This window comes from Monodelphis domestica, chromosome 1, assembly GCF_027887165.1.
Source record: "Monodelphis domestica isolate mMonDom1 chromosome 1, mMonDom1.pri, whole genome shotgun sequence".
Taxonomy (NCBI): domain Eukaryota; kingdom Metazoa; phylum Chordata; class Mammalia; order Didelphimorphia; family Didelphidae; genus Monodelphis; species Monodelphis domestica.
The window spans coordinates 485,479,781-485,760,007 of record NC_077227.1 but is presented as its reverse complement, the minus strand read 5'-3'; the positions used below and the strand labels follow the sequence as shown (position 1 = coordinate 485,760,007).

The window sequence follows — 280,227 nt, the reverse complement described above, 5'->3', positions numbered from 1 at the left end:
GAGGTGAGGGAAAGAACATGAATCATGTAACCATGGAAAAATATTCTAAATTAATTAATTAAATAAAATTTGTCAATTAAAAAAATCCCAAATGGGACCAGTAAGAGTCAGGCACAACTGAAAAAAATGACTAAAAAAACAAACAACAAAAGAAATATTAAATACCGTTTATATAATAAGGTTGGAAAATTGCTACCCATGTTATCTCATTTGATGTGCAAAACAACTGTTCTACTTGAAGGAAACCAAGGGTAGGGAGAAGTCCATGGACTTGCCAAGAATTACATAACCATAATTCTCAGAAGCCAAGGTAGCAAGAGTTGAACTTGGGTTCTACTCAGCCGCCTATAAAGGACAATGGTACCATCTCTCTCTCTCTCTCTCTCTCTCTCTCTCTCTCTCTCTCTCTCTCTCTCTCTCTCTCTCTCTCTCTCTCTCTCTCTCTCTCTCTCTCTCTCTCTGCCCTCCTTCCACCATTATTCCCAGTTCTAGATGAAACCCAGTGAGACCAGGCTTGGCCTCTATCAGAGAACTTTCTCTGCTCACCTTATCAAGAGACACTTTCCTGGAAGGAAATGAGCCGGGGTTGGGGCTCTCCAAAGATCAATCTAATGATAAGTTGGAGGTTTCTGTGGTGCTTGGGTGAGGACACTCAAAACCACCGGAAGGAGAGCACGTGGAATTGAACAAAAGCTTTCTCTTCCCTCTGGCTCAGCTCCTCTGCCCCTGTCCCTTCTTCCCCAGTCTACCCGATTCTCTGGGAACAATGGGCCAATTTAGGTAATAGCCGATGATGCCCAAACAGATACAGCACCAAGACTAGAAAAGGAGCTGAAGAGGAGCAAAGCTCCCTTGTAAACGAGGGCTCTGATTGCCAGCAATTAGGAAGGCAGCGTTCCAGAACCATCCCCCCACAATCCCCACCACAGAAGAAGGGAGCTGCTGCATCCCTCCATGCTCCAAGAAGAAATTCATCCTCTGGAGCAGAGACAGAGCCAGGGGCAAGGCCTCCTTCTCAAAAGCCCTCAGGATCTGTTCCCTGGGAATTTGGGGATCTTCCCAAGAAAAATGACTCAAATTAGCCTCCAGGGATTCAACAATCTGCTTTGAACAGAGGCTAGCCCCAGGGGGTAGGGTGGAGAAGGCAGCACCGAGGCTGCACAGAGAAATTCAGCCTCAAATACCCAGATTAAGTAGAGACGAGGGAGACCAAAACATCTCTAGAGGCATTTAGGTGGCACTGAATCTGGAGTCAGAACTGAGTTCAAATCTAGTCTCATACGTTTATCATCTGTGGGACCCTAAATAAGTTACTAACCTCTACAACTCTCCGTTTCCCCATACGCAAAATGAGGATAATAATAGCATTTATCTCTCTGGGAAATTGTGAGAATACAATGAGCTAATATTTGTAAAATGCTTTATAAATGCTGGCTGTTGTGGCCACAACTCCCAAGTTTTGACTTTTAATGACCTGTCCATGGTAGTTGTCTTGCTCTCTCTCATTGTTTTCCAAAAACACCATGGCGAGGCTCTGGGATTCCATCTGGCACAGAAAACTCATTATCTGAAAATGCAAACAGGCTTTGGATCCATCTGAGAGTGGGAGATACTGAACGCGCCATTAGTAGGAATAGTAAACTAGGATGTTTGGGGCATGGTCTTACATGATGAGATGACATTAGAAGATTATCAGGCTCTCGTACAAATGGTTCCTAGGTCCCAGGCTGACAGACATCTAGCTTGGAGGGACCCCAGGGTTATAGTTTTGGATATACAGAACCCATTAGAGTCATCTCTTCAATGTCTCCACACATAGTGGGCCCATGTCACTTTTTAAATTTAAATTCCTCTCTAGAATTAGTAATATTTATCTTATCTCCTATAATATATATTGATTCTAAGACATAAGAGTGGGAAGGGTTAGGCAATTGTGGCCAAATGTCTAGCTAGGAAATGTCTGAGGCTGGGGTGGAACCCAGATCCTCCTGACTCTGAACTTGGCACTCTATCCACTAGGCTATCTGGCTCTCTTGCTATGTAACATTTTCAAGTTCCCAGCTTGATCCCCAGCTCTACCAAGAATCTTTCCCTGACTGTGCCAGATTTTAATTTATCAACATTTTTTCAACATTTACATTGCTTACAGTTCTTGAAAGTCATACAATTTAACACACAGATATGACATAAGTTCTACATGTGTAAAACATGCACAAGTATCACATCACATGTATGTATTATCCATTGTGAGAAGCAGTACAGTATGGTCGCTAGGGAACCAGACTGGAACCAAAAAGGCTCCGGGTCAAAGCCAGATCCATCGAGGCTGTGGGACTCTTGGCTGCCTAAGGTCTCAAGCCTGCTCCAGATGACTCTTTAAGACAATATAGAGAGAAGATGCTGATCTGTATGGATAGAAGGTTTCTACATCAGGAGCTCCCTATATCCAATTCACAGGTCCAGTTTCTATTCGTATAATACATACTCCATCTACATACCCAGTCACAGACTTACCCAGTCACCCTGGCCACAGACTGATCCCCAAATCCAGCCACAGACGGACCCCTAACTTCAGCAGCCCCTGACTCCAACATCCAGCAAACTATCTCCCAACTGTATCTCGTTGATCACAATGAGACTCAGTGGGGAGGGATTAGTGTGGCCCAATTTCGTTCAGAGCCGATGTTCTGCTGATGCTGGGTCAATTGCATCATCCTTGTGTAAGGCACCTTCTGCCTTTGGAATTGTCTTCCTTTATTCTGTTCAATTCAATAAATGTTTATTACTCTCCTATTGTGTAGAAAGCCCGATGCACAATTGACTTCCAACCCCCACCAGTCCCTATGGATGACCTTTTCTCTGATTCTCTGAAAGAAAACAAATCAAGCAAATCAATCTCTAACACGTTATTTTAAAAGAGGTATAATGTTATGAACTTGGGATTGTGAAAATGATGCATATCTGTGTGGTGTCCAGTCCCTGAGTCCCTTTTGAACAAAGGACTGAATACACATTCCCCTCTGCCTACACAGTCCAAGACCCTGACTCCAGGCTCTTCCAGAAACACTGCCCGGTTTCCTTTGTCTGCTTCCCTGGAGAAGCATTAGCTAGGGGGAGGGAATGTTTTTCTCTCAAGGAGAAAACAAGAAAGTCATCCCTCTGCAGTGTTTGCCAGAGAATTTAGTTTAGAGATTTTATATTTCTTTTCTTTCTCTCTCCTCCTTCTCCCACTTAGGAATTGAGGAGAACAGTAGTTTTCAAGTTGAAGGCTAAATTGCTTAAAAGTGTTCACTCTTATCCTCCAATTTATAGATATTTGGTGGCCCAGTGGAGGGAGTGGAGACATACGATTGATTAAGGATTGTTAGAAGAAGTCTACTCTCCTACTTCCCACCTGCCATCTAACAAACTGACTGCCTGGGTAAAGAAGGTCAGGACTTTGGGATATGGCCAATTCAAGGGCTTCCAGACACCCCCACACCCCAAACTTCTAGCATAAAGCTTTGTGTGAAAGAAAGGTCTGACCCCAACACTAACATTTCTCCCATCCTTGAGGTGAGATGGTGTCTATCAAAGTTGCATGGGAAGTGTGCCACTATTTAGAAGGAATGCTTCATAACTTTGATTCTTAATATATCTTGAGTCCAGGATGAAATAAGGGATGGTAGACCTATGGGTATGGTTCAACAGAAAGCTGATTAGAAAATTTAGAGACCTATTTTTGGTTGCTCCCATGAACTAGGCTTATAGGTTACTTAAAAAAAAATCCTTATCTTTTGCCTTAGAATCAATTGTCTAAAGCAGAAGAATTTTAAGGGCTAGGCAGTGTGAGTTAAGTGATTTGCCTGTGGTCACACAACTAGGAAGTGTCTGAGGCCAAATTTGAACCCAGGACCTCCTTTCACCAGGCTTGACTCTCTACCACTAACCCACCCAGCTGCCCCCACTTATATATCCCTGAGGACTACCCAAAACCATCATTGAGTCCAACTCTATCCTTCCATCCCTAATTCTCTTCCTTCTTTTTCCTCCTTGTTCATTTTCTTTGCACAGACTCTCACCATCTGTTCCCACACCCCTGTCTGATTCACACCCTTATGGACATTCATTACTTAAAGAATCACAGATCCTCAGAGGACATCTAGTCCAAGTTAGTGTACCTGGATCAGTGGGACCCAATCCAAACAAGAAAACTTTGTATGACTTCCCTCACAGGTAATTATTCAGGGGTATCTTGAAGCCTTCCATTGAAGTGAAACCCATTACCACCTGAAAGCAGTCCATTCCATTTTATTTATTAGAAAATGTTCCTTTAGAATAAGCTAAAATCTGCCTTAGTGATTTCTACAAATTACTCTGAGTTCTATCTACCTGGGGACCAAGCAGATGAGTTCTTGTTGTTTGATTTTAAAAAAATGCTAATCTCTCTTCTGAGTGCACATAGGAGCTTTGAAAATAAATCTCTGTATATCAGCTTAAGGAGCAGGTATATCCCAATGGAATAGGGAGCGAGAAATGGTGAAAAATAATTGATTCATCAGTCCTTCAATCTAATCAATATGTCCTTCTCACTCTCTTCAGGCTTATTTGACCTTCCAAGCCTTTGTTCTTCTTTTGCTCTTCTTTTGTCCCCATTTACCTTTATATCAATATAAAGAGGACTGGTCAAGGAAAACTCAGTCTTTGCCAGCATGTGCAGTGTACTCTCTCTGGTGGGCAATTCTCCACATGGGCTTTGGAGCATGCACAGGTGGATTCCTCTCCAACCTACCTCAAGGCAAAGACAAGGGATTTTTGATTGGCTGCTGAGCTGGAAATGAGAATATGCTCAGCTTGAGGTCTCTCTTTCCTAATGGTGGTCAAAGCAGTAATTACAATAAGCCTCAAGGTGGGGTGAGAATAGCAGGGACTTCCTGTTGCAAATCACTATACCAGAGAAGACACCTGGTCATGGATATTATTCTTCTTTGAATTTGTTCTTTAGGTAAAAAAATATTGGAGATGGAATAGATGAGGACCTTGTGAGCTTTGAAAGGTCTAAAATTCAAGGCACCAGAAGTTCAAACTCTGGAGACCATACCAGAGTTTGCTTGCATGCCCAGTGAGGAATGACCTACGGCAGATTTCTGGGGTGTCTTCAGGGGTGTTCTGGAGCTAGTTAGGGGCAATTGTTAAAATTTAGGGTGGCATTTACTCACTACATACTACTGCAAATTACAAGTTGGAGTTTGATTCATTATTTTGTTGGTTGCCTACATTTTAGAAAGTGATGGGAAAATATTAATTAAAATATTAATAATGCAGATTAAATGTAAAAGTGTGGTACATTGGAGAGCTTGTTGTTAAACATTTAGTAGTATGTACCTGTTCTGCAATTACCAGTTACATTCAGAGGTGAACTTGGTAGGGAGAATTCTTTGTAGTAAGTGATTGGAGTCCACTTTTCCTAAGGACTGAAGCCATATAGGGAAGACTATGCCCCTAGTCTGGAGAAATGCTTTGTCATTTCTGTTCTTGCTATATCTTCTCATTAAGTATCCTTTTGTAAAATCCAATCAATGTTAAATCATCACATTAATACTGGGATGATGATCACTAATTTGACTAATCTTATATGATCTATACTGACTGTAACTGGAGATTACTATCGAGGAGAACACATAAACATTGTGGTTTGAGCCAAAAGTATTAGGAAAGACAAACCCAATCCCTCAGGAGTACCTCGTACACCAGGGGCAAAGATACCCAGCTTTGATGTAGGGCATTTGTCACCTTATTGCAAGAGGAAGTTGGGATAAAGACTTATAGGCGTTTTAAGGCTGCTCTCTTTAGGTCCTATTCTTCTTTCAAAGGCCAGCTAAAGACCCACCTGCTCTCTTTCCTCAGCAAATCTAATCTAAATAGTGATCTCTCTTCTCTCCAACCTCCTAGAGTTAATTTCATTAATTTAGTACTTAGAATCAAGGACCCTCAGCTGGAAGGGATCTAAGAAATCATCTAATCCCCCCTGGACCCGAGTAGAGACCCATCTACGACATCCCTGACAGGTGGTTATCCAACCTCTGCACGTAGACCTTCAGGGACAGCTCATCCTGCTTTGGGATAACTCTAATCTTTACTAAGTTTTTTTTTACATTGTTCTAATATGGCTTCCACTGATTGATCCAAATTCTGTCCATTGGAAGAAAATAGAACAAATCCAGTCTTTCTTTTGCTCATCAAAAATAGTTGAAGAGAGATATCATTTCCTCCACTAAGCCCACTCTCCTCCAGGAAAAATATTTCTAGTGCCTTCAACTAGTCTTGACATGATATCATTTCCAATCATCTCTTTGTCCTGATTGCCCTCCGCTGAGTGCATTCCAGTCTGTCAATATCTTTTCTAAAATGTAGTGGTCAGAATTGGACATGATGCTCTATATGTAATCTTATCCAGACTGAGAACAGCAGGACTGTTGCCTCTTGTTCTGTAGACCATAATGGAAATGTGTAATACAATAATTAATACTCCCTGGGGGCAGCTAGGTGGTGCAATGGATAGAACTCCAGGCCTGGAGTCAGGAAGACTTTTCCCCCAGTTCAAATTTGTTCTAGACACTTACTAGCTGCACTACCTGGTTTACTAGGCAAACCACTGAACCCTGTTTGCCTCTGTTTCCTCACCTGTAAAACGAGTTGAAGAAAGAAATGGCAAACCACTCCAGTATCTTTGTCCAGAAAACTCCAGTGGGGTCACAAAGAATCGGGCATGACTGAATGACAACAATGTTCCCTAAGAGGATATGTACCTCTTTTTATGTGTCGGTTTTAAGTAGACTATAGGGAACTAGACTTTCCTTGAGTGAAAGAAATCCATTTTCTTCTCTTGTCCCCCACTCTAGCATGCAGCACTCTGCTTTGCACATCATAGGCACAAGTAAATACCTAAGTGTATGAATGAATAATATTCTCATTGTTGGGGGTTTGGGGTTGAGAAGGCTGTTGATGATGGGTATAGGCTGGTAACTCCGAGTGCTGCTCTTCAGGGCTGGTTTAAATATTCCAACAGATCTCTCCCTCAGCGCCTAATCTTGGACTAAAAGAAACCATCCATATCATATTGCAATATGTGATTTCATTGGCATGTAGAACTCTCTCTATTAATGCAATTTAGCAACTGATCTGTAACTTGTCGTTTTAGAGTTGTTTAGAGGCACTAAGAGGTTAAAGCGACTTGCCCAGAGTTACACCTACAACATTTGTCAGAGGCAGGTCTTCCTGACTCAGAGGTGGGTTCTACATCCGCTGGGATGCAATACAGCAAACCTAAAGAAATGTGTCCTAGCTCTGTTTTTGCAACTATAGCTAAATCTGAGGGAACATTCACAAAGTGCTTATCCTTATATGTTGGTGTGTGGTTCAAAGTGTTCTCTTTTTCCTGTCCCCCTCTCCACACACCCTCCCAAATATAGAGGAAAACCATTCCAGAGAGATGGTCAGTTATCCAAAGGCATATAACACAGGAGGGGACAGAACCAGGCTTAAAACTCAGACCCCATGCATTACCACCAAGAGAATGGGCTTTGGACCCTGGGGAAAGAGGCCACATACCAGGTACAGAGATCTGGTGACCTTCCACTGAACACCAAAAAAGCTTGAGTGAATGAAAAAATACACTTTATTGTCATTTCATAGTTTGGCAGTAGTAGCAGCAGCAGAAGCATTGCCAGAAGCAGGAACATGCAAAATAACTGAGTTAGGCACATGCGAGGATGAATCAAAGGGCATGCTATGTTTTTTTTTTTTTGTATGAGATATGTCCTGCTTCCTACAAATTGCACATCGCTTAAGTTTGATCATGTTTTGTTCTGTCTTGTTCTCTAACCATCCTTTGGTTCTCTAATGATCTCATCTTCCCGACTAGACAGTGAAGCTTCCAGTGAGGAAGGTACCACATCTCTTTCCCCTGCTGGGTCAGACCCTTCACACTGAAAAGTACACAGCGACCTCCGTAAGGACTTGTCAAATGTTTGCCGTGCTCAGTCTGGAAGTCCTTCCACACAGGGGAAACTAAGTTAATGATGCTCACCCAAACCATTTTTTTTGTTTTGTTTTGTTCTCCAAGAAATTGTGGCAGTTTTCTCGGGTGCCCTTCACTGTCACCACTGTGTGTGTTGATTATTTCATGCCTTTTCTCCCTAGACTGCAAATTCTTTCCAGACTACAAATTCCTTGAGCACAGGGATGATATCTTGTACTTCTTGACCTCCTCCATTGCGACAAGCAGTCATTGTTTGCTGATGGATTGATTGATGCTCAGTCTCATTGAAATCTGGTGCAATTAAATCATCATAAAAAGCCACACCTCAAATTCGCTCCCATATCCCGTCTTAATTTGGGACTGAACTATGAAAAAGAAGTCAGAGCCATCCAGTGGTCTCCGTGAGATGGAGTGATGTCACGAGTCCTATTGCTTCTGTCAGCCACAGTGCCCAGAACACAAGAAATGCAGCCTTTACAGCTGAGGCCTGATTGGCTTCCATTGGACTGCAATGGACTCCAATGACTGGGCAGCCAATGGAGTCAGAACATTCCTCAAATCCTCTCTAGTTCTTCTGAGAATCTCTAGTCCTCTAGAATGTCTTATTGCTCTTAGAGGGTCTAGTTTCTCTAGAAGAGACCTGTGGCTCATGGGTGGGATGGGGTAGAAGTAGATCAAGCTGCCACAGCTCCGACAATGTCAACAGCACAGAGAAAAGAGGACGTGGGAGTCCATGCCTGCCAATCTAGCAGGCTTCATGAGCACTGAGTTCCTTTGATTTTTTTTGTTATCCTTCATTAAAAAGTGAAAGAAGGTTGAATTTCACATATATTTTTGATTTTTCCTAAAATACCCAGAATGAAAAATACAGCAGAAGCAATAGACTGAGGATTCTTTTAGGTCACTTGCCATGAACTGCTTTCTTAAGAATCTCCCGAATGGAGAGAGCAAGAGGGAGGAGTCTATAGAGCTAGGCTAAAGCTAGTGCCTATGGTGGCAGCATATAGAAAGAGGAAGACCAGCACAGCAGGGGCTGGCTGGCTGTTAGAAAGGAAGTCTAGGGGAGAGCAGAATGTTTGATCATGAAAACACACACATAGCACTTTTAAAAAACAACCTGATAAACCTTAAAAAGAGAGAGACAGCTTAACAACACCAATGAGACCCAGAGTATCTGGACTAGAATAACCCCGGCCATCTCCATCTCTTATTTTGTCCTTGTGGGAGCAGCTGTTTTAAGCTCCGACTATAAGAACCTGTGGGCCAGCTCCCGACAGTGTGAAGCCTTTATGGCTCGCACCAAACTCAAAGGGCAACCTTTGATGGACCAAAATGGGGCATGCAAAAAAAAAGCCACGCCACCCCACAGAGACTTGGGGGATGCAGCATTAAACAGCTGCTGAAGGAATCATAATGGCAGCCTGCCCGTACCCCACAAGAAAGTAGTCCATCTCTCCTGACCTCTGCAAGGGCTAACCAGCTACAAATGGTAGGACCCCTTACCTAGGACCCCTTACTCCTGTGCTGGTAGCATTACCACTCCCTATTTTTCCCCACTTTCCCCCCAGCTTTTAATCATTTCCAGCCATGCTCCAGTGAATTGTGGGGCTGGATTTTTAATTTCTTGGGGCAGAGAAGTTTCATGAAGGCTCTACGGAAGCTATAGTGACACAGGGGATAAAGGATGGGGTTCACTGCAGAGTTGACCCAGAGCAGCCAGAATGATGTCTCATACCAATAATCAGGAATGCAGCGGCCGTGGCAGGCGGCCCGAATGATCATTAGGAGGGTGTAGGGCGCCCAGCACAAACCAAAGATGCTCACGATCACTGCCAGAGACTTGGCCACTTTCTTGTCCCTGGACAACCGGAAACGTTGGGTGATGCTCTGCGACATCATCTTCATCCTCTTCTCCAGGGATGAGGTGGATGCGGAGGGCTTGTAGCTCCTTTTCAAAGACCTTGGCTTTTCAGGAGCATGGGTGGAACTGTTGGAGCTGGAAGTGGGTGAGTCCCGGGCACCATCTGGCTTGTCTGCAGGGTGTGCCTCATACTTGTGAAGGTTCAAGGTCTCCCGAGGCATCTTCTGCTCCCACTCCCAGCACTTCAGGGAAAACTTGGGATTTGTTTCTGACTCATGGTTGAAGAGCCTCCCAGGCTCCTCCCGGCCCACGTCCAGCCGGTCTCGGGTTCGTTTCTGGATGTTCAGATAGATGCTCAAGTTGAAGAAGGTCACACTGAGGAAGGGTGTGAAGAACTCCAGTGTGGAGGCTGTGATGAGGAAGTACCAGTTGTAGAAAAACTCAGCATAACACTCACCCTCTGGGATGATGCTTTCACCAGAGAGGTACTCCCAGCTCAAGATGGCGGGTCCATAGAGTAGGAAGGCCAGCACCCAAACCAATACCATCTTCTGCACTGCCTGTCTAGTATTGCCTTGCTGAGCACGATATGCAACCTGGGGAGAGAAAATAAAAGCCATTTCTGCTGGGCTATCACCCCTAAAACAATACCAGTTCCTTGTTTTATTTTCAAAGAGTGAAAGCCATAGAATGTTAGAACCCTCAATTTTTTTTACACCTGGGGCAACTGAGATCCAAAGAGGAAGAGTGGATTTCACAGAGTGACAGTCAGGACTAGAATGAGTTCTTTTATCTCCTAAATCCCTACTGTTTTCATTCTCTCACTTTTTCTCCTTCATTTTAAATAATTTAGAAAAGGGTAGAGTTACTTTGGAATGATCCAGCCCCAGCCTTGGGTGCTAGAGAGAGGAAATTGGTAGCTTCTCCCACTCAGTTCAACAAGCTGTGGTCATGGCTCTGGGGAAAATACAAGGTTTAGAACATATTGCTTATAATTCAGTAGGGGATCTAGGACATTATGCACAGATAACAATAACACAGAAATGACTAAGAGAAGTGTAAGTAAAGTGCTATGTGAAATCGGAAAGGTCATAGAAAAGGTGATATTTGAATTTGGTTTAAAGGAATTCAACTGGGTGGGAGAGGAGGGCCAGCTCCATATGAGCAAACAATAGGCAGTAAATAAATGTTGAATTGAATTGGATCCCCAACTCTCAGGGGGCATTTCTTTAAATATTTATTCCTCTTCCTTCTCAAGTTAAAAGGGTTTTTTTAAGTGTTTCTTCCTTTATTGTAAAACATCACAGGGCAATAGGTCTAGAGCTGTAAGGGATGCCAAGAAGCTATCTAGTCTAATGCCCTCACTTCACATATGAGGAAATGGAGGCTCCATCCCCAGAGGTTAGGTGATATGCCGAAGGTCCTCTGATTCCAGAATTCCAGAATCAATGCTCTTTCTTTGGCATCATGTTATAATTTCTATTGCTTGGTTGAGTGGGGCTCCCCAATTCTTTCCTTAGGTCTTTGAACCCTAGGGGTTGCTTGGGCCATGGTGAGGCACATGCCTGTCTGGGTTTTCTCTATAATCTCTTGTGAAGTGATACAATGAGGCACTCTCCCATCTCTTCCTTCCAAACAGTTTAACCCTAGAAACTCACCGCCCTGGTAACAGAAAGAAACCGGTCATAACTGATCAACACAATGTTGAAGACTGAAGAGGTGCAGAGCAGATAGTCAACCACCAGCCACAACTTGCAAAAACTCCTTCCAAAGGTCCACTTGCCAGTCAGCACATAGGGCACATACAAGGGGATGCAAAAGGCTCCTGGAAAGAAAGGATATAAAGTTTGGAAAAGGCCTGAGAGCCAGGGAGAACTGAGGGGAAAGGAAGAAGACAAGGTGCAAAAGTAAGGTCAGGTCAAAGAATTCTGCTGAAAAGAGCAAGGAACACTGGAGTCAAAAGGTTTGGGTTTGAATCTTAGTTATGACACATATTGACTGTCTGACCATGGGCAAATGATTTAACCGATTTCAAGTAAAATGGGGATTCCCCACCCTGCCCTCCCATATTTCACAGAGTGCTTGCAGGAGGAAATGTTTTGCAAATCTTAAATGCTATAAAAATGTGATTTCTAATTGTGCCCATCGGGCAGCCACAAGGTCCCCAGCATTTCTTCAGCCTGGTACTCCGTTTCTTGTTTATTTTTATACTAATGTCTCTGGAAAGGCTTCTGAATTAAAGACTCAGCTCTAGGATGGCTGGGGGAACAAGGCTTGAGTCAGTTATCTAGTGGCTAAACAAGCCAGAAAGGAAATTCCAAATCACAACAAACTAGAGACCCAGATTGTTTGATAAATGGCTGTTGCCCTCTGCTGGGGGAGGGGCTGAAGCTTCAGGCCTTGAAGAGCTGAAGTAGATGCTGCCTTACAATACTGATAGCTCAGGGCTTCCAGGTCCTAGGGATTGGCTGGAGGTTGAAGAAAGGACAAAGGGAAGGAGGGGGACAATTTCTTTTTGGGCTCTCTTTTCTCTCTCAGAGGAAATTAAAGGATAAAATGACCACCCCTTACTGCATCCATGGGAAGCATGGGAAGCACAGTGCATCCCAGGAAGCAGAGAATCTATAAGCCCTTACCTCACCTCTGGCATCCAGCCACCACTTCAGTTCATCCCTTTCCTGCTTGCCTCTGTCCTAGGGCAATAGGTGGAAATCTAGAGCCCACACCAGGTGCCCGTGCAGGTGCGTTCAGGTCCTCTCTGGCAAGTGGGGCTCTCAGCCCAGATCCCCGGCATGCATCCCTGAAAGCTCCTCCCTTTCAGCCAGGAGGAGCAACAGACTCAAGCTTCTCAGACTCCCACACCAGCTGGAGTTTCTCCCCAAATCCATTGTCTCCATGAACAGCCAGGGGGAGGAGATCTGTCTCCTCTGTCAGCCAGTCACCAACATTTCTTTCTCACCCTTTGCAGAGAGGCACCTCCATCCCCCCCCCCCCCTCCTGCTTTAGGAAGTATCCCCCTCTCCGGTTTCTCTTATTACTTTGGAAAGTTCTCATTGATTTCCTCTTCTCTTCTGAGTCTCGGCATATCACCCAATCAGACCAATCATCAAGAATAGTACCTCGTTCTGTTCTAATACACGTAGACAAAGAAAGCATCTGCCCCCGTTAATGACTGTCACATTGTGGAAAAAACCATTTGATTTGGACTCTGGAGACCTGAGTTCTAATGCCTGTTCATTCACTTACTAATTGGGTGACCTTGGGCAAGTCACTTCATTTTTTCCCCAAGTTTCAGATTCCTCTTCTGTAATCGGGGGTGATAATGTGTCCTACCTACTTCGTACTTCGTAAGGGTTTTGAGGATCGCATGATGAAGCCCTTTCTGAGCCTATTGAAATGTCAAACGTTACACAACTTGTTACTGTATTCTCCCCGCTTTGGGTCCCCGGAGGTCCTTGCCTCTCCAGCCTAGGAGCTCCATGCCTTCCCCTCCCCACCATTCCCCCCTCGGTAGGAGCAGACGAGTGTCTGTAAGGTTCTCTCAGCCCTGCTCCCCGACTGCCTGGCGGCTTCATGGAGTGGGAAGGGTGGGAGAAGAAGCAGCTATCTGCCCCGCTTCCCCTCCCCCCGTTCAAAAGCAAAGGCCGGTGATATTTTTTCCAGCGACAAGCACGCTCACATAGTGTAATGCCCAAGAAAAGGGCAGTAGAAATGGAGGCGATCCTGGGGAAGACGTCCCATGTCCTGGGAAGCAAGGCACAGTTTGGCAGCCCCAATTCCTCTACTTCCCGGGGTGGAAGGGGCACTAAGTCGTTCCTCCACTCCCCTCCCCCACCAAGTCTGCTGTTTCTGATTCCTAGATTTCTCTAAGTTTTCTCGCCTTTTCTCTCAGTAGGAAAGAAGTGGAACCAACTAGCACGGGAAACACCTCTGCCTGTTTCTTTCCATCCAGGCCCTTCTGTCCCAAATTCCCAGACCCGCCGATCTCCTCTTGCCAGTGTCCTACTCAACTTCACCTAGGCAAGGCACCAGACTCCGCGCAGAGGGCTTCAGGAAGACTTGATGAGACTTACCTCAGGGACCCTAGCTATCGTTGGTCTCCTCTCTTCTGCTGCCCGATGTCCTTTGCTCCCTGTGGTCTTCTAGCCCTACCGATGGCAGCCCCTCTCCCAGGAGGCCCTAGCTTTAATGCTGCCCCTAACCTTCTTGCACCAGGGTCCAAGATTCCCCTCCTCATAGCTCAAGCCCTGCATCCACTGTCTCACACCTTTCCCACCAACAGCCCCAGCCCAAAGATGCCCACATTCTCTGGGGTCTTCAGCCCCAGCCCTTGGGTCAGTTACCCCCTCCCCCCAGGGTGGGTGTACTTTACCTACTAGGAAATCAGAGATGGCCAAATTGAGGAGGAAGAAGTTGTTTTGTGTGCGAAGGCTGGAGTCCACCACGAAGGCCAACATGACTAGCGCGTTGCCCACCACGGTTGCCACGATCAGCAGCGCCATCAGCACAGCTAGGACCACAGTCCAGGCAGCGGAGAAGCCGGGCGCTGCCGCCTCTCCAGCGCTCGGCCCCCAAGACACATTGAGGGCCCCGTCGGGCAGGGCACGTTCCATGGCAGGCTGAGAGAGCGCCACCGCATGCACCCCCAGCCCCACCGGGCCAACAGAGGCCAGGCCTCGAAAGATCAGAGCCTACACACCTCTAGAGTATGAGTCAGTCCCCTGCACGCGGACCAAATGGGGTGGAGGGTGCTGGCAACAGGTGTCTCCAAGGCGCGGTGTCTCGGCGATGCTGTACCCTCTTTGGGCTGCAAGGGGCTAAGACTCCGGCTCCGCCTCCCGCCACTTGGGTGTCCGCAGCCCCGCCTCGTCTGGCTCCGCAGCCTCTGGCAAAGGTGGGCCAGAGAGGGTCAGGAAGGCTCAGCAATCTAGGGCGAGATGGGGAGGGGGAAGGGAACCTGAGTGTGCCGGGCACTCCAAGTGGCCGGAGCAGGGTTGGAGGGAGTGGCGGTACACCCAGAGCTGCACGCTCCCTCCCCTCCCCCACTTACTGCTGGTCCCTAAGCCTGGAGAAGCGCCCCTCCCCCCTCACCATTTGGCAGTGCAAATGGGAAAGGACCCTTCACAGCCTGTTGTGTACCAGGCTGAGCACCCTCTCGCTGCGTATCCTTGCACTAGGCTGAGAGCCCCCTCGACTGTCTGCATGTGCATAGAGCTGAGCACTCTCCTTACCGTCTGCGTGTGCACGGTGCTGAGGGCCCCCCCCTCATTGTCTGCGAGTATATAGGGCTGAGCTTCCCCGCCCCTTACAGTCTGCCACTGCACGAGGCTTAGCACTCTCCTTGCTGTCTGCTGGTGCACCGAACTGAGGGGCCCCTCTCAGTGCTCGTGCACGGAACTAAGCGCCCCTCTTACTGTCTGCTGGTGCATTGTGCTGTGTTCTCCGTTACTGTCTGCAGGTGCACGAGTCTGAGCTCCTTTTTTACAATGTTCTGGGGCACCGACCTGATCTGCACTCACTGTCTGCTGGTGCACCAGGCTGAACACCCGCCTCACTTCCGATACCCGTGCCAGGCTGAGCACCCCTCACTACCTGTCGTGGAATTGGGTTGAGCGCTCCCCTTGCCCGCAGCCAGTGCGCTCGGGCGGAGCGCAGAGCCAGAGTGCGCTCTCAGCCTGCTCCTGGACCAGCAAGCTCACCCCACCCCCACCCCCCCAGTCCGTCCCAGCAGCCTCTTTCATTGGCTGAGGCGGGCTGCTCAGGCACGCCGCCCGCCAGGCTCTCTCTCTTCGCCCCACCCAATAAGCAGAGCCAGCCAGAGAGAATAGGGAGAAGCAGAGCGGGCTGGGACCCTGGACAGCTCCCCACATTCCAGCTGGATTTAGTGCAGTAGTTGGCTTCCAATACTCCGGACCCCTGGAAGACTCAACTGGGTTCTGTTTGCAGAACTCGAGTAGTACTGGGTAGGAGAATGCCTGGGGGCTTTATGTATGCCTCTTCCTCAAGTTCTCTCTCAGGTCCAGGGTTCCGTGGGTATAGGCGCACTAGCACCACAGCCTCAGAATGAGAGCCCACTGAGGCTTCGAGTCAGGATCTATTCCTCCCCCAGCTCCTATTTCCCTCCTACCCTTCACCAGCTCTCTCTCTCTCTCTCTCTCTCTCTCTCTCTCTCTCTCTCTCTCTCTCTCTCTCTCTCTCTCTCTCTCTGTCTCTCTCTCTGTCTCTCTCTCTCTCTCTCTCTCTCTCTCTCTCTCTCTCTCTCTCTCTCTGTCTCTCTCTCTCTCTCTCTTTCTCTGTGTGTGTGTGTGTGTGTGTGTGTGTGTGTGTGTGTGAAGGGGGGGGCAACTTCATCTCTTCTCCATCTTCCATCACTTCACAACCTGTTTCCACAGACAGCCTTCCCAGGAGGCCCAGGAGCCCCCACTACTGTCCTCTCCAATACTGTCTGTGTCTCCTATTTCATGCACATACACTCAGCAGATGGGATCCAGCTGTGACTCCAACAGCTGCATCTGAAGTTGGAGAAGGCGAACAGAGGATTCATTTTCCTTTTCTACTTTAATTTTGGTGCAGGGTAGGGGTATTAGGGAGTCACTAGTGGCTTTGGGGCAGAGAAGAGGGGGGTAAAAGAGTAAAGGGGATCAGGGATGTTAAAATAGGAAAGATTAATGCATTCCACTTTTTCAATGTTACATTTCTCAAGGGGAGAATCACTGAGTATCCTTACCACTAGTGGAGTAAAATGAGCTGATCACTGCCCTAGGACCTGGGGGTCTGACTGCTCCAAATACCCTCACAGCCATTTCCAGTTCTCCCAGTGGACTCAGGACAACACAATCCCATCTGCCTACGTCTCGTGCTTCCTTCTACAAAAGTCCTAGCCCTTTGAGCCCCACAAAATCCTCAAACCCACTCCTGCCCATTCCTCACTCCCAACTCGGAGAGTAAAACTTCCTCCACAGCCCAGGGATGGAGAGGAACTTCTTGCTCCTCTCAGCCACTGCCTTATTGTATGACCTTGGAGTGGAAAAGAGAGTCACTTCTGGGTCTCAGTTTCCTTGTGTATAAGACCAAGCTATTGGAAAGATGATCGCTTCCAGCTTTACCAATCTATCATTCTCTGGATGGTTACTTCCCTCCAGCTCTCGCCATTGGAGAGAAAAACCAAATTTGGGTATGAGGAAGGAGTTGCTGATCCTGAAGACTATAAGATGAGTGGTGGACACCTTGCCTCCCTCCCCACCCCCAACTCCTCCCACACAGCTACTGGCCCAAATAAGCGGCTTCTGTAGCGACCCAAATCTCTGGCTGCTCTCTCTTACCCGAAGATAGGGCCAGGCCCCGTTGCTTCCTTGATTTCTTATGCCTGCTCCTCACATCCCGTTTCTTGCTGCAGGAGAGGCAATTGCACAGGGAAAGATCGAGGTCTTTCCGAGTATGGACAGGTGAGGTCACTGTGAGCTAGTCAACCCCAGGCTCCGGGATTAACTCTACAGTAATAGCGATCCAGGTCTCTAGTGCAGACATGAGAAAACACACCCAGACCTAGACAAAAATATGGAGGGAGGAGAGAGGGTGAGATATTATGAGGGGAGAGAGGGAGAGAGGGGGGAGAAAGAGGAGGAAAAGAGAGAGAGAGAGAGAGAGAGAGAGAGAGAGAGAGAGAGAGAGAGAGAGAGAGAGAGAGAGAGAGAGAGAGAGAGGGAGGGAGGGAGGGAGGGAGGGAAAGAGGAGGGAGAGAAGGAAGGAAGGAGGAATAGAGAGAGCTATGAACACATATACAAACCAGAGACATACAGAAAGCATGTGCACACTTAGGAGCATAGAGAGACAGATTTATGCACACACAACAGACGGATATCTAGAAAAATGAAAATACAAACATACCTGGTATTCAGCCTCCCACCCTACCACTTACCATATTAGATCTCTGTGTTTGTAAAGCCAGAAAATTTAGTTTCTGTTCTCCCAACCTCCTCTTTCTCCTCTCCTTCCCCCACTCTTCTTCTGTACAATCTGATTCTGCAGAGGGACTTTACTGTAACCAGGCTGATTTGAGGGTATGGTTCTGAGAAACCACTGAAGGCAATGGTTTTGGGAACTAAGGGCTGGGGAGTAGAATGGAAGGCTGGGTGAAGGATAAACTTGAAGAACATCTGGAGGGCATGGAAGTTTAAGAATAAGGGCATCAGGCAGGGCAGAGACAATTTGCCCCAGAAACAGTGAGCAATTATCTAGCTTTCTAAAGGCTCTCATGGTCTATTTTAGAAATATGAATTGTTCTTTGGTTCTCTGGGATAGTCAATTTAGTTTTCAAAGTTGATAGGTGGCTGGTAAGCAGAGCACGTGGATACCTAGGTTGTGTTCTAGTAGATTATCCTCTTCTCCATTGGAAAGGAGGAAATACAACCAGAGTTCTGAATCTCTTCATCCCTTCTTTCCACCTTTCTTCCTTCCCCTTGTTGGGCAATCAGTACTTAATTTTCATGACCTATGCTTTGGGCAGTCAGGACAATAGTCCTGACCTTTTATAAATATATCTTATTTTTTCCAATTTCCTGTAAAAATAAGGTTTAAGATTCATTTTCTAGGAGGACAGCACCTCCGATGAAGATGAAATTAAGGCAATCAAGATTCATTTTCTAAAATTTTGAGTTCCAAATTGTCTCCCTTCCTTCCTCTCCACCTATTGAGAAGGCCAACAATTTGATATAGGTTATACATGTGCAATCATATAAAAGACATTTCCATTTTTGCCATATCATGAAATAAAACACAGATTCCCCCATACATGAAAAAATATAAAATAAAATACTGTGCTTTAATCTGCATTTTGATTCTATCAGTTCTTTCTTTGGAGATAGATTGCATTTTTTCATCATGAGCCCTTTGGATTGTCTTCAATCTTTGTAATGCTGAGAATTGTCAAGTCATTCATAGATGGTTATTATACAATATTGCTATTCATATATCTATATCTATATCTATATATCTGGTCCTGCTTAATTCACTTTGCATCAGTACATGTAAGTCTTTCCAGGTGTTTCTGAAAGCATCCTGCTCATTATTTCTTATAACACAATAGTATTCCATAACAATATATATGACTTGCTTAGTCATTCTCCTCTTGATGGATATCTCTTCAATTTCTAATTCTTTGCCACAACAAAAAGAGCGGCTATAAATATTTTTGTTTAGATAAGTCCTTTTTATAAGTCCTTTTTCTTTCTTTTTATTATTATTATTTTTATCTCTTTGGGTTGTTTTATAGCCCTTTTGGGCATAGTTTCAAACTGTTCTCCAAAATGGTTGAATCAGTTCACAACTCCACCGAGTGTGCTAGTGTCCCAATTTTCCCACATCCCCTTCAACATTTGTCATTTTCTTTTTCTGTCGTATTAGTGATCCTTTCATTCTTGTCAGAGATATAAGATACTTACACAAAATCTCATTTAAAAAGCTTTTGACTGGCATTACAGGCCTCCCTGGTCTCTTCTTACATTATCTCCAGCTACTTTGCCAATATAAAATCCTAGACTCTGGTCTCTTTATTGTTTCCAAAATATACCCCATCCTTCTATTGCTTTTCTGAAGCTTTTTAACATCTTCTCATCCCTTCATGACTCATCCTGAGCTTTAACTCCTAAATCTCCTCCTTTCCTCTCCTCTTTTCTCCTCTACTTATTCCTTGTCCTCCATGAAAATTTTCTTCAGTAATTAGGATCACAGATTAAAAACTGAAAGTGACTTCAGGGATCATCCAGTCTGAATTTGTTCTAGAGAAGCAGGGCTTCTCTGAAGTCAGGAGAAGTCAAGTGAATTGCTCAAAACCACAGAGACAGTAAATAGCAGAGCCAAGATCTGAACATTGTCTTCAAACACTAGACCCTCTTTCCATTTGACCCTACTGAAGGGGTCTTAGGTAGTCATGTTGTCTAACCCCACTCATTTTACAGATAAGAAAATTGAAGAATTAAGAGTTTAGATGACTTGTCCAAAGTCAAATAGGTTCAGTAAATAGCAGAGCAGACACTATCCACTGTACAACCTAGCTGTTCTAGGAAAAAATGTATGCCTTCCCAGTGTTGTCTTCCTCTCTGTTTGACCTCTCAGAAGCACTTGTCACATTTAGAAAGAATTTCTATCCTCAAATTTTCATAGACCACTTTGCTTGGATCTCTCTTATGTCTCCATCACATTCCACCTTGTATTATATGTCTTTGTACATAGCGTATCCTCCTAGTAGGATGTAAGCTTCTTGAGGGCAGGAACAATGCCACTTAAAAAATATTTGTCTCTTCCTGCTTATCACTAAGTCATGAATGTAGCAAATACTTGTCAAAATTTTGTTGAATGGGTGAATGTGTTTATCTCCATGCTTCTTTTCCCATCCCCAGACCCCCAAAGAGATAATACACTCTCAAGAACAGAGATTGTATCAAATTTTGTTTTTATGTCCTCAGGACCTAGTAAAATGCCTTGTGCATGAGATACTTAATGTCTGTCTAATCTAATTTAATTGACTCCTGCTGCTAAAAATGAAACTTAACTCCTGCCCATGTACATATATCCCTGTCTTTCTCACTTGGTCCTTGGCTTGAATCTGACTGCTTTACATTTGGCAACATTGCACTTCTCAGGAATGAATCTATCTGGCAATTCGAAAAAAAAATCTAATGAGAACTAGGGCTAAGAATCAGAATCTCATAATAAGGAAAAATACATGTACAAGAATATTCATAGCTGCGCTGTTTGTGGTGGCAAAAAAATGGAAAATGAGGGGATGCCCTTCGATTGGGGAATGGCTGAACAAATTGTGGTATATGTTGGTGATAGAATACTATTGTGCTCAAAGAAACAATGAACTGGAGGAATTCCATGTGATCTGGAACAACCTCCAGGAATTGATGCAGAGAGAGAGGAGCAGAACCAGGAAAACATTGTACACAGAGACTGATACATTGTGGTAAAATAAAATGTAATGGACTTCTCTACTAGTAGCAATGCAGTGATCCAGAACTATTCAGAGGGACATAAGAGAAAGAATGCTATTCACATCCAGAGGAAGAACTGTGGGAAAAGAAACACAGAAGAAAAACAATTGCTTGATCACACTGATTGATGGGGCTATGACTGAGAAAGTAGACTCTAAACGATCACCCTAGTGCAAATATTAATAAAATGGAAATGCATCTTGATCAATGACACATGTTAAACCTAGGGGAATTGTGCGTCAGATATGGGAAGGAGGTGGGGGAAGGGGAGGGAAAGAACACGAATCTTGTAACCATGGAAAAATATTCTAAATCATCTAATTAAATAAAATTTTAAAAAAGAATCAGAATCTCATGGGTAAAAGGGCATCAGAGGCCATCTAAGTCCAGAGCAATTTTCTCTAAAGGATCCCTAAAAAAATAGTTATTCAGCCTTTGTTTAAAAACTTCCAGTAGGGAGTAACCCATTATTTTCTAAGGGAATCTATTCCATTTTGGATAGCTCTAATGATTAAATATTTATTATTGTTTACTACAACTCTAAATCTTTTTCTATGTAATTTGTACTCACTAATTCTATGTTTGCCCTTTGGTGCAAAATATATCTAAACCTTCTTCTGCATGACAACCCCTTAAAAACTTGAAAACTACTTTCATGTCACATTCCACCCTGCCCCCCCCCCAGTCTTAGCTCTTCAGGCTAAACAAGGAATACCATTTCCTTCAATTAGTCACAATATATCACGAACTCAAAGCTCTTCACACTCCTAGTTGTCTCTTGTCTCAAATGTTTTTTTTTCAATTTATCAAATTGATCAATTTTTTCAAAGTCTTTCTTAAAATGCATCAACCAGTATTGAATACACTACTCTCACTGTCATTTGGCCAGGGCAGGGTAAAGTGAAACTATTATCTTTCTGTTCCTAGAAGTTATATCTTTCTTAATGCCACTTAGATTAGATTAGATTTCTTAGTTGCAGTGTTATGCTCTTGATTTATAAGCTTACAATCCAGCCAAATCCTCATATCTTTTGTGCATGAAATATTTTCTAACTAATTTTCTAATTTCAGGGCTACTCATTCACCTTTGGTATCCACCTTTCATACAACTCTCAACTATAACTTCAAGAAGCTGTAGCATGAATGGTGACTATGCCCCAGTAAAACTGACAGGCTAAATCAGGTGGAAGGTGAATCTGTCAGTGAGTTAGGAGGATATCAACCCCAAGGATGTGAAGATTTCCCCCTTGCAAAAGGGCGAATAAGAACAATTTGTCCCAACAACTATGAAGGTGGTTGAAGCAGATCCTGTGGAGTGCTTAGAGTTGGTCAGACATAGAAGATACCACGGTCATCTACAGCATCCCAGGCCATCACCAGTCATTCTGACTTTTTTATTGCCACTGGGCTTTGATGATTCTGGAAGAGAGAATGAGGCTGACAACTTTGTGTCATTGTCTCACTTAAATACAATTCACAAGCAAATCAAAACATCACTCTGTTATGTCATTGGTCCTCTGAAGAACAATGAATGACAGCAATTTTCTAAGTATGCTTCTCCCATTTTGTACTTCTAAAATTGATTTAAAAATATAAGATTTTGCATTTATGCCAATTTTATTTAATCTTATTCAATTTGGTTCATTTTTAACCTATCAAGCTCTTTTTAAATCCTAAATCTGTCAATCAAGGTGTCATTGATCCCTTCCAGTTTTGTGTCATCTATAAATATGATCAGCATGCCAGCTATGTTGAGCAACCAAAATGTGTCACAGAATCCATGCTCTAAAGTCTATGCACTTTTATCATAGAAGAGACCCTCAGAGCTGATTGTATTTTATTTTATATATGATTCTAATACACGTGGTTGAGTCTTGGAATATAGATACAGGTTCTGTTATTCTTCTGTCACAAACTGTATAAACTTGGGCAAATTACTTCCCTTCAATTGGCTTCACTTATCTGTAAAACAATGAAATTTTACATAAGGTTTCTAAGGAATCTTTTAGTTCTAGTATTCTATGTTTCTAAGCTCAAGACTTAGCCAAGGGGCAGAAAATGAGCAGGATGTCAGGCTCTGGAAAGACTGAGAACTGGGGTCAGAACCAGGGACAGTACCCAGACCTTTTTTTTTTTTTTGGTTAGTGGGTGCGGTTTGACATTTAGAACAAATATATAGGGCTTTTTTTTCTTGGTAAACTTTAGTCTTCTCCTATTTTGACTGTCTAATAAAGGGGTTCCTTCTCCTTGGTTTTAAGGGCCAAGATTTTAAGACAAATTTTGATCTTCTGTGAAAAAAGTTACATTCTAATACACCAAGCAGCCTGTCTTGGTGACTCTGGCAATGCAGTCTTCTCTGGGGGTCCTCTTTTGAAATAACATTTGTTATTTCTCCTTTGGTAAATCCTTTGGTAAACGTAACATTTTAAGTCATTAATACCTCATTGAGAGCAAATTTATCTGGTGTTTTTCTTTCCTAATAGGAGGAAACTACGTACATGAGTCAAAGAAAAACCTTAACAACTTATCATGTCCCACATTTCAGGAGGGAGTTGGAAGACTGGAGCAAGTCTACAGGGGTTATGAGGGTGATAAGAGGGCTAGATTCCCTGTTGTATGGATAAGTGAACAAAACTGCAAATGGAATTACAGGAGAGACATAATTACTCTCTTCAAATACCTAAGGGGCTATCATATAGAAGATTCTAGATTTGTTTTGTTTGGTGCCAAAGGGAAGTCTTGGAACTAATAGGTAGAAGGAGCAGGGAGGCAAATTTCATTTCAGCATAAGGAAAAATCTACTACGAATTTGAGTAGTCTAACATTGGAATAGAAAATTGAAAGTGTGCTGTTTCTTTCTTGTTACTGTAAATATTTAAGCAGAAAATGGGTGTCTACATGTCATAGATGCTGCAAACAGGATTCCTGCACAAGAAAGGAGATTGGATTAAATGGATTGAAGTGTCCCTTTTAAGGTGGGGAATTCTATAATTATATGAATTTCATAGCTGTGATGAGGGTCAGTTCTGGGAAATGCATAATAACCTCATGGAAGGACTCCCTAATTCAGCAATCTAGAGTCCCACTGGGAACATAATCTTAGAATTATAATCTGAGAGTTTGAAGGAATCTCTGACAGCATCCAACCAATATATGCCTAAACATAAATATCCTTCTTGGTTTTCCTGACAGGAGGCCATGTAACCATGGTTTGAGCACTAATTGGACTCTTTCTTCTCCTTACCAATCAGGAGAATATATAAGCAGGAAATCAGGATATGTTCCAGGATCTCAAGGCATCTGCCTTTGGTGAAGTGAAAAATAGAAAAAAATTCAAGCAAAAGAAAGACAGCTGCTCTGCCTGAGTTCTAATCCCAAGTTGCTGTGCACTTCATGGCCCTATCATCCTGAGCTGAAGGGAAGCTGATAAGGGGGAGGAACCATTCCATCTGGCAAGTTTCTGTGACCCTCACAGTCACCTACCCTCCTTTCATGAGGAGATCCAGAATTGTCAGTGGGCTACAATCAGTTGGAGACTTTGGCCTTTCTTTGTCATTTTGACTCTGCACATCAAATGGACAACAGCTGGATAGGGATGACTCAGAAGAAAACTCACTGTTCTTTGTCAAGTTGAAAAGAGCAGGTAAAAAAGTTCATGTCTATAGATCAGCAACATTGAACTTTATTGCCAATAATCCAGACCAACAGGGTCCAAGTATTTCATTTTGGCCCTTCAAAAGGGATCAGTTCCTCAATCCCTGGTCCATCCCTCATTAGGTTCAGCTGAATTCAATTTACAAATGAGTCTGCCTTTTCCCAGCAAGGAGTGAGAGAAGAAAGGGAAGAGATCATAGGGTCATAAGAATGTAGACTCAGAATAGATCTTAAAGATCATCTAACCTAGTCTTTTAGGGAGAGGAAAAAGAGCAGGAAGAAATTTTTCTGCTGGATTCTTGACTAGTTAAGTTGACCAAAGGCCATGACTGTGAAGAATAAAACTACTTCTACAATGTTTGATTTGGGTGTTTTACCCATATGTCCAGGTCCTAACAGAACTGGGAAAACTTCACTTTAAATAATGCAATGCTTGGGACAAAAATACACTATTTCATAAAAACTGCTGGGAAAATTGGAGGACAGTGTGGGAAAGATTGGGTTTAGATCAACACCTCACACCCTATACCAAGATAAATTCAAAATGGGTGAATGACTTGAACATAAAGAAGGAAACAATAAGAAAATTAGGCGAACACAGAATAGTATACATGTCAGACCTTTGGGAAGGAAAAGATTTTAAAACCAAGCAAGATTTAGAAAGAGTCACAAAATGCAAAATAAATAATTTGGAATACATGAAATTAAAAAGTTTTTGTACAAACAAAACCAATGTAACTAAAATCAGAAGGAAAGCAACAAATTGGGAAATGATCTTCATAAAAACCTCTGACAAAGGTTTAATTATTCAAATTTACAAAGAGCTAAATCAATTGTACAAAAAATCAAGCCATTCTCCAATTGATAAATGGGCAAGGGACATGAACAGGCAGTTCTCAGCCAAAGAAATAAAAAATATTAATAAGCACATGAAAAAGGGCTCTACATCTCTTATAATCAGAGAGATGCAAATCAAAACAACTCTGAGGTATCACTTCACACCTAGCAGATTGGCTAACATGACAGCAAAGGAAAGTAATGAATGCTGGAGGGGATGCAGCAAAGTAGGGACACTAATTCATTGCTGGTGGAGTTGTGAATTGATCCAACCATTCTGGAGGGCAATTTGGAACTATGCCCAAAGGGTGATAAAAGACTGTCTGCCCTTTAATCCAGCCATAGCACTGCTGGGTTTGTACCCCAAAGAGATAATAAGGAAAAAGACTTGTACAAGAATATTCATAGCTGCACTCTTTGTGGTGGCCAAAAATTGGAAAACGAGGGGATGTCCTTCAATTGGGGAATGGCTGAACAAATTGTGGTATATGTTGTTGATGGAATACTATTGTGCTAAAAGGAATAATAAAGTGGAGGAATTCCATGGAGTCTGGAACAACCTCCAGTAAGTGATACAGAGCAAAAGGAGCAGAACCAGGAAAACATTGTACACAGAAACTGATACACTGTGGTACAATCCAATGTAATGGACCTCTCTACGAGTAGCAACTGTAAAAATGGATTGGAACCCAGGACTTTAATCCCCACAAGCCTTTGCTCCACTTCCCCAGAATGCCTTGTAATCTCACCTGGGCGGAGATCGAGAAGGGATTTAACCTGATTGCAAAGGCTTTTGAGCTCTCTCTCTTTTGGACTTCCGTCTTGGAGCAGATGTGGTTCTTTCCATAATGTAGGTGAGGTCTTGGCCTAGGCCTCTGGCCTAGGCACGTGTTTTTTCTTATTCTGTATTTTCTTTCATCTTTAACCTTTAATAAACCTCTAAAATTATAATACTCCTTGCAGAGAGAAACTAATTTCTACCTGCCTCAGTCTTCCCTAAATTTTAATCTTTACACAATGCAATGATCCAGGACAATTCTGAGGGACTTACGAGAAAGAACACTATCCACATTCAGAGGAAGATCTGTGGGAGAAGAAACACAAGAAAACAACTGCTTGATCACATGAGTCAATGGGGATTTGATTGGGGTTATAAACCCTAAATGATCATTCTAGTGCAAATATCAATAATATGTAAATAGGTTTTGACCAATGACACATGTAAAATCCAGTGGAATTGTGTGTTGGCCATGGGAGGGAGTTCAGGGAAGGAGAGGGAAAGAACATGATTTTTGTAATCCTGGAAAAATACTCTAAATTAATCAATTAAATAAAAATTAAAAAGAATTCAGTAATTAAATTATAAATATGTCAGAATAACAGCATTTTCAAGTAAAAGATAAAACAATACTGCTATTAGTAACCTACCATCCTACTGATTCACAAGCCTATTTATAAGATCATAATTTCATAGATGAGGAAACTGAAGCCTCAAGAGATTAAGTAAATTGCTAAGGGTCACCAAATAGTAAGCAGCAGAGCAAGTATTCAGATCTAGAGTTGTGACTATCGAAGATTAACCAGAGCTTTGTACCAGAGGACTGATATTTTTTTTGAAAGGGGATTGAAAATATTGGTGCTCTGTTAGCATAGATACAGCTGATCTTAGCACTTTGTTAACAAGAATTATTAATTTAGATAGAAAGCTACTAGATGACCCACTTCTTCCTCTAGATACCTGCAAAATAAATGAACTTACCACACCCTAGCAAACTTGCTGAATCCCTGGTGCCTTCCTCTCCTCTTCACCTCAAATGAACTTGTCTTAAAAGTTAATTTGAAAGTGTGTTTTATGGTGCTTGCACCAGAGGCAAAAAAAATGCTAGTTATGGTTCAGTTCAAACCTAGGTCTTCTGATTCAAAATCCTTAACTTTTTTTCATTGCACTGAAGGTGACTGTGAGGTGGGAGGAACTGGTAGCTAGCTTGGGACTTAAAAATATGTGGTTGATAATTTAAAGTTGATTATTTTGAGATCTTTCTATACCTAGGGTCCCCTGGAGAGAGATGAAAGCTAGCCCAATGTCTTGAGGTTTATTTAGTCATTTAATAGAGAATAAGCTAGAGTTTCAAAGGCAATAGTAATGTCTACACTGTGTAGTAGAAATTTGGCATCTGTCCAAATAATATAATCAGTATAGAAAAGAAACTGAATCAGATCACTCAAGCCACCATATGCCATAGCTTTGGAATAATTCATCTTACCCAGGTACTCATAGCAATTAACCAGGAAATTGCCAAATTTTTCTTTCATGGGATTAAAGATGCTGGTAGCACTTCAAAGGACAGAACTTTCTTGTTCTCAAGGAAAGCAGCTAATTAACTTCACTGCTATTTCCTGCTACCTTTTTACCTTTTCCTGGGACTGAGAGAAAATCCTAGACATGACAAGTGAAGGAGTGGGGAAAGGCATATTTGGAAGATCTTGGAATTGCAAGATCATTGTATTCATCATCAGAAACTGTGACCTGGAATCAGAGAAATGCTTTCTGAAAGACTTGTTAAGATTGTGCATTCTACTCCATTGTGTCTTCCAGAGATGCTTTGCCTTCCATCTTTGCTTTAGCTCATTCAGATACCGGAAAGCAGATTTCTTTCTTTTTTTCTTCCCTTTTTTCCCCCGACAAGCTAAGCCAGCTCCTAGATGCATACTAATGAGAAATAGGGTAGTGTATGTGATCAGAATAACTTCAGAGGCCTCTCCTGACTTGGAATGAAAACCAAAACATATTGTGACTCCATTCTTGCTGTGGACAATTGGATTTGATAGAATGAAACACAATAAGGGGACTTCTAACATGTGAGTTGTGCTTGTAAAGTAATGTGACTATCTGTTCAACAACATTACAGAAATTCACATTCAAATGGGACTATCCCCTATTGGCTGTGACTAAACACAGCTGTTTCTCTTGTGAGAAGCAGAAGCTAACTGAACCTGAAGTTCATTCAGAGGTATGGGTGGGAATGCAATGCTTAGAACGATGAAGGTCCATCCATCCCAACAACATGGCAAATTGTGTACCAACTCTCTTTGCTCAAGCTCAGATCTCAATGTTCATAATATTTGGAGCAAGAAGGGACCTTAGAAATTCTTCACTCCAACTTTCTCCTCTGAGGAAACTGAGGCACAGAGAAGTTAAGTGACTTGCCAAAAGTCACATAAGTGGTCACAGGGCCAAGATTCAAACCCAGATCTTTCAGCACCAGGTAGGTACAGTGCGGGTTCCACCATACCACATTGCCTTTCAGACCTTGTTGGATGTCCAAGTTCTTTGAAATAAAGTTAAACCTTGAACCATGTTTTCCTAATGTAATAAAAAGGAATTTTGGATTTTGAAGTTGGAAGACCCAGGTTTCATTTTTGGCTCTATTTATTCCTTAACTTAACTTAACTTGCTTAATTTATCTAGTGCTGGAGGCCATCATACTCTGACCAATTGACAAGGTCATGGTCAAAGGAAGGAAGGTCAGTGGAGGAAAGAAGGTCAGCAAAGCAGACCTCAGAATGAGGGTCCCCTGCTGATCCCCCTTTGTAACTTCTTTCCCCAAATTTTCCCCACTAGTAAAATTGTTATGATTATTATTCTCTCCCCAATACAGGAGAAATAACATGAGAGCAAATAGGATCAATAAATATATACCCTACTTTAAGCCCCTTAGGTTATTACCCCCAAAAGATTGCAATTATAGAATAAAAGCCCAAAGATTACTGCCCATGACCCCTCCTTTATCAAGCACAAGACATGCTCCAAGGCCCTACAATAAATACTATAATGAATCTTGTCCTACAGTTACCACACTCGAATGAATTTGTTGGAACAGAAGCCATGCAGCATCGCTAGGCACTTCAAAGTAACGTAAGAAAAACAGAACTTGTAAATTGAGGAAAACCCCAAAATTGGTCTGCCTAAAGTCTTTACACTTATATATGAATATGTTTTGTTGTTCACCTCCCAAGCAATTATGATGGATAGTGAAAGCTGACCAAAAGCACAATGATCCTCTCAGCAGGTCAAGGGGTACTAACCTACAAATGGCTTTATTCACATTAATCATATCTATCACAGTGTTGTAAAAGTCTAGTAAATGATCACAGAATTCTTTGTTGTAGTAACATCACAAGAGTGTTGTTTAGGGGATTTGATAATATCCAATCAAACTGTAGAATGTCACATACATAGAAGATTGATTATGTGTCTGTACCAAAGAACCTATATAATAAACATACCACGGCACTATGGCAGAGCACTGTGTGTGATGCCTGCATATGTGGGCTGAATGCACGGTGTGTCTCATTTCATTTATCTGACCGTGATGCCACTTTTGGGCAGGCAGACCCTGGGTCCTCAGAGAGGCCTCTGGACAGACCTCTGTAATCTAGGACTCTGTTTTAATATTGATACTTTGATGATCTTCAGTCCCATTGATGTGGCTACCTCTTCCAATGGCACATACCTTTTCTTATGGTATGACTCATCCATTTCCTCACAGGGGTCTGTCTGCTCAAAGTGTAAGAACCTTTTCTCTGGTTCTCTTGATGTCCAACAGAACACAAGGATCATCTGTCAGTCATTCCTAGTTTTCATACCCTTTTCGTTCTTACATTTCTCTGATTGTATCCTTCATGTTGCTTTAACATAAAACAGAGACACAGATAAGTTAAACATTTTCATCAAGTAGGAATAAATAGAATAAAAAAAATTAAATCTAGGTCCTCTAACTTCAAATCCAGTGCCCTTTCTACCACATGAAGGAAACATGGAGAGGAGAGCAGCTAGGTGGATTGGATTGAGAGCCAAGTCTAGAGAACTAATACACAGTATTGATTCTAAGGTAAACATTATTTAAAAAAAAAAGAAAACATGGCACAAGCCTTGATTATGAATATATTGGAAGCAACTAGCACCCACCGTATGGCTTTCTATTGTCCTTGGATTATGGTTTTAATTCTTCAGAGACTGCACCATTACATGACTTGCAAACATATAATATCAGTAGAAAACTACTGATATTAAAAATATGGACTTTTGTTTTAGGAAGAAACTTAAGGTCATTAGAAGCCCTACACAAAAAAAGAAAAGAAAAGAAAAACATAAGCCATCTCAATCAGGAAATAAGAGGACTACACAATCTCTCAGAGTCAATCTAGCTCATTTTTAATCCTCTTGTCTAATTCTTGGACTAATTAATTTTCTATCTGAAGTATCTATTCATAATTCTGAACTGAAGGACCAGCTCTATGGGTTGTCCATCCAGCTGAAAATTAGTTTTGGATGATAAACATTCTTTATTCTTGTTTTTTTCTGTGTGATTATTAGGCTAAAATATTTTGAGTAACAAAAAAATCTCATTGATAGTTTCAATTAATTTTTAGTTGAATTTCTAGAAATTTTAATATATAAATATATATCATATGCAAGAGATAGTTTTCATTGCTTCCTTGCTCATTCTGATATCTTCAATTTTCTCTTTCTTCTCTATTGCTATTCCTAGCATTTCTAATACAATATTAAATAACATTGATGATAATTGGCATCTTCGTTTTACTTACGATCTTATAGGCAAAGCTTCTAACATCACCAATACAGAGAATGTTTGCTAATGGTTTTAAATATATATTACTTAATAATCTAATGAAAACTCCATTTATACCTATACTTTCAAATGTTTTTAATAGGAAAAAGTGTTTTGCTAAAAACATTTCTGTATCTATTGATATAAGTATATGATTTTTGTTACTTTTTTTGCTGATTAAATTGATTATGTTATTAGTTTTCCTTATAGTAAACCAACCTTGCACACCTGGTTCAAATCCTATTTGGTCTTAATATATGATCTTTGTGATATATTGTTGTAGGCTCCTGGTTAATATTTTATTTAGAATTTTTGCATCTATATTCATTAATTAAAATGGCCTATAATTTTCTTTCTCTGATAATATGATGATGTAGAGAAAACCCTAGAGATTCAACTAAAATTAACTGAAACTATCCATTTTAGCAAACAGAAGGATATAAAATAAATCCACATGAATCATCAACATCTCTATATATATCATTAACAATGTACGGCAAGAAGAAATAGTAAGATAACCCCATTTATATTAACCACAGATAGAATAAAATACCCAGGAGTATATCTTCCAGAACAAATCCAGAAACTATATGAATGTAATTATAAAACACTTTTTCATATAAAGTCAGATTTAAATAATTGGAGAAATAATAATTATTCATGGATAGGCAGAGCCAATATAATTAAAATTACAATCCTACCTAAACTAATTTACTTATTCAATGCTATCCAAATTAAGTTACCAAAAATATTTTATTGAACTAGAAAAAAGAACAAAGTTTATTTGGGAAAACAAAGTGTCAAGAATATCAAAGGAAATAATGGGGGGAAATGTAAGGAAGTGGGTCTAGGCACCAAATTTCAAACTATACTAAAAATAAGTAATTATCAAACCTGTCTGGTACAGGCTAAGAAACAGAAAATTAGATCAATGGAATAGAATAGATTTCTAAAATATTGTAGTAACTTTGTGCTTGACAAATGTATAGTTCCAAATTTGGGGGATAAGAATTAACTATTTGGTAAAAAATGTTGGGAAAACTGGAAGGCAGTTTGGTAGACATTAGATATGGACCAATTCTTTGCCGCTATAAAAACCTTCTTTTTCTTGTTTTTTTTTTGTGTGTGTGTTTTCTTTTCTCACCTGTCTATATGGAAATGTTTTACACAGCTTCACATATATAATCAATATATTATTTACCTTTTCAAGAGGTAGGGAAGAAGTGAAAGGGAAGGAGAGAATTTAGAATGAAAAAATTTAAATGAATATTATAATTTTTATATGCATTTGGGAAATAAATTTGATTTACCCCACTCCCCCCATCCAAGTTTATGGACTTTCTTTACTTAGGATCAGAATTCATAATTTAGAGGATTTAGTGCTCAGTACAACCTCAGAGAGTTAGTCCTCAGAGATTCCTCAGTACAACCTTCTCATTTGAGAAAACTATCTTTCCACTGGCCCTTATTGAGGGTCATAGACCCTGGTTAAGAACCCTTTAAGGAAATTCCTTTTCTATTTGGACTCCATGCTGACCATCCTCCATAACTGAGGCAAACACTTTGGAAAGACTATATCATAGCTCTATGTTTTTATGCATTAAATTTTTTTGTAAAATTCTCTATTGTTACATCTTTCAAGGACTCTTGTATGATTTTGACATTTGTATGGGAGACACCTTGTTGAAAAAGAGTATTTAAAACAGTATTTTGCTCTACCAAATAAAATTCTTTTTTGTAGTCAACAAACAATAAGCAAAGGGGGATCTTGTATTCTTTGCTCCTTTCAGGCAACTGATTGATTATAAAGGTACAGTCTGCTTTAGAATTATCATTTGTCAAAGTCTGCCTACTCCCTCCTCATCCCTTTATTAAGGATGCCCTCAATATGTGAGATTATTCTCATGAAGAATTTTTAGAGAAGGAAATTAGATTTAGGGCTTTATAGTTTTTGACATTGTCTCAGTTTTCTTTTTTGGTAATATTAAGGACCTAGGTTTTTGTCATCTGTAAGATGAGAAGGATGGACTGAATGATCTTTAAAATTCTTGCCAACTCTAAATTTTCCCATGATCCAGCTGCTCACCAATGTCTCTGCTAGCATATTCTTCTGTCTCTGGACATGTCCTAAGCCTCTATCCCTACTTTGTGCTCTCTAGTCTCCTAAGCCACCTCTCCTAACCCACACAATTTGCCTCATGCTTCTGGATTCTCATGAAATGAAACTTTATAGCTATGAATCTTCCCATTTTGAATAGCTTGTCTCTATAAGATACCAGCTAGAGTCATGAAGGAGAATTCTTGGTTATATATACCCTTATGTGGTCTTACCTTTGGTCTCTTTCTTGAGGGTAGAGGGAGAAGAAGCAGAGGAAATGTATTCCTTTGGAATATTTATTTGCATATTTGTTTCAATAATGCTACTAGTGTTTAAATCATATTAGATATCCTCTTTGGGAATGGACTTCAGTAACAATTTATTGTGTACCCAAGAACATCAATATCGTTACTCTAGATTTATACTCTATAATCTATCTATCTATCTATCTATCTATCTAGTACAATTTCTTTATAATAAAGATTCAGAGAGTTCATGGATCAAATTACACCCCCTGGAACAGAATGCTGCAGAAGAGAAGTCCCATATTTCATTGTTAAATTTTTAGGTGGGGGTTGGTCCTGACAATAGCCTTGTAAACAGGTTCAATTGTGTTGATGCACAAATAAAATCTCCCTCCTCACTGAGAGATTGGCTAGTTAAGGTTTGGCTCTTTTTGTCCTTGAAAAAGAAAGAGAGACTAGCAATTCAAACATCAAAAGAAACCAATGCCTTAAATTGTAGGACTCGCTTGACTTTCTGTTTCCAGGGAATATTGGGAAAAAATCATTTTGTCTCTGGCCAACAGGCTGATCCTTAGAATTGGGCCCTGCAATATGAATTACCTGACCCAGAGGTCAAGCTTGTCTTGTGTGTTCCCTGAAGGAAAATAGTTCTTAATGAGAGAAAAAAAAACCAAACAAACAAACATCAGAAAAAAAGCATTTTTCTTAAAATCAGCTTCCCATGTAATGCAAACCAAGATGGGCAGACCTCGCTTTGTGAATGTGTTCCTGAAAAGTAATTTTGACATAATATGTTTAAAAACTGAATCCCATTTCCCTAATGCTCTGCATTACCATTCTAATGATGTTTTACTTTTGCTTCTAAAGATCTTTAACAGGCACTTGCCCTTTTTAAAGAGTGAATCATTTTGGGTAAAAATTTTATGTATTGGGGGTAAAGTTTAGCAACTCCTTGGAGGAATGATTTTAAATATTGGGTTTTATTAAAACAAAAAAAGAAACCTATTTTTTTTTTATTATCAAGCAAAACATACTTTCATGTTGGCCATTCTTGTAAGAGCATACTCACTCAAAACCCAAACCCCAAAATAAAACCACAAATACACTGATATGAAAGATAATATACTTTGATCTGAACTTATCCAACCCTAACAGTTCTTTCTAGAGGTGGCTAGCATTCCCATTTTAAGTCTTTTAGGAATGTTCTAGATCATTGCATTACTAAGAACAGCCCAATTTTTACAGTCAATCATCATGTAATATTGCTGTTACTGTGGACAATGTTCTCCTGGCTCTTCATATTTTACTGTGCATCAGTTCCTGCAGATCTTTTCAGCTTTTTCCTGAAATCATCTTGCTTATCATTTCTTATAGCACAAGAGTATTCTATCACCAAAACATACCACAATTTGTTCAGTCATTTTCTGGTTGATGGACTTCCTCTCAATTTCCAATTCTTTACCACCATAAAAAAAGCAGCTGTAAATATTTTTGTGCAGGTAGGTCCTTTCCCCTTTTTTATTATCTCTTTGGGATATAGTCTTAGTCGTGGTATTACTAGATCAAAGTGTATGCATTTTTTAATAGCCCTTTGGGTATAGATCCAAATTCCTTTCCAGAATGGTTGGATCAATTCACAACTACAACAATGCATTAGTGTCCCAATTTTGCAATATCCCCTCCAACATTTATTTCTTTCCTTTCTTGTCATATTGGCCAATATGATAGGTGTGAGGTGGTACCTCAGGGTTGTTTTAATTTATATTTCTCTAATCAAAAGTGATTTAGAACATTTTTTCATATGATTATTAATACTGATTTCTTTATCTGAAAATTGCTTGTTCATATCCTTTGACCATCTGCCAATTGGGGAATGGTTTGTATTCTTATAAATTTGACTTAGTTCTCTATAGATTTTAGAAATTAGACCTTTATCAGAGAAATTTCTCATAAAATGTTTTCATGTTTCTCTTCTAATCTTGATTATATTTGTTTTATTCATACAAAACTCTTTTAATTAATATAATCAAAATTATTCATTTTATATCTTATAATAATCTCTGTTTCTTGTTTGGTTATAAATTCCCTTCTCCAAAGATCTTTCAGGTAAACTATTTTGTTCCCCTAATTTTGTGATGGTATCACTCTTTATATATAAATCATATGCCCATTTTGACTTTATCTTGGTACAGGATGTGATATATTGGCCTATATCTAGTTTCTACCATATTATTTTCCAATTTCCTCAACAATTTTTGTTAAACAGTGAGTTCTTATGATAAAAAATCTGGGGTCTTTGGGTTTTTATCAAAACTAGATTGCTAAGGTAATTTATCCTGCATATTGTGTATCTAATCTATTCCATTTATCTACCATTCTATTCCTTAGTCAGTATCAAACTGTTCTGATGATTACTGCTTTATATACAGTTTTTACTAGTCTACTTTCCTTCATATTTTTTTCATTAATGCCTTTGATATTCTTGACTTTTTGTTCTGCCACATGAATTTTATTATTTTTTTTAAGTTCTACTAAAATAATTATTTGGTAATTTGATTGGTACAGCACTGAAAAAGTAAATTAATTTTAATAGAATTGTCATTTTTATTATATTAGCTCAGCCTACTCATGAGCAATTAATTTTTTCCCCAGTTGTTTAGATCTGATTTTTTAATGTGGAAAGTGTTTTTAATTGTGTTCATATAATTCCTGGGTTGTCTTGTAAGTAGATTCCTAGGTTTTTTATATTGTCTAGAGTTATTTTAAGTGGAATTTCTCTTTCTACCTCTTGCTGTTGAACTTGGTAATATATAGAAATGGTGATGATTTGTGTGAATTTATTTTATATCCTGCAAATTTACTGGTTATAAATTATTTCAACTAGTTTTTTAACTGATTCTCTAGGTATATCATCATATCATCTGCAAAGAGTAGTAGTTTGGTTTCCTCATTGTCTAATTTAATTCCTTCAATTTCTTTTTTTTCTCATTGCTAAAGTTTGCATTTCTAATATACTATTAAATATTTCCTCTTTTGCTAATCTGGGCAATTTATATTCTTGTAAATTATATTCTTGTAAATTTCACTTAGATTGTCAGATTTATTGGCATATTATTGGGCAAAATAGTTCCTAATGATTATTTCCATTTCCTCTTCATTGGTAGTAAGATCATTCTTTTCATTTTTGAAACTTATTATTTTCTTTTTTTCTTTTTTAAATCAAATTAACCAGTACTCTGTCAATTTTATTTGTTTTTTTTCCCATAAAATCAACTCCTAGTTTTATTTATTAGTTCAATGACTCTCCTACTGTCAATTATATTAATTTCTCCTTTAATTTTTAGGTTTTCCAATTTAATCTTTAATTGGAGACTTAAAAATTGTTCTTTTTTTCTAGTCTTTTTGGTTGCATTCCCAATTCACTGCTATGCTTTTTTTTCTGTTTTATTGATGTAAGAATGTAGAGATACATAGAGAGTACTGCTTTGACTATATTACATAAATTTTGATATGTTGTCGCCTCACTGTCATTCTTGTTAATGAAATTATCGTGTGTTTCTATCATTTGTTCTTTAACCCATCTCTTTTTTAGCATTAGATTATTTAATTTTCAACTACTTTTTAATTTATTTTTCTGTGGACCCTTGTTAATAATTTTTATTGTGTTATAATCTGAAAAGTATGCATTTATTTTTTCTGCATTTAGTTATGAAGTTTTGAGGGCCCTAATACATAGTCATTTGTGTGTGTGTGTGTGTGTGTGTGTGTGTGTGAAGGAACCATATATTGCTGAAAAGAAGATATATTCCTTTCTATTCCCATTCAATTTTCTCTAGAGATCTATTAATTCTAACTTTTTCTAAAATTTCATTCATTTTTCTTTACTTCTTTCTTTCTTTTTTGTTTGGTTTATCTAGATCTGAAAAGGGAGAGTTAAAGTCCCCTACCAGTATAGTTTTACTGTCTATTTCCTCTTGAAGTTAATTTAATTTTTCCTTTAAAAATTTGGAGGCTACGCCATTTGGCATTTGTTTAATATTGATATTACTTGTTGTCTATAGTACCTTTTAGCAAGACGCAATTTCCTTATCTTTTCAAATTGGGTCTATTTTTATTTTAGCTTTGTCTGAGATTATGATTGATACTCCTGCTTTTTTTTAACTTCAAATATTACATAATAAAATCTGCTCCAGCCCCTTTCCTTTATTCTGTTTGTGTCTTCTTGCTTCAGATATATTTCTTGTAAACAACATATCATAGGATTCTGGTTTTCAATCCACTCTGTTATCTAATTCCATTTTATGGGTGAATTCATCCCATTCACATTCACAGTTATGGTTACCAATTGTGTATTACCCTCCATATTTTTCTTCCCCTTTTGAGCTTGCTTTTTCTCCTTTCATTCTGTCCTTCCTCTCAGGTGTTTTGCTTTTAATTACTACCCCCTCCCTTCTATTACCTCTCCCCCTTGTCTTATTCACTTCCTAATTCTCTATAAGGTAAGATAGGACACTATACCGGAATGAGTATGGTTGTTATTCCCTCTCTAAACCAATTACAATAATAATAAGATTTAAGTTTTGACAGTCACCACCCTCATCCTCCCCTCGACTGCAATTGTTTTTTACCCTCTTTATGGTGAGATAATTCACCTCATTCAACCTCTCTCTTCTTTTTTTTTCTCAGTGCAATCCTCTTTTTCATTTTTTTTGCATATCATATCATCCTAATAACTTTTCTCCCTTACCCTCTGCCCATGTTTACTTCTTCTAACTGTTCTAATACTGTTAAAAATGTTAAGAATTATAAATATCATCTTTCCACATAAGAATACATCCAGTCTGATCTCATTAAATCCCTTCAATTTTCTCTTTCTTATTTACTTTTTTGGCTTCTCTTGGGACTTGTGTTTGCACATCATATTTTTTGTTTAGGTCTGGACTTCTCATTAGGAACGCTGAGAAATTATCTACTTTATTAAATGACACTCTCCCCAAAAGAATATATTCATTTTACTGAATAGGTGATTTGGAGTTATAAACCTAAATCAAGCTTTCCAGAATATCATATTCCAAGACTTCTGATCCTTTAATGTGGAGCCTATTAAGTCATGCATAATCCTGAATGTAGTTCCATAGCATTTGAATTGTTTCTTTATGGCTGCTTGCAATATTTTCTCTTTGACTTGGGGGCTCTTGAATTTAACTATATTGTTCTTGAGAGTTGTCATTTGGGTATTTATTTCCAGAAGTAATATGTGGATCCTTTCAATGTCTATTTTTCTCTCTTTTCAAAAATATCAGGGTAGTTTTCTTTGACAATTTCTTGTATTATGATGTTTAGGCTTTTTGTTTTTTCCAATCAAGGCTTTCATGTGGTCCAATAATTCTTAAATTGTCTTTCCTTATCTATTTTCAAAGTCAGTTGTTTTTTCAGTGAGATATTTGATGTTTTCTTCTGTTTTTTTCCATTATTTTGATTTTGTTTTATTATTTCTTGATATCTCATTAAATCATTAGTTTCTAGTTTTCAATTCTAATTTTTAAGGAATGATTTTCTTCCATGAGCTTTTGAATCTCCTATTTCATTTGGCTAATTTTGCTGTTATTTTCTTCTTGCATTGGTTTCATTTCTCTTCTCCATTTTTTCTCTCTCTCTTAATTTTTGAAACATTTTTTGAGCTCTTCCACAGCCTGAGACCAATTTATATTTTTCTTTGAAGTTTTAGATGTGTTTGCTTTGCTTTCACTGTCCTCATTTGTCTATGGCTTGCTCTTCTTTGTTTCCATAAAAATTTTCTATAGGTAGCTAGCTGTTTCAGTTTTTATATTTGCTTATTTTCCTGCCTTTTTCTTGACTTTCACTTTTATCTTAAAAGTGGGCTCTGTTCTTCTCAGGGTAGAGAGGGCAGTCTCTTAAACTTTAGTCTTTCCTTTGGTTTTCTTTTCCTGGGTTTTTGCAAGTTTCAGTTTTTCGAAGGTAGTATGATGGCCCATGGGCTGGGAGCTCTGAGAGTCACATCTGATAAAATTATATTAAAATACGAGGTAGAACATGTAATTATATCAAACTAACAGTTCATTTAAGCTAAATGAATCAAGGTAAGGGAATTGGGAAGATTTAATCTTAACCCCCAAAGTCAGTGTACTAAATCCACTAACTACTTTCTATACTATTCTAATCAACTCCTTAATTATTACTTAAGATTATGGGAGGACTTGTAGGTACAGGAACAAGGTCAAAGGAAGTCTCACAACTGATGTCTTCTTGGGTCTAGAGAAATCCAGTAGAAAATCACCAACAGCACACAGGATCACACAGGAACAGGGAGGGGAGAACTGGTTTACCTCATACAGTCTACCTGTAGAGTGTATCCAACCTCAACTACTTCCCAGAAGCTATAAACTTGTTTGAAGGAAAGTCCCAGTCTCCTGGCAGCTTAAAAGTCTTCTTCTCCAGAGAGCAACTCCACCATCTCTCTTCTCTCCTCCAGAGAAGTCAACGGCCTGCCAGGAACTGCCTTCTCAGAGCTCTGGAATCTTGGCCCTGTTTCTGTCCTGTAGGATCTCCTGCTTTGTAGCAAAGCTAATCTTATAATCTTATAATCCTTACAACACATCCCACTACTGATTCAATCACCCCTGAGACTTCTAATGGCTTGCAGAGCTCAGAGCACAGTGAACTACTCTGTGCTGGGGCTTAAAGTCTAGCCTCAGGCTTTGGCAGCGGCTTTATGGTCTCATTTGGGGCTTGATCAACTCAGGTACACTCTGGACCACCTTTCCCAGAGGCTTGTAACTTTGCCCAGGTTTAGGAGCTAGTTTTGGACTGCTGTCTGGACTTACACAGGCCAGGCATACTGCACAGACTGCCTCCCACTGGGTTTCAAGTCCTCACTACAAGTTTGGGCTGGGGCTCCCAACCTCCCTTTGGGCTTTCATAGATCAGGCATGCTGTGCAGACTGCTTCATGCTGGGAATCCAGACCTTACTGCAGGTTTAGTCTGAGGCTTGCAACTTTACAGGCTGTGCATGGGGTTGTGCCACTATTGGCTTAAGCAGTATCTCAGGGTCTGGATGTTGGCTTGGACCGAGGTTCAGAGCCTGAAAGATTAAATGTGGGGCAGTGGGGCTTGTTCCTTACTTCTCCGTGTACTCTCCCGCAGCCTATGCTCCCATCCCACTGCAGTGGCCCACACACTCTCTACCTACTTTTCAAATTGTTCTTTGCATGAAAGTTGCTTCACTCCACTTCCTTGTTGGTCTTTCGCTCCAGTATTCACTTGGAGGTATTATTTTAAGTTTGGTGGGAGAGCATTCTCCTAGTGGTTTGAGCTTTCCCTGCTTCTACTTTGCCATCTTGACTCCACCCTCCTGAATCAGTTATTTCTCCAAATTAAAAAAACAACAACCCTATTCTTAATAGCTATTCCTGTCATTTTAAAGAGACAAGCAAACTAATTTTACTTGGGACCTGGGGAGTGGATGACACAAAGCAGTGTAACTTGCTATTAGCACTACATAGCTGAGCCCTAGAGTTAGAAAATGACTAACTCTCATGTTATACTTAGCATTTCTGCCCTGTGCACAGCTAAGATATTTAAACAGGAGAGGCAATGCAACTATAGATATGTACATGAATTGTACCTGCTACAACTTTATGGAAGCAAAACTCCATAGTACAAAGGGAAAAAAAACAGTCAAGCAGGACTCTGGTGGTAGTGTGTGGCTGCCCTTTCTATATGTGTGCCAGTGAGCTCTACTGAACTATTCACCCTTGAGGAAAGGCAGGAGGAGACCAGTGCCTGTGTGTTTCCCCTCAAAGTGTCTCAAGTGCCTCTGACTTTGCTGACACTGCCATTTATGGGGCATCTATGATAATTCCAAGTATCCAGGTTTGGCAGATGCTAGATACTATTAGAAACATGACTTTACTTCCCAATTATGTTGCTGCTGGTGGGAATTAGAAATGGGGCAATAGTTAATGAAATCTGAGGCATTAATAGGCCTAGACCTTTGTGACACTTGTCACAGCTTCCTGGGGAAACAGATCAGCTCTACGTGCTTTGTAAGGGAATACTGTCACAGGCTTTAGGATCCTTTCTCACATCACCAAATATCTAAATTTTATCTCATAACGAGGAGTTCCCCTACGTTTGAGGGGTGAGGGATTTATGTGACACTTGAAAAATATATCCTCTGCCCCACCTCAGGAAAAAACTTGCAGACTTCAATAATTATATTGGACATCATAAAACTTCAGGGAGTCACATAAAATAAGTCATTGCATACAATCGATCCTATATACACTCTGTTATATGACTGATATTTTTATGTTGGGTCAATATTTCATTAATATAAATAATAGCTAACATTATATATTGCTTTAAACTTAGCAAAGTGCTCTCTATGTGTTATTTCATTTAAGCCCCACAACTCTATGAAGTAGATACTATAGGTATTATGATTCATATTTTATAAATGAGAAAACTGAGGCTCAGAGTTGAAGTGACTTGCCTATGATCATTTACCTAGTTGGATGGTTGTTGTTTTTTTATACTTGAAGAGGACCAAAATGGCATCCCATTACTAGGGTGATATCTTTCAGCGCCAGCATAAATTGGATGTGAGTCAGAATTGCACAGTCATCACCCTCTCTCTTCCAGTAATCAAAGTCTAGTGGTAAGACAACCATCTAGATGACTGATGATGGCTTGGGCTACAGTGGATGACACTGGTATCTTCTGTGTCTGTTCAGACTCTAAATGCTCCACAGTGCCTGCTTCAGTGGCCTTCATGACTATTGAGAAAACATGCTTTCATTTGTTCATCCCATCAGAGGAAGCCTTCACATGCCTCTGGGGCACGGTTTGAAGTCATCAGTTAACCTCAACTATATATGTGTATATATATATATATATATATATATATATATATACACACATATATGGGTTTTTTTTACAAAACACTACAAAAGTTTATTTTATATAAACATAGAAAACAGATTTATCAGATCTTTAATAGAAATCTCTTTAATTTTCTGAATGGCAAGTACACCATAAAATCTTCTTAGTCAGACTGAGTACTCTTCTGCACACTGTAAATTTCTACTTTTGACAAATAACTCAAAAGTAAAAGATCTTCCAGAGCCCAGTAGTCTAATATATACATATAATATGCTGCATCCTATGCCAAATGCAGATTGCTGCCCAGAACCAGCAAATACCAGAAGAGTGCATGGGTTGGCATCTTAGCTCAAAACCTATAGGATACACTAACCTGGCTACTAACCTATATATACCATAGTTACAACTTGATGCTACTTCTGAACCTTTAGATCTCTGAGGGAACAGGAATATTTTCTCATTGGTCTGAAGCACCAAATTTGGGTTCATAGATTGGTAAAGGCACATAGAACCATCTCTACTCTTTAAGGGTGAGTCCCCATGGTGGCATGAAGAAAAGTGGTAGCTCCAAAGTTAAATTCCTCTACTCTGTCTAGGGAGATCCTTAGGCTGAGGCAATCTTGGTTGCCTTCCCTATACACCAATGATGAATCCAAATTTGGCCTTCTTTTCATCTGGATGTTGGCCCAAATCTGGAACAACTCTTCACAGTTCTATCTAGTGAAGGGGATTTTCACAGGTCCAATTTTCTTGTGTTTTTGTCTTCCTGTATATCATGTCATTGTAATAAATTGTCTTTGTAAGTACTTGGATGTTCTTTTTGACCATTTTTTTAGATTGGTAGACTAGTAATGGGTGACTCTCTTACTAATTTGCTACACTGACTTTCCCTAGGACACCAAGATTTCATAGCAGCTAGCTGAAGTGCCTGGCATTGAACTTTCAAGTATTATAGTGTTGCTTATTTTACTCAATGCTCTTATGATCTAAGACCACAGCTAGGCTTTCATCAACTGGTCTCTCAGAGAGCCATTGGTCTCTCAATCTCCCCCACCCTCAGATACACATCAATGGGTCTCACCTAAGCATCAATATCTGTACAATAAATACTATGGCATCGTTACTTGTGACAGAAGAATGCACTGAAAAGACAAGCTGAGTCCACTGAGACTTCGGCTCAGACCTCAAGGCTCCCTAAATATTCAGCAAGGTTTGATTCAGATGTTCTGGCTATAGGACTCCTTGAGGTTGGAATGGTACAAGATTGAACATCTGAGTAACTTGCTCTCAAAATCCAAATGAAATGAAATCTTGAAGGGGTGTATACTGGAAGAATTTTCTAGTAATGCCTAGAAAACCCTTAATTTGGTGGTTAGGTAGGTCTGCCTTTCCCTATCAGGTGAAACAGTCTATCTCCATTATTATTCAATTAAATAAATTCAGCTTTATCAAGCACCTACCATATGTAAGGCCCTAGGAAGCACTGGAATTAATACAGAATAAAAACACAGTCTCTGCTTTCAAGGAGTTTATATTCAATTTGTTATTGTTCAGTCATGTCAGTCTCTGTGACCCCATTTGGCATTTTCCTGGCAAAGTACTAGAGTGGTTTACCATTTCCTTCTCTAGTTCACTTTTTAAATGAGGAACTGAGGCAAACAAGGTTAAGTGGTTTGCCTAAGGTTCCATAGCTAGTAAGTGTCTGAGACACATCACAAAGATGAGTCTTTCTGATGGCAGACCCAGGGCACTAACCACTGTGCAATCTAGCTTCCTTTCACATTCTGTCTGGGAAATAAATATCTAAATGCACACATCAATCCAAGATAATATGAGACTAACTGAGACAGGAGGGAGAGAGAAATGAGGGTTAGAACATATTTCCTATAGTGTATAAATGGAGATTTTGAACCCTAGACTTCATTCCCCAGAAGTCCTTGGTATTTTCCAGAATTTCCTATAATCTCTCCCGAGTCTCCATGTTGGCGAGATCACAATTGGTATTTAACTGGCAGTAACCCTCTCATGCTCTTCTGTTCCTTTGCAATGATATAGCAAGTATAGTGGTAAGCTAAGTGCAGGGATTTTAAATGGGCTAATCAGCCATGGGCACGTGGTTTTTATTTTGTATCCTCTTTTGTCCTTATTTTCTAATAATCCTTAATAATCCTCATAAAATATAATGTTTTATTATTAGAGATATAATTTAATTTTTACAACAGTAAGTGGTATCTGAGCTTCATGAACCTTGAAGGAAGCTAAGTATTCTAAGAAATGAAAGTCAAGGAGGGAGCACATTCTAGGGGTGAGCCATGGCCTGTACCAAGGTAGAGAGAGAGGGGAAAGGGATACCAAGCTCAGGGAACAAGGAGGTGAAGTTTACTGATACACACACACACACACACACACAATGAGCAGAAATACTATACTATACTATATTATACTATACTATACTATACTATATTATTACTAAAATATTAGAAAGTGAGCCTGGTACCAGATTAGGAAAGTCCTTATATGCCAGCCTGGGGATTGGATGAATGGAGTGAATGCAGAAGCATTTTTTAAATGTTTGCTATTTGCAAAACTTCATGCAAAGCACAGGGAATACAAGTCAAAAAGCAAAAGGGCAGGGGCAGCTGGGTGGCTCAGTGGATAGAGAGCCAGGTCTAGAGACAAGAAATCCTGGCTTCAAATCTGGTCTTGGATTCTTCCTAGATGTGTGACCCTGAGCAAGTTGTTTAACCCTAAATGGGTAGCCCTTATCATTCTTCTGTCTTGGAACCAATACTTAGTATTGATTCCAAGATGGAAGGTAAGGGTTTAAAAAAAAACCAAACAGTTCATGCCTTCCATATGAATGGAGGAAAAAACATATGTAGACTGTAAGTCATCAGCTATAAGTCAGCTGGAAAAGCCTCAAGGTACTTAAGATATAGCAGAGATGCCAATGAGAAAGCATCTTTTCTAATATTATTTCCACTGACAAAATAATGCCCATTTCTGATGTTGAACCATTTGACAAGATCAAAGACTACGAAGGTGAGAATTATTTTTTCTGGATCATCAGTGGCTGGGGATGCTTAGAAGGAGAGAGTCACAGCACCTGTAGAAGCATTTACCAAAGTGCATCTCTACAAGGATTATTTTAGGGATGGGACGATGGTTTATGTTTTAACCTAGAGGCAGTAGAGAACTACTGAAGGTTTTTTGAGTAGGGGAGCAATATTATTGTCAATAGTTAACATATATAACACCTACTATGTGCCAGGCAGTAGAATAAGTACTTAGAGTGTCTCATTCAATTCTTGCACCAACCTTGGAAATTAGGTGTCATTAGCATTCTCATTTTATAGATGAAGTAACAGAGGTAAATAGAGATGAAGTGACTTGCCCAGGGTCACTCGGGAGGTAAGTGTCTAAAGCTGTATTTGAACTCAGGTCTTCCTGACTCAAAACTCAGGAAGGCCAATAAGAAAGCTATTGAATGGGTTCAGGGAGCAGTGAGGGTGATGTGAATGGGAGTGGTGGCTATTAAAAGGAGAGAAAGAAAAAGAAGCAATAGACATTGCAGAATTAGCATCAATAAGATTTGACAACTGATTCAATATGAGGGAGAGGGTAATGGAGAGGGAAAAGTCAAAGATAACCATGAGATTGTATACCTGGGTAATAGCAAAGATAGTAGTGCTCTTAAGAGAAATAGAGAAATTTAGAGGAGTGAACTTAAAGGGAAATGAGCTATCAGAGCTTAAAACTGCACTAAAACTTTTGGAACAACCTATATAATGAATTCTGTTTTGGATGCATTGATTTTGATATCCTTATGGGTCACTAGGGAGGAAATGTCTACCAGGTCATTGGAGGTGAATGATTAGAGTACGAGAAAAAGATGAGATCACAAGGAGATATTAGATAGAGAGAAGAGAGTAGTGCATGGACAGAACACTGGCATATTTCCATATGGAGAAGAGGGAATGTGGAAAACGAACATATAAAAGAGCTTCAGAAAAGTCTATTGAGCAAGTAGGGGGAAGAGAACCCTGATACATTATTGTCACAAAAACCTGGGGAAAAAATTAATCAGAAAGAAAGGGTGGTCACATGTTGAGGAGAAGTCAAGAAGGATGAGTTCTCAGAAAAGGCCATTAGATTTAAGTCCGATAAATTAAATTCAATAAAAAGATCATCCTGTGTCCTTGAAGTGATTGGATTCAATAAAATGGTGGGATGAGAAACCAGCCCAAAGAAGTTTACACGTAAGGAAGTTGAATGAATAATTAGGATTACCAAAATATTCTGGAAGCCTATGCTTTAGAAGCTAAAGATACAGTTTTCCATGCCCTCTACAGTCACATCAAGATCTTTCTCCTCCCTTGAAATTTGAAATAAAGCAATGACTTCCTGAGAAGGACGTAAGGTCAGTAACAATTAGTCTGAACCTTATAAAGAGTGTCACTTTTTGGCCCATGCTAAAAGAAAAACACCTCGGGACTGAGAAGTAATGTGTATTTTACCACATTATTGACAAGGATCATAATAGCACCTTGGGTTGTTCCATTAACCCAAGAAGAAATTTCAGGTATAATTGGTAGGGCCTGTTAGGAAGGAAATTAAAAATAGAAGGAAGAATGAAGGACTCTCAGAAAGGGCTCCAGAAATTAAAATTAGCTATACTTATGATTTGTATGAACTTGGCAGGTCATAGTAATAGGGAGAGGGGGCAGATCTGTGATTTCATTGGGAAAAACTCTCAAGGTTAATCTTTCTACCCCTTATGATGGGCATTCTAATTTATATCATCTTCACCATAAATTCTATGGTTTTGTGAAGTAATGTGGGTACTTTTTATGACAGCAAAAAAAAAACTGGAAGAAAGTGGTTTTCTATAAATTAGGGAAAAGCTGAAAAAATTGTGGCATATGAATGTAATAGAACATTATAGTGCTGTAAAAATGATGAATACTAGAAATTTGGAAAGATTTGTATGACCCAGGGCAGAGTGAACTAAGTAAAAGCAATAGGACGTTTTACACAATTATCAAAATAATGAGGTCAAAACAACACTAAAAGGTATCAGAAATGACATCAATGCAATGCCCAGTCTTGACTGAAGAGGACTAATGATAAAGCATACCTCCTTTCTCTTATTGGAGAAGTGAAGTACAATAAATAGATGCTGAATGAGACATACATTGTCAGGCAAGGTCAAAGTGTTCAAGAGGTGACAGGACAAATTTTGGGGGGAGGGACTTCTTTCTCAGGGATGGGACTAGATAAAATGATTTTGAGCTCTCTTCCAAACTTGAGATTCTATGATTCTTAAGGGTAGGCTAGACCAGAGGGGATAGACTGAGAGGAAAGACAGGTAAGTCACAGTAAGTCCAAAGAATGGGTTTAGAAAAGAGCCAGAGAGAGGGAGAGAGATGAAAAAAAATAGGAGATATGATTATGGGAAGGAACTTCAGAGTTCTAGATTTTAGATGAAGAACAGTTAGAGGTGATGGTATGATCAAGTATATAATCATTCCTGTTTGAATTAAAGACAAGGTAAAACGTTTAAGAGCTGAGGAACTTGAGCTGGGAGGCATGGCATTTGAGTAAGCATCCACATATAAGCAGAAGAACTCAAGAATGAATTCAGGATTGAGGTCCCCTCAGACAGGCTTCAAGTTAGGTTCTGATCTCCTTGAGAAAGAAGGAAGAATGTCTTTGAGGCTGTTAGATGAGTAAGATCTAGACCAGGTGTTATAGCCAACTGGAGGAAAAGTTACCTGGGACCGGCGTTGAAAAAAGTAAGAAGTTTTCATATAAGGGTCAGACTTCACTTGCCTGGGTGGCAATAAAAGGTTGCAACATTGCTGTAATGGCACCTGCTTGACTTTTAAGACTCTGCAAGAATTGGTGTGAACCTACCTTTCCAGTCTCATTACACATTCCTATTCTTCTTGCATTCTGTGACCCAGCCAAATTGGCATTCTATCTGTTCTGCCCACCTGACATTCTTGATCCTGTCTTCATGCCTTCCTGCTGGTCATCCCCCATGCATTTCCTTTCCCCTCTGTTTCATAGAATTCCTTCCTTTAATATTCATTTTTTAGATGTCCCTCTTCTGGGGAATGGCTGAATGGCTGTGGTATATGATGGTAATGGAATACTATTCTGCTATAAGGAATGATGAACAGATGATTTCAGAAAGAGCCGGAAACAACTATGTGATCTAATGCAGAGTAAAAATAAGCAGAACAAGGAGAATATTGTACACAGTAACTGAAATATTGTGGGACAATCAAATGTGATAGGCTTTGCTACTAACAATAACCCAGAACAATTCTGAGGGAATTATTAAAAAGAATGGTATCCACATGTAGAGAAAGAACAGATGAAAACCTGATTTATCACTTGTTTATCTGGGTATATTTTGGGGGGTTTTGGTTTTATTTTTAATATCTTTAATAAAAATTTAAATAATATTATTTTAAAATATTTTTAAATTATTAAAAAATTAAAAAGTTTAAAGTTTAAAAATTCAAATTAAAATTTTTTATAATAATCTTTAATAAGATTATTCACTTAGAAAAATGAATAATATAGAAATATGGTTTGAGTGATAATACATGTATAACACAAATTGAATTATTTGTCAGCTCCGAGAGGGGTGAGAAGAGAGGGAGACAATATGAAATCATATAAATTTGGAAAACCTATGTGTAAATTTGTTATTAAAATAAAAATAAAAGTAAAAATAAAAAAATAAAAATAAAAGATTCATCCCTTTTAAATAAATCCTTTCCTTATCCTCCCAATGGCTATTGTCTTCCCTCTTAAACTACTTTGTGTTTATGAATAAATGAATGATGGAGAATGAATTAATGTTTATTAAGTACTTACCTTAGGTACAATACTCTTCTCCCTTCTGACACTGCCACCACTCTGATGCAAGCCCTCATCATCACATGCCTGTTGGTTGGTCTCCCTGCTCTAAATCTCTCCTTACTCCAGTCCATCTTCCACTCAGCTGTCAAGTAATCTTCCTAAAATACATTCTTGATCAGGTCAATGCCCGCCCCCTTTCCTGCCACCCTGCCTACTCAATAAACTCCAGTGGCTCGCTATCAACTGTGGAATGAAATGTAAAACCCTATTTGGTATTCAAAGGCTTTCCTAACCTGTTTCTCTCCTCCCTTCCAATCTTACACTCTTCACTCCCCTACACAGACTCTGCAATCTAGTGACTTTGGCCTGCTTGCTGTTCCTCACAAAAGACTCCCACTCCCGACTCTTAAGTGTTTTTACTAGCTGTCCCCCATGTCTATAATACTCTCCTTCCTCATCTCAGTCTTCTGACTTCTCTGGCTTCCTTTGAGTCCCAGATAAAATTTCATTTTCTAGGACATCTTTACCAATTCTCTTTAGTTCTAGCATCTTCCCTATGTTGATTATTTTTGCTTAGCTTATTTTTACAGTTGCTGGCATGTTATCACTCCCATTAGGCTATGAGCTCCTTGAGATCATGGACTATCCTCTACCTTCCTTTTCTATTCCTAGTGCTTAGCACAATTCCTGGCATATAGAAGACCACAATGGATGGTATAATGACCTAGTAGACCTTATTATGGTCTTCTATATGCCATATCTTTATAATATAGTACGTCATATCTTAAATGTTTGTTGAATGATTGATGGGAGATACAGATACTAAATTAAGATAGTTTTTGCTCTCCTAATATGGGCAGACAACAAATAAGAGACTTTAGTTGCAAGTCAAATGGAAAGGCCCAATGGTCACTAGGATGCGATAGCAAAGCAGGTGGTAAAGTAAATTTTGTATTAATCCTAGATAGGCTTACATTTGTCTGTGTTATCTCTAGATGTGTGATTAGCACTGGCCCAGAGCATGGTAACATGAAGCCAGTCTGGCCAGGATTGATTGCTAGCTGTTATAAATGCTACTGGAAAAGTAGATTTCCATTTACTTCATGAATCTGAAATGGGATATGGTAGCTTCTCCTCACCTTCACCTCATTTGTTCTTTTAGTCCCTCTTTCCACCCATTCCTTTCCATAAACTGAGGATGGGGTGGGAGAGTAGCTTGGGATCTCTTCAAACAATTCTGAAGTTTTAGGATCGTAATAAGGACTGGAACATCAGATGAATGAAGATAAATGACTGGCTCTGTGCAGGGATGGTTGATTGATTTAATATTTGACTATTTTGTTTTCTTCTTTCTACCCCTACAGCCTACCCAGTGACTGGCATATAGTAGGGCCTTTATACATTCTTTTTAATTGATTAATAAATTGACTCAAGTAAGAGAAGGAGCCAGGAAATCTTGTGGATTCTCTAGGACGAGTAGGCCTCTAAACTCTCTCAAGTTAAGTGATTCTCCCCCTAGACCCTAATTCCCAGTTGGATGATGGTGATTCCTCAGCAGTCAAAAGTAGTTTATGGTTTTTATTTATGCTATTTGGGTCCTTTGTCAGAAACAAGAAGTTTATACACACCAGCTTTAGTGATTTGCTTTTTCTTCTGGACTCCAGATATGTAGCTGAAGTCAATAGCTCTTTTTTTTGTACATACCAGACAAAGATCTCCCATTTTTGTATATAATTGCTGCTCTTTGAGGACAGTAGAACCTAATCCACACCAGATTCAGAATTTTCTTTTGACCCAGGTGCTAAAACCATCATGGAGGACTTTTTCTAGCCATGGATCCATTAAAATGAATAGTATCTTCACATTTTGTGATGGACTGATTATGATTCCATGTATATAGTATTCCATAACGGTCCTGAATTTCTACCACTCTTGTAATAATAGTGCTGTTAGGGGAGCTCGTCCTGATTTCCTGAGTCTTATTTTTTTTCTCTGGTCAGTATTACTGCTTATAGACCACCACATTGCAGCTAGATTCCCCCCACTCCAAATTCATTTATCCTTAATTTAAGTAGGAAGAATTGGTTCAAATCTATACTATACTTCTATGGATAGTATACTCTGGAAGGAAGTACCTAACTTTTGGCTAGGTTTTCTTCTTTCCTGTATCAGATGCCTTTCTCCCTCCATCTATCCTAAGAGAATAGCTAAAGTTTCTGATTCATGTGGCATATAGGTCAGGATGATTTGCAGTCATATTGGTTTTCTTGGACTGGTAATATACACCAAAGTCATGGATGGTCTATGCATTTTAGACTAGTGACATTCAATCCACCATGTCAAAATGCAGATCAATTAGTTACTGCATATCCATACTGGAATTGAACACTATATAGAGTCATGAAAATTTTCTATGACAGTCTCCTTCAAAGCCAGGGATTCCAAGTACCTAGGATATTGGGTTTTATTGTCAGTGTCCCCTCACACCTCCACTGGTAAATGCAATTGGTTTGAGTAGCCATAATTTTCTTGGGACAAAACTACCCCCATGTCTTTTAGGCTGGTGTTAACATATATCCATTCAAAGGGCTACCATGGATGAGCAGAAGTCAATAATGATGTCAATGTTCCTTTATACAAGTATATGTGTGTGTGTGTGTGTGTGTGTGTGTGTGTGTGTGTGTACAGGTATTTAGAAGAGTGTATATGTGATACAGCTAATCAAGTTTTTAATAGTTTGGTCATATCCAAGGAACTTCTAACAGATGACAAAGAATCCACTCATTCTGGGTCATTCCATCTGCCCTTTTGCTTGATGGTTTATCTTGGTCACATATCCATGAGTGAGTGAGATCACTGAGAGATCATGATGAGGGTGACATAGTTCTTTACAAATCTTGAACAAAAGTCATAAAAGCCTGAAATATCTCTGCTGGCCATACTGGTTTGATTGGGCAGCTGTTCTCCCATTTCCAACTCCATAATTCTTATCTAAACAGCTTGAATTAATCCTTTACTTTTTGTTGTTGAATTGTTTCAGGTGGGTCCAACTTTCTGAGACCCTATTTTGGGGATTTTCTTGGCAAAGATACTGGAATAGCTTGCCATTTCCTTCTCTAGTTCATTTATAGATGAGAACTGGGACAAATAGAGTTAAGTGCCTTGCCCAAGGTCACAGATTTGAATGTATGAAGATCAATCTTCCTGATTCAAGGCCAGTGTTTTTCCATTGTGCCAACTAGCTGGCCCAATCTCTTAGTAGCCGGGTCTAAATTTAATCTAGAGGATGAAATGGAATATTGCTCAAAACATTAAAATGTACAATCTGCTCTCTGTAGTTGCTTACTAGCTTCCACCCCATCTGGATTCCATTCTCTTAATTCACTGTCCACTGTATTCATAGATTCAAGATTTAGCATGCTATAACCCCATAGTTTATTATACATACAATCAAATATTAAATCAATAAACCATCCCTGCACAGAGCCAGTCATTTATCTTCATCCATCTGATGTTCCTGTCCTTATTACTATCCTAAAACTTCAGATTTGTTTGAAGAGATCCCAAGCTACTCTCCCACCCCACCCTCAGTTTATGGAAAGGAATGGGTGGAAAGAGGGACTAAAAGAACAAATGAGGTGAAGGTGATAAGGAGCTACCAAACCCCATTTCAGATTCATGGAGTAAATGAAAATCTACTTTTTCAGTAGCATTTATAACAGCTGGCAGTCAATCCTGGCCAGATTGGCTTCATGTCACTATGCTTTGAGCCAGTGCTAATCGTACATGATCTGTTTCACAATATGACCAGTCACTTCTGGCCACACTAATCTCCTTCCCTGAAATCTCTAATGGTGAGGGAAGGAAGAAATGCAAAAGAAGGAAACCAGAGCATACAGATGTTACTTTGTGGTGGGGGCAAATAGGTTACATCTAAAACAGTCATTCAACTCTACCCTAAGGTTACCACTAAATTTAATTTTATTAAATTAAATTAAAAGATTTCAATCCATTTATAGTCTTTATCCTCAAGATCCATGGTTGGCTGTTAGACTTCTGAAATCATTTCTCCTCTAACTTAGAACTCTTAGTGTCAGTCCTTTCTTATGCTTGGGACATCAGACTCTCTTCATCTCATGCCAAAAACAGCAATAAACTAGGTCATGTATCCAAACACAATTTTAAATAAATACTCAACTTTAAACTCCTCTCTTTGACATTTAAAGTTTTTCACACCTTGGCCCTTCCTCCTATATTTCCAGACTTTTAACATATTACTACCCTCCACACATCCCACAGTCTAGCCCTACTGGCCTACTTTCTATTCCTTACATATAACACATCTCCAACCACCTGGGGTCTTTGCACTGGCTTCACCTCTTGCTTGGCATGATGCTCTCCCTTCTAGCCTTGTAGCATCCTTGACTTCTTAAAGATTCAGCTATAGTACTGCCTCTTGCTGGAGGTTGTTCCCAATTTTCCCTGATCTAGTACCTTCCTCTTGGGAACCGTTTTATTCTCGATCTTGTTTGCACCAATTTATATATATATATATATATATATCGTTTAGCCTCATGAGAGCTGGGATTGTTTAATTTCTTTTATCCCCAGCATTTAGTACCTAGCAATGATGAATAAATGCTTGTTGATTGATTGGTAAATGGGAGACTGCATGGTACTGAATTCCTGGGTTACCTAGATGACTTTATTTTAACTGGCTGCATTTCTGTATGTATGGCTATGTATTTGTATATGTTTAGACACTAGTGATCTGTGGTGCTTCTTGCTATTCTGTCATATAAATAGCAAAAGAAAACTGTTAATGAGCCAAGAACAATGCAAGTTAGATTCATAGTTGACCCCAATTTTCAAGCATGTCCATATATTCTGGAGAAAAAATATTTTGGGATTAAAGGACAAATGAGTATGTTGGTCTATCAGGGAATGAAAGAAGCAACATTTAGAACAACATATCTTTAGAAAAGATTACATTTCTCCCACACTAAGTACTTTAGGCTTATAATAGGAAAAAGAGAAGCCTTTGAAGGAAGAGAAGCCTTGATGAGGCTCAGGACATATAGGGAAGAACAGTAACAAAGCAAACCAAGATGCTACAGAAGTTTTTTTCCAAGAAAAGTGGATCCTGAACTACCCCAACTGAATGAAGGCTTCCAGATGTTTAGGCCAACACCCACATTTTTTTCTTCTCTCCCATTTCCACTCCATTGCCTTCAAGGGAGAAATTCCAACTTATGTTTGATCAGAAACAATTAGGTCTTTTGTTCTGAAATAATTGGACAAAACTGTCCCCCTGTGTCCCTATACAGGAATTAGAAGTCAATCAACTTCATTCAAAGCAACCAGGAAGAGGGGGAACAAATTGTACATATGTCACTTGCCCTATCATCCTTCCCGTATTCCTACTACTATTTTCAATACCTTTGCTAATGGTTTTATTTTATTATATTGGATCACTTTTAAAAGACATTTTTCTCTTCTTTGGACTTTATAATGTACTCTAACTCCTTTAACTGTCCTTAAAATACTCAATTCCTATCCCCATAGTTTCCCTTTTCTTTGGTTTTCTCAGACTCTTCTAACAAGCTAGACTTGAAGAGTCATGGGGAAAGAAGACATGGATTGTTGTCTTAATAGATGGTTAAAAACAATTCATAAATTTGTCTAAAAATTGGCAGGACCAAGTAGCCTAGGCTAGAGGTTTTCATGATAACATAGCTCTTCTTCTTTCTTTCTTTCTTTCTTTCTTTCTTCTTCTTCTTCTTCTTCTTCTTCTTCTTCTTCTTCTTCTTCTTCTTCTTCTTCTTCTTCTTCTTCTTCTTCTTCTTCTTCTTCTCCTTCTTCTCCTTCTTCTCCTTCTTCTCCTTCTTCTCCTTCTTCTCCTTCTTCTCCTTCTTCTCCTTCTCCTCCTCCTCCTCCTCCTCCTCCTCCTCCTCCTCCTCCTCCTCCTCCTCCTCCTCCTCCTCCTCCTCCTCCTCCTCCTCCTCCTCCTCCTCCTCCTCTTCCTCCTCCTCCTCCTCCTCCTCCTCCTCCTCCTCCTCCTCCTCCTTCTTCTTCTTCTCATTTCTAGCACTTAGCACACTGACTTGCCCTTAATGGACACTTGATAAATGCTCATTGAATTTAGGTGAAGTATCCATGTAGTTCAATTCATGCAAAATGTCAGTTTCCATCCTCCTGGAATCTCTCCCTTCCCTACCTTCTGGTATCCTAACATTATCATTAAAAAAGGAATATGATTTCCTACATGACTGGGGAAGACACTTAAACCTTTCTAGACCTCACTTTCTTAATGTATAAAACAAAAAGGTTGAATTAGATAGCTTCTAAGGTTCCTTCTAGATCTAAACTATGAACTTGTGATCCTGAACTAATAAAGACTATGATTTTTTGGGCATAAACAAACCCTAATTTCTGCCCTCATATGGAACCTGAACTCTTGTTTTCTATCTCTCCAGCTTTCCAGATGTGGAGATTGAATTATAGGGTTATCAGAGTGACTCAAGGGCTGCAGCTAAGCAAATGAGGGTAGGGTCTTTCTGGAGGCTGCATCATACTTGGGATTCCTTCTAGAGGGATAGTTGAGGCAAGTCAGAGGGTTCACTGAGGAAGGGAGGGGAGTACGAGCTTGAATTGCAACCAAGGAATCTAGACAGAGAAGAAAGCAGTAACAACAAGGACCATCATTTGGTCTCAATGTGTGCCCAGCTTTCTGGAGCCAGTACTCAGTCTCACCCCCATCCACCTTTGTTCCTCTTCTGTACCTGAGCCAGCAGGGCACCCAGAGAGAGGTAGTTCTCAATGGTCTTTTAGTTCTTGACTTTGGACAAGAGATCATGGGATCCTAGATTTAGAACTATGAGGGACCTTAGAAGAAACCCAGTTCAATTCTCTTGTTTTGGCCCAAGCCTGACTAAAGCAATTTGAGTGGCTTAGGCATGGGACTAGAATGAAAAGGGTCAATTTTAGACCATATAATATTTTACAAAAGGACATTTACTTAACAATAGTATAAGAAAGCTACTCAGCCAAGGGTGGTGCTATAAACCTTTAACTTGTGCTGTTGTAGCTCAGAAGCTCTGAGCTGAAGTAGGACTAAAACCCACTGAATATCTCCACTAAGTCTGGTACTAATATGGTGAACCCATGGGAGTAGATGACTGCCAGGCTGCCTAAGGAAGAGAAAACTGGCCCAGGTCAGAAACAAAGTGGGTCAAAGCTACTGAGTCAAATCAGTACACTGGGATCCTCCTTTGCATGGTTGCTACCTCTAGCCTGAGCGACATAGGGAGGCACAATCTCAAAAACAACGATAAAGGAATATTCAACAATGAAACAATATTGGTTTAATTGCTTCTCTAAGAGACATAATGACAACACATCTGGCTAGGTGTGTTGATTCACCCAATAGGAAGTTTGTCAAACCTGAGAAGTTCCAATTATTGTCTTACTTTTTGTGCCCCATTTGAGGTTTTCTTGGCAAAGATATTGGAGTGGTATGCCATTTTTTTTCTCTACCTCATTTTGCAGATGAAGAAAATGGAGGAAAAGTTAAATGACTTGCCCAAGGTGACACAGTTAGTAAGTGTCTGAGATCAGATTTGAACGCAGGAGGATGAGTATTCTACTCATTTCAGCACCTAGCTGCCCAACTATTCATTACCTGGGCTTTATATGCCTTAGGCTACTGAGAACATAGAGGGATATTTGGAGTCTTATTCCCTTGGACTAATTAAATCTTGGGGTTGGTTTCATTGCCTTTTTTTTTAAGGGAAAAACCAGCCTTTAAGTCCGGGATTTTTTAGTCTTAATAAATATTACTTCTATTAGACCCCTTATTTTAGGGAAACTCTCTCAGAATAAAGTGACTCACCCAAGGTCACATAGGTAGTAAGTAGAAAAGTCAACTTGAACCCAGGTCAAAGGTCTCCTTATCCAATGATTTTCCCTTTGAACCAGACTCCCTTCTAAAAGTAAAGATCTCACATTGTTGCTGCCTTTCTGAACAGGAACCTCCAATGCGGAGTTACCCTCTCAGTTTGGAAGTGACTCGAACTTGAAACAAAACCAGCCCATATTCAATAAAGGATGAGCAAGCCTGTGGCCAAGGAAATATTAACATGGATATGGTGCAGAGATGACAGATAAGAAGAGGTTCTGCTTCAGACAGAACAAAGCTTTGGGAGAAATTTTTGAACTCTTTCCTGAATGCAGGTCTCTCTCAGTACAGCCTTCCCTGTTTGTAGCTCAGGCAACTTAAGAGGAAGATGGAGGAGAAAAGGAAATTGAATTTCCTAACAATGGTTAGATCAAAGTACCTCTGAGGGCTCCAAATTCCACTGGGAATAAGCTCTGATGGGCAATTTGATCTCAGGAGTATTGATAAACCAATACATCTTCCACTGGCCCAGGCTTATTTTACATGCAAATGCTAATCACTTTTATGATCTTTACTTTCCAGGTCAATACAAGTCAGGAGCTCATGTTTTAAACATGGAGTGGGGAGCAAAGGACATTTGCATCAGAATAAGATATTAAAACATTAAAAAGAAAACAAATATATTGTAAGAGTTCAAGGACTGAGAAGGTCATTGCTATTTGGCAGTAATTATCTGAAAATAAGGGGCCATTGCATGTTGTTTTTTAAAATTAATTTTCATGATGTATTTGGGCTTGGATAGTCCTCAATTAAAACTCACACTTGCCACAGGCTTTTCTATTTTGATCACTGTCAGTGGGCTCAGATTAGAAGAGAGAATGGGTCTAGATACTGGGGATCCTTCCTCCTCTCTCCGTCTCCAAGATGACCCACCCAACAGGTTGAAGACTTCCTCTGGATAGTGACTTTTCCAGGTGGAAGAGTTTCCTTCTAGAAAGGTATCTGAACCAAGGAATTGGTCCCTGATTCCTTCCCTGGGCAGCATCTATCGAACCTGGAACTTCTCTAACCTTTCCTAGGATTTGGACACTGTTTCCCCACATGGCTGAAACTATCTTTTAAGGTTATAAAAGCACATAACTCAAAATGATTTTCTCCCTTGACTTCCCCTCAATCAATAATTCAATTAAATCTCTTTAATGTGAACTAATTGAAAGGCTAGTTTGAATTATTCAATGTAAAGAAATGCAGTCTCATTGCATTCAAAGACAAACAGTGAATGGGGTGGGGGGGGGGGGAACCTGCTAACAAAGTATTTTCAGGGAGATAGTTGTAGGACCACCTTTAATGAATAGATAAGAATACACTGTAATAAACACATCAGTTATTTTTTAGCACTCCTGAAATGCAAAAACAAAAACAAAAAACCTCTTCCTTGCTCAAATAGGGCAAACTACACCCTAGAACCCTGTTATCCTATTAATTTGCTTGGGAATTTTTTTTTCACAGTTGGCACAAAGACTAAAATCTACCCAGCTCCAGTTTGATTATGAGTATCCAAATAGAGGTGTCTAAATAAGCAAGATTTTATTGAATAAATCTGTCATCCCTAGCAAGTATACATTAAAGACCAATGCGGCCTTGTACTCAGTGCAGGCTAAAAAGAATTATTCGGTCCCAATCTCTGATCTCTCAAAGAGCTTACAATGTCGGACAGACATGCTGACATAGACATGCTTTTATGGAACACACAGATAACAGAACAGCCACATTAGGCCAAGATGTGGCTAGACAGGCATTTATTTTGGGTTGGACATGCAAAATGGAAAAATCCAATATTTGTTTCCAAGGAAACAAATCCTCTACAAAATCCTTCTCCAAGGCCTCGTTGTAGCATGGAAATGACCCTGGATTCTTGAAGTCTATGCCAACAGAGCCATAAGCTCTGGTAATTTCTGCTATGCTGAAAGTTTTGACATGATCAGGTCTGATATCCAAGGCCCAACCAAGCTAAGAGCAGAATTTCTCATTAACAGTAAGCTGTTGAAGGTGTTGAATTTTTGGGCCACAGAAACTCTCAAAACAAAGAAATATCCACAAATGGCCTTCACTTGAGTGGAGGTCTCTTCTGCTTTGACAGTGACAGCAAGTGGTAGAAAGCTGTCAGAAGGTGTTAAGAATTACATTTTTTAGGTGGATTATAACACTAATAGTCATATATACCCTAGACATGAGATCCTTACCCAATAACCAAAGAAGTGCTATAACTTTAAGAGAATGGAATCATAATGATCTTGATAATGTCATGAAAAATGAAATAAGACAAGAGAAATTTGCTGTTAAATGGAAGGATGGTCTACCAGTTCTTAGAGAAACAAAGGAATTGGCTAAGTTGGCTTCATTCTGTGTTCAAAGGCAAATAAGAATCAGTTTATCAGCCACATAGTCAACTCATCTCTGTGTTCATGATAAACATAAGTAAAAAGAGCACCATGAATAGAACCGTGGCTTTTGTGCTGACATCTGCTCCAGAGATTGAAGAAGGAAAAAAATGTCTGTGACGGAGGATAAGATTCTTCAAACCAAGCCAACAAATATTTTGTTATTTTGTGACTTCAATAAGAATGGTATATACAGGGGCGTAGTAAAAAAATACAGCACAAGTTTGAGAAATTCAAGAGATAAAAAGCTGGTAGGATATTCAGGAGCATCATGCCTACAACTCAAGATTATTTTCTTCGTTAAGAACTGGACATTGAGAACATATAAAGAAGCATATATTTAGTGGTTCCTGTTTGCCAGGCACTGTGCCAAGACCTGGGAATAAAAAGAAAGGCCAAAACAGTCCTAGCTTTTAAGGAGCTCATATTCTAATGGCTAATATGATTTGGTAAAATTCAATAATTTGGTAATCAATCAGTTAACATTTATTAAGTGCTACTGCTAGGCACTGTGCTAAGTGCTAGAATAACAATAATGATAGCTAGCATTTATGTAGGACTTTGCTGCAAAGTACTATACATATATTATCTCATATGATTCTTGAAACAAACCTGCAAGTATGTGGTATTGTTACCTCCACTTTACAGATGAAGAGACAGAGGCTGAGAGAGGTAAAGTTATTTGTCCAGGATTACACTACTAGCTTGTGTCTACATCAGGATTTCAACTAAAGTTTTCCTGACTCCAATTCCAACATTCTATCTACTGCACCACCTGCTGCTTGCATATGTCTAACAAAAAAATACATAGAGAGTAGATGGCAAATAGATAGGTAGCCAGGTGGCTCAGTAGATAGAATTTTGGAGTCAGGAAGATTCATATTGAGTTTGAATCCACTTCATACATTTACTACCTGTGTGACCCTGGACAAGTCACTTAATCCTGTTCCCCTCAGTTTCCTCTTCTGTAAAATGAGTTGGAGAAGGAAATGGCAGACCACTCTAGTATCTTTGCCAAGAAAAACCCTAAATGGGATCACAGAGAGCTGGACATGACTAAAAAACAACCAAAAAATAATTTAATGAATAAGGATAGAATGGAAGTGTGATTAGAGCTACACATTGGAAAAATCATTTTGGCAGCTGAGCAGCAGATGGATTGGAGTGGGGAAATTTGAAACAGGGAAACCAACTAGAACATGACTATTGTTATAGACCAGGTGAGAGGTAATCAAGATCTGAACTAGGGCAGCAGCTGTGTAGGTGGAAAGAATGGGGTCATAAACACAAAATCTTGGGAATGTAGAAAGGGCAAGATTAGATTAGTATTGTATTGTGTATTGTATTATGTGCAATGAGTGAAACTGGATAGATGGGAGTATGGAAGAAGGAGAAAGTTATATTTAGGAAATGCTGAGTATACCTAGGGAATATTCAATTTGAGATGTCCAAAAGGCAATTAATTACATGAGACTAGAACTCAGGAGAGAAACTAGGAAAGGATATATAGATTAGGAATCATCAGCATAAGGATGATAATTGGACCCATGGGAACTGATATGTTCACACAAGGAGACAAAATAGAATGAATAGAGAATAGGGTCCAATATAGAGCCTTGGGGAATACCCATGATCTGTGCTTATAACATGGATGAAGAACCAGCAGAAGAAACAGAATTGTCAGACAGACAGGAGGAGAAACCAGAAAGAGAAGTGTAATGGAAACTCATAATAGAAAGAGCAACCAGAAGTACAAGTTGATAAAAAGCATCATGCACTACAGAGAGGTCAAGAAGGATAAGGAATGAGAAAAGGCTATTAGAGCTGGAAATTAAATGATCACTGATAACTTTGGAGAGCCTTCCATGGAGTGAATAACAGAGCTGGTATTTTAATCCAAGTCTCTAACTCCTTAGCTAGTACTTTTTCTACTGTACCATTCTACTGGTTTAGTCTCTTTTATCTCCCTATCCCCACCCCCACCCAAATGTCATTGTCTATGGGCTGACCTTCCGGTGAAAAACACTTTGGTAACTTAGCTCAGTTGGTTCTCAACCAAAATGCCCACAGTCAAAAAAAAAAACAAAAACTTACCAGTTTGGTAGAGCCAGTCACAATTTCTACTGTCCTGAAAGTTTCTGAGAACTTAACAAATGAATTCTTGATTAGAACTTTACTAGTGGAACAGTAATATTTTTGTGCACATTTATGTAGCACTTAATAGTTTACAAAAATAGCTTACAAGTCCCTTTCAATTCTGAGGTTCCACGTCTCTAGAATCCCAAATTTGTTTTTGCTGTCCTTGGACCCCTCAGCTCTCATCCCTTGTTCTAGAGTTGCAGATATGCTGAAAAGGAATAAGAAAAGTTGTCAATTGGAGAAAATACCTTTGCATCAACTATTTCTGCCAAAAATGAGATATCCAAAACATGTAAGGAAATGACACAAATACATAAGACCAAGAGCCATTCTCCAGAAGATGTGGTCAAAAGATAAGTTTTCAGGGAGATCAATGGAATAGACTTGGAGCAAATGATCTCAGCAAGATAGTGTACTACAAACCCAAAGATTCCAGCTTTTGGGACAAAAACCCACTATTTGACAAAAACTGCTAGAAAGATTGGAAAACAATAAGGGCGAGATTCAGTTTAAATCAACATCTCACACTCTACACCAAGATAAATTCAGACTGGGTGAATGGCTTACATATAAAGAAGGAAACTATAATTTAGGTGAACATAGAATAGTATACCTGTCAGATCTATGGGAAAGATTTTAAGACCAAGCAAGAGATCAAGAATATTACAAAATATAAATGGAATAATTTTAATTACATTAAATTAAAAAGATTTTGTATAAAAACCCAATGCAACCAAAATTAGAAGGGAAGAAACAAATTGGGAAAAAATCTTTATAACAAAAACCTCTGACAAAGGTCTAATTACTCAAATTTACAAGAAGCTAAATCAAATGTACAAAAAATCAAGCCATTCCCCAACTGATAAATGGGCAAGGGATATGAATAGGCAGTTCTTAGATAAAGAAATCAAAACTACCAATAAGCACATGAAAAAGTGTTCTAAATATCTTATATTAGAGAAATCAAAACAACTCTGAGGTACCACCTCATACCTAGCAGATTGGCTAATATGACAGCAAAGGAAAGTAATGAATGCTGGAGGGGATGTGGAAAAATTGGGACACTAATGCATTGCTGGTGGAGTTATGAATGGATCCAACCATTCTGGAAGGCAATTTGGAACTATTCCCAAAGGGCTTTAAAAGACTGCCTGCCCTTTGATCCAGCCATACCACTGTTGGGTTTATATCCCAAAAAGAAAACAAGGAAAAAATGTGTACAAAAGTATTTATGGCTGCACTCAGCAAAAAAAAAAAATGGAAAATGAGGGGATGCCCTTTAATTGGGGAATGGCTGAACAAATTGTGGTATCTGATGGTGACGGAATAGTATTGTGCTAAAAGGAATAATAAAGTGGACAAATTCCATGTGAACTGGAACAACCTCCAGGAACTGATGCAGAGTGAAAGGAGCAGAACCAGAACATTATTCACAGAAAAGGATATACTGTGGCACAATTGAACGTAATGTACTTCTCTACCAGTAACAATGCAGTGATCCGGGACAATTCTGAGGGACTTCTAAGAAAGAACATTATCCACACCCAGAGGAAGAACTGTGAGAGTAGAAACACAGAAGAAAAACAACTGCTTGATCACTTGAGTCGATGGGGATATAACTGGGGATGTAGACTCTAAATGATCACCATATTGCAAATATTAATAATATAGAAATAGGTCTTGATTAATGATACATGTAAAACCCAGTGGAATTGCCTGTTGGCTACAGGAGGGGGATGGGAGGAAGGGAGGGAAAGAACATTAATCATGTAACCATGGAAAAATATTCTAAATTAAATAAACTTTAATAAAGGGAAAAATAAATAAAAAAAGATAAGTTTTCAGAAGAAAAAGATGGAAATGATTGACAACCATAGGAAATCACTAATTCTAAGAGAAATACAAATTAAAGCAGTTCTGACATTACACCACCCAAACTAGCAAAGATGATTTTAAAAAAGAAAGGAAAAGAGTCAGTATTGGAATGGTTGTGGGAAGACAGTTACATCAATACATACTGCTCCAACCATTCTGGGAAACAGAATCATAGCACTGGACAGGCCTGCAGAGGTCATTTAGTTCAATTCATGCCAGAATAAAAATTCTCTTCACAGTATAACTGTCCTCAAAGCCTGATTATCTGTGTGACCCTGGGCAAGTCACTTAACCCTGCTTGCTTCTTCATCCATAAAATGAGTTAGAGAAGGAAATGGCAAACCACTCCAGTATCTTTGCCAAGAAAAACCCAGATGGGATCAAGAAGAGTGAGACACAACTAAAATGACTGAACAGCAGCAACAACAATCACAATATAGTCAGTTTTTGTTTGAAGATTTCTGTTGAAGGGGCAACTAGATAACTCAGTAGATAAAGACCTGGAGACCAGAGGTCTTGTTTCAAGTTCTGGCCTCAGATACTTCTTAGCTGTATGACTCTGGACAAACCATTTAACCCTGATTGCCTACTCCTTACTGCTCTTCTGCCTTGGAATCACCATTGAGTACCAATTCTAAGACAAAAGGCAAGAGTTAAAAAAAAAAGATTTTGAGGGTAGCTGGGTAGCTTAGTGGATTGAGAGCCAGGCCTAGAGATGGGAGGTCCTGCGTTCAAATCTGACCTCAGACATTTCCTTGCTTTGTGACCCTGGGCAAGTCACTTGACCCCCATTATCTAGCCCTTATCACTCTTCTGCCTTGGAACCAATATATAGTATTGATTCCAAGATGTAAGGTAAGGGTTTAAAAAAATTTTTTTTCTATTGAAGTATAATGCCCCCTACTTCTGGTAGCCCTTTATACTTTTTAGCTAACTCTAACTATTGGAAAGTTTGGGTTTATATATATATATATATATCAATCAATCAATCCTGTTACTCTTTTTGCAACTTCCATTTTTTTTTAAACCCTTACCTTCCATCTTGGAATCAATACTATGTATTGGTTCCAAGGCAGAAGAGTGGTAAGGGCTAGGCAATGGGGGTCAAGTGACTTGCCCAGGGTCACACAGCTGGGAAGTATCTGAGGCCAGATTTGAACCTAGGACCTCCAGTCTCTAGGCCTGGCTCTCAATCCACTGAGCCACCCAGCTGCCCCCGCAACTTCTATTTTTTATACCCACTTTTGCCTATTTAGACCAAAAAGTAAGTTTAATTCTTCTTCCTCCTCATGACAGCTTTTCAAATACTGGAAGAGGGCAATCAGATCTATTTTTTGATGGGGTTCAGATGAAGCACTCGGAGGCTAGCAATGCAATAAGCAATTCCTTTGCTGATGGATAATGTTCTTCTCAAGAAATGGCACAAGGGTATAATAGTGAATGTGCAGAGAGCACTGCTTGCTGCAGCTTCCTTCTTGCCCTACAAGAAAGCTCTTGCTGATCTTCAAGGGAAGGCAGCCCCAAGGAACTAAAGGTGTCCTTACATTTCAGGAGGTCATTTTAGTAACTGCTTTGGATGACCCTCCCAGGCAGTTACCTGAGGGCCTTATGTGGCCTGAGGTCATACAACTGGTTGTAGTTTCTTATCAGGCTTCTGGTGCTTGTTATCTAATCAGCCTACAGCCCTAATTCAAGCCCTACCTACCACCAGCAAAGTTCCACCTAAGTTTTCCCTTTTCCAAGCTAAATTCCCATTTCTTCGCTTAGTCTTCTTATGGCATGACTTAGAGCAGAGTTATGGGACACCTGGACGCACGTGCCCTATATGAAATCAATAAATATAGTTCCTATCTGATTTTACTGTGCTGATGTAGTAATTAAAAAAATCAATAAGCATGTAGATTTTAAGCCAATGTGTGGCCCTCGTATACGGATTTGTATGGTTTAGTAGCCCCCATTTCTCTTGAGTTTATCACCATCTAGATCTAGAGGCTTTTCACTGTCCTGGTTACCCTCTGCTGTAACTCTCTAGGATGTTAATGTCTCTCCTAACAGTTCTGATCCCGATGCTTCAGATATGCTCTAGCCAAGGCCCAGTACAACGGCACCCTTTCCTAGGACTTAAAGAACCCTTAGCCTTTTTGGGCTGCCATGGGATACTGTTGACCTACATTAAGCCTGCTGCCTTCTAAAACTCCTTAAAAGTTTTAAATTCAATACTACAAAACAGTGATCATCAAAACAATCTGGTACTGGCTAAGAGATAGAAGGGTGGATCAATGGAATAAATTTGGGGTAAATTACCTCAGCAATCTAGTGTTTGATAAACCCAAAGACCACAGCTTTGAGGATAAGAAATCACTATTTAACAAGAACTGCTGGGAAAATTGGAAAACAGTGTGGCAAGAATTAAGTTTACATCAGTATCCCATGCCCTATACCAGAATAAGGTCAAAATGGGTATATGATTTAAACATAAAGAGTGATATTATAAATAAATTAACATAGAATAGTTTATCTGTCAGATCTATGGAGAAGGGAAGAATTTAAGACAAAACAAGAGATAGAGAACATTACAAGATGTAAAATAAATAATTTTGATTATATTAAATTAAAAATGTAACCCAAATTAGAAGGAAAGCAACAAATTAGGAAAGACATTTATAACAAATTTCTCTAAGTCTAATTTTTCAAATATATAAAGAACTGAGTCAAATTGATAAGAAACTAGGTCATTCCCCAATTGCTAAATGGTCAAAGGATATGAACAGGCAATTTTCAGATGAAGAAATCAAAGCTATTAATAAATATATGAAAAAATGTTCTAAATCACTCTTGATTAGAGAAATGCAAATTAAAACAAATTTTGAGGTACTACCTAACACTTATCAGATTGGCCAATGTGACAGTAAAGGAAAATAATAAATGTTGGAGGGGATGTGGCAAAATTGGGACACTAATGCATTGTTGGTGGAGTTGTGAATTGACTTTACCATTCTGGGAAGCAATTTGGAATTATTCCCAAAGGGTTATAAAAGAATGCATACCTTTTGATCCAGCAATATTACTACTGGGTCTGTATCTCAAAGATATTTTAAAAATATGGGAAAGGACCTGTCTATACAAAAATATTTATAGCTGCACTTTTTGTAGTAGCAAAGAATTGGAAACTAAAGGGATATCCCTCAATTAGGGAACAGCTTAACAAATTGTGACATATGATGGTGATGGAATACTATTGTGCTGTAAGGATTGATGAACAAGATGATTTCAGAAAGGGCTGGAAAGATCTACATGAACTCATGCAATGAAATAAGCAGAACCAGAAGAACGTTATACATAGTAACTGAAATATTGTGGGAGGATCAAATATGATAGACTTTGCTTCTAACAGTAATATGATGGTCCAGAATAATTCTTAGGGACTTATGAAAAAGAATGCTATCCCTCTCTAGAGAGAGAAATGTTGGAGTAGAAATGCAGAAGAAAACATATGATCTATCACTTGTTTACTTGGGTATATGATTTGGGGTCTTGGTTTTATAAGATTATTCTCTTACAAAAATGAATAAGATAGAAATATGGTTTGAATGATAATACATGTATAACCCAGTGGAACTGCCGGTCAACTCCGGGAGGAGGGTGGAAGGAAGGGAGGGAAACAATATGAATCATGCAACTTTGGAAAAAAATAAAATATAGAGAGAGATGGAAAAATAAAAGAAGTTTTAAAGTCAAATTGCTGTTTAACCAAGCCTTTTCTATATGGCATGTGTAAAGTTGTTTTTTTTTTTTATCTCGAGTGCACAATTGGAACTATGAGAGAAAATTTATACACTTTATACCTTTTAATCCAGTGATCTTATTACTAGGCATATATCCCAAGGGTATCTAGCTTGTTTGCACCATGTATACTTAGCTCCATAGAAATAAAGGCTCCATATATAACAGAATAATAGCAATAATATTTAAGGAAATAAAAAACTGGAAGCATGTGAATAGCAAAAGAAGTATGTTATAGAATATTATTTTACTATAAGGAGTGATAAATATGAGTAATAAAAAGGGGTACTGGAAGACTTATTTGAAGTGATAAAGAGGGAAGAAGGCAGTATCAAAGAACAAAATCTACAACATCTTTAATAATGAAAACACCACCAAAAAGCAGTTGATCTCAGATTTGTTTCAATTACCAATCTTTTTTTTTTTTTTGTGGTGGCAAAGAACTAAAAATTGAAGGGATGTCCATAAATTGAGAAATGGCTAAACAAATTGTGGCATATGATTGTGATGGAATACTATTGCACCATAAGAAATGATGAGCAGGTTAATTAAAAAAACTTGAAAAGACCTACGTGAAGTTATAAAGAATGAAATGAGCAGAAACAAGAGAATATTATATATAACAATAGAAATATTGTTTAAAGAACAACATATTTGTCCACCTCCAAAGAAAGAATAAGTGGAAATAAATGACATAATTTTATATGTGCATCAATCTTTTTGTGAAATACCTTCTCTAATTAAGGGAGGGGATAGGAGAAGGGAGTTAATTGGATATGTACAAACAAATAAATTTAAATAAGAATTATCTGAGGTCACCCTTGAATTCAGGTCCTCCTGACTCCACACCTAGCATCCACCCACTGTGCTATATAGCTGCTCCATTCACATGTACTCCTAATTATCTTATCTTGTTTTATTACCAGATTTATATCTTCTATTTTCTCTGACAAAGCCCTCCCTCTTGCTTCACTCCCCCCATCTGGGTGACTAAAGGATTGCTCAAAAGCTGCTAGCCATCTATATCTTTTAGCAGGGGGCTAGATGGAGCACATGCCTCACCAGAAATAGTCCTCCTGTATACCTAGTTCCATAGAAAATGTTTCAGGCCAATGTTATATTTAAGTTCCAGAAAAATGCATTAGTGTTTAGCAGCAGAGGAAGAAAGGAAAGGTGGAAGCAAGTTTTAGTTGGTGCTAAAAATGAGCACCAAGCTATAGTTGGAATAGAAGAAAATGAAAGACTTTTTTTAGTAATTAAGTATAGGAGATCTCTGAATCCAATGGACAGCCAGAGCCAGAGGGCTTGATCCCTTAGGCTCGAAGTTCATTAATGAGCAAAGGTTAAGAAATGAGTGAAGGTCTTTACCCCTCCACTGCCTAGACCTTACCATTCTTCTCCCTTAGAACTTGTTTCTAAGACAAAATGTAAGAGAAAGAAAGAAAGAAAGAAAGAAAGAAAGAAAGAAAGAAAGAAAGAAAGAAAGAAAGAAAGAAAGAAAGAAAGAAAGAAAGAAAGAAAGAAAGAAAGAATCAAAGAAAGAAAGAATCAAAGAAAGAGAGAAAGAAAGAAAGAAAGAAAGAAAGAAAGAAAGAAAGAAAGAAAGAAAGAAAGAAAGAAAGAAAGAAAGAGAAAGAGAGAGACGGAGGGAGGGAGAGAGAGAGAGAAAGAAAGAAAGAAAGAAAGAAAGAAAGAAAGAAAGAAAGAAAGAAAGAAAGAAAGAAAGAAAGAAAGAAAGAAAGAAAGAGAAAGAGAGAGACAGGGATGGAGGGAGAGAGAGAGAGAGAGAGAGAGAGAGAGAGAGAGAGAGAGAGAAAGAGAGAAAGAGAGAAAGAGAGAGAGAAAGAGAGAGAGAGAGAGAAAGAGAGAAAGAGAGAAAGAGAGAAAGAAAGAAAGAAAGAAAGAAAGAAAGAAAGAAAGAAAGAAAGAAAGAAAGAAAGAAAGAAAGAAAGAAAGAAAGAAAGAAAGAAAGAAAGAAAGAAAGAAAGAAAGAAAGAAAGAAAGAAAGAAAGAAAGAAAAAGAAAGCTAGCAAGCTAGCAAGCTCTGGGATTCTGAAGCACTTCCATAAGGGAAGCTGGTACTCCATGAACTTGAAGAGAGTAAAATAGACAGTAAGGCCCAGGTCTGGATTCTTTAAAGAGCATGTTCCCTTGAGTGCCAATTCCTATTACAGAATTCATGATAATGTAAGGTCCAAACCTGGCACTGCTGGATTAAATGAATAACCCATTAAAACAATAGGAGTCACAGGTTTCTATAAGCCCATGCAGACAAGTCAAACAAGCTCTGCAAGATTTTTGCTTGGAGTCATTTTGTCCCTTATTCCTTTGGTTCTTGCTTCTCCATGATCCACAGGTCCAAGGCAACACTGCCCCTTTCCAACATTATAGGCTTTGGAGGCTAGTCTATTTGTAAGACACAAGGGAAATGGAGACTAGGACTCTGCTCTCCTCCCTTTGTCACTCCAGTGGCATCGTAGGGTTGTGGTCTAGTACATGGCCAAAGAGGAAGTATGCCCTAGTTGTAGTAGCATATAAGCATGTTCCTGGGAGTCTAAGAGTCAGTGTGGGAAGGTAGGAGGGAGACTTGAGGTGAGTCTTGAAGGATAACTAAAACTTAAGCAAATAAGAAGGGAGAAGACATTGCATTCTATTCACTTGTCTTGTTTGATGGTGTACTTCCTCAGGACCTCAAATGTACTCAATAATTGTTGAGTGAATTGAACTTAATTGTTGAGTAAGCAAAGATTTAGAGGTGGAAAGGGGCATGGTGAGTTACACTCTGAGGAACCTGGTTTGACCTAAGTGGAGCACTTGAGGCTAGGAGATTAAATATGGGATAAAAGGTGTGGAGGTAGGTGGCACCAATTGGTTCTCTCTTCCTTATAATTCTAATTAGAAAGGGAAAAGATTGACCACAAAATGTCCTCTTTTTAAAAAAAAATTATCATGCAAAATAACATTTCCATTTTTGTTCTTGTTGTAAGATCACACTCAGACAAAACCAAAACCCCAAAATAAAACCATAAATATGTTGATATGAAAGAAAGGATGCTTTGACCCACATCCATTGGACTCCAAAGATGGGGATAGTATTCCCCATCACAAGTCTTTTAGGATTGTCCCAGATCATTGCATTGCTGAGAGTAGCCAGACTTTTACAGTTGATCATCATCCAATATTGCTATTACTGTGTACAAGGTTCTCCCAGGTCTGCTTATTTCACTCTGCATCAGTTCATGTAGATCTTTTCAGCTTGTTCTGCTCATCCTGCTCATCATTCCTTATAGCACAATAGTATTCCATTACCAACATGTACTACAATTTGTTGTTGATGGACACAATCTCCAGTTGATGGACACAAGATGCCCTCTTTAAGAGAAGAGTGGAATTTTAATATAGATTAATCTTGACAACTCAGATAAATTTTACTCATAAAAAAGTTAGTCTGTCCTCTAAGAGGTATAATATTTTTTACCCCTTACCTTCTGTCTTAAAATCAATACTATGTATTGCTTCCGAAGCAGAAGAGTGGCAAGGGCTAGGCAATGGGGGTTAAGTGACTTGCCCAGACAGCTAGGGAGTGTCTGAGGTCAGATTTGAACCCAGGACCTCCCGTCTCTGGGCCTGACTCTCAATCCACTGAGCCACCCAGCTGAAACCAGAGAACTGGTTTCTGGGAGTCAGGAGTTCTGGATCCTAGAACTGACTGCCATTCAATAGCTGTGGGATCATTGATAAGCCAATTCCTTTCTCTGGGCTTCAATTTCCTCACTGGAAATGAGGTTGGGAGAAAGCATTTCAGTTCCTTTTAGGTACTAGCATTCCATGCTATGATACATTCTCCCACTCCCCACTGCCTCCCCCTCAGCAGCCAATCTATCCCTGATGTCCCTGCCTAGCCTAGGCGCCAGGTTAGTGTCCTAGGTGATCTGTTTTGAGAGCAGAGCAGAGAAGAGATTCTGGGTGCTTTTGCCAGAAATCAGTCTATATGGCACAACTGGGCAATGCTTTATGCAAAGCATCAGGAAATGATCAAAGCAGGTGCCAAGAATGAATTGTACCAGAGTGACAAACAAGGAGCAACCAGGAAACAGAGAATTTAGCAGGGCCAGGACAGAATCTGTAGAGCACGTAAGAGTGGCAGAGTGAGGCTTTATTGGCTTAAGCATTTTTGAGAACCCTGTTTGTCATGGCCATTGAAGCAGCTGGTGCTGACATCTGGTCCCAAAGATTCTACCATTAGATCCTCATTCCTTCAGGGTAAGTAAGCCTTGCCCTCTCCTTGTTCCTCTTTTAGAATCCAAATACCCCTGGAAGTGGGGAGAGGGGAACAAGCATTTAGGAAGCATCTATTATGTGCCAGACCCCAACCCTTTGCAAATGTTTCATTTGAAGAGAGATTTTGGGGATTCCTTCAGTCCAGAGTCCTTAGTGAGAATCTGTTTCAAATTGAGACTTGAATTTAGAGCCTGGTTTTGATTTCTGGCACTACCCTTTACTGTTTATATGACTTTGGATAAGTCGTTTAACTTCCCTGGGCACCATTTTCCCTTCTATAAAATCAGGACATTAGACTCAATAGACTATGGTCCTCTTTACCTCTGAATCCTATGATGCTATGCCTTTAAAAATGTTTTATAGGTGCATTTATTTTTATAACAACCATTTACAGATTACTTTTACTCCTGGAGAAATCTCTGTGCCAAAGTAAAATGATTAAATAAAATAATATAGTGACTCATCTGAAAATACATGCAACATTCCACATCTGTAGCACCCCCACCAACATCTCTATTTTATTAAATTTTTAAAAATTAATAGAAATCTATTTTTTCTCCTTCCCACCTCCCACTCCATTGAAAAAGAAAAGAAAATGTCTTGTAATAAATATGCTTACTCCAGCACAATGAATCCCCTATTGACTATATATAGAGCTATCTATCTATCTATCTATCTATCTATCTATCTATCTATCTGTCCATCCATCCATCATTGTGTCTAATCTACCTAGCCATTCTTCTATCTATCTGTTTATCTATTATCTATTTATTCAACTATCTACCTGTTTATCTGTCTTTCTATCTACCTATCTAATCTAATCTATCTATCTCTATGTAGGTATATAGTCTTACTCTGTACCCTAAATCTGTCACCCTTCCATCAGGAAGTGGTTAATATGTTTCATCATTGATCTTCTGAAATCACGGATGGTCCTTGCATTGCTTGGAGTTCCCATTTTTCAGTGCTATATAAATATACACAAATATATAAATAGCATATAAATAATTCTCATTCTGCTCATTTCATTCTTCCCCAGTTTATGAAAGTTTCAAGATGGTTTATTTTTATAATATTGCTATAGTAGTATAAAACTGTTCTGATTCTGCTCATTTCACTTAGCATTATTTCATACAAGTCTTTCTGTACCTTTTTGAAATCATCTATTTCCTCATTTCTTACAGAATAAGAGTGTTCCATCACATTTAGATACTACAACTTATTCAGCCCTTCTCCAAATGATGGGCATTCCTTTAGTTCCTAGTTTTTTGCAGTCAAAAAAAAATTAAAATAAAGACAACCTTCCTCCTTCCACAGAAGGACCTGAAACAGAATTCAATGGGGCCAAAGCTAGGATATCCTACAGGTGTAGATGTAGGTGTAGAGGTAAGGGGGTATAAGGCTGAGGAAAGGAAGAGATTGATAGAGATGGAGAAATTTGGATCATCCTGTTTATGACAGAAACCAATTACTGCTAGCATCAGCAGAAGTGGTTTGGAGCACCACCTCTCTGCTCTCCATCCATAATAATAGAGGAACCTCAGGTGACTGACCAGACCCATGGGGCTTTGACCATCCAGTTTAAAAAGCCAATTGAAGAGACACAATGAAACACAGCTTAGGTCAGTAAAATAAGAGTCAGATGTGCAAAGCAAAAGGGCCAGTTGCAATAACTCATCTCTGTTTACTTATTTTCGAAATCTCTAGGAATTCATTGCTTCCTCCTCTGGGAGCTGTGAGAATCTATCAAGAAAATAATGTGTGAACCAAATTGTGTTTTAATGCTCAGGGGAACAACCAGGATCCAATTAGTTGAGAAGTTCAAGGGAGTCGCCTGTGACTTCTGGGTGTAAAGTATGTTCCCCGTTAGATAGCTGATTCCAAAGGAACAGCAAAAAGAGGAATCTGAGGGTGTCCTTGGTTAGGACCTAAGTAAGGCAAAGAGTTCGGTGGATATAAATGATGGGTTTAGAGTCAAAGGGCTTGGGGTGAGTCAGTTGTGGGCTCTGCTACTTGCTTTATTGTTGTTATTCAGTAATTTCAGATTCTTTGTGACAGACGCCTTTTGAGGTTTCTTGGCCAAGATACTGGAGCAGTTGGCCATTTCCTTCTCCAGCTCACTTGGCAGATGAAGAACTGGGTTCATCAAACAGGGTTAAGTGACTTGCCGAGGATCACCCAGGTAGTAAGTGTCTGGTGCTAGATTTGAACTCAGGACTCCTGGGGCAGCACTCTATCCACTGCATCACCTAGCTGCTTGTGTTACCCTTGTTGTTTGCTGCCTGAATGACCTTGAGCAAATAACTCAACCTCCCTGGGCCTCAGTTTCCTCATATATAAAATCAGAGCTTTGGACTTAGATGACCTCTGAAGTTTGAGCTGTAAATCTATTAAATGTATGAGGCCTCAGTGTTATTTGGTCCCATAAAATGATTTCAGTGAGGGATTCCAGATTGGGGGAGGAGGATGTGAGAGAAAAAAAGAAATGGTTCTGGGGAGGTGCTGAATGTCAAGAGCTAATAGTTAATTTTTCAATGTGAGCCTTTCTACCTCAGAATTCAGCAAATACTACAAATCAAGATTTCATTTGTTGTTGTGTTGATTGTCTAGACTTGAGAACCTGATGGAAAAAATGCAGATTAAACTTTAAAGTATGTTATACCTGTAGCCTATTTTTAAACATTTACCATCATGCACCTGGATAGTTCCCCTCCCTTTTCGAAATTCCTCTTCCTCCTTCAAGAAATACAACTTCCAGCCTCAGATCATCTCTGGGGAGCCATCTGGCTCTGAAGGGGAAACAAAGGAGAGGGCCTTGAATTTAGTCTCACAGATTAGGGATTTGCCCCTAAATTTTTTGGTTTCCTCTCATGATACATGAATTTATCTAAACCTTTCTTTAACCATTCTAAATTTTCAGCCCATACCAACTCTTCTGTAAGGGTTCCTTCTTCCTGGACAAAGTAAGCTTGCCTTTTTGCTATCCTCACTCAGCTTATGTCTCTCAAGTTCCTAGAGCCTACTTATGCCTTGATGAACAGGTCTGAGTACATTTTTATTCACACCCTCTTTGACTTTGGAGACCAGGGAGGGCATTCTGGGATGGTTTTCATCATTTTTGAAATGGAATGAATTTAAAGTGTTCCCAAGATGAATTGGAACCTCTTCCCCACTTCTCCTCTTTAAGGCCTAAGCCTTTGCTTTGAGGACTGGTTGGGTGATCTCATTGATATGTATATTCCCTATTCTGGTAGAAATTGCAACCCATTATTTACACATCTTTTTTATCCTATATGATTCCTGTCCTCCCATCAGTCATTCCTGGAGAATCTACTCAAGGCACTGGAGGTCTTTCTTTAGGTAATTTAGCATTCTTTAAGTCTTACTGTAATCTTGGACTATTCATTGCTCATTTTGGATGTAAGACCTGTGTACTTCCTTTTCTAATCAAACATTTCTTGTGTAGTGGCAGTCTGGTGCATGAGCAGATCCTATCAGAGTGCTAAAATGGTGTGTTTGCATGGAGAATGGAAGGTTCTAGGTTGCTGTTGCTAGGAAAATCATGATAATGCATGAGGGCATAGCATGTGTGGTCTTCTATAGCAGACCTAATAACATGATTAGGAGGGCTTTTTTCCCCCATTTGTCTATGTAGCCAGAACTGCCAGCATTTTCATAACTTCCTGAGTCCTTTCTGGCTTGCTCTTTGCTCCACTCTTATCTGGGTGGAGCAAAGTGATTCCTTCCTTATTCCTCCAGGCTACACTCTGGACCTCCTCTACCACACTCTGGTTCTTCATCTCAAAGCCTCATGGTAACCTTGGAATTCACAGATTGGAAATCCTCTTCACCCCTGTGGCCTCTACTATGGCTCCTTCCAGACCTCCCTTTAAGGAGGGCACCTAGGTCAGCCATCTCATTCTTCTCCAGGGAGGATGTGCTCTATTATGGCTCAGCTCCTGGGGTAACCTTTCCTCCTCAGTCCTCAATCAGCTTCCTTGTATGTGTCGTCTTCCCAGTGAGAACTTAAGCTCCTTATAAGGGCAGGGACTATCTTTCTACTATATTTCTAACTCTTAGCACAGTGCCTGGCACACAGTGAGCAGGTAAGTAATGAATTCTTGTTGAAAGTCGTAATAGATGATTGTGATGGAATACTACTGTACAGTAAGAAATGATGATGAGGATGGTTTCAGAGAAACCTGGGAAGACTGATATGAATTGATATAAAGTGAAGTTAGCAGGAGATTATTATATGTAGGGACAGCAATATTATAAATGATGGATAATAGTGAGACGTAACTATTCTGATCATTCTGATGATTCAAGACAATTCTGAAGGATTCATGTTGGAAAAATGCTATCTACCTCTAGAGAGAGAACTAGTAAACTATGATTGCAAATTGAAGATTAATTTTTTTTAACTTTCTTTATTTTCTTGCCCTTTTATTTGCAACATTGGCTAATAGGGAAATATATTTTGCATGGCTTCAAATATAATTGAAGTCATATTGCTTGCCTTCTTGAAAGAAGAAAAGAATTTGTAATTCAAATTTTTAAATGAATGTTAAAAATAAACAAATGATTAATTTTTTAAAATGTTCTAAAAATGCTCTTGGAATCTGATGATACCAGTGGTAAAGTGAAGGGCCTCAAAAGAGGTCACATGGCCCCATAAGAAATAAAGCTTCCTTTGCAATTTCATTCATCCTTTTCATTCTAGATTCAAGGAATGGAGTTTCTGATCTTAGATGTTTCAAAAGTAGGGAGTGAAAACCATAAAAATCTAAGAATCTAGGCTAGATGTTGCAACCAGTCCAGCACTAAGGCCTCAAGAAACACAGAGATCACCTTGAGTGAGGAAGATGGTGTATGTAGGAATGATTATATTTCCAATGTGTTGGGAGAAATGTTTATACATTCATTCTTCCTATCTTTCTGAAGTAAATATGACTTTGTAAAACCTATCCAGTGGTAAATGGTTAAATAGAAATGGGACATCAGTTGCTGGTCTTCTAAAAAGTAGGGGGGAATACAGCCAGTGGGACTTAAGCTGAGAAGACTCTTCACAAACTCCTCAGGGCACCCTAGAACCCAGAGAGGTTATGGAATTCACCTGTCCATGAGAGATGGACAGAGCAAACCATATTACATTTAGATAATTTGTAATGATGATTCTTATATATGCCATCCCTGGTAATGTTGATAACCTAGTCACATCTATCATGCATCTTTCCAAGGCTTATTAGGTTAACTGAAATTACAATGTCTACTCTGGCATATTTGAAAAACAAGATGCCCGAGCCATTCCATCTATCTTTATTTCATCTACTGACTACCAAAGCATTTTCCCAGTTTTCTGAATGACATCAGTACCTGGTATATGGTATTCCTCTCCAACTTATCTCTGTTTTATTTTGATAATTGTATTTGCAGTCCTAATAACCTAAACTCTTATTTCCTCACTGTCCTCTATTCCAGATATTTCAGTTATGCACCAACCTGATCACAAATTAGATCTCTTCACCTTTGATTCACTATCTACTGCCCTAGAATCCTTTGTTTCATGATTTTTTTTTTTTGCTTTTCTTCACATGTCGATCCTCATCTCTGGATAAGTGCTAACATCTGATTTTCCCACTCTTGTTTAAGACTGGAAACTCCTTCCTAAACTTTATTGTATAAAATCACAAAGTTTATCTGACTTCACTAAAAATGTATTTTATATAACCTCAGCTGAACTTATGCTATCCAGAGATCTTATGCTACCCTTATTGTCTTCCTTATTACTTCCCATCCCATTTGAGTCACCTCCACTCATGCCATTAATTCCCCACTAATTAGTTTGCCTCAACCTCTAGGTCCTTTGGCCTTGGTAGACCAGCTTTTGCCTTGTCTCACCAGGGTCCAAGATTTATGCCTTCCCATGGAATACTCCTCTGTTGAACTGCTTTCTTTCCATCTCCCCTTTGTGTATTATCTTGCTCATTAGGGTGTAAGCTTCTTGAAGGAAGAGACTGTCTTATATTTGTATTCCTAGCACTTAGCACAGTGCCTGGCAATATGAGTGTTTAATAAATGTTCAGAATATCTCTCTCTCTCTCTCTCTCTCTCTCTTTCTCTCTCTCTCTCTCTCTCTCTCTCTCTCTCTCTCTCTCTCTCTCTCTCTCTCTCTCTCTCTCTCTCTCTCTCTCTCTTTTTCTCTCAAGCCATATAGTGCCTGTTCCATACCTTTTTTTCTCCACTCATGCCCTCCAGTTACAACCCAATAGCTTATTTACAACAAACAACTTAATATGACATAATATAGTTTGTACTTAATAAATGCTTATTTATTGAGTGACTTGATTGACCTACTTCCCTGAGAAGTTAAGGTCATGTGGTATGAGCTCATTCAGCCCCCCTTCCTTATTTCTGAAAATGCAGCAGCAACATCTACTCTCTCCTCCATTCTTCTGGTCGCTGAAAAAGAGACATTCCATCCTCTTTAAGAATAATTCCTTTACCAGCACTCTTGATCATCCTATTCTGACCTACTTCCTTTGGGACTTGACTCCAACAGTGATCTCCTCTTTTTTCTTCATCTTCAATCTCTTTTTCTCTTTGGACTCATTTTCATCTGCCTATAAATATATTCCTGTCTCCCAGGAACAGAGCAGGGAGAGAAAGTGAACTTGGGAACTCCTCAAATGAAGTTTCTTACTTACCAGTTGGGTGGAGGGAACAGAAATGGAGGCATCTACTGGGTGTGAAGGCAGTTGGGGTTGAGGTGGAAAAGTCTGGAGACTCTGGGGCAGAGTTGGGAAAGGAGTTAGTTCATGAATAATGAATAGTGGTTAATATGCTTCCCATCTCTAATGGTTTCAAACTCAAATGTAGGTTGAATGACCCACTTGTTGAAGATACTGGAGAGAATATTTCTGCTCACAAATGGGTTGTATCAATGACCTTTGAAGTTCCTCCTAACTCTAAGTTTCTCAGGCATTATTTATGCACTAATGGAGCTCGAAATACAGAAGGATGAGGAGGGCATTTTAGGTTTTGGTTTGTAGCAAGACAGTTTGAGCAAAGGTACCAAGCTAGGAATGTGAATATGTATTCTCTGATGTTTTTCTGTCCTGGATGTACCTGGCACTGGATTGACATGTCTGGGAATGCTTATGGAACTAAAGAATCCCCATTTAAGTGATAAGTAGAACAATTAGCCCCTCTTTCAGAGAGGTATCTGTCTAAGAAAAAAGGATGAGAGAATTAGTTTTTTAGGCAGACTTTTTAGTAAGGGATAATGGGCTATCACCGTTCATGTTTGGAACTAGCAGAGTAGGCCATCTAAGCTGGGGCTCTGGGACAAGATACAATAATTTAATCCAATTCAACAAAAACCTTAATAACGTGATGCAAAGCCTCTAAACTTTTTTATATTGTGAATTCCACAAGCAAAACACTTTTGAACAATTCTCCCCAATATATTCATATTTATATGTTTATTGATATCTAACAGAAATGCCCAATGCTAGGCCTATGAAGGGTAGAGTACTCCTTCCTCTTCCTCTCCCTTAGGGACTTCTCTCATTTCTAGACCCACGTCCTTGACCCAGTTCAGTCATCAGGGATAGCTTGGTATCTAAGAGGAAGTAGGCTCCCTTTTCTCATATTCTTTGGTTCTCTAAGATTCTATGCAATGCCCTGGTGACACTTTACTTAAAGCTTATGTTTTGTCTCATGTCTGGCTTTTCCCCAAAGGGGAAAGCAGAAAGGTACTCAATGTGCAATATTAATCAGATAGGAGACAGGTATTATTTCTTCACACAAAAGAAATGCTAAACATAGGATTAAGTAACTTAATTTAAGACTATTGTCATGCTTTCCCTGGAGGCTGATACTTAAACTTCCTCAGAATATCTACAGTGTTGTGGATTGCTGAATAAAATAATGTTATATTTCACTTCATCTCTTCACTAGTTCCTCTGGGATGCCCAGGCCAAGACTTAGGGTCATCCTCTGAAACTCTTCATTTGGAAGATTTTTAAATAGAAAAATCTGTTTCCAAGATTTAAAAATATACAGATAGGAGAGTTTTTGTTTTTTTTACAGGTGACCACAAATTTTTAGCAGTGCAGAGAGTAACAATCCAGGAAGAGAGGGTCATTAACAGTGTCAAATACTAGAGAGGTCAAGAAAGATGAGGGTTGAGAAAAGGCCATTAGATTTGGCAAACGAGATCACTGGGAATTTTGAAGAGAGTAGTTTCAGTTGAGTGAATAGACAGTGATAACAAGGAAATTAAGAATCTAGGATGCCAGACAGATGATAGTGTCCTTGACAGAAAAAAAGGAAGTTCCAGAGAAATGCTGGTTTAGAGAAGTAATATGATCTTTGATGAAAATTGGATCCAATTCTGTTTGGCTCACTTATGAAAAATGAAGAGTAGGAGGCAACTTTTATTCACTAGCCATTGCCCCAAAGCACAGAGCCTAGTAAAGTGGTCTTAGGGGTAATCTATGGTTCATGTTGGGAGGAATTTTCCCTGTGGTACTTGCCTAATTGCCCTGGGCAGAAAGGGAGAGGTGTGGAGCATAAACAGGCATGGAAGACCAGCTGCAGGAGGGGGTGGAGTGGGAGAGTGTTAAAAGATAATGATTGCAGCAAATAGTATAGTTGCGTTTAAGTTAAGACCTATAATTGGTTATAAAGGATAAGATGAGATGTGATCCATCTTCCCATCATCCAGTTGGTTGCCCATTAGGGTCATGTCACAATTGAGTAGGACTAGGTGGCTCCCTACTTTGGAGGCCACTGGTGAATCAAAAGCTAGATTTACTCCAAAGATCTGTGTTCAAATCCCACCTCTGACCTTCACTAGCAGTATGATTATGAGCAAGTTCCTAAATGTCTTTGAACCCCTGTTACTTCATCTGTGAAATGTGGATAATAATCCTTACTTCATAGGGTTGCTGTGTAGCTCACATGAAGTAATGTATGTAAAATGCTCTGTGAATTTTAAAATGTTATATAAATGCCAGTTACTATTGTTATCTCGCTGGGGAGGGCACAAGTTTAAATAAGACACATTTCCATTTCCTGCCCTTAAGATAAATTTCCTGGCTTCATGGAATTTATAATTTTGTAGGAGGATAAATTGCAAACACATAATACATAAAGTACATCAGAGGGAACGTAGGCATGTGGGTAGGTAATGTTTCTTAAATATTTTGGAGGTAATAGAGTCATCCATGATCTTTTGTGTTCCTTTTGAATTTCCCCCTTTTTGAGAATCCCCACACAGATGAGATCATGAGTCCCCTGAAGTACTGAAGCAAGTATATCAGAAAGGTGCAAAACAAAGTACAAGGTGGAGCATCAAGCAAGGCTTCGTGGAGCAAAGCTCTTTTGAATTGGGCTTTAAAGAATAGGTAGGAATGCAATAGGCAGAAAGGGGAAGAGAGGACATTCCAAGCTTAGGGAACATCATGAGCCAATGCATTCTTTTCCTTTATATATAAATAGATGTATGTATATTTATAGATCCCAGCTGAAACCCAAGATGGCTCAGCTTCCACAAGGCAAAGGGGTGGGATGCCAGGAGCTATAGGGACCTCATGGTGGCAGCAGTTGGATATTGGGCACCAGCAGCCTCCAGAATGAGGGGACTTGGAATTCTCCAAGGGGAGAAGTGAGCATTCCATACAAACGATGGCAGCTCTGCGGGGTGTTCTTTGCAGTAGGCAGAGGCCAGTAAGGATAGTAGAAACCAGGTCCGTCTGAATGAGCTGCCAAGCAAGGGGGATTCCATCCATCCCCCACTGACTCCTTTGCTATTATCGTTCTGCTGTGGGTTATGCATTGGAGAATCTTAATGACTCCTGATTGGCTACTTAATCCCAGAAGCCTTCTTTCTCCCACCCCTCAGCCTCTCCTCGCCTCTCCTCCACCTCCCACCCCCCCACCAGGCACTTTCTGCTTCAATGGCTTTTTTCCTCACAGTTTCTAGGAGCAACTTGGATGAAAACAATGGTGAACCATCCTGGTGGTGAAACATCAGGTTTGCTAGTCTATCTATGGCTGTTCCTGCTGGGAGAGGAGGAGTGGGGGCAGAGAAGAGGCAACAGGACTTGGTAGTAAGTGGTTCCGAGAGAAATATGTCTCCTAGTCAATTATAAAGATGAAACATTTTTTTTTACAAATTAAATAATAACAATCCCTTCTGTTTGTTCAATGCTTTTGCATTTACTACCTCATTTATAGTATTACTTCATATATATTTGCTGACACATAATCTGGTGAGACTGGAAGAACAAGCATTTTCATTTTACAGATGAGGAGACTGAGACTCAGATAGTTGAAATTACTTTTTTTTTTAAACCCTTACCTTCCATCTTAGAATAAATACTGTGTATTGGTTCTGAGGCGACCACGAGGGTTAATGAAATGATTTTTGTGAGGTCACACAGCTATTATGTAACACAGCCAGGATTAGAAATCAAATTTTTCGACTCTTTCTTCAGTGCCATTTACACCATGTTATGCTGCCTCCCCTCTCTCGAGTGGGAAGAGGGCAGTAAAGGCAGATTTAACTCCAGGCTCTATCCTCATACTCCTGACTCACAGGATGGCATGAATCTCAGGGATCTGGAGCAGCAAGGCACCTCTCTAGTCCACCCCCACCTCTAACATTTTACAAGTTAGGAAACCGGCCATAGAGGCTAGTCAAATAGTAGTAGCACAAGCAGAATTCCTGCCCAGATTCTGACTGGAAGCCCAATGCTCCTGTCACTGCATGTAACATTTGACATCCATCTCCTCCCTCTGTACTTGCAGAGCAGTCCCTGTAGCCTCAAATGCACTCCCTTTTAATTTTCTAAAGTCAGAATACCAAGTTTCTTTCAGAGTTTAACCCAGATGCCACCTCTTCAGTCAAACATTCTCTTATCCCAAATCTTGTCCTGAATTAAAGTGCCTGTACTCCCTTCCTTGTATATCTGTAATATCTCCCCCACTGAAAACAATGTAAATTCCTTTTTTTTTTTGTCTCTGTATTGCTACTAAGCCTTAACAGTAAAGCTCCACATAGTAAGACTTAACAAATGTTTACTAAATTGGACAGCAACAGCAAGAATTCCTCTTTTCCCATATCCTGGATTAGGATTCAGTAGACCTGGGTCTTAAGATCATAGATCCAGAGCTGGAAGGGACCTTAGAGGTTATTTAGTTCTCATTTTACAGGTGAGGAAACTGAGGTCCAGAGAAGTTAAATGACTTGTCCAAGGCCACACAGGTAACCCTAGGCATTACCAGAAATCAAAGGGAGATACCTGGTAAGGCAACAGTTTGGATTCCAAATACAGGATTCTTTTCTCTCACTCCCACTCTGCCCCAATTATTCGTGTGCCTTTGAACAATTCATTTCCCTGTTTTGGACCTGTTTCCTGTTTGGGCAAAGAAGGTGGATTAGTCCTCTAACATCTCTTCTGGCTCCTCATCAAAAGCATGTTAATTCCCTCCATGCCTAGTTCTGAGTTGTTTCAGCTATACAATCATTGTTAAGCACTTTGCTGGGCACTGTAAATATTTGCTTGATGAATCAAGGCTAGAGGGGAGGGGAGGACAATGTTCTTGGATCCTGGGTTAAAACTACTATGATGATTCTTTCCTGGGATGAGAAGATTCCAAAGCTCCCAGGTACTAGACTGGAAGTCTGACCCAGCTATTGAATTAATTTAATGAGAAGGTAGCACAACCTGAATTAACTCTAAATCATCAGGGGAGTTGGGGCAAGGCTTCCAGTTCAAAGCAGACTTTATCAGTACCAGAGGGGCACAGATGTCTGGGAAAGGGCATACCCGCAGGAAGATTTCATGCTATTTATATGAATTCAAAAACAGATGAAATAATCCAGGCCAAGGTGCAGCCAGGGTATGAATAGGACTAAAATATGGAGGAAGAGCCAGAAACAGTGCAAAAGGAAGGCTGTGGAAGATGTTTGTTTGGGTAGGGTGAGGCTGAAGCACTGGCTTTTACCAGGTCAGAAAGGTCTCTGATATGGAGGTGAGAAAGCTGGGATTTGCAGAACTGGCCAGGAAGGAGGAAAGGAACCCCATTTCAGGCCAAGGGCATATATGCCTCCTACGCTGGTTTGAGTGAGGCAAGGACTGGAAGAACAAAGAGGCTGTTCTGTGTATATAAACTGGATGAGGGAGAGAAACACCCTGACTCCATATTTACTCCTGGGTGACTTCAGAGAGCCTCTGGACTTTCATATATTTTCAGTATATTCAATTCAATTCAAAGTATTTATTAATAACTGCTATGTTCAAGGCATCCCGCCAGGCATGACTGATACAGATGCAAAGAATGAAATCATTTTGGACCTCAAGGAGTTTACATTCTCCTGGGGAAAACCAGATAAATAAATACAATATGATTTGATGAGGCAAAAAGCTCATAGGACTAGGGTTTCCCTTAAGAGTTGGCACCTGAATTGATCCTTGAAGGTAACCAAGTATTCTGAGAGGAAAAAAGTGAAGTGGAAATGCATTCCACAGCATGAAGGAGAGAACCGTTTTAAAGGTATGCAGATGGCAGATATAAAACTGAGATCTGGGGGCAGCAAGTAGGGTAATTTGGCTGGTAAGTAAAGTAGGTGAAGGGGGAACACGTGAAATATCTGGAGAGGTATATAGGAGTCTGATGGTGGAGAGCTTTAAATATCAAAATGAGGAGTTTGTATTCTATCCTTAAGGCAATTGGGAGCCAGTGAAGATTCTTAAGCAGGAATATACCACTGTCGGATTTTATTTTGGGAAGACTGTTTTGGCAGCTGTGTAGAGAATGGATTGAAAAAGCCCACATGGGGGTTGGGGAGACAGAAATTGGAGAGATAAATTAAGAGGCTCTTACATTAATTCAGCAAGAAGAAATGAGAGACTGAAGCAGAGTAGTTGCTTGGTGAATACCAGGAGGAGAACTGATAGGAAAGGTGTCGAGCAGTTAGAATTGAAGAGACTTGGCAACTGATTGGAAAGGGACAGGTGGGGAGTGAAGTAAGTCAAGTCACTCACTATGTGACTGAAAGAATGGTGGTGCTTTCAAGAGAAATAGAGAGGTTTGGAGGAGAGACAGGTTGGGATGGGAAAGGGGAAGATAATGAGTTCTATAATTTGGACAAGCTGTGCTAGACATGCCTATTAGACATCTAAGTGGAACCATCTATCAAGCAGTTAGAAATGGCTACTAGGAGAGAAATTAGGGCTAGTCATCTGCCTTGAAACTTGCAAGCACTTAATTAATGATTTCTGAATTGAAATGAATTAAATCTACATTAAAATTTAAAAAATTAAAATACTGAAAATATATGAAAGCCCAGAGGCAGCCAAGAGTAAATCTAGAGTGGTGGTATTTCTTTAACTTAGACCATGTTAGGCCTAGGAGCACACATTTATAAATCTGAGAATCATCCACAAAAAGAGATAATCATGGAATTAAACCCATGAGGGTTGTTAAGATCCCCAAGAGAGAAAATAGAAAGTGTCTCTCCCTAGATGCATGAAGGTAAGTTTAAAGAAGTCATTTTGTTCTGTGCCTCATCTCCAGGCAATCCTGCACTTTACCCATTCCACACAATGGGGCACTTCCTCTTCATGCTCTGCCATTTCTTCTTTGGAAGCAAAGTTAGAGCCAGGGAAATAGAGGAACCTGCTTGCTTCAAGTCACAAAGTAAAATGGCAGTACAGCTTAGATGAGAACTCAGTTCTTCAAACTCTCAGTGGAGCACATTCTCTAGTAGAATAATCATTCAGGGGCCTTGTGAAGATCCTGCCTTCTGGAAGACAGGGAAGATATAGGGCTGGGTACCATCCTGACCTAGGTGGTGTTCTCTTTGACCATTCCTATACTTCTTTAGAAATCAATTCTTTTCTATCTTCTAATGCCTGACCTAAAGGCTTTCTTCTACAAACACACACACACACACACACACACACACACACACACATACACACACAATTTGGTCCTTTGATTTTATTGGTATAGGGAACTCCCTCTATTACTACAGAATGATAATTGTTTGCAATTTGTAGTCTTAGGGAGTTTTGGGGGGGCATTGAGAGGTTAAGTGATGTATTAGAGCTGGAACTGGAACCCAAGTCTTCCTTCCCCAGGGGCTCAGTCTCTATCCAATACCCTATAGCACTTCTCTATGTATTATTGTCTATTATATTTATATGTGTGGGTGTCTTACCAGGCTGTAAGTGCCAACTAAACCTTTAATCTCCTGAGGCATAGAACAGCACTCTGTACAAAGAGAACTTAATAAATGTTTGTTCATTTGAACTGTATTAAATTTTTTAGGTACCTACCAGTCAGTGGAAGTGATTGGGTTGGGATGAAGTAAAACTCTGTTTCAGATCATCCCAGAGGAGAGTGTGGTGTTGGCTTGGGGAATGGTCTCTAGGGGCCAGGTCACTGGACACTAGAATATGTGAATCTGAAGAAGGAGAAGAAATTGAGTTACTTTCTTCAGCTACTTAGACTATTGCAAATCTCTCTCTAATATGACAATCTTATCAGCTGTGATCAAGCTCACCCTTTGTAAATACAGGACCTGTTTATCTGACTTAGCACTGAACCCTGGGGATGGTTTGTGCCAAATCTGAAACAAGCCAGACCAATCTAACCTGCATGAAACAGGATCCATTTCTAGCAGGCTTGGGGGAAGAATGAGCTAGTCTCAATGCTGGCTTGCTAATCTCCCAAAGTTCAAATAACTGACTTGATTTGTCTTGGAGTCTTAGAATCTCTTAATAAGATCTCCTTTTTTGCATTTCATCTTGTCATAAAATCAGAAGAGACCTCAGAGTCCTTGAATCCAATTGCCCATTTACAGCAGAAATCCCTTCTTTATCACCTGTTACTGACATTCATGCTTTGCTTCAGCACCTCCAATGATTAGAAGCATTCTTCTTGAAGCAGGCTTTCCAATGTTGGACAGCTCTAATTGTTGGCAGTTCTTTATGTCTCAAATCTTCTTCCCAGGCTCTGCCACACATTGGCCCTAGTTCTTCCCTAGAGGCCACACAGAATAAATATAATCACTCTTCCTTATGAAAGACCTTCAAATAATTGAATACAATTATTGCATTCCTCGCCCCCCCCCCACTCCCCACCAAGGCTTCTTCACATCAGGATAAAAATACCCATTTCTCTCAATCATTCCCCATGTGATATCACTTCATTATTCACCCTGTATCCCATATTTATACCTTTGAGTTATCTTCATAGATATATAGATGTTATCCTTCTCCCTCATATCTCATACCCAATAAATTAACAAATTCTCTCCATTTCACTTCCTTTCCATCTCTCAAATGTATCCCCTTCTCTCTATTCCCACTATATCTATCCTAGAGAAAGGCACTCATTACCCTTTTACTGACTCTTGCAATAGCCTCTGAAAATCTCTTCCTGAATCTATTCTCTTTCACTTTAAATTAGTATTTTCTACAAATACTTATATTCCAAAATTCATCAGAGGATTTTTTATCAACTTCAGAGCAAAATTCAAAGTCTGTTGCCTGACATTTAACACCTTTTATAACCTGGTACTACCCAACTTTCCTGGACTTATTTCATATTACTTCCTTCTATACTCCATCCAAATCAGACTACTCCTGCATGGTGTGCCCCATCTCTGCGCTATTGCTTAAGCTATTTCCTAAATTATTATGTCTGGAACTGCCTTGATCATCCTCTTTACCTGTTGAATCCTTGCCCTTACATAAAAGCCCAACTCAAATGTTTCCTCCTCCATGAAACTTTTCCTGGATCCCTCTTACTGGTAATAATCTTTCCACTTATATAATTTTTTCCTACTTCTCTAATGTACTTACCATGTACTATTATATGTTATGGTTATACCTGGGTTTATGTCTGATGCTTTTACTAAATGTTAAATTCCATAAGAATATGGACCATATCTTATCTAAATGTTGTATCTCCCTAAGTGCCAAATGTTTGTTGAATGAATAAATGTTTTGAAAGCTTTCAGGAATGTAGCTGCTAAGTATACCTTTGGGAAATACATCCCATTCTCTGTTGCCATTCCAGTGAGGCTCAATCCTCCAAGGTACTCTATTAAGCAAATGGAGGTGCTGACCAGGGAAGAGATGAAGTGAAGCATGTTGCATTCATTGGATGTGGTAGTGGTGGAGGAAGCAATTCCTCCAAGAAAACAGCCATTAGCAGGATGTCACCCTGTTCAGTCGCTCATTTGGTTATGGAGACTTGAGGCAGCCCTGAACTCCTTGAAATCATCTCTAATTATTGTGACATCTAGTAATCATACCCACCTGCTAGGAGCCAGACAGGCACAGGAACAGGACAGCTGGTGATTGGGCTTAGACCACAGCAGAAGGGTGCCTGATTACTAAGCATGCTTTAGCTTTGCAACTCTTGCCTTAGAAAAACACATTGGGTCCTAGGACTCTTTTTCTCTCTGAAAAAGATAGGACCAATAAGTTCAGAGACAGACTTGTGGAGGCTGAGATCAACCTATCTCCAGGGAGCTTTTCCTGTGCTGAGATGGCCTCAGTCCTACAGTGGATATTGAAGTTGACCCTCAAAGTCACCACAGGACATTATCTCCTGACTTCTTGACATTTCAGTTGGATGATAATTAGTCTTTAAGGCTCCTTTAGTAACTATTACCAATAAGCTATCTTTAAAATTGTCTCATAAGCCCTTATAAAACAAGTAAGGAGTGTCCTGATCACAAATGGAGACGTTGAGGTAGAAAGAGACAGAATAAAAGAAAATTGGACAGTGGCAGAGAAGCAAAAAAGGAGTCATAGAGGAAGAATCATTGAACTCAATAGGCAGATGACACCTCAGAGGCCATTTGGTCCAACACTTTCATTTTGGTAACAGAGACTCAAAGAGGTTAAGTGACTTGCCTAAAGTCAAATAGATAGTGATTTAAAAAAAATTAACTTCTGTCTTAGAATTAATTGATTTTAAGGGGTAAGGGCTAGGCTATTGGGGTTAAGTCCAGAGTCACACAGGTAGGAAGTGTCTGAGGCCATATTTGAATCCAAGTCCTCCCAACTCCAGGACTTAGGTACCTCAAAAGCAAGTATTAGAAACAGGATTTGAATCCAAGTTCTTTGGCTCTAGAGCCAGTGTTTTTTCTATTGTGCTGATCTATTATATAATGAAGAGACAGACAGTTGTTTTCTAGTGTGATCTTAACAAGGGAGAGAAAAGAAAAAATGGCTTCCATCAGACTGTGTGCTCTTTGAGGCCAAGGACTTTTTGCCTCTTTTTACATCCCTAGTACTTAGCATAGCTCCTAGCACATAAATGATTAATAATGTTTATTGACTATTCTTTCCTCATTCAACTTTTATCACTATGCCAGTATTTCTTCTGTGCATCTATATGCCAAAAACAATTTTACTTTGCTCATGTTCCCAGGGTTCTTTTAGTTGCATAAGGTCTTTCGTGGTTCTTACTTAGGTCACCCTAAGCATGCAGAGCCAATCTCTTCCATAAGATTTATAGAAACATGTCCTCAGGCTTTCCCCCCATTTTCCCCAAATGACAGCTAGTTTCGATAAACTTGTCCTGAGAGCCTGTTAGCGGGAGGTTTTAGAGGTCACAGTTTTCAATCTTAACATTATTTTTCAGCAGATAATCTTTTAATCCAAAGATGGTTCTATTACTGGAAATTTAAGATCCTGTAACAGGCAGAAAGGAGAAATTTATTATTTTTGTGTTAGAAGTAGAGATGGCTTTTATGGCATAGCAGCAGATGGAGTATAAGACAGAGTCAATCAATCCATATACATTAATTAAATACCTACTATGTGCAGGCCACAGAACTGAGGATGCAAAAAGAAATGAAAGATGGATCTTGTCCTCAAGGAGCTCACAATCTAATAGGAGAGACAACAAATAACCATATACAAACAAGCTAAACACAGGATAAACAGACAATTTTAGTTTAAAACAGAGCAAAGGCTCTAGAATTAAGAGGGATCAGGAAAGGTTTTCAGTAGAAGGAATATTAGTTGGGACTTAAAAGAAATCAAGGAAGCCAGTAGGCAGATATGAGGAGATAAAGCATTGCAGGCATGGTTTGCAGCCCAAGAAAATGCCACAGTTGAAAGATAGAGTGTCTTGTTCATGAGATGGAATGTCTTCAAGGAGGCCAGTGTCATTCGATTGAAGAGTATATATTAGAAAATCATATCTAAGATTAGAAAGGTAGAAGGGGATAGGTTATAACAAACTTTGAATGTCAAACATGTACTATCTCCTTATTTCCCACCCCCAGACTTCATATCTAATCTGTTGCCAAAGCCTGTTGATTTCATCCATAACATTCTCTCAAATATGCCCCCTCCTCAGGCACTGCCACCACTCTGGTGCAGAACCTCATCATCTCACATCTAGACTGTGGCAGTAGCTTCCCAATGAGTCTGGCTGCCTCAAATCTCTCCTTACTCCACCCTCCATTCAGTCACCAAAGTGTTTTTCTTAAAGCATAGGTCCAATAACAACCTGCCCCCTGCCCACTCAATAAATCCTCGTGCCTCCCTATCATCTTCAGTGATCAATATCTTCAGAACCTTCATACCTTTAGTATCAAATACAAAATTCTCTATCTGGCTATCTACAATTAGATGGCCTGATCTGAAGGAGGAAAAGGGAAACAAATGGCTAGATCAGGGGAGATGACCTGAGACATAATTGAGGGGTCATTGTATAAGCTAGAGATCATGGTACAGACAAAGAGTTAGGCTTTTAATTTAGTTAACAAGCTTTTATTAAGTCCTTATTATTTGTCAGTCACACCTAATAACTTTTTTATTTTTTTGAGTCAGAGGAAATAATGGAAACCATCTACTAAGACATAGAAGGGTGGCTCTGCATCTGTGGAGTACCACAAACACTGATGAACTCACTAAGTTTTTACGTATTAAAACAAGATCTTCTAAAACAATAGGATTTTGTAAGGGAAGATAGAGAGGTGAAAAACCTATAGATTATGGTGAGGTGCAGGGATTGTAGAATACTTGGACATGGAGGTAGTATAGCTGTGGATGATGGCAGGATTAAAGGTATTACTCTACATATATGGCTGAGGTTGGGGAGAAGAGTAGCTCATGGGAAATGAGTAGGCTGCTTAAGGTGTTTGAGGGAGAATCAATATTATGTTGAAGTACTACTTTAGTATGAGGACAGGAATTAGGGAGGGGAGAAAAATTGTGTCAGGTACAGAACTCATTGATGATAGAAGGGGGTTGACCTAGAGGCTGTAGACCAAAGTTACCAGGATTTGGATTTCTTGGTAGATGTGAATTGCATGCATATCAAAAGAAGAGAGGCTGCTGAGTGATGAGAGTAGGGGAGAACCTGGAAGTGGCCATGGGAAGCAAGGAACATTCCAACTCTCCTTCCTCAATGAGTAGGCTGAGGAGAATAAGTAGAGGTGCAGCTAGTACTGGGAAGGGTGACCAAGAGCCTGTGTCATCTAAGGAGAGACAAGTTTCAGTAACAGCTAGTAGATGGAAAGAGTGGGAGAGGAAAAGACAGGTTTGTTGCTTATAGAACAGGCCAATTCCACAAGGCACAGTAAAAGGGCTAAGTGGTATTTGGTTGAAACTTTGGGGTGGGAAGGTTAAGGGGGATGGAGTTGAAGAATTGAGTGCTGGATAGAGAATGGAGTTTGGGTGATGACCCACAGGAGTCCTGAATCACTGGGATATAAAGGGTCTTACTATGTGTGAGAATGTCCATGGAGTTTAGAAGTAAGGCAAATGTAGTATGAGATGAGAGACACAGGGTCAGATAGTCAGCTGGCCTGGGTTCTAATCACACTTCTGAAACACACTAGTTCTGTGACCCTGGGCAAGTTATTTATCTATTTAAGCCTCAGTTTTTCATCTGTGAAATATATGTGTGCATATACATGAATTTATGTGTGTGTATACTGATACACACACACACACACACACACACACATATATAATATTTTGACCTCTTACCTTCTGTCGTATCAGTTCTAAGACAGAAAAGTGGGAAGGGCTAGATAATTGGGGTTAAATGACTTACTTTGGGTCACACAGCTGGGAAATATCTGAGGCCAGATTTGAACCTGGCCTTCCCAAAAGGAAGCCTAGTGTTCTATCCATTGTAGTACCTAGTTGCTCCTTGTAAAAAATATATTAAGACCTCTGGTACCTGTCTCCCAGAATATTGTGAGGCTCAAAGATACAGATAGATAGATAGACAGACAGACAGACAGACATATATGAATAGATAGACAGGTAGAAGAATGGGTAGATAGATTAGATAAACACAATGATAGATGGATGGATAGACAGACAGACAGAGATCGATATAAAGTTCTTTTCAAATATTAAAAGGACTATAAAAGTGTTCATTATTTTTGTTGTCCAGTTGTGAGTATGGAGAGAGCTAGAAAGATATCTGACCTGTGAGTGCATCGCCCACTCAGCCGCATTTAGGAAAGAAAGTTTCATCAAGAGCCAAAGGGGATGAGAATGCTTGCCCTTGGAAGGTAGGATCAGGGATCAATATATGACCACAGTTAGGTTTCAGTCTATGCAGGGGAATGTCAGTCTGTGGCAAGAATCAGCTTTTAGACTGCCAATCTTAGACATGCTCCAAAAGCAAACTGATCCCTGTGGGAAAGATCCTTAAAATGACTCAAGTATCAAAGTGGCTCTTGAACAAAAAGACATTTGGGGAACTCTGATGCAGACATTTTCTTTTTCTTTTTTAGATACCACATTCTTCTTGCCAAACTTACTTCCTCTCGCTCTGCAAGCATGGATTCAATGCACATTTGACCCAAGATCGTTATCTCTGTGGCTTAGAACTGTCTATATCTTTATAGATAGGAAGGGAATAAAAACAGCAGCACCAAGAAAGCCCTATGAATACAAAAGAATGCTGGCCGAATCAATGGACAGGAGCCAATTCAGCTCTGAGAGTTGTGTTATTAACTCCCAGGAGAGAGAAAGGCCTTGTTAGCCTGGAGTCTAAGCCAATCAGCAGAGCAGAAGCTGAGCAAGGAGGCCACCTAGGAAAAAGGAACACTTAGGTACCAACTTATCCTCTGGGGTCTTATGTGGCCCATAGAGGATTAAAAGTACTTCTCCTCTCCAGGGTTTTTTAATTTGCGTTCATAATAGTGGATGAGTTAGTGGTACTCGGGGAAGTGAATAAATCTCCTGCCTTCTCCCAGGACACACTTTAATTGTCAAGGAGAAAAAAACAAAACAAAACCCAGGACCATTCAATTTAATTAAACACTTTTCAGTGCCTAACAGGAATAAAGCTACTAGCACAAGGACTTAGGAACACAAAGGTAAAATGAGACCTAATTCTTTCCCTTAAGAATTTACAGTCTAATAACTGTCAATAAGGCATAGTCACTAGGTTCTTGGGTTTTATCATTTATTAATAGATGGACTGCTTGATCTGGAGTCAGGAAAAAACTGAGTTCAAATCTCACCTCCGAGCTGAGTGACCATGAGCAATTTGATTGACTTTTCTGTGCCTCAGTTTGTTCATCTATGAAATGGAGATGATAAGACCTCCAGCATTTACTTCACAGTGTAATAACCTAAAGCTCAACTGAGATCTATGAGTATCCTTTATAATCTCTTGAAAGCCTCATTGTAGATCTTGTTGAAAAAATGAAGTGGCTCTGGGGTGGGGGGGTCAATCAGGAAGGGTGGGACTCCAGTGATTAGAACTCCTATAACAGTTAACCAAGGAACAATAATTACCTTTTACAAAGGGATATTTTCCTGGGAAAAGATAATAGGGAAAGAAATACAAACACATTCTCCTGAGCCTTGAGCCAAGGTCATATTTTCCCCTATACCATCTCAGTCCCTGGGGAGAATGGGCCCAAATTTTAAAATATTTGCTAAAAAGCATTTGCCTCAAGTTCATTTTCAAATGTGGCTTAGATGACCAGTGAATTCAATCCAAAAAGTGGCACCTTGAATACCAGATATGATTTACTGTTAGACTTAGTCCTTGAAGTTGTGCTGATGTCAAATTGTGGCATGGACTCCCATCCTTAGGCTTTCTTCTGGCCTTTCAAAACTCACAAGATCCCAGCCTGGCATAATGCAGCTCCAATATTCCTTCATTGAAGGCAGGAAAGAACAGAAACATCAGCAAAGCCCTTTGCCCCTAGCTTCATGGCAACCCAAGTAGGGAGAATAAGTCAATGAATCTCTCTCTGTCTTTGTCTCTCTGTCTCTCTCTCTCTCTGTCATTTTTTTTTCTGTCTCGTTATCTCACTCTGTCTCTCTCCATGTCTCACTTGTTTCTCTCTCTCTCTCTCTGTCGTTGTCTCTGTCTCTTTCTATCTGTCCCTCCCTTCTCCTTCCCTCCTTTCCCTTCTGTCTCTCTTTTTGTACTTAAAAAAATGTTTTGATGACACGTAGATATATGTTGATAATTGTTTTCTGATATTTTATTTGGATGGTTTCCCTTCCCCACTTCCCCAAGACGGTAAATAGCCTTCTGTCTGTCTCTCTTTCTTTTTCTGTCTCTCTGGATTTTTCTCTCATATCCATCTAGAGCAGTGATGGCGAATCTTTTAGAGATCCAGTGCCACATCCCTCCCTTCCCCCCCCCCCTTACCCCACACAGGGGAGGGAGGAAGTGCTCACATTGGCTGTTGGGTGAAGGGGCAGGATGCCCTCAGTGAGTGTAGAGAGGGGGAGGGGAGTGGCCTGAGCACTCTGCTCCTCTCCAGCTCTGCCACCTGTGAGTTGCCCACCTTCCCCCTGTGCACTCCCATTGGCTGCTGTTAAGAGGGGCAGGGATGTGAAAAAAAAGGCATCAGGTGTGGTGGAGAGGGGGAGGGGAACAGCTCTGCCTGATTCTCTCTCCTTTTTAGTAAGGAACTGGGGGGGGGGGGTCGTGTGATAACACAGAGTGCTCTGCAGGCCCTCTTTGGCATGTGTGTCATAGGTTTGCCATCACAGACCTAGAGGCTTACAGCAGTCCCTGTCTCCTCACTAGAATGCAACCAGGCAGGGATGGTAGGGGAGGGAGTCAGAGGCTTGCTTTGACTGGTTAGTGCTTTTTAAGTGCACTCCCAATTCTGGCTCATCAGCCAATTAAAAGTGCTTTTTATTGCTACAAGTTAACCAGACAGGGATCAGCTACAAAATAACAATGCTCAGAGTACAACATGCTTTGAAGGGGACAATGGGGCTTGTTTCACATGTGAGCAGGCACTTTTTGAAATAGACTCACCAAGTCTCCCTCTGGGGTTTGGCAGCCAACAGAGTGAGTTGTGAATACTTCAAGTCTAGGGCTTTCACTGGCCAGTTCCCCATTCCATATATAAAGTGATTTGCAAACTTTGAAGAGCTATGGAGGGACAGTGAGCTAGTGCAGTGGATAGAACACCAGGCTTTGGAGTCGGAAGGTCCTGGGTTCAAATGTGGCCTCAGACACTTCCTAGCTGTGTGAACCTGTGCAAGTTGCTTAACCCCAATTGCCTAGTCCTTATTGCCCTCCTGCCTTGGAATCAGACAGAAGGTAAGGGTTTAGCATTATGTAAATTTTAGTTATTATTGCCATATCTGTACTCTGACACTAACTAAAGTAGCTAAGTGACTCTGGGCAGAGAGCTAGAAAAGCAAGAAGAGAACCATGAAAGGATGCCCTCTAAAGAAGCAGCCCTACGGCTCAAATACTGCTTTTTTTGTTTGTTTGTTGATTGTATCCTCTGTCAGCTGTCCTTGCACATGCTGATCATGTGTCTAAATCAGTCCCAAATCTGGAGGTCAAAGAAGAGGAAGAAAAGAAAATTGTTTATAGCTACTAGGTAAGATTTTTTTCACCCCAAAAGAGTGAGGACCATAGAAACTACCCTGGAAGGGTAGGACAATCACTTCTACAAGGTAGTCTCTCCATCACTGTAAAGTCAGAACATGCCCAGCACAAATCAGTTAAGACTCTGATCACAGCTTCTTTGTGATCTCCCCAACCAAAGGTTCCCAAGACATCCTTTAAGTCTCAGGGATAGCCACCCCTGCTCTACAAAACCTTCTTTGATGACATCTGCTCACAGGGAAGTTCCCTTAGACTTTTTTTTTGTCTGTATCACACATTTAGACTTTCTTTATATATTATAGCATCATAAATCTAAAACAGAAAGAGCTATCTAGTCCAGCCCCAACCCCTTCACTTTTATAGAGTAGGAAACTGAGGCCCAGTAAAATTAAATAACTTGTACATAGTCATACAAGTGGTGAAATCATAAAAGCATTAGAGATAGGATTTGAACCCATGAGATTTGACCCTAGAGCCAGTGTTCTTTCCACTATACCATGAGCAATATAAGAGTAGGTTCTGTGCTTTCTCCTGGTCTCATAAGCTAGGCACACAGTTAAAAGCTCAATGTGTATAGGTGGAATTTAATTATAGGTAGCACCATAGTGTGCATCAAAAGTCTGGGTGACCATTGCCCCAGGCTATATTTGTATTTTACCTTCTACCACTGGGATCCCTCAATCCTCTGCTCAAACATACTTGCAAGAGAGTAATAAAGTACCCCAAGGGTAGGCCTCACTCTATTAATTCTGTCCCTTTATTTTCCAGAGAAATGGAGGCTAAGAAATTAACAGAGGAGGTAGGAGTTTGTTTTCATGTAGAAGGGGCCAAGTCTTTCAACTCCCGTCAATGGAAGCCAGTTTGGACGTTTTTCATTTAACTCAGTGGCAAATGATTGGCCTTTGTTATTTCTACAGCTGTCATTCACCAAAGAAGAAAGAAGAAGTAATTAGTGTAGTCTTCCTAAGAGCCTGCTGGTGGGCTGTGGTGACTAGGGCTTTGAGCCCAGGCTGTAGATGCTGGAACAGTGTTTTACATTTTGTTGTTCCCAATGTAATGTCTGGTTAGTTTCTGGGTCTTTTCCTTACTGCATGTTTAATCTTTTCCTGTTATTTTATTTTTATTTATACTCTCTCCTTTCTTCTCTGTTATCAGGCTCTGCAGTTCGGCTCACTGCTGAGGAGGGCAATGGGCTGTTCTCAGCCTACATTGTTTTGCTCTGACAGAGTTAAAATTAAACCATCCCAATCTGTCTTTCCTTCTCCTTACCCTCAAAATTCTCTCTCTCTCTCTCTCTCTCTCTCTCTCTCTCTCTCTCTCTCTCTCTCTCTCTCTCTCTCTCTCTCTCTCTCTCTCTCCCCTCTTTTCTCTTTCCTCCTTCTCTCCTGTTCCCTGTCTCATTCCCTCTCCTCTCTCCCTCCTTTTCTCTATTTCTCTTCCTCTCCCTTTCTCTTTCTCTCCCTCTTATTCTAACTAGACCATGAAATTACTAAAAATAAATCTTCCCCTCTGCCCATTATCCAAGACAGTCTTGAGATTCGAGAATTTTTTGGAATGTTTAACTTTACAGAAAGATCAAAATCCTAGGGATAGACATTCCTGGTTTCTGGTTTAGGGAAGCTATTTCTATTCTACCAATCCATATTCTTAAGAATTAGCTCAAAACTCACCCTCCAAGAAGTCTGGCCTAACTCACCCAACCTCCACAGATGATCACTTTCTTTTATATTCCCCTACTATTTCAAAATAGTGTTTTATTTTAAATCATATTCATTTACATGTTTCTTTATAATTGGTGAAACATTCTAACTATCTATGTTCTTTGTAGTAGAAGGCTAAGCTTATTATAAGGGCAAGAACTCTGATCTTGGAATCAGAAGACTTGAATTCAAGTCCTGATTGACTTTATCTTTATCTTTATCTCTAAAATGTGGATAATGAAGACAAGTAAGTCTTCTTACTTCAAAAGGTTAGTGTAAGGAGAATGCTTTGTAAGCCTTAATTGCAAATAGATATGAAATATATTGTTGTTACAGGAGATATTTGGTAAGCACTGAATTAAAATAGGTATTTATTGAGCACCTATTGGGTGCCATGAGGTAAGGACATTGGAATGACAGTCTGACCTGGGTATGAATACTACTTCTTAGCTGTGTGACTTTGGATAAGTCACCTCTTTGGGTTTCAATTTCCTCATCTCTGCAATGAGAGGAATGCATCAAATGATATCTAGGATACCTTCCAGCTCTAGTATTCTATGCTTATATCCTATAAGAGAAGGAGAAATAATAAAATCAGATGTTCCTTGACTATAATGGGGAGGAGCTAGTTTAGTGAAAGGAGATCAGAAGATGGATATGCCTCTTTTATGATCCAAAAGGATCTTGACAGGCTACAGGATTGACCTCAATCTAATAAGATAGCTTTTTTGAAGGGACAAAAACAAAAACAAAAACTTTTACACTTGGCTTAAAGAGTCAACTTCAAAATTATAAGCTGGAGGAGGCATGGTTAGACTGTTCATCTGAAAAAGAACTGGGGGGTGGTTGGTAAATTGATTCAGTGGTGAAATATGGCAAACTAGTGCTATCTTAGATTACATTAAGAGGGGCAGGTATAAGGAGGTGATATCCCCCTTTTTGCCCTGTTAACATTGTCTCAATTCCTACCCAACTGCACTCATTTTAGATTTCTTTGGCTTTTCCATCTTGCCCCTGTGCCGGTTACCTCTCCACCTTCCTTTTCAACTTTCTTTTGTGTGTTGTCTTCCCTCTTTATAACCTCCTTGAGGGCAGGGACTCTCTTAGCTTTTATTTTTAGCCCTAGGTTTAGCATAATACCTTATATTTAGTAAGGACTTAATAAATGCTTATTGATTACCTAACTGGTGAGACATCTGGAATATTGTCTTCATTTCTGAGCACCACATTTTAGGAAGAACATTGATAGACTGAAGAGTATCTGTAGGAGGGCATTCAAAATGATGATGGGACCTGTGTTCATATTATATCCTTTGAAGGAGCTAAGGATGTCTAGCACATCGGAGAGAAGCCCTGATGGAGGATGTAAAAGGGGGTGGGAGAAGGAATGAGCATGATATATAATGTTCTCATTTATTTGAAGAGCTTAGAGGGATTAAACTTATTCTGCTTGACCCCAGAGGACAGAATAAGAACAATTATGGAGATTGCAAAGATGTCCATTTAAGTTTGACATAATGAAAAGCTTCCTGATAATAAGAGCTATCCAAAAGTAGACTAGGTTGCTTTAAGAAGTGGTGGTTCTGTCCTTATAGGCGGTCTTTAAAGCAAAGATTATATGATATGTTATAGAGAAAAGCAAATTTTTTTGAGGTGTGAGTTGAACTAGATGGTTGCTTTAATTCCTTCCAAATGGTTCTGTGATTCCTAGTTTCCATATTGATGATTCAAGAGACCCCTTCTGCCTACTCTGATGTCTCAGCTCTTCTTGGGGATTCTCTATTTCTGGCTTCTTCAAATCATATCTAAAAGCTCATCTTCTTTATCAGGGACTTATTATGTCTCCCTCCTTGTTCTCATCTTTCTTCTGTTAGCTCTATAACCGGATCTATTCTGCTGGCCAGATTGGTTTGGGTTGCAATTCTCTCAGCCAGATGCCCCAGCAAAGGACGCTAGATTATTGCCTTGGGGATGCTTTGTGCCCGGCTGTCTTGAGAATTGGCAAGGCTGCTACTATGCTAAAGTCACAGACTGAGGAGTTTATAGTAATAAGAATATTTTTTGGCAGAATTTAACAAGCGCAGATTGTACAGGTCTCAAAGCCATAAAAAGAGAGAGATAGAAAGAAAGACATTTTCTGCTGCTATTGATAACTTGCCTTCATTCACGTGGTGGGTTAAAAACTAAAAATAGGCTTCTTCTGCAGAGAGGGGAGCAAATTGCTGTCACGTTGCAGATGAATATCTGAAAGTTGAGAAGGGGAAAGAATCAACCAAAAGGCCAATGAGTGGACAGCCCCAATGAGTCTGGGTTATGTCATGGTGTCTTTTTGCCAACTGCCTGTCACCTCACCTTTAGAAAGATGTCTCCTCACCTTCTGAGCTGAATCAAAGATCTGGCCCATCCTCTGCCCGCCCCCACCCCCAATGGGAATGATTTAAATGTCATCTCCAAAAATTAAACGGTGGAACACAGTCTGAGGAAGGAGTAGGCGAGAAAATAGTTAGTTTGCAGGGTTGATTGAGCACCCACTGTGAACGAAAGCCTGTGATTGGTACTGTTGGGGAATTGAAGGGACAGACTAGATATCACAAAGGCAGCTTGGCACAGTGGTTAGGGAGCTGGCCTCAAAGTCGGGAAAAACTGGTTGGAGGCCCACTAATACATGGGGGTTTGTAATGCTGGCCAAGTCACTTTACCTTTTTAGGGCACTGAGTCAAGTGCTGGCAAACTCAAATGAAAGTGGACCACTACACTGTATATAAGGATTTCTGCGGACCACATATTGCCTCAGTTTTGAAATTATTATCTGTGTTTTATTGTATTTTTATTCATTTTGTTAGTTTTTAATTATATATATATATATATACATATATATATTATATAAAACCCTTACCTTCCATCTTGGAATCAATACTGTGTAATGGTTCCATGGTAGAAGAGTGGTAAGGGCTAGGCAATGGGGGTTAAGTGACTTGCCCAGGGTCACACAGCTAAGAAGTGTCTGAGGCCAGATTTGAACCTAGGACCTTCTGTCTCTAGACCTGACTGTCAATCCACTGAGCTACCCAGCTGTCCCCCCCCCCCAAATTATATTTTAATCTGGTTCAGGCCACCCTGGTGCCTCTACTCTGGACAACCCTATATGTTTTAGAGAAGGCATCCTCCCTTAGTAGAGGAATTTTCCCTCTTAGGATTTATCCTCTGATTTTATGAGACCCCAAGTCCGACCCCCATGGCTATTAAATATTCAAGGCATAGGCAGGAGTGAGTCTTATACCCTAGTGAGTGAACCAAGATCTCACGCCCGTGACAGAAACAGATACACGCCCAGTGATGAGTAAGAAACAGCTGCGACTATTGCTCATGGTTAACCTATCCCAGGACTTGCAGTGTGCTGGATGCCTTAGGCATCCTCTGAATTAGACATTCTCAGGGGATCTATTCACACTGGGTGACTAAACTTTAAATAGAAGTCCTAAACACTGGGAAAAGAGAACATTAAGTATAATATGACGGGAACTACCTTGGAATCCAAAATCAGAAGACCTGGGTTCTAACCTCATTTCCATTGCTGCCTCAGTGTGTGACCAGTAACTCTCTAGACCCTCAGTTTCTTCATCAGTAAAATGGGACTAATAATACTTTCCATAACTACCTCCCAAGTAAGCCTCAGGTCTGCTGAAAACAATTACCTCCCTAAGACTGTACTTTTTAGATTAAGATCTGGATAGTATGGCTTGTGCACTTGGGGTTTTTCCTTCTAACTACTTTCTGAACTTACTTGATATTCTAAATATTATCTCAAAACAGAGCTGCTGATCTTAGGTCTCTCAGCTGGTCTGGCTCCTTGTGTTCAGGGATCTGCTGCCCCCATCCCTAGGTAATAAAGGGGCTAGAGTTTTGGGTTTGGGACCAGGAAGACTTGAATTCAAATCTAGCTTCAGATATGTGTTAGCCACAGAACCCTGGGTAAGTCAGTTTACCTTTGTCTTCCGGCCTTGGTATCCTCATCTATAAAAAATAACTAATAACCAAAATAAGAACTAATAACATCATCCACTTCACAGGTCGCTGAGAGGATTAATTGAGATAGGTAAGCAATCAGGCAGGTAAGACAGTGAGTATTAATAACTATAATATAGAATAATATGGAATAACAGGAACAATGTTGGGGATATAAATATTAGGAAAAAGAAAGATAGGGAGCTTACATTCTCCTGGGGGAACACCACCCATAAATGAGAGTCGATAGCAGTGGGAGGAGAAGGAACCTATGTAAGGTCAAAAGAGTGAAGTCCAGGGGAACCCAGAAAATCAGAGGCACAGCCAGGAGGAGAATGAAATGTGGCTGCCCCAAAATTAAGGACCTTGAGAGAAGCTCAGCAATGAGAGAAAAGAGGGAGAAGGCAGGTGTCATGTTACTGAAGTCTGGAGAGTCAGAAGCACAACTAGGTGGGGAATGATTAAATGCTGGTTAGTATTTCTTGGTGTCTACTTCTAGAATCAACTTCTCTTTTTTCCCTTCCACCCTGGATTCCATCCTCTACTTGACAAAAGAGCATATTTTCCAAAGTTTATTTATAAGAGAAAAGAGGATAAACAAGTTTAGAAATACTGTGTGTATGTGCTTGGAGTAGAGGGGGGGTGATAATTAGAAGATCAAATAAAACTATTCAGTCCCAGACTGAGAGTAGCACTTCAATCTTCTAAACCAATCATTAGATAAAGTTCCCTAGGCCTAGCTTGGTTCATCCTGTTTTCCTTTAGCTTGAAACGTTGAGCTTGCTCCATGGGCCCCAGACAAGAATGGTGTTGCCTCCAAGAACATCCCTGGATGAAACCTGGGATTTTCCCACCTTGAGACTGAGCTCATTCCTCAGTATGCAGGTCCAGAGTTACTCTTAGTCAAACAGGAAGGCTACAGTTTGTCATACAGGCTTGCAATTCCACTTTAATTACTATGTAATGAGTCCAGCAAAACCACATTTCTTCTCCTTGTGTTTGAAGTGGAAAAGTAACTTAATCGACATCTGCCTCAGTTTCCTCAACTGTAAAATGAGAGTAATGGTAGCATCTATCTCCCAGGCTTGTCATGAGGCTCAAATGAGATATTTGTGAAGGACTTAACAATGCTTGACACATAGTAGATGCTATACAAATGCTTATTCCCTTTCTCTATTGCCCCTTCCTACTAGACAAGTAAGTAGTTCAATGGCAAGATGCTATGGTAGATATAGAGAGGAAAAGAAATTCCTGTCTCTCCTCCCTACTTCCCCAATATGTCCATCTTTGTCCTGAGCTATGATGGAAGAGAGAACTTCATGTGACTGATAACCAAAGTAGGCACTACCCAAAAAGGTTCAAGAAAAATACTTCTGTTTCCTCTATATTCCAATGGTCTTCCTGGATTCAGAGCTAGCTCTAGGTCAACAGGAAGGTTATCTGTCTATCTATCTATCTATCTATCTATCTATCTATCTATCTATATCTATTTGTAATGCTTCATTTCCTCTGTTATTTTTTGGAACCCACAAGGAGGAAGGGAAGCACTCAGCATCACCTCCAACGTGGGATGTGTTCCATTTGGGGCAGGAAGAAATATCACTCCAAACAGGAAAAAACAAAACAGATAAAGAATATTTGCTATCTAAGGTATGACATGCAGTTGGATGGGTAGATCATTGAGTTAGTTGCTTTTTACATATATCTTGAACAAGTGGTTCAGATGGACAGTGAGCTGGACCCAGAATTGAAAAGGAGATTAAATTGAATTGCATTTGGAAAACTATACAGTACTTTTCACACATCTAAGCTGCTTCCTGACACAAAAACCCATTTTAAAAAATCAATATTCATCCAGTGATGCTGTATGACTGTGAATAATATTCCATACTCTAAAGACTAAAAATTACAGTTGACCCAAAGGGCAATGGAAGGATACATGGAGGGTATAAAAAGTCTGCAGCATATAATCAGTGACTTGAATGCAAGATGCCATTTTAAAGATAGTAGCTGGGAAATCTATGATCTGAAAAAAAGAGATTTTTTTTTTAATTGGGAGTAAGGAGTAACACCCAAGTGCTGTACTGGTACCCACAGAATGTTAAAAGATCCAGAGGGAAGCCTCCAGTGCACTAAAATGCTCTTCAATGAAGGATTTAAGAGACAACATGGGCAAAGCTGGCACAGGATGAGAAGCCACAGGTAGATTGTGACCTGTACCATTGGAGTGTGTTCACATCAATACTATTATGGATCTATTGAAGCATAAGGACTAAAAGAGGGAAAGGAGCAGGATGGGAGTGAAGTGGGATAGTGTGGAAAGAAAGTACAGCTTAAACAGATGCGATGTAGTGAGAAAAGACATCAAGGCAATCTCATTTTTTAATGTAAATCCAATCCAAGCAGTTTTCTTTCAGAAATTGCCTCCTTTTATATGTATAACCCAATGAAATTGCTTGTCAACCACAGGAGGGAGAAGGAAAGAGAGAAGGGAGACAACAAGAATCATGTAACCACAGAAAAAAAAATTAAACAGAAATTGCCTCCTTTTCTTTATTTTTTATGTGCTATACAAATCGATTCCCCTACTATCTTTTTGCTAGAACTAGTCTTATGACTTCCCATCACAACAGGAAAGAGCAGTATCAGGGAATAGTCCTGATGTTGGTTATAACATAATGCAAAGGTAAGGAAATGATAGGATAAAGCTGAAAGGATAGTACATCACCAAGTAATGAAAAGCCTTAAATGTTAGGCAGGGGAGTTAGAATACTACTTTGTAGGTGAAAGGAAGCCAGTAGAAATTTTGGAGCAGAGGAGTCATGTGACTTGATATAGCAGAAAGTATACTATATTTAGAATTGAGAGACCTGTCTTCAAATTCCAGCAATGTGTAATTATGTTTCTCCTAGATATCACTTCAATGCCTTGAGCCTCAATTTAATCATCTGTAAAATGGGGATGATAGTACATATGTGATCCAACTCAAAAGGACTACAGAATGGAAATGTCTATTATTATTCTGGCAATTTTATAAAGAATATATGACAAGTCAAGAAGAGAGTGGAAGTAGGAAGACCTGTTAGAAAACAATCATCCAGGTGAATAGCAATGAGGGTGTTGTGGTCCTAATAGAAATGAGACACGAGTGTTATTCCAGAGTCAGAATGAACAGGATTTGGATGTTGACCTGACAGCTGAAGGAAAGGGAAGAATTTAAGATCCTATCAAGATTTCAAACATGGGAAACTAAGTGAATGATGATAGAAACAATGAAGTCAGAAGGAAGGGCAACTTGTGGTGAATGGTAATAGATTCAATTTTATTTTATTTTTTTAGTTTGAGCAAGTGGAACCTTCAGGTGGAAATGTCTTATAGGTGGTTGGAGATGTTGGTCTCAAGGTCAGAAGAGAAGGCAAGACTGAAGATCTATATATGGAACCATTTGCTTAGAGGTGCTAATTGAAGCTCCAGAAGTGGCAGAGATTGCTAAGGGAGAGAGCATCTCGAAAGCAAAGACTCTACCCTTAAAGTAAATATGACTCCAAGGGAAAGGTGGTCTGCTGGTGGGTCTCTGCTCTGGTGCCCCCTCCACCTATCAGAGCACCTAGCCAAGTATAATCAGATTCTCAGAAATGAGGAAGAGCTGCGTGGCAAGGATAAGTTTGCTGGAAGGAAGTCAGGAGCCCTGGAGTCTCATAGGTTCAGTGGCCAGTAGGGTCCCAGAGCTAGCAGGCGCTAGTCACCCGTGTAGAAGGCTACTCCAAGGACCAGACTGGGTGTCTTGGCTGCTTAGCTCCCCTCTCACCCTCCACCTTTCTGGGATGTTCTCACTGCCTTGTTAGAACTGTCTTATCAGGGGCTGTTCCTCATTGCCTAGGACTCTATTGGAAGACCTTGTTTTTTGTGATCTTATGCCTGGGCTAGGATGATCTGTTCTCACTCCCACCCCCATGTGTTGATGTGTGGAGCCATGTACTTGAGATGCAGCCCTGACAAGCTCACAGGCCAGATCCTTAGTGGTTTTTATGTGCAGAATAAAAGGATTCGGTAACTCCCTGGGGGATGGGGGTGGGGGAAGAGATTAGAAAAGAATAATAAAAAGCTGTTGGAAAAGAATGAGAATAAGTGTGTGTGTGTGTGTGTGTGTGTGATATCTCTGAAGCTAAGGGAGGAAGAACATCCCAAAGGAAGGGTTAGTCAATAGTACCAAATATAACAAAGAGGTAAAAGTGGACTTAACAAAGGCCGTGAGATAAGATAGCCATTGGTGAACTTTGAGAGAACAGGTTTAGCAGAGTTGCAGAGATTTCAGCCTGATTGCAAGAGGTTGGGGAAAGAGTTGGTATTTGGAAAGTGTAGGTGCTGCGTGCAAGTGCCTTTTTCAAGAAGTTTATGAGTATGCAGAGGTAGGAGGCTATGGTTCAAGAGTACTACATATAATGTTGGACTTGGCTAATGTATTGTGGTAATATGGCTGAACTGGCCCCCCCCCTCTTTTTTTTAAACCCTTACCTTCAGTCTTGGAATCAATACTGTGTATTGATTCCAAGGCAGAAGAGTGGTAAGGGCTAGGCAATGGGGGTCAAGTGACTTGCCCAGGGTCATACAGCTCCTATTCTTAATATCATGAGGAATGGCTCTCTGGGCAGGAGAGTAGATACAGATATATTGGGAAGTATAGGTGATATGAAAACAAAAGATAAAAAGAAAAAACAATTTAAAAGAAATTGAGTGAAAGGAAGGAGAAATAAAACATGTTAATGATGGGGCAAAGGATTAAAAGAAGGGTTTTTTCTAGGATGGGGATACCCAAGCATATTTGTAGATAGATGGGAAGGAGAAAGAGAAACCAAAGACACTCGAGAGAAATGTTGATAAAATTGTATATTTAAAAGGACCCTTAGATAACATTAAAAAAAACAAAACTCTTTCCTTTTGTCTTAGAATCAATACTAAGTATCAGTTCCAAGGCAAAAGAGCAATAAGGGTTAGGCAATTGGGATTAAGTGACTTGCCCAGGGTCACATAGCTAGGAAGTGTCAAATTTGAACTCAAGTCCTCCCAATACCAGGACTAGCTCTCTATCCACTGAGTCACCTAGCTGCCTATCCTTAGAAATCATTTTAATGATCTGAAAGAACTAGCTTGAAAGGCCCTGGAGAGAAGAGCCTGGAATAAGAAAGATGTGGTTACTGGGGAAGGAAGGACATAGGAGTCAGAGTCAGGAGGGAGAAGGTACTTTCCATGATGTTGGGCAAGCCTTGAATGCACACTTTTGAGTTGTAAAGATCTTAGAGATTAGAAGAGATACTAAATAGATTAGTAATGATGATAATAATGTAATACTTTACATGGGGAGGAAGGGCAGGAGAGGAGTAAGCATTTATATAGCATTTACTGTGTGGCAGGCCTTATCAAACACTTTACAAATATTGTTTCAGATGATCTTAAGAACAGTCCTGAGAGGTAGAAGCTATTATTATCCCCATTTTCCCAGCGAGGAAACTGAGGCAAATATAGATTAACTGACTTGACCAAGGTAACACAGAAGTAAATGTTGGAGGTTGAATTTGAACTCAAATCTTCCTGACTCCAGGCCCAGCTCTTTACTTACTGCATTACCTATCTTCTTTCTCATGATTTACAAAATGCTTTCCATTGGATCCTCACAAAAAAACCCCCAATACTAAATGGACAAAATGGGCATGGTGCAATTGAGGGTTTTATTATTTTTTTAATTAAAAAAATTTTTAAAATAAACCTTTACCTTCCATCTTGGAATCAATACTGTGTATTGGTTTCAAGGCAGAAGAGTGGTAAGGGCTAGGCATTGGGGGTTAAGTGACTTGCCCAGGGTCACACAGCTGGGAAGTGTCTGAGGCCAAATTTGAACCCAGGATTGCCTGTCTCTGGACCTGAATCTCAATCCACTGAGCTCCCCATATGCCCCCCCCCCCCCAATTGAGGCTTTTAGAGATTAATTAAGTGCCCAAAGCTTCATATCTAGGGAAAATATATGAACTGGGGTTCAAATTCAGGTCAGTTGTTCTTTCTGTTATACCAGTATTTCAGGTACAAGGCTAGGGAGTCATATATCCGGCTTTGTGTTGATTTTGGTATAAGACAGTATAGACATTTCACTTCTTTGAACCTTAATTTCCCTAGCTGTGCAAAGCACAGGAGAGAAGAAATGTTCAGGGACTGGAGATAGTTAAATATTTTTCCATTTTTCAAAAAAATGACAATAGAGTCAGCAAACTCTAGGCTGGTAAATTTTACTGATTCTTGGCAAATTTCTAGAATTTCTTATCAAAGGGATGGATTGTGGACATATAGAAAGAGAATTAGATGGACAGCTATGCGGTTCAGTGGCTAGAGGGCCAGGCCTAGAGACAGGAAGTTCTGGTTCAAATCTGGCCTCAGATATTTCCTAGCTGTGTGACCCTGAGCAAGTCATTTAACCCCAATTGCTTAGCCTTTCCCTCTCTTCTGCCTTGGAACTGTATTTAGTATTGATTTTTTTTAAACCCTTACTTTCCATTCTAGAATTAATCCTGTGTATTGGTTCCAAGGCAAAAGAGCCATAAGGGCTAGGCAATGGGGGTTAAGTAACTTGCCCAGGGTCACACAGCTGGGAAGTGTCTGAGGTCAGATTTGAACCCAGGACCTCCCGCCTCTAGGCCTGACTTTCAATTTAGCTGCCCCCTTTAGTATTGATTCTAAAACAGAAGGTAAAGGTTCAAAAACAAACAAACAGAATGTGAATTAGTGATTATTACGGTTTCATAGAGAATGTCATACCAGACTCACTTCATTTCTTTTTGACAGTGTTTCTAAATTGGTAGATCAGGAGGATGTTATAAATATAGTTTACCTGAATTCCAGCAAGATACAGATGATATTATAAAAATTGTAAATAATGAGAGTTGGGAAAGAGAATGTTTTATGATAATATATCCATAATAATAAACATACTATTTTAATAAGGTAATATTTTATATTATTTAATAATACAATAATTATGTCAAAGCCAAGGTCTGAAAAGATCATGTTGGGCTGAACGTAGTAACAGGAAATTTAACAGAGATAAGTCTCAAGTCCTATATTTGGCTTCAAGAAGTCAGCTTCACAAGTACAAGATGGGGAGGATCTTGAATAGCCCAACAGTCACTCAAAATCAGTGGACTGCAAACCCAATCTGAGCCAACAATGTAGCAATTCAGCAGTCAGAAAAGCTAGTGCCATCTTGGGCTTCATTCAGAAAGGCCCAGGACTCAGAAAGATGGAATGGAATGGACTGTCTCAGGAAGGCACTGAGCTCCTCCACTGATGTGACTGGTTGTCTAGGACCCAGTTTTGGGAGCATGAAGCTGCTGAGAAGAGGCTGCTGAGCTTGAACTGAGTGTTCCAGAAGGGTCTTCTTCCTGATGGTGATGGAGGGGGACAGTGTGCAAGCTTCTGGGGAGGAAGGCACAAGGACCTTAGGCCTCCTCTTTTTATATGGATTGGGGAGTTATGGGGAGGAGTTTTACTGGCTCCTGGTTACTTTTACCTGTTGTTTTTGGTTTCCTTTATTTAAGATCTAATTATCAGCATGGTCTGGTCAGATCCTAGCTCTGACTGCTGAGAACTACTTTCTCCAGGACACCTGCACAGTAGGAGGAAGAGAGTGCCACAGCATCTGCTGGAGTGTGCTGAGAGGGTCACCAGCTGAGGCCCTGCAGCCACAAATGGCTGGAAGAGGGCCTGGCTCCCTTCAGCCTAATCTTAGAAGAGGCTGAACTGGAAGCCACAGAAAATATTTTAAGAGGCTCAAAGGGGAAAAGAGGAAGAGAAGGGCCCTCTGTTCAAGTTGCAGATGGAGTTGGGAGAGGAAGGGCTATCAATGTACAGTTCCTTTCACAATAGTAGAAGATAACATATGTGCTAAGGTAACTCTTTAGACTCTAGATAAAGTTGGGGAGATAAGATATCAAATAGAGTAAAGTAGGAGACAGTAATTTATGACATTAGTGTTAAAGTTAAAAGCTAGAGTGATAGTTTCAGATGTTAGGTGCTAGAAGATTACATGAAGGAAACCAATGTATGAAGTGATTGGAGAAAGTTTCATCAAGGTCAGATTTGTTCATGGTTTTGAAAAATAGGTAGGATTTGAATTCCAGCACTACCTTGTTACCTTCGGAAGAGACACTGCACCTTGGTGGGTTTCCTCCTCTGTAAGATGAGGAGCTTTAATAGTTTCTCTGAGGTCCCTTCTAGAATGCTTTGCCTGAGTGTGTGTGTGTGTGTTTAGACTCTTATTTTCTGTTTAGAATCAATACTGTGTATTGGTTCCAAGGTGTAAGGGATAAACAATGGGGGTTGTGACTTTTGTCCAGGGTTACATAGCTAGGAAATGTCTGAGGCCATATTTGAACCCAGGACTTTCCATATTCAGGCCTGGCTCTCTATCCACTGAGCCAACTAGCTGCCCCTGCCAGTGGTTTTGATAAATGCTTTCTAAGGATAGTAACTCTAGATTAAGCTACAAAGCAGGAGAGGGGAGAAGATGCAACAGAAGGAGTGGCAAAAGATATAGAATTTTGGCCCCCAACATTGGTTTTTCCATTGTTTGGGGGTTAGGTTGGGCTATGAAGTGTGGACTATGAAGAATAATAATAGCTAACGTTTATATAGTGCTATATGCCAGGCATTGGGTTAAAGCTTTACAATTATCAACTCATTTGATTCCCTCAATAACCTCGGGGAGGTAAGTACTGTTATTATACGTAAAGGCGAATCTTTGTGTTCCAGGAAAGGAGAGGTAAGGTAGGGTAGACAAGGCCTTGGGAAGGGCCCCTTCGGGTTCAGGAAGCTGGTTTCTTAGAGAAAGTACCAGACATCAGGCAAAAAAAAATTTAGCACCTCCTTTCCTCCGTCCTCTAGGACCTCACTTGTAGAGTAAGTGCTTCCCTGCCTTCTTTTCCTTCTTGAAGAGAAAAACCAAAGGATTCAGCCACCAATATGCAAGGATGAATGCAACGCAGTCAATACCAAAGCAAGCTGAAGAAAATTCTGCCCAAACCTCGCAGAACATAAAAGATCCGTGTTTGTAAATTCAGAGATTGCATAAGCTTTCAATCACAGGCTTGTGGTTTCAGTCCTGAAACACCGCCCTTCCCTTTTCCCTTAAGCTTTATCTGCATAACCCCGCCTCTCCTCAATAACAATTGGGCACTCGTTTCATCCCTTTCCCTGGCGGGGGCGGGGCTCCAAAATCAATGCGGGTGGAGGAGTAGGGAGGAGAGCTTGCGGGAAGGTGAACTGATTAACATAGTTCAGCCTGCCTATCCTCCTCTGCGAGACTTCGATTGGCTGTGAGGCGGCCGACGCTTCGGAGACGGGCCCGACGAGTGGCTGGGGGGACTGTCTTTCAGTGTGGCGGCCGGCCGCACTTCCGCCTCTGTGTCAGTGGGTCCCAGGACTGAGGGGCGGGGGCTGGGGGGGGTGGGGAAAGAGTCGCCGCCGGCATCTGGAGGCATCCAGTACAGGTGAGTGCTTCCCTCCCCCTTTCTCTTCAGACCGGAAGGAGACCCTCCTTCCCGGGTCTCCAAGGAAAGGCTCCCCCCTTAGCAACGGACCTCAGCCGTGCCTGGGGGTGGGGTGGGGGAGTGGGAGATCTACCCAGGGACTCTGGAGACCTTTCCCATTAGGCCTCCGTCCCGGCGGAAGCGGAGGGAGCTCCCTGCGGCTCTGAGGCGGGGGTGGTCCAGTCTTGGCCCGCGGGGCTTAAGGACCTCAAGGACCTTGCCGCGGTCGTGGCGGTGTTGCGGGAGGCGCCCCCGGCCCAAGCTTCCCAGGAAGATGGCCCATCCCTCCTCTCTTCCCCCCGCTCTTACCACTAGGGGAGAACTCCCTCCCCGCCCCCCGGGCCGCCCCGTCGTCGGCAGAGCCCGCCCCCAGGGGTGGGGCCTGCGGGCTGTCACAGGCCCCGCAGCGGGGCGCTAGGCCTCTTCATCCACCGGGTGCCAGCAGGAGCAGCTCCCCCAACACGAAAATCGGCCCAGAGTGCTGTGGGCAGTCCTGGCGCGTCCCTTAACTTTCCTGAAGCGACCCCATCTCTGGGCCCCGAGAAAACTTTGCAAAGGAAGAAGAAAGTTATCCCTGCTCGCTTGGTGGCTTCTTCCTTTACCTCTCCTTATCCACCGAAGCCTTCTACTCTTTCTGGTAATTCTTGGGTTTTTGTTATGATGCCACTCCTGCCGGGAAGGAGTGGAAGTTTTATCTCTTGTTGACTGAGCATGCGTGAAAATACTGGAAGGTAGAGGCGGGGCTTTTAAATAGGTCTTTTGGATCTGGAGGTAGGGGTCTAAATTTTGTAAGCTGCAGGTGTGTTTGGTTAACTTCTGCTGTCAACCTACGACTTGTTTTCATTTCTATTAGTTATTCTTCTGTTCAAGTTAGCAGCTGCTTATTTCCATTGGGAGTATCATGACTTCTCTATTGTCGGTGTGATTTCATTTCGACCCATACAAGTCAGAAACCAGTATTCTTGGGTTTTCTATTTCGTGCTCCTCTTGAGTACTGTCAAGATTAGTTGATGTGATTATACAAATGCTTTAAAGGTCACCGAATCATAGACTGTTTAGATGAGAAAAACTGGTTTGTTTTTTTTTTTTAACCTAGTCTTTGTTAGTGATAAACGTTTTAATTTCTTTTGGATAATAGTTTCAATACACCAACTTTGTCTCTGAAATCTAGTCCATGAATAATACATCCTAGACAGTGAATATAATTGAAAAAAAAAATTTCTTTCAGGACTTACCTTCTTTACAATACGATGAGATACGGAGCATTTTACCTTTAAATTTCTTCCTTGAAAGGCTGTCTTCTTGCTTCTGAACAAATACAACCAATTGAGAAAACTTTTTCCATTGTCTAGTAAGGTTAGGGGAAATTGTGCCTTTTATACTCATTGGTTTAACTTGACCATGCAATTAAATCACCTTTCAAATTCTTCCTAAGGAGATATGGGGGGGAAGGGGACTTGTTCTAGATCACGATTATCTTAGTCTTTTTGCCTCTATCTTAAGAAAAATTTAAAAATGCTGAAGGTTGGCTAATCTGATTTTAGGAAGAATGTTCAAACTTCCTCACTTAAATTTCCGTCATCAAAAGCAATTATATACTTAGTATAGTTTTAGAATTTAGGAAATGGCAGATAAGATAAATACAAAATAATTTTATAGTGCTTTTCACGTTTTATAATCAGGGATATTAAAAAGGTAATTATCACAGACATATCAATCAACAAGGGACTTATTAAATGCCTACTGTGTGCTGGGTACATGTCTTAAATGCTCAAAGAAAAAACTAAAACTGTTGCTGTCCTCAAGGAGCTTACATTATTTCAAGGGAAACATCATGTATCCATGTAAGTAAATACAAAATATATACCAAAAAGTAGATACAAGGTAATGGGAAGGGGGTATCTTCCCTTACCCTTAGTCTTAGGAAGTAGCTCTTGACCTGAACTTTAAAGGAAACTAGAGATTCGAAGAGGATGAAGTAAGGAAGGAGTGCATTCCAGGCATGGAGTAAAGGCACAGATATGGGAGATGGAATGTTGTATATGAGGAATAGTAAGTAAACCAGTTTGTCTGGAATGTAGAATATGTGAAGGAAAATAATGTATATGTCTTGAATGGTAGGCTGGAGTCAGATTGTGAAGAATTTAAAATGACAAATAGAGTACTTTGTATTTTATTTTAGAGGCAATAAGGAGCTATTTGAATTAGGGGAATGACATGTTCAGACTTTTGTTTTAGACTATCACTTTGGTAACTGTGGAGGATAAATTGGAGGAGAGACACTGGCAACAGGAAGATCAATTTAATAGTTCAGTTGAGAGATATGATGAAAGCCTAAGCTAGAGTCTTGGCCTTGTGAAGAGAGGAGAGGGATATGATAGATGTTATAGAGAAAGAAACAGCAATATTTGGAAACTGGTTGGATATAATGGAGAAAGAGAAGGTGAAGATAATAATAACGATAGCTAACAACAATAATAATAAGAGCTAAACAGATCTTTAAGGTTTGCAAATAGCTAAGTGGCTCAGTGGATTGAATGCTGGTCCTGTAGTCAGGAAAAACGGAGTGTGACCATAGGCAAGTCCCTTAACTTTGTGGGCCTTAGTTTATTATCTTTGAAATAAGCTGGATAAGAAAATGGCAAACCACTGCAGAATCCTTTCTAAGAAAATGGGGTCACAAAGAAATGGGCGCAACTGAACAACAACAAATTACATATCTTACCTCATTTGATCTAAGATGACTCAGAGGTTGGGAACCTAAGTGACTAGAAGGATGATGACAGAAAGCAGAGAAGCTAAGGATTGATGAGTGGGTAAAAAAATGCTAATTTCACAAGAAACCAAGATTATATTTTCTGATTAATATTCAAAATGATCACCGTACTAGGAGCCAGTGGACATTGGAAAATCATTTCACTTTTGAATTTGTTACACATCTATAAAGTTAAATTAATAATATAAAGAGAACAAATTTAGATTAGCTCCTAAAAGCATTTTGGAGACAGAAATGGCATCTAAATTTTTAAAAAATTCTTACCTTCAGTGTGGGAATTGAACCTAAGGCAGAAGAGCAGTAAGGGTTAGGCAAATGAGATTAAGAGACTTGCCCAGGGTCACACAGGTAGGAAGTATCTGAGGCCAGATTTGAAGCCAGGTCCTCCTGACTCTAATCCATTATTCTGGCACCTGAATTTAATGTATAGCATAATTATTACTTTCCTTGAATGTTCCTAATTTATAATACATACCTACTTAATTGGAGAGATTTGGGGATGTAGTAAGAAAAGTTCTGAACTTGGAGTCAGACAGAGGCTTGATTTCTGCCTTTGATATTTATCAGCTGTGTGACTATGGAGAGTCTCTTAACTCCTCTCTGCCTCAGGTTCCCCATCTTTGAATTTGGGATAATACCTGTAATAATACCTAGCTCAAATGTATTGTTGTGAAGATCAAATAAGATCATATACTTAAGGTGTTTTCAAACTATGTAAATGCCGTGTGGTAATACTGTAAGCTGGAACTTCTTTTATGCCTTGTCATTAAGCCATTATATTGGTTATAACCCAAGACTAAAGTTTCCCTCTAAAAATTTGTTATTCTTTAGAAATTTAGGTATTATTGAATCTTACAATTTTGTGCAGATCATTGTGAACAAAATATTTTCTTTCCAAAATAAACAACTAGTTACTTTTGTTCGTTTTCTTTTTTACTTCAGTGGTTATTTGGGTTTATATGAAGAAGTTTCATTTCTTCCCCAAAAGTGGCATATATATATATATATATAGATAGATAGATAGATAGATAGATAGATATATAGATTTATAGATATATATATCCTTCTGGATTTCTAGGATGTTTTCCCCTCTGATTAGTTTGTCAGTAGCTAAGATTTTAATTTGTAACTAATGGTCCAGAACCAAAGCATTGTAACCAGTAACTCAGAACTGAAGCTTTGGATTTATGTGATTTATCAGGTTCAGTAATAGAGGCTTTTCAATAATAAACTCTGGCTAATGCCTCTACTAAGGTAACTGTAAGTATTATATTTTGGCTGTTGTCTAGGCCTCTACAGAAAATGTTAAGGGCCTTTGGTTCTTCGCTATTTGGCTCCTTCCAATTTTTCCAGCCTAATTACAATTCACTGCCTTCTACAAATTCTAGGCTTCAATTACATTGGTACTTGACACTATCTCCTGACTCACGCTTGCTTATTGGTTGTCTTCCAGGTCTAGACTTTGCTTCCTCCTCATTTTTGCCTTTTAGTTTCTCTGATGTCCTTCAAGACTCAACTCAAATTTTCATATAATATCTATATATTTTATATGTAGTTATTTACAGGTTATCTCCCCCTCTCCCTGTTAGAATTTTGGTCACTTCACTCCACACCAGTTCATTCAGCTTTTCCTAATTTTCTCTGAAATCATCTCTTTTGTCATTTTCCCCCCTTATAAAGCAGCAGTATTATATTACATTCATATACCATAATTTTTTTAGCCATTTTCCAATTGATGGATACTTCCTTAGTTTTCAGTTCTTTATTATACTAGAAAAGAGTTTCTATAGCAGCATGTATGTGAACTGATTTTTTTTTCCCCAAAAAGAATTTATATAACAACATCTACTTGAACTGATGAGGTAGCAAAATGATTTGATGGATAGGGTGCTGGGCCTGGAGAAAGAAGGCCCGAGTTCAAATCAAGCCTCAGACTAGCTCTGTGACCTTTGGCAAGCCAGTTGACTTCTGTTTGCCTTAATCCACTGGAGTAGGATATGGCAAACCACTCCAGTATCTTTGCCAAGAAAATCCCATAAGAGGTCATGAAGAGTTGGACACAACTGAAATGAATGAACAACAGTATTAACTGAAGTGAACAGAATTGGGAGAATAACTAAAACACTGTAAGGAAAAATAAGTTGGAATGACTTAAGAACTCTGGTCAGTCCAATAACCAACAATGATTCCTAAATCTCAGAAAGAAGTATGTTAACCACTTTCTGACAGAATGATGATAATAAATTTGAGATGTAGATTGAGACCTTTTCAGATATAGCCAATGTAAAGTTTTGTTTTACATGACCATACTTATTTAACAAGAGAGTTTTTAAATTAGGAGTCATAGGGAAATCTTGGATTGGCAGTGAAACTTGTACAGAAGTAAAGAGTAAGAAGTTCAGAGTGAGATAGACAAGCAAAACAGCTTTGAAAGTAATGTTTTGAATTTGTTGTTTGGTAAATTCAGTGTGGTACACAATCTGGAACTGTTTATCTAACACCTCCACTCTCACTGAAAAACTCTGTCCCCAGAAGGTTACTGCTACTTCTTTTCTCAGAATCCCCTACTTTCAGAGGTTTCTAGGAGGGGGAATGGCATCTTTTTTTATACTATAACTCATAAATCCTCACTGGGGTGCTTCCCCCATTGATTATCAGTTCATAATAATTAGCCATATTTAATTGAGTTTTTGAAATGGTATTTATAAAAATGGAATAGTGAAGAGAATTTATACAAAACATTCCCCCAAACTGGGGGCACCATCCCACAAATATATAGAGTCCAAGGGAATATGGGCTCAAACTTAGCACATGTGGCAAAGAGACTAATATAGCTACTGGAAGTCCTTTTATTGGAAGTCTTTTTCTCTTCTTTGTGGGGCATCTTTGAAGTTCTCCTAAAGGATGCTCTAGCTTTCTTCTGGGCTCCTTGTAGGGTCTTGAAGCTGCCTTTTTCCACTATGTCTATCTTGTCCTTAGTTTCTGATGAAGGTACTGACATGCTGCTACAACACCAATGGGCAGTCTAAAATCTAGGCCTTTGAAAGTTTGTAGTCACATTTTTTTTAAACCCTTACCTTCTGTCTTGGAATCAATACTATGTTTTTGTTCCAAGGCAGAAGAATGGTAAGGGCTAGGCAATGGGGGTTAAGTGACTTGCCCAGAGTCACATAGCTAGGAAGTGCCTGAGGCCAGATTTGAACCCAGGACCACCCATCTCTGGGCCTGACTCTCAATCCACTGAGCCACCTAGTTGCTCCCTGTAGTCATGTTCTATTCAAGTCTAGGGATGAGGGAAAAGAGACACAGACTCTTGTCTCTTTCACCTAGAGCTTCCCTCTTTTCATTATACCAAATGACAGGAATTGGGCTGGAACTGATCTCTCTTTGAACTTGTCAAACACTTAAATGCAAGGGTCTAAACTGACTTACTATTTCTAGAAGATCTATCAGGCATAACAGGTATTATTAACACCTTAGATTCAATAGAAATGTTCTCATTTAATAATATCAGGGATTGAGTATTTTATCATTTTAAGTAGGATAGAGTTTAGTAATTGACTCAGATGACCCTTGCGTAGCAATAAGAAAAAAAAAAACTTTTAATAACAGTGTGAAATAAGTAGCACAAGTATTGTTTCCCCTGTTCCTGTTTTAAAGATGATGGCATTTGAGTCTCTCAGAGGTGGTAGGTAATTTGCCAATGGTCAGACAGTAAACTTCTGATATGGGACTTAATCTCAAGTCCTTTTATTCCAGATCCACTACTCTTTACCCCATGCCAGTTAGATTAAACACTGTGGTATAGTGGAAGGAATACTGGATTTGGAATAAGAGGATCAGAGTTCCAATTCTGTAACCCTGCTACTTGTCATCAAACTTGGGAAAAGGACTTACCTTTCTCCTCTGTAAGTGAAAAGGTTTGAATAGATCAGGGTTTCTTAACCTGGTGTCCATTAACTTTGTTTTAAAATTAATAACTGCTAGTTAATTTGACTCTAGTTTGGTTTCCTTTATAATCCCATATATTTTATTTTATTTTATGGATTTAAAAACATTTTACTACAGGGTTGGAGGAGATAAGACTGAGGAGAGACTCTAAATGAACACTATAATGCAAACTCCAACAACAGGGAAATGGGTTCGAGTCAAGAACACATGTGACAACCAGTGGAATCATGCGTCGGCTATGGGAGAGGGAAAGGCGGGGGGGGGGGGGGGGGGGGGGGAGGGGAGGAAAAGAAAACAATCTTTGTTTCCAGTGAATAATGTATGAAAACGACCAAATAAAATAATATTAAAATTAAAAAAAATAAAAATAAAAAAAAAACTTTACTGAGGGGGCAGCTGGGTAGCTCAGTGGATTGAGAGGCCTAGAGACAAGAGGTCCTAGGTTCAAATCTGGCCTCAGACACTTCCCAGCTGTGTGACCCTGGGGAAGTCACTTGACCCCCATTGCCTAACCCTTACCACTGTTCTGCCTTGGCTCCAAGACAGAAGGTAAGGGTTTAAAAAAACAAACAAACATATTATTGAGAAAGGGTCCATAGGCTTTCCCAGACTGTCAAAGGGGGCCATGACACAGAAAAAGTTAAAAACTTCTTAACTAGATGGCCTTTAAAGTTACTTCCAGATCTAGTATGTTATGATTCTGTTAAGGTATTGATTTTATTTAACAATTTAGTGAGTTATTTTATAATTTAGAACATTTTCCCAGGAAGGATACATATTCTTGATTCTTCTCCCTGTGCCCAGTCAGAAAACTTACCAGTTTAATTTAACAAGTGCTTACTGAATATATACTATGTATAGGCCCTGAGACTCAGATACTTGTTAGGAGAAAATTACCAAATTCTGTATCATATTCCACTGAATTATTTTTATTATATAAGGGGGAAAATGTAGAAGTATTTCAATACAAATTTTAGTTTAGAGAGGATTTGGTGGTCTGATCAAGTAGAGGAAACTAAAGCCTGATATTAAGAAACTTTTCCACATGGTAGTGGAAGTGACAAGATTTGAACTCGGGTTTCCTGGTTTCATATCTTATTTCTCCAATGTATGATAATGCAAAATTTAGCATTCTTTGAAAATTGCTTTGTTAGCTTGTTTAATTTTCTTTGATAATCATTTGATAATTTAAAAAATAATTCCCTTATAATAATCTCTGTATTCCAAAACAAATTAAAATTTAAATCTTAAATTTAAAAAATACCTATATATGTATTAAAATTTTTATACTTAAAATTAATATCTCTACCAGTTATTATTTTTCTTAAGGTTTATTAATAACCACTTGAGATAGAAAGGTAGCTAAGCATAGAGTTAAAGTCTTTTTTTTACTCTTAAGTTCTGACTATGTGTAATACATTCTCTAAGAATCCCTCTCTTCTTCCCCTTTCTGTTCCAGTCAAGAATTCCATGCCAAAAACCCAGGTGGACTCTGCCCACTCTCTTTTATTGGCATTCACAGACATAACTCTGGTATGTGAAGAATGTTGATGAACCAGTCAGCAACCCAGGAGGGGGAGGGGATGAAATACCCTTGACACAATTTCCCCTGTGATCCTTTGGGAGACTAGTCTCTCCAAAGGATCATTTAAACAAAACTATTTTATAACTCTAAATACCTTCTACCTAAAAAGGTATTTAGGTATTATCTATCTAAAAGTACATACAATATTGCACTTTCTAAGAGGAAGCTACAATAGTTAGAGATGAGAGGGAAATATGAGAAGAAGAAAACAAAAGATGATGGATAGACACATTGACAAAATGCCAATTAGGAGGAAGTCCCCTTTGGCATAAGAGTTTACATTCAGAATAAGTATGTTCAACCCCCTTCAGTTCAGTTCATTATATCCCAAAGTTAATTCTTGATCTCTTGATGCAATGTGTAGCTTCTGAAGGCATCTTTACAGCACCTTCTCCAAAAGGATCTGCTTTCTTGATTTGGAGTGTTGGCAAGTTTCTTTTCCTGAAATTTCTCCAAAAGATTTTAAATCTTGGATTTTAGGATAATTACACAATCCCTCCCCCCTCCCCCCAGGAGGGTGTTGACCAACACTAGAATCACCCCGGGATACATGGCTGAGTTATGAGGTATATAAAACAATTGTCAAAAAAAAATCCCAAATAAAAGAACAAAAATTAAATTCTGTATAAAAAATAATAAAAAAATAAAATCTTACATGTATAAAAATTTGAGTAAAAGAATAAACCTGTAACAGGTCCTTGAATCAGTAGCAAGGCCCAATTAAAGAGATTTATTTCCCACAAGCTTGTAGGACAATTGCAGGAATATAGCACTTTACCCATATTGCAGCCAGAACTACAGAAAATTGCTAAACTATAAGAGAGAAGGGACTAGGTTTTAGCAGCAAATGGGAAAAATAATTCCCTGGTTTGATTTTACCTTCATTGTCAGGGATGGGGGGGGCCAGGATGATAGCCAAACTGAGATACTTGACTGAGAATAATTAACAAGGAGTGTGGTACAAGGAGTCCTGTGTCTTAACACATGTCAAACATTGCAACCTCAGGTCTCACACTAGGTTCAAGTCCTTTCATATTGGTGTAGAAGTTCAACAATCCTACCTGGATTGCTTTTTGACCTTGTGCTACTTGGCACTGTATAGTGGCTCTTTTGTTCCCTTCTCCTGGAATCAGACACAATCATTAAGCAAAGTCCCATAACATTTATCAAGAAATGGCAGGTTTCCATAGTCTAAAGCTTCTTTGGGGTATGCATAGTTACTAGGGCTAATAGATACTGTAAACATCCTTCAAGTGTAAATATTAATACTGATTTCATGTACTTAAAGTACTACCAAGCATCAGAGAAAAGAAAGAAAAAAGAAAAAGAATTAAATATCCTATTGCCAATATAAAGAAAAAAATAATAAAAAATCATACATTCATAGTTCATATTCCATGTAACAATGTGTTAGCCAAGCAAAGGCACAGCACAAAGGTTTCTAACACAAAAATGAGATTTATTTCCCTTTTAACTTGGCCAGAATCCACAGTGTGAGTGTACATGATTTTTATACCAGGTAAAAAAGCCTTTTAAAAAACAGTAGTATAACTACTAATGTAGATTCTAACGAGTACCAAAGTCCCCAAAATTATAAGAGCCCATTAATGACAATAGCAAACAAACTCACTATCATTAGGATTCACATGAGTTTTATGTAGCCACTTGCTGTATGACATTTAAAAACCTTTGAAGCTCATGGATATTTGTCACAAATTCTCCAGATCCGGCCAATATGTCAACCTTGGCGGAGATATTTTTAACAAAGTCTGTTATTACCATCATTCCAAAATTTGGTGGGAGAAACCAGAAAAAAATCTGTACTGTTGATGAACACCTTTTGGGTCCAAAATGCCACCAAGAATTTAGATCATTCTGGTGGAAGAGTAGACTAAACTGAAGAGTTACAAATATAATAAACCCATTTTGAAGCTACTAGGCTTCACAGGAAAAATCATTCCCACCTCCCAGATGAGATTATAACCCATTTCTGGGTAACTAAGCCACTTGGGCACCTCCCTCTCTCTTGGCATGAGACTGTAACAATGTAATGGAACTGTCTCCAATGTGTCCCACGCATTTTCATGTGGAGCCGAGGACTAAAAAGTGAAAATCACGAAGTCTCATCCATTACATGTTTAATTAATGCAGAGATGGGAAAATGCAACAGTGCCATTGCACTCTACTTTAACTACAACTCTTGTTACAAACAAGTCAGAGGCAGGCAAATGATCAGTCAGAGGCAGGGATGCTCCCAGATGTCTGAAAATCTCTTCTGAAGACCCATTAAGATAAATCGAGATTATTAGATAATTAAATTCTCCAAAACTTGTATACAGGTCACAAAAAAATAAAAAGAACAAAAGGCTGTTTGTGGGATTTTTACAATGATATATTCTTTAGTACAGGCATAGGGGAGATACAAATAAACATGTAACCGAATATTTCAATTTTGATAACTTATGAAGTGGTTAACAGTAAATTGCATACATCTTGTATTTAGAATTGTGTTACAGAGACTTCTTTATTATGGGGAGGGGAACAAACTGAAACAGTTAACATCAATAAGGGGAAGGATCCCTTCATCATTCATCTAGATTCCTTTGTCCACACCTCTGGGGTCCCCCATACTGAGGGGGGTTTCCACACTGAGTACAGATGTTTGGATATGAATTTTGATTTATGTCATTCAAATTACTATTCCTCATATTATTATCATTATTACTGAAGCTTCTATTCCTATTTTCCTCATTTCTTACAATTCATAATTACATTACCCACCTTTCCACAAAAGTAACATGGTAGTAGTTGTTTTGTGGATTCTTGTAAGGGAGCTATGACCTCTCCCTGCTTTGCCTTTTCAATGGTTTTGGTTAATTCCTTTATATTCTTTCTTAATGTCTCTACCAAATTAGTGTTCTCTTTATCCTCTCCCTGTTTAGCAGTCAATACCTTTATTTCCTTCCTTAATGTTTCCAGTAAATCAGTGTTCTCTTTCTCCTTTTCCTTATGCCCCTCAAAAGCATAAACTGCTACTATTCAATTCTTCGAGGTCCATATTAGGCCAGTTTGGACAGCTAGTCATAAAATAATTCTTAACTACCTTACAACTATTTTTTCACAAATTGTATTCTAATTTGTCTAATATCCCTTTCCCTAGCAAGATCCAATTCTATATACCTACCTCCCAGCTCAATAAACCTATCCATAAACTGAGAGTGGTTTTCATGATCTTCCTGCTTTAGATTTTCAAATTTAGTCCATGTACCAGACCTATCAAAACAAGCTCTAATTGCTTTTAGTAATGCATTTCGAGCCTGGCATAGTTGTAAGTAATCTTGCTCTGAATTTGGGTTCCATTTGGGATCTTCAATTGGCCAAATTGTTCCTTCTCCCTGGGCCTGATTAACAAGAGAAAGAATCTTATTTCTTTCCATTTCCATTAGCAAGGCCTAGAACAAATCTTCCACATCAATCCATGTAGGATTATATGTGCGGAAAATGCTTTCAACCTTATTTATGACCACCACAGTTTCACTTTCATAAGGAGAGTTTTCTTTGAATCTCTCAATGTCTTGTGGAGAGAAAGATGTCTAATGTTTACTAAGTCTCCACATCTATTATAAGTAGGAACGTTTCTGAGAGGGAATAGGTATTTATTCTAATCATCTGTGATAACTGCTGCTTGACCTGTTTTTTTGACTTCAATGGAGTGGGTTGTAGTGAGGCTAGTGGGGGAAGGAAGGAAGTGGGTGAATGGAGGGGGAGGGGCTGGTCAATGGGTAGGGAGGCAAGGCAAAAAGATTGGGGCAAGGCAAAAAGATTGGGGTGGGGCCGGGGGTAGGGAGGAAAGAAACAGGGGTGGGACTGTGGGTGGGGTAGAGATGAATGGGGAGGAGAGGAGGAGTGAGGATAGACCAAGCAGGGACAGAGCTGAGGAGGAGAGGAGTAGGATGGGTGAGATCTAGAGGAGGAGTCATAGAAAGGTGGGTGGGAATCGGTCAGGGGAAGGAGGATAGGGAAAAGAATGGCCAAGAGAATAAGGCACGTAGGGATAGGGAAGATGGGTGGGCACTGTGTAGTGAGGAGGAGGAAACTCTTGAGGATATAGGTAGTGGGATGGCAAGTGAAAGTAGAGAGGTAGATTTGGAGGAAAGGAGATGGGAGGAGTGAGGGATGAGTGAGGTCTGACAAAGAGAGGAGCCAAATGGTCCATATCCTGGTTTGGGTTAGTATGAGGAGAAACTGTCTCATAATCCAGGTGGGATGAATTCTTGCTAGATCTAATCAAGGGTTCAGGAGGAAAAACTGAAGGAGTTATGCCGGAATGGTCTAGTTCCAAAGAAAGAATGATGGTTAATTTATCAAAATGATATGTCCACAAGAGCCAGCATTTATAATCTTTGGAATCTTTGTTTTTAATAGCTAACTTCAAATCTTTTAAGATCTTAAAGCCAAAAGATCCATATTTTTGCCAGGTATATGACTTATCCATCCAAGCTTTACAAAGTTTTTTAGCTTCCTTTTTTTGTCATCCAATTCTCCTTAGGAAGATTAGGATCACCCCAATAATTAAAAAGGTTATGTAGGGGTGAATCTGGAGGGATATTTCCTGATTTCCCTGATTTGTTGCAGTATTTCCCAGTGTCTATCTGCCTATTTAAGCTAGTCTGAGAATCACTGACTGGTCAATTTATACAATGAAAAGTTCTTAAAACATGAAAAAATGGAGACACAAATTTCTTCAATGTTATTGTGGAAGGCAATGAGAGTGGGGTTAAATAATAAGCTAATATAAGGAACTAAGTAATTGTACTGCAATAGTATCAATAATGAATATGTATTTATTATGATGATTGTTATTATTAATAATTAGTAATAGTCAATAACCATAAACAAGTCTCAAGTATTAACAATAATTATTAAGTTGTTAGTGACTAATAATAGTTATTTATAATTAATAATTATGGTTATTGATAGTATTATTAATACTATTGTGTTCTAAAATTATTAATCTTGCATTTAATTAATTTGATTGAATTTTGAATTTGTTCAATTTTATAACTTTGGTTTTAATTCAGTATTATTAATATTTAACTATTAATAATTCTTTTATTTAAATGTATTTAATGTAATGTTATTATTTTAAATTAGTAGTAGTAGTATGTTAAAGTTCCTGTAGTTCTACTTCTTGCCTGTGGGTGATGCTACAACTGTGTGTAGAGGGTAAGACACTAGCAGGGGTCCCCAAACTTTTTACACAGGGTGGGTCAGTTCACTGTCCCTCAGACCGTTGGAAGGCCGGAATATAAAAACCTAACCCTAACCCTAACTGGGCAGCAGTATACACAGTGTGCAATCCCCTCCCCCAAATCGCTGCTCACCATGCTGACATCTTCCATTGTGCAGCCACATAATCCTTTGCTCAGCACCTCATTCTAAGGCACCACACAAAGGATTATATCACCGGAAGTAGTACTGTACTTGAGCGATGCCACGCTTTGAGGCGCTGCCACATACAGTACTCCTCTCACTGACCACCAGTGAAAGAGAAGCCCCTTCCAGAAGTGAGGTGGGGGCCGGATACATGGCCTCAGGGGGTCGAAGTTTGGGGAACCTTGCACTAGAGGTTAGGTGTTATCTAAATATAAGTGAGAGAGATAAAGAAAGAGAAAAAAATGGTGTGGCTTTAGATAAGCTGTAGGGGAAAGGTCAGCCTTTTTTGTTTGTTTGTTTGAGGGGGGAAGGGAGGAAAAAAAATCTTCCTTGTAAAAATTCAGTCCTTTCCCCTCCCCCAGAGGAAACCTAGTGGCCACATGTTTTCAAAGTTGAGGGTGCTGGGGAGGGAGCTCCTAACAACCAGTGCCTGATTTTCAACCCAGACTCAACCAACTCTAGGTCTGGCTCTCAATGTACTAACCTAGCCAGGTACTCGAGGTGGGATCAGGATTTAGAGGCACAGAAGTACCTAATGACTCAGTCTCCCCACTCCAGTACCAGAATTAGTTTAAGGGGCTATATCCTGTGCTGGCCTGTGCCGAGCACATCGGGAACTAGGAGCTGCAGGCAAGTTCCCTGAGTGTTTGGTGCTGGGGAAGGTCCAGGCTTAGGGGTTCCTGTTGGATCCCAGAGATGCTTTTGTGCAGCTCAGCCTAGGTCCTGTCTGTGCAAAACCTTCCTCCACCCCTATCCTAGCTGAAAGAAATGGGGGGAGGGGCTTGTGGGAGGAGAGATCTTACCAATTCTGGCAGGTTGGAAAGGGAAAATTGCTGCTTCTCTGTCTCTGTCTGGCCAAGGGGTGTCCCACATATGAAAGCATGAAAGCAGATGCCACTTTTACTAAAAATCATCCTATGCTGTACTCAAAACTCAAAACACTGCCTCAGAAGAAAATTAAGAATCCTCCTTAACTAAGGTAGTAGTCATCTATTCTATTTAAAATTAATATTTATACCAGTTATTATTTTTCATAGGGTTTATTAATAATCACTTGAGATGAAAAGGTAGATAAGCATATAGTTAAAGTCTTTTCCTTACTCTAAGTTCTGACCACGTGTAATATATTCTCCAAGAATCCATCTCTTTTACCTGTCTGTTCCAGCCAAGAGTTCTGTGCTAAAAACCCAGGAGGGCTCTACCAACTCTCTTTTAATGATATTCACAGACGTTCATGGACGTTCATGGACACAACTCTGGTATGTGAAGAATGTTGATGAACTGGTCAGCAACCCAGGAAGGGCAGGGGTTGAAATCCCCTTGACACAAAAACATACAAAGAATCCACCCTCTCAGGGATGAAAAATATGAGTATTTCATCATGAAAGTTTTTTATTTTTAATTTCTTTTTTTTTAAACCCTTACCTTCTGTCTTGGTACCAATACCAAGGCAGAAGAGTGATAAGGGTTAAGTAATGGCCGTTAAGTGACTTGCGTAAGGATAATTTTAGGGTTGTAACCTAATCTAAATTAATTTGGTCACCAGAGAAAATCCCAAATAAAATACCCAAGTCAGTTTGGAAATTTATGGTGTTCTTAATTAATATAGAGGGAAGGAATTAAGGAGAAGAGAGAGAAAGAGGGTATAGGATTTCTCCCGCCTGGCCTGTGCCAGGGGAAGTTCAAAGACCTCTACCACTAGGCCTTTGAAGAAGATTAGAGGCTTTTCTAAGAGAATAGTGTTTGGAAGGCAAAAGAGAAAAGAATCACCCTAAACTCTGAGAGAGCTCAGTGAAGATGCCTCACCTGAACTAGGCTACTAAGCTTCTCCCAGTATAGTATGAAGGAAAACTCACCGCCAACCCCGGACAATAGCTGCCACCATGCCAAGATGCCAAAATGGTCAGCAAGCTGCTGCCAGAGCCACCTCTCCGCAGAAAGAGACTGGAGAGAGTAAGTGACAGCAAATATATAGACGGTTTTTATATCACTTTCCTGCGTCTCACATGTACCAATTGTAGTGTAAGGATAATTTAGGGTTGTGACCCAATCTAAATTTGATTTTTGGTCACCAGGGGATATCCCAAATAAAATACCCAAGTCAGTTTGGAAATATATGGTGGTTTAATCAATATATAGGGAAGAAATCAAAGAGAAGAGAGAGGGAAAAGTATGGAATTTCTCGGGAAGAAATCAAGGAGAAAAGAGAGGGAAAGGTATAGGATTTCTCCTACCTGGCCTGTGCCAGGCGAGTTCAAAGTCCTCTGCCACAAGGTCCTTGAAGATTAGAGGCTTTATTTAAGAGGATAGTGTTTGGAAGTTAAAGAAGAGAAAAATCAGCCTAAACTCTGAGAGATCTCAGAGAAGAGCCTCACCTGAACTAGGTTACTAGGATTCCTCCAGTATAGTATCAAGGAAAATTCACCACTAAACCCGGACAATAGCAGCTGCCACGCCAAGATGCTGACACGCTCAGCAAGCTGCCACCAGCCACCTCTCCTCCATCAAAGAGGCTGGAGAGAGGAAGTGATGCCAAATATATAGATGGTTTTACATCACTTTCCTGCGTCTCACATGTACCAATGATATCTTAGGCTTGACTTAGGACAGCCCAGGGGTCTTTCAATTGTTTCTGATTTTTCATTTGCTAGCATGTCTGTCAGGCCATCTTCCTAAATACTTAATCCTTAAGTATGGGGGTAGACGTTCCTGATTTTGTTAGACTATGTAGGGTAGAGTAATCTAAATTCACAATTTCCTGATTTTTGTTAGACTAAGTAGTGTGGAATAATCTAAAATTTACAGTAGCTTAAGCTTGATTTAGGACAGCCCAGGGGTCTGTCAGTTGTTTCTGATTTTTCATTTGCCATCTTCCTAAATACTTAATCCATAAGTATGTGTATAGACATTACTGTTTTTGTTAGACTAAGTAGGGTGGAGTAATCTAAAGTTCACAATCACTCTGATGATGATTGGGACACCAGTCTCCCCAGTTGAACACTAAACATAATCATCCTGCACCTCCAAATTTTCTAACTGCAGTTGCATATATAATTTCACCTTCTAAGAGGAAATTACAATAGTTAGATAGAAAGAAATAGAAGAAAGACAGACAGCAAAACCAATGTTTGCTGGGCACATTGACAAAAACCAATCGGGGGCAGTCCCTTTTTAGCGTAAGAGTACTCATTCAAATAAATGTTCAATCAAACTTCAGTTCAATCAACCACACCCAAAGTTGGTTCTGGATCTTCTTGATGTAGTGTAGGTTTTCTGGCATCTTTCTGCAACAGTTCATTCTCTGGATTTAGGAGTTAGCAAGCTTCTTTCCTTGAAGATCTTTTCTTGAACAAAATTTCAAAATCTTGAATTTTTATTAAAATACAATCCCCCCTGAAGTGGGTGTTAAGAAACATCCAGTTCAGCTCAGGATGCATGGTTGAGTTATGGGGGTATATGAGTTAATTATCAAAAGAAGAGGAAAAACAAAAACAAAAAACATAAAGAAGAGAGAAAAAGATGGGAGAAAGTTAAACTTTTGGGAGAAAGGGAAAAAAAATCAAAATAGGCCCTTATTTGGGTTTAATAAATTTCTAAGAGACCCTTGTATTAGGGTCTAATTTAATTAATTTCTAATCCCACAAGTCTGTAGGACAGAATGCAGTAATATTTCACTTACCCATTTGCAGCCAAGACTACAGGAAGTTGCCATACTACAAGAAAGAAAAAGAACTAGAATTTTGTTTTGATAGGGAAGTGTCATTCCCTGGTCTGATTTTTTTTTTGTCATTCTCAGGGATATGGGAAGCCAGGATGATAGTCAAACTTTGGTACTTTTCTAAGTGTTTCACAAAGAGTATAGATACAAGGAAGTCCTATGACTCGAGCGTCACAACCTCAAGTCTCACACTAGGTCCTTTTGTATTGGCTTAGAAGTGCATCAATCTGTGCTCCTTGTTTTATTTCATTTCCTAGAATCAGACACAAACATTAATCACAGTCCCATAACATTTTATCAATAAATGGCAAGTTCCCACAGTTTAAAGCTTTTGGGGTATACATTACTATTATAGCAAGAATATATATATATATATATATACATATATATATATATATGCACACACACATACATATACATATATGTATTTTAAACTTATATTACTGCAGAACAAATAAATGAGAAAAAAGGGGGGGAAATAAAATATTCTAATCAAAATAAAAGAAAAGCAATAATAAAAATAAGGGGAAAAAATCAGGAATTCAATGTGTTCCTGAAAACAGTTTCCATTTGTCTATGGATTATTATCTCCAATGTATGTGATAGGATAGTCAATCAGTCTCAACAGAAGATGTTCTCTTTACATGTGAGCAATGAATCCAAGAGTCCTTCTCTCCAATCTTTATAGATGTTGGAGTAGTTAACAATATTTGGAATGGCCCTTCCCAGGAAGACTGAGTTGCTCCAGTACACTGGAAATTCTTAATATACACCTTGTCTCCTGGGTTCAGGCCATGAAGTGAAAAGTTTAGTGGTCCGGCTTGTACTGCAGCTCCAGATTCATGGAGTTCATGCAGTTTGTGCTGTAATTCCTTTATTTAGGAAGTAATAGTAGTATCTCCCCCTAATAGTGATGTATATGCAGGGGAGAAAGGCTTAGTATGTATGGATGTCCAAAAAGCATCTCAAATGGTGAGATGTGTAGATCTCCTCTAGTAGTTATACCAGGGGCTATCCATACTCTCTTAATAGAGTTCATGATGCCCTGGGTACCAAAGTGACCATTTTTATGAATAGATTGGCAAATTTGGTGATAGAAACTTCTCGGGAGCAGGGGTTTTCCTTCAGATGACACCCATACTCCATTAATCTGTTTTGCTTTGAATTTTTGCTTCCATTTTTCCACTTCCTTTTCATTATAGGAAAGTGATAAATTTAAGTCACCAGTGGTTGTTAATGTTAAAATTAATTCAGATCCTTCTATGGCTGCTAGCTTTGCAGTGGGCATTTGCTCGATCATTTCCCCTAGGGAAACGATCAGTGCCACCTGTATGGGCAGAGCAATGAACTACAGCTAGGGCTTCAGGCAGCTAGAGAGCAGAAAGAACTTCATTAATAATTTCTACATTAGCTTTAGATTTTCCAGCTGAGATTAAAAATCCTCTTTGGAGCCATAGCATTCCAACTGAGTGACAAAATGCCAAAAGCATATCTAGAATCCATATAAATTGTTGCCTTTTTATCCTTGGCAATTATACAGGTGTATTTCAGAGCTATGTGTTCTGCACCTTGAGCGCCAATATTAGAGGGCAGTGAAGCTGACCACTCAGTGGCAAATTCTGTGACTACAGCAGCTCCAGTGTAGCATATGCCATCCCTCATAAAAGAGGAACCATCAGTAAATAAGACCAGATCTGGATTGTCTAAGGCAGTGTCCAAGAGATTATCTTGAGGCTTTTCTGCCATGGACACTGGTGTTTCACAACTGTGTAATGGTTCTCCTGAAGTTGGTAAATCTGGAAGCAAGGTGTCAGGGTTAAGAGTTGTACAGCATTTCAAGGTTATGCTTTCGCTATTTAACAAGGTTATTTCATACCTTGTAATTCGCTGTTCCAAGAATGCCTGTGTTCTATGCTTTAGAAACAATGCTTCTACCTCATATGGGAACATAATTGTTAATGGGCATCCCAATACTAGATCAACAGTTTTTGTCACTAGTAAGACTGTAGCAGCTACTTCTCTACTACATGTTAGTGCTCGTGATGCTACTGGGTCCAGTTGGGCAGAATAATAAGCAATTGGGTGCTGAGAAGGTCCCAATGTCTGAGTTAAAAACACCTGAAGCTACCCCTCTTTGCTCATGTACAAAGTAAATGACTTGTTGTAATCTGGGATGCCTTGAGCAGGGGCAGACAGGATAGTCTGTTTTAGATCTGATAGAGCTGATAGGTGTTCTGGCTCTAATTTAAGTGGTTCAGGGACTGAATCCCTCGTTAATGCTATAAGGGGTTTAGTAATTTTCCCATAGCAAGGAATCCATTGTCTACAAAACCCTGCTGCTCCTGAAATTGCTTTCAATTGTTTCTTAGTGGTAGGAGCACTTAAATTTTGAATATTTTCAATTCATTGGGAGAAATAAAGCAGGCACCCGCCATCAGGATGAACCCCAAATGTTCTACTTTAGGGAGACACCACTGAACTTTATTCTTTGAGATTTTGTGCCCTCTTTTGTGTAGTTCCAAAAGAAGGTGTTTACTATCTTCCTCACATGCTTCTGCATCTGTTGAAGCCAAGATATTGAAGCCAAATTTATGTATTTGATTAATTTTCTGTTTTTAAATGTTATATTATTTGTGTCTTGGCTCAAAATTTGTGCAAATAAACTTGGGCTTTCCACGCACCCTTGTGGCAGTAACTCCATGTAAATTTAGAGTCCTTCCAGGTGAAAGCAAAGATCTGCCTGGAGTTCTCGTGTATGGGTATGGAAAAAAAGGCTGAGCACAAGTCCACTACTGTAAAGTATGTAGTTGTGGCTAGGAATAGATGAAATAATCATATGTATGTTGGAAACTACGGAGTGTCTCTTTATAATGTGGTTGTTCACAGCCCTCAAATCCTGTATGAATCTATAGAGGTGCTTGCTATTGGGCCCTATTTTTGTTTTCTTAACAGGCAGGATGGGAAAATTGTATTCAGATTTACAAGGGACTATTATTCCCTGGTAAATTAATGAGTTTGTTACTGGGGTAATACCCTCAATTGCCTCTGTTGAGAGTGGATATTGAGGAATGGAAGGAGGTGGGCTAGATTTAGTTTTTATTTGCACAGTAACAGCAGACTTAAGTAAGCCTACATTGGAAGAAGATGTGGCCCAAAGAAACTCCAGTATATCTGCAGGTATTACAAAGGTGGAACACTCTTTTCCCTCCTGACTCTGAGAGAAGTACAGGGAGAAATTTTAAAGATTCCTCAGGTACTTCCAATGATAAGGAATCATCTGGGGAGCAAGTTAATTGTGGCTCTGAGTTTTCATAGAAGGTCCCTCCCCAGCAAATTTAAAGGGGAGTCAGGCTTCAAAAGGAAGGAATGTTGTTCTTCTAGGGGTCCTACAGACACCTTTCTAGGGGAAAGCTTTTTAACTCTTTGGGCTATCCATGACATTCCCATTACATTATCTGAGCCAATGGAATAGCAATGTAAATCAAGTATACCCCTTAATACAGACCTGGAGCTCCAGTGTCCAAAAGACAATCATAATAGTTGTTACCCACCTTTAAGGTAACATGGGGCTCATCAATATGGGGGGGCAGTGGATAGGGAAGACGGATAGTAGGACATCAGAGTTTGGAAAATCAAAGGTTGTATCCTCTGATTCCTGTGTCCCAACCCCCCCCTCGCCCCAGACACCTTCATAGTATTTGGAAAGTTCCTTGGGCACCCCCTGAAGGGCACCCCCCTGAGGGTCATTAGCACCCCAAGTATTTTTGGATGAGCACCATTTAAGTTATATTGTTGTGGAGTCATTTGGTTTGAGTTATCATTTTCCCAATATCTATTCCAATAGTTATCATTCCTAAAGTTGTGATTTCCCATTATTATTATTATAATTATTTCTATAATTATCATTTCTATAGTTATTAAACTGCATATTCCTTCTGATTGCCTTGAATAAAGTTCTACACTCTATAATTCTGTGGCCCTTCTCACAGAATTGGCAGGTAATGGATCAATAATTAGATTCCTGGAGAGGGGCAAGTGCCATTGGTTGAGTATCATGCCTTTTTTCCAGTTTAGCAATCTCATATGTTAAATATGTCAATTGTTTCTCAATTTTCTCCATGAGATCATTATTCTCTTCCTCCTTTGTTTCCCTTTGAAACATATAGAGCTGTTTTTTGCAATTCTTCAAGGTCCATCTGTGGCCATCTTGGGCAATGTGTTCTAAAATAATCCCTAATCACTTTGCAAGAGTTATTGACAAAGTGCCTTCTAATTTGTCTTAGGCAATTTTCTTTAGAAAGGTCAAAATCCAGGTATCGACTCCCAAACTCAATTAATCTGTCCATGAATCCAGAGGGTGTCTCTTCCTCATTTTGCTTAATTCTTTCAAATTCTGTCCACTTATTTGTACTGTCTGCACACTGTCTCATGGCTGTTAAGATGGCTTCCTTACAGTGGTATAGTTGTAAATAATCCTCAGAGTTGTTATAGTCCCATTTGGGATCCTGAGATGGCCAGTGTGCTGCATTGCGCCCCCGGGTTTTATTGACATGAGAAATTATTTCATTCTTCTCACTTTCAGTTAAAAAAGCCTGTAGCAAGTTGAAGTCTTTGTAAGACGGATTATACTGAAAAAATATGTCTGTCATCTTTTTCGTTACCAGAAAGGAATCTTGTTCATATGTGGGAACATTTCATGTGAATTCATTTATTTCTTGGGGAATAAACGGTATATTGTGCCTTAGAGTCACCACATCCCCACTGTGTCCTATTTCAGGTACTTCTCTTAGAGGAAAAAGACCTCTAGTTGAATTTGGTAGCTGTAGGTCAGTTTGGCTAGAACGAGTTTCTTTAGAAGGACAAGATTTCCTTGGGTCTGGAATTGGTTTTGGGGTAGGAGGACATTTCCTTGGGTCTGGTTTTTGGGTAGGAGGACATTTCCTTGGGGCTGGGATTTGTTTTTGTGTAGGAGAAGGAACAGGAGAAACTGGGATTTTAGAAGTTTGGGTTTCAGGAGAAGGGTCTTGGGGATTAAGTTCATCCAAGATTTGCAGACCATGACAGAACAAGTCTATTAGCTGAGCTATAGGAGAGGTGTTTTCCATCTCCATTTCGGGGGAGGGAGTTTCCTCATTTAGAGGTTCAGAAACAGGTTTGTCATGTTCAGACATGTTTTTGGTGGGGTCTATATTTGCCAATTGATCCTGTAAGAAGCATTTTAAATTATCCAATTGGTTTTGCATGTTCTCCTGTATTTTAGCTTCAGATTTTTTCAAATTAGCATTTCTCATCACAGTATTTAGGAGTATAAAAATGAAATTACCTAATAACATAAGAAATTAGAGGTATTCTGAAATCTTTAATGTCCCTAATTCTTCAACCACCATACAAATGTCGTAGAATGCAGTATTCAATTATATATATGTATATACATATATATTTGTATATATATTATTTTTTTCCTAATGGACCTCACAAGTTGTTTTTTTTTTTAACTCCTCACTTAATTTTAAAACTAGAGACACATGGGGAGCAGGACAAGACTTAAACTTTCTCTAGGTTTCTCTCAGTGCTAATTAAGAGTAATCTAGGCAGTATTGTCAGTGAGGTTTGCCTAATTGGGTTGTTTGTTCCCCAAGGGAAAGGGGATTCATATGTAAACAGCTTCCCCAGTTCTGCTGCTTTTAGATTAAAAAAAAAATGGCTGTGTTCAATTCAAATTAATGAGAAAAGAGAAAAAAAAATTATACTCACCTGATTTCGCAGCTGTGTTTAAAACTGCTTAAAAAGCTGACTTGAGGAAGTAACAAAGAAAGAGGTTTCACAAAATTTGAGAGTCCTAGTCACACCCTTCATGGATTAGCCAGACTGCAAGGATAATTTTAATTTAATCTAATTTTAATCTAAATTAATTTGGTCACCAGAGAAAATCCCAAATAAAATACCCAAGTCAGTTTGGAAATTTATGGTGTTCTTAATTAATATAGAGGGAAGGAATTAAGGAGAAGAGAGAGAAAGAGGGTATAGGATTTCTCCCGCCTGGCCTGTGCCAGGGGAAGTTCAAAGACCTCTACCACTAGGCCTTTGAAGAAGATTAGAGGCTTTTCTAAGAGAATAGTGTTTGGAAGGCAAAAGAGAAAAGAATCACCCTAAACTCTGAGAGAGCTCAGTGAAGATGCCTCACCTGAACTAGGCTACTAAGCTTCTCCCAGTATAGTATGAAGGAAAACTCACCGCCAACCCCGGACAATAGCTGCCACCATGCCAAGATGCCAAAATGGTCAGCAAGCTGCTGCCAGAGCCACCTCTCCGCAGAAAGAGACTGGAGAGAGTAAGTGACAGCAAATATATAGACGGTTTTTACATCACTTTCCTGCATCTTACATGTACTAATGGTAGCTTAAGCTTGACTTAGGACAGCCCAGGGGTTTGTCAGTTTCTTATTTGTCATTTGCTACCACATGTCTATCATAGGCCATCCTCCTAAATACTTAATCATTAAGTATGGTTGTAGACATTCCTGTTTTTGTTAGATTAAGTAGGGTGGAGTAATCTAAAGTTCATACTTGCCCAGGGTCACACAGCTAGGAAGTGTCTGAAGCCAGATTTGAACCTAGGACTTCCCTTTTCTAGGCCTGGCTCTCACTCCACTGTCTGGACCTAGCTGTCCCCTATTTTTAATTTTTACAAGCTAATGTTTTGAAATTTTTATTATAATGAGACTGATAAAGAATTAATTTAGTTACCTAACAAGGAAGTACATTCTTTGGGGAATATCAAGTAAATGTGAGCTTCTTTAACTGGGAAAGTTTGGATAAAAGAAAGCTGGAAAACTTACACTGAAGAATTTCTTAGGAAGTATAGGAAAAGCTAAAAGGAAACTTGGAGATCAACTAATTCAAACCTCTCATTTTGCAAATAAGGATAATAGTTCACCAGTGTTAAATATACAGTTGTCCCTCACTATATCCCAGTTCACTTATCATGGCATCAGTGTATCACAGGTTTTTTTAAAAAAAAAAGTCTAATTCTGTATTGTGTAGTTTTCGCTATATTGCGGGATTTTGCGACACAGAATGAAAGGTGACCAACTCCAGCGCTGTGTTCTGTATCCTGGGGGGTCTCTAGAACATGACTCCCATGCGATAATGAGGGAATCACTGTAATTTAAACTTTGAAGTATTTGATTTTTAATTTTTTTCTCCTTGCAAGGTGGTGAAATTGTCTGGGCAAATAATATACTTGCCATTAGGCAAACAGAATATTATCTTCTTCTTATGGTAAAAATTCAAGTACAGTTTGATCAGTTAGCATGTGTCAGGGGGTAAAATATAGATAAGTATTTTTCACATCTTAGTCTTTATTTCCTGAAACCCTCTTTCAATATGACATATTTACAAGAATGAATTTTCTTGTTACTTTCTCCGGTGGAAAAGTCATCTATCATGAGATAATAGATCTGAAATTTCTAGTTCAGTTTTGATGGGATTTAAGCTCTGTATTTTCAACTTTGCATTTAATGCTTTGAAAATAGGAAAACTTATTGTTATGTACAATTTGGGACTGATGTTTGGGCTTTCAAATCTGTCATTTTGGAGCATTTCTTTTTACTTTGATGATAATGCTTTTAGAATTAAAGTCTGGAATGAGAACAGTAAAGGAATTGATCCTAAGACATGAAAATTTGAAGTTGAACTTGAAAACTGTCCTTCCAGCAAGTATTGAAGTTGACTCCTACCTCATTAGTATATGTAGGGCAATAGCATAGAGATCATTTAAGAAACACTGAAAAATAAAAGTTCCTTTTAGAAACAGCAAAGATGGGAAGTCTTTATGAAGCAGGTTTTGTGTCCTATTCCAAAAATTTAAAATAAGGCTTTTAAAATTTTAGGGGGTACTTTAAAAAAAAAAGGAATATAAGCTTTTTGAGGACAGAGATATGGTGTTTTTAGTTGAGTTGAGAGTTGTATGTTTTTGGCAATTAAATTTGTTTGTTTTGACTGTGAGACTTTATTTTTTAAAAATATTACACATGTGTCTTAATAATAGGATTTAAAAACATAAATTGTGCTTGCTTTAAATCCTGTGCACTTAATATTTTTTTTTTCAGTAAGTATTCTCTATTCCTTCCCTAGAATGATGTTATCATTAGCAATCCCATCCCCTTACGACATGATTAAAATTCTTCTTTTAAAAATTAAAGCCTTTTTTATTACCAAAGTGATGAATGCATTGCATTTTCACCATTCTTCAGTCATTGTGGGTCAGTGATTGAGTGTTAATTCAGAGCAATATTACTTCCCAACAGAAGTTTATATTGTAATAAATGTAGGATATCATAGTATAAATATAATCTTTTTTTTAAGTAATCTGTCACTCTCACTATCTCATACCCTTGCTGAACAAATTTTAAAAATTAAACAATTTGAAAAATAAACCCCTCAATACATAGCCACATAGTCTGGCAAAAACTGATTCCTATATTGTCCATGTCTGAAAATATACTCTTTTTTGCATTTTAAATCCATCACCTCTGTCATCGAGTGGCATATTTCATCTTCATTCTTTTGAATTCATGGTTTATTATTATGTTCAGCACTATAAAGTCTTTCAAATCTGTTTTTCTTTATAAAAATGTTATCGTGTAATTTAGTCTCCTAGTACTGCTCACTTGTTTCTGCATCACTTCATAAAGACTTTCCCTATTTCCCCTAAAACTGTCCATTTTATCACTTCTGTAATTTACTTTAATAAACAATTCTTAACACTGTGTACAAGACTTAATTTCTTAGCATGATAGCTATACTCACATATGGATATGTATCATACATATTTATATATGTGTGTGTGTATCATATATATGCAATAGAAGATTTTTCAAAGGGAATATTTACTTCAGAACGTATAATCAAATATACAAACTAATTCCTTCAAAATGTGGAAGGCATAATTATTTTCCTTCCCCTGTATGACCTTGCTGTCTAGAGAGGGGAAAGTTCTTAGATTTATAGCTTAGCTAGGTTTCCATGGAACATGGTCCCAGAGCCAAACTCCCCTTGGGGAATGAGTCTCAGGCACCCTACTTCTTAGGGGTTCCATGCTGGCCTGCCTAGTTGTACCACCCTGACTGCCTCCTCCATTGACTCCCAGGTCACCTGTGGCTCAAACTCTCAGTCCCTGTAGATCACCTTCAGCATCTGAAACAGAGGAGGACATAGAACACAGAATAAGACCAAACATTTTCAAGCCCAATTCTTGGGGCCAGAGTAAAGGAAGTGGAACAGAGGAAGGAAGTCTTCCTCTCTACATTGGGCACAGCAAGAATTCAGCAGAAAAGATGGTTGAAAATGAGAGCCAGCACCTTAATCTCACCCATTTTAACTATGCAGGATGCCAAACAAAGGAGGCTATTTTAAGGGGGTAAAGGAAAGGGATGGTTTGCAAACCAATAGCAGAGGGAAGAGTTTGCAAAGAGGGACTTGCCATATGCTACAGAACTATATGGACCCTCTTCTAGAGTGTGGGGAAGATATGAGAGGACACAGTGGGACCAGAGAGGCTATTGGTTCCTGTCCCTGGGAGAACTTGGACTGGCAACTTCCAGTGGCTAACTTCTGTGGGAGTTGGCCTGCCTTTTTCCTGTGGAGCCAAACTACCTGTCCTGCTGTCCTAGTATCCTGGTATTGAGATCCTACTTACTCTGTCTTCCAATTTGTCATCTAACCGTATTCAAGCATGTGATTTGACTGCTGTGAAGAGAACTGCTAGAAAGCAAATAAAACTGACTGTGGGGAAGGCCTGAAGCCATCTTGGTCCTAGCCTGAAGAGGGTTGAACTCATCAAGGGTTCTAAGTTGCTACTCTGGACTATAAATATCTAACCAAAAGATATTTGGGAGGATTATTAGTAGTCAGGGAGATAGAATAGCCATGTTTTCTAGACAGAGAGTGTAGTGACTAGGCAGCATTAGGAAATGAAAGCAGTCCTTTGCAGGACCCATAGGAAAGGAGGGAAAAGTAACTAGAATTTATAGTTTAGGGATTCCTATTCCATAATCCTCCCATCCTGCTTCTGTGGTGAACGATAAACCTTGTCTTTGATATTTATAACTTTGATCTAAGAGTCAGGTAGCATTCTGGGCCTGGAAGAGACCTCCCGGTCTACCCTCTGTGGTGTATCAAGTAACCATCAAATCTTGATATAACAATTCTACAAACTTACCTTCAATATTATTACCTTATTTCACTTATTCATGAGGTAGGGTATGTAATTATTGTTATTATTCTTTTGTATCTGACTTTTAGACCATAATACACCAAGCCCTTCCATCCTCCTCTGTCTCCTGAAGTCTGCCCAAATTCATGTTTGTTACTTTCATGACACTATCTATCCATCTCATCCTCTGCTGTCCCCTTCCCCTTTTGCCTTCAATCTTTCCTGACTTGAGGATCTTTTCCAATGAATCCTATCTTTTCATTATGTGGCCAGAGTATTTAAGCTTCACCTTCAGTATTTGGCCTTCCAAAGAATCATCTGAATTAATTTCTTTAAATATTGACCGGGGGGGGGGGGGCAACTGGGTGGTTCAGTGGATTGAGAGCCAGGCCTAGAGATGGGAGGTCCTAGGTTCAAATCTGGCCTCAGACACTTCCTAGCTGTGTGTCCCTGGGCAAGTCACTTGACCCCCATTGCCTAGCCCTTACCGCTCTTCTGCCTTGGAGCCAATACACAGTATTGACTCTAAGACGTAAGGTAAGGTTTAAAAAAAAAATATTGACTGGTTTGATATCCTTGCTGTCCAAGGGACTCTCAAAAGTCATCTCCAGTACTAGAATTTGAAAATGTTGATTTTGTGATACTCGACTTTTCCTTTTAATCCAATTCATTACTAGTTAAAAAAAACTCATAGCTTTGACTATATGGAGCATTTTTGTCAAAAGAATATCTCTGCCTTTTAGTTTGCTGTCCATAGTCACCACAGCTTTCCTTCCAAGAGTACATATCTTTTAATTTCATGGCTGCAGTTGTTGTCTGCAGTGATCTTTGAACCCAAAAATATAGAATCTGATACTGCTGCCATTTTTTTCTCCCCCTGTTTGCCAGCAAGTGATGGGACTAGTTGCCATGATCTTAGGTTTTTTTTATGTTAAATTTTAAACCAGCTTTCATATTCTCTTCTTTGAACCTCTTCAAGAAATTTCTTAATTCTTCACTTTCTGCCATCAGAGGGGTATCATTTGCATATCTGAGTTGAAATTTCTCCTGGCAGTCTTAATTCTGACTTTTGATTCAGCCAACCTGGTGTTTTGCATGATGTACTCTACATATAAGTTAAACAAATATACAATATACAATAAACAAATAAACAATATACAACCTTGTCATGTTTACAGGTTCCTTAGGTAAGATCCAAGTAAGATGAATTGTTACTCCCATTTCTATGAGGACTTGCCACATTTTGTTGTGATTCAAACAATCAAAGACTTTAGTGTAGTCAATGAAGCAGAAGTGGATGCTTTTCTGGAACTTTCTTGCTTCTTTCCATAATCTAGTGAATGTTAGCAATTTGGTTATTGGTTCTTCTGCCTCTTAAAAAAACACCTTACTCTGTTATTTCTTGGTTCACTTATTGCTTAAGCCTAGCTTGCAGAATATTAAGCAAAAACCTTGCTGGCTAGGGAAATGATTCCAGACTTGGCACTCTATTCGTTGTGTTACCTATTTGCCCCCTTCTCTATTTTAAAGAGCAATACTATCTTCTGAGCCCCTCAGGCTTACAACCTAGCTGCTATCCTCTGCTACTCTTTTGTTTCCACCCCTTCATCCCTTCTAATTCCAGTTTCCAAGGACCTTTGCAACATCTCTCAAATAGGCTTTTATCTCTCCTCTGACACTGCCACCACTCTAGTGCAGATCCTTTTCACCTCATGCCTGGATTATTGCAAGATTACCTCAAATCTCTCCTCATTCCAATCCATTCAGACACCAAAGTAATTTTTCCTAAAGCACAGGTCTAATCATGCCACTGTCCTACTCAGTAAATTCCCTTTCACTTTCAGGATCAAATACAAAATATTTTGTATTCAAAATCCTTCATAACCCACCCACCCCCAGCCTCCCAAGGCATCTTTCTAGTATTATTCTTATATCTATCTTCTCACTATGTATTTTTCAATCCTGTGACATTGGCTTCCTTGCTGTTAAGTGAACAAAATACTTCATCTCTCTGCTCTGGGCATTTTCTCTGGCCATTCTCCATACTTGGAATTCTCTTCTTCCTCATCTCTGCTTACTGCTAACTTGGTTTACTTTAAATCCCAACTAACATCCCATCTTCTGCAGAAAAACTTTTCCAACTTCTCTTAATTCTAGTGACTTCCTTCTGTTAATTATTTCCTTTGGGGATAGTATATTTTCAAAATATACTTATATAAGATATACTTTGGGCAGCTGGAGAGCAGAAAGAACTTCATTAATAATTTCTACATTAGCTTTAGATTTTCCAGCTGAGATTAAAAATCCTCTTTGGAGCCATAGCATTCCAACTGAGTGACAAATGCCAAAAGCATATCTAGAATCCATATAAATTGTTGCCTTTTTATCCTTGGCAATTATACAGGTGTGTTTCAGAGCTATGTGTTCTGCACCTTGAGCGCCAATATTAGAGGGCAGTGAAGCTGACCACTCAGTGGCAAATTCTGTGACTACAGCAGTTCCAGTGTAGCATATGCCATCCCTCATAAAAGAGGAACCATCAGTAAATAAGACCAGATCTGGATTGTCTAAGGCAGTGTCCAAGAGATTATCTTGAGGCTTTTCTGCCATGGACACTGGTGTTTCACAACTGTGTAATGGTTCTCCTGAAGTTGTCAACTTATCAGCAGAATCTCATCTTTCTGGATTCCATGTGACATGGTTCTCTTAACTCTTTGACTTACTCCTATCTCATTCTCCTCCCTCCTTTTACTTTGAATGTACCCCTGGGTTCTGTCCTTTGTCCTCTTTCCTTCTATTTCTTACCATGACCACCACCTCAACTCTCTTTCTTGGTTGTCTCACTGATGCTCATTAGTTTTCATGAAAGTCAATGGCTTCAATAATCTTCTTTATGAAGAGTCCTAAATCTATCCTCTTACCCAACCTTTTCCCAGAGCCAATCCTATATTTCTAAGAGTCCCTTTTATATCTGCACAACTACTATCACCTCAAATTCACCTCTAAAAATGACTCTCATACACTCATAAATTTCTGTTTCTGTTTATGATACCCTCTTTCTTCTTAATGACCCACATATCTTGATATCTTCCCTCTCATCTCCAGTGAATTTGGTCTAGTTAGTGAATTCTAGTTATCTATGATCTTGTGATCTGCAAAACTTCTTGAATTAATCCCTTCCTTGCCATCCTACTTGGCCCAGTCCCTGCCCTCAAGGATCTTACAATATAATGAGGGAGATAACAAATAGACAAATATGTATTTTTAAAAATATACTGTTGTTGATAAGTTGAGGAAGATGGGTACAGAAAAAAGGACATTTAATTTAGTGAAAAGGTCATTAGTAAGCATAGAGTCATTTCAGTAGGGTTATAGGGATAAAAACCTGATTTCTAGGGGTTGAGGGATTAGTAGCAAGGAAATGGAAGTAAGAAATGTATAATCTCTTTAGAATTAATCAACAAGAATTTAATAAACATTGTTGTATACAAAGTATCGCACTTGACATTGAGAATACAAAGAAGAAAAAATGAACAATCTCTGCTCTCAGGGAACAAATTCTGATGGGGGAGACAATATTTACAATATAAGTAAATACTGAATAAATGCAAGGTTATTTAAATGTGAGTTTGTAAGAAGATCAATAGTGAAAAGACACGGAGAGAAAAGTTGATAGCTTGAAGAGGTAGCAAGGTCAAAGAAAGGTTTTATTTTGTTTTGTTTTGTTTTGAGTATATGGGACACCTGAGTATATTTGTACATAGAGAGGAAGGAACCAGTAGACACAAAAACATTGAAGATGCATGAGTCAGGAAAAGCATAGAAATTCTTGAATCTTCTTTTGTCTCTAAAATATATCATTATTCACATCAGAATTACTACATTTCATTTAAATTGGAATCCTTTATTGATTTATGGTATTATTTTCAAACTTTTCAGAATGTAAGTCTTTTTTTTTTTTAGACTTAAGCCAAAGTGCTTTGGAAACCCTAAAGAGCTATGAAAATATTAGCTACTATTATTATTTTCATCCAATCTACAGTGTATGTAAAATAAATTTAAAAAATTATTGACCATGGAAATACATGAATCTTTGGCATAAAGTATTTTTGGTTTTTATCTGGACATCATAGATAAAACATGTTCAATTGTTAATTTTGCATCTCCATCCAATTATTACCTTTGCAGCATTTTTGCATAATTGGTTCTGTGGAACTATTGTGTCATGGCATCTCTTAATGGCTCTGAGGCACATTTGGTAGTCTAATTTAAGTTCAGGACATACCTTAGAAATGTACTGTAGAGCGTCTGCCTACATCTGTTGTCTCTTTTAATGCACCTTTCATAATGACAATTTAAAATGAATGCTTCATTAAAAATGATTCACTGGTGAGTATTAATGATTGTTATGATGTTTATATCAGGGCCCTACCCCAATTCAGACACATAGTTAGGACTCTGAAAACAGTCATAGAATTAATATATTTTGAAAAAGAACATAAGAATAATGTAAATGTCACAGAATCGAGTTGAGCAACCTAAATAAGTCAATAAAACCAATAGGAAAAACTATATTTGTGAGATATTTGTGCTTTTTTACTTGAAAAGCAAGCAGAAAAATTCTCATTTTGGAAAGATTTTATTTTTTTCTCCTTGAATCAGGTCAGAACACTGTGCCTAGCACATTGTAGGTACTTAAGAAATGGTTGTTATATGAGGGCTAATAGTACTAATGATCCTTAATGACCTTGTGATAATAGGAAGTCACCTCACATCTCTAGGACTCAATTGCTTCATCTATTAAGAATACTCATTTTGACTATCATATTTAAGGTCTCTTCTACTTCCAAATCTCTAATCCCAAGTGAAGTCCTTGTTAGCCTTAAAACTAATGAAAAGAAACTAGAAGTTATTTTTTTGTTTAAATACTAGAAATTGTTACTCTGTGGATTCAAGTTCATGTTGATAGTCTGGAGATTTATTCAATTTCCAGTTATCAGAATAAGTATAGCATGAGCAATAAAATAGTTACATTTCTTCTAAGGGCAACATTAAGCATGGAAAATAATATATCATGCATTTAATGCTATCAAATTAAAACGGGAAATTGGATAGTGGAAAATTGAATATCTCCAGTTCCCCCAATTTAACAGTGCTAAGCTAAGCTTTATACCTTTTCTAGTACATTACATAGTTCACCACACATAGTAGGGCCTTAGTGAACATTGATTTGATTACTAAGTAGAAAGGCAGAAAGCAGAGGAGTGATCAGGAAAGGCTTAGGGTTTTACAGTAAACAACCAAAATTATATCTACTCCAAGTCATTGGAGGATACTACTCTTAGGGAATGGATAATTTTTCTGGTTGTTGGCATACTGTTGTCCCACTGAGCAGTAAGTAGTCTGTTGTTCAGTTAACCTTTTCAGAATATAATATATGCCTTCAGGAACCTTTTAGGTGTTGGGGTATTCTGGTATCACAACCTTCACCCTCATTATTGTGGATGGAATGGCCAAAATGCAATTATTAAGTGCTTATACTGTGCTAAATGCAGGGAGTCCAAATATAAAAGTAAAACAATTCTTTCATTCTAAGGAAGAGACAGTACAAACAGGGAAGTAATATCTGAGGAGGAATATTTTGGTTTGGAAAGTCACAGGGTTGAGGAATAGAGCCATAAGGGAGTGGATTATCAAACCTTTTTTCAGTAGTATTAGCAGTATTATTTTGATTATGATTCCAGAGAGGGAAATATGGATCAGGATGGACCCCAGTTAGAAAACTGGTGGGGCAGAGAGTGAAATATGGCTGGAGCTGGTTCACATATAGTGGACCATGAGAGACACTCATTATTAGAGCAGCACAGACAACAGTGGGAGTTCCCTTTTCATCTAATCTACAAATATATAAGATGCTACAGTAGAGTATGCTACTTTGCTTTATTATTAGTAATAGTAGTAGCAGCAGTAATATATTACATTTATGTAGCTTTTTGCACTTTACATAATATACTATAAATTATAGTTATACTTGCATGTCATATTACTCCTCTCTAACCTCAGTCCCTACAATCTCACAGTGCTAAACTAAGCTTTGCACCTTTTCCAGTGCATAACCTAGTATACCACACAGAGTAGGGCCTTAATGGACATTGATTTGATTATTAATTGGCCCTAGTCTTCTCTTTCTTCCTGCCAATATATATCTTTTTGCCTTTGAAAACAACAACAAAAGAATCACCTTTCCTTAGTAGTTCCTGAAGTGATAGAAGAGAAGAAGCCTAGTAATTTTGGTTGCAATGATTAAAGAAATTCCTGAGTGAAGTAATACAAGTATTACCCTCATTTTACAAGAGAGGAAGAAAAATGACTTGCCTGAGGTGATAAGGCTAGTAAGTAGCTGAACTGTTTTTCTAAATTCAAGTCTATCATACTTTGTATTCTGACTACGTTGCTTCTCTTTTTTATGCCAAAGAGAATAAATAGAATTAGAAGCAACAGTTTATATAGAATTTAAAACATCTAGTTTTACTAGTTATGGATTGGCTTGAGCTGTTGAGTTATATGTGTTTGTCTCAGATCCTTGATATATGTGGTAATGTCACCAAGAAGAAATGTTTCTGGTTCGGAAGTTGTCTCTCGCAACTATCAGCAGTAATATCGAATATTTTTTCATGCATGGAAGCAGTAGCCACTTCTGTTGGTAATGAATGAATTTCTTCTTTTCACTGTCTTTGACTTCATATTTTACATCCTCCCACCCTTATATTACCTTCTGACTAATATGCAATTACAAGGCGACTTTTGCCCCCAACTTTATACAGTTCAGACATATTTTGATGGTAGTACTTTGACTTTTGATGACTGATTGAAGAGGATATATATATATATATATAAGTAGGATGAGAGAGAATAGCTTTTTACAGGATTTTATGTATGTTTGTTTTCCCTGTCATATCTTTTCATAAGCAAAGCACCCTAGGCAACCATTATAGGAATATTGTTCAAAAGGATTTTTTTTAAGTACTAGTGTTATCCCTCTTCGATATTAGAAAATAATTGAATTTAACTTAAACATGATATGTAAAAGAGCTCACATTTACTTTTTCATATTTGTAAATTGTAATGAATAGTTTGTTTTTTTAAAACAGGTTTTAGATGTTCTGTTAATTTAACAATTGAATAAAAATGAAGTATACATGAAAATTGCTAATTGACTACTTTAAACTGGAATGTTTGACTCTTAGGTCCTTATTATGAATCTGAGTCATAATTAGAGGCTATAAGACCTATAGTGTACTTCTTAAATTATTACTATGCACCAGCAGGGGTTAAATTCAAATTATCCTTTACCTAATTCAGCAAGTCTTTGAAAGATAGCCTTGATTCATGTTGGCAGGCACATATGGTAAAAATTGTGTGGTAGTGCTAATATCAAACTGAGAGGTGTAGCTAATCCTAATTTACTTGAATGATACATTGAGGACTGAAAAAGAACACTGAACTATATAATGAAATTTGAAGGGATGTACTTGGGTTTAAAAGAAGCAGAAATAATATGGGGCAAGGTGTTTTAACTAAAAACCACGAGGTTTTTAGTGGGCTATAGTATATAGCTATAGTGGGCTATAGTATAAGGCAAAAGTATGTCATGCTGGCCCCTATAAACTAGTACTGTCTTAGTCTGCATTAGTAAGTTAGGGTGTCCAGGACTAGGGAGGTGAGAGTCCTAATGTGCTCTGCCTCTCCCTTGGCCAGAACACAAAGTATTGAGTTTAGTTTGGGGAGTCTCATTTTAGGAAGGAAAATGACAGACTGATGGATGTTTTTTTATAAGCAACAGGGATTGGCCAGCGATACCCTGCTGATATCTGGGGGTCCTATGAGAGTCCACAAAGTCCTCGTTGGGGGAAGAAGATGGCGAGGATTATAAGAAAAGATGGAATCAGACAGACCAAAGATGCTGATGGCAATCAATGGCAACTTTATTGAGAGTGGTGAGGATTTTTATAACCAGTTGGTTTTTACCCAAACTTTTCCATACTCATGGTAACAGACAATATTTACATGGTAACAGGTAGTGGTTAACAGAGGACCTTGAGAATGACAATGCAACCTGTCGTAATAGTGATTTATTAAATACATCTCGCACAGGATTTGGAGGATCTGTGGGTATCCATAGTATGCATGAAAACATATGCAAGATGACATCTTCCTGCTAGAGTTTCCAGGGATATGGGATACAACTTCACTAGCAATGCATTAGTGTCCCAATTTTGCCACATTCCCTCCAACATTTATTATTTTCTTTTATTGTCACATTGGCCAGTCTGATAGGTGTGAGGTGGTACCTTAACAGTTGTTTTAATTTGCATTTCTCTAATCAAGAGGAATTTAGAACATTTTTATATGCTTATTAATAGCTTTGATTTCTTCATCTGAAAATTACCTGTTCATTTCCTTTGACCATTTATCAATTGGAGAATGACTTAGATTTTTATAATTTTGACTTAGTTCTTCATATATTTGAGAAATGAGACATTTATCAGAGAAATTTGTTATAAAAAATTCTCCCCTCCCCCAGTTTTTTGCTTCCCTTCTAATCTTGGTTGCATTGGTTTTGTTTGTATAAAACCTTTTTAATTTAATATAATCAAAACTATTTATTTTATATCTTGTAATGTTCTCTATATTGTTTGGTCATAAATTCTTCCCTTCTCCTTAGATCTGACAGGTAGACTATTCCACATTCACCTAATTTACTTATAATATCACTCTTTATGTTTAAATCACATATCCATTTTGACCTTTTCTGGGTATAGGGTTGATCTAAACCTAATTTTTGCCATAGTTGTAAGAAGAAATGTAAGAAGAAAGTAGAGAAAATGTCTGGCCTATCACACTTAAATGTTGCTCCAATGTCCAGCTCAGCCCTGTTAGGGCTTGTTAGCCCTCAGCCAGAGGATCCAGTGATGTCTTATGCAAATTAGGTTCCAGGAATATAGCCTCCTCCAGGAGAAGGAAGCCTCTCCAGAAACCAGGAAGGGAAGGCCAGCTACTCACTCACCCAAGACAAAGTCCAAAGGAGAAGATCCAGAAGCAGTCCTCCAAAGCAGAAGTCCAAGAGCCAAGGTCCCAAGTTGAAGCCGAGGTCCAAGTCCAAAGCCACCTCCAAGAGGCAAGTCACCAGCTGAAGCTCCAAGCCAAACATTCAAGCTCAAGACCCCTTGGACAGGAAGTTCAGAACCTTTTATAATCCCTTTCCATGTCACTTCCTGTCCCCCCACTCTATGAGAACCAATTGCAATCTTTAAATTTGCTTAGCACTCCCCAGGGGGTAGTCATGGTTTCTGGAGTTGTCACTCACTTTTAGTAAGTGACTTGGGAACTCCCTTACTTAGTGTTAAGTAGGGGTGTTTAAACTTTTGGTTGATTAATTTAAAAATTGCTGATTGGTAGACAAAGAAAATTTGATTCACTCTTGATATTCTTGACCTTTTGTTCTTCCAGATGAATTTTGTTATTATTTTTTCTAGTTCTATAATATAGTTTTTTTGGTAGTTTAATTGATATGGGATAAGTAAAATAATATAGACAATTGTCATTTTTATTATATTAGCTCAGCCTACTCATGAGCAATTAATGTTTTTCCAGTTGTTTAGATCCAATTTTATTTTTGCAAAAAGTATATTGTAATTTTGTTCATATATTTCCTGCATTTGTCTTTGCAAAGAGATTCCCAAGTATTTTATATTGTATAGAGTGATTTTAAAAGAAATTTCACTTTCTAACTCTTGTTGCTGAATTTTGTTGGAAATACATAGAAATGTTGATGATTTATGTGGGTTTATTTTGTATCCTGCAACTTTGCTAAAATTATTTCAACTTATTTTTTAGTTGATTTTCTAGGATTCTCTAAGTTTACCATCGTATCACCCACAAAGAGTGATAATTTAGTTTCCTTATTGCCTACTTTAATTCCTTTAATTTCTTTTTCTTCTCTAATTGCTAAGGCTAGTATGTCTAATACAATATTAAATAGTAGTAGTGATACGAGGCATCTTTGGTTCATCCCTGATCTTATTGGAAAGCTTTCTAACTTATCCCCATTGCAGATGATACTTGCCGATGGTTTTAAATAAATACTACTTATTATTTTAAGGAAGGGCTCTATTATTTCTATGCTTTCTAGTGTTTTCAATAGGAATGGGTGTTGTATTTTGTCATAGGCTTTTTCTGCGTCTATTGAGATAATCATGTGATTTGTTAGGTTTGGTTATTAATATGGTCAATTATGCTGATGGTTTTCCTGATATTAAATCAGCCTTGCATTCCTGGTATAAATCCCACCTGGTTATAGTGAATAATTCTTTTGATACATTGATGTAGTCTCTTTGCTAGTATTTTATTTCAAGATTATTACATTAATGTTTAATAAGAAAATTGGTCTGCAATTTTCTTTCTCTGTTTTTTGGTCTTCCTGGCTTAGGTTTCAGCACCATATTTGTGTCATAACAAGAATTTGGTAGGACTCATTCTTTGCTTATTTTGCCAAATAGTTTGTATAATATTGGGATTAATTGAGCTTTAAATGTTTGATAGAATTCACTTGTGAATCCATCTGGCCCTGAGGAGTTTTTCTTGGAGAGTTCCTTGATGGTTTGTTCAATTTCTTTTTCTGAGATGAGATTATTTAAGTAGTCTCTTTCCTCTTTTGTTAATCTAGGGAATCTATATTTTTATAAATATTTATCCATTTCACTTAGGTTGTCAGATTTATTGTTATATAATAGGGGAAAATAGCTCCTAAAAATTGCTTTAATTTCCTCCTCATTAGCAGTGAAATAACCCTTTTCATTTTTGATATTGGTAATTTGATTCTCTTCTTTTTTTAATCAAGTTAACCAATACTCTATTTTTTTTTTCACAGAACCAGTTCCTAGTCTTTTTATTAGTTCAATAGTTCTTTTACTTTCAATTTCATTAATTTCTTCTTTGATTTTTAGGATTTCCAATTTTGTCTTTAACTGGGGATTTTTAATTTGTTCTTTTTCTAGTTTTTTTTAGTTGCATGCCCAATTCATTGATATGCTTTTTCTCTATTTTATTGATATAAACACTCAAGGATATAAATTTTCCCCTGAGTACTGCTTTGGCTGTATCCCATAAATTTTGTCATATTGTCTCCTCATTGTCATTCTCTTCAGTGAAATCAGTGATTGTTTCTATGATTTGTTCTTTGGCCCACCTGTTTTGAAGGATTAGATAATTTAGTTTCCAATTAATTTTTAATTTGCCTTTCCATGAATCTTTATTGATTATAATTTTTATTGCATTGTGATCTGAAACAGTTGCATTTATTATTTCTGCATTTGGTTGAGAAGTTTCTATGCCCTAGTAGATGGTCAGTCTTTGTTTATGTACCATGTGCTGCTGAAAAGAAAGTATATTTCTTTTTATCCTTATTTAATTTTCTTCAGATAGCTATTAAATCTAACTTTCCTAAAATTTCATTCACTTCCCTTATTTATTTATTTTTATTAGATTTATCTAGTTCTGATAGGGAAAAGTGTCGTTTTAATATCTACTTCCTCCTTAAGCTCCTTTAGTTTCTCCTTTAAAAATCTGGATGCTATACTATTTGGTGCATACATATTAAGTACTGATATTTCTTCATTGTCTATACTACCTTTTACCAAGATGTAATTATCTTCCTTATCTCTTTTAGATCTATTTTTTGCTTTAGCTTTGTCTGAAATCATGATTGCTACTCCTGCTTATTCTATTTTTTTAAGAAATCCTTTTCTTCATTAGACTTTTGAGTCCTTTTTCTCAGTTGACTAATTTTGCTTTTTAATGCCTTTTGCATTACTTTCCCTCATTTTTCTTCAGCCTGTCTTATTTTATTTTTGAATTCTTTTTTGAGTCCTTCGAGCTCAAGACCCAATCTCCCCCCCCCTTTTTTTTAAGTTTGCTTGGTTGTTTGGATTTCACCATCTCCTGTTGGTTCTGTGCTTTGCTTTTTGTCTACATAGAAATTTTCAAGCATTGTGTTTCTTTTGCTGTTTGTTCATTTCCCCAGCCTTTTTTTTTTTGCCTGTGGATTAGGAATTCTGAAAGCTGCTGATTCTGTCTCCTCTACCACTAGGTTGTAGGGATTAGCACTGTGAACTATTTTGCCCTGGGCTAGGCTTCACTGTAGTAGCGCAGGCTTGAAAAGACCCAGCACTATGGACTTCCAGGACTCACTGCAGGCTGGTGTTGTGTATAGCAGGAGAGCCCCTTCATTCCATCATGCTGTTGGTTTTTGACTTCTTTTGTTTTGAGCCTTTTTAGAGATTGGTTTGGAAGTATTGTTAGAGCAGTTTGGGTTTCTACTACTACTAAGCCGCCATATTGGCTCCACACCCAAATTGGGAATATTTAGCTATGAAAAGAGAACATTTATCTTATAAGCATATAATTAAAGCTAAAAGGGATTAACACTGGAAGGGACCTCAGAAGTCATCGAGTTCAACTTCTTTCATTTTATAGATAAGGAAACAGCTAAAGGGAGATTAAGTGATTTGCCCAAGATTATACAAATTATAAGTGGCAGAGTTAGCTGTCACAGTTCAAACTTTTGTCTTCCAAGCCCAAATTTAGCATTGTACCATATTGTCTCTCAGTAGGATAAGATAGTAATCTTCAAATATTTGAACATGTCTCTCACAGAAGAGGGATTAAACTTGCTCTCCTTGTTCCTAGGTCTATCTTCTGGGACAAACACTTATTTTTAGCAATTAGAGCGATCATCTGGGGAGATGGTGGTCTTCTCACTTCCATTCACTCATTTCTTTTAATTGTAAGCTGTATGACTACTTGTCAGTTTTATTTAAACATTTTTTTAAACCCTTACATTCTGTGATAGAATTAATATCAATTCTAAGGTAGAATACCAGTAAAGGCTAGGCAATGGGGATTAAGTGACTTGCCCCAGCTAGGACATGTCAGAGGCCACATTTGAACCCAGGACCTTCCGTCTCCAGGCCTGGTGCTCTTTCATTGTGCTCTTTCATTCACCTAGCTACCCCTTGTAAATGGAATTCTTAACAGATGAGAGTGGCCCAGATGATACATTCTAATTCTGTGACTCTGTTATGTTGATATAGATACCTTTGTTTTATTTGATAGCAAGGAAAAATTCCAAGAACTTTTTCATTTCCAACAAAAGCAAAACACAGTGAATATTACCTTGATGTAGTGCTTTATAAAGAATGTCCATATAGGTTTTCTCAGTTTATTCTTATGGCAACCCTGGGAGATAGACAGGACAGGTATGAAATCACATTTTTTATAGTTGAGGAACCTGAGGCTCTGGATTTTTAAGTGACTTGCCTAAAATTACATAGCTTATAAATGGTAAAGCCAGTCTTCAGGCTCAACCTTCTGACTTCTAGGAATATAGTTTTAAACTGAAAGGAACCTTAAAGGTCAGTTAGGGTCAAGCTCAGGAAATTGGGCCCACTTCTGGCCCTCAAAAGAATACAGGTAGTAAGGGTCAGAGCTGAGATATGAACTGAGGCACTTTTATCTCAAAACCAGGACTTTTTCTATTATACCAGTATTCCAGTTGCTGCTTTTCCATTCATTATTCTATGCTGCTTTTCTACTAATATTTCTTCATGTTATATAGGTTGAATAAGTTAGAACAATAGGCATGCGTTATGACTAAATTATACCAATTCATTAGAAACAATAGGTGAAGCAGTTTGAATGTTATCTCTGACATTTAGTAGCTGTGTGACTTGGAACAGCTAGTGGGCAGTTTTTCTATGCAGTGTGCATGAAGGGAAATAACATAAATTCTGACTAGAAAGGTGTGTGGGAGTCAGATTATGATGTTCTTTAACTTTAGAAGAACCAGAATTTAAGAGCACCTCAAAGGACCAGGCTTCATCAATTGACACAGTGCACTATTTTTATTCATAAGGCAAAGAAATCAGTAATAAGATGAACTTTTTTCAAAGTAAAATGATAATTTTACAACATTTTCATTTTTATTGTCATAAAACATTTTCATTTCAGAGAGCACACTCATATATAACCAACCCCCCAAAATAAAACCATAAATACAGTGATGTGAAAGATGGCTCCAACAGTTCTTTCTCTGGAAATGGATAGCATTCTCCATCATGTCTTTCAGGATTGACCCAGATCGTTTCATTGCTGAGAGTAGACAAGTTCTCACAGATAATCATTGTTCAATATTGCTCTTATTGTGTACAATATTCTCTCATTTCTGCTTATTTTGCTCTGCATTTGTTCCTGCAGATCTTTCCAGCTTTTTTGAAATCATGTTGCTGATAATAAAATGATAATATTCTTGTGTCACTTGATGCACTTTGTTTTTCTAGTGTCAAATACAAGACCGAGGAGTTTATATTTTATCTTGGTGACAAAAGTGAGCCATTGGAGGATTTTGAAGAAAGAATGACAATAGTCAGCTCTATGTTTTAAGAATATTCATTTGCAAATATGTGGAGGATTGATTGCTGAGTAGGAATACTGGAAAAATGGAGATTGGTTAGGCTATTGCAACAGTCCAAATGATAGGTGATCAGAGCCTGAACTAGGATAGTAGCAATGTGAATAGAGAGAAGGGGAGAGCTGCAAAAGATATGGAAGCAGAATCAATAAAACCAGGCAACTGACTGAATATGAGAACTGCAGGAGAGGAAAGAATAAATGATGCCTCCAAGATTGTAAACATGAGTGACTTAAAAGATGATAACATCCTCAACCGAAATAAATAAATTTAGAAGCAGGGTAGGATTTATAGGAAGAAAGATAAATAGATCTGTTTTGGGCATGTTAAGTTTGAGATATCAGTGGGACATCCTGGTGGAGATGTCTTGCAGGTAGTTGGTGAGGTAAGCCTGGAGTTGAGAAAGAATAGAGATGGAAAAGTAAAATGTGTCTATATCTGGGTCTCTCTTTGTCTGAGTATCTACTATGTGACTTTGAAGAGTCAATCCCCCAACTGGCTGTGGAAGGTGGTAGAAGTATAGTTATGGAAAGAAGAGGTTTTTCAATCTTGACCTTGTAGGTAAAAAATTTAACTATACGCTTTTCTCTGCTCTTGAATCCTATTGTACCACTATTCCAGCTACTGTTTTCCATTCATTATGTTGTGTTGCTTTTCCATTAGTATTTCTTCATGTTATATAGGTTGAATAAGTTAGAACAATAGTTGTTATGACTAATTTATAACAATTTAGCACTGTTTGCCACTGATTTTTACCCCAACTCTGGTTCACCCCTACCATCAACCTTCTGTTGCTCATTGCCAATGAATAGTGCTGGAGGATGTCACACAACCATGCTGATTGTGTCTACTACATATTTATGTTTTCTATTATCAACTGGGCCCTCACTGCAGAATGGCAATCCTTTTACTCTTCCTGAATTAACTCTATCAAAGCCCTCTACAATTGGCAATGCCAAATATATATTTTTTCTCCTCAAGCTTTCCACATTAATCTCCTTCCTCCTTTTCTTTCTCAACATAAAATTTTACAGAGAAAATATAGGCTACTTGTTCTCCATTAGAATAGGGATAGGGATGAGAATTGGGCCTCTGATTTCATTGATATAGGGAACTCCTGAGTGAGGTCAGTACCTTCTCTCCAACTATAGTCTTAGAGAGTTGCTCAGAGCCTTGAGAGATTAAGTGATTTGCTTAGGGTCATACAGTTAAGTACATGTCAGATTCAGGACTTGAACCTAGATCTTCTTGGCATCGAAGATAATTTTCTTTACACTGTAATACCGTACCAGCCCTCCAGAGCAAGCTCCTCCTTTGTGTTCTACAATTCAAAAGCCCTTTGGCATTATCTATCATTCTTTTCCTTTATGCCAGTCAGTGAGGAAATGGCTCTATTTCTCACCAAGGCAAATCAGTCTACTTGTGCACTTAATCTGTGCTTTCCTATAACCTTCCTTGAAACCATCCCCTCCTCTCTCTAATTTTCAATCTCTGGCTACTGGCTCCTTTTCTGGTGACTGAAAATATGACTCAATCTCTTCTGTTGTGTAAATCAAAACGAAACCCTTCATTTGACCTTCATTTAAGCTATCATCTCATATCACCATTCCCATTCACAGTCAACCTGTAGAAAAGTGTTTATAACACATTGCCTCTGCTTCTCTCATTCACTTTTCAGTGCTTCATAGTGTGATGTGGTGTGGTATGGTTTTTGTAGTGTAGTAGAGTCTGACTTCTGATCATTTCACTTAATTGGAAACTGTTTTGGAAGGTTACCAGCAATCTCTTATTGCCTTGTCTGATGGCCTTTTTTTTTTTAGCTTCTATCTTTTATGACCTTTTTATAGCATTTGATACTGTTGAAATTCCTCCCACCCCTTATTCTCTCCTCCTTTCCCTCCCTAGAAAGGAAAGACTAAAATTTTTTTCCCTCCTTTTTAAAGTCTGGCCACCCTATGACCTGTCCCCCAAAGTTTGAGTGTGTTCTAGGGCTCTAGCCTGGACCTTTTCTTCTCTCTCCCTCTCTTCACCCCTTCCCAACCCTAGCTACCCAATTAGTACCCCAGGTGTTCAACTGTCATGTCATACAGATGCCAGATGTATATATCCAGCTCTAATCTCTCTGAACCTCTAGTTCTGTATCACCAATTGCATGTTGGCTATTTTCAATTACGTATTCTTTAAGTGTCTCAAATTCAACATTTTCAAAATAACTCATTACCACCCTTGTCCCCTCCCCCCCCCAATCACTCATCTTCCTATTTTTGTTAAGGGCACCAGTGCTATTCTTCCAGTTACTCAGATCCACAGCTTCAGAGTTTTCCTTGGCTCCTCACTTTCCTCCCCCCCTCCCCATACATTCAATCGGCTATCAAATCTTTGCCATTTTGCCTATACCACATTTCTCACATCTATCCATTCTTAAACCATGACCCAAGTTCAAGTTCTCTTTTACCTCTTGCCTAAGCTATTGCATTAGCCTCTAAATTGGTCATGTGCCTCAAGTTCTTCCACTCTCCAGTCCATCCTCATAGAGCTACGTAATAAAGTATAGTTCTAACTAGTTACTTGCTTAATAAGCTTTAATGGCTTCCAATTTTTTTTAAAGGATCAAGTACAAACTCCTTTTCCATTTAAAGGCCTTTACAACCTGGTGCCAACCAACCTACTTACTCTCCACCCTCAGCTTTATTAAACAACTTTCTCCTTCATGCACTCCATACTGTCCTTGCTGGTTCTCACACATGACCTGCCACCTCCTTTTTCTTTGCCCTTATACAGGCCATTCCCCATGTCCATAAAGCACCATCTTTTCACTTCCACTTCAAAGACTTACAGCTTTGCTTCACTTCTTAACTGTGAAGGCTGAAACTTGTTTCGATCTAGTGTCTCTTCTCCAAACTCCAAATTATTTTATATAGGCTCATTATGTGTAGATCTTGTGTCTTCCCATAGAATATAATAAGTTCCTTGAGAGCAGTCACTATTTCATCCATGTCTTCTAATCACTAGCACCTAACACAATGCCTGGCAGTGTCTGGTGCTTAATAAATGTTGGTCGCTTGTTTGAAAAGACCTGTTTTCATCATCTGTTAAAATGAGAATAATAATGCCTTGTTGGATTAAAGCACCACATCTTCCACTTTATTTCCTTCATGGGTTTTTTATTATATGTATGATATGTATTTTTTGTCACAGCATGAGCAATTTGGAAATATGTAATTCATGAAAACACTAGTAAAACCCAAATCATACTGCTGGGGATGGGGGAGGGAGGAAGAGAATCTGAATTGTAAAATGCCAGAAATTTTTCAAAATTTGTTTTTACATGTAATTGAAAAAAATAAAATAATGCCTGTGTTGTTTATCTTATAAGACACTGTTAAATGCTGATTTTTTGAAAAAGGTCAAGTAGGCGGAAAACTGAAAAGTGCATTAGATTTGTAGTTCAGAAATCAATGGTAACCTTAGAAAAAGCAAAAAATGTAGAGATTAAATGAGATAATGTATGTTAAGTGCATTTTATATAACGTCAGTGCTAAAATGCATATTTTAATTCTTTTTACCTCCTTTGCTTTACTTCATATAAGTATTTTTATATACTTCATTTGAGGCTTTTAATGGTTCAATGGAACCAGGAAGACTCATCCTCTTGAGTTCAAATCTGGCCTCAGAAACTTACTATCTGGCTGTCTCCGGGCAAGTTATTTAACCCTGTTTGCCTTAGTTCCCTTATCTGTAAAATGAGCTAGAGAAGGAATTGGTAACTACTCCAGTATCTTTGCCAAGAAAACCCCAAATGGAGTCACAAAGAGTTGAATAGGACTGAAAATGACTGAAAATACAATTCTATTAACTTGACCTTTAATCAAATGGCTGCTGAAGTCTCTTCCAACTCACAGATTCCGTAACTTTTAAAACTTTAGTCGTAATTGATATATATATTCTTATTCTCCTAATCATGCTTCAAATCACTTCATAAAAAGAATTGGAAATTGAGGGTATGGAATCCATCAGTTGGGGAATGGCTAAACAGGTCGAGACATATATTTTTAATGGAATACTGTTGTGCCATAAGAAATGATGAACAAGCTAATTCAAAACAAAACAAAACATGCAAAAACCTATATGAAATTGTGAAAAGTGAAATAAGTAGAACCAAGAGAACATTATATTACAGCTATGGAATTAATGCTTGTGAATGGCTACCACCAAAGAAAGAACTGATACATAGTTTTTGTAAACTTTTTTTTGGTCAAATGATGCCTTTTCTATTGTAGGGAATGGAGAGAGGGATTTTAATGCAACCAAAAAATAAATTAATTTTAAAAATTACTGATGGATTCCAGAAATGATTTTAATTATATGAAATTAAAAGTTTTTATATAAACAAAACTAGTGCAATTAAAATTAGAAGCTATATAGTTAACTGGGAAAAACCTTCAAAATTTTTATGATAAAAGTTACATAGCTAATATAAAAATAATTTTTAAACCATCTGTCCACATTTGTGTTCTTTATATATGTTTTTAATGACATTATGAGAAGCAGTATGATGTAGTGGATAGTGAGCCAGTCTTACAGTCAGAAAGTTGTTCAGTCGTGTCTGACTCTTTCTGACCCATTTGGGATTTTCTTGGCAAAGAAACTAGTATGGTTTGCCATTTTCTTTTCCAGCTCATTTTCCAAATGAGGAAACTGAAGCAAACAGGGTTAAGTGACTTGACCAGGGTTACACAGCTACTAAGTGTTTGAGGCTAAATTTGAACTCAGATCTTCTTGACTCTAGGCCATTCACAGTCTCACATGACTGCCCATATATTTGTATGCAGATCTTACATCTAAATCTAGAAGGGACTTCAGAAGCCATCCGCTCCTTACCTGTGTGAACTCAGGCAAATCACTTAACCTCCTTAGGCTTCATTTCTTTGATTGTAAAATGGGACTCTGGCCTCTGAGGTCCCTTCTAGCTCTAAATCTATTATCTGAATACAAATAAAGTAGTTGTGAACATTTTTGGACTTTTGTGGTTTTTAATGACATTTGAATGTCCAGAAACCATGCACCAACTATCATGAGGAAACTAGTTAGATATTTAATTGGTTGCAACATAAGAAAAGTCCTTAATTAATTAAAAGTCCAAATTCAGAACAGGTACTCATTAATCAAAACTGAATTACCTGAAAGTAAGATAGCCTTCTGTATTTCTTGCTAGTGAGTTTAGTAGTTTGTTTTGCTTTCAAAAGAGCTTAGTTTTCTGTATTATATCTAAAGTAGACTTTCCTAAAGGATTAAGTTAGATTCCTTTTGTGAGAAACCATTTTTCCTTCACTGAATTTAACATAGTTGTATAGAGAGATGGAAAGTGAATATTCTCTAAAGTTCTCTTTTCAGTCTATACTTGGTTAGCTAATCAGTTCCCATGGGCTCAGTTATCACCTTTTTGATAATCTATACATGCAAACCTAATGTCTTTCCTGAATGTCACCTAGATGTCTCATCAGCATCTCAAAATCAACCTGTGAAAAACAGAGCTAATTATTGTCTTCCTTTCAATTTATCCTGCCATCAAACTTCATTATTTCTGTTTAGAGTGCCACTCTGCTTCACCTTATCCAAGTTCATTTCCCATACCTATTGTACTCCACCCTCACATCAGTTGCTAAATCTTGTCCTGGCCCCCTTTATAATATATTTTGCATCTGTCCCCTTTCTACTCACATAACTGTTACCCTAGCTCAAACCCTTCAGTCAGTCAATACACCTGTTTTGTTCTGGTCAGTGAGTAAACATTTACTATGTGCCAGACACTCTTCTAGGTTCTACGGATACAGAAATAAAATCAAACAGTCCCTGCCCTCAGTGATTTTACTTCTTTTTATCAGAAGAGACATGATATATACAAGTACAAGTTCATACAAAATAAATAGAAGATATTTTTAGAGGAAAGCATGCTAGTAAGTGAGTTGGAAGATCAGGAAAGGCTTTGTGTCGAAGGTAGTGCTTGAGTAGTCTCAAGGGAAGTACAGAGTTCTATGAAGCAGATAGAGAACATTTTTTGATGATGAGGGATAATAATCAGTGTCAAGGCCCAGAGGCAAGAATATAGCATGCAGTTTGAGAGAACCATAAGTGAGGCCATTTTGGCTAGACCTTTCACAGGAACTATTGGCATAGTCTTTTAATTGGTTTCCTTGCTTCATTTTCCCCCCCTCTCCAATTCATCCTCTACTTAGCTGTCAAATTCAAATCTCCCAAACAGATCTCTTGGTGTTGCTACCCTATTCAGAAATGTTCATTAATTTCTTTAAGTGCCTGGGTCAAAATGCAGACTCCTTAGCCTGACATTTTAAGTTCTCCATATGCTGACTTTCTTCTACTTCTCCAGCCTTATTTCATAGTATTCCTCTTCATGCACTCTCTTCTAGCCAAACTGACCTAATAACTTGCCTTCCTGTCCCAATGCTTTTCACAGTCTATTATCAATCAATCAATCAGCTATCTACTATGGGCCAATACTGTGCTAGATACTGGGAGTACAAAGACAAAAATTAAAACCTTGCCTAGAATATATTACTACTCACCTTAATTCTAGAAATTCCTAACTTCCCTTAAGGTTTAGTTCAAATGCCACTTCTAACTGGAGAGTCTTTCCCTAATTATTTTGTTTTACTTCTCTGTATACATATAGAATATAAGGTCTATGAGAAGAGGGACTGCTTTATTTTTGTCCTAGTCTCTGTGTCCAGTCCATAGAACACATTTAATTACTGTTAGTTGAATGATTTGAAGTGCAGATTGAAAGTATATCTTTCTTATCATTAGCAAATATTAATATCCCAAGTAAAGTTACTGAATCATAAGAAAAAACATTTACTGTTGTCATCTGATATATTTTGAACAGATGGTATGCAGAATTATCTTAATAAGGATGGCTTCAAAAGACCTTAGCATATTTATAAAGTTTTATTCTCTCTTTTGTATGTATATCAGTATGGTTTTCATTTGTTGGAGGTAAAAAATAAAGCCCTCTTCTTGCTTTTATTTCAGTCTCAGATTTTCTTATTCCTTCGAGTATTTATATGATCTACTAACCATAGTCAGTGTGTTAGCCATGGTAAAATAAGGAGAAACTGTTTTATTTTTCTTTTGCCATGAGTGGAATAGACTTTTCCATTTGATTCTAAATTATAGACAGTATCTCCAAAAGTAGCTACTGTCAGTCTTGAATAGTTAGAGAAATATTAAAGCCTTATGCCCTTTAGAAATTAGTAAAAATCATTTTTTATTATTAAAATTATTGTAGGTAACATATTTAAATAAAATTTTTGAATTTCCTTGCTAGCCTGTACAGATAATATACTTTTGCTGACTTTTTTTATTTTAAACATTATTTTATTTGGTCATTTCCAAACATTATTCACTGGAAATAAAGATCATTTTCTTTTCCTCCCCGCCCCCCCCCCCCCCACCACCTTTCCCTCTCCCATAGCCAATGCACGATTCCACTGGTTATCACATGTGTTCTTGACTTGAACCCATTTCCCTGTTGTTGGTATTTGCATTAGAGTGTTCATTTAGAGTTTCTCCTCAATCATATCCCCTCAACCCCTGTAGTCAAGCAGTTGCTTTTCATCGGTGTTTTTACTCCCACAGTTTATCCTTTGCTTGTGGATAGTATTTTTTAGATCCCTGCAGATTGTTCAGGGACACTGCATTGCCACTAATGGAGAAGTCCATTACCTTCAATTGTACCACAGTGTATCAGTCTCTGTGTACAATGTTTTCCTGGTTCTGCTCCTTTCGCTCTGCATCACTTCCTGGAGGTTGTTCCAGTCTCCATGGAATTCCTCTACTTTATTATCCCTTTTAGCACAATAGTATTCCATCACCAACATATACCACAATTTGTTCAGCCATTCCCCAATTGATGGGCATCCCCTCGTTTTCCAATTTTTGGCCACCACAAAGAGTGCAGCTATGAATATTCTTGTACAAGTCTTTTTCCTTATTATCTCTTTGGGGTACAAACCCAGCAGTGCTATGGCTGGATCAAAGAGCAGACAGTCTTTTATCACCCTTTGGGCATAGTTCCAAATTGCCCTCCAGAATGGCTGGATCAATTCACAACTCCACCAGCAATGAATTAGTGTCCCCACTTTGCCACATCCCCTCCAGCATTCATTACTTTCCATAGCTGTCATGTTAGCCAATCTGCTAGGTGTGAGGTGATACCTCAGAGTTGTTTTGATTTGCATCTCTCTGATTATAAGGGATGTAGAGCACTTTTTCATGTGCTTATTAATAGTTTTGATTTCTTTGGCTGAGAACTGCCTGTTCATGTCCCTTGCCCATTTATCAATTGGAGAATGGCTTGATTTTTTGTACAATTGATTTAGTTCTTTGTAAATTTGAGTAATTAAACCTTTGTCAGAGGTTTTTATGAAGATTGTTTCCCAATTTGTTGCTACCCTTCTGATTTTGGTTACATTGGTTTTGTTTGTATAAAAACTTTTTAATTTGATGTATTCCAGATTATTTATTTTGCATTTTGTAACTCTTTCTAATTCTTGCTTGGTTTTGAAGTCTTTCCTTTCCCAAAGGTCTGACATGTATGCTATTCTGTGTTCGCCTAATTTTCTTATAGTTTCCTTCTTTATGTTCAAGTCATTCATCCATTTTGAATTTATCTTGGTGTAGGGTGTGAGGTATTGATCTAAACCTAATCTTTCCCACACTGTCCTCCAATTTTCCCAGCAGTTTTTATGAAATAGTGGATTTTTGTCCCAAAAGCTGGGATCTTTGGGTTTGTCATATACTGTCTTGCTAAGGTCGCTTGCCCCCAGTCTATTCCACTGATCCTCCTTTCTGTCTCTTAGCCAGTACCAAATTGTTTTGATGATCGCTGCTTTATAATATAGTCTGAGATCTGGGACTGCAAGACCCCCTTCCTTTGTATTTTTTTTCCATTATTTCCCTGGATATCCTTGATCTTTTGTTCTTCCAAGTGAACTTTGTTATGATTTTTTCTAAATCAGTAAAAAATTTTTTTTGGAAGTTCCATGGGTATGGCACTAAATAGATAGATGAGTTTGGATAGGATGGTCATTTTTATTATATTGGCTCGTCCTATCCATGAGCAGTTAATGTTCTTCCAATTGCTCAAGTCTAGTTTTAGTTGTGTGGAAAGTGTTTTGTAGTTGTGTTCATGTAGTTCCTGTGTTTGTCTCGGGAGATAGATTCCTAAGTATTTTATTTTGTCTAAGGTAATTTTGAATGGGATTTCTCTTTCTAGTTCTTGCTGCTGAGCTGTGTTGGAATTATATAGAAATGCTGATGACTTATGTGGGTTTATTTTGTATCCTGCAACTTTGCTAAAGTTGTTGATTATTTCGATTAGCTTTTTGGTTGAATCTCTAGGATTCTTTAAGTAGACCATCATGTCATCTGCAAAGAGTGATAATTTGGTCTCCTCCTTGCCTATTTTAATGCCTTCAATTTCTTTTTCTTCTCTAATTGCTACTGCTAGTGTTTCTAATACAATGTCAAATAATAGAGGTGGTAATGGGCATCCTTATTTCACTCCTGATCTTACTGGGAATGGATTTAGATTATCCCCATTGCAGATGATATTAGTTGATGGTTTTAGATATATACTGTTAATTATTTTTAGGAACAACCCTTCTATTCCTATGCTTTCTAGTGTTTTTAGTAGGAATGGGTGTTGTATTTTATCAAAGGCTTTTTCTGCTTCTATTGAGATAATCATGTGGTTCTTGTTGGTTTGCTTGTTGATGTGGTCAGTTATGTGGATAGTTTTCCTAATATTGAACCAGCCCTGCATCCCTGGTATAAATCCTACTTGATCATGGTGGATGACCCTTCTGATCACTTGCTGGAGTCTTTTTGCTAGTATCCTATTTAAGATTTTTGCATCTATATTCATTAGGGAGATTGGTCTATAATTTTCTTTCTCTGTTTTTGACCTGCCTGGTTTTGGAATTAGTACCATGTTTGTGTCATAAAAGGAGTTTGGTAGAACTCCCTCTTTGCTTATTATGTCAAATAGTTTGTATAGTATTGGAGTTAGCTGTTCTTAGAATGTTTGATAGAATTCACTGGTGAATCCGTCAGGCCCTGGGGATTTTTTCTTAGGAAGTTCTTCAATGGCCTGTTGGATTTCTTTTTCTGATATGGGATTATTTAAGAAATCTATTTCTTCCTCTGTTAGTCTAGGCAATTTATATTTTTGTAAATATTCATCCATATCACCTAGGTTGGTATATTTATTGCCATATAATTGGGCAAAGTAATTTTTAATGATTGCCTTAATTTCCTCTTCATTGGAGGTGAGATCCCCTTTTCATCCTTGATGCTGTTAATTTGTCTTTCTTCTTTCCTTTTTTAAATTAGATTGACCAGTATTTTGTCTATTTTGTCTGTTTTTTCAAAGTACCAGCTTCTAGTCTTGTTTATTAGCTCAATAATTCTTTCGCTTTCGATTTTATTAATTTCTCCCTTAATTTTTAGGATCTCTAGTTTGGTTTTCTTCTGGGGGTTTTTAATTTGTTCGTTCTCAAGTTTTTTGATTTGCATTTCCAATTCCTTGATCTCTGTCCTCCCTAATTTGTTAATATATGCACTCAGGGATATGAATTTTCCTCTAAGTACTGCCTTGGCTGCATCCCATAAGGTTTGAAAGGATGTCTCACCATTGTCATTTTCCTCAACAAAATTATTAATTGTTTCTATGATTTCTTCTCTAACTAAACATTTTCCCCACATATTATTATCTATATAATTTGATATAAATGTAGTCCTTATAGAAGAGAATTTGACTTAAAGAAAAAGATAAGATTTATCTCCTTTTGCCTTTCTCATATTTACCTTTTCATGTTTCTCTTGCTTTCTGTGCTTGGATATCAAATTTTCCACTAAGTTCTGGTCTTTTCTTAGCAAGTGCTTGGAAATCTTCTATTTTGTTGAATGCCCATACTGTCCCCTGGAAGTATATAGTCAGTTTTGCTGGGTAGCTGATTCTTGGTTGGAGACCCAGCTCTCTTGCCTTTCTAAATATCGTGTTCCATGCTTTGCGGTCTCTTAGTGTGTTAGCCACTAAGTCGTGTGTGATCCTTATGGAAGCCCCTTTATATCTGAAGCTCCTCTTCTTGGCTTCTTGTAGGATTTTCTCCTTTTCTTGGAAGCTCTTGAATTTGGCAATTACATTCCTAGGGGTTTTCTTTTGGGGATTTAGTATAGAGGGTGTTCTATGGACCTTTTCTATTTCTATTTTGCCCCCTTGCTCCAGAACATGGGGGCAATTTTCTTTTATAATCTCCTGTTGAATAATATCGAGTTTATTGTTTATCTCTGGTTTTTCTGGGAGACCGATAATTCGGAGGTTTTCTTTTCTCCCTCTGTTTTCCAGATCTGTGACCTTCTCAGTGAGATATTTTATGTTTTCTTCTAATTCATTAATTTTTTGGGTTTGCTTTATTGATTCTTGCTGTTTTATGATCTCACTTTCTTCGAGTTGCTTAATTCTGGTCATTAGGGACTGGTTTTGCTTTTCAGCTCTGTCTGCCCTTCTATTGGATGCTTCGAGCTCTTTTTCTAATTGAGCAGTCTTATCTGTCAGACTGCTGATCTCTTTCTCCCATTTTTCTTTCCAGGTTTCCATCTTTTGGATAAGTTCCAGTTTGAGATCTTCCAGAGCTTGTTGATAGTTTCCATTTTGGGAGGCATGTTCTGATTTTTTTTTTGGATTTCCTCCTCATTCTCCTCTTTTCCTTGGGTACTTCCACCATAAAAGTTTTCAATAGTCACTTTTTTCCCTTTCTTCCTGGAGGCTTGATTTTGGGCCATGTGAGCCATCCCTTTGGTGGTTTTATTCCCCTTTCCTTTTTGGTCTGGGGTCTGGGTGATATGGGTGGGTTTTCTGTGAATTTAGGTTGCCTCAGACTAGTTCTTCCCAGCCTCTGAGGTTTCTTAGAGTGCTGGGCCCCTGATCACAGCCACACTGCCCAGGTGTTCAGCTCTGCCCAGATAATCAGAGCGTAGTCCGTCCCTGGTGTTTAGCTCCGCCCAGATGCTCAGCGCAACTGCCCCAAGTACAGCTCCGTGGACCCCCTATGCTCAACGCTGGGTTCTCCCATGAATCCGCCCTGAGACGTTTTTTCCTGGCAGTCCCCAGATCCCAAGGACCCTGGAGTGCCCCCCCCGCCCAGACAGAGACGTTCCCCACTCACTCACTATCCCAGTGAGCGCTCCTGTAGCTCACTCTGGTTTGGTGGTGGTGGAAATGTTCATACCCCACTTACCTTAGCCTTTGTGGGGTACTGGAGAATACTGGGGAGTCCTTCTGATCCTCCAAAGGTGATTTTTATGCTCCTTTGATGTAGTCTATTTCGTTCGGTGCCGGAGAGAGGAAGCATGTGGTGTCTAGATTGCAGCCATGATTACCCGGATGTCCTACTTTTGCTGACTTTAAGAACATGATAAATATTATTTTGCTTCCTTTTGAAAAATACTGACTTTTTGAGTGGTTGCCTAAAGCATTAGAATTAAAATTCTACTCCTTTTCTTCTGTCAGTATTCATATACCTAATGTTAGAATTAGTGAATGGAGATTTAAGATGAGTCTGTCTCAACTTCCTTCCTCACTCCCTTCTTCCTTGTGGGGGAAAAGAAGAAAGGGTAGATGGAGGGCAGGGAGAAGTGCTGGAAGTGCAGGACCACAGCCCCCACCTTCAAGAACAATTGGGGTTAAATAATTGTTTAGTGTTACACAGGAAGTGTCTGAGGCTAGATTTGAACTCAGATCCCCCCAGTTCTACACCTCATGTTCCGTCCATTGTGCTACCTAACTTCCCGTGACTCAACTTTCAAAATTGACTTGTTTGTCTGGAAAATTTCATGGTTCTATTGTCCTTTTCCTCCAGCCTCCCTAATTTTCTTTCTTTCTTTTTTTTTGGCAGTGCATATGCAAAAGAGTGTTGTGAGCAAATTACTGATTAAGTGTTTAATTTTCCTATTATAGAAACAGAATAAAGGTGTTGTGGATTTGGTAAACAAGTATTTTTGAAAGAAAATAAATTAGTAGATTGTGATGTAGAGGCTTGAGTAGACAACTTAGGTGGGCTCTTTTGTTACCTGATTCTGACACTGAACTAGCTATGGTAATGGCAATGAAGGAATGTTTGTCATTTTCACAAAGAATTTTCAGGATTTCTTTTTTATATTGTAAAATCCTTAACTTAAACAAAGCTATAAACAGACACAAAACAGAGTCATGCAATTCCCCAAATCACATTATTTAGAACAATGTTCCCCTAAATGCATCACCTTCTTTTTACTAGAAAAGTAAATAATAATAATAGTGTTACTAACATTCATATAATGTTTTATGTAATTGTTTTGATAAAACAATACTGGTAGGTGCTGTTTTTTTTTAATTTTTAATTTGTAAATGAGGAAACTGAGGATGAGAGAGGTTAAATAATTTTTCCAGAATCACAACTATCAAGTGTTTGAAGCAGAATTTGAACGCATCTCTTGACTAAGCCCTGTCCACTGCACTATTACATTTGCTGTCTGATCAAGTTGCTGTGTGGTTTGGTTTTGCCTAACTTGTTTCAAGAACATGTTCACCATAGGGGAAAGGTTATATAGAGAAATGTCTGATATAAAACCAAAAGATATCAATAAAGCTTTAAAATTAAAACCATTTATGAATATTAAAATAAAAGAGCCTTCTGCTGCTGATGTTGAATTATTTGTTGCAATTTGTTTCATGGAGGTCCTTTTACATATGGTCCTTATCATAAGCACCATAATATGCAGTGACAAGACATCACATGAAATGATTTTTCTTTGGATACACAATAAAATGAATTTCACCATCTCACGTACTTGCTTCTTTTAAGAAAACTTTTGAACCATCCTTCCATTTAGCTACAATTTTCCATTGTTTTCTAATTTCCTTTATAGTGAGAATGTCAATATTGATAGCTTTTTTTCTCCCTGAATTGTGTTCACTTGGTCACTAGATAAAAAAATCACATTGAGTAATAATGACAGTTAATGTTTTTTTAAAATATTTTTGGATGATTTTTGGCTTTATGTCTGACATTCCTCAGTTCCTCTTCCAGATGGAATCCTCTTTCATGACAAATAAAAATACACAAAAATATCCATGAGTAGACTTGGAGTTAGGAAGCTCTGGGTTCAAATAGACACTTAAAAGCAATATGACTTTGGACAAATCACTTAAATCATTTGTAAGATGAATGAGTTAGACTGAACTCCAAATCCCTTTCCAGTTCTAGATACATGATCCTATAACCTCTCTTCCATGAGGGAGGAGGGTTTCTTCCTTAACTCTTCTCTACAACCTTTGTTGTTGCTTTTTCCATTACCTAGAGTTCAACTTTGTTGATTTTATTTATATTATTATAGACATTATGTCTCAGAGGCAGGTAAGCAACTTAGAGAATAGAATGTATAGAGTCAGGAAGACTAATTTTCCTGTGTCCAGATCTAGTCTCAGACACTACCTATGTGACCCTGGGCAAGTAACTGAATCCTGTTTGCCTCAGTTTCCTCTTCTGTACAATGATTTGGAGAAGGAAATGGCAAAACCACTCCAGTATCTCTGCCAAGAAAACCCTAAATAGGATTATGAAGAGTCGGACACAACTGAAAATGACTGAACAACAAAATTTGAATTGTCTCAGAATTCCTTCTAGTTAAAAATCTTAGAATCAAGTCATTTTCTTTTATCTCTAGAATCTCTGGTGACCAGGGCATTTTTAAGTGATTCCACAATGAAAATCTCTTACTATATTTTATTTCAATTCATGGAACACTATGATGAGCACTATTTATGCCTGTTAAATCTGACACAGGTCATAAAATGTCTCCAGTGATATAGATGCCCTGTAAAAACTGTTGATTGGCAGAAACCATCATAGTTCACCTTAGGAACTGTGACTTAATTATATATTTACTTTGTTGGGGCGGTCTGACTTCCTAGAACTGACCATAAAAACCTACCTTCTAATAGCTTAGTAAAGTGTTACTCAAATTTTTTTTTCTAATAGGAGTCTTCCAGGGAAATTAATAGACAGCCTTTTCCACTGAAATTACTTTAAGACAGGGTAAAGTTTTATAGCTATCCAGAAAATGAGAGTAGCCTTTAAAAAAATAAAAAATAGAGAAACTTACTAGAAAAAAAATTAGTAATATGTGAAGTCTTTCCTTTACATTCTTTTAAACCCTTACCTTCCATCTCTGAAATAATACTGTGTATTGGTTCCAAGGCAGAAGAGTGGTAAGGGCTAGGCAGTGGGAGTTAAGTGACTTGCCCAGGGTCATACAGCTGGGAAGCATCTGAGGTCAGATTTGAACCCAGGAACCTTCTCTAGGCCTGGCTCACAATCCACTGAGCTACCCAGCTGCTCCCTCCTTTACATTTTTATTGCTAAAACTGCCTTAAAAAGAATACAGGTAATCAGTTTACAGTTCTTTTCCATTATTTTGTTTTTTCTCTATAATAAACATGTTAATCAAGCAAAGACCTCATTACCTATGGGGAAATGTGCAGAATTTTCATATTCTTGAATAATTGGGAGGCTTTATTTTAGCAACTGATCCTTGTGCTTAGATTTTAAAATTGAAAGCATAATGCATTATGTTTACATATATGCTGGTAGTCATGTGCTGCTACTTGATATATATGAAATTAAAGATAAAATTTTAACATTATCCTAGATGCAAGGAATAAATAAATAGGTTTAATAATGGATCTATGCCTTGACTTACTGGTTTCTCTTTGCATTAGATAATGCTATTAAAGTATCTTTTGGTTTTGTTGTTTTTTAGGAGGGTGTGTTTGAGAGCTCTTTTTCAGGTGTTTGTCATATTTATTCCAGTGGCCATGGCTATATAAAGATTTTAGAATATGTGGGAGAGATTGTGTTCTTTTTCTAAACAGGTATGACAATATAATATCCTTTCTTGGTAGCACAGTGTATTCTTTTGCTTGGAGATTTATTCCATAATTCTTTCTTTCTTTTTTTTTAAGTTTTTAAAACATTATTTTATTTGGTCATTTTCATACATTATTCATTGGAAACAGAAATCATTTTCTTTTTCTCCCCCTCCCACCTGCCTCCCCCTGCCACCCCTCCCCTAGTCTACACGCGATTCCACTGGGTATCACATGTGTCCTTGCTCCGAACCCATTTCCTTGTTGTTCTTATTTGCATCAGGGTGCTCATTTAGTGTCTCTCCTTGATCATGTCCCCTCAACCTCTGTAGTCAAGCAGTTGCCTTTCCTCGGTGTTTTTACTCTCACAGTTTGTCCTCTGCTTGAGGATAGTGTTTTTTCTCATAGATCCCTGCAGATTGTTCAGGGACATTGCATTGCCTTTAATGGAGAAGTCCATTACCTTAGATTGTACCACAGTGTATCAGTCTCTGTGTACAATGTTCTCCTGGTTCTGCTCCTTTCGCTCTGCATCACTTCCTGGAGGTTGTTCTAGTCTCCATGGAATTCCTCCACTTTATTATTCGTTTTAGCACAATAGTATTCCATCACCAACATATACCACAATTTGTTCAGCCATTCCCCAATTGAAGGGCACCCGCTCATTTTCCAATTTTTGGCCACCACAAAGAGTGCAGCTATGAATATTCTTGTACAAGTCTTTTTCCTTATTATCTCTTTGGGTAAAAACCCAGCAGTGCTATGGCTGGATCAAAGGACAGACAGTCTTTTATCAAGCCCTTTGGGCATAGTTCCAAATTGCCCTCCAGAATGGTTGGATCAATTCACAACTCCACCAGCAATGAATTAATGTCCCTACTTTGCCACATCCCCTCCAGCATTCACTACTTTCCTTTGCTGTCATGTTGGCGAACGTGCTAGGTGTGAGGTGATACCTCAGAGTTGTTTTGATTTGCATCTCTCTGATTATAAGAGATTTAGGACACTTTTTCATGTGCTTATTAATAGTTTTGATTTCTTTAACTGAAAATTGCCTATTCATGTCCCTTGCCCATTTTTCAATTGGAGAATGGCTTGATTTTTTGTACAATTGGTTTAGCTCTTATAAAGATTAAAATTTAGGAATATTGGGAGACTGAGGCAGGTAGAAATTAGTTTCTCTGTGCAAGGAGTATTATATTTTTTAGAGGTTTATTGAAGGTGAAAGATTAAAGAAAATACAGGATAAGAAACACGTGTCCAGGCCATAGAGTGGCCTAGACACAACCTCACCTACATTATGAAAAAAACCAGGCCTGCCCCAAAACGGAAGTCCAAGAGCCAAGAGAGAGCTCAAAAGCCTTTGAATCAGCTTAAATACCTTCTCGATCTCAGCCCAGGTGAGATTACAAGGCATTCTGGGGAAGTGGAGCAAAGGCTCGTGGGGATTGTAGTCCTGTATTCGAGTCTATTTTTTACATATCCCCGTGTGATCATTTTTGGAAAAATTAATTTTTCCCCAAAAGGATCATAAAAACATAATAAACTTAAAAGATTGCAATAATGTGAGGATAAGAGAAAAAAGAATAAAACCAATAATTGCTGAACGCATTGACAAAAAGCCGTTAGGGGGCAGTCCCCTTTGGCATAAAAGTATACATACAAATAAATGTTCAATCAACCACACCCAAAGTTCAATTTGATCTTGTGCAGCTTGTGGTCTGGAGGCTTCTTCATGGTGGCTTCTCCAACATTTCAGTTCTGGATTCAGAGAGGTAGCATCTTCTTTACCTAAAATTCTTCTCAAAAGGAATTTAAACTTTGCAATTTACAATAATATTTTTTACATTTCCCTGTGTTGTGGGTGATTGAAAGATTCAGAATCAGTTAGGGATGCATGGCTGAGGTATGAGGTATATGAATCAATTGGCAAGAGATATTAAAAAGACATCAGAAAATCCAAAAGAAAAGAAAAATTTCTGGATGAAAATATAGACTATCAAAGTCTTATGTGTAAAAATTCCAAGTAGAAGAAAAATCTATAACAGGTCCTTCAATCAGGGCCCAATCAAAATGATCTAAGTAATGATGCATTTATCCAGTCAGTGCCAGGACTACAGAAAGGTACCACACTATGAGAGGCAAAAAAGAAAGGGACCAGATTATAGAAGCCAAGTAGGAGCCAAGGTTTTGGGGATACTCGTCTGTGAGTATCTTCAGGGTGAGTGTGGATACAAGGAAAGCCTATGTCTTAACACATGTTAAACATAGTAACCTTGAGTCTTCACACTAGGTTCAAGACCTTTGTATTGGCCTAGAAGTGCATCAATCCATCCTAGATTGGCCTTTCTTTGGCTCTGTGTAATGGCTCTTGTGTGTATATCTTCTCCTGGAATCAGACAGAATCATTAAGCAAAGTCCCATAATTTATTTAAATAATTAGTGGCATCATTTTTATAGTCACAAGCTTTTTGGGCATGCTCTGACAAATGTATCTTACACTTGTAGTACTGAAAAATCAAAAGGTTAAAGAAAATCTTAATGCTGGTGATATGTGCTTCAAATATAAAAAGGAGAGAAAAAATAATTTAAAAAAACTGAAAAAGTATATTGCACATGCAAGAAAAATATAATAATAAAAGAGCTTTAAAAAATTCAAAAATATAGCTTATAATCATTGACACTCTGTGTCAGTTAAGAAAATATAAAATACAAAGCTTTCTCACCAAAAATGAGATCCATTTCCTCTTAATATCTGGCCATGCTCACTGTGAGTAGAAGGCAAATGAATTGAACAAGGTTAACAATTTTTTTCATCTTTAAAAATACAGTAGTACAAATATGTAGATATCAAAATCCCCAAAATTCTCAATAGCCCAATTAATTACAATAGCAAAGAAACACACATTCATATTTCACATAAGTTGCTGTATGACATTTTTAAAACCTATGAATTGATGGACATTTGTCACAATTTTTACAAACATAGCAATCTTTCAACCTTGGTATTTAAACATATTTTTTAAAACAAAGTAAAACTCATCTTGGGTTAAGAACATAATCAAGAAATCTATATATCATTCTGGTAGAAGTAAAATAGTGAGCTGAAGAGCATAAATAAAGGGGTGCTCCTTTTTCTTGGAGGCTTATAGGGATACAAATGCCCTGAAATTAACTGCCCAACTTCCATTCACATGTGGGAAGGTTGGGGTTTATAAAATGTATTTCACTTCAGCTAATGGGCCTTACCTCGTGGTAGGGGCAGGCAAAAATAACCAGATTGTTAAAAAAAATTTCCAAAAATCATATTTAAAAAACCCTTAAAATCAAATCATTTGAGGTACTTAGCACATTAAATTTCTCAAGGTTGTTAATACAATTATAACCAGTTCTGAAGTCCATCTATCCTCAGCAAAATAGAAAAAAGCTGTTTTTTCATATATGGGCTTATTCACAATAATATTTGTTCAACACAGTTATAGGGGAAAAACAACAGAATTTTTAAAACTCAGTACATTCAAAATAAATTCAATCAACCTTCAGTTCAAGCAGAATAATATTGAATCCAGTAATATATGAACTTAAAATCACAAAGTTAAACCATAACAAAAAATGCAATAGAATACAGAGATTTTTATAAACCATTGGAGTCTGAAATGCCTTAGAATATAGCCTTTAGTCTTTAAAGTTCCTTGGGTGGGTTTTTTTGTTTGTTTGTTTGTTTGTTTTTAATTATCCATTTAAATGTCTATTGTTGGAAGGTAGAGTAGTAAAGGCTAGGCTGTGGGTTTCAAGGGACCCATCCAGGGCCCCATAGCTGGGAAATATCTGAGGCCAGATTTTAACCCAGAACCATGCTCTCAGTTCCCTGAGCCACCCATTTGCAAATTCAAAGTTGAATCTTTGGGCTGAATGTTTCTTCTGGCACGAAGGTGAAATCAATGAAATTACCAGAACAGTCAAAAATACTTTTAAACAGCCCATTGCTTTTTAAGTTTCTGTTTGAAAAAATCTGTTTCTTAACCTTTCCCTTTTCTCTCTCCCTTGCTCTGATCCCCCTGTGGCCACTACCCCCATCCACATGGAGGCTTAGCCTAAGGGAAAATTACCCTTTCTCCTTTCCCTCTCCTCTCTCCCCTCCGCCCACATGGCCAATACTGTTACCAGCTGGTCACAATGAGTCCTGAGCGATGTGCTCCAAGGACCTGGGTGATGAGCCAACTGGGGTCGTGCTTGTGAGTCTGGGGCGCAGAAATAGGCAGGCAGCGGGCTGGTGAGAGGCCAGGAGCAGGAGCTGGAGCGGCTGCGGGGGTGGGCAAGGCCAGGACCAGGTACCAGGTGAGGACCATCAGGGCTGCAGGCAGGAAGCGATGGGGCTGAGCCAGGTGGGGTGGGCAGCAAACGCAACAGGTCCCGAGCCTGTAGCAGCTTTGCAAGGGTAGAAAACTTTGGCCAGATAGATATGACTCAAAAAAAATGTTTCTAGGCACTAGATATTAAAAGTTGAACTAAAGATCATAAAAGAAATCAGAAGATTGAGAGTTTTTTTCCCCCGAAGTGGTTATGCCAACTGTAAAGATTAAAATTTAGGAATATTGGGAGACTGAGGCAGGTAGAAATTAGTTTCTCTGTGCAAGGAGTATTATATTTTTTAGAGGTTTATTGAAGGTTAAAGATTAAAGAAAATACAGGATAAGAAACAGGTGTCCAGGCCATAGAGTGGCCTAGACACAACCTCACCTACATTATGAAAAAAACCAGGCCTGCCCCAAAACGGAAGTCCAGGAGCCAAGAGAGAGCTCAAAAGCCTTTGAATCAGCTTAAATACCTTCTCGATCTCAGCCCAGGTGAGATTACAAGGCATTCTGGGGAAGTGGAGCAAAGGCTCGTGGGGATTGTAGTCCTGAATTCGAGTCTATTTTTTACACTCTATAATATAATAGTAATTAGACTTTTGTCAGAGGTTTTAGTTATGAAGATTGTTTTCCAATTTGTTGCTTCCCTTCTAATTTTAGTTACATTGGTTTTGTTTGTACAAAAACTTTTTAATTTGATGTAATCAAAATTATTTATTTTACATTTTGTGACTCTTTCTAAGTCTTGCTTGGTTTTAAAATCTTGCCCTTCCCAAAGATCTGACATGTATACTATTCTGTGTTCACCTAATTTACTTATAGTTTCCTTCTTTATATTCAAGTCATTCACCCATTCTGAGTTTATCTTGGTGTAGGGTGTGAGGTGTTGATCCAAACCTAATCTCTCCCACACTGTCTTCCAATTTTCCCAGCAGTTTTTATCAAATAGTGGATTTTTGTCCCAAAAGCTGGGGTCTTTGGGTTTGTCATAGACTGTCTTGCTGAGGTCATTTACCCCAAGTCTATTCCACTGATCCTCCTTTCTGTCTCTTAGCCAGTACCAAATTGTTTTGATGACTGCTGCTTTGTAATATAGTTTGAGATCTGGGACTGCAAGTCCACCTTCTTTTGTATTTTTTTCATTATTTCCCTGGATATCCTTGATCCTTTGTTCTTCCAAATGAACTTTGTTATGGTTTTCTCTAATTCAGTAAAAAAGTTTTTTGGTAGTTCAATGGGTATGGCATTAAATAGATAGATATGTTTGGGTAGGATGGTCATTTTTATTATGTTAGCTCGTCCCACCTATGAGCAATCAAAGTTTTTCCAATTATTTAGGTCTAGGTTTATTTGTGTGAAGAGTGTTTTGTAGCTGTATTCATATAGTTCCTGTGTTTGTCTTGGCAGATAGATTCCTAAGTATTTTATATTGTCTTGGGTGACTTTAAATGGAATTTCTCTTCTAATTCTTGCTGCTGAACTGGGATGGAGATATATAGAAATGCTGATGACTTATGCGGGTTTATTTTGTATCCTGCAACTTTGCTAGAGTTGTTGATTATTTCAACTAGCTTTTTGGTTGATTCCCTAGGATTCTGTAAGTAAATCATTATATCATCCGCAAAGAGTGACAGCTTGGTCTCCTCATTGCCAATTTTAATACCTTCAATTTCTTTTTCTTCTCTAATTGCTACTGCTAATGTTTCTAGTACAATATTAAATAATAAAGGTGATAATGGACATCCTTGTTTGACTCCTGATCTTATTGGGAAGGCTTCGAGTTTATCCCCATTGCAGATGATGTTTGCTGATGGTTTTAGATATAGACTGTTTATTTTTAGGAAAAGCCCTTCTATTCCTATACTTTCTAGTGTTTTCAATAGGAATGGGTGTTGTATTTTGTCAAAGGCTTTTTCTGCATCTATTGAGATAATCATGTGATTTTTGTCAGTTTGCTTGTTAATATGGTCAATTATGTGGATGGTTTTCCTAATATTGAACCATCCTTGCATTCTTGGTATGAATCCTACCTGATCATAATGGATAATCCTTGTGATGACTTGCTGGAGTCTTTTTGCTAGTATCCTATTTAAGATTTTTGCTTCTATATTCATTAGGGAGATTGGCCTATAATTTTCTTTCTCTGTTTTTAACCTGCCTGGCTTTGGGATCAGTGCCATGTTTGTGTTTTAAAAAGAATTTGGTAGAACCCCTTCTTGGCTTATTCTGTCAAATAGTTTGTATAATATTGGGATTAGTTGTTCTTTGAATGTTTGATAGAATTCATTTGTGAATCCATCTGGACCTGGGGATTTTTTCTTAGGGAGTTCTTTGATAGCTTGTTCAATTTCTTTTTCTGATATGGGGTTGTTTAGGTAATTTATTTCTTCCTCTGTTAGTCTAGGCAATTTATATTTTTGTAAATATTCATCCATATCACCTAGGTTGGTATATTTATTGCCATATAATTGGGCAAAGTAATTTTTAATGATTGCCTTGATTTCCTCTTCATTAGAGGTGAGGTCTCCCTTTTCATCTTGGATACTGTCAATTTGTTTTTTTTCTTTCCTTTTTTTAATTAGACTGACTAGTACTTTGTCTATTTATTTTTTGAAAAGTACCAGCTTTTAGTCTTATTTATTAAATCAATAGTTCTTTGACTTTCAATTTTATTAATTTCTCCTTTGATTTTTAGGATCTCTAATTTGTCTTCATTTGAGGATTTTTAATTTGTTCACTTTCTAGTTTTTTAATTTGCATGCCCAATTCATTGACCTCTGCCCTTCTTAATTTGTTTACGTATGAACTCAAGGATATAGATTTCCCCCTGAGTACTGCTTTGGCTGTATCCCGTAGGTTTTGAAAGGATGTCTCACCATTGTCATTTTCTTCAATGAAGTTATTAATTGTTTCTACGATTTGTTCTTTGACTAGCCAGTTTTGGAGAATCATATTGTTTAATTTCCAATTGATTTTTTATTTATTTCTCCATGTACCCTTACTAATTATTATTTTTGTTGCATTGTGGTCTGAGAAGGTTGCATTTATTATTTCTGCCCTTTTGCACTTGTTTGCAATGATTTTGTGCCCTAACATGGTCAATTTTTGTGAATGTACTATGTGCTGCTGAAAAGAAGGTGTATTCCTTTTTGTCCCTATTTATTTTTCTCCATATGTCTACTAACTCTAATTTTTTAAAGATTTCATTCACTTCTCTCACCTCTTTCTTATTTATTTTTTGGTTTGATTTATCTAGTTCGGATAGAGGAAGGTTTAAATCTCCCACTAGTATAGTTTTTCTGTCCATTTCATCCTTGAGCTCCTCTAGTTTCTCCTTTAGAAATTTGGATGCTATGCCATTTGGTGCATACATATTGAGTATAGATATTTCCTCATTGTCTATACTGCCTTTTATCAGGATGTAATTACCTTCCCTATCTCTTTTAACCAGAATTATTTTTACTTTGGCTTTGTCAGATATCATGATTGCTACTTCTGCCTTCTTTTTATCATTTGATGCCTAATAGATTTGGCTCCATCCTCTTACTTTCACTCTATGAATATCTACCTTCCTCATGTGTGTTTCTTGCAAACAGCATATGGTAGGGTTTTGGATTCTAATCCACTCTGCTATTTGCTTGTGTTTTATGGGTGAGTTCATTCCATTCACATTCAGAGTTATGATTACTAGCTGTGTATTTCCCAGCATTTTGATTTCTACTCCTGGTCCTGCCTTTTCTTCTTTTACTATTTCTTTCTACACCAATGTTTATTTATAGTCAGTCCCCCTAGTTTCCACCCTTATTTTACTTACCTTTCTACTCCCCTCCCTTCTTATTCCCTCCCTTATTTTCCCCTGTAGGCTTTTTAAAATCCCCCCCACCCTCTCCCTCCCTTGTACTGCTTCCCTCCCCACCAGTCTGTTTTTTACCCTGCTACTCCCCTATAGGGAGCAAATCTATTTTCTTCCCCAATGGATTGGATTGTTCTTCCCTCTTTGCGTCAGTTTCAAAGCACGTAAGAGTTGAGTATATCCTATCTCCAGCCTCTTTACCCTTCCAGTGTATCGATGTTTTCCCCCCTCCCTCCATGAGTTTCTTTGTGACATAGAAATTTACCCCCATTTGTTTGTTTTCCCATTTCTTTTAGTATTAACCTCTTTTTTTTTTAGCTCTGGTTGTGTATATATATATACACACACACACACACACACACACACACATGTATATGTATTTATGCATGCATATATCTATATACCTATTTATGCCTTGTCCTTTCATCCTATACAGTTTGTCACTGTTCCCTCTAAGTGTAATTCTTCTAGCTGCCCAGGTGATAGCAGCAGTTTTTAAGAGTTACCAATGACCTTTTTTCTTATAGGGATACATATCATTTTAACTTATTGAGTCTCTTAAAAAATGTTTGTTGTTGTTTTGTTTTTTCTTTTTCCTCTCTTTTTAAATTACCTTTTGATGATTCTCTTGAGTTCTGTGCTTGGACATCAAATTTTCTGTTCAGGTCTGGTCTTTTCTTTACAAATGTTTGGAATTCTTCTATTGTGTTGAATGACCATACTTTCTTCTGAGAGAATATAGTCAGTTTTGATGGGTATTTTATTCTTGGTTGTAGACCTAGTTCCCTTGCTTTCCGGAATATCATATTCCATGCCTTTCGGTCCTTCAGTGTGGATGCAGCCAGATCCTGTGTTATCCTCACCGTGTTTCTGTGGTATCTGAATGGCTTTTTCTTGGCAGCTTGTAATATCTTTTATTTGGTCTGATAGTTTTTGAATTTGGCTATAACGTTTCTGGGTGTTGTCAGTTGGGGATTAAATACAGGAGGTGATCTGTGGATTCTATCAACCTCCACTTTCCCCTCTTGTTCTAGGATATTGGGACAGTTTTCCTGAATAATTTCCTGTAGTATTATGTCCAGGCTTTTCCTTTTGTCATGGTCTTCTGGTAGTCCAATGATTCTTAAATTGTCTCTTCTCGAATGATTTTCCAAATCGTCTGTTTTGTGAATGAAATGCTTCACATTTTCCTCAATATTTTTCATTCTTTTTGTTTTGTTTTATAGTGTCCTGCTGCCTTGTGAGGTCACTTAATTCCAGTTATTGTATTCTGGTTCTTAAAGATTGGATTTCATCTCTGGCTTTTTGGTCATCCTTTTCCTTTTGGTCTGATTTTCTTTGACGATCGCCTTTCATCCTCTTTACCTTGTCTTTCATCTCCTTTGCCTCATCTTTCATCTCCTTTGCTTCATTTTCTAGCTGGTTGATTTTGGCTTTCAAGACACTTTTCTCATTTTAGTTCAAGTGTCTCTGTTTCCAGATGACTTACATTAATTTTTAAGTTCTTTTCCCAATTGTCTTCAGCCTCTCTTAGTTGTGTTTTGAGTTCTTCCATAGCCTGTATCCAATTCGCTGGGATTTCTGATTTATCGTTTGCTGATCTTCCCCCCCCCCTCTGTTCCATTTGCTGAATAGAAGCTATCTATTGTAGTTTCTTCTTTTTCTGTTGTTTGCTCAAATTCACCCCTTCTTTACTCCCTATATTTGTCTGTGCTCTTGCTCCTCTCATTTTTTTGTTTTTTTGGGGGGGCTTCTACCAGTCTCCCCTCTTGGAGCTTTAACAGAAGATCTCTTGGTGTAGTCTCTGGGGGGAGGGTTGTTGGGGGTTTGAGCTTCCTTGTTCTCTGGAGGCTTTTGATTGGATTAAAGTCCAGCAGTCAATGAGGATGGGTGTGGAGCCTAGGCTTCCCTGAGTTCTGGAGACTTTTGATGGGATTAAGTTCAGCTTAGTTGGGCTGAGTGTGCTCTGAGTCCTAAACTTCCTGGAAGGCTGGAGCAAATATGGAGGATCTCTAAAGCTCTAGCCGGACTGCCAGGTCTATGTTCCCTCTCTAGCTCCTTCCCCGCCATCTGTTTTGGATGCTCTGAACTTGGCACAGTCCTGTTCTCAAGCTTTGCCCATCAGATCAGCACCTTTGCCCACCCAGAAGTTCCTGCTGCTGCTGGAATCTCAGTGCTCTGGGTGGGAGGGGGGATGGGTCCTGGGACCTTCCTTCTGTCTTCCCCTTAAACCTGAGTGTTCTCGGATACCGGCTTTTTGAGGGGGTGTACCTTTTGAATTAAGTCCAGCAGGAGGGTTCCTTGGCTGTGTCTTGTTGTTAAGTTTGGTTTTCAGTCCCCTGGGAGCATTCAGTTTGTGATCAGTAAGGAAGGGTTTTTAGAGGTCTGAACTTCTGCTCCTTCTAGGCTGCCATCTTGACTCTGCCTCCCCCCTCTATCTTATTCCATAATTCTAATAAAATAATGACTGAACTTGCATGGAAAAAATGTATGTCACACCTATTGATACTTTGATTTCTAGTCACAGGTAACAAGCAGTCTACTAGACTATAAATTTCATGAAGGCAGGTACGTATTAGTTACTTAAATATCAGTTTCTTAATTCTTAAGAATTGCCACTACCAAAAATTTTCTCACATAGTTGGCTTCCAATAGTAGAATTCTTTGCATTTGACTAGATTGTTCAGCTTGGCTGAGCTTATCAGAACTTGTATGCACTGCCATAGTGTTACTATAACAATGAAAATCCCTTCACTTTTCTCTAGGACACACCTTTCACATATATGTAGACTTCTCTTATTTTGAAAAAAAAAAACCAACTCAAAAACTTTTATTTGCTTCTGTTGTCTCTAGATATACCCCCCTTTTTTTTTACTTCTTTAGAAGAGGGAAAATGGTTTAGTGAAAAGAACACTAATCTTAGACTCAGAAGATGAGTTGATTCCTAACTCCATCACTTATTATCTGTGTGTCCTTGGACAAATGACTTCTCTCCAATTCTCAAGTTTTCTTGTCCATACAATAAGATTAATATACCACATGGCTGTTATGAAAAGAAAGACGTTTCACACTTTAAAATTCCATGTAAATTATAGCCCTTCCCCAACAAATTTTTCTAACTGAAAAGGCTATATTAACCTATCACCTCCACTTTCCCATCTCCCACTCTCACCTTCACCTTATTTAATTACTCTCATATACCATAATTTACTTCAATGGAGACACCCCATCATTTCCAGGGTTTTTTTTTTAACATCTGAATTTGTTTTCTCTTTCTTTGATGTCTTTGGGATATAGGCGTAGTAGAAATATCACTGGGTAAAAGGGAAAGAACAGCTTAGTGTCTTTTGATCATAGTTTCAAATTGCTTTACAAACTAACTGATAAATTCATAGCTCTATCAAATAGTTTGCTTGTTTTTTCCATAGGCCTTCCAACAACTGTCATTTTCCTTTTGGGAGGGGAGGGAGAGCATTTTTGCCAGTGGGTATGAGTATGAAATGGAACTTCCGAATTGCTTTAATTTGCATATTTCTAATTATTAGTTATTTAGAACATTTTTCATATTGCTGTTGAACCGCAAATTTCTTCCTTTGAAAATTGCCTTTTCATATTCTTTGACCATTTGTCTCTTGCAAGGTGTTCATATAAATTTAAATCAATACTCTATATATTTTGCATATAAGACTTTTAACCAGAGAAATTTGCTACAAAAATTTTTTCCTAGTACCATTTTCCTTCTAATTTTGGTTTTGTTTGAGCAAAGCCTTTTAAAATTTTATATGATCACAAACATTCATTTTCTGTAATTCTTTTTATTCCTTGTTTGGCTAGTCCTATACTAAATGGACTATATATGTGTGTATATATGGACTATATTAACTAGTCCATGGATCTGAAAGGTAATTTCTGTTACCTTTTATATCAAAGTCATGTACCCATTTGAAACTTATTTTTTGTACATAGTGTGAGGTGTTGGTCTGTACCTAATTTCTACCAGATCGTGTTCCAGTTTTCTTAGCAGAGGTTCTTTTGCTTTATGTACCTAATCTGCTCCATTGATTAAGCTCTCTGTTTTTTAAATAGTACCAAATAGTTTTTATGATCACTGCCATTTAATATAGTTTATGTCTGGTACTGAAATAGATGGGCAATATGTATGGAAAAGGTTGTATAAGTGATGTATCAAGTTTGGATACACCACACAGAGGGTAGACCCAACAGGGCCTGTGTAGGCCAAAAAACTATCTGATTAGTTGAAAATTGGTAAAAACATTAAAGATGAGTAGGTACCATAAAGATGGTAAAAATATTAAAGATAACAATAAAGATATTAATATTCACATAGAGGAGGAAAGGAGGACCAAGAACCAAGGAGTCCCTAGCTCTAAACTCTGGGTACTCCATCCTTCTGTTTCTATGGATTTTGCAAAAAAAATGTCTTCAAAGATCTTCTGGCTGCCTTTCACTATTCTAGCTATAACCCAACACTATCTAGCTTTCTGACCTAACTGTTCCTCCAAAGTTATGGTAGACAAGGTTATAATTTGTCAAAATTATGATAGCTCTGAACTCTTAGTGAGTTCACTCTCCTAGGCCAAAGATGGCTCCTGGCCTTTCACACAGACAGACTTTACTGGGTACTGGCAGTTCTCTTTACAGTCAGGGAAACCTCAGGACACAGGATCTCAAAGGAACTCCAGTAGATGAAAATGTGGAGACAAGGTTGACTGGATCTCAGGATAATAGGAAAGCAGGAACATCTGGAACCTTTGGCTTCTCAGGGACAGGTAGGCCAACTCCCACTAGGCTCAGACAAACCAAGCCACAGGAAGTAACCTCTCCAATCCCCTTGAAAGACAGGAACAACGGCTCTTCTCCTTTTGTCAGGTTTTATCCCTTCCCCAGGCTCTGGAATAGAGTCCATAAAAGTTCTGTGCGTGGGGCAAGACCCTCTTTGCAAACTCTTGTTTTGCTATTTCTTTTGCAAAGTCTTTCTTACAGTACTATTATGTCCACTTCTTTCCCACCTTTTTCTTTGTTTCCCTTTAGATTTTTGTCCTTTTGTTTCTTTAGATGAATTTCATTATTATTTTTTCTAGCTCTATAAAATAATCTTGTTTGGTGTGACACTGAATAAATAAATTAATTTAGGTATTGTCATTTTTATCACACTGGCATGACCTGCCCATCAGCAATTAATATTTTGTGATATGTCCTTTTTCTCTAGAGTTTTGTAGTTACATTCATGTAGTTCATGGATGTGTCTTGGAAGGTAGTCTCACAAATATTTTGTATACTATGAAGTTTGAATGGTATTTCTATCTCTTTTGCTAGTTTTGGTTCATAGTATACGAGAATGCTGATTTATTTTATAACCTGCAACTTGACTGATTTATTGTTTCAATTAATTTTTCACTTAATTTTCTCAGTGGTCTTTCTACTGCAGAATACATCAGATATAGTCTTGGGTTTTCAATATTATTAAATACAGTTTTTAAATTTTTTTGCTAAAAAACAAGATATGGGGTAGATGATAGTATTCCTTTTTAATGGATGAGAAAAATGATGCAGTTAAAGTTTTTTTACAGCATTGTAGAATTTGGAATAAAATCTGGATCTTCTGCTTCCCAAAAATGAGTACTGAGTTGGTAGAATATTTTTATTTTATTTTCCTATTTGTTTGTTTGTTTTCTATAAAGACTTTCAGAAAAATTAACTTTGATCAGAAAGATAAGATACTTTTTGATGAAAGCAGTTTCCTAAGACATATGTCTAAATATAAAGCAAAACCTATATGTGGTATAAGATATGAAGATCATAAAATCTGCCTTTGTGCTGTTCACTTTAACAAGTAACTTTCACTATTTTTTACACATTGACCTTCAAAGGTTATTATATAATAATGGTTCTTTGATTCATGTTTGTGTTATTTAGATTTGTGGAAAGTTAGACATGATTTCTTCCTTAAGTGATATTTGCTGTCTAAAGCAGTGTTTTTAAGCCTGTCACCTGATTCATGACATCTTTTATTCCAAGAAAAATCTCATAGAACTAGGTGACATTACAAGTTTAATATTATGAAAAGGGGATATATATATATATATATATTTGTCTTTGAACTTAAAACTTTTGTGAGACAGGTTAAAGTGGAGGAGAAAGGGACCGGACCTTTAATTCAATTGATTTAGGACTTCCCAGTGAAACCATGTTTACTGTGCACATTGGTTAACTGCTTCATAATTTCTAGTCTTGGGGAACTGAAATGTTAAGTGACTTGCCAACATCATACAAGTCTTTACAGAGACAAGACTTGATCCAAATCTTCTAGACCACGACAAGCTCTCTGCACCTCTCAACACTTAGAGCTGTAAAATTCTTGCTTTACATGCATGTTCTATTTTTCTTTTAGGGGAGGGGTTAAAATTGGGGCTATATCCAGGCTTTCGCCTAAGTACAAAGTTATAGGTTTTGCTCATTCTCTAAACATTTATTAAAGCTGATGATAGAGTATTGTACAAGCCTGATGCTTTTTATGCGTGGGGAGAAGGAAAGTGGCAAGGATATGAAGTTTTACTAGTCACGATCTGTACTCTCATGAAGTTTTAAATTTTGTTACTTTCATATATTTAAAATATCTAATTTTTTCATGATAGATATCCCATTCACTGATATGGATAAAACTAGTTAAAAAGAAATTATTACTCTTCTTTCAACCTGGTAATGAGCTTTTCCAGATTTATGCTTATCCTCAAACAATGTTCATGCAATCTATTACCAGTTCTATATTTGAAACCTTTCCAGTTGGTCAGTCTGGAAAGAACACTGACTCTGAAGTCAGAAGATTTGGGTTCAAATCCTGCCTCTGACACTAGTGGTATAAATATGGGTAAGTTTCTTAGGCTCCTTGGTACTCCCTTAGTTTCATCACAGTCAAACTGAGAGAGGTGAACTAGAAATAGAAAGCCTTTGAGTTCCTTCTAGCTTTTAGCTCTAGAGCTTGCATTGCATTGCAATGGTCTTTGAGAACTCAGATCACCTTCATACTGTAGTGGAGCATCAAAGCAGGACATTAATAGAGGGGAGTCAAAAACAGAGAATTAGAATAGACAATACAGTGCATATTAAGTCTTTTAGTGAGTTGCAAGACCAAGTTCTATGTGAAGACTTTTCATGGAGGAAATTTGTGAATTGGATTTTAATTGATAGAGTGAGCAGAAATTCAACAATTGAATAAGGAATGGAGAACAATTTATGTAGTTAATTATCTAGTTATCACACTGTCATAAAGACTTCTTGGGATAAAGGGTTTAAGGTAAATCCCTAGTTTTCATTTTCAGTTTTTTGTGACCTATCATTTCACTTGTATTGTGGCTATTTGTATGGAGTTGGCTATCATCAAATAGGACTGACTCATTTCATCTTTTAGAGAACTAGGTGGTAGATAGTTTTATTTGAAAATACCCATAAGCCAATACAAGGGATATACTGAGCATGTATTTCTAGAATGCTCTAGAAGTTTTAACTAAAGTGCTGGCATGTTGATTGTGATTGGAATTGTTTTATACTGACATTTTTTTGCTTATGATCATAGGTTTAGAGCTAGAGGAGACATTTTTAACTTCTCTCTGGCTCCTCCTTCCCCTTTCTGTCCCCCAACCTTCTCTTATTTCACAGATAAGGGTAAATAAATCAAAGCCCAGAGAGGTGAAATCTCACAGATAGGAAATAGCAGAGGCAGGATTTGAATACAGGTCTTCTGACTTGCAGTCTAATGTTCTTACCACACCACCACAACCACATTGAATGATTTCTCATAAGGACATCTTGTTAACTATGGATTGAGTATTGGACTCGAAGTTAGGAACCAGAGTATAAATACTACCCTAGGTGCTTATCAGCTATGTGACCATGGGCACATCTCTTAATCTCTTTTGGCCTCAAGTCCTCTCCTATAAAATGAGGCTAATAATAATTTTACAAGGTTGTTGTGAGGACCAAGTGAGATGATATAAGTAAATTACTATGAAAACCATAAAGTACTATATAAGTTCTTGCACTGACTGTAGTTATTTAGGTTCAACTTTTTCGAATGATACATTGAGAAGAAATAGCCTGAGCAGGACAGTTTGGTATAGTGAGAAAGTTTGTTATATTTGGTATTAAGAAGACCTGAGTTTAAATTGTATCTCAAGCACTTACTACTTGATCCTGGGTAAGACTGCACCTATATCACTGATTTGTTTTGTGAATCAAATGTAAAGCACTCTACAAACTTTAAAGCATTATAGAAATGTAGGTTTTATGTGAAGCTTTTTGCAAACCTTTAATCACTAAATAAATATATAGTAATTATTATCATATTACTTTAATATTTTTTTCTCTAGACCAGAGTTGAATTTTGCTACATGTTTTAGCTATTTCTGTATTGACATATTAAGACATTTTACACTGAAGAAGAAATAATAATAGTTTTATTTAAAATAAAAATATAATGAAAAGGGATAAGTATTTCTAAGGGCCTCTCTTTGGTATGATTATATGGCACTATTTTTATTGTTAAATAAACAACTGAACTTCTACAGTAATGAAGCACTTATATTCAACAAGCATTTATTAAGCACCAGTTATGTGCCACAAACTGTAATAAGCACTAAAAAAACAAAGACAGAATTGAAAGAGTCTTGCTCTGTAGGCAAAGCATTATATACAAATCAAATAATAAGGTAAGCGGAATGGGAAGTGATGGTAACTCAGAAAAACCTCTTGAAGAAGATAGTACTTAAAGTGAATCTTGAAGAAAGATAGGAATTCCAAGAGGTGGAACATTCTAGGAATAGGGGACAGCCAGGACAAAGGCATGGAGATAGGGAATTGAATGTCCAGGCCAGTGTGGCCAGACTATAGAGATTGAGAAAAGGGTATCATATGCAAGTGAACTGGAAAGATAGGAAGAGACCAGGTTTTGGAGAGCATGAATCTTTTTCTCTTTGTGTTATTTACAAATAAAAAAAATCATGGATTTATGACCTATCTAAAAGGACTACTGTAGTATAGCATAGCATTTTGTACAATGTTCCTTTGATTTTACTAATCATCCTTATGAAGAAGTCACATTAATTAGAACTGACTTCAGAGATGGTTGAATTGCCATGCTTCATTATAAGAAAATTATACCAAAATACCAAGTTCTTTTCAATGAATGACAAATAGAAATTAGATCATTAAAAACATTTTTAAAAACTTACTAAAGTCTTAAAATCAAAACTGTGTATTGGTTCCAAGGCGAAGGAGCAGTAAGAACTAGGCAGTGGGGGTAAGTGATTTATTTGCCCAGGGCTACACCGCTAAGAAGTATCTTAGGTCAGATCTGAACCCAGGACTATATGCCTGGCTCTTAGTCCACTGAACCACCTAGTTATCCCCAGAAATATATTTTTTTAATCTTTTAAAATTTTTTTTGTGGCATAATACCTGGAATATAGAACAAATATTCAGGTATCTTCTTAGTCTTGGAGAAATCTCCTATTACTCTGATGTACACTAGTAAGGAGAATGTGCATTTGATATATGTCCCTTTTTAGCCCTTTTTTAATCACTGAGTTTTTATTTAAATTTTATGTATTTGAAGCCTGAGGTAGGAGGACTATTTTGATATGAGTTTTTAATTTGGGAACAAAATAAACCAGAGAACCATGCTGATTTTCAGAGAAAAGGAGGTCAAACATTTTGGGATTTAGGTTGACCTTTAATTTTTAGTTTTTATAAGTTATAAAATTTCTGTCTTTGGGAGTTAACATAGGGAAACATCAATATAAGTGAATTATATTATAACACTAAGCAAACATAATTTGAGAGATTATTTTAAAAGTTATACTTAGGTTTAGGTTGACTTATTTTTTATTTATTTACAATTAATTTACAGCCTTTTTATTGTCCTCAAAATTGAAAACTAGATTAGAATGGATGAAATTTTAAAACACATTAAAACAAATTTCTGTTGCTATAGCAATAGTTATTTGTAATTTATAATAAAGGTTTGTAATATTTCCAGCTAACCTGATTATTGATGTAGTGTGGGTGACATTTGAGCAGTAACAAAGTCATTGTGAGTGTGTGTGTGTCAACATGATTTCATTAAGCATTTATTATGACCTAAGGTCATTTTCAGCTCCAAGATTTTGTGTTGAGTTGTGTTAGAATTTTAACACTTATATTGTATATATGGAATACAAATTGTTCATGTTTTTTCCCTAATTAACCATTCTTAATAAAATTCAAACTCTTCACTAGCATGTACTTGTTCATTTGTTTCAGTCATGTCAACTCTTTGTGAATCCATTTTTGAATTTTCTTGGCAAAGATACTGGAATGGTTTGCCATTTCTTTTTCCAGTTCATTTTACAGATAAGGAAACTGAGCCAAATAAGTGTCTTGTTCAGGGTTACAGAACTAGTAAGTCAGATTTGAACTCGGGAACTCATTTTGGTAGCTAAAACTCTTTTCTGAGTTTTCTGTAGCTGTGGCTTCTTGAGGGAGATGAAATGTGAGAGGAGAGGAGCAGTCCCTCCAGAGGAATTTGCAACCAATCATTAAATAAACCACAAAGGTTGCTTCCCTAGACAATGGTTGCCAGGACTAGGTTTAGAATCAAGGTTGGAGATCTGTGAAGTGCTACTGTTTCCAGGGCTCTTTTAACTCACCTGCCCCATGGATAGAAGATGGTTAGTGCTGTGGGTTGGTGGTGCTGATAGACTCCTTTTCTACAAGGAACAGTTTCCCCTCGATGGCTGCAAAGTCTGAGCCAAAAGCAAGGCTGTGGTCTGAGGGATCCTGCTATTCCTAGGACTTTTTAGGTTTCTACTCTATTTCCACCATTATCTGAAAGGTTGTGGTTTTTGTGGTTTGCACATGTCAAGTACATGTTATCATGACGTCACAAAGTCTTTCCTCATTCTTGTTAGTGCTGTTAGTACTTTCTCCATCATATGGCCCATATATTTACTTCTCTGAACTTATTTCCCCCAGTAAAATTAAATAAATTCCTTGAGGGCAGGAACTTTCTCTTCCTCCCTCCCTCTCTCTCTCTTTTTGAGGGTGATGAGTATTTGTGCCCTTGGTGCTAGCATTCAGAATATATATATTAATTTTTTAAATTCTTTCATCTTTTATATCTATAGCAATTAAAACAGTACCAATTCAGTAAGGTACTTAAGTATTTCCTTGAATTTGTAGTGCTCTTTGAGAATTTTCTAATATAACTATAGTTAAAGATTTTTTTTCAATTATTTTTGCATTTCATGATTGAACATTGACCTTTATATTGAACAAGTTTTCCCCATTTGGAAGGTATCAATTTATGAAGTAAAACAATTTATATTTTATTTTAATGCCTAGATATAAATGATATTATATTCAGAACACAAATTTGACTTTTTTCCTCAATATTCAAGAATAATGGATTGGAAAATGTTTTGTTTTTTAAAAGTATTTTTGAAATGTAGGAATTCAGAGAACTAATTCTGTCATAATGTTTCTCTTAGGTCTACAGTCTGTTGAACCTTTATGAATAAAAAATTCGCAGCATAAAATTATTTCTAACTATATGTAGTTTTAAGTACAATGATGCTATAGACAGCAACACACTGGGAAAGAAAAAAGGATTTACTACTGAAGGATGAATAATGAAGAAGAATTCTTTGATGCCGTTACAGGTGAGTAGGATAAGAAGCTAAACAATTTATTTTGAAGTTCTTGAATTCTGATAAATTTTTATTCTTAAATTTTATTCTGAAATTGACAAATACCAACAAACTAACATATTTATGTGTAAAGAAGAATAAGAAAGAGTATTGTATGTGAAACCATGGGTTTTTATTATATACAGTTTCTTTAAAAAAGTATATAATCAATTCAGCATATTAGGGTACCTGTAGGGTAAGATAGCTTTCTATACCAACTGAATGTACAAGTTTTTCCTTCTTTGAATCAATCCCAATGAGACTAAGGTGCAAACTTTGCCTACTATACTCTGCCTCCCTTCCCCTTCCACTGTAAAAAACCTTTCATACCTCTTTTATGTGAGATTATCTTCCTATGAAGGAATGTAAACAGTTTAACCTTATTGGATCCTTTATGATTTCTCTTTCCTGTTTACCTTTTTATGCTTCTCTTAAGTCTTGTATTTGAAAGTCAGATTTTCTATTTAGCTCTGGTCTTTTCACCAGGAATGTTTTAAAATCCTCTGTTTCATTAAATGTCAATTTTTTTTTCTAGTGAAGGATTATACTTCATTTTGATGTATGGTTCTTGATTATAATCCTAGCTTCTTTACCCTCCATAATATTCAGAACTCTCTGATACTTTAATGTAGAGGTTGCTAAAACTTTTTTGTGATCTTGACTATGACTCCATGATATTTAAATTGTTTCTGTTTGCTTGCAATATTTTCTTCTTGAACTAGGAGCCTTGGAAGTTTGGCAGGGGAAGATCTGTGGATTCTTTCAATTTCTGTTCCCCCCCCCCCCAAGTTCTAGGATATCAGGACAGTTTTTCTTGATAATTTCTTGAAATATGATGTCGATGGTTTTTTTTTTGATCATGGCTTTGGCAGTCCAGTAAATTTTAAGTGATCTTTCCTCAGTCTATTTTCCAGGTAAATTGTATTTCCATTGAGATGTTCATATTTTGTTCTTTTTTATTAAAGTTTTTGATTAATTTTTTATGTATCCTGGAGTTGTTAGCTTCTATTGCCCAATTTTAATTTTTGAGAAATAACTTTTTTCAGAGAGCTTTTGTATCTCCTTTTCCATTTGGCCAGTTCTGCTTTTTAAGAAGTTCTTTTCTTCAGTCAATTAAAAATATTTTTTTTTACCCCCAATCTGTTTTTTAAGGTATTTTCTTCACTATGTTTTCCTCTATCTTTTTGTGGGTCTGCTGCTCCAGAATTCATTTTGAGACATTATTTTAAAGTCACTGGTAGGGGAATTTGGGAGAGCTCTGGCAAGTCCCATATCTGTCCATAGCAACTAATGAAAAGAACTTTCCAAGAACTGGAAGATTTGTGGTCTATTTTGGGAAGGGATGAGTGAAACACATACCCTTGTGTTACTGAAGAAGTGTTATGTACAAAACTTTGTGCTAGAAGCAGAGGGAGATAAGTGGATGAGTAAGCTAACATTGACCTCAAGGAGTTTATAGTCTGTTTTGGAGGAATTACAAACTTTTAGACAAATAACTATAATACAATATAGGATGTGATCTAGAAGCTAGCTTTTGGGGATATATGGATATTTAGAATAAAGAATGTTCATCAATGCCTATTGTAGAAGAAAATGGAAGTACCTGGTACATGGTATTAGTTTACTGTAATTTTTAGGAAAACCCTTACTTTCTGTTTTAGAATCAATACTAATATTGGTTCCAAGGCAGAAGATTATAAGGGCTAGGAATTTAGGGTCAAGTGACTTGCCCAGGGTCACATAGTTCGGTTGTATCTGAGACCAGATTTGAATCCAGGATCTTAAGCTACTCTAGTTTACTGAAACTTAAGTTTTAGTAGAAAACAGTAATACTTTATAACCAATATAGTAGAAATAGTTCATGTGTGCCTAGCAAATACAAAAAAGAAGTCTGAGGTTGGATGTTGGAACAGATATGAAAGAACAACTTATTTTTGTATGATTAAATGTTTTTTTTTCCATTTTCCATTATTTTTCTATTATTTTATCTTGACTTTTGAGCAAGTTTTGTAATTTTTCCTAAAATATTAATATTTCATTGATTATTTCAGATTGTAGTTATAGTGTTTTTTGCACAGGATAAATTACATTGTAGTAAAGAAGAATTCTGTAATTGAATTTGTATTCATAATTCCCATTTTCTCTTCAAAACCCAGTACTTTATGTAACTGTAGCTATGACTTTTTGTAAAGGGTGAATATTATGGTTGAGACTGAAAAAATCTAAATTTAAGTGATCAGCAAGGGAAATCCCAAATAATAAAATACCCAAGTCAGCTGCCAAATTTTTATGGTGATTTAATTACAACAGGAGGAAGAAAATATTAGAGGGAGAGAGAGAGAGAGGGAGAGAAGGAAAGAGGGAGAGAAGGAAAGGAGTTTAACTCAGAACCACTCTGGTTCAGGATGAGCCAAAGCAGCCATTAAGGCCTTGGAAAGCCAAGGCAAAGAAAGGGATCAGTCCTTATCACTCACTTGACCGGTCTGAAGGAAAGCTGTCTCTGCGGGGCTCTTCCAAGCTCAAGCTCCAGGATTGAACTGAACTCTCTCCCTCTCCACAGGAAGTCATGAGAACTCCAGAGGCTGTTCTCTACCTTACTTCCTGAGTCTCACATGTGCCAATGGTGGCTCAAGCTTGACGTAAGACAGCCCAGAGGTCTGTCCTTTTTTTTTTGCACATGTCTGTTGAAGGCCATTTTCTCAGATAATTAAATCTTGAGTTTAATGCAGACCTTCCTAATCCTGTTAAACTAAGGGAGGAGAAATGTAGTTTCCAAGACCTGATTCTGTTATTCCAAGTATCTCTATTGTTATTGATCAGGAAATAGCTAAATCAGATCTTCTAAAGAATGGTCTGATTAGGGTGGAATAGTTTTGAAATTCACAATCCACCCTGAGGCCCAAGGAAGACTAGTCTCTCCGATGGATCTTGTAAACATACCAGCTATGAAATTACAATAGTTAAAGATAAAGGGAAAATAGGAGAGATAGAGAGAGACAACAAAACCAATGTTTTGTTGGGTGCATTTACAAAAGCCAATTAGGGGGCAGTCCCCTTTGGCTGAAGAGTGTACATTCAAAATAAATTCAATCAACCTTTCAGTTCAATCAACCACATCCCAAGGTTTATTCTTGATCTTGATGTAATGCAGGTTTTCTGGCATCTTTCTGCAATAGTCCATTCTCTGGATTTAGGAGTTAGCAAGCTTCTTCCTTGAGGATCTTTCCTGAACAAAAAAATTTCAAAATCTTGGATTTTTATTAAAATACAACCCCCCCCCCCGCCCCCGAAGTTGATGTTAAAAAAAAATCCAGTTCAGCTCAGGATGCATTCTTGAGTTATGGGGGTGTATGAGTCAGTTATTAAAAGAATTCAAAAACAATAAAAACAAAACAAACAAAAAACAAAACAAAAAATATATAAAGGGAAAAAATATGGAAGAAAGTTAAACTTTTGGAAGAAAGGGAAAAAAATTTCAAAATCAGAATCAAAATACCAAAATCTATGTATATAAAATGTTGAGTAAGCAAGAATAAATTCATAATAGGCCCTTGTACAGGTCCAATTTAAAGTAATTTTCTATCCCACAAGTCTGTAGGACAGAATACAGTAATATTTCACTTACCCATTGGCAGCCAAGACTACAGGAAGTTGCCATACTATAAGAAGGAAAGGAACTAGAATTCTATTTTGGTAGGGAAGCATCATTCCCTGGTCTGATTTTTAGTCATTCTCAGGGATATAGGGAGCCAGCATGATAGTCAAATTTTGGTATTTGTACGAGTACTTCATAAAGAGTGTAGATACAAGGTAGTCCTACAACTTAATGTATGTCAAGCATCACAACCTCGAGTCCACATTAGTATTTCCTGTGTGCTCTTTTGGCACTATTCAGGTTAAGTCTGTGCTCCTTGTTTTTATCCCATTTCCTTGGAATCAGACACAAACATTAATCATAGTCCTATGGTCCATTATAGTATCAGTTTTATCCCAAGGCAGGAAAAGAAATGATAGATATTTTCAAATTCTCATGAACCAGATTTTTAAATACTATATCTTTTATATTATCATTCTGAAATAATTATTGATCACAGGTGAATTGGACCCTCTGTGGTTTTTCTCAATATGATTCATAAACACACCACCTTAGACTGATTTCTTTCGGTATTTGCATTTTTATGTGGCCTTATTAAAGTCACTGTATTGGGTTTGTATTATTCTTTTCCTTTAACTCATTAGATGGAAATTTATTGACTTGTACTATCAGAAATCAAAGCCAGAAAGCTCTGAACTTTCTGTTTTGCTATTTCTTTTTATTTTTTAAACATGGACACTATTATAGGGAGGCAGCATGGTATAGTAGAAAGAACAATATGCAGTCAGGAGGGACTTTGGAACAAATCTCACCACTAATTAGCCTTACCTACTTAAGCTCACTGATCCTCAGATTTCTCATCTGTAAAATGGAAATGACGATATTTGTAGCACTTATCTCATAGGGTTGTTTTGATACTCTAATGAGAGAACATATCTAAGGTGCTTTGTGAACGTTAGAAAGCTATGTGAGTACCTATTATTATTCTATAAATAAATTATTGGTCATAATTTTCATTTGAGCTTGGTGTGATGGATAGAGATCTGGGTTGAAGTACTTCTGACCCATACTATACTGGCTATGTGACCCTTGGTGTTCTAGAGCAGGAAATTTTATAATTGTAAGTTGCAGAAAAAGTCTTTACCTGTACTGGTAGAGGGAGTTTACTTTCCTGAGAGTTCTGTACTCATGAAATCATAGTTCTGACCCTAAGGCCTATTTTTCATAATTTTAAAAATCAGAGTTCTTCACTGGTTCTAATCTTTTAAAATATGCTTCTAAGTAGGCTGTCTCAGTTTCTTGCCTTATTCTGACCATGGTGGTTGTCCTCATTTGAACTCCCATTGGGTATAGCTTTTGTTAGGTAATCACAGTTTTGGAATAAAGAATTATTATTAACATGTAATTAGCTTCACCATACCTGGTAGAATATTTTACTTTTTAAATAAAATCTTAGATCTGTAGTTTTCTTCTCTCCCAGTTATCTCCCCCAAAATTATATCCTTCCTTCAGCAAAATTCCCTTTCTGCTTAAGATTTCAGTAAGAATGTTGTATTTGGAGCCAGAGAACCTGAGTTCTGGAGTTGAAAAGGACTTTAGAGAGTCTTTAGAACAATTATCTCATTTTTCAAATTATTAAACTGAAGTCAATTGAATTAAATGTTCAGGTCATAAAAGTAGTATCATAGAATTTGAACTGGGCTTTACTCATCTGTAAAATGAAAGGTTTGGTAACTCCTTTAGGGCCTTCAAGCTGAAGTTTTCGCATCCTGTTAATTTATAATGTTTAGATACATACTTTGTCTTGTTTTGTCCTTCCTTCCTTTTTAAAATTTACTTCATATTTCCCAGTTACATGTAAAAACATTTTAAAAACTCATTTAAAAAATTTTTGAGTTCCAAATTGCCTCCCTCAGACCCCTTTTCCCCCTTTTTGAGAAGACAAATAATTTTATATTATTTATATATGGGAAGTCATATAAAACATTTCCATATTAACTATATTGACAAACAAACAAAAAAACCAATAAAAATAAATAGTAGGAAAAAAGTATGCTTCACTCTGTATTCAAAGTTCATTAGTTACTTCTGGAGAGAGATGGTATTTTTCATCAAAGATCATTTGGAATTGTCTTGAATCATTGACTTTATCAGAGAAACTAAATCTTAAATTTTTAATCATTCTTATAATATCACCTAATCCTTACAAGAAGAGATAAGTGCTGTTACTTTATGTGTGGGAAAACTGAGGATCAAAAGTTATAGACCTTTATACCATTGAAACAATATAGTGGAAAATTGTCTTACCAGTTTAATAGGGCCGACCAGTAAAAACTGATTTTTAATGAAACATTTATTTGACATGATTAGCTTAAACAATAAATGGATGTAGCCTCTGATACAAACTTGAAAAAACAGATTTATCACCAAAAAACACAAAAAAACAAACAAAAAAAACCCCAGTTCATATCCAGGCATCTGATAATTTTTGAAATACTTCATTATTTAAAGGGACATTTCATTACCAATACTTCCTTTGAATATTGGCTTGCTTTGTTACTTTAGACTCATGATTTAAGTACTCCCTTCATGGCATGTATCATCAACCTATCCATTCCTTATTCTGTTCATTTCTTATCCATGTCCCTTTTTTCTAAATAGATGTTGAAAATTGGTACATGATTTAAAGAGAATCCAAGTAAGCAATTTTTAAAAATTCTGCTGATGTTCAAATAGTCCTGTTATTTAATAGTCTCATCCTTGGGGCTTTTCAAGTAATTCATCTACTAATCCTTAAAGGATGATATGTCTAGAAATGTCAGAAGCCATCTCCTTTGACTCTTTGATTTTAGAGACAAGGAAGCTGCAACCTATGAGTATGAGACTTGACTAGCTGTGTAACCCTGGGTAAGTCAAGACATCTCTCTGAGCTTTAGTTTTCTTATATCTAAAATAGAGTTGAATCTCACACCCTATACTAAGATAAATTCAGAATGGGTAAACAACTTAAATATAAAGAAGGAAACTATAAGTAAATTAGGTGAACATAGAATAGTATATCTGTCAGATCTATGGCAAAGGAAGGATTTTAATACCATGCAAGAAATAGAGAATATTAGAAAATGCAAAGTGAATAATTTTGATTACATTAAATTAAGAGGTTATTTTTGGACAAACAAAACCAATGCAACCAAAATTAGGAGGGAAGCAACAAATTGGGGAAAAAACTTTATAACAAAAACCTCTGATAAAGGTCTAATTTCTCAAATATAAGGAACTAAATCAATTGTACAAAAAAATCAAGCCATTCTCCAATTGATAAATGGGCAAGGGACATGATTAGGCAGTTTTTAGATAAAGAAATCAAAACTATCAATAAGCACATGAAAAAGTGCTCTAAATCTCTTATAATTAGAGAATGCAAATTAAAACAACTCTGAGGTACCACCTCATACCTAGCAGATTGGCTAATATGACAGCAAAGAAAAGTAATAAATGTTGGAGGGGATGTGGCAAAATTGGGACACTAATGCATTGCTGGTGGAGTTGTGTATTGATCTAACCATTCTGGAAGACAATTTGTAATTATGCCCAAAGGGTCTTAAATGACTGCCTGCCATTTGATCTAGCCATATGATTGCTGGGTTTGTACCCCAAAGAGATAATAAAGAAAACTATGTGTACAAAAATATTTATAGCCGTGCTTTTTGTGCTGGCAAAAAAAAAAAATGGAAAATGAGGGGATGCCCTTCATTCGGGGAATAACTAAACAAATTGTGGTGTCTGATAGTGATGGAATACTATCGTGCTAAAAGGAATAATGAACTGGAGGAATTCCATGTGAATTGGAACAACCTCTAGGAATTGATGTAGAGCAAAAGGAGCAGAACCAGGAGAACACTGTACACAGAGACTGATGCACTGTGGCACAGTTGAATGTAATGGACTTCTCTACTAGCAGCAATGCAATGGTCCAGTACAATTCCGAGGGACTTATGAGAAGGAACACTAGCCACATCTATATCAAGAACTGTGGGAGTAGAAACACAGAAGAAAAACATTTCCTTGATCACATAGTTTGATGGGGATATGATTGGGGAAGTAGACTCTAAATGATCACTCTATTGTAAATATTAATAATATGGAAATAGGTCTTGATCAATGATACATGTAAAACCCAGTTGAATTGCTCATTGGTTATCGGAGGGTGATGGGAAGATGGGAGGGAAATAATATGAATCATGTAACCATGGGAAAATATTCTAAATCAATTAATTAAATATATAAAATAAAATAAAATAGAGTTCAACATATAAACTATATAGATTTTTTAAAAAAGAAAGCAAGCATTTTCATTTTTTTCTTTAGCTCTTAGAGGCTTTATAGAGAAATCACATAAGGTGGAGTGTAAGGGTTAAAAATTAAAGATTGCACTAAATAAATAAAAATGTGATTGCCAGAAATTATTACTCAAGTCAGAATGACTTTATAGCAATGTATTTACAAAATAGAGGGAAAGAGTGAAAGTAAATGAGAGAGAGTAGATATTTACTCCAGCCTGGCCTGAACCAGGCAGGACTTTAGAGGCACCAGCAAAGGGGCCCAGAGGTAAATTAAACAAGGGTTCTAGCCACAAGACCTCCTCTAAAATGAGGGGCCTCTCCGGAGGTTAGTACCTCCAGAAAAGCCAGGAAAGGAAATCAGCCTTTTTCACTCATCCATGTGGTAGTTCTAAGGGAAAATCCAAGAGCAGTTTGATGTCCCCAGCCAGAGTTCCTTCAAAGTCAAGTTCCAAGGTGAAAGAGCTGGTCACAGGAAGTTCTTGCTACTTGTAAAGACCCTTCCTTTTGTCACTTCCTGTGCCTTCCTTCCACTTTACATGGACCAATTGCAGTTATACCTTTTCTTAGGACTGCTCAGGGGGCAGTCAGTTGATTCTGATTCATCACTCACTATAGCAACATGTAGGTCACAGACCTCCCTATACTTAAGGATAAGTGGGGTATATACACTTCTAGTGATTAAATCTAAAAATGGGCAGGAGAATGTTTGCATTAGTGATAGTTCTCTTTGGATGAGTAGATAGTTAAATAAAAAGCATATGGTACAGCTGTGTGACCCTGGGCAAGTCACTTGACCCCCATTGCCTACCCTTACAACTCTTCTGCCTTGGAGCCAGTACACAGTATTGACTACAAGACAGAAGGTAAGGGTTTAAAAAAAAACAAACATATGGTTTTTTTTTTCTTCTCAATAAAATATCTTTGGAAATTTGTTTATAAATTACTCTGTAAGTCTAAATAACTAATTTAGTTCTAAATCAACCATTAAAAATTTTAGAACTATTTCCTACTCCTTTTACTTTAACCAAAGGGAGAAAAGTACTTATTTCAATGTCTCTTTGATCTCATCAGTGCAGACATTCTTTCCACTGGTTGAAATCATCCAGTGCTTTCTCATCTTATATGACTATCGGTCATGTCTTTTTCTTAAATTTATCATGAAAGATCTACCTAATTTTGGGGAAGCCTCCTTCTGGATCAATAATGTAGTGCTTGGGTGATAATGCCAATATATATGCTATTCAGGTTCTCCAGTGATATCAATTTGTTAGTCTCTAGACAAAGTCTATGTTAAAACAATTAAATCTTTAAACTGTTTAACTCTTGGCACTCCCCTTCCCCATTTTTTGCTACTATTGATATAATAGCAGAGGGGGAACCACACATATTGCATTTTTATCAGTTTAATTGGTCATCAAGGCCAAAATATTAATTTATACACACTTGTTGCCTATGCCTAGGATACTCTCTCTCTCTTCACCTCTGCCTCTTGCAATCTCTAGCTCTTATTTAAATCATACATTTTAAAGTTATAAAACCTAGTAATCACATTTTGGGTGATGGGCCTTTCAGAATTTAAGCAAGCTTGGTCTTAGTAGCCACAATCCATTGCTGGGACTATTCTCAAACCTCTTCCTATTTGGTGACAGATTCCTGCTGGAAATAAATATGGCAAATTAATAACAATTACTGTTCTAGCCTCTGAATCAGGGAAAAACAGAAACTATTATTGAACCAAAAAATGATCAAAGGACCTCAGTTCAAAAAACACTTTGATGCCTACTGCCTATGTAACTGTAAGCAAATAATTTCATCTTCTTGTGTCTCAGTTTCTTCAGCTGTTAAAATGAAGGAATTAGATGAGATGGTCTCTGAAGTCTTTTCTAGCTCTATATCTGTGGTTTTATCAGAACAGTCTTATATATCTAGGTATTCTAACATGAAAGATAGTTTAGTGTTCTCTACTAGTATTCATTCTTATGGGAGATGATTTTAATTTCCCTAGTATTTGTCAAATAAAACATCTTTCACAAAATTTTATTGTTCTTATCAAAAGATAAGTAGGTTCACTCTTTTATGACTAGAATCTTAGAAGAGTTATTGTTTTCTGTTTGTTTTGTATAGGCTTTGATTCTGACAATTCGCCTGGGGAGTTTTCAGAGACAAATCAGAAAGTCACAGGAATGATTGACTTGGACACTAGCAAAAATAAAAATAGTACTGAAGAAAATGAAGAGAACCCTCCACAAGAGAATGGAATCAAGAAACACAGGTATTAGCATACTTTGTAGTATTTATTGCCTTGTTTTAGGGCAGTGTTGTAAAAAACTCAAGTAGAAATGGATCCTTATAGTTCCACATATTGAATTTAAAAACCACACATTAGCAATATTTATATTGTACTTTTGTTTACATTGTTAAATATTTCCCAATTATATTTTATCTGGGTTTACTACACTCAGGAGTTTTATAAAAGCCTGCAAGTTTGGCATTTGTTTTAGAACATTCTAAAGGTTTAACTTGGTTCATTCCTAAAACACTAAAGAGTACATCTTCAAACTTCATAAAACTTTCATCTTTCTTGCTATCCCACTAGTCAGAATTTTGAAACCAGATCTTCCTCTACTCAGTGGGTCACAGAATCAGAAGATTAAAAATACTCTCTAATATCTGTATATCGCACTTTAAGGTTTACAGAACACTTTACAAATGTTATCTAATTTGATCCTTGCAACCACCCTGGGGGGAACAGGGTTTTATTATCCCTATTCTACAGATGGAGAAACTGAGACAGCTGTTAAATTACTTGCCCAGGTCAGACAAAGATAAAATAAAAGAACAATTCTTTGCAATCATCCTTCTGATTTTACTACTTTATTTACACTATTTCTTCAAAAGAAATTACTACCCCTTTATGTAGAATGCCTTTCTTCCCTTAATTTCCATGATATTGTATCCACTTAGTTTTTTCTGTTATTCTGACAGCTCCTTCTTGGTCTCTTTCAGGTTTATCCTCTAACTTTTCTAAATGTAGTTAATGCCTCAAGGATATGTCTTTGACCCTCTTCTCTTATTCTCTCTTGGTGGTTCATCTTCTCCCATGTGTTCAATATAAATATTGATAGTTTCAAAATTTATGTTTCTCTCTTTAGTATCTTATCTGAGTTTTAGTGCCACATCTCTAGATGCCTATTGGACATCTCTACTTTGATGTTTCACAGATATCACAGGTTCATTATATTCCAAGCTGAACTCATTTTCCCCACTGTCAACCCAAAATTTGTTGGCTTTGTAATTTTGAAACATAAAGGTTAAAAACCTATTTATTTCCAACACTTATAACAAGATCTTAGTAACATGAAAGGGAAAAAAGATACACACATAGCTTTCTGATGTAAATAAGCCAGGTTAAGTCATCCTGACTTCCTTAATTATATTGATGTTGCCACCATCTTTCTAATTACTCAGTGTTGGAACCTTAGCCATCTTTTGATTCTTCCTTCTTCCTCATCCCCTTTATATATAATCAATTATCGGGTTGTTCATTTTACCTCTGCATTTCTTGCATCTGCTTCTTACTCTCCATTCTCATTGCCATAACACTAGTTGCAGGCCCCTTTCACATTTCTTCTAGATCACTGAAATAGTGCCCTAACTGGTTTCTCTGTTTTTAATTTTACCCCTCTCTAGACCATACTAAACCATGCTTCCAAAATAAACTTATAGCACAGATCTAACATTGTTTCTTCCTTGCTCAAATACCTTCAGTTATTTTCTATCAACTATAAGATAAAAAACCAAACTAGTCTAGTATTTAAATCTCCCTACAATCCTGATGTCAGCACACATTCTAGACTTAACTTAAATCTAGCCTCTTCTCCTCTGTTCTTATCTTGTTTTCACATTAATCAATCAGTAAGTCAACATTTTTTAAGGACCTACATACAGTATATTAGACACTGGGCTACATGCTGATGGTACAAAAAGAACTCAAAGATGAATCCCTGTTCTCAAGGGAAAAACAACATGTAATATATAATTAACAAAGAGAAGGCACTGGAATTAAGAGGGGTTTGGGAAAGCTTCCTGTAGAAGTTGGGATTTTAGGGAAGTTAGGCTTCAGAGTTGAGGGAGAAGAATCATGGGAGATAGCCAGAAAAAATGCATGGAACTGAATTATCTTGTTCATGGACAGCCAAGAGGCCATTGTCATTGGATTGAGTAATACATGTTGAGGAGTAAGGTGAAAGAAGACTTGAAAAAAGGGGAATAGGCTATATAAAGGACTGTGAATGCCAAACAGCATTTTGCATTTGATTTTGGAGGTGATAAGGATCTACTGGAGTTTATTGAGTTGGCTGGTGAGGAGAGGTATGTGTGACATAATTGGACATGAACTTTAGAAAAATCACTGTTGATTGAATGCAAGATGGATTGGAGTGTGGGGAGACTTGAGGCAAACAGCACCCCCAGCAGGTTGATGCATAAGTTCAAGAGTGAAATGATGAACTCTGTACTAGAATGGTGACAATATCAGAGGAAAGAAGGGGGCATATTTGAGAGATGTTACAAAGATGAAATTGATAGGCTGACAGGGCGGGGCTTGGATGTGGGGAAGAAAGAGAGATTAAAAAATCAAGGATGATTTGAGGTTATGAACCTGAGGGATTGGGAGGGTGGTGGTGCCCATATAGGGAAGGTAAATAGTTGGGGAGGACCTGGAATAGAACCTTGAGGGACACCTACTTGTGTGATTTGGAAGAGAATCCAACTTGGGATAGCCTTTCTATTTAGCTCCACCTGTTGAAATCCTACCTTTCCCACTTACTACCATTGTGACCTTAGTTAAGTTACTTAACCTCTCTGGGCTTCAGTTTCTTCATTTATAAAATGAGAAAATTGGACTAGATCCTTAAAGACCTTTTCCAGCTCTAAATCTGATTTTTTTTTTCTCTTTAAGGCTTGGTGCAAGTGCCACCACCATGAGACCTTCCTTGAAGCTTTCCTTGATTCCACTTACTAAGCTGACAGTTTTTTAATCCTAAAATTTTTCTACATTGCTTTGTCTAGGTCTCTCCTTTATTTCTCTTCTAGTTTACCTCAGATCATACTTATTTGTGTATGTGTTATATTTCCCTTAGTATTTGTCAGTCCCTTGATGTCCGAGATCATATTTCTTTTTATCTTTGTGGCTTCAACATCACTTTTAGTACAGTGCTTTTTGATAGGTGCTTTTTTAATATTTGTTGAATTAAATTCAACCATAGCTCTTATACTCTGTTGTGTACTGACAAGATATATGCTTTCCAAGGGTAGGTTCATTTTAAATACAGAATTTAAATGAATTAATTCCAAAATTGCTTTCAGCTTGTATACATCTGAGAAAGGACAATCCAGTAATATGGGTTATGGGGTGATTCCAGAAACCTAATCATATCAACAAGAGCTTCTTTGTCTCTCTGTGGAGTATAAATATATATATAAATACATATATTTGTTGTTTTCTTTTGTTCCACCAATAATCTCATTCCTTGATCATTCAAATTGTTGCATCATTCTAGAACAATAATTATTTTACAATATAAAATTACTATAATACGATGATAATTGCTCAAAAAAGAACATATAGAAATCTTTTCCTTTTGAGCAGTTAGTTAAAAATTGAACCTCTCTCAAAAGTGAATGAATAGAAATTAGATATGAAAATCTAAAGAAAATTTGTCAGATCATAGAAAATAGCTATTAGTGAATCTGTTGTTTTATTAGTTAATGCTTATTATTAATACTGCTGTAATCTTGTTTTCTTTGAAGGACATCATTACCTGCCCCAATGTTTAATAGAAGTGATTTCAGTGTGTGGAGTATATTAAAAAAATGCATTGGCTTGGTAAGTTTGAATTGACTTATTTTGAAACACAAAGGTTAAAAACCTACTTATTTTCAACTTATGAATTTAACAGTCTTAGTAACTTAAAAGAGTTTTATATATATATGTGTGTGTGTGTGTGTGTATGTGTGCCTATATATTTGCACACAAAAACTCTATCTATTTAATATCTCTATGTATATCTAGTGTCACAAAAGTCTTAGAGCAGTTTTAAGCTTTAAGGCAAGAGGAGAAGAGTAACAACTGAGAATAATCAGTAAAAGCCTCTTTTAGGAGCTTAGTCTGAGCTTAGGAGCAAGGTGAAGAGGGAAACCCTTTTAGGCATAGTCAACAGGTTGTTTGTGAAAGACTCAGATATAGAGTTGACTATAATAAAGAGTGTGTGACAGCTGGTTATGTGAAATTATCTGGGAAAGATAAGTTGGAATCAGATTGTGAAAGTCTTTAAATGCCCACATATCCAACCTTTTGTCATTTCTATCTTCACAACATCTTTGCATTTGTAAAACTGACTTTTATCACTTTTCTTGTAGACTATTTCATTAGCCTTCTGGTCTTTCCTTATTCTAGTCCATCTTCTATTTAGCTACAAAGTGATTTTCCTAAAGCATATGTCTTACCATGTCACTCCCCTACTCAGTAAACCCCATTGGCTTTTAATTCTTTTAGGATCAAACATAAATTGTTTTGTTTGGCATTTAAAGCTTTTCACAAGTTGGCCCCTTTCTAACTTTCCAGTGTTTTTACCCTTTATTTCCCTCAACTCTATGATATAGTGGTCTATTTGCTGTAACTTGTACACTACATTGTACTTCTTTTTCACTGGCTTCCCTCTATGCTTGGAATACTTTCCTTCCTCACTTGTGCTTCTTAGTTTCCCTCTCCTCCTTCAAGACTCTCAGCTCAAATCTTTGCTAGTGCCTTTCCTTTCTAAAATCTACTCTCTATCTTTTATATACTTAATCATTTACATATTGTCTTATCCATTGGAATGTGAGTTCTTTGAGGACAGGGACTATTTTTACCTTTTTTTCTGTTATCAATTTTTAACATGATGCCTGACGTTAATGAATGAGACCCTGAAAGATTTGGGATATGCAGGTTAAAAGAAAGGATTGGATGCAAGAGATATGGAGGTAAAATTGACAGGACTTGGCAACTTATTGGATAAGAGAAATGAAGAAGAGTGAAGAGCCAGTGCTGGAGGTTGACATCCTAAGTGATTTGGCAAGGCTGATAATATTCTAGAAGAGAAAAAGTGAAATTAGGAAGAGGGGTGAATTTAGAGAGATGCTGAATTTTGTTTTAGACGTGTTGCTTTTGAATGCTTATGGAACACACAAGTGGAGATGTTTAGCAGGGTGTTGTTGTGGTTGAACTGGATGGAGCTAAGGAGACAGGTGAGAACTTGGTGTGTAGATTTGAGATTTGTCATCTGCATAGATATGATAATTGAATGTGGAAATTGATGAGAGAGCCTATAGAGAAAAGAAAGGCAAAGACAAAGCCTCTGGAGTATACCTACACAGAGGGGATGGGACATGAATAATGATCCAGCAAAGGAGTGGTCAAGCAAGATAGAAGAGAACCAGGAGAAAGAAATGTCATAAAAACTCAATTAGAGAGAATTTCTAGGGGAAAAAATATGATTATCAGTGTCAAATATAGCAGAAAAGTTATAAAGGAAGAGGAGTTAGAAAAAGCCATTGGATTTAGCAATTTAGAAATCATTAGCTAGTGTTCAATAAACTGAAAAACATAAGTAACTAAAAAATAAACTCCCTATTTTTTAAAAACTGCTAGAAAAAACTGGAAAAAGAAGTCTGGCAAAAATTAGGCTTTGAGCAACACTTTATGCCATATTTCACTAATAATGTCATTTCTCAGTAATTCAAATCATCACATCACTCTGGAATAATAATACTTATTTTATAATATAAAATTAGTATGATGATAATTATTCAAAAGGGAACAAATAGAAGTCTTTTCCTTTTGAGAAATTAATTAGAAATTGAATCTCTCTCAAAAGGGAATGAATATATTCTAAATGGATGCATAATATAAATATTAAAGACCATACTATTAGGGCAAATTAGATGACTCAGTGGATAGAGTACCAGGCCTAGAATGGGGAGGACCAGTTCAAATCTGACCTCAGATACTTCTTTGCTACATGACCTGGGGCAAGTCACTTAACCCCAGTTGCCTAGCCCTTTCTACTTCTAAGATAAGAAGGTAAGAGTTTTGCTTTTTTTAAGACCATACTATTAAGAAAACCAGAAGAGAAGCAGATCATATACTTCTTACAGGTATGCCTAGCTGTATTTTTAACCAAATAAGAAATAGAGGCAAGTACAAAAAATAGATCATCTTGATAACATGGAAAATGAAAAGCTTCTGTACTGTAGCACCAATAGTGAGAATAGGCCCCAGTAAAATTACAGCCTAGGAGTAATACCTAGAAGTAATCAGACATGTAGCTTCCCCACCCCAGCATGAGAACTTAATCCAATTCCTTCTCAAATACTAGATGTTCCTCCAAGAAATAAGTGGTGCAAGAATTCTATGAGAAACTTTGTTAGATGGTTACACATTGACATATTAAATTATCACCTATAGAAAACTCTGTTTAGAACCACTTAAGTAATCCAAATTCATGGTCTCCATCTTATAAATCATTACTAACTATTGTCCCTGCAAAAAGGCTTACCAAATCCCTTAGCCTGTGTCATTTTCCCTATAAAGTGTGTACCCCAAATCATTAAACTTTGTCCTTACCCAGCAAGGCGATTTCTGTGTGTCTTTATGTCATTCTGGCAGTTTGACCTTCCTGTAATCCCAGAATAATTTTTTTCATCCTGATTCGTTGACCCACAAGTAATTTATTGAGCAAATCTGACAGTGTACAGGCAAAATTCATAAACTTAGGATAAGAAGGGAAACAGTTGAATAGGAGAACATCTTGGTATCAAATTTCTCTAATAAAGATTTGATATCCAAGATACATAAATAATAAATACAAATATGCATACATAGATCTCCATGTATATTTATGCACATTTGTGCATGTATGTGCACATGTAAACCCAAAAGACATTTTGCCATATAAATGGCCAAAAGATATAAACAGACATTCTAAAAGTAATAATAATAATTGTAATCTATGAACAATTGCATTAAAGAATATTCCAAATTACCATAGATATAAAAAAATCATAGAAATAAAAACAAACCTGATGTTTTCTTTGGTAAAGATAATAAAAGAATGGTAATAGGAGAGTTGGAGGGTTGCAGGAAGATGAGTACACTGGAACATTGTTGGTGAAGCTGTGAATTGGTACAACCATTTTGGATAGCAGTTGGGAATTACGCAAATAAAATGACTAAAGTATACATAACCTTTGGCTCAGAGACTCCACTGCTAGGTTTATACTCCAGGGAGGCCGTTGATAAAATGATAGACCCCACATACACCAGAATGTTTTTAGTAGCACTTTATGATGGCAAAGAATTGGAAACAGATGCCCATCAATTGGGGAATGGGTAGTCAAATTTTGGTATAGGAATATAATGCAGTATTTCAGTATACAGTAAGAAATAAGGAATGTGATAAGTATAGAGGAGCATGGAAAGATCTATATGAACCAATTCAGAGTAAAGTAAGTAGAACTATATGATTAAAATGCTCTGGTTACCCTCTCTTAATTTTGTAATTATTTATTAAATAATAAAAAGCAGGCCAGAGAAGGAAAGAGAAAAGCCCAAGCCATGTGTCTGGTTAGCTCTCTTAGCTGTCCTCTCCTCCTTGAGCTGGCCGTGTCAGCCCCCAGGTCAGATTGTGCCTCCTCAGTCTGTAATTCCAACTCCTGTCCTCTATGTCAATTTATTCTCTTTGTGACATCCCTTTCCTCAAGCCTCTTTGATTGGTGGACTTGGCTCAGTTTGAACAAGAGGCAAGTCTTCTGGACTCCAAGAGTAATATCCATATGGATTTTTAGTGTATTTACAGCATCTCTTAGAGGACTCCATGCATAGATAGTTTCAGAGAGATATGGTTCAGAGGTTCAGACCTAAGATTTTTTGTTTTAAAATCAAATGGTTGTTTTGGGGGTGCCAAGAAAGAGTTCAGATTAACACTAACTTTCCACAACCAAGAAAACAGTGTACACTGGGACCACAATATTGTATTTGGAAAGAACAAACACACACACTGAAAAATCTAAATTAATATTGTAAAATTGTAAAGAACAAGCATGGTTCAAAATAACTGATATGATAAGACTTTTTCTTTTCTTTAAACCTTTACCTTCCATCTTAGAATCAATACTGTGTGTTGGTTCTAAGGCAGAAGAGTGGTATGGATTAGTCAATGGTCATTAAGTGACTTTTCCAGTCACACAGCTAGGAAGTGTATGAGGCCAGATTTGAATCTAGGACCTCCCATTTCTAGGCCTGGCTCTCAATCCACTGAGTTACCCAGCTGCTCCCATGACAAGACTTTTTTACCTTATCCCTTTGCAGAGGTAAGAGTTCTACAATTGTGGCCCAATGTATGTATTTTTAGATTTTTTTACATATTGATTTTATTGACGTAGTGTATGCTGATTTCTCTCTCTTTTTTTTACTCAATTCTATTTATTATATGAGATGACTCTCTATAAGGGAGACAAAAAGGGGAGAAGTACCCTAGGAAACTATGATGATTGTTTTTTAAGAAAAGGAAATATATCTACAAAAACTTTCCTTTTTATTAAGCCATTAGAAATCTTGGAGACAGAAAGTGGCTTCAGTTGAGTAGTAGGACCAAAAGTCCAATTTCCAAGGGGTTGATAAAAGGAATGGGGTTTGAAATAGAGACAACAAATATAGACAGCTTTTTAAAATTCAAACCTTCATCACATCTAGCCTGGCCTATTGCATTAGCATTCCAATTAGTCTTCCTGCACCCAGCCTTTTTCTTTTCTAATCTATCCTCTAACTAGCTATCATGTTCTATCATATTCATGTAGCTATTATGTCACTCCCAAGTTCAAGAAGCTTTAGTTGTTTCCTTGCCTTTAGGATAAAATACAAATACCTTTGCTTGTCATTTCAAGATTTTCATAATCTGGCTATAACCTATTTTTTTAGATTGATTAAATATAACCTTACATCATACATTATATATTGTAGTCAAATGACCCATGTGCTGTTTGCTGTATGTGACATTCTCTCTCCTGTCCCTGTGCAGACTGTTCTCTCTCTCCTCACTTCCAACTTTTAGAACCTTTAGCTTTGTTCAGTGTCACTGAATTGAGACTTTTTCTGTTCCCTCCCTCCCAATTGTTAGAATTTTCCTCTCAAATTACTTTCTATTTATTTTTATATATTTATCTGTGTATATATTGTTACCATCCATAGAATGTAAGTTTCTTAAAGACAAGGCCTTGTTTATCTTCAGCTCATAGTCTAATACCTGCCATGTAATAAGTTCTTAATATTTGTTGAATTTAATTTCTTGGAGCTTAGCAGTGAAATGGAAGAGTAAGATAGAGTGATAACTTGAGGGGGTGGTAGGATTAACTAAATGAAAGACTTTTTAATCACCAGTACAAGAAAGGTAGTAATTTCTTATTTTCTTAATCTAGGAATTGTCGAAGATCACAATGCCTGTTGTCTTCAATGAACCATTGAGCTTTCTTCAACGAATTACTGAATATATGGAACATATATACCTCATTCATAAAGCTTCTTCTCAAACACAGTCCTTGGAAAGAATGGCGGTAGGCAACCTCAAATTGTTTCTGCCATTTACCTTTTAATTGTATAAAATGTGGAAATTTTAATTTTTAAAGAAGCCATTGTAATTATGACAATTGTTAACCGTGCTTAAATCAAGAATCCCAAGAATTTCCTGGTGAGTATATTTTAGATGAAGGAAAAAGTATATTACTAACTTTTAGGGTTTAGGTGTAGTCCTATTAAGAGTCAGGGGAATAGGTACTAAATAAAATAGCTAATAGATACATATATTACCCACTTACTTTCTGTCTTAGACATGATACTAAGTAAGAGCATAAGAGCTAGGTAATTGGGGTCAAGAGACTTGCCCACAGTCACAGAACTAGAATGTGTCCAAGACCATATGGATATATTTCTGAGAACCGTAGTCACCCTTATGAAGAGATATCAAATTATAGGCTCTTGCTTGGTAATTTTTCAGAGAGAGTAGTAGTTGCATAATGAAGAGGCATTTCTTTTAGAAGTATTGTAATTTTTAAAAATTATATTCTTTTTTAAAAATCAACAGAAATCCACCCTTTCTTCTCTTCTTGATTCCCTCCTCATCCTCACCTTCGCTTCTCAATTTTAGGAAAAAAGAAAAAACAAAGCCAATGTTAAAAACATGAATAGTTAGGCAAAACAAATTTCTGTACTGCTGTTGCCTAACCATTATGTTTTTATAAACCTTTAATTCTCTCTCACATGGTGAGTAGTATGGGTAGTGTGTTTCATCTTTAGTTCTCTAGAATCATGATTGGCCAGTATGTTGATCAAAGTTCATAATTCTTTCAAAGTTGTTTGTTTTTGCCAAATCATTGAAATTGTATTAATTGTTCCCCTTGTTCTATTTGTTCTGTATCAGTTCATACAAGTCTTCCCAGATTTCTCTGAAACCATTGCTTTCCTCATTTCTTACTACTCAACAGTATTCTGTCACATTTATATGCTATAACTTGTTCATCTATTCCACCATTTATAGACATCCTTTCAGATTCTCATTCTTAGCCACTTTTAAAGAGCTATAAATATTTTTGTATATAGAGTTGTATTGCTTAGGACTAATCTCTCCCAAAATTTACCCTTCCTCTAATTTCCCTTCCCCCTTATCCTTTCTCTTCTTTTTCCCTATTGAGTGAAATATATTTCTTCTCCAGTTGTGTGTGTATAGTCTTCCCTCTGACTAATTCAGATGAGAATGAGTTTCTAGGGTCAAATGCTCTCCCCACCCTCTTCTCCTTGTTTAAATAGATGTCTACTTGTGCATTTGATTATGTATTATAATTTTCCCTAACATTCTTGGGGAACTTCCCCCTTCTCCCTCCTTCCTGATCTTCTGGCTTATAATCAATAGTTAATATCAATTCCAGGGCAGAAGAGTGATAATGGATAGGCAGTTGGCATTAAGTGACTTGCCCAGAGTCACACAGCTAGGGAATATCAGATCAGATTTGAACCCAGGACTTCCCACCTGCAGGTCTGGTTCTCTATCCATTGAGCCACCTAGCTGCCCCTTTACATTTCTTGTAAACTCTTGTGTTTTTACTTCAGAGTTTCTGTGCAGCTCTTGTCCTTTTAATCAGAAATTCTTGAAAGTCTTCTATTTTATTAAATATCCATTTTTCCTCTTGTAGCTTTATATGCAGTTTTGCTGGGTAAGTTATCTTGGCTGTAAGACTGTATCTTTTGCCTTCTAGAATACTATATTCCAAGTTATCCTCTCCTTTCTAGTTGTTATTCAGTCATGTTCTACGCTTCATGACCATGGTACACCAATACTGTCTTTGGGGTTTTCTTGACAAAGATACTAGAGTGGTTTGCCATTTCCTTCTCCAGTGGATCTTTTATAGTGGTGGCTGCTAAATCATGTGTGGTCCTGATTAACTAATTAATTAATACTTGAATTCTTTCATGGTTGCTTCTTGTAGTTTTCTTTGATCTAGAAACTCTAGATTTTGGCTATGATGTTCTTGGAAGTTTTTATTTGTGGATTCCTTATAGGAGGTGATCAATGGAGTCTTAATTTTTCTACTCTGCCTTTTGGTTCTAAGAGATTTGGGCAGTTTTCTTTTAAAATTTCTTAAAACATGTCTAGTCTCTTGGGGGGGGAGGGGGTTGTAGCATTCAGATAATCAAGTGATTCTTGATTTTTTTTCCTCCTTGATTTGTTTTGCCAGTCAGTTGTCATTACTATAAAATACCTTATATTTTCTTCTATTTTTTTCTTCAGTCTTTTGACTTTCTTTTAATATTTCTTGTCTTATGGAGACACTGGCTTCAATTTGGTCCATTAATTTTCAGGAAGTTTATTACTTGAGCAAGATTTTATATCTGTTGCTACAAACTGTTAATTCCCTTTTTATTTCTTTCTTCCATAGTTCTAATTTTGTTTTCCATTTTTTTCCTCAAGCACTCTCATTTGATTTATAAAAACACTAAGTCTTAAAAAAAAAAACCTTTATATTTTCCAGGAACTCTAGTTGAATTTGTGCCCAAGCTTTGTTTTGCTCATAGATGTTTGAGTCATTCTCTTCTTTTGATTTTGTTTTAAGTGTCCTCATCACTTGTAATAATTAAAATTATGAGGCTGGTAGTAGCTTAGTAACTTTATTAAATCAAAGTAATAGTAGTAGTAAAGAGAGGGAAAGGTAGGAAAGAGATAGATAGATACTTAACCATTATGGGTCTGTGGCTAAATTCTGACAAGATTTCTTCAACTCTCCATGCTCCAGCAAGAAGACCCTAAAGACTTCCTGGTCTCCACTTATAGGGTTTTTTGTCCTCTCCCTAACTCTCAGGAACTAACCATAGTTTCTTAATTTGCTTGGGCTGCCTAGGAGAGCAGTGCCTGTGGAATCAGTTTCCTGTCTCATTGGTTCCTTGGTTCTTTAACTTCCTTTCTCTGAGGGCTTATCTATACCTGAATTTGCTCAGTGGTCTTTGACCTCCAGGTCACTGAGAGATGATGTTAAGATGACAATGGAGAGAGAAATTTGCTTCCAATATACCAGAAGAGTTTTTGCTCATTTTTTTTCCATTTCCTGACTTTAGACATTTAATGACTTAGCCCTGTCACACTTTTGGAGGGAAGATTTCACCTGACCTTTTTGCCACTTTCTTAGCATATTGAGTATTATCTTATTCCAGGATCTCTGGGACAGACTGAGGACCTGCAAACTCCCAAATATTCCCAAAGTGGTCTGATCTAGGGTAAAGTTTAAAACTCTGCCTCCTGGTCTGAGCTTTCCAAGTTCCTGGCCTAGATTTGGGTCTGAGCAAGAGGACACTGCTTCTAGACTCAGAGGCTCCTGTTAATCAGGTAGAGTGGTTCAGGTTCAGAGTGACAGAATTGTAGCCCCTCTTTTGGACTGAGGTTCCTGCCCTGGTTATTCCTCTGCAGGCTCTGGCCTGGGCTAGATATTGGAACTGAGACTGTACTGTTTCTGGAGTGTGAGCCATTGATACTTCTGAACTTCCTCTTTTCTCAGTATACTGCCCATGGTCTTTTTATTTTTGATACCATTGAACACAGATCTTATTGGTCTACTTTGTATCTGTGATCTAAAACTGAAAAGTACCAAAGCTGCCAAGTGGCACTTGTTCCTGCCTTCTGCATGATTTCCCTAGTGCAGACTTTGGATGACTTCTTGCCTCTCTATGGATACTGGAGTGTGTTAGATTTAAAATAGTTTTGAGCGTTAAATAGTTGTAGATAAGAGAGTGGGAGCCATAAACTGTGATAATTAAAATGTTTGGGAGCAAGGGAAATATATAACAATTATGACCGCTGAAATATGTTTTCTACTGTGTCTTGGTTTTATATAAATATAAGATGGTCGCCAGGGAATATATTCCCAATTTATGAATATGTCCAAGCCAACTGGGTTTTATAGAGAAATTTAATTTATAATACACTGATTAATCAATAGAAAAAGAGAGAAAGTAAGAAAGGAATAAGAATAAAAGGCCTCAAGCCAATAAGGCCTAGACTTCAGTCCTAAGAGATAAATCAGTCAGTTGGTTTTATCACTCACCCAAGATCTCTCTAGATAAGGCTTCTCATGTCAACCTCAGGCTCCACCTTCAAGAGAGCCTCCTTTCAAGAAATGTTTCCAGAGAATTCTCCTCCTGACTCCTCCTGAATTCTCCTTCCACAGCCTCCTTTAAGACCTCTCCAGGAGCTCTCCCTCTAGGACCTCTCTCCTCTCAGACCTCCTTCAGAGCATCCACTGCCCTCAGTCCTCAGACCCCGCTATCTTTAAGCCAAAAATCTAAGTTCCCTCCCCTCAGTTCTCCCATCTACCAATCACTGTCGATCTCTCCCCTCTGCCAATGGTGGCTCTAGCTTAACCCAGGACCCCCCAGAGGTCTGCCCCCTTTGCACATGTCTGTTGAAGGTCATATTTTCAAATAATTAAATCTTGGTCTTTTCTGCAGCCCTTCCTAAATCCTGTTATTCTGAGTAGGGTGGAGATTGTAGTTTCCAAGACCTGGTTCTGTCATTCCAAGTATCTCTATTGTATCAATTCTAAAATCAATCATGACTCAAAGAACTTCCTGTTCTATGCTTAAGCATAGGTCAAAGCCCTTTCCATTGTTTAGCAAAAGGTTTCTGTCCTAAAGTAGTCTTAAGTAGGGAGGAGAAGGATCCTCCCATGCCAAGGAGTTTCATATTCCAATAGAGTTCTTACTATCAGTAGGAGATTTTTTCAAGTATGAAATTTCCCAATGGGGAAATTTCTAACATTCATAAGTCTAAGAAATTTTAAGGTTTACAAGTGCTTCTTGTTTGGTATGCTTTTATATAGACGTCCTTAATGTCTGCAGGCTTCTGTGTGTGCCTTTCTTTTCTGACATAGGCTGGATAAATGACTTACTATGACTTTTTCTGAATTTCTCTGTCAGGATTTGATTTCATGTGTTTTCTAGATTTGTTGGAGGAATTTTTTTTTTAATATGAGGAAAGGGAAAAGCTCATTTTATTGCTTCTTGCTACCCCCAATAGTGTTATGACCTAAAAAAATTTGCAAATAGAAAATTGAGGAATCACTCTTAAGAGGAAAGAATGAAATTAATTATATGATTGTCTCCCAATACTACAAGTTTTACTTACTGTAAACTAGCCTCATTTAATCCTATGGATTACTTACAGGCTGTAGCTGCTTTTGCCGTTTCAGCTGTGGCTTCTCAGTGGGAGAGGACTGGTAAACCATTTAACCCACTACTGGGGGAAACATATGAATTAATCAGGTAAGAACAAAAAGAAAAAAGTAAATGTATACATTACTCATATCTAGTGGTTAAAATTCCTTTAGCAAATGGAAAAACTGTGTTTTCAGTATTGGCAATTTTTCTTCTCTCAAGAAATAAATTTATTATTATTCAAAAATATTATTAAGCATTTTGAACTTTTTAGAAGTTATCTTTAATAAGTGTAAAATATTGTTAGTAAAACAGTAAAAACATAGTAATTCATAATAAGAGAGAAGACAATATTACTTAAATGAAGTTTACATTGTAGGATATTTTAAAAGAAATGTAGCTTTATTATACATCAAGAACTGTGCACATTATAAGCAAAGATATAAATGAGTATTAATATGTAAAATGAGATAACTTTATCTCTCTACCACTCATAGTGCTTTATTCAAATATTAGTTTAATTTTGTGGAAAAGAAAGAAGAATTTAGGGTAGGTCTGCACTACACAATAATATATCTTAACACAAGATCCTGAGTTTTGCTACTTATTTGAACTTTTAATCTAGTAACAATCATCTGTTGGGCTATTATTAATTCCAAGTATGAAGTAGCTCTATAAAAACTAATGAATTTTTTCTAGAGTAAAAAATCTTTCAGTTACCTTGAATGTTGGAGAAATAGGAACTATTTGAGTGCCTGCTTGCCCACTGTCATACTAAGCATTCTAGAGGACTATTTTTAAAAAGTACAAGATTTTCCCCAAAAAAATTTATGAATGACTTGGAAGAGACAAAGCTAATAGTTACTAAATTACCAAGGTTCTTCTAGTATTGTTCCTGCCACTAATAAGCTATGTGATCTTACACAAGTTCCTTAATTCATCTTTTTTTTAAACATTTACTTTCTGTCCTAGTAACAACTCTTAAGACAAAAGGGCAAGAGCTAAGCAAATGAGGTTAAGTGACTTGCCCAGGGTCACACAACTAGGAAGCATCTAAGGCTGGCTTTAAAATCAGGTCTTCCTGAATTTAGACCTGGTGCTCTATCCACTGTGCCACTTAGCTGCAGGCTGCCCCCTTAACTCATCTTGACTGTATTTCCTCATCTGTCACATAAAGTGATTTGACTAGATGACTTCCAAGTCCTTTCTAGCTCTAAAAATTTATATAACAGGGCTAAACTGTTATAAAAATGGAAGTTCCTGAGGTAAAAAAAAAAAGAGAGATTCTCTCCACTGATTGTGATGATGTGATGGTGTATCAGTGGAGTTTAGAGAGAGTTTCTGAAGCAGGATCAGTATATGAGAGAGAGAGCCAAAGCTTGACTGGAGATAGCTTCTGTCTTCCTCTCTCCTCCCTGAGGGAGGCAGTTGTCAGTTGTATCACTGGGTTCCCTGAGGAAATGGTTGGTGGGGAATTGAAGACAGGTTTCCCCTACCAATTAGACCGAAGGATATGCTCAGTTCTTCTCCCACAGAGAGGATCTAGAGGCAAATCCCAACAGGGGCTTTGCCTCAGAGGGGATTGGCTCAGATGTTTGGCTCTCTATTGTTCTTGAGTTATATACCTTTTCAAAACTATATCAAGAAGCTTAGCAAATCTGACTGCTTTATAAGATTTTAATGAAGGACCTTTAGGTAAACCGGGTGAAGGAAAGTGGGGATTGGTTACCCTTATGTTTCCTATTCGGTACTTGGCCTGAATAGCATGATATTGCAAATTCAAGTTTCTTCTACCCATATCCCCAACTAAACAATCCCACTATTAATTTGTATATCAGTCTAGCCTGAAGAAACTACAAGAAGACAGGTGCAAGGAGACTAGAAGGGCAAGGGAGCTGGGCTCTCTCCCCTGAGAGTCCACAACCACCTTTTGGGGTTTGAGATATTTTCTTCTCGGTTAAGAGGTGGTTGGAGAAATCAGATTGAAGAAAGATCTCTAGGAAGCTTGAATGTAGGAACAGTATACTCTCAGGTGGCTTTCAGTGAAATCCTCAGCCCTAGAACAGGTCTTGTCAGTCCAAAGACTCAGCTCAGAAGCCTCTGAATTCCATCCAGATCTTTCTCGGGTCACTTTCCTTCCCAGAATCCTTTGCTCTCCAACTGATGCTTTCTCTCCCTCAGCCCTGATGTCAGGATTCCAAAAATCCTCCCATGCACCCATTCTTATAAGCACTGTTATTAACTGCAGATGTTGTATTCTTGTGGTGTTACTGTTCTTTAGTCATTTCAGTTGTGTCTGATGCTTCATGACCCCATTTAGGGTTTTCTTGGCAGAGATATTAGAGTGGTTTGCCATTTCCTTCTACAGCCCATTTGACATATGAGCAAACTGAGATAAATAGGGTTAAGTGGGTTGTCCAGGATCACATAGTGTAGTGTCTGAGGCTTGTTTTGAACTCTAGACCTGGTGGTCTATCCACGTGCCACTCAGCTGACTGTGCTGTACAAATTCAGAAAAGGAAAAAAAAAATCTTACTGCTTACTATTGTCAGAGAGAGTGGGAGAAACATTGTAAGAAATGGATCATGGAAATCATAGGTTTGGATCAGGAAGGGATCTTAGAATTCACTGAGTCTAACCACCTTATTTTTCAGATGAGGCAACTGAGTTCTCAAGATTTTAAATGTCTTATCTAAGGTCACACAGCGGGTAAGTGTCTGAGAAGGGATTCTAACCTAAGACTTCCTGACTCCAAGTACAGACCTTATCCATTAAGCTTTGCTATTTCTCATAAGGAAGAAAGGAGGGAATGACTTTGGCTTTTGCAGAAAACACTGCGACCTAGCTTCCTAAAGCAGATATGTGGTAGAGTAGTAGCAATGACAAAAATATTTTAATAGATTGAAATATTGGATTTTTACATTAGTGATGAAATACTCTTAAAATCACATAAAATATTCTAATAATAATAGTAGCTCAAATTTATATAGCACTTTCAGGATTGCAAAGTGCTTTACATTTATTGTCTAATTTGAGTCTCACAATCATAACCAGTGAAGTAGGTACAATTTTTACAGATGAAGAATATTCAAGCTGAGTCTTGCTCAGTATAACGCAGCTACTAGGTATCTAAGGCAGGATTTGAACCCAGGCTTTCCTGACTGCAAGTTTAGCATTTTATCCATTCATTTATCCTTTCATTATGATATTGAAAACAACATTAAAATATGTTCAGGCTCTTGGGGTTATAAGTGAGTTAAACTACATCAATCAACTTTCTGAAAGAGTACTAAAGTTAAAATAAGAGTAACTATATTCAAGTTCCAGCCCCAACAGTTAACAACTATGTGACCACTGACTCTCTCAAATTTCCATATCCTTTAATTTCCCTCCCCATAAAATGGGGATAACAATACTCTATCTACTTCACAGGGTTGTTTTGAATAAGATGACCTGTAAATCTTAAAGTGCCATGTGAATATGAATAATGTTATTTTCACTACTACAATTTTTGTTTTATTTTGGCATAGTAGGGAGAAGAGAGCTCTGAAGACAGGATGTCCTGGGATTAAGTCCTCTTTCTCTGAAATGGACTGACTGTGTGACCATGGATGTGTCATTTAACATTTTAGTGCACTTAAGCCTTAAGTTTTAGATGAATTGCTGATCTGTAATAGTTATTCCCCTCCACACACACACACACAGAGTTGGTTTTCATTTCTTTCTTCCAGAAGTGAATTATAGAAGTTTTGGTTAATTGAGATTTTAAATTGAGAAGAGGTTAGATTAGTTATTTTGGTATCATAAATGTATCCATTTTGTCCACATAAATCAGCACTATCATGTATGAAGGCAGTAATAAATGTCATATTCTCAAACTCTTCTCAGCTTTCTGAAGTCTTTAATTTCTCTCCAGCTCTAGATGGTCCAGCCTTTTTGCATGTACGTATAGTGTCTGAATACTGTCTTGATTTTTCATTTGATTTAGATGCTAACTGGCACAGAACAGCTGAGCAGCTGCTCTTGAAATCTCATTACCTTTAGAGAGCGCTTGAGTAGTTAACAGGGATACATTGTACATGCTCCAGTACTTCATTTTTTTCAGCACGTGATCACAATCATATTTTGTTAGAACTTGGAAAAGACCTTAGAAATCCAACAGTCTTGTTTTTACAGATGAAAAAACTAAGATCCAGAGAGAGGTGTACATTTATACTTTTGTACTCATGGTACTTATTTTCTAAGTATCCCTCTTGACTCTGATGATAGTTTTTCCTTTTGACTTAGTTTATTTTTTAGATAGAGATGTTATGCCATACATTAAAATTTTTATTAGCATTTTAGTCAATGAAGGCAAAATATAGAGTATATTTAATTTACTGTGCAATGAAAAGTTCTAGAAAATACATCTTTTTAAAAGGATGAAATATCCTCAGAAGTTCAAAATGTTTAATAAAGCACGACACCTAATGGTGTCTAACTTTACAAACTAATTTCATCGAATTAAATTTCATAGACTGATATAATTATTATATCTTTTTGGGGAAAATATCACATCTAGTACAAGTCATGATTTAATTCTTAGTTTACATTTTTGTCAAAGAATGTTTTTCCATTTTATTTTACATATAAGACTTTGAACAATCTTTCTAATATGGAGGTAACATAAATAAACTAAGCCATTTACTAATGCCTTTTTTCCCCTCCAGGTTCCTCTTTTATAGTTAAAAATATGCTTTCTTTTCTTGGCTTGTGAGCATTCATTTTGTAAATTACATCCTTTGGTAGGCAGTCTTTTAAAATCTTATGTTTAAACTCTCCTTCCTTTCTGCAAAATACTTCTGGTTAATGACTGGAAATTCTAATTCTGGTTAAGTTAGTAATTATGTGGTTTAGCTTGTATAATTTTTAATGACTGCAACTGTGGGTGTATTCATAGTACCTGAATAATTATCAACTGACATTCTTATTGAGAGAGGATTTTAAAAATCATGTCCCTGGCCAGAAATATATTGAACTATAAGAATTTCATGAGAATATCTTCAGCAATCTTCTAAGAATGCCTGAAGAAATGCTGTTCCAGGAAAGCCTTTTTAAAAGTAAAATGTTGGTTTCTTGGGCAGTGGTGGGGCTTTGGCATGGGATGACCTAGAATCTTCAAATTTAACATTTTAACGTCTTATGCACCTAAGACTGTTAAGTTTTAGTTCTGCATTAGGAGTTCCTGGCACTCTAGTACCAGAGATAGTACAAGTTTTCTAATTATTGGTTCTGATCCATTCTTCTATTCCTTTATTCTTAAGCTATTTTTTTTTTACTAGAAACTCTTAAATTTTAATATAATGCCAAATACTGATTCTTTTAAATATACCTAGCGGCCCATGTTGAGAGCTTTTAATATTCCTTTCCCTATCATGTTGTCAGATTTGTTTCATCTTCTCTAAGGTAAAATAGTGATGTGTTTTGTTAGCATGCTGCCTAATTATACAGTTTGTTGAAATAAAATAATTATGTATTAAAGATTTTTGGCCAAATATTTCAGTTTGGAGTGATAGAACGTATGTGCTTCTACTTCCCACTCTGCTATAAAGGACAAGAGTTGGGATGTATCCTACCCAAACCTCAAGTGACATCAATTTACCACTGACTGTTAACTGATGGAGCTATGAAAATTGGTGTATTTTCAGTATTTGTTTTGATTTATGGGTTGACCTTATTTGTTTCAATTTCAGTAACTGATTTTGTTTAAATTAATGTGGACCTTTATCCTTCATATCCTATACCCCTTCCCCTTCTTTTTTTGGTCTCCAGGGATGACCTAGGATTCAGATTTATATCTGAGCAGGTCAGTCACCACCCTCCCGTTAGTGCATTTTATTCAGAGGGTATCAATCAGGACTTTATCTTTCATGGCTCAATCTACCCCAAACTGAAGTTCTGGGGCAAAAGTGTAGAGGCCGAGCCCCGAGGAACAATTACACTGGAGCTTCTCAAGTAAGTATTGTATAATTTAGTTCATAGATATCTCATCTTAGAACTATTTCTTTAAAAGATAATTTGCTTAATAAACATCTCTCTCTTGTCTTTGATTGTATCCATGCCCTTGTAGTTTGATGGGTTAATTTATATCCTCTAATTTGGCTTAGGATACTATTAAAAATAATCCTTTTTAATTTAAATTGTTTATTAACCTTTCTAACACCAAGAACTAACTTAAATACAAAATTTTAATTAGTCATATGATTTAGACTTTTCAGTTAACCTAGAGAAATTGTTCAAATGTCTGGCTAATCAGTTTCTAAACTTTTTTTGTACATTCTTAATTTTCCCTAATCATTTGCTTAGCAAAGCAGAACTTTCTAATTTAATGATGAATAATAAGGTTAGAAGATAACCTTACAGCCAAAAGTATTAGGCTTAGTTATTTGAGTACAGCAATATAATTTTAGAGGCATAATCAACTGATCATTTCCAGCTACAAGTTAGCAAACATTTATATGTATAAGCAAAGCATCATTCTGGATTTTTTAGAGAAATACAAAAATAAATTAAAAATGGGCTCTGCTCTCAGGGAGTTTATAACTTAGTAAGATAAAACTTGTACACAAATATATATTTTATCATTGTATTATAAAAGGGGTACAGCAATGCAGTGTTCCTGAAGAACCCAGAGGGATCTATGAGAAAGAACACTATTCACATTCAGAGGAAAAACTGTGGGAATAGAAACACAGAAGTAAAACAACTGCTTGATTACATGGGTCAAGGGGATATGGCTGGGGATGGAGACTGTAAATGAACATCCTAGTGCAAACACCAACAACATAGGAATGGGTTCTGATGAAGGACACATGTAATACCCAATGGAATTGTGCGTCAGCTATGGGAGGGGTGTGGGGAGGGGAGGGAGGAATAGAATATAATTTTTGTAACCAAAGAATAATGTTTGAAATTGACCAAATAAATAAATAAATAAAAATAAAATAAAATAAAATAAAAGGAGTACAAACAAAACGTGAGGGTTTGAAACAGAAAGTTCCAGCTTAGGAATCATGGGATTTTTTGTGAAAGATGCTTAAGATATTGAACAATAACATTCCAATAGACAGTGAACACTTAGAGCACAAGTTATCTCAAGGCATTTTGAAAACCAATTAATCCAGGTTGGTGGTTTGGAATTAAGGATAGAAAAGTGTTTTTTTTTTTTTTTAATTTTAAACATTATTTTATTTGGTCATTTCCAAACATTATTCACTGGAAACAAAGATCATTTTCTTTTCCTCCCCGCCCCCCCCCCCCCCCCCCACCTTTCCCTCTCCCATAGCCGACGCACGATTCTACTGGTTATCACATGTGTTCTTGACTCGAACCCATTTCCCTGTTTTTGGTATTTGCATTAGAGTGTTTATTTAGAGTTTCTCCTCCATCATATCCCCTCAACCCCTGTAGTCAAGCAGTTGCTTTTCATTGGTGTTTTTACTCCCACAGTTTATCCTTTGCTTGTGGATAGTATTTTTTAGATCCCTGCAGATTGTTCAGGGACACTGCATTGCCACTAATGGAGAAGTCCATTACCTTCAATTGTACCACAGTGTATCAGTCTCTGTGTACAATGTTTTCCTGGTTCTATTCCTTTCGCTCTGTATCACTTCCTGGAGGTTGTTCCAGTCTCCATGAAATTCCTCCACTTTATTATTCCTTTTAGCACAATAGTATTCCATCACCAACATATACCACAATTTGTTCAGCCATTCCCCAATTGAAGGGCATCCCCTCGTTTTCCAATTTTTGGCCACCACAAAGAGTGCAGCTATGAATATTCTTGTACAAGTCTTTTTCCTTATTATTTCTTTGGGTTATAAACCCAGCAGGGCTATGGCTGGATCAAAGGGCAGACAGTCTTTTATCACCCTTTGGGCATAGTTCCAAATTGCCCTCCAGAATGGCTGGATCAATTCACAACTCCACCAGCAATGAATTAGTGTCCCCACTTTGCCACATCCCCTCCAGCATTCATTACCTTCCATAGCTGTCATGTTAGCCAGTCTGCTAGGTGTGAGGTGATACCTCAGAGTTGTTTTGATTTGCATCTCTCTGATTATAAGAGATGTAGAGCACTTTTTGATGTGCTTATTAATAGTTTTGATTTCTTTGGCTGAGAACTGCCTGTTCATGTCCCTTGCCCATTTATCAATTGGAGAATGGCTTGATTTTTTGTACAATTGATTTAGTTCTTTGTAAATTTGAGTAATTAAACCTTTGTCAGAGGTTTTAGAAAAGTGGTTTTTTAAAATGCCTTATATATAGCAGGCTAACAGTCAATCAAAAAGAATTTATTAAGTACTTACTATATAGGCTATAATAATCACTAGGAATGCAGAGAGAGAGAGAGAGAGAGAAAATACCTGCTCTCAATGAGCTCACAGTCTAATAACAGGTAAACAGGATAAGTAGGAACAAGATATATGCAAGATAGTTTGTAGGTGATCTTAGAGTTAAGGAACTAATTTTAAAGAATATTGGGAAAGAGATCTTGCTTTGATGTTATAAACACCATATTGGGTTTTGTGCTTGAGTTACTAGATAAAACCTCCTAGCTCTTAGGATCCTATGATCTAATTTTTATTGGTAATTGTATTTGTTTAAGACATTTAGACAGTACTTGGCACATAAGGCCCTTAGTATGTTGATTGATTGATTAGTTTAAGATAACATCAGTGGAAATTTAAATTGCTTATTTTTTTAAACTCTTACCAGTTGTCTTAGAATCAATAATAGGCATTGGTTCCAAGGCAGAAGAATGGTATGGGCTAGGCAATTGGGGTTAAGTGACTTGCCCAACGTCACATACGCAGGGAGTATCTGAGGTCAAATTTGAACTCAGGACCTCTCAACTCTAGGCCTGGCTCTCCCCCAAGCCACCTAGCTACCCCAGATTTTTTTACTTTATTTTAAAAATCTATATTTCTTTTAGTTTCTTTATTCTAAGAAAGGATATTTGTTGGCAATTATGAATAAAAGAAAAATAAGTAGCATATTTGTAGCCAAGGTAGGGGACCTCCTAATACTATTTTGTACTTTATGGGGGCAGTTCCTTATACCTCCAAGTTTTCACACCAATGAATACATAGTTACCACAATATGGGTTTTGTAGAGTGTTGCTCTTTGGACAACTTCACAGAAAAGCAATTTCTCTTTGTCTCAGTCTTCTTTTATTGCTTATTAGCTTTTCTTGACATTTAAGTAAAAAGCTTTTTTGAGGTTACAAAGGAAAGAAAAAAATAAATTTCAAACGAATGCTAAATAAATAGCCTCTATAGAGAGAGTTCAAAGAAATATTGTACTCTTCTGCAGGGTTTAAGATCATTATGGTTTAATTCTGTTTGGGATTTTACATCTTTGGGTCATGCAATGGGTTCACTTTTCTGGTCTCTGACTTGCTTTTTTGGGGGCATCTTTCACAGACACGGCGAAGCCTACACATGGACAAATCCTACCTGCTGTGTACATAATATAATTATTGGCAAATTGTGGATAGAACAGTATGGAACAGTTGAAATTTTAAATCACAGGTAATATTACTCAACTGTGGAGTTAAAACATTTTTCCAGCTAGAAGATATTGGCCATATCTTTGTGTGATGATCAAACAAGCTCATGGTGGCATGGTTGTCTATTATTACTCTGGAAAGAACATAGGATTTAGGGTAACAATATAAGTGTGAACTTAAACCTCACTTGTAAAATATGTATAATTATGTTTATAGTAACGGCCTCACAAAGAGGTAGTGAGAAAAACACTGTATAAATTTTAATGTGCTGTATAAACATTACTATTATTTTTATGCTATTGTCTTACACTGTTATTCATGCCATGTATTATTTTACTTTTCACATGTTGTTCTTATTTCTTGCTTTTTAATTATAAACTCTTTAGGAGCAAGGATCTTGTCTAATTTATATATTTATATTTCCAGTACCTACTATTATGCCTTACATAGGATGAGTGCTCAATACATATTTGTTAGATTTGGTACATGATTGATGCCATCATGCAGTTTTGCAATTTTTACATTTTGAGCAATGCTTGCGTTGGTTAGTCTTGTTTTATTTTGTCTTTCAATTCATTGAACATTTATGGTGTCAAAATATATGCTAGGTACTGATGATAAAAAGAAAAAAGACAGCATTTCAGTTTTTTAGGAGCTGTTTGCAACCTAGTAAAAAGGGTATGAGATGTGCACAAGTAACTATAATACAAATTAGAAAATGATTAAGTATATAGATAGGAAAGGTCAAATAGAGTGACATGAGAGGTTCAAGGAGAGAGGAATAACTTCAGAGAGCATCATGGAAGAATTGCTATGGCAGGTGGATCCTGAAATAATTATCAGTGAAGTAGTTCAAGCTGTGAAGATGGGAAGCAGTAAGAGGTAATCCATTCCAGGTGAGATTTGGAGAATCTGAGGAATGATATGAGGAATAACTTGTACAAATATGAAAGAGAACAGAACAAGAAATAGCTAGTTTTTGCTAGAGCACAGAGTATGTGGAAAGTAGTGTGAAACAGGGCTGGAGAGATAGGAACTTGATTGTAGAAGAATGCCAAATTTGATTCTGTGATGAGTTCTGTTGGAAACGTGGGACTAGTGTCTTGGGGTAAGGTCAGGGTTAGTAAAAAAGATTTTGGAAGGCTTTTACATAGAATAGAGGTAACAATTAGGGCTTACCAGTGGATGAAATTGCTTACAATAGAGTGAGAAGAGAGAAGGGGCTGAGTAGGGAGGGAGAGAGACAAAGGAACAGGATAATATACTATGTATGAATATATGTATTTTACATATATAAATATGGGTGTATATATGTGTGTGTGTATATATATATGTGTATATAGACAGAGAGAGAGAGAGTGAGAGAGAGAGAGAGAGAGAGAGAGAGAGAGAGAGAGAGAGAGAGAGAGAGAGAGAGAGATAACTGAAGGCCTAGGATATCTCTTCAGTTAGTGGGGTAAGAGGACAAAGAAGCAGTCAGTGAGACAAAAGGAAACCAGAAGATATCAGTATTATGAAAGCCATAGGTGGAGGAGGAGAAGGGCATGAAGAAGGAAGGAGCTATAAGAAATTCAAGGAGCATGAGAATTGAGAAGGAATCTTTAGGTTTGATTATTAGAAGGCAATTAGTAACCTTGGAGAGGACTATTTCAGTAGAATATTAGGGGGGAAAGCCGAATTATATTTAAGTATTATTGACTGGTTAGACAGTAGAGACAGCAAAGGTAGACTTTTTATCCTTTTAAGATAAGATGTGAAGAGTGGAAGTGACAGAGGAGTAATAGGATGGTAATGTGAAGAGGGCAGCAGGATCAAAAGAAGGCCCCTTTATGATAGGAAACTTTCACAAATGTATTTAGGCAGAGGAGAAGAAGCCAAAGAATAAGAGATTGAATATGGAAGTATGAGGCATGATGATGAGAAGAGGAAGCCAGACACTAGAGGAGGTGGAAAAAATGGAATCAAAAGCATATGTGAAAGGGTTATTAGCTTTGTCAAGGAGAAATGTATGTGAGATTGTAGGGAAGGAAGAGAAAATGACAGAAAATGATAGGTTTTGGATATTGAGAGGATATGGAGCTAAAATGGAAAGGCCTCATTCTTCTTAATATAAGAGATGAAATCATCTGTTTAGAAAGATTGGAGGTGAGAGCATAGTTGAGAGTTTAAGAAAAGAGGCTCAAAACAGTTCCTGTAGAAAAAATGACAGGGAATTATTAAGAGATTAGTGAAGTAGCAGAGGTCTAATTGAGGTTTCATGGATACATTTTTAGTAGATTCAACATGATTTTGTGACTTCCTATAGCATTATTATTCCGTTTTAGAGAAGGTAAATGGCAGGAATTATCCAGAGTTAGATATTAGCAGAGTGGAAATATATAAGGTCAAGGGGTTAGGGATAAAATGGTAGAAGAAAATATATCATTAAAATGGCTAATCATAAGGTTGAATACAGGGAAGCGAAATCAGAATAAATTTGATAAAGTAAGAAATTAAGGAAATTGGAGAGTGAAAGACAGTTTCAGGAGGAGTGAAGGTTTGGAAAAGTAGAATTTCAGGGTTAAGAGGTAGAATAGCTTTGAGTGATAATAAGGTGCAGGTTGTAACCATCCTGTGTGAATAGTAGAAATGAGCGGGAATTCAGTTAACAACATACATTTATTAAGTATCTTCTATGCGCAAGGCACTATTATAAGTACTTGGGATTCAAAGGCATAACCAAAATAAAATCCTTGCCCTCAAGGGGCTTATGTCCATCTCACACCCCAGACCTAGATCAATTAAATCACTAAATATATATTTAGTAAGTGCCTAATATATATAGGCATCATACATACTAAGATGCCTAAAGTACCTCCCTAAAGATGGACTCTGCCATCCAAGACCTCAGCCTCTAGGTACCTAGGGCTACAGAGTGCCAGTTATGAATAGAATTCTAATGCATTTTAAGACTAATTCTCTAAGCACTTGGGACAGCAGAGTACCTGTTCTAAAGTAGTTGCTGAATGATCCCAAATATCAGTTTCCCTAAGGCCCTGGGACTGATAGGAGGGGAGGTGTAGATTCGGAAGTAGGAGACTGCTTCTCAGAATTGAAATTGGGAGCTTAGCACTTGTGCTAGGTTTTGGGCATCTCTTGGGTGTGCTTCATGCTCTTATACATTTAGGGAATGAAATCTGAGATGATAGCAAAGGATGAGTTCAGTGTGCCCTATAGGGATCTAATCACAATAAGAAATCTTAACCATCCTGGAATGATGACCAGGAATTACTCTTGTATTTAGTCATCATAGGACAGACAGCCCCTATCCACTTGGTCATTTCCTATCCCATGACAAGTACATTTACAGTTCTTATTCTCTTTATCTTTGTGCTTCAGAGTGAACTCTGCTGAGATAAAAAAACCTCTTTTCTCTCTCTGTACTTTTACCCATATACATCTCAATCCTGCTGCATAGGCCATATACTCTTCTTGTTCCATTATGTCCTCTAAAATTATTGCTTTGTTGTTAATGAAGTAGCTTTTTCTTTTAAATCACTTTGTACTCTTTTTGTCTTCTCTAAGTAACAGAAAGTCTGATCTCTCCAAAATTTATTATATTATTTTTACCTTTCCTTGTACTGAATATTCATTATTTCATGCTTTCTCTCCCTACAAGCATTTGACCAGCAGGAGGAGTAGCGTACTACTCCATCCCACATCTAAACTGGCCATGTGCTGAAACCTCTTGGCAGCCTCTTTATTTGTGGTTTCATCTACTGTAATTCTTCCTCCTCTTTTCTCAGGTAGTTTATTGCTTTAGTACCAAACTTACATTATTATTCTCCACCCTTACTCTTCCCTTATACTTGGGACCATCTACATATTTTTTTCCCATTGCTATGGGTAGCCTGAAGGCTCTGTCCATCTTTTTTTAATTTGGTGAACTTTTTTCCCTTGGTGCTTTCATCAGTTCCCATGGGTTCAATGAGCATCTCTCTGCAAATAACCCCAAGATCTAGAAACAAAAATAACTTAAATTTACATAGCACTTTAAGATTTATAAAGTCCTTCTAATATATTCTCATTTGATTTTATATGTATACATAAATGTATATATATATATAGAAACATAGATGAGAGTGATTTGGGGTTCTTTGAATGCCTCCTAATTGATTCTGTATTGAGTATTGTTCTCATTGGGAAAGAGTTTTGACATTTTAAGATAAAATTGTCCTCATTCACCCAGTGTGTACACATACACACACTCACAAGTATACATACATGTGTTTATATAGAAAACATATATTCAATGCTAATATATACATATATGTGTATATGTATATGTGAGTATGTGTGCTTATATCCTGAGTCTTAATCTTTCTCTTGAACTTGAACATATTTGAACTGGAGGGCAATTAGGAGGCTATTATTATACTCCAAATGAGAAGAAATGAAAACTTGAACTAACACAAAGGTTTTACATATGCCTGGCAAATTAAACACATTTTCTAAAAAGTACATCTGACTAGCAACCCTTATGTAAAAATCATTAGTGACTCTCTTTTGCCTGTAGGATAAAACAGTTCTCATCCTATAGGCTTACAGGTTTCCACAAGCTAGTATCTGCTTATTGTTCTAGTCTTATATCATGTATCTTTCTTCCACCCATTTTTTTTTCTAGTCATATTATACTGCTTATTCTTACCATTACACAAGATTTCAACTCTTGCCTCTGTGACTTTGTACAAGTAGTCTCCCAAATATAGAATACATTTTTTTTCCTAATCTCAGCCCCATAGAATCTTGAACTTCCCTAAAAATAACTTCTTAATTCTCATTTTCTCCCCTAGTTATTAGCACCTTTTCCTTGAAATTATCTTGTATCACTTCAATTTAGCTTAGTTGTGCATATCTCCCCCAGTTAGAGTGTAAGCTCCTTGGAGGCAGGGACTGTTTCTCTTTTTTCTTTGTGTTACCAGTAACCTCACACAGTATCTGTCACATGTTAAGACACTTAGTAAATGTTAGTTGAATTGAATTTTACTAGGTATTATAGGATTTGAGTTTAAGGAATTGAGAGGCCTGGGTGTATGGGTCATTAATGTGAATATTCAATATTCAGAAATAATGAAATCATGGCAGGGGATGAGGAGAAGAGGAAGCCTGTGCTTGTGTAACTAAGAAAGGCAAGAGTATATTCAAGGTATTCCCTGAAGGTCATCAGATGATAGCAACAAAGATTGGTAAAAGGATTCTTTTTGAGTTAGCCCTAAATATCAAATACGTACATTTGCTTCCCAGATAAATTCCATGTAATCTTTGACATGTAATGGGGAAATATTTATAATGCAGTGAAGGTTATGGTTTCTTTTCTAGAACTGGAGATAAGTGTATACTTAACTTTAAACCATGTGGGCTGTTTGGGAAAGAACTTCATAAAATAGAAGGATACATTCAAGACAAAAGGTAGGTGCAAATCATTGTTGGTTCAAAGTAGTTTATACCTTTAATTTGAACAAAATTATATAAATTATTTTCAAAAGGATTTGAATTTTTGAAAATTGAGTTTCAAACAATTTTTTTTTCATTTAGACTTATTATTTCATCAAAGTAAAGGAGCTTCCTAGTAAGGAAACTCTACCAATCAGATCAACAACTATTCTGCTATTTAGAGTTTTAGACAGAGTTCTCATGAGACCACTGAGAGTTTAAATGACTTACCCAAGAGTCATACATTTAGTATATGTCTAGGAAAGGACCTGAACCCAGGTCATTCTTATTTTGAGGCTGGCTTTCTGACAACTATTCCACATTGCTTCTCTTATGACTAGACACAGAAAATGCTTGAATAATTTACTAGTAGAATTCAGACAAACAAAAACAAATCTTTATTGCTTCCTCTAACTTGACTAAAATCCTTGAATTGCTACTATTTTTATTAGATTTGGTCATACCTATAGCTTATCTATGTAAAACCTATTTTCAAGTTGGAAAAGAAAGGAAAACCATTTAATAAAGGTGGTTTTCATTGTTTTTGTTTTTTGGTATATTGATAGATATTTAGAACCCTAGGAAGATTTTTTTCTGTGATGATATGGGCTTTATACATGATCCTAGTGGTAATATGTGACTTGTGTAATTCTCTCACATATATTCCTTAAGTGGAATCCTGTTATCAATTTAAAAGCAAAAATGTGAATTTGGTTTATTGCATACCTATTTCCAAACATTCCTTTTTCATGATTGACTTTTTAAGTTTTCATTATTTAATTACCTTTTTACTTTTTGCAAGCAGACAAATTGCTAGTGATATTATAATAAACAACTTGTCTTATTTAAGTGACCTTTGTGGAAAGTGACTCTTCTTTGGCCAGGTCATTCACTTCTCTGAGGTTCAGTTTCCTCATCCAAGAAATGGAAAAGTAGAATTAAATTAAAATCTCTACTAGAAATGTTCAGTTAGTGTTTTAAAATAAAAGCATTTGGTATTTCTTAGACTTTCATGCCCTACTGGGTTTTAAGACATATTAAGATAATTCATAAAAATAACTTGGAAAAAAAAAGGATTAAGGAGTTACCCTCACTTGAATGAATTAGAATTCAACTTGGGCATTTGAAAGGACAGGAGCCTCCTTTCATTAAAACAAAAAGAAAGGTTGCATTGCACACATCCTGATTTTCAACCCTGGAAAAGCCATTCTCATGCATCTTATGCTTATGAAAACTGTGTTTGTACTCATATCTAGGCACTTTAGAGAGACATATTTTCACCAAGTGTTTCCAGGGCATGTGATTTGGAATCTTGGTGCCCACCAAATCTGGGTGTGCACATTCTTGTTCTTGTTTTTCTAGGGTTTTTTTTTTTGCTTTTAGGTGCGTTATTCCTGAAGGTGTATCTTTATAAATACAATTCTTCTGCTAGGAACAGATCATTTTTCTTACTGTTGGATCATTGTACCTACCCAATTAATCCCTGGTTTGAATTTCACAGATATTAGTACCTTTGCAATAACAATAATACTAATAGTTAACATTTACAAGGCGTATGAAACTCTTTACATACATTTCCACATTTCATCTTCACAATAACCCCATTGCTCTTATCTCTTTTTTACAGATGAGGAAACTAAGGCTCATAGAAATTAAACACCTTGCCCAGGGTTCATGTATTCTAGTGTCACAAAGATGACATCCTTATACTATATATACTCTCCATGCTAGAAAAACATAAAATATATATGTTCTTTTTTACTGAACATTTGCTGAACAAATGTGAAATTGCCCTCTAGAGTAATTCAACCTATGCCAAAGGGATATTATATTACCAGAAAAATCAGATATTTTATATCATATCTTAAAAACCCTGGATGCAGGCATATCGATCTTTCTTCTTCCCCACTAACTACAAAAAAAAAAAGACTGTTTTTGCTTATTATTTATCACTGGCTACTTCCTTTTTAATGTTTTCATTTGTTCCTTTCTTCCAAAGTGTTATCTAAGGGAAGTGAAGTTATCCATTTTTCTGTAATGTTAAAACTTGTGTGACTTCTTTCTACTTTTATAACCTTTTAAAACTGAGTTGAACATGTTGTAACTTGGTCCTTTTAATAAAAATCACTCTTCTCACTTCTCCTTGCCCCTTGTAGCATTGCCATTCAGCTTTTCCATTTTTTATACCCTCATACTCTTTTCTGCCTTCCCAATAAATCTTAACTTAAGAGAGTGAACTAAGAGCATGAATATTCTGTCCATAGTGATATGAATAAATGACCTACACTAGTCTTTGTGGTTTTTGTGCCTAGAGGCAACACAGATTTATTGTAGGAAAAAATGCCAAAAGAGGAAGCCAGAGCTACTGCTGAAATTAAAATCCTGTTAATTTAAATGAATAGTTCATAATTTATTTTAACTGTGCAGAAAATAAAATAAAATTCTTTTTGACTACAGCAAAAAGAAGCTCTTTATGATATATGGCAAGTGGACAGAATGTTTATGGGGCATAGATGCTGTTTCCTATGAGTTCTACAAAAAGCATGAAAGGAAAGGTGACTACCAGAGAAAATCAAAATTGGTAAGATTTCTAATATTTGGAATAAATGTCCCTGTGAATTTTTGTAGCATATCTAAAACAAAAATAGGAGGTGAATGAAGGGCTTCAGAGTAAATATGTATAAATGAGCTTATGATTACTGAGATCTAGCAAATTCATCCTTACTTTCAACTAACCTATAAGAAGATCACAGTGTACCTTTGTGTCTCCAGATAAAAAATGGGAAATGAGTGGAAATAGTTATTGTTTTTCTGTCATAAAGAAACAGCCTAGCTGGTTTCTGGAAACTGAAAACTGTGAGCTGAATGTCATTTGATTTCACATCTTTCTAATATCTTGTGATTCCCCACTCTAAAGGCAAGAAAATAGATCACATTGAAAAGTATTTCTCCTTCAAGGTCTATGTTCTGGCATATTTCCCACAAAGACATTTAAATTCTATGATTTTTTTCACTCTGATAGTGAGTTAATGCTTATCATTTATAAGCTCATATCTTTTTCCTTTTAGTTTTCAGTACTAGATAATCCAGTATTAGGAAAGTCTTTTTTCCTAATGCTGTACAGTACTGTACTTTTGGACTAGCTCATTCTGTAGTCTAAAATTAAAGCTGAAATTAAAAAGAAATAGCACCTATTTTATTAAATAAATAGGAATACCCTGGAGATATTCATTATTGATTTAATATACACTTAACACCTTCCATACTTGGCCATTTTTTTTACACTATAATGTAGATGGGCTATGATAGTCACTTTTTCCATTAATGCTTATTTACATTAAAAACTCATACTTCTTTTTAAAGGAAAGGTGGTCTTCAAAAGTTAAGGCTATCAATCGATTTCTTTATTCATGTTTAACCTTTTCTTTTGTAAGGCCTAGCCAAGTGGGATTAAGTATCTTTGAATAAGTTATTGGAGAATAGAAAAGATCATGAATGTGCTACTAATTTTCAGAATTCCTAAACATTATTGATCTTTCATTAGAGCTCTTATTTCACAGATGGATGCATGGGACTCATAACTAGAGTTTATGAAGTACCTATCATGTTCCAAAGAACCTTGGTGTTATTTGACTTTTCCTTCCCCATCACCTTTCACATTTTATTCATTTATCAAATTCTGTCAATTCTATATCTATGTCAAATCTCCATAAGCTGTGAACTGATCTAACCATTCAGGAGGGCAATTATTGAAATTATGCCCAAAAGGCTATAAAACAATTTGACCCAGTAATACCACTACTAGATCTGTATCCCAGAAAGATTAAAAACAGGAGAAAATACCTACTTGAAAAAAAGTATTTATAGGTGCTCTTTTCCTGGTGGCAAAGAATTGGAAATTAAAGAGATGTCCATCAGTTGGGGAATGACTGAAGAAATTGTAGTATGTGATGGTGATGGAATACTATTGTGCTGCAAGGAATGATGAAAAGAATGATTTCAGAAGAAGCTACAAAGACCTACATGAACTGATGCAGTGAAATAAGCAGAAGCAGGAAAACATTGTATATAGTAATAGCAATATTGTGGAATGATCAGCTATGATATACTTAGTTACTCTCAACAATACAGTGATCCAGGACAATTCTGAGGGATTTATGACAAAGAATGCTTTCCACCTCCAGAGAAAGAACTGTTGGAGTCAGAATGCAGATGAAAGCATGCAATTTTTCAATTGTTATTTGGGTTTACATTTGGGGTTTCAATTTTATAAGATTACTCACAAAAATGAATATTATGGAAATATGTTTTACATAATGATACATGTATAAGCCAGATTGAATTGTCTGCCAGCATTGGGAGGAGAAAGGGAAGGGAGGGAGGGAGGTAAGTTCAGTCATATAATGTAGGAAAACTTGTGTGGAAATTTGTTATAACATGTAATTGGTAATAAATAAATATTTTTTTTTAAATTCTACCTCCACAACATTTTTCATATCTTTATTACTATTCCTACCATTGCTTCTACCTTCTTTTAAACCTGTGATACCACTTACCTGGACTATTGCAGGGACTTCTTAATTGCTTAACTTAACTGCTCTCTGCCTCTATTCCATCTTTCAGATTTCTACATTATCTTCCTTATGTGTATATCCTTTCTCCTTTCAGAAATCTTCAGTGTCTTCCCAAAAAGTCTTTACAATATGACTCTGCCCTACCTCCCAACCCTTACCATTCCATCTAAACCAAAATTTTCAATCATGACTCTCAACGGTTGCTCATACTATTTCCTGTGTTTGGAATGGCCTGCCTTCTTTTTTTACTGATTAATTTTTTAACCTCCATTAAATTCTTTTAAATGTTACTTCCTCAATGAAGCCTTCTCTGGTTCCCCTTATCAATAATAACCTGTCTCTCAAAATTTACCACTTTTTATTTCATACTTCTCTAATCAATTTAAGATATATTATTTAAATTATCTAGGTATGACTCCCCTTCCCCTTCCCAGTCTGTAAATACCAAGGGGAAGAGGGACCATGTCTCATCTATGTAAATTTTGTGCCTCAATGCCTGAGCCTAGTATAGCATTCTACACATATTAGGTGCTTTTGTTGGATAAATGAACAAATTTCAGATTAAACACATTATTTTACCTGTTTCAGGAGGATGAGCCTAAAACATTTGAGGGTGATGAGACTGATAATGTTCCTGACAGCCAAGATACGGTGCAAGTCATACCTGGCAGTGAACTCCTCTGGAGGATAAACACAAGGCCTCCAAATTCTTCTGAGGTAAACATATAGCAGAATAATAACACTTGGTTTATAAGGATATTTCTGAGCAAGTAATCCTAATGTTAGGCATGCAAGGATATGTAGTAGCTCAAGACATCTTTTAGTAAGAGAATATAGGCCAATGATGGCAAATGTTTTAGAGACTGAGTGCCTAAACAGCAACCCTCATGCCACATGCCAAGGCCCTTACCCCAGACAGGGGAGGGAGGAAGCATTCCCATTGGGCTGCTGGGCAGAGGGGTGGGTGATGTGAGAAATGTCTCAGATGCATGTGGAGAGGGGGAGGAGAGTAGCCCCCTCTGGCATGTGTTCCGTAGGTTTGTCAAGACGGGTCTAGGGGATAGAATCTGGATCCCAGGTAGATCTGAGAATGTAGGAAGTATGAGGTTTGTCCCCTGACAGGTAGGCTGGAAAGGTAGGAAATCAGTTAGTCATACTGTCTTGGAAAAACTATATATATGTGTGTGTGTGTGTGTGTGTGTGTGTGTGTGTGTGTGTGTGTATGTATGTATGTATATAATTTGGACAGGCAATTTCAGCCTAATATATATACATTCTTAACCTGGAATCCATCGATCTAGAGAACTTGAATGAGAGGGGGGAAATTACATTTTACTAATCACTGAAATTTAACATTTCTTTGAATTGTGAATGTAGTCAACAAACATTCTGAGAAGGAGACTATGGCCTTAGCTAACAAAGAAGTCTGTGACACCAAAAATCATTAAGAAACTCTGTTCTAAAGATTAATTTTTCTGTTGACATTTTAAACAATAAAACATAATCTTCTTCATTTTTGTCTTTGTAATTCCAGTGCCTTGCACAAAGTAGTTGCATAACAATTTTTTTGTGGAATTGAATATTAAGCTGGATCCTTTTAATGACTGAATCCAAGATGAAAAGATTTATGGTTTTCTGTTAATACTGGCCATCAAAATTATAGTTTTAAACAAAACCAACAAAAAATCTCCACATGATTGTATTAATAAAAGCAGAAGAAACATTGAACAAAATATTCATTTATCTTAAAAACCTCAACCATATAGGTGCACAGAAGGACCCTTCTTCTTTCTTTAAATATAATTTAAAGTATGAGAGGCAGCTATGTGTCTCAGTGGATAGAGAGCCAGGCCTAGAATTGTGAGGACCTGAGTTCAAATGTGTCAGGTGACCCTGGGAAAGTCACTTAACCTCCGTTGCCTAGCCTTTACTACTCTTCTTCCTTGGAATCAGTTCGTAATATCAATTCTAAGACATAAGGGAAGGATTTTTTTTTTTTAAGCCTGGATGTTAAACCAAGAATTACCATTATTTGCGATGGAGAAATGCTGAAACATGCTCTAAATTTTGTTTACCCTCTTTATTCTTATTTGAACAGTATTCTATAAATACTCATTATTTTATAAATAATAGTAATATGAGAGAAATATTAAATGTATAAACATCAATAAAGAGGAGGTGAAACAATTCCTCTTTGCAGATGACCTAGGTGTTACTTTAGATGATTTCATAGAATTAAGGAAAAAACTAATGGAAACAATAACTTCAATAAAGTATTACTATGCAAAGTAAATCCACAACAATCATAAGCATGTCTATATAGTACCTACACACACACACACACACACACACACACACACACAAAATATGAGGAAATTATAAAGCCCCTTTAAAATAACTGCACAATACACAAAACATTTGGGAATTCAACTACCAAGGACACTAAGGACTTGAGTAATGACCCTGTACATCACTCTTTACTGAAAGAAGAAAATAAAAGAATTGAAAATTTATTCATTATTGATAGTCATGCTGGATTTATATAATAAAAATAACAATACTACTTCAATTATTTTGTAAATTTTATTCTTTGCCAAAGTTACTTTAAAGAACTAGACAAAATAATATTATATTTGAAGAATAATGGGTCTAGAATCCCAAAGGAAACAATGAAAAAGAAGCAGGAATGAAAATGGTTTAGCATTACCATTTACCAAACTTTATTTGAAAAAAATAATCATTAAAAGATAAGAGGCAACATAACAGAATGAATAGAAAAATTTAGTCAGGCTGACTCTCATTCAATTTCTACATCAGATATCACTGATAAAAAAAAATAAGGTCATGATATCCAACATATATAAAGAATTGATTTAGACTTGTGTTAATGAGCCCATAGCATGCCTGCTGGAGTGGCTACTCTCCCCCTCTCCAACCCTACCTGAGGACAGTTCTCATATGGCCTGCCCCTCTGCCCAGCAGCCCAATGACAGTGCTTCCTTCCTCCCCTATCTGGGGTAAGGCAGGGGCTCACATGTATCATGAGGGTTGCAGTTTGGGTATTCAGTCTCTATAAGGTTCACCATCACTGCCTTAGGTCAAGATTCATTTCCCAATAGATAACTGATCAAAGAATATGATCAAACAATTTTAAAAAGAAAAAGTACTATCATCAGTGATATCAGTGGTCAATGTTGCAAAGATGAGAAAATATGGAAATCATGTTGGAGGGGCTATGGGAAGTCAGGCGAACTATTATACTATTGGAATTATGAATTGATTTTATTGTGTTAGATGTAACTTTTAAATTATTAAAATTTGTAAACTTTTATTATTTTTCAACCCAGTAATCCCCAATGGGCATATAGCCCAAGGATACATAAAGGAAAAAAGAGATGGTTCCCTATTTAATGGGATCTTCATAGTAGTACTTTTGTGGTAGTATAAATATATACTATACCAAAGTAGATGCCCTTTGATTGAAGAAAGGCAGAACAGATTGTGGTGAATTAATAGAACAAGAATATTATTGAACCAGTAGTTAGTAATGAGTATGAGGAACTGAGAAGAACAAGAATTGATGCAGTATAGCTGCAGACCCAGGAGACCAGTATAGGCAGTGGAATGCAATAACCAGTGTTGATCCCAAGTAATAGAATGATGAACCATTTTATTTTGTGTGGGACTACAACTTTATACATATTTTCAGGTTCTCCTCCCCCACAGGAGTCCTTCATAAAAATTTAAAGAGTTAACTAATCAGTTAACTGCATTATTAGGAAAGAATAGACATTATTAGTTAAGCTAGATTATTAGCAATTAATTTTAAAATTACAATAGGAACAGTATTAAATGTATGTTCATGAAATAAATCTTTAAGAAAATAGTGTACTAATAATGAAATGGGGGGCAGGGGGGGTGCACGCATGCAAAAACCCTTTCCTTCTGTCTTAGAATTGTCACCAAGTATTGGTTCAGAGAGTGGTAAGGACTAGACAATTAGGGTTAAGTGACTTTCCAAGGGGTCACAGCTAGGGGAAAAAAAAAAACCTGAGGTCATATTTTAACTCAGGACTTCCTGTTTCCTGGCCTGGCTCTCTATCCACTGAGCCACCTAGCTGTTGCTATTTTATATTTCAAGCTGAATCAGAGAAAGGTTTTTTGTTCTTTTGCTTGGCAGGAGATGGGGTATTGGGGGGATTTGGCCATAATAATCTCAACTTAAAAATTAATTCCTGGTATGCAAAAATAAATAGAATTTATAGTAGTAACTTTTTTCATGTATGTTTTTTCCAGATGTATAATTTTACCAGATTTACTGTGACCCTCAATGAATTAGAAAAGGGTATGGAAAAGATTTTACCTCCTACAGATTGTCGCCTTCGTCCAGATATCAGAAGCATGGAAAATGGTGACATGGGTATGTTTCTTATTGTTGAATGATAAAACCTCCTTTGTTCATAGCTCTGTCTTTCATTCTTGTTGATACTAAAATCATGCAGGCACTTCAGACAGAGAACTTTAAGTCAGTAGTTCCCAACCTAGTTTAGATAAGCCAGAGTTTCTCTAAAGATTGTTATACAATGTTGAAAAATAAATTTAATTTCCTGTCATTAAAAATAGGTAAATAAATGCCACTGTCACTCAGCAAGCAGTTATTAAGCATTTACTATATTCTGAGTGCTAGAAATATAAATAAAAACCAAATGAACTTAAATTCAAGTGGAAGAAAGGATATGTATGTAACTAAGTATGTATGTATAAGACATATAGAGAGCAGATGAAAGGTAGTCTGAAAGAGGAAGGCATCAACAGCTGAGTGGACTGGGAAAGGCCTCCTTCTAAATGTGGGCTTTGAATTGAGCCTTCAAGAAAGTATAAGGCAAAGGTGAACCTATCACTTTTAAAAGATGGAGACTGCTCAAACTTAAAGCAGGCTGTGTTGGAGCATAGCGACTCCCCTAATTTAGTCTTTATTGTTGGGTTTGTTTATCTACCAAATTATTCTCCCATTGTTCTTTCTTGTGATCTGCAAACCTTTATATTCAGCTCTTTCATTCATTCTAGGAACATGAAGTTTAATAAGGCACAGATGCTAAAGCTATGTTAGTTTTTTAAAAAGATGGAGAATCAAGAACAATGTTTTGTTATTGGAGCTTATTTTTTTGTCTTTCATATTTTTTGGTGATACTTTTTAGTTTTCTTGTCATGAAAATATAAACACTGTCCATAATTTCCCAACAAAAATGGAATTTAACTTAAAGATTAAGCTTTTTTTAGCTTAGCTTTTCAAAAAAGAATATTAGAGCCAATCCTTTTTTCCATTATATCTGCTCATTTATGATTTTTATCTCTATATATTTTATTTAGAAATTCCTTCCATTAAGATTTATTTCTAAAGAATCACACATTTATCCTAGATTTAGCCAGTCAGGAAAAAGAAAGACTAGAAGAAAAGCAAAGACAATCCCGGAAGGATCGTGACAAAGATGAGGAAGAATGGAACACAAGGTAAGTTTTTAAAAGGATAGTGTCAACAAACCCAGTTGGTGGTATGTGCTTTGTCTGGTCCAAATCTCATTATAACTTTAACCACAAAAAAATTAATCAAAAGCATGACAAACTTATCACTAATAATCTAGCAATTAGATGATCATGAATTTTTTGGTCTTAGCAACCTATGAAAGCAAAAGGAGAAAATGGCTGTCCTGTGCCAATATCCTTCTGTTTCTACAGTGATGAAAAAAGAGTTCTTAGTGCAAAGAATGAATCATTTTCAGAGCTCGTGGGTAGTCATGGAATGAAAGATAGTTTTGATGGCCATAGCAATTCTAAAAAGGTTTTTGATTTTTTTTTACTGATGTGCTGTTGGTACCCTAAATGGGAGCTTCTTGTCTGATGCCAGTGAGCCAGCACATTAGAAGAATTGAATCATATCAGTATATACATTCTCACCATTAATAAAACCAGAAGATATAAGAAAGATGCAGTTTAAACAGAAGAATGGCTCCTGATTTTCTTTGGAGAAGCACATTAAAGGAGTTGATTGAATTAGTTTCATTGTATATCTTAAGAAAACAAAAAAATTAATTTTATGTGATAAATGGTAATTTCCCCTTGTAGTACTTATGATAAGAACAAAGCAAAATGACTAACATGAAAATAATTGTTAATTATACACCAATATTTATTGTGTTGAATGATGAGATATAGAGGTTTAAAAAAAAAAACCTCAATAAGAGCATTCAGATTAAATCATCATTTCCCTTAATGCTCAATGGCTACAATGCAAAGGTGGGTATAAGCAGAGATGTTGAAAAATACCTTGGGAATTATGGTTCAGATTTGAGTAACAATTGATGCCAGTAACTTAAAGACTACACAGAAGATTTATATTATGAATATGATTGCCAAGAAGAGTTAGAAAGTAATTAAGCATTAAACAATTTCACAGTTACAAAAAATGAAATTGAATATATCTCAATAGACAGGAAACAATTGTTTACTGATGTGAGAGTTATTTTGAAGCAGTTGTCTGTGTACAATCAGCGCATAAGCTTATTAGAATCATTATTGAAAGAGAATTAAAGATAAAAATGACAAGATAATATGGCATGCAATTATGACAACTTGTAACTGAAATTTAAATCATCCCAAACTTAATTTACAGACATCTAAATGGAGAAGTGTATACCACTTTGGATTTAGGGCTAGGAATTCCTGAGTTCAAATTCAGCTTCAGACATTTAACTAGTTGTATGACCCTGGGCAAGTCACTTAACCTATCTATGTTTCCATTTCCTTATTTGCAAAATAAGGATAATAATAGTACCTACTTCCCAATATTGTTGTGAGGAGAAAATGAGATTAGGTTTATAAAAATGCTTTGTAAGCCTTAAATCACTTTTATTATTGTTACCTATTCAAACAAGCTATTAATGTAAAAAGTGGGAAATGGATAAAGGAAAATTTATCATCACAAATTATCATAATTTCCTATGGCATTAAAGCAAAAACAATCACCAGAATGAGGAAGCTAAAAGAAGAAGAGTAGAAAAAGCATTTATTCAACACCTATTATGTTCCATGTATTGTGCCAAGTACTTTACAAATATTCTCTCTGATTCTCTCAACAGCCTGAGTTGAGGAAACAGAGGCACAGAAGTTAAGAGATTTTATCCAGGGTCACATAATGTCTGAGACCACATTTGAACTTAGATCTTTCTAACTCTAGGCATAGTGCTTATCTACTGTACCACCTAGCTGCCACATCACATTAGCCAGTCAAGAAACATGGAAAAAGAAGTGTGGAATATAAATTTACTTGTAAAATTTCATAAAATTATGAGCAATATCTCCTTGTCCCAAAACAAGGAGAAATAAAAGAGGGGAAAGATTGGCACAAGACCCAGTTAAAACAGATTAAGTTAAAAGCATTTAAAGATGAAAATAAGATAATGATTGGTTGATGAATGGAAGAGATGTCAAAAATTTGTAACAAACTATATTCCTTATCTTTGACAATGGAACCACCATATTTATTGTATGTGGAAGTAGAAATGGAAATAACAAAAGCAAGGAAAACAACTTGGGCCAGACCATATAAGGAGGAGGTCTTCACAATTTAGGGGGGACATTTAAGGATTGACTTAAATATATTTTTAATATATTTGTTCCAATTAAATGTGAAAACAACTTTTAACATTTGTTTTTAAAATTTTGAATTCCAAATTCACTTCATACCTCTCTTCCCTCTTTCCTACCTTGAGAAGACAAGCAATTTAATATAGATTATACATGTGTGAAGTTGGATTGGGAAATGGCAAACCACTCCAGTATCTTTGCAAGAAAACCCCAAATGGAGACACAGAGTCAGATACGACTGATTATTCATGAGCAGTCATGTGAACTCATCAGCCATTTCCTTATCAGCCATGTTGTGAAAGAAAACACAGACAAAGTTAAGAAAGAAAAAGGAAGGGAGGGAGGGAGGGAAGGAAGGAAGGAAGGAAGGAAGGAAGGAAGGAAGGAAGGAAGGAAGGAAGGAAGGAAGGAAGGAAGGAAGGAAGGAAGGAAGGAAGGAAGGAAGGAAGGAAGGAAGGAAGGAAGGAAGGAAGGAAGGAGAGAGAAATTGCTTTGATCTTCATTCAGACTCCATCAGTTCTTTCTCTGGATTTGAATAGCATTTTTTATCATAAATTCTTCATGATTGTCTTAGATCATTGTATTGATCAGAATAACTAAGTCTTTCACAATTGATCATTGTAAAATATTACTTTTATTGTATACAAGGTTCTCCTGGTTCTGCTCCCTTTAATTTGCATCAGTTCACAGAAGTTTTCCCAGGTTTTTCTGAAATTATCCTGTTCATCATTTCTCATTGCATAATAGTATTTCATTACAATAATATACCACAACTTTTCTAGTCATTACTCAGTTGAAGATCATCCTTTCAATTTCCAATTCCTTGTACTATAAAAAGAGGTGCTGTAAATATTTTTGAATATTTAGATCCTTTTCCTTTTTTAAAAAAATCTCTTTGAAATACAGATGTAGTAGTGCTGTTGCTGGGTCAAAGGGTATGCGTAATTTTATAGCCCTTTGGCCATAGTTCCAAATTGCTCTCCAAAATTTTTAGATCAGTTTACAATGCTGCCAACAGTACATTAGTATCCTCATTTTTCCATCTTCCCTCCATTTGTCCTTTTCCTTTTCTGTCGTATTAGCCAATCTGATAGGTGTGAAGTGGTACCTCAGAGTTGTTTTAGTTTTCATTTCACTAATCAATAGAGATTTAGAGCAATTTTATGTAACTATAGTTAGCTTTGATTTCTTCTTCTGGAAACTGCTTGTTCCTATCCTTTGACCATTTATCAATTGGATAATTACTTAAAGTCTTATAAATTAGACTCATATATTTGAGAAATGAGGCCTTTATCAGAGAAACTTATTGTAAATTCCACCCCCCCTTCCCAAGTTTCTGGCTTTTCTTTTTATCTCGGCTGGATTCTTTTTATTTGTGCAAAACCTTTTAAATTTGATATTAACAAAATTATCTGTTTCATATCTCATTATTCTCTTTATCTCCTGTTGAGTCATAGATTCTTCCTTTATCGTAGATCTGACAGGTAAACTATTCCATACTCCCCTTTATCATCCTTTATGTATAAAGCATGTACCCATTTCAACTGTATTTTGGTATACGGTTTAAGACATTTGTCTAGACCTAAAGCTTCTGTCAAAACTCCTTTACAGTTTTCTAACAGTTTTTGTCAAATAGTGAATTTTTATTCCCAAAGTGTGAATCTTTGGGTTTGTCCAACACTAGATTACTGTGATCATTTACTACTATGTATTTGTTTGCCTACTCTATTCAACTGATCCACCAACTTTGTTTCTTAATCAGTACCAAATTATTTTGATTATTTTAGCATTATCGTACAGTCTGGTACTGTTAGACTACCTTCCTTTGCATTTTTTTTATTGATTCCCTTGATGTTCTTGACCTTTTATTCTTCCTAATGAATTTTGTTATTATTTTTCTAGCTCTATAAAATAATTTTTTCATACTTTGATATGACAGGGATTGATTCTTAAGGAATCTGAAAAAGGGACACATGCCAAATTATTTGTAAAAATAATGAATTGTAATTCTCTCCCCCTAAAAAGCAGGGAAGGAGACGTCAAAGGATCATAAACTTGGAATTTTAATGATATTAGATGAAGTCCAACCCCCTTATTTTACAAACTAATCAATTGGAACACAGAAAAATTATGACTTATATAAGGTCATTCAACTTATAAGTGACAAAAACTAGGATTTAAGCCCAGGTACACCAGCTCTATCTAGTAGTGTTTCTACTAATCCACATGTTTCCAAAACTGATCTTCATATGAATTAAAAGGATTATTGAAGAAAATTTGAGACAGGAAGAGGCAAGCTTTCAGAAATTATATTTTACAGTGGACCATCTTTTAAGGTTCAGAAAAAAAAAAAAGATTCCACTGGGTTTTTTATTTGTTGTCTAAAAAAATTTTAATTTGGCAGAACTAAAATGAAAACAGAAGTCCTCTTCAAACAAGATATCATCCAATTATTTGTTATGCTTGTACAAATTTGCTTGCTAACTTCAGCAATAGGGTTAATGTTTTGATCCACTCATTTTCAGGAGAAAAACAATAGAGAAGCATGTGTGCCAAAAATGTTTGCCAATTCTAGCACTAAGCCCTAAGAGGGATACTCAAAGGTCCAAGAAATTTTCCTGTTGTACATGGCATTGTTCTTCTTGTAAGAGGTTTAATATTCCAGATAGATTAGCTTTACAGTCCACATAGGTGAAATCAAGTGGAAAATGCCTGGTAGACTCAAACCTTGGAAAGTGTGCATGACCAAGAGAAAAATAGGGGGCCAGGAATTTGGAGAGAATTACACAGAAATTTCAGTAACTCTTAACTTTTTTTTCTGTCTACTTAACAAGTGTTCTCATCTGTCTGTATGACTGAATTGTGGAACACTTTATTCTCCAAAGAATTGCTAGTGGCTTTGAGGAAATAGCTCTGTGGTGGGCATTGGTAGACTCTATATTATTAACAGGGCAAGGGTTATGTACCAGAAGCAACATGAAGTACCATTCAGGAGATATATGACCAGAAAAGGTTGTAGACTAGTTATATAGCGATGATGATAATGATAACAATAATAATAGCAGCATTTATATAGCATCGACTCTGTGCCAGGCACTATGCCAAGCATTTTACAAATATTATTTCAATTGATCCTTGGAACATCCCTGAGAGTTAGGTGCTATTTTTATCCTCATTTTACAGATGAGGAAACTGAGGCAAACAAGATTTCAGTGACTTGTCCTACGACACATGACTCATTAATGTCTGAACCTGGATTTGAACTCAGACTCCAGTCCCTACTCTGTCTACCTAGCTGCCCTCTAGCAAGAGATATTAGATGAAAATCCCAAGTACTGTATGACTACAAATGTGATATTAAAAGAATCAGAGACCTCCAGCACATAGGGTAGCATGTTTATGGAAAGACATAAACAAGAGATGCTCAGGATAAAAAAGGCATGGATGAATTTTGAAAGCCTATGATAATGAAGAGAGTACTTTGAGAGCTGACATTACAAACTAATTGGAGTATTAAAAGAAAAAGGAAAAATACAAATATATATATATATGAACAGATAAAGAGTAAAATGAACAAAACCAGGAGAACCCTTTATAAAATAACACAACATTGTAAAGATAAATGACACTGAAGATATTAAGACTTCTGGTCACTGCAAAGACTAGCCAAGATTCCAGAAAGTTGATGATCAATCTACCTGACAGAGAAAGGAATGGTCTAGATATGAAAAATGAGATATCTGTTTTTGGACATGGCCCCAAATATCAATAGTCAATAAACATATACCAAGGGCTTTTTAAGTGCCAAGGACATAAGTGCTGGAGATACAAATATGAAAAAGACAGTCCCTGCCTTCAAGGATCTTACAATCTAATGGGGGAAAACAAAAGAAAAGACAATTGAAAGGGGAAAAGGAGGTATGCAGAGGGGGATGTAAGGTGTCTTTTCCCAGTTATACATTTCAAGCAACCCATACGTCTTATCTGAAAACTGACCCTGTCCTGATCAATCAGTTAATGTTTTCTTGTTCCTTTGATTGAATACAGATGCTTGGAGAATAGTGGGATTCCTTTTTTTTTTTCTGATTTAAGGGAACTCCACTTGTTCAGTGTTCCCTCCATCTTGGAGTTCACCTGCCAACTCAGAAAATTCCTAATCTTTCCTCCAATTAGAAATCAGATAACCTAATCTTATATTCTGGCTTATGTCCTATTAATTGCTTTCTTTTAATGCATAAAAATCTCTCCCCCTGTATTTAGAAAACTCTAACCCTTGTTTCCTCAGTCATTTCAATCACTATATACTATATAGAACCAAACTTGCTATTTGCTGTGTGTGTGTATATGTGTGTTTATGTATATTTGTGTGTGTCTCTCTCTCTTTAGACACACCTAAATATGTATAAAATATATTTAGGGTACATATGTATATTAAAATCTTTAAATTTTTTCCAGATTATGTGTCTATAGGATTTTTAATAATCATTTTCTGACATTTTGCATTCTATATTTTCTTCCTCCCATCTCCCCAAGAGGGTAGGTAATGTGATATAGGTACATGTGTTATCATATAATACATATTTCTATATTCTATTGCTTACACTAGAGAAAAATTTATGGAAGAAATAAAGTGAAGATTCTTTCTATGGTGGTGGATGGCCTTTTTAATTCTGTGTCCTTTGTAGTTGTCCTAGATCCTTGCCTTATTGATAATAATCAAGCTATTTATCAAGTTAATTATCATACACTATTATTGTTACTATGTACAATGTTCTCCTGGTTCTGCTTATTTCACTTTGTATCACTTCATATAACTTGTTCCAGGTTTTTTGTGATCCTGTGTGTGTGTGTTGTTTGACTTTTTTTGGTAATTATTAAAGTCATATTCTGAAATCAAATTATTTTAATTCATTGCATTTGGTTTCTGGTACTGAAATGTGATTAGAGAAATATGGATTTCTGTAAAGATTATAAAAATTTCTATATTTGTCTCTCCCCAAAATAAATTAAGTATTTTTCCCCACTGAAAGACCCAATAAAATTTCATGACAGTTGACTAAAATGTTCTGAAATAAATTCTCAATTCCTAGGACTAATCCCTTTTGAACAATATTCTTTTTTTTTTTTTTTTTTTTTTTAATATATTTTATTTGGTCATTTCCAAGCATTATTCATTAAAGACATAGATCATTTTCTTTTCCTCCCCCCCCCCCAACCCCCCATAGCCGACGCGTAAGTCCACTGGGCATTAGATGTTTTCTTGATTTGAACCCATTGCTTTGTTGATAGTATTTGCATTAGAGTGTTCATTTAGAGTCTATCCTCTGTCATGTCCCCTCAATCTTTGTATTCAGGCAGTTGCTTTTTCTCGGTGTTTCCACTCCCATAGTTTATCCTTTGCTTATGAATGGTGTTTTTTTCTCCTGGGTCCCTGCAAGTTGTTCAGGGACATTACACCACCACTAATGGAGAAGTCCATTACGTTCGATGATACCACAGTGTGTTTGTCTCTGTGTACAATGTTCTCCTGGTTCTGCTCCTCTCGCTCTGCATCACTTCCTGGAGGTTGTTCCAGTCTCCATGGAACTTCTCCACTTTATTATTCCTTTTAGCACAATAGTACTCCATCACCAACATATACCACAGTTTGTTCAGCCATTCCCCAATTGATGGGCATCCCCTCATTTTCCAGTTTTGGGCCACCACAAAGAGCGCAGCTATGAATATTTTTGTACAAGTCTTTGTGTCCATTATCTCTTTGGGGTACAGACCCAGCAGTGCTATGGCTGGGTCAAAGGGTAGATATTCTTTTGTCGCCCTTTGGGCATAGTTCCAAATTGCCCTCCAGAATGGTTGGATCAGTTCACAGCTCCACCAGCAATGAATTAATGTCCCTACTTTGCCACATCCCCTCCAGCATTCATTACTTTCCTTTGCTGTTATGTTAGCCAATCTGCTAGGTGTGAGGTGATACCTCAGAGTTGTTTTGATTTGCATCTCTCTGATTATAAGAGATGTAGAACACTTCTTCATGTGCTTGTTAATAGTTTTGATTTCTTTATCTGAGAACTGCCTATCCATTTCCCTTGCCCATTTATCAATTGGAGAATGGCTTGATTTTGTGTACAATTGATTTAGCTCTTTATAAATATGAGTAATTAAACCTTTGTCAGAGGTTTCTATGAAGATTTTTTCCCAATTTGTTGTTTCCCTTCTGATTTTAGTTATATTGGTTTTGTTTGTACAAAAGCTTTTTAGTTTGATGTAGTCAAAATTATTTATTTTACATTTTGTGATTCTTTCTATATCTTGCTTGGTTTTAAAGCCTTTCCCCTCCCAAAGGTCTGACATGTATACTATTCTGTGTTTACCCAATTTACTTATGGTTTCCTTCTTTATGTTTAAGTCACTCACCCATTTTGAATTTATCTTGGTGTAGGGTGTGAGGTGTTGATCTATTCCTAGTCTCTCCCACACTGTCTTCCAATTTTCCCAGCAGTTTTTATGAAATAGTGGATTTTTGTCCCAAAAGCTGGGATCTTTGGGTTTATCGTATACTGTCTTGCTGAGGTCGCTTTCCCCCAGTCTATTCCACTGATCTTCCTTTCTATTTCTTAGCCAGTACCAAATTGTTTTGATGACTGCTGCTTTGTAATATAGTTTTAGGTCAGGGACTGCAAGGCCCCCATCATATGTGTTTTTTTTCATTATTTCCCTGGATATCCTTGATCTTTTGTTCTTCCAAATGAACTTTGTTATGGTTTTTTCTAAATCAGTGAAGAAGTATTTTGGTAGTTCAATGGGTATGGCACTAAATAGATAAATAAGTTTGGGTAGGATGGTCATTTTTATTATATTGGCTCGTCCTATCCATGAGCAGTTAATGTTTTTCCATTTGTTCAAGTCTAGTTTTAGTTGTGTGGCGAGTGTTTTGTAGTTGTGTTCATATAGTTCCTGTGTTTGTCTTGGGAGGTAGATTCCTAGGTATTTTATTTTGTCTAAGGTGATTTTGAATGGGATTTCTCTTTCTAGTTCTTGCTGCTGAGCTGTGTTGGAGATATATAGAAAAGCTGATGATTTATGTGGGTTTATTTTGTATCCTGCAACTTTGCTAAAGTTGTTGATTATTTCAATTAGCTTTTTGGTTGAATCTCTAGGATTCTTTAAGTAGACCATCATGTCATCCGCAAAGAGTGATAACTTGGTCTCCTCCTTGCCTATTTTGATGCCTTCAATTCCTTTATCTTCTCTAATTGCTACTGCTAGTGTTTCTAGTACAATGTCAAATAGTAGAGGTGATAATGGGCATCCTTGTTTCACTCCTGATCTTATTGGGAATGCATCTAGTTTATCCCCATTGCAGATGATATTAGCTGTTGGTTTTAGATATATACTGTTTATTATTTTTAGGAATGACCCTTCTATTCCTATGCTTTCTAGTGTTTTTAATAGGAATGGGTGTTGTATTTTATCAAAGGCTTTTTCTGCATCTATTGAAATAATCATGTGATTCTTGCTAGTTTGCTTGTTGATGTGGTCAATTATGTGGATGGTTTTCCTAATGTTGAACCAGCCCTGCATCCCTGGTATGAATCCTACTTGATCATGGTGAATGATCCTTCTGATCACTTGCTGGAGTCTTTTTGCTAGTATCCTATTTAAGATTTTTGCATCTATATTCATTAGGGAGATTGGCCTATGAACAATATTCTTTTAAAAGTCTAAAATTCATGCTTGAAAGCTGCCTTTCATACCAGATAGATTAGTAATTTAATCATGTATTTTATTTTTTCTTTCTTAACCCTTGAGATTTAGTGAAACATCAGTTTGAAGGTTTTTAGTTTTTTAATCCAGGAACAGATTGAAAGAACATGCAAACGATATATTAATACAGTCAAATTTGTTTCATTATTAGAACTAATTAAATACTTCTCTTTAGTTAAGATATTTGAACATTTTTATATGTGATTATCTTTAGTTTCATCATTTCTTTGGATTAGGAGTGTAATATTAAAAGCATGAAAAAGAAAGGAGTTTGCATCACTAATTTGTATTAAATTCTTAATTAAAAGACTGGAATACTCTAAAATAACAACTATGATTTCTTGTTTATCCCATTGTAAGCTGTCCCAGAGTGGAATGCATCCTAAGAAGTAGAATCCATAGCTTCTTCCTTGGATCTTCTGATAAAGTACCTTGTACTTTACTTGAGGAGAATGTTGAAAGAGATGAATTAGAAGAGTAGTTGGTAATGGTTTAGTTACACTGTGGCAAGCGATATATTTAGGGGATTACCCTAAGGGTCTTTTTGCTTAGCCCTGTGCTGTTTAATATTTTTTATCAATAATTTGAATAAGGATGGCATGTCTGATCATCAGATTTATAAGTGATACAAAACTGCGAGGGAGAATTAACACAATAGATGACAGGATCCCAAAAGATCTTGAATGACCAGAATGTTAATGCTAGATTTAATAAGACAAAACTCAGAAAGGATAAATATAAGGTTTTGAACTCAGATAAAAATAAAATCAAACTTACAAATATAAGATGGAGGAAAAATATGTGAGAGTTTTGGTGGATGGAAAGCTCAAAATGAGTTAGCAGTGTAATATAGCCAAAAAAGACACAGGAACAGAACTTTTGGGAACAGGAAGGTTATTTTCCCCTTAACATCTTTCTGGAGAGTGGTGTCCAGTGCTGAATGCCACAGCATAAGGACATTACTAAACCTGAAAAGGGTCAAAAGGATGACCACCAAGATGGTCAACAACAACAGTGTGTCATGTGAGAATGGTTTGAAGGAATTTGGGCATTTTTGTAGTTTTGGGAAGAGAGGATTATGAGGAAACATGTTAGCTATCTGCAAGTATTTGAAGGGCAATTATGTGGAATAGGAATTAAATTTGTTCTGTTTGACTAAGGTGAGGTAGATGTGGGGGTGGAACAATTGGTAGAAGTTGTAAAAAAGTCTATTGGACTTGATACTAGGAAAAACTTTACTTAACACTTGTCCAAAAGTAGAAAGAGCTGCCTTAAAAGGTTGTAGGTTCTCTTCCTTAGAGACCTTCAAGTATATAGCATATATTGGACAACTCAGTTGGTTAAAGTGAGTATTTTTTTTGTATGAGATAGTATTTTTTTTTATAATATTTTATTTGTTCATTTCCAAGTATTATTCATTAAAGACAAAGATCATTTTCTTTTCCTCCCCCCTACCCCCCGTAGCCGATGCATGATTCCACTGGGTATTACATGTGTTCTTGATTCGAACCCATTGCTATGTTGTTAATATTTGCATTAGGGTTTCCTTTAGAGTCTCTCCTCTGTCATGTCCCCTCAACCGCTGTAGTCAGGCAGTTGCTTTTCCTTCTACTCCCACATTTTGTCCTCTGCTTATGAATGGTGTTTTTTCTGCTGGATCCCTGCAGATTATTCAGGGACATTACACCGCCACTAATGGAGAAGACCATTATGTTCGATTATACCACAGTGTATCAGTTTCTGTGTACAATGTTCTCCTGGTTCTGCTCCTCTATGAGATAGTATTTGTAAAAAGCACTTTGCTTATGTTTAATGCTTATTCTCTTCTCCTAAGAAAAGTAGCACAAAAATAGGACTAGTTTTTTTTTTTTCCAGCAGTTTAAATTATAGCAAGCAAGTCCTGTTTTAGTCCTTAAAGATGTCCCTAGGGGTTGTTGACTTAGTTTAAAATGTTTTGATACCTTTGTTATTGAAGATTCCCAATATCTTCTGCTTCTAGATCAATTACCTATCCCTCACCCTGAAATCTGGTATGGTTTTAAGGAAGCAATATCCCTGACATGTTTAGAATCCAAGATATAAATTTAGAAGTAACTATAGGGGCAGCTGGGTAGCTCAGTGGATTGAGAGTCAGGCCTAGAGATGGGAGGTTCTGGGTTCAAATATGACCTCAGACCCTTCCTAACTATGTGACCCTGGGCAAGTCACTTAACCCCCATTGCTGAGCCCTTACCAATTTTCTACGTTGGAACCAATACATAGTATTGATTCTAAGGTAGAAGGTAAGGGTAAATAAAAAGTAACTATAGGCTGTATTTTTTTATTTTTTTCTTTATTTTGAAAATTCTTGAGTTAATATTATTTTTAAAACTTTTATTTACCTTGATAAATTATTTTATCTTGTACTTAGCTAAACATATAAATGCATATGATATAGCCATATATCTTTTTCATCACTAATTTGCTAATAGTTTTGCATTCAACAGAAATGTCAACAAACCTCACTAGATTTATTTGATATCTTAGATCTAATGGAAAGATCATTTGGGGAAGAACTGGAATTGTAAATTACAGAAAAGTCAGTTATCTCTGCTTCATAGAATCATAAATCTAGAGCCAGAAGGGAAATCATAGGTCATTCCTACCAACCCCCTTCATTTTCCAAATGAGCCACCTAAAGCCAGTAGAGGTGAAGTGACTTGCCTAATGCTGGCTTGATGAAGAAAAGTTTTTTTTTCCTTTAATGAAATATTTTCTTATCCATCTTTTTTTCTACAGGTGGTTTTATCAAGGTGTTAACCCACATACTGGAACTGCTGACTGGTTATATTCGGGTAGATACTTTGACAGAAATTTCTCAGACTGTCCTGATATATACTGAACCATTGGAACAGATTCTTCAGGACATGGGGACATGGAGAGGTCACACTCCACTTCAAGCCAGCTCTTCTGGTTTTGTTAATAGCAGAAACCAGCTTTTGTAACAGCAATTTTAATGGAAATAGCATCATTCACTGATCAAGGATTTAATTCTTATTAGTTTTTTGATTGCCAAAAATTTAATTGCTATTGTGTTCTCACCATAAAGTTGCACTTGAAATCATCAAGTTTTCACTAAGTTTTAAAAAAGGAAAATTCTTTGTGATTCCCTTTCATGTGACAGAAATTGACTGTGGCTGGTTTAGTTTACAAGCACCCTCTTAACTCTAACAACATTTAAAGAAGTAACAGGAAGACATCCATGTTTCTACTTGTAGTGAAGCAAAAAAAGGGCTTCTTCAAGTATTCAGAAGTTGAACCAGTGAATATAAATAAGTATGAGAGGAGAAGAGATGGATCTTGGAAACTATCCCGATAGGTATAAAGAACTGAAGGTTCTGAAGGTATAAAGAACTACTATAAAATGATGGTGATACAGAGGCGAATCTATACAAAACACAGCATGTCAGACTGAATTGGATAAAAAGCTACCAAATAACATATTTTTTTATTTGGGGGTCCTGTAAACATTACTTAATAAATACTGATGACAAAACAACTGATTTAGCATTTTGGTCACAAGCAAGGTATGCATTAATCAACATCTAAGTACTATCCAGAGTAAAACATCGTTACAATCTAGAATGATTAAAAATGTTCATAGAAACATGGAAGAAAAACACTCAAGGCTGCTTTTAGCCATGTGTGAGTAAGTCAGGCCTGTAGAGTTTGGTACTATTTATACTGACTTTTCATTCTGGAAAAAGCATTTAATGCCTCTAGTGTCTAGTCAGTTTTGAAAGCACTTCATATGTATTCATAGAATCGTGGGTTTTTTTTTTCCCCTTGATATGCATGTTCTAAAACATTACTGAATCACATCTGATTGTTGGAGGGCAAGGGGGTTGGGGAGGGCAGAATTTAATTCAAATGGTATAACTAGAATTATTTAAGAAATAATAGGTATATCTGTCTTAAGCACATGTGGTCATCAAAGTGACTTATTTTTCTTTGTGTAGAAATGTCAAAGCCATATAATGTCAGAGCTATTTGAATTGCAGATCAATTTATTGTATATATATACATATATACATATATACATAATATTGAGTTAGGTTACAAAGTCATACATTTCTAAAGAAAAGGGATTATAGTTTTCTGTTTGGCTTGAATATTATGTTTGCAATTAAAACCCTTTTTAAAGCCAAGACTTGTTTTGAAAGCTTTTAATTTGGTAACCATTAGAAACTGGAAAGCAGCTGTGTTACTGCTGAGTTTATAGTCATTCAATGATGACCGCAGTTCTCTTTACCAACAACTTTACATATTCTTAAAATGAACTTGAAGGTTGACTTCTTGATGCATTTGAGGATTCAAGTGCATAATATTTTTCACAAAGCAGATTTTTAAGTATCTGCCAATGCAAAATATAGTAAAGAAGTCAGAGGGTTATTTTCTGTGCACGTAAAGCCAGGCTCTTCAGCTGAAGAAAGGCAGTCATGGTGTGAGTTCATTCTGTAAGCATGCAGGTAAGTTATAAAAATTCAAGACAGATATAGCTCTGAAGTACATTCACATTCACTGTATTTGGGGGGGAGTGGGGGAGGCAGAGAAAAACATTTTATTTGCTGTTTTGAAGAGAAAGGCAGCATGGCATAGTGGACAGAAAGTTAACATCAAAGCCCCAAAGCCCTGAGTTCCAAGTCCTGCCTCTGATACATATTGACTTTCAGTGCTCTAGGAACTCTAAAGCTGTAAATTACAGAGAAGATGTGACCTGCATTAGTAGAGGAAATTTTCTTACCCGAGAGTTCCTTGTCCCAGTGAGAATCATAGATCCAGTAATAGTCCTTATCCCAGACACAAGTGGGTTCTTTATAGTGTTAGATACCCAGCCTCATAATAAATGAGTTGGTATTTGGAGGGTTTAGAGAGGCTAACTAGGATAATGTAGCCCTGCTAAAAAAGCACTGGTTCCTATATGCTTTCTTTTAAAAGGATAAGAAAGTAACAAAGGTGGTTAATAAAATTTTAATATTCATTTTATATTTATTGTATAATGCTTCTTTTTCATACCCATGCCTATAAAACACTTAATACATGAAAGTAATGACACTTAAACTTTATCATCATTTTTGTAAAACATTAGGATAAAGTGAAATGTTCTTTATTAGCATTTTAATGATAAAAATTCTTTTAAAGTATGATCATGCTTTCTAATGATATGGTTTTTGACTCATGCAAAAATTGTCTATTTGTATTTTGAATACTGACCTATGTTTAGTTGACATTAAAAAAACTTAACGCCCAAATTTCATTATTTTGCAGGGTAATATTTTCATGATTAGATCAAAACATCTGCATTGGATAACTTAAAACATCTTTAGACTAGAACTACACTAACCAAGCCTGATTTTGTGTGTGTGTGTGTGTGATTTTTCCCAATTGAAACTCAAATTCAGGCCACGTTGTTGTTTTTTTCTAGGCATAATTACCGCCTTTGTATAAACTGGAGCCAGTCAGTGTTTCAGAAATTGAACAAAAAGCTGTCTAATGTCTAGGAAGACTGGACAAAATTTTCTTTTGTTTTATTTGACTTTAATATTGTTTACATTATCGTGGCCAACACAGTATTTGTATGGGGTAGCCTGGTGGTGCCTAGCTAAAGCAAAGGACACAGTGAAGTCCTTAAGAATAAGCAGCACTTTTACCTTAGGAGTACTTGCCTCAGTTAAGGGAGATAAAATAAAGGAGACCTGTGCAGGTTTGCATTCCCATTCCCCATCTTGCCTCTAAGGCTGCCACAAAAACCAAGACACCTCCAAAATACTTTATACCTCTATAAAAGGCCTATAAGTAAAACAAAATGATTTTAGGAAAGAGTGCCAAAATGTACTTTGTGGTTCTTGAAAAGTACCTAAGAACTTAAACATAGATTGATTGCAAATCTATCTATGTTACAGTTCCTAGACACAGAGAAATAGGGGGAAAACAAATAGATGGCACCAAGGATACCTTTATTTGTTTGTACTTGGCAGGATGGGTTGGAAAATAAACTTCCCTTTCCCCTTGCTCATTATTTTTCCTGTTAGTCTCCATCTCTGCAATTTCTGATGCATGTTCAGACTCATTCTGCCTGAAATAACCCATTTGATGGAGCAAAAGTGAATTCTAAATGTCAAGATGGCTTTGGTGAAGAATGTAATAGGGGAAAAGCATTCTGGGAAACCTTGAGTTCACCACTGTTGCCCCTTTCTGAGCATTTAACAAACATCTAATAATACTGTTATGTGATAATTGTTGGAACAACTAGCAAAGAAAGCTATTGAGCAATGGTGAATAAAATGCTTGGCAGGCCGAGTTGCTATGTCTTAATGCCTATTAGGTGTAAGTAATAAAATGTGAAACAGACTCAAATCCATGAAAAAAATGACCTGCTTAAACTTTTTTATAAATTATCATTGAGCAGCAACTTGAGAAGTAGCATGGTAAAGTCATAAGGGCCCCATCAGTAGACTCAAAAGATCTAGGTTTCATTCCTGCCTCTGCCACTAACTTGCTTTGTAGCCTTGGGTAAACCACTCTGGGCTCCTTTCCTATATACCATCTAAGGTCCTTTCCAGTTCTAAATCTTAAGATCCTATGATTTTGAGGTCTTCTGTCTTTGGGAAAAGATTGCAATAAAAGGCATATTTAAGTTACTTAGAAGATTCAAACTGGTGAAAGCTCTCCAGGGTTAAAAATATCCTCGCTACTTCTAATCTTGGATGCTAAGTTTTCTGTCTCAGAGATTAAAAAGTAGATGTGAAGCAATGTGTCTGTCAATAGAAGAGAAAAAGGGTCATTGATGAGAAAATCTTTGGAAAATCCTGATTTTCTTATGCCTCAGCATTTAGATATATATATATATTTTTAATCTCCCAAAGATCTTTTCTATAACCAGAATGGTTACAAAAGACTTTGGATCACCAGTAGCCTGCTGGTAGTTGACACGTGATAACATGGTTTATAATTATAGGCATAGCACACTAACTTGCTTTTTTCTAACATTTCCTAAATTTATTCTGTTTTCTTATCTTCTCCATACTTACTGTCAATTTTTTTCCAACGTGCACGCACCACTCTTTTGTCATCACTTGGTATGAAGGCTATATAGAACAATACATAATTTGGTAAATTGTTATCAAAGCCTCTTTTGTAAAAGTATAAACTGTGTGTCTTGGGGCAGTGGTATACTACAGCAATACTTAATTCTCTGTAAAGTTACTGGATAGAACACAGACAAGTGATTTGGGTATGTTTTTATAGCTAGCATGTGGAAAAAATATGCTTTTTGCTTCTACCCAGAATGCCAGCACACGTCCTGAGTTACACTCTTACGGAGCCACATTTTTTGCCTTACATAATTGCTGTGCTTGGTTGATTCTTTCAAACACTGTGTTTATTTTATCAATGTTGCATGAAAATGTCAGACTATGAAAATGCTTTAGTGAAATGGATTTATTTTTATAATATTTAATAACTGTCAATACCCGTCTATATTAACAAAATCAGTCATACTTTAGCTTTTTGGAGGAGTATGTACAGGTTTGTGGAGATGAATGTTAAAACCGTAGATCTGAATAAAGGTCCTTTTGAAGAAGATAAGTTGTGTTTGACATTTACTTTTCAATCTAAAATTTTTTACCATTTCAAGCCGATTTCTCCTTTAGGGAAAGATCTTCAAGTCTACTGCAGTTAATCTAATTTGCCTTACATTTATTTGGACTATTTGTTCATTAGGGACAGCATAAATAAATGCATTGTTTTATAGCAGAACTTGACATTGTTATAAGCAGATTTGAAAATGCTTTAATAATACCTTTCTGTTAAACAAGCTTCACAGATGAAAATGTCCCAGAATTCTTAAGGCAGCAATGATTTATGCATTAACAATTCATTCTTTTTCCTGTAGGAATTGTCTTGTTGAAAGAAACCAAATACTACCAAATATTTATTATTATTAATTTAAAAGTTGTATTCTTAGAATTTTTTTCAGAGTAGTTCTAAAAGTAATTTGTTAAAATTCCAATTATTTTGCTTCTTTGTCCCCTCCAGAATACCATTTCTCTTTGATTTTTAGCCATGCAGTGGCAGCATAAGACAGAAAGCAAAAGTCATCATACTGTCATTACACTATATATCTTATTGTAGCTACCTTTATTTTGGGCTGAGAGAATACAAAAACCAAGTCTTTATTAATTTAATTTTTTTATTTTTTAGCATGATACCTTTTAAAATTATTGTTTTTAACATTCTTTTAAAAAATTTGAGTTCTGTATTCTCTTTTCACTGTGAGGGCAAGAAGTGTAATATCAAATATACACATGAAATCATGCAAAATATATTTCCATGTTACAGAAAAAATAAAGTGAAAAAATATGGTTCAGTCTGCATTCAGACTATCAATTATCTGGAAATGGATAGTATTTTTCATCATAAATCGTTTGGAATTGACTTGGGATCATTGTATTGATCAGAATGGCTACATTATTCACAATTTATCATCTTTATAATGTACAATGTTCTGGTTCTCACTTTGCTTCAATTCATTTAATTCTTCTCAGGTGTTTTTGAACCATCCTATTCATCATTTCTTATATATAATTCAAATGCATTCCATCACAACATAACCACAGTGGCTTGATCAGCCATTCCCAAATTAGAAGGCATCCTCTCAATTTCCAATTCTTTGCAGCCACAAAAAGGGTTTCTATAAATATTTTTATACATATAGGTCCTTTTCCTTTTAATCTCTTTGGAATATTATTAGTACTGCTATTTCTGAGTCAAAAGATATGCAGTATTATAGCCCTTTGGGCATAGTTCCAAATTGGTCTCCAGAATGATTGGATCAGTTTACAACTCCACCAATAGTGCATTAGTGTCCTCATTTTCCCATATCCCCTCCAGCATTTGTCATTTTTCATTTCTGTTATCTGATAGGTATGAGGTGGTATCTCAGAGTTGATTCAGTTTGCATTTCTCTAATAGTGATTTAGAGCATTTTTTTTCAAATGACCATAGATAGCTTTGATTTTTTCTTCTGGAAAGCCTGTTCATATTCTTTGATCATTTGTCAATTGGGGAATAACTTGTATTCTTATAAGTTTGACTTCAAGGGAGCAACTTGGTGGCTAAGTGGATGAAGAGCCAGGCCTAGAGAATGGGAGGCCTTGGGTTCATATTTGGCCTCTGACATTTCCCAGCTGTGTGACCCTGGGCAAGTCACTTAACCCTCTTTGCCTAGTCTTCACCCCTCTCCTGCCTTGTAACCAATATACAATATCAATTCTAAGGTAGAAGGTAAGGGTTTTTGTTTTTTTAATTTGACTTAGTTCTCTACATATTGAGAAATGAAGCCTTTATCAGAGGAACTTGCCATAATCCCCCTCCCCCCCAGTTTCCTATTTTCCTTATCTCTATTGTCATTGGTGTTGTCTGTGTAAAACCTTTTTAATGTAGTCAGTTATTCATTTTACAGCCTATAATTCTCTCATTCTCTTGATTGGTCATAAATTCTTCCCTTATTCATGGATCTGACTGGTAAACTGTTCCATGCTCCCCTAATTTGCTTTCTGTCTAAATCATGTGACCATTTTGATCATAATTTCATATATAATGTGAGATGTTAAAAAACCAAGTTTTTAATGACCTTTGGATAACTGCAAAGGAGTCAGCTTTGTTTTTCCTTTTCTGTATCCTCAGGATATTTCTACCAGAATCTAGTAGGAAAAGAGGCAGAAATATTAACTTTATTACTGTGTATTTAATCTGGTGCATTCCCCAAACAGGAAGCTAATGTTTTTCTCCTTGTTTGGCTCACTTGTAGCATGACCATGAGCAAGTCCTTTCATTGTTCTTGGCCTCAATCTCTTCATTTCTAAAATGAAAAGGTAGGATTAGGTGACCTCCAAATATGAAGTTATCTGAAGTTTATCTGTGAAGTTCTAGGATTCTCTAATCGAGCGAGATGTTTGCTATTAAACCTTGAAGTGGGGCCAAACTATTTTATCTGAATCTATTAATATGACACTTGTCTTTTACCCAACCACTGAAGGCAATTGATCACCAATCAACTTTTTCACCTATTGCTAGAGGTAACATGTACATATTTCCTCAAAGACAGAAGTGAGTCCTATGCATACTTAACTCAATGGTGAAAATCCTGCTATAGTAACAGTCATACATTAATAGCACTTTTAAGATTTGCAGAGTGCTTAAGCCCAGTCACAGCCTTCTATGTATTAGCTTTTGATGCTCTGGCAATGTGAAGAGGGTGCAATGGTGGTTTCAGACACTTCACTGAAACTTTCTTCTACCATTCTCAGAGTCAGTAGTACTAGCTGTATCCAGCAGTATTTTTTTTTAAACTTTTACCTTCCATCTTAGAACCAATACTGTGTATTGGTTTTAAGACAGAAGAGTGGGAAGGGCTAGGCAATGGGGGTTAAGTGACTTACCCAGGGTCACACAGCTGGGATGTATCTGAGGTCAGATTTGAACCTAGGACTTCCCCACCTCTGGGCCTGACTCAATCCACTGAGTTCCCCAGTTGCCCCCTTCCAGCAGCAATTTGATGGGTTTTATTTTGCCTCACAGAATGTAAATAGCATCTCTCATATACAGAAATTACAAAATCTTCTGAAGACTGATCTACCAACACTGGGTTATTTTAGTGGAATTTGTTTTTTAATTCTTCCTCAGGTACATTTGTATAGTTAACTTTCCCTAGAAATGCATATTTGGCTAGTTTTCTTTCACCTGGCTCATTCTCTTTGGCAAGAAAGTAATTGCTATGATAATACTGTGCTTCCTTTTGTTAGGTTATCACAAGTTGACATGAACACTTGTAAGCTATTTTCCACTAATTATTTTGCTCATTAGTAAAGCTCATGTTGTATTAATGTGGTTATTTGGTGCTTTCAAAGCCTTTCCATTTTGCTCTAACATTAATTAATGTAAAATTAGCATAAAGTAATATACAGATGACATTTTCAGAGACTTTGCTTTCCATAAGGCTAATTCCTATCTTCTTATTAAACATTCCATAACTTCATAAAGGGAACTTTAGGATTTGCATTTTGGACAAGAAGGTAAGTCACAGCTGTGAGGAGAGAGTAATGTTTAAAATTTTTGACAATTAGAAGGTATCTCATTAATGTCTAGATGAAAGCTAATCTAAAAGATAAAGTTATTTTCTTCTGGAAATAAAATGTTGGTACTATGGTTGCCTTACTCCTAAGGTATTCAAGCATTTTATAGAGATTAGACTATGTGACATAGTGAAAGCCATTCAATTAATAAACACTTACTTATTAAATTCCTACTGTGTGCCAGGCGGTATGCTAACTGCTGGGGCTACAAAAGGGCTAAAAGGCAGTCCCTGCCCCCAAGGAGCTAATAATCTAACAGAGGAGACTACCAACAAACAAATATGTACAAACAAGCTTTATAAAGGGAAAAGTGGAAATAAGGAGAAGACATGAATTAGGAGTGATTGGGAAAGGCTTCCTGTAGAAGATGGAATTTTAGTTGGGACTTGAAAGAAAAGAGAAGATAGGAGGGAGAACATTGTAGGCATGGAGGATGGTCAAAGAAAAGACCTAGTTTGGGAAAATCAAGTGTTTGTTTGAGCAACTGCAAGGAGACTGGAATGAGCAGTATAAATGACGAGATTAAAGTGTAAGAATATAGGAAAGTGAGGCTAGAGGTGCCAAATTACAAAGGGCTTTTAACCCCAGAGGATTTTGTATTTATTTGTTCCTGACTGGTGGATGGATTGGAATGGAGAGAAATTTGAGTTGAGGCAGGCCCCGACCATTAGCAGGCTACTGCAGTAGGCTAGGTGGGAGGTGATTAGGGCTTGCACCAGAGTCTTAGCAAGAAGGGAGCATATTTTAGAGATGTTGCCATGGTGAAATCAACAGGTCTTGGCACCAGCCCTAAGCCAGGCAGAGCAGGGCAGTTGAGGGAGGGAATGAGTTCAGTTTTGGATATACTGAGTTTAAAATGTCTGCTGTTACTCAATACATAACATTTATTAAGTCTATTTTTCACATGGTGCCACTATTTTGGAACTTCTCTGATTTCTTTATCATGTGTAAGCGAGGAAAGTCAGATTAGGCATGCAAGAAAAGCAACCCAAGCAGGGTGGGGAGCAAGGGAAGACAGAGAATTCTGAAAAAGAACAGAAGAGCTGAGAAGATTCAAAACAGTTACTTCATTTCTCTTTGGGAACTTCTCAAGGGTGGTTGTCTAAGAGAAATCTCTGAAGCAGAAAGACCTTCTGGGCATTTGACCATCTCTCTGTGAACTCAAACCCCTTGGATCCAGCTGATGAAAAAAAGAATGAGCATGACTTTTATTATAAATCCATCCTTCCAAAGAAGATTTTCTTCTCTATCCCCTAAAGTCTGTCCTTGAACTTTGTACTACAACCTGGGTAGATAGAAGTCAAGACAGCTCTCACAAGTGACCTAGGAGGGTCAGGCAGGCAGCCTTTCTCCTCAAGGAAGAAGAATCAGTTTCAGTCCTTGACTTTACATTCAACCCTGTCTCTAAAGAGATATACTCTGTAATTCTGAAGACAACTAGTGCTGGTTTTACTAAGGAAGGAAGAGGGGAGGAACAATCTATCCCCCCTCTCCACCTTCTTATTCCATTCCATCTCTCTCACTCTCTAACATCAAAGTAAACATAGTGGGTGACTCCATTTCCCCATCCATTACAGCTGGCACCCCAGACAACAAGAATCCATTACCAACAGTCACACCTGGCAGTTGGAAGAGCCTATGGGTGGGGGCAGCCATCTTGGAGTAGAATTCTAAACAAGTACATACAGGGATTAAATCAGAAATCTTTGTTCCTATAAAAAGAGAGGCTTATAAAAAACAGCTGAATAAGGGGTGAACATAAGAGAAAATGTACCAGAAAGTGATGTGGACTTTACTAGTATTGGCCATATTAGCACACTGGTATTATTCAATATATGGTACCATTACAAACATGGTTAATGATGTGATTGGGGTTGCAGTTAACATCACTAAATATTGGGACCAAATATCAATAGAGATATCCACACTATGGCCAACCTTCCCTGCTGTCTATGGTACAGTCATGATGGTCTGGCAATTCTACAACACCATCAGAAAGGGACTTAAAATAATTCTGTGCAGAGACATCAATAACAACCTAGACAATTGACTGGACCAAATGTTCTCCCAAATGGCAGCCATTAGTGATATGTACCAGGCAGGACTTCACAGTGAAAAAGAAGGAGAAACTGGGGAAGAGAAAGGAGCTAGTGACAGGGAATGCTACCAATGATACTGACAATGGCAACAACAAAGACAAAAACACTGAGATAGCAGTAACAATAGCTTTGACAGTAGGGGTTTGCACTGAAAAAATTCTGACAGAAACAGACTAACACAGAACCCATGCATTGTGAAGAAGCCCCAGGGGCACAGAAAATCATGCCTCTCAAGGACTATGCAAAAGTTATCCCAGACTTGGGAGTTTTACATATGAAGGTACATAAGTCCTTCAATGTCCAGGACTTAGAGACCCTAAAAAAGAGAATGCTGAGATTTTGTTCCGAACCATTCAAGGGTTTGTGTGAGCTGAAAAGAGCATTTAAGTTGTATGAGCTGAGCTTTGAGGATGTGGAGATTTTGCTTTCAGAACTATTTAGCCCCCAAGAATAAGCCCAGTTCATATAGAGAACTAGGGAAGACAACAATTTGACAAGCTGGCCAGAATTTTATGAAGATTTCGATTTTTCTATACCCTGGAACCTTGCTTATCTCAGAAAGGTGTGTGAGGACTTGTTAGAAGCAATTAAATCATTTTGCAACAGACCAAATGCATGGAGCAAATTTGAGAGACTGAGGCAGGAACAGAAAGCATTCTTCTGTCTATATTTACAGACTCATAAAATGCAGAGGTGCTATTAGGTTACACACAGGATAGCCAGGACGTCATCCCCCATGTTAAGAGGCAGTTCTTGAAAGGATGTTTACCAACACTCAAACATTTCTTTAAGAACTTTTGCCTAAATTACAAATCATTGTCCATCCAAGACCTAAGAGATTCAGAGACTTACATACATGACACACATACTGAGCAGCAAAAAGAAAAAGAGGAATTGAAACAAAAACTGGAAGAAACAAAAGAAACCCTCAGGCAGAAGGTGATAGAGGAGGTCAAAAACCTTGCAACTATTAGGACCTTCCTACAACAAAGACCACAATATCAATCTAGGGGGCAAGGAGATAATAGGAAATATTTCCTGTGCTAGAAAATTGAACACATAGTGAGATTCTGTTCAATGAAAGCAAGATATGAGCAGGATTACAGCAAAGGCTCACAATATCAAAACTGAGCTGCACAAAATAGAGGGTACAAGAACTATGACAGGGAGCAAACACAATACCACAAATAAGCCCAAATGTTGTGACCATTTCCAACTAAAAGAACAGGCAGCACCTGACCTCAAGACAATGCAGCATTTGATCAGTGAAGGCACAAAACCCAGATATTCGGATGTCCTTTCAAAAGGAAACCCCTGATACACAGCATGAAGCCAGAAGAAAGCAAGATTTCATGTATATAGGGTGCAGGGAAGGAAAACAGAGGATGTCACACCAGAGAGGACAATAAAAGAATTGGTGGTGGGAGAATTGAAGTCCAGAGAGGAAAAGAGAGAAAACAAGAATTTAAAACGGAGGGGGGAAAAGGAAAGATGGAGAGGGAGTTACAAAATGACATATTAGACATGAAGAACAAAGTATTTGAGTCCTATAGGGGCACAGAAGAAAGCAATGGGAAAACTAAAGAGCAAATCAAGAAATACTTGGAAAATTTCCTGATATGCAAGTATAGGTTGGATAGAGAGCGAGCACACTAAAACTTTTAACAAGTCCTTCAGTCACATACAGCATCACAAAATAACATTAACAGTAAAGGAGCATTGCACTGATTCTCTAAACCCCAAAGACAGAGAAATGAGCATAAAGCAAGAGACAGCCTAAGAAGAGTCCAAATTAGCAGATCCCAATACACAAAACAAGCATACCCCCACAGACTGAAGTGCATGAGCATACATTTACACTCAAGAAACAAGTGAAGCTAAAGGAGAGTGAAAACAAATCAAACTTAGATCCAAGAGCAAAGTTTTCTATCGGAACACAAAAGCAGATACACAACACCCAGAAACAGATAATCCCAAACCATCAATAGAATTCAATGAGAACACATCCTGAGAAGGGGAGAACACTGTCCAAAATCTATTCCACAATGACATGCTTTCCCATGGACCAGAAACTTCAACAAACTCTAGGGAGATGGTTAAGAGAGAACAAAGTAAAGAGCTAACAGCCAAGCAATCTCTGAGTAGCTCAGAACCCGAAAATTCTAACAGGCTAAATGCAGGGGGACTCTCTCATCAAGATTCCGAAGGCCATCACATTCTACTTGAGGCAAACTCCCAAGCTGAAAATCAAAAGGGGGATAACTAAATCATAAAATTTCTCAAGAAGGGGTAGAGAATCACAATTTAACAGAGGGGGAACCGGATTTACCAGCAGAGCTAGTTCGGGACTTGGGGAAAGCAGAGCCAATAAACACAATGATACCAGTCCTGCAAAGCCACCACACTCAGTAACCTTATGTGTGGATTAGAGTTGGGGAACAAAACTACAAAGCTCAGGGGCAACAAGATCTGTTCTAAAGTCATTCCCAGGAAAAAAAACATAAAAAATAAATAAAGTCATTCCCAGGGAACAGCACCATAGATGGATCAGTCACAATAGCTGGGGCTACCAGGAAAATACAGAGAGTTCCAAAACTTGAACCTAAGATGGTGAAGCTAGGTCCTTTATCTATTGATCACACATTCCTATTGATACCTGGATGTCCCAACAACCTTTTGGGGAGAGATTTTCTATGTAAAATTGGGGCAACTATTCACTATGAGCAATCAGGGAAAATCCATTTACATCTACCAAAGCAATCTTTGAAGCACTATCCACTTTTATTCTTGAGGCCACTAGATGAAACACCTGATCAGCTGCACACAGAGACACCAATATTTGACATCCCAAAGACATCCCATAGAGCATATGGGCTGCACATCAAATGATGTAGGGAGGATAAAATCAACACCAGTGAAGACTGAGGTGAAAGAAGGTACACCTCCCAAGATCCCGCAATACAAGTTAAGCAAAGAGACCATAGAGGGAATAACACCAATCATCAAGAGTTTGCTGGAGCAGGGCATACTGAGACCTATAATATCAGAGTTCAATAGCCCAATATTGGCAATCAAAAAGAACAAAACAAACCCCGGTGGAACACCAAGCTGGAGATTTGTTCAGGTTTTGAGAGTGATCAACAATTTTATAAAAAGAACCCATACAATCACTCTATCCCCAAATGCCATCATATCAGGGATACCTAGCTCAGCAAGCTGGTTTACCATCGTGGACCTTAAAAATGCCTATTTTACTGTCCCATTGCGCCCCAAAAGTAAAAATATTTTCACATTCCAGTGGGAGAGCATAAAATGTGCTGGCCCTGATTAGTTCAAGGCTGTTCTGAAAGCACCTCTATATTCTGCCAACTATTAAAGAGAGACCTAGAATCCAGAAAGTTCAAGCACAGCAAGATAGTGCATTATGTGGATCATCTCCTTCTTGCATCCCCATCTGCTAAAATATGTCTGCAAGATTCAAATACCTTGTTAATAGAACTATAATGGCATAAGGTCTCAAGAAAGAAATTGCAATGGGTCTCACCTAGGGTAGACTATCTGGGATTCATCCTAGAGAAGGGCACTAGGAAAATCTCAACCAAAAGAATAGCAGACATCCAGAAGCTAGGAGTCCCAAGAACAAAAAGACAGCTAAGTGTGTTTCTTGGCATTTGTGGATTTTTGAGGCAGTGAGTGGTTATTCTAATGTCTCCAAATGTCCCACTGATTCAACAATGAAGTAGAAGAACCCCTACAACTCACAAAGGAACACTTGCATGCTTTATCACAGCTGAAGCAAGCAATTTTTTCAGCGCCAGGGTTGGGGATACCAGACTACTCAAAAGAACTCCATCTGTTCATCCATGAAGCAAAGGGGATAGCTTCTGGAGTCCTAGTCCAGACCTTTGGACTACAAATGAGGCCAATATCTTATTATAGTACAATACTAGATCCAGTAGCTCAAGGAATGGTCCATTGCCTGAGAAGTGTAGTTGCTGCTGCTATGATGGTTAAAAAAACAAATGACTTAGTTTTGGGATGCAAACTACATGTTTACTCTGCCCATCAAATAGAAAGAATACTGAAAATGAGTGACATGCAAGCATTTACACCTGCCAGATTATCCCAGTATGAGATCATACTGCTAGGCAATGAGAATCTGTCCCTGCATTGGTGTGCACCATTGAACCCAGTGACTCTGATTCTTGATTTGCCATTAGAAGAGGAGCCATTGCATGACTATGAACAAACAATAGACCTAGTACAGAAGTCCAAGCAGGATCTAAAAGATCCCCTCATCAATCCTGACCTGGAGTTATTTTCATATAGATCCTCTTACATACATGGGAACAGAAGAGTTACAGGTGCATCTGTAGTCACACAAGATGAGATGCTCTGGCATGCTTCTCTGCCTAGCCATGTCAGCGCTCAAGGAGTGGAACTAAAAGCTCTTACAATGGCTCTCATCTTGGGAAAAGATAAAAGAATCAATATTTTCTGTGACTCGCAGACTCCATTTTACGTGGAATTGGAGATATATGGAAGAATAGAGGATTCATTATGTCAGCTGGGAAGAAAATTGCATATGGGAAGCTTATATCACAGATCTTAGATGCAGTTCTTTTGCCAAGAGAAGTAGCTGTCATGCATTGCAAAGCTTACTCCTTTGACAAAGATAAGATATCCCAGGATAACAATAGGGCCAATATAATAGCAAGATTTGCTGCTCTGTTTGGTCCCATACATGTGCTGAACTTCTCTCTAGTTAAAAAGCAAAATATCATATAAGCTTACAACAAAGGGGAGGTTCAGTCATGGAAACAACAATTGAGAGCAAAATTAGTGAATGGGATCTGGATAGCAGAAGGAGGGAAGCCCATTCTACCCAAGATATTGTACCATCATCTCTGCAATGTCATACATTCCAGAGGACATCATGGAACTATGGTATTGTTAGATGAAATAAGCAGATTTGAGGTCGCTCTGGCGATATCTACACATACAATAAGAGTATGTCAGGCATGTGATCTTTGCAGGTGATACAACCAAGGGTGAATCTTAAAACTACTCAGATTCTACTTTAGAAGATTTGATTAAGCTATTACCCATTTTTAACAATGGAGATACTTGATCAAGAATGTATTGGGAACTTTTAAAATTACTCTACCCTACTCAGTGCCTTAGGGGAAGATAAAGTTGTAAAGTCCTGATTGAACAATGAAAGTCCCCAACTCATACCTTATAGTAAAGCTAGAACCTTAAGTTAGGTGGTCTATTTTTAGATCTAATACAAAAAGGTGCTAAGTACCTATAAAGGTTAAATTAGTACCTAAAAGGTCAAGTAACTTACAAAAGGCAAGCTTAACAAAGAGGTGTGAAGTACTCAGAAGATATAATTTAACCAGAGAAGGTGTGAACCAAAGAAGATGAGAACTAAGAATGGGCAGTCCTGGAAAAAAGCATCTACTGTGATTGGTAGATGTGAAAATTTAGGGGAGGTGACATAAGAGAAAATTCTCTTTAAAAGGAGGTCAGTTGAATTGAGTGAGTATTCTGAATGCAGTTTAGGAGATTGAGTGGAGGACTGGAGCTTGCTTTGAGACAATCTTGTGGTGAGTGATAAAGACTGACTCGCTCTCCTTTAGATTCAGGCCTAGGTCATTTTGGCCTAGGCCTTTTTTCTACTGCTTGGCTCAGCCTGAGCCAGAGCAATTAATTCTCTCTCTCTCTCTCCTTCCCTTAATTCCTTCTCTCTTTATTAATTAAAATCTCCATAAAGCCCCAGTTGACTTGGGTATTTCATATTTGGGAATTTCCCATGGCGACCACTTATTTTAGATTTTAAGTCAAAACACTAAAAATTATCCTTTACAGTTTTGGCCAAAACCGTTACAGTTTGGCATTTACAGTTTTTTAACATTTACACAAGGTCATTTCAAAAACAAAGCATTAAGGGGTAGACCGTTAGCTTTCACACCCTTCAACTGCTTGCAAATAGATTACATCAACATGTCTAGTGGCAAAGGATATAAATATGCTTTAGTGATAGTGGACAGATTAACCTGGTGGACAGAGGCATATCCAGCTAAAAAGAATAACACAGCCTTTGAAATAATCCCCAGATATGGCATTCCAAACAGTATTGATTTGGATAGAGGAACTCATTTTGCAGCTAAAATCTTGTAAGAAATCCATCAAAATCTGGGAATAAAGGAAAATCTACACACCATTTACCACCCAGAAAGTTTGGGACAGGTAGAAAGAATGAACAGAGAATTAAAAACTGCAGTGGGAAAATTATGTGCACAAACACACCTACAGTGGACAGAAGTTCTCCCACTTGCACTGTTCCACCTGAGTATGAAGCCCAGAGGAGATTTGCACATATCTCTGTATGAAATATTGTTTGGACAGTCTCTTTGGCATGGCAGGACCACAAAGCCATCTTGCATTTCCATGCTGGAAGGAGAATGCTAATTACAGACCTATCTGAGAGAGATACAAGATAGGCTGAAATACTGAGAAACCTAGAATTGATGGTGCAAAGAGTACCATTAGACTTTGCACTACACAACATCAGCCCAGGAGATATGGTGTATATGAAACTTCACCAGAACCACAGCAACAGAGCCAAAATGGAACGGACCGTTTCAAGTCATGATCACAACTACTTTGATCAGTCATAGGGAAAGAACTGTGGTACCATGCTTCTCATGTCAAACACCACTTTGCCCCAACTAGCACAGATGAAATTGAAACAGAAAATGCTCTAGATCACAGACAAGATGCTCAAAGCCATAGAGAAGGTGACTAGAATGAGGACACACAGCATATGTATAGCCCCATAGAAAGTGATGCTGAAATATGAATAATAATGTAAGAAAGACCAAAATCCAAAAAGAATAACATCTATCTAGCTCTCCATCTCAACCCTCATTCACACTACAAGAACATGACATGCATTCATATACATAAAACAAACAAGATAAGCATCATAAAAAGTCTTACTCACACTCACAAAATATGAATCAATCTTACACACACTCATACAACAGCAACTACTCTTACACACATGCATTTTCCTGAAAAAGAAAAAAATCTACAAGCAAAGTGAGATGGCAATCAAGATGGGTTTAGCTAAACAGAGGAAGAGAACTGGACTAGAGAAATCTTTCCAGAACATCAGAGACTGCAAATGGACAAAAGGAACACAAGGAAGAACTGTAACCTATTAACTGTATAGGAAAAAAACCTTCTAAAATGCATGTCACATGAGATAAATCACTGTACATATTAACTTCACACTAAGAACATGCATGTAACAGTACACATCTAGAACATGAACATGAAAACATACTGATTTAGGGACATTTGTCATAGATAAGCAAGGTCCATGATAATGCAATACGTATATATATGTATCATATGTGTTGATTGATCAGTAGGCAGACATATCCACAATATTAGAGCACTAACATATTAACAGTGCTGGAATGAACAACCTTAACCCTTCTTAAATTAGGGAAAGAGATAGGGTGGAAAAGGGAAGTTCAGATAACTTAGAGAGCTAAACACAGGGAAAGAACCTAATTAACCTAAAATACACATGTAAAAATCTCATAAGGTAAAGAATTGTAATAGTTAGAAAACTTAAGAAACATATGATATGTAAGGAGATTAAAAATTTTCCTGTTAGAATTCTTTAAGATATTGTTACTAGAGAGTTAATCAACATTGTTGCATTGTTCAGAGATACTGGTAATCTTAGAACCAAAGTTATTTCATTGTATCAACTTTTGTAACCAACACACTTAACCCAAACCTCCTTCCTGAAACCCTATTTTAGCATAGATTAATTAGCCATGCCAAGTTAGGTTAAGAATAAGGACATAGTTGGGTTAGGAGATTTTATTTTGGGAGGGGAGCACATAGATAAATATCAGATTAGAGAGAATAGTCCACAAGGTAACACAAGGTAAGTAAGCCACTCAATGTCAACACAAATTGTCAAGGTGACAAATTTGCAAAAACTAAAAGGGGGATTTGTAAGAGAGGAAAGTCAGATTCTACATGCAAGAAAAGCAACCAAGCAGGGGAGGAGCAAGGGAAGACAGAGAATTCCGAAAAAGAACAGAAGAACTGAGAAGATTCAAAGCAGTTACTTCACTTCTTTTTGGGAGCTTCTCAAGGGTGGTTGGTCTAAAAGAAATCTCTGAAGCAGAAAGACCTTCTGGGCATTTGACCATCTCTCTGTGAACTCAAATTCCTTGGATCCAGCTGATGAGAGGAGTGGATGGGACTATAAAGCCATCCATCCAAAGAAGATTTTCATCTCTATCCCCTAAAGTCTGTCCTCAAACTTTGTACTACAACCTGGGTAAATAGAAGTCAAGACAGCTCTCACAAGTTGCTATGGGCAAGGTCCAGCCTCACTAGCGACTCTAGGAGTTCCCGACAGGTGGTGAACGATCAGTCAAGAAAATAACAAACAGAAGACAGCTGTATCTTTAAGGCCATGGGAATGCTTTGCATCTGATAGCTGTTCCACCATTCCCAAGCTTGATGTTTATTTTTAAACCCATTTTCTTGGCACACAGATATATTACCTAACACGCATGTCTAAATAGAAATAATTGGAAAAGTGATACATTAACTTTTAACAAATCACTTGATTAACATTATATTCTTGTAAATAAGATTACAGATTCTTGACAGCATAAAGGTTTCACACAATATAAATGATTTTGTCACAGGTAGCTTAATTTTCTCACTACCCTGTGAGGAGTTTTGAGCTTACAAACAATAAAAAAAATTGCTTATTACTTTTAATAAAATGGAATAATTAATCAGAAGTTCTTAAAAGACAATTCAACAATCATACCATTGAGGTTAAGAGGTACTGGGAACACAATTCAAATTTAATATTAGACTGATCATTTTTCAGGGTTTACTAGGGAGTTTCCCACTGGCAAGTTACTAGTTTGTGAAGTCGAGTCACTGAGGCATGATGAAGCTTAGTGTACCTGTACATTTTGTATGGGCCTTTATGATTGATTTGTATGCTGTCTTCATGAGAATAAGTTTCTGTGAGTGGGAAAGTTCTGGGCTTGGCTTGTAGCTGTAGTTTTGCTGGGAATCATGTACCTATATAAAAGTTAACCCATGATAGTGTTTAGGATTGGGTTTGAGGGTCAGATCTTTTGGTGATGTTTTGGGGAATTAGGGTACAGATATTTTGCTCTTGCATTATTCCTTCTGAGACTAGGGGGAATAATAATCATGTCAATTCCATAGATAAGGGACATTGATGAGAGATATCATGCAAGGGGGACTGAGTAGGCTGTCATATCTTATCAAGGGCCACTCTGTGGCCTCCTTAGCTAACACGTGTGACTCTGTCAAGGCGTTGTGGCCTGATGGCTCCCAGCAACAGGTGACCTAGGAGGGTCAGGCAGGCAGCCTGACCTTTCAGGATTTGGGGAGGGAGTCAATTGTTAACCTTAGGGATCTCCTACTTCCCACTTTCCACTTCCTTACTCAATAATCCTATTTAGTCTATCGTGTGTGTGTGTGTGTGTGTGTGTGTGTGTGTGTGTGTGTGTATGTGTGTGTGTATCCCTTTAGAATAAATAGTTATTCCTTAGATCAGGTGCCTGCCTCATAATATCCAAGGAGAGAGACCTGAAGCTTGGGGAAGAGAGCTATACTTTCTCCTCAAGGAAGAAGAATCAGTTTCAGTCCTTGACTTTATATTCAACCCCATCTCTGAAGAGATATACTCTGTAATTCTAAAGACAAGTAGTGCTGGTTTTACTAAGGAAAGAGAGGGGAGGAACAATCTATCCCCCCTCTCCACCTTCTTGCTCCATTCCATCTCTCTCACTCTCTAACATCAAAGTAAACATAATGGGTGGCTCCATTTCCCCATCTATTACACATGATCCCTTATTTCTTACACCCACCCTACTTTCCAGCTTCCTTTGGTATGTTATGGACCCAAATTTGAGTGTAAGCTTATTGAAAATAAGGATTATCTTTTTTTCATCTTTGTAGCCCCAGCATTTACCGTAACACCTACCACATAATAGGGGTTGAATAAATGTTTATTCTTTGATTAGTGAAATAGTATTAGGGGAGAAGAAAAAACTACATGGATTATACCAAGACAGCAAACTATAAATGTTAATATTTGTTTCTGGCACACACTCAGGCTCTCTTTCATCCCTTCTGTGCTCAAGTGGCTTTTTTTTAATTTTCAAAATTAAAAGTATTATTGTTAATTGGCATGAATAAGAGAATTAATTCATGACCTGCCCAAGTGGCTTTTTGAGATCATGTCAACTACCTGTGACTTAGAGAACTGGAAAGAACAGAGCATACCTCTAGAACCCAAGATATGGAGGGGTAACATTCCCTGAAAATTCCAGAATAGATAGCGTTGATTCATTTAGTACTTGTTAAAGGAACCTGAGCTTGGGGTATTGTGACAAGGAAATCACTTAAAGACTGATATAAATTAATTTAAGGTCGCCAAGGAATTCAGCTATGTAATTCCTAAATGAAAACTCAAGTCAGCAGTCAACCTTTTATGGAGTTTAATTACGAACAAGAGGAAGAAAGGTATTAGAGAGAGAGAGAGAGAAAGGGGAGAGAAGGGAATAGGGCTTAAATACCCCTTCTGTTTAGGCTGGGCCAAAAGGCCCAAGCCCTTAGATAGCTGAGGCAAAGAAAAGAGATCAGTCCCTATCACTCACGTGACCAAAATGGAGAAACAGTCTCAGGGGCCTCCACCTCCAGCTTTCTTCAGAGCAAGCTTCTCAGAGCACAACCTCTCAGAGCAAAACCTCTCCAACCAACCACCCACCCTAGACTTCAGACCCCCCTATCTTTAAGGAAACCATCCAAGTTCCCTCCCCTCAGTTCTCACATCTACCAATCACTGTCCATGTCTTCCCTGTGCCAATGGTGGCTCTACCTTAACTCAGGACTGCCCAGAGGTCTGTGGCTTTGCACATGTCTGTTGAAGGTCATATTCTCAGATAATTAAATCTTGATCTATGCTGCAACCCTTCCTAAATCCTGTTAGGACTGAGTAGGGTGGAAATTGTATTTTCCAAGACCTGGTTCTGTCATTCCAAGTATCTCTATTGTATCAATTCTAAAATCAATCATGACTCAAAGAACTTCCTGTTCTATGCTTAAGTATAGGTCAAAGCCCTTTCCATTGTTCAGCAAAAGGTTTCTGTCCTAAAGTAATCTTAAGGAGGGAGGAGGAGGAACCTCCCATGCCAATGGGGTTCACATTCCAATAGACTATCAGTAAGAAATTTTCCAAGTATGAAATTTCCCAATGGTGAAATTTCCAACATTTATAAGTCTAAGAAATTTTAAGGTTTACAGTATATTGGTAGTAATCTCTCGGTAACCGAGGATGACAATTGTCTTTGTGTGTTTTCATCTATGGTGTATAGATGAGTACACAAAGACACTTGTGGGTGAAGGAGATTCAAGTGGAAAAGTCGGTGCACAGAGACAGTCCCACTCTCTCGGCGTTGGAAGCCTGGGTCCAATGGCACGAAAAGTCATTACACCTGGAGACTTCCTCAGCTGCATTGGATGGCTGTGTTGTCCTTTGTGCTCCAACATGCCCTAAGCACTCCACAGTGCTTTGCTGTGTCGCCATCTCAGCTGTTGAACCTTCTAATTGGTTTCTTCTGTCTGTTCAGCTGAAGCAGTCTTCACATGCTGGGTGAGCAAAGCCTTGGTTCACCAGGGGTCTTTTATCTGATGGTTACCCTCACAAGGTTTAGCCGGCGTATCGAAGCCGTTGCCCGGGGTGTGGCCGCTGCCACATGCTAGCAGCTACTGGGAGCCACAAGTGAGAGCTGGGTGTCAGGTGGGGGTCAGAGGTTGGAGAGCTGCCCTAGGAGGGCACAACAAGCCCTCCATACCAGAGATACTACCCCTCCCTGAGCACCCCATACACCCCTTGGGGTATAAGAGTTCATCATTTTTCAGATGAGGAAAGAGACTGAAAGAAATAGGTTGATGTGCTTGGCTCTGTCTTAGACTGGGTAATTCCACTCTGGGAAATCTGTAACTCCACTGATTTTGTCTCCTCTAACACTTCTAACCCCAGTATGGCATACCATGAAGTTCATAATGTTTGTGCTCCCAAAAGATTGTGTGCAAATTTAATTTCACTAGATTAAATCACATTTTAGATTCCTTTGGAGCCCTCACTACTAAAGAAAATGAGCAAATAAAGATAGGTTATGAATTTACTCAACTTCTTACATAAAGAGGGACAGGAATAGGCAATTTTCAAATAAAGAAATAAAAACTATCAATAAGCTCATGAAAAAGTGTTCTAAATCTCTTAATAATCAGAGAAATGTAAAATCAAAACAACTCTGAGGTACCACCTCATACCTAGCAGATTGGCTAATGTGATAGCAAAGGAAAGTAATAAATGTTGGAGGGGATGTGGCAAAATTGGGACATTAATGCACTGCTGGTGGAGTTGTGAATTGATCCAACCATTCTGGAAGGCAATTTGAAACTATGCCCAAAGGGCACTAAAAGACTGTCTGCCCTTTGATCCAGCCATAGCACTGCTGGGTTTGTACCCCAAAGAGATAATAAGGAAAAAGACTTGTACAAGAATATTCATAGCTGCGCTCTTTGTGGTGGCAAAAAATTGGAAAATGAGGGGATGCCCTCTGATTGGGGAATGTCTGAACAAATTGTAGTATATGTTGGTGATGGAATACTATTGTGCCCAAAGGAATAATGAACTGGAGGAAGTCCATGTGAACTAGAATGACCTCCAGGAATTGATGCAGAGTGAAAGGAGCAGAACCAGGAGAACATTGTACACAGAGACTGATACACTGTGGTACAATTGAATGTAATGGACCTCTCTACTAGCAGTAATATAATGATCCAGGACAATTCAGAGGGACTTATGAGAAAGAACACTATCCACATTCAGAGGAAGAACTGTGGGAGTAGAAAAAACAGAAGAAAAACAACTACTTGATTACATGGTCCAATGGGGATGTGATTGGGGATGTAGACTTTAAATGATCACTCTAGTGCAAATATTAATAATACAGAAATAGGTCTTGATCAATGACACTTGTAAAATCTAGTGGAATTGCTCATTGGCTATGGGAGGGAGTAGGAAGAGGGTAGGGAAAGAACATGAATCATGTAACCATGGAAAAATACTCTAAATTAAATAAACTTTAAAAAGTGAGATTAAAAACTTCTTTTGTAAAGTAGGATAATTTGCATGATTCCAAATTAATCTGTCTCACTCTTAGGAGTCACGAAGAATCAAGTTTGAACAGGTTGAGGAAACTTGGCCTTGCCCAGGGATCATCTATATGCTACCAAGCTAGTTAAAACCACATTCCTTAGAGAGGTTGGAGCAAGAAGGTCATTCCAGTACATCCTTCAAGATCCAGGTAGGACTAAAGTGTGGCCGACAAAAGGAGATACCAAAGAGCCACTAGTGTTTCTGCTCTTCTGTGCCCATACATAATCCTTTCCCTAGTGGTCCGTTTTGCAAGGTTACCCATTTGGTCTTGGGTTTTCTCAAACCGAAGTACGCTATACAGGGTTAGCCTGGCAAAAGAGGCCTCTGTAATTCCGAGAACCTCCGCTAGGGGCCGCCGCCGCTCCCCTATGACACAGCAACAATAGGGGCCGCTCTGCTCCGCCAAACTCTGCGTGGTGATGGGGCTTCCTCTTCGCGCTGCGGAGTCGGCGGAATGAGTCGGAGGTGGGGAGGGGGGTGGAGGGAGGGGAGAGAGCGAGGAGAGGCAGGAAGAATGATGGGCGGTCGCTCAGACCAATCGGTCTCAGAGAAGCGCCGGTAGTCGCTGTAACAAATCCAATCAGCACAAAGAACGGAGGGAGGGTGGAGCAATAAGAGATTTCCGGCCAGGCCGGCAGCTGCAGGGGAGGAAGAGTGAGCTCTAGTCACTGCTTCACCCACGGTCCGCACCCCAGGCCCCAGGTAAGTGGAGACGGCTCCGGGAGGCCCGAGGCCCGCCCCGACAGGAAATCTGGAGCCGGGGTCCGGCCTGGTGGGGAAGGGGGAGTGTGGAGAGGACGGTTTGGGCGGGCGGGGGCTGGTGACGGTGGCCGGCCGGGTGGGGGAGGCGGGGGGCCAGGAAGGGCCTCTCTCGGGTGGGGGAGGGGAGAAGCCGGAGTGGTCGTGGCTTAGCCTCTGTTGGCGAAAGATTTGGGATGGGAGGTCAAGGCCGGATCTTGGGCCGAACCGCAGAGTGGCTGGGGGGGGGGGGCGGAGAGGAGTAGGAGGATTTTTGGGGGGGGGAGGGATTGAGAAAGGCACCTCTCAGTTTATCCCAGATCCAACCTAAATTTATCCTCCGGTCTGACTTCTTTACACAGTTTTCATAGTATCTTCCAACCCCCTCATCTCCTCCCCAACAAATATAGCACCCCCCACCCCCTTGTACACTTTTTTGGCTTGTTTTCAACTAGTAATGCAACATTTATGCTGGGCACTAGGGACTCTCAAAAACATCCTGCCCCTCTTGTGTCTTTTCAACTACTTCCTAGACTTTTCTAAGTATATTATCCCAACACTCTATTGCCAGTCCCGCGGAGATCCCTGACTGGGTGAGATCTGTTGACCTACCCTCCCTGAGGGTTTTCTATTTAAGGAGGGAAGATCACTTTAAATGGGAGGAGGAATTGATGTTCTAGTGTTGCCTTGATTCCCCATCCTTTCCAAACTCTTGGATTTACTGTGGACTTTGAGAGGAGTTATGAGTCCTTTCTCAAAGGCCTTTTCTTTTACTTCTCAGATGAAAGAAAGTTTATGCACGTGAAATTGGGACTATACAGTTTATCTAGTTACAAAACAGGCACTCTTTGGGTAACTTTTTCTAAAAAGAATTTCAAACCTTTGTGGGAAAAAAGTTGAGTATAATTCGTTCAGTAAACATTCATTACAGTCTGTGTGCCAGACATTGCTAGGTGTTGGGGATAGAAAAAATATTCCCTTCCCTCAAGGAACTTAACCTCTACTGAAATTCTCAATGAACCAGCAAGATCTAAAGTTGTTCTTTTTTTCTTTAAATGTGTTTTTTTAAAGCATAGAATAGCATGATATTGTTGGGGAAACCACAGTTTGACTGCTAGCTCCACTTACTTACCTGTGCCAATTTCTTCATCTGTAAAGTTGATGTGGGGAATAAGGGAAGTAGATGTGATTTCTTTAAAGTCCCTTTTAGCTATAATCTACGATCCTGTGATGAATGGAATTCTTTCATATGATTTGGGTTCATACAAAAGCTGGTTTTGTCTTTGGTAAGATGGATGTTTCCAAACTTCCAATGTTCAGCATTTTGTGTTGGTTTTGAAGGTCACTGAAACCATGGGTTTTGTTTTTTTAAAGTAGATTTTCAAGTACACTTGGATTTATAATCACTGAGCTATGCATGGAACTATCTAATATGGTTCAGAGGGATTAATTTTTCAGTAGTTACAATTAATATTTAAATATGTGGATTATATATTAGAGAAAGTTTTATAATTAGGACTATATTCTATAGAAAAAATAAACAGAGTGTAAGTTACTGGTTTTTTTTTTTCTTTTGTTTCAGAATGACTTCAGGTGCTTTGTTTCCAAGCCTAGTCCCAGGCTCCCGGGGCTCATCCAGCAAATACTTGGTAGAGTTTCGGGCAGGAAAAATGTCATTGAAAGGGACTACAGTTACCCCTGATAAACGGAAAGGCCTTGTATACATTCAACAAACTGATGATTCCCTCATTCATTTCTGTTGGAAGGATAGGACTTCTGGTAATGTAGAAGATGTGAGTATTCAGTAAGTTTTAAGTTAAAATTAAGAAATTTGATTTTAAGACCTTTTTTAAGGCTTTATTATATCTTTTAAAACACCAAACTATCTTTCTAAAAAGTTTGGTAGCACTTATTTGTAGCTTGAGAAATGTCCAAATTATCACTTTGGTACTGGTTTGCCTTCTTGTTTTCCTTGTACTTTTCCTGGTCAAATAGTTTGTGGTTATACTAGTATAATTCCTATAATTTTGTGTAACTGAATATTGAGGGGATAGGTTTGGAGGATATAAGTAAACATATTTAAAGATCATTAGTCTTCTATGAGGAACTTTTCTTTGTAGTCATTTTACCTGTGATTTGGGCAGTATGATGCTGTGGAAATAATTCTAGTTTGGGGGGGTCAGAAGCCCTGGGTTCAGATCTCAGTTTTGTCACTTAAACCTGTGGAATCTTGTCAAATCTCTTAAATGTTTTGTCTCTCCATGGGGATTGTACTAGAGGACCTATAAGTACTTACAGTTCTAAATCTCTGACCCTGTGATCTGGAATATCTGATGATAAATTTAGAGTTGGCTCTGTAATAGCAAAATTAATTGCTGTTACCACTTTACATTTAGTCATAAGACTTCTTAAGAGTTTATGAACAGCATACTCTGAGAAGGTTAGAAAAGAGATTTCTTTTGATCTTTCAATAATCTTTTCCCTGCCTTTTGACTAGGACTTAATTATTTTCCCCGATGACTGTGAATTTAAGCGAGTACCTCAGTGCACCACTGGTAGAGTCTATGTACTGAAGTTCAAGGCAGGATCAAAGCGACTTTTCTTTTGGATGCAGGTTTGTGAAATGTTTGGCATTACCTTTTTCACTAAAACCCCAATTTTTTTTTCATTTGAGTTTTTAGGGCAATTATATATGTGAGATGATCATTACCATTTCTTCCCCTTTCTCAACAAAATGATATTCAGTCTCTTATAGTCCTTGTGTTGTATTGCTTCCTTGTCATGAGGAACCAGTATTCTATAGGACTTTACTGTGTATAGCATTCTTGGTAATTAATTAAGGATCACAAATGTATATATTGATAGTATTTCTCTGTTGGAACAAATACATATATATCAATAGCCAGTATTTCCCTTTTTGAAGGAAGATAAAAGGATAAAGGCAAGGGAGAGGAGTACAAGTAAGATGCTAACTGTTCAGTACAAAGATATTTTAGCTCTTAGGTCTTTTTGAAATATTATGTTAATGAACCCAGTTCTTTTCCTATAGGAACCTAAGACTGAGAAGGATGAGGAACATTGCAGGAAAGTAAATGAATATTTGAATAATCCACCTATGCCAGGAGCTTTGGGTGGGAGCGGAAGTGGAGGCCATGAACTTTCAGCACTTGGAGGTAGTTACTCCTTTATCAACTTTACTGTAAGTAGGAAATATTTTCAAAATGACCTAACCTCTCAACACTGTTGGGCACTTTTTTGTTTAAAAAGTAGCCTTAGAATGAGAGACAAACAACGCAATCAAGTGGGCTGATTGCTGTCCTTGAAGTTGCCAAAGACCTAGGTTTAATTCCTGCCTCCCACACTCAGTGGTTTTTTGACCAAAGGCAGGTCACTTAACTGCTTTTTCCTTAGTTTCCTCACTGGGTTGTTCTGAGGATCAAATAGAAAAATGTACAGTTAAAGGAAGTGCTTTACAGGCTTTAAAGCACCACATAAATGTCATTTGTTTATCAGCTTTTTGATAGCATTGCTAGTGCTGAGAGTCTTGATAGATATAATTTTCTTCCTTTTAACAAATGCTGTTTTAGCTAATATCTCTGTTTAATAAGATTTTGAAATTTTAGCCAACAGATATCTTAGGTCAAGTCACATTAGATGAGATTTTAGATAATACTGGACAGATCTCATCTGATGAGACTTGTGTAGTAGGGTTTCAAAAATAGTAACTACTTAAGGTTCTTCACTAAATAAGCCCAGTTATAATTGTTCTTGAGCAATTTGTTTTTTTACTGAGAAAATGTTAAATGTGTATAAACTGCATATTCATTTTGTTGTTGATAGAAATCTGTCAGTGAGGAGCTGTTGTGAAATAGTTATTTCACAATCTGTCTTTGTGTAGGTCTTAAAGATTGTATACTAGTTGGTTTTTGCGTTTTTAATCAAGATTGGTCTTTGGTTTATAAAACCTAGATGATGGTGTGTCTTAAGTTGTTTTTATTTTTCAGGTGAAGGAGGTTTGCAGAGCCTTTTGGGTAATATGAGTCATAACCAACTCATGCAACTTATTGGACCAACTGGCTTGGGAGGACTTGGTAAGATTTCAGATTATTGGTCTGAAGTGGGGCTGTTCCTCATTTTAGTTAAGCCTTCAGTTATAATTGTTTCTGGGCAATTTGCTTTTTATTGGGAAATACTAAGTATGTATAAACCATATACTGATTTTGTTGTTACTGATAAATCTCTCAGTGAGGAGGTGGTGTGGTATAGTTAAGACTACTGGGATCCAGATTCAGAAAGCCTGGATTTGAA

General features: G+C 37.7%; 3 protein-coding genes across 13 annotated transcripts in view; 2 read left to right on the top strand and 1 right to left on the bottom strand.

The window, feature by feature from the left end:
- Positions 1-7,639: 7,639 nt before the first annotated feature.
- Positions 7,640-17,892, bottom strand: HRH3 (histamine receptor H3). 5 transcript variants are annotated; one of them, XM_007475615.2, is made up of 5 exons: positions 17,800-17,892; positions 17,204-17,426; positions 14,254-14,808; positions 11,540-11,706; positions 7,640-10,477 (listed from the first exon to the last, which is right to left on the bottom strand). In XM_007475615.2, the coding sequence occupies exons 3-5, from the start codon at positions 14,492-14,494 to the stop codon at positions 9,596-9,598; spliced, it is 1,290 nt and encodes a 429-aa protein (XP_007475677.1). In that variant the 5' UTR covers positions 14,495-14,808; positions 17,204-17,426; positions 17,800-17,892; the 3' UTR covers positions 7,640-9,595. The 5 variants fall into 5 exon arrangements, with proteins under 5 accessions (XP_007475677.1, XP_016284169.1, XP_001368303.1 ...); XM_016428683.2 differs by lacking the exons at positions 17,204-17,426; positions 17,800-17,892 and adding an exon at positions 15,474-15,572; XM_001368266.3 differs by lacking the exons at positions 17,204-17,426; positions 17,800-17,892 and adding an exon at positions 15,113-15,548.
- Positions 17,893-110,415: 92,523 nt separating this feature from the next.
- Positions 110,416-256,207, top strand: OSBPL2 (oxysterol binding protein like 2). 6 transcript variants are annotated; one of them, XM_016427564.2, is made up of 15 exons: positions 110,552-110,669; positions 146,233-146,386; positions 188,656-188,826; positions 198,916-199,063; positions 202,603-202,678; positions 208,306-208,440; positions 213,591-213,688; positions 219,392-219,574; positions 223,045-223,152; positions 228,489-228,578; positions 231,060-231,183; positions 233,765-233,893; positions 237,473-237,596; positions 238,597-238,687; positions 251,363-256,207. In XM_016427564.2, the coding sequence occupies exons 3-15, from the start codon at positions 188,790-188,792 to the stop codon at positions 251,463-251,465; spliced, it is 1,446 nt and encodes a 481-aa protein (XP_016283050.1). In that variant the 5' UTR covers positions 110,552-110,669; positions 146,233-146,386; positions 188,656-188,789; the 3' UTR covers positions 251,466-256,207. The 6 variants fall into 6 exon arrangements, with proteins under 6 accessions (XP_007475676.1, XP_016283050.1, XP_016283051.1 ...); XM_016427565.2 differs by having other exon boundaries at positions 110,604-110,669; positions 146,227-146,386; XM_007475612.3 differs by having other exon boundaries at positions 110,659-111,345; positions 146,227-146,386.
- A 19,432-nt stretch (positions 256,208-275,639) lies between these two features.
- Positions 275,640-280,227, top strand: part of ADRM1 (ADRM1 26S proteasome ubiquitin receptor) — an 8,056-nt gene continuing 3,468 nt past the window's right edge. The window contains exons 1-5 of one of the 2 annotated variants that reach the window (XM_016424008.2): positions 275,640-275,883; positions 277,502-277,712; positions 278,417-278,533; positions 278,969-279,092; positions 279,924-280,010. In XM_016424008.2, the coding sequence (XP_016279494.1) occupies positions 277,503-277,712; positions 278,417-278,533; positions 278,969-279,092; positions 279,924-280,010 (538 nt within the window). In that variant the 5' untranslated portion in view covers positions 275,640-275,883; position 277,502. The remainder of the gene's footprint in view (positions 275,884-277,501; positions 277,713-278,416; positions 278,534-278,968; positions 279,093-279,923; positions 280,011-280,227) is intronic. The other variant, XM_001368227.5, reaches the window with a different exon arrangement.

What these genes read in the sequence shown, in the direction of transcription:
- HRH3 (XM_007475615.2), bottom strand. Translation starts at nt 14,494, where the DNA reads ATGGAACGTGCCCTGCCCGACGGGGCCCTCAATGTGTCTTGGGGGCCG. An exon ending in CATCTCTGATTTCCTAGTAG is followed by an intron (nt 11,707 to 14,253) that starts GTAAAGTACACC and finishes CTTTCTTTCCAG; the next exon opens with GAGCCTTTTGCATCCCCTTG. An exon ending in TTCTTTCTGTTACCAGGGCG is followed by an intron (nt 10,478 to 11,539) that starts GTGAGTTTCTAG and finishes TTCTCTCCCCAG; the next exon opens with GTTGCATATCGTGCTCAGCA.
- OSBPL2 (XM_007475614.3), top strand. Translation starts at nt 188,790, where the DNA reads ATGAATAATGAAGAAGAATTCTTTGATGCCGTTACAG. An exon ending in AATGGAATCAAGAAACACAG is followed by an intron (nt 199,064 to 202,602) that starts GTATTAGCATAC and finishes TTTTCTTTGAAG; the next exon opens with GACATCATTACCTGCCCCAA. An exon ending in GTTGAAATTTTAAATCACAG is followed by an intron (nt 223,153 to 228,488) that starts GTAATATTACTC and finishes TTTCTTTTCTAG; the next exon opens with AACTGGAGATAAGTGTATAC.